This window comes from Eumetopias jubatus, unplaced genomic scaffold (genome assembly GCF_037043125.1).
Source record: "Eumetopias jubatus isolate StellerSeaLion01/CBP00866 unplaced genomic scaffold, mEumJub1_p1.0 scaffold_7, whole genome shotgun sequence".
In the NCBI taxonomy this organism is placed as follows: Eukaryota; Metazoa; Chordata; class Mammalia; order Carnivora; family Otariidae; genus Eumetopias; species Eumetopias jubatus.
Window position 1 is genome coordinate 98,955,716 of NW_028274813.1, and position 265,822 is coordinate 99,221,537.

Below are 265,822 nucleotides of genomic sequence, written 5' to 3' on the forward strand. Positions count from 1 at the left end.
AAGGTGATGAACAGAGAAACCAAGTCTAGTGATAAAATTATAAAAATGGTGGTGTGTGGCAGAAGGGGATGAAATAATGAACTAAGTCCTCATTTGTCATAGCAGGGAGCTGATGGGCAATGCCAAAACTGCCTAAAGAGACTTAAGTATTTTAAAACAGCAGCCATTTGTGATTTCTGATGGTTCTGTGGATTTGCTGGGCAGTTCCGCCATTGATTTTGTGTGGGCTCCCCCATGGGCTACACTCTCCTGGAGACATGGCTGGGCTGGACAGGACGAGGGGGGCTCTATTTGCACATCTGGCTATTAATGCCAGCTGTGCCCTGGGGAACTTCAGTTCTCATCTACATGACCTCTCACTCTTCTGTAGGCTAAATCAACCTCCTTCAGTGATGGTCTCAGGACAGCATTCCAAAAGGTCAAAAGCAGAAGCTGAAAGGCCCATTGAGGCTTAGTCTTAGGCTTTGCAAAATGTCACTTCTGCCTTATGCTACTGAGCAAAGGAAGCCCCAGGGCCAACCCAGACTCAAGGGGTGGGGAAATGGACTCTGCCTCCTGATGGAAGGGGCTGTGAAGTCAAGTTTCAAAGGGGCGAACGTTAGCAGTTAGCAGGCGAATCCTGCTAACAGGATAGGAGGGACTTGTGGCCACTCTCCTACTGTCTGTCCTCTGCCACAGTTATTTACATTTGTCTCACTTGCAGAAGAAACAAACACAGAACGTTCAAACTGACTGTCTCTGGGAAGGAGAACAGTGGGTAAGGAAGAGTGGGGACAGGGGCTTTTCATTCTAGGCCCTTCCATACTACTCTTTTCAAATACATGCATGTTCTATAAAAATAAATGTTTCTAATGTTATAGAAGATTCAGTGCCTATAAATCCCTTGCTTTGAACAGAAAAACTGGAAAGATATTATCTCCTATCCTCATCTAATAAATGATGAACAATATTTACTAAGCATGGATTCTAAGAACCGTAAGATTCTTAAACGACTCAGACCGACCCAACACTGTTCAGTTTTATTCCACCTCCTAAGGATTCAGTTAAAAAATGTGATTGTGTCTATGGAAAATGCTTCTTAAACTGTAAATGTTTTATAACGCACTATACATTATCCGTTGCAACTGTTTCCATGTTGTGCCCAGCACTGTATTAAGCAGTGTAGAGACCACGAAAGGACCAGAAAATACAGTTCCTGCCAGCATGGAATTAACAGTCTAGGTGAGGAGACAAGATGACACCCGCAAACCAATTATAGTACATTATGCGAGACTGTAAGGGCCCGTGCAGACAGGGACAATTACTCTTTGTTCATTGCAGCCTCATCAGGACCCCCCATATAATAAGACCTTGATAAATATGCATTGATGGAGGGATGGATCAATTACCTGGTAGCCCATGATTCAGAGCCCGGTCACAGGACCGATTGTGAGCGCTGAAGTGTCTGAGAAGTGGAGATCAGAGGAGCTGCTTGTATTCAGTCTAGGCACCGAGGCTGGGCTTTATGTCCAACCGGGATACGACAAAGTCACAGTGCCACAAGAGGGGAAGATGCATATTGCAGCCTGGGGGAGAGCCCCAAAAAGGAAAGCCTCAGAGATGGGAAGGAGGTCAAACCAGCCTGGATGGAAGCAGGGAAGCAGGAGGAGGGCTGTACGGTCTCCCGGAGCACCCACCTTTTGTCCTTGTGGCAGCTGGGCAGACAGGAAACAGGGCTAGGGAGGAGTGAACAGGATGGGCTAGCAAGGGGCAGGAAGCACTGGGGGCACCTGAGAGGGAGGGCGAGAACAGATCCCACCATCGGCAGCCACAGGAGAACCCCAGTTCTCCCCATAGAAGAATCCTGCCTTTTCCCCCACACTGAAATCGGCAGGGAAGACAAAGGTGGATTGGACATTCTCCCACTCACCCGGACATCAGTCCCTCTTAGAAGGGGAGAGACACAAGCAATTTAATTTTTTCTAAAGATTTCATTTACTTATTTGAGAGAGAGGGAGAGCACAGAGGGAGAAGCAGACTCCTTACTGAGCAGGGAGCCCGATGCAGGACTCGATCCCAGGACCCTGAGATCATGACCTGAGCCGAAGGCAGATGCTTAACTGACTGAGCCACCCAGGCACCCCCACACCAGTAATTTAAATAAATAACTAAGGGTCTTGGAGCATCCGGAATGATGGAAAGCCAGGACTCTGAGTTCAGGCACACCTGGGTTCCCATCCCGGGTCCAGTGCCCATAGCTCAAGCTCCTTAGGCAAGTTAACCTTTGTTCGCCCCAGTCTTGTCACCTGAGATCAGTCCCTGCCTCACGGGTTGTGAGAATGAAATATAAGGTCCCCCATGTAAAGCTCTCAGAGGACTCCATGTGCCTTAGTATCGTCAGAGCCACAGCTGTGAGCCCAGGGAGGCTGGCCAGAGGTGCTGGGGGCTTGAAAATGAGCAGAATTGAGATACGCCAAGAGGTGAGCTGGGGCATCCAGCTGAGAGCAAGAACAAAGCCCCAGCGCATGAAAACAGCTTGCAGAGGGAACCTCAAAACTTTCCCTTTGATGGCCTGTGGCTACCTCTGGAATGACAGATAAGGTATCCTGGGGATACCGGTGGCGTGTCCAGAGCAAGAAACCAGAACTTGCTCTGGAGTCCGTTGGGAGCTGCCAAGGGTTTGAGCAGGGAAGTGACCGGGTGAGAAGTGGGTGGTGGGCCTATGGGGCAGGGAGCCCATGGGGCGCAGGCCCAGCTCCTGGAGAGGGTGGGAGTGTGGGTGCCTTTCAAATAGATCAACTCTGACACATTCTGGGAAAGACCTAGGGTTGAGATGTAATTCTAATTCTTAGGACTTTATCTCTTTCACAACTAGCTTCAAAGGGGAGAAGGCTGGGTGACAAGAGGGAGATAAAGGGCCATGTTAATGATTGGAGAGGTAATGTGGTTCAGGAAAATAGCGATACACCCGGTCTAATAATTCACAGAGGAAGCATCTGCAAGAAAGGCGCTTGAGAAGGACAGCTCTGCACCCCTGACAAATGAGCTACAGGCCAGATGTGGTCTGGCATTGGGCGACGTGAAGAATGGATTGTTCCCTCAACCTCCCTCAAATCTCTTTAGGGTCTCATTGCCCTATTAGCACTACCCTTTCCCTCAATTGCCCAGACCCCATGGCCACATCTGAACACACTATGTCTCCATGTGACTCCCCACGGTGCTACTCCCCAGCTGTGTCCTGTGAGCAGGTGACTTATGTGGGTCCCTTGAGACCTCTGCAGGAAATCGAGATAAGGATGAATCCTTCACCGGTAGACTTCCTACTGGGAGGCTCAGTCTCTTCCTTCAGCACAACGGGAAATCTGTTGAAACTCTAACCTCAACAGACTGCTGAGTGTACATTGAGAAAGCTCACATGCTTCCCTTTCAAGTTGACTCTAAATCCACAGATGATGTTTGCTCCTAATACGGAGATATGTCCCAATCTGTAAAAACATCTGAACTTATGATCAACTTAGAGTCAGGTGCTAGGGTGCATGTTCCAGAGACTTGCAGGTGCTCTCAGCCCAAATTGTCCTTTTCTGAAGAAATGATGTGAAGTGTTGACGCTGGTGAAGCATTTCCAAAATGAAATCTGATTCAGTACATCTTCCTGACATGAAACGTCAGGAAGACCTAAGGCTCTACAAGAAGGTAGTAATCCAAACACAAAGCCAAGTAAAATGGGACATGATTTTAAGCAACTGACAGATTGAAAGAAAAGAAAAACTATTTGACCTTGACATTATTGTGCGTCCTTCCCCTTCGAGTAGCCCACAGGTCCTGACAATGGACCCGCCGGGAGGACTGTATGTTCCTGGCATATTGTCCCTGCCTGTAGTGGGTAATAATTAACTGATCATAATAACATATATGCATTTTCTTATGGATTCTAACTCTTTCCATCAACCATAGGGAAAGCAGGAAAGCCTTTATTACAATTGCAGAACTGAATGGAGAGCGTCTGAATGTTGACAACATGAAAGCAAAAGTGTAGCTAACAAAGGGGATCTAGATTAATTCAGTGGGTTGTCTTGCATCCTCCATAAAAATGAAATTACTGAGGAGGAATCCAAAGCAATCACATCAACAGGAAATGCCCAAATCCTACATTTAGTAAATTTAGCAAATTTGTTATTAATCAAACTGCATTTTAGAGAATTGGGCTGCTTCTTACAGAAGATAAGAGATGAAAGAGTGACCTTGTCTTTCATACAGGGAAGTAAATTATTGACTGATGGTGAAGAGAACAAAAAATAGAGGTTCAAGCATAGTATTTAAAGTTAAAAATATCAGCAATGAGGAATTTTTAGAAAATAACAGAACTATCAAGTCTTAAGAAGAGGTAGGGGAAGTAGAGTCATGTGACCTAAATCTGCATCATTGTTTTGTTTTTTAAAGATTTTACTTATTTGAGAGAGAGAGCAAGCACAAGTGGGGGTGGGGGCAGGGAAGGGCAGAGAGAGAGAGAGGGAGAAAAACAGACTCCCCGCTGAGCAGGGAGCCCGATGTGGGGCTCGATCCCAGGACCCCAAGATCATGACCTGAGCTGGAGGCAGATCCTTAACCAACTGAGCCACCCAGGTGCCCCACATATCATACTTTCCTAACAAGTAGTCAAGAGAATGTCCTAAAGCTGAGAAAATCAGGAAACTGTGATCAAAGGTTATTGTTTTGAATTATGGGAGAAACCATGGGAGAATGGGACTAGGTTTGGGACATGTAGGCAAGGAGGGTGCTGCTTGGCATTTTAAGCTCGCTTTTGCCATTTTGTTTTTTACCAGGTGCATCAATGTGCCAATAATATGTTTAGGGGAGTGTGTGTGTGTGTGTGTGTGTGTGTGTGTGTGTGTGTGTGTGTTCCTCACAGGCAAGGACCATACCTAGCCATCTTTGTTTTCCTAGGTCTACTCTTGTAGTTGGCACAATAGCAATAAAATGACAATAATAGGAAAACCATTTGTGTGTTCATTGCCTACCATGCCCCAGAAGCTGAGCCAAAACTTCTTCCCCCAAAACATAGTTATTCTTTACACAGCCCTGCAAGGGAAACATTCTGTCCTTCCAATGAGGGAGTGGATGTGAAGAAGTTCAAAAAGAAAAGAGAAGGTATTGCCCAAGGACACACAACTGGTTAATGACAGGATCTGAACCCAGATCCTGAAATCCAGCAGGATTTAGATCTAAGTCTGACTGTCTCTAAGACCTGGGGATTTTTGTTTGTTTGTTTGTTTGTTTTTAAAACTAAACCAGCGTTTGAAGGAATAACTGTGAATAAATGACTGTGAGTAAGTGAATGCCTACAAAACTTAAAGTGAAGTCAGTTATGTTGTTCTGTGCCTCACAAAGCATCATTCTATCAAGTATCACTATCCAGATCTGAAAAAACTTTAGATTCAAAAACTGACTGTGCCTGAAATAACTGGAGGAGACTCTTGTAAAGTCATAAATAAGGCCTGGTAGAAGCCAGAGGGAAAATTTAGATTCTTTAAAGTAAGTGGAGAGATTTTGTCCAGTAATGGAACAAATTGGAATAATCCAGGCTGAAAGAACACTGGGTAGCAAATACATACTGAATCAACCTCGACACTTTCAGCTTTCTGGACTAAAATATCATTTTCATGCAGATTTAAAAGGCTTAGGCATTAGGGCTTAATGCAAAATTAGCCTAAGTGGCTGTGTCTTTGAGCCCAAAGAAGGTCATAGGGATGCAATGCAAGAGCGTGCTCGGCCTCAGGAGCACAGCACGCTCCCCGTGCCTGGTGGATCACTCACTCTATCAGTGAAAAAGGTGGAGGGCACCCCCTCCCTCATATATGTATCTACAAATTATATTCTGATATACTGGATTAAGATACACATGATAGTACATACACAAAAAAACAGGAAACATAAAAGGATGAACTGAATACTGCCTATAAACAGAAGTTCTATTGTTTCTTTTTACTCTCCAGTGGGTAGTCTTGCACAACCCCAGTTATACCCCCGCTTAAAAGTATCCTGGTCTAGGGGCACCTGGGTGGCTCAGTCCATTGAGCATGGGACTCTTGATCTCGGCTCAGGTCTTGATCTCATGATCATGAGTTTGAGCCCCGTGTTGGGCTCCCTGCTGAGCAAGGAGCCTACTTAAAAAAAAATACTGGTCTCTAGGGTGGATTATCACACACTGAGCAAGCAGTCATGGGGAATAAATGGTCTAAGAAAGAAAACAAAAGTATTATAATTAGAGTCAACATTTATTAAGGACTTACCTTGTGCCAGGCGCTGCTCTAGGCAGTTTGTATTAACTCATTTAATCCTCACAACAAACCTATGGGCAGGATGTAGTGTCAATCTCCAGTTTACAAGAGACAAGATTGAGCCACTGAAAGATTAAATAACTTACCTGAGGTCACACAGCTGGTAAGGTTGAAGCTGAATGGCCTTTTAAAAATAAACATTTAAATGGCCATTTAAAAATAAACATGAGCGCCTGGGTGGCTCAGATGGTTAAGCGTCTGCCTTCGGCTCAGGTCATGATCCCAGGGTCCTGGGATGGAGCCCCGCATCAGGCTCCTGGCTCAGTGAGGAGCCTGCTTCTCCCTCTCCCTCTCTCCCTGCTCATGCTTTCTCTCTCTCTCTGTATCTCTGTGTCTCAAATGAATAAATAAAATCTTTAAAAAAAAATAAAAATAATAAACATTTAATTTTGGAATAATGTTTGATTTACAGAAAAGTTGCAAAGATAGCACAGAGAACTCCCCTACACCTGTCCCCCCAGCCTCCCCGCCACTAACATCTCCTCTCACCATGGTCCATCCGCGCAACCGAGAAACCAACATTAATACATTAATATTAACGAAACCCCAGGCTCATTTGGGGTTCACTAGTGTTCTCACTCTTTCTGTTCCAGGATCAAATCTAGGGCATCCCATTGCATCTAACGGTCCTGTCTCCCCAGTCTCCTCTAGTCTTTGCCCTCCACAGGGCCCACAGTTACTGTTCAAAGACCACTGGGAATGAGAGCCACCCAAATCAACCCCAGACACCCTTGGGCATCTTTGGGAAATCCTCTCCTGCTTTCTAACCAGAATCTCAGACCCCTCTCCGAAGGGCAGAATTAAACTTTCCCCTCCCCTGCCGGAGGAGGTAGCCTGGAGTCAAGGGTGTTACAATGTGAGGCTAATTACTGTAGCCTTTTAATATTCTCTTCTCTGCGGCCCTCCCGGGAAGGATAAAATAAAACCCTGCATAATAATAGGTGAAATGAACGGTGGACTGGGAGCCTTCCGTGGTTGTGTGTGACCTTGGACAAAGCAGTTGACCCAGACCGGCAATCTCATTAACACACAGGGAGAGAGAATGAGAGAAAAGGCCCCTTTCTTCTCCTGGCCAGGGTGAGGAGGATCAGGCTGGAGCCACAGGATGTCACAGAGGACTTGTCCGGAAAATGGACCCAGGGAGGCAGTGCTGCCTTGTGGGAGACACAGTGCCTGCTTCTCGAACCTGGGGTCCTCTGTTATATCGCCCCACAATTTTTGTTCAGCTGACAGCCTCAGTTTCATTCTTCTAACGGCTTTTGTTTTGTTTTGTTTTCATCATGAACTATATCACATAGTTCATATCACATGGAAAGGTAGAAAAAGCTTCTGTACGGTTTGGAAACTAATAGTAACATGAACACCTGCGTATTCGCCCTTCAGGAACAGGAATGAAACCTTACCAAACCTTAAAATCCCCATGAGCCTCCTCCAGGTCAACCCCGTGGAGCTAACCTTCCTAGCCTGACTTTTGTGCTAACAGCCTCCCTTGCCTTTTCTTATCACCCATGAATGTAACCTCTAAAAATAGATTAATTTTGTTTTTGACATTTATATCAATACAGTCATACTGTTATGAGTTTCAACTGTGATTTGCTCCTCATGCTTGGTTTTATGTTTCTAAGTCTCTTTCATGTTACTAAGGGCAGCTGTGTGGGGGTTCATTCATTACCGCCACTGTGTTACCGGTATTGCTTTATACCCTGAATCAGACACCACCATCTATCCATTCTACTGTCAATGGGCACTCAGGTTGTTTCCAGTTTGGAGCCACTAAGAACAGCAGCTGTGAATGGTCTTGTTACGTGCGTCCTGCTTCTTCAGGCAGGAGTGGAGTTGCTGGGTCAGGGAGTGGGGGGATGGTCAGCCTTACCGGGTCATATTCCGTAATGCCACACTGCTTTCCAAAGTGCTTGTACCAGTTTATACCCCCACTAGCCGCTCATAGATTTCCTCACCTCTCCCTGCCCAACTATAAATCATTAACCTTGTTTTTGCTAATTTGGTGGTATAAAATGGTTTTGCATTGTAGTTTTAACGTGTGATTCCCTAGTTGATAGTGAGCTTGGGTACCTTTTCATGCGATTATAAGTCATGTGTGACTCTCCTTCTATAAAATGCCCGTTTGTGTCTTCCCCACCATTCTACTGAGTCATTTGTTTTCTTCTCCTTCTCCTCCTTCTTCTTCTTTTAAGATTTATTTATTTATTTTAGAGAGACAGAGAGCTAGAGTGCTAGGGAGGGGGAGAGGGAGAGGGAGAAAGAAAGTCTCCAACAGACTCCCCACTGAGTGGGGAGCCCGATGTGGGGCTCCACCCCACGACCCTGAGGTCATGACCTGAGCCGAAATCAAGAGTCAGATGCTTAACCGACTGAGCCACCCAGGCGCCCCTGCTTTGTTCTTATTGTTTCTTAGGAGTTGTTCTATATCCTGAAAGCCCTTTGTAGTTATATATTGTAAATCTTTCTTCTCTACTTGTAGCCTCTGTTTACTGTCTTAAAGTTATCTTCTGAAAAAAAAAGAGTTCTCAGGTTGAACATAGCTGAATTTGCAATGATTTTTCAGAAGGGTGGATCTGTGGTAGGGACAGTCGCACCACCTTCTGCTGCTTCTTCGGCATTGTTTATCCTCGGCCTTTTGATCATCTATACAAATTTAAGAATCTGCTTGTTATGTTCCACCAAACAAACAAAACCACAAACTCCTACTGGAATTTCACTAAATCTGTAAATCACAAAGGGAGGAATTTACATCTTTATAATGTTGTCTTCCTATTCAAAATGTAGAAATGGTGTAGGTCATGGTTTTAGGGCTAACTTAAAAGTCTTTCAGGAAAGTTTTAGAGTTTTACCTATAAAGACTTACATCTCTTTTATAAATGTCCTTCTAACCACTTTCTACCTTTTGTTGCTAAGGTAAATAGTAGCTTTCAAAATTATATTTTTCTAACTAATTGCCTCAGTATATAGAAATGCAACTGATTTTTTTTTGCAACTGATTTTTATATCACTTGTATGTGCAGCCATCTTGCTAAACCCTTAACTCGAATAATGAAGATATAGATTATTTTGAAATTTCTACAACTGAAAACAGTTTTGTTCCTTCCTCTCCTATTCTTAAACCTTTCATTTTTTTTCTTGTTTTATTGTCCTAGCTATGACCTCCAATACATTGTTGAATAGGAATATTGGAAGTGAAGCATTTCTATCTTATCCCTTGAATTTAAACTTTTGACTGTTAATAATGATGTTTGTTGTAGGTTCTTAAGAGGTCCTTTTTCAGATTAACGAATATCTCTTCTATTCCTAGTTTGCTTTAATTGCATTCCAAAAGTTTCAAAACAATATTTTCATCATATTCATTTCTATGTATTTTTAAATTTCCATTATGATACTTCCTTTGATCTATGCGTTGTTAAAGCAAGTTTTTCGTTTCCAAACATAGGTTTTTTTCTCATTATAATGTTTGTTATTGATTTCTAACTTAATTACATTTGAAATTTATTCAGAGAAAATTCCATTTATGCTTAAAAAGAAGCAATAATTTCCAACTGCAGAGTACAATGTTCTCTATATGCCCCTTTTATCAAGCTTATTAATGTGTTCTTTAAGTCTTCCATATCCTTCCTGATATTTATCTGCTGAATCTATGAATTACTGACAGAGATGTAGAGAACCTTCTACTAGCACAATGGATTGGTCTAGCTTCCCTTGTCATGCTGTCATTGGTTTGCTTTATGTATTTTGAGCATAAATAGATCGATAATGATAGATAGATAGATAGATAGTCTTATGAGTTTGAAATTGTTTTATGTGTTTGGGAAATAAAGCATTTTACTGCCACGTGGTGACCTCTTTATCACTCATAAAGCTACTTGCCTTAAAGTCTGTTTTTTTTTCTGATACTAATATATTTTTCCAGATTTCTTTTGATTAGTATTTGCCTATTATATCTTTCTCCTCCCTTGAACTTCCAATATATCTACATCCTTATGTTTAAAATGTGTCTCATGTAAGTAGTATACACTAGATTATTTTTTATCCAGGTTATGAATTTTTATCTTTTTTTTCCGAGTTTTTATTTAAATTCCAGTTAGTTAACATATAGGGTACTGTTACTTTAAAGAGTAGAATTTAGTGATTCATCACTTACACATGACACTCAGTGCTCATCACGAGTGCCCTCCACAATAGCCAACCCCCATCTAGCCCATTCCCTTGCCTACCTCCCCCCATCAACCTCCCATTTGTTCTCTATAGTTAAGGATCTTTTCTCTGGTTTGCCTCCCTCTCTCTTTTTTTTTTTTCCTTTCCTCTATGTTCATCGGTTTTGTTTCTTCAATTTCACATATGAGTGAAATCATGTGGTATTTGTCTTTCTCTGACTTATTTCGCTGAGCATAGCACGCTCTAGCTCCATCCATGTCATTGTAAGTAGCAAGATTGCATTCTTTTTTTTTTTAAGATTTTATTTATTTATTTGAGAGAGAGAGAATGAGAGATAGAGAGCATGAGGGGGAGGAGGGTCAGAGGGAGAAGCAGACTCCCTGCTGAGCAGGGAGCCCGATGCGGGACTCGATCCCGGGACTCCAGGATCATGACCTGAGCCGAAGGCAGCCGCTTAACCAACTGAGCCACGCAGGCGCCCTGATTGCATTCTTTTGATGACTGAGTAATATTCCTATATAAACACACACACCCACACACCACATCTTCTTTATCCATTCATCAGTCGCTGGACACTTGGGCTGTTTCCATAATTTGGCCATCGTTGATTCAATTTTTGTCTTTTAACTGGGGAGGTTAGTCCTGTTGTATTTATCATAATTACTAATATATTTGAATTCATTTCTACCACCCTGTTACGTGTTTTACATTTGTCTCACTTTTTCTGATTTCCCACGCTCCACTTCTTGTGAACTGAGGTTTTTTTTATTTATTCATTTGTATTTCATGGTTTTTTTCCCCTATTGAATTCTATTTTTTGGAAGTTACATTCTCTGCATCTTTTCTTTTTGTGGTTGCCCTAAAAATTTTAAGACGCATTTTTCATAATTCTAAAATTAATGTCTTTAACCTCCTCCTGAAAAATTCACGGTCTTTAAATGTCTTTTTAATTCCATTTATTCTCCCACTCAATCCAGTGTTTAGGTCCTAATTCTAACATGTTTTTACCCTGGAAATGTGATATTATTATCATTTTATAGAGTTAAGGTGTATTCATATTTATCCACATACTTAGAATATATTTGTCCACTATTCCTGCTTGTATCTCCCATCGTCCCTCTTAGACCATTTTCTCCCACCTGAAGTACACTGTGTAGAATTTCATTTAGTGGAGACCTTCTGATGGTAAATCATCTGTTTTATTTCTTTTATTTTAATCATCTTTACTTTGCCCTCCGTCTTGAAACAATCATTTGGCTGGATATAGAATTTTTGTTAACAATTATTTTCTCTCAGCACATTATGCCCTCTGGCTTCCATTACAGTGGGGAGAAGTCAGCAATAACACTAATTGCCATGCTTTTTGTCGAAGACCCATCTTTCCTCTCCAGCTGCTCTCAACATCAGCTCTGTTTCTTTATTCTGTAGTTAATGTGTCTAAGCGTGTGCTTCCTTTTACTCATCCTCCTTTGGATTTGTTGAAGATTAGTGTCTTCTCAAAGAGTTCTCCAAATTTCTTGGCCATTATCTGTTAGAATGAAATCCTCTCCCCATGTCTAACTCAAATTTTTATTCGGTTCTCTCTCTCTTTCTAATTTTTGCCTTTTTTCCATATTTTTTAACTTCTCAGATTTATATACACAATACTGTCATTGCATCCCTCTTCGTTATTTCTCTCTAACTGTATCTAATTTTCTGGTTATGCCATCATTTGAGGTTTTAATTTCAATTATTATATTTTTCATATTTGGGAGTTATATTTGGTTGGTTCTTTTTCAAATCCACTTGCGCCCTGCTCACATTTTCAAGATTCATTTACCTCCCAGAGTTCTTGGTTTCAGTTTGTTTGGGAACTGAGAGGATTATCTTATTTCCCTGTCAGCTCAGGGAAATTTGTAAAGATTTAAAGAAATACTTTATCCAGTATTTCAGTTGTTTTGGATGGGAAAATTGTTCTGGCTATCCAATTCACTCTATTGTTGGAAACAGAAATGATCAAGCTGTTTTATTTTTAGCCAAAGCTAATTTCCAGATCGCTCTGCACCTGTAAACCTGAAACAATTTGCATGAACGCTCCTTTCCTCTTGAGTTAAAAAGAATTTCCAAAGAGGATAACCAATGCACTTCTGTTAGAGGGAAGTCTTCCTGTTCCAGAGGCTCCCAGAATGACATTTCTTACTCAGATTTGAAACTATCCTATCAAATCTACTACTACTCATAGCTAAGGTTCATCAGGGTAAGGCTTACTACATGCCCAGCATACATGTATTATAAATGTTACCTCCATTTTCACCACCACCCTCTGAGGTAGGTATTATTACTGGTTCCATTTTACAGATAAGCAAACTGAGGAGAGAAATGGTTATGAAATGTGCCCAAAGAACATGGTGTAAGTGGGAAGCAGTTGGGCCCCAGAGCACATGCTCTTAACCTTGCTGCCAGACTATCTCTGTTAGAAGATGAGCAATCAGTGCAAAACGAGCAACCTGAGAAATAGGACCCATATTGGTTTGTTCAAGGGAAATTGTTCCTCTAGTGCCATGGTTTTTAACCTGCACAGCCCATCAGAAGTATCCAGGGAGTGTTTTCAAAACTCACTCGGCACCTCCCAACTAGAGATTCCAATTCCATTGGTTGGGTGGGGTCTTTTGTCAAGTCTCCCCTGCAGTTATGATGGACCCCCTTGATCAGAACCACTCCTCTGTGGGTTTTCCAGGACTCCCACGCCGAATAGCTTCCTCTCTCCCTTTGTTCACATTTTAGAACGCTTTACCAGGTTTTATTTTCCCAGAAAAATGGACGTTGGGCAAGAAAGAGAGTTGTCATCTCACTAGTCACCATCCGGATGTCCTTGAGCAATTCACTCCCCCAAATCTGAGCGTCCGTTTCTTCCTGTGTAAAATGAGAGTCTGTTTTAGTGCTAACATTGAAGATTCTCGGTCACTGAATAAGCCCAGTCTTTTGGATCAGCACTGTGTAGCAGCAGGTCAGGGCTCAGAGAAGGGAAGTTCTGGCTTCAATTAGGCCTGGGGATTACTTATGGGGTTGATATATCCATCACTCCACACTCATGGATATTTGGAAGAGAGAGTCACCACACGATGCTGCCACCTAAGTGATCCTGAATGATCTCGTGCATAGAAGACCCTTGCAGAAAGCCCATGCTCTTTCCTTGCTAGTTAAGCACTTAAGAAAAGCACGAACTACAATTTAACTGGGGAAGAGTCACTAAGGGACAAAGTTCTAAAAAAAGACAGGGAGGCCCAGACTGAGAATGCCACCCACCTCCACTCACACACCCCCTTCTGTCAAGGCTGCTGAAGCCATCTGGTCAGAAAGAAGCTGCTTTTAAGGAATTTGGCTTTGTTGGGCCTGCGTATAAAATTCCAACACAGATGTTCCTTGGCAACCAAGCACCTGACTTCTCTGGACCAACATGGCAAAAACTCTCCCTCCTTGGCTGGTTCTGGACCCGAGGGGCACCAACTTAGTCTTTCCATTCAGTGCTCCTGGCCTGAGCCCTCCTAACCCTGCTGGATCTCGCCCCAAAGGTAACTAAACATTTCCCCACAGGGTTGAGCGGACAGCCTCCTCCTCAGGGCTCCCTACCCTGTGCTTTAGAGGGTTTCACGGCTCTGCTTTGGCCACTCACAGTGCTCCCAACTCCAAAAGTCAGGGAGAAGTCCCTCCACGTGTAGTTAGAAATGTGAAGGTGATATGCTGAGTTTTCTGAGGACCCCAACTAGCCGTGGGTATTGATTCATAAATCAACCTCACTCATTCATGTGGGACTCCCCTGAGAGATGAACTGGCTTCCCAACCAGCCCCTGGCCTGTCTCTAGATCACAACCGAAGCCTGGGTCTGTCTCCTAGACACCCCTGGCCTCCTGTGGTTGCCTCTATAAATCCCAGATGAAGCCTCAGACCGGTCATGCATTCCTAAGGAGGGGGGTTAGGCCTTCACTCTGCTGCCCTCACAGAGGTTCCTTAGGCTGCTGGGCAAGGGGTGGACAGAGAGAGTGGCGGTGGGAATGGAGGCCAGGAGGACCTGGTTCTATACCAAATAAGGTAAGGTGTTCCGTGCGCTACCTGGGGTACGGAAGGGCTTACTAGTGGTCTGCCATTATTAGAGGGCCAGGCAGACGGCAGATCTTCCAGACACCGTTGGAAGCACTCTGCATATATTCTCCACAAATCCTAATACATTTCCTTCAGGCTATTATTATTTTTCACAATTTCATAGCTGAAAAAACAGAAGTTCAGAGAGGTTAAATGATTTGTCCAATGTCACACAGCCAGCCGTAGTCATTTCAAACACAAATGAGTCCAACTTTAAAATCTGGACTCTTTCCACTATTCTAGGCTGTCTTATCTCCCCTATGAGACGGCAAGCTTCTCAATGAATTTGTTTCTTAAAACAACTCATAAAATATTTTTTTAAAAAGATTCATAAGAACTATGAGGAGAAAAGGCCAATCACTTTCATCAATGTGGGTACTGTAATAGAGCATAAAACTATGCTCTGGCCTCCTGGAAGCCCAAAGAGGGAAATGAAACAGGTGGAAATTTGTCTTCCTGGGCCCTCCTTTGCTGATGGACTTTGCTCCCACTCCACTCCCCAACCCCACCCTCACCCCCAGCATCTACCTCTATCCCTCTACTGGAAGGATTCTGGGATTCTGGTGCCTGGTGCTTGATTCTCACCCGGGGCAACTTCCAATGCCTTGCCCTGTCTCTTCCCTCAGCCTGCCATTCTGCACTCAGTGATAATTTTTTCCTATATTCGGTGCTTGCATAAAACTCAGCGAGTAAGTCCTGTGTGCACTGAAGGACTGATCTGGGCACCACAGGTAATTACAGACCAGAGCAGAGTATGGTGAAGGTAGGAGTGTGAGGTGTAGAGAGGAAGAGCAGCAGGCATGTCTCCAATGGAGGAAGCATCTTCCATAGGTGGCAGGGGTAAAAGGGAGTATTCAGAATGGGAGTATCTTTGGGGGCCCCACACGTTGTATCATAGAGTCCCCTGCCTGCTCTACCATGGGTTTGGGCTGTTCATCCTCTTAACAGATGGATACAAGGTCAAGCAAACTTCACTAAATAATCCTGGAAGAACAGGACTGCTTCCTTGGACATTGTATCCATCTCCTACTCTTCTGGTGTGCAGATTGCAGGCAGCTGACGAAATCCTATAGCTAAGGCAAGAGCCGCTCAACCTACTCGCGATTTCCGGAGATGGAAGGTATTTTGAGCATTAGAGAATCCACATGTGCACCAAGCATTTACTGTAAACTGGATGACTGTGTCTTCCACTACCATGAACCACTACTTCACAAAGATACCAGACCCTGTGGAGTTTATTGTCTTAGGTTCTTTTGATTCTAAGGAAGGAAGTCAGGGGAAAAGGCTCTTTGGTAGCAATGCCATTGAATGATGAAGGAGGTGAACTCTCATGGTGTATCAGTCAAGGTTCCTCCAGAGAAATAGAGCCAGTAGAGGCAGAAGCTGATGCTGCAGTCTGGGGGTAGAATATCTTCTCCAGGAAACTTCAGCTTTTGCTTTTAAAGTCTTCCACTGATTGGATGAGGCCCACCCACATTATTGAAAAGAATCCTCTTAACTTAAAGTCAGCTGGTTGTAGATGTTAACCACACCTACAAAGTGTCTTTATATATATATTTATTTATTTATTTATTTATTTGACAGAGAGAGAGAGAGAGAGCACAAGCAGGGGAAGCAACAGGCAGAGGGAGAGGGAGAAGCAGAATCCCCGCTAAGCAAGGAGCCTGATTTGGGGCTTGATCCCAGGACTCTGGGATCATGACCTGAGCCAAAGGCAGTTGCTTAACCAACTGAGCCACCCAGGCGCCCCCAAAATGTCTTCATAACAAACCTCTGATTTGTAGTTGATCAAAGAATGGGTGGTATAGCCTAGCCAAGTTGACATAAAACTAACCATCACACATGCACATCCAGGAACAGGAACCATCATGGCCTCGTGAGGCCAGGAACAAAGAATGGTTCTGGATCTACTAGTACGCAGACATTAGTATGATTCAGCCACTTCCTCCCAATCTCTTCTACTCCCAAAAGGCACATTCTTTTTGTACATTCAGTTCAGATTTTGCAGAGAAAACATATTGATTCAAGCCATTTTTTTCATCCTAGGCCGTGTTAAGGTCAGCGTGAGGACCGGTTGTCCTGGAGGCAGGTGATCTCCCCGTGGCCCAAGCACTGTTTGTCCCTGTGCAAAGGTCAGCAAGGGCTCTATCTCAGGGCAGGCCGCTGTGGGCCAAGGAGCTTCAGCTAGGCAAGAATGGGGAGCACAGAAGGCCCCTGACTGCACAACGCCAACCCAGTGGATCCTAATCACACACACTGCTCCACACAACTCACCTCTCCCAGCGAGGAGACGACCAAAGATATGTGTCCAATAGGCAGTGTGTGCAGCGGCGTCGGGTGGGGGGGGCGTCCCTTACAAAATTGTTTCTCAGCATCAAGGCCACAATCCCCTGATGATACTCATTCCTTTCATGTTCCCTCTGCAACCTTATCTAGGGGCTATTCCTGATCCTTCTGCAAACAAAGGGCAAACGGTGAATGTAACCACCACCAACACATCTAGTAAATATGATGGAAAACAGAACATTCTGAAGCTAGCAATAACTAAAGTAATAACATCTACTTTTCTTTAAAAAAAAAGTGGAGGAGAATATGGTATAATTACCCAACTTTCAGATTTTAGCAGGGAGGGGATAATAAACCTTAATAATTGGAAGGTACCATGCCCTTAATTCTGGAGTTAGTCCCAAGGCTGTACCTAACATTTGTCGCTCCTTTCCTCCCTTCTTCCACATTGCTAACTTTTGCTATCAGGAAGTCTTTTGTCTGCAAATAATAGAAAATCCAACTCATAGTGGCTTAAATAAATAGGAATTTGTTTTTCTCATAGAACAAGATGTAGAAAGCAAATTTCTGGAGTTGCTCTAGCAACAATGTCAGGAATCTAGGGGACACATCTCCATTTCCACTCTCACCCTCTGCCTCCTGATCACAAGATGCCACCGTGGGCATCCTGGCCATGTTCAAGTCAGGAGGACTAAATAGAGATTGACACCGGTGGCATCTTGACTTTTTATCAGCAAAGCCAAAGCTTTTCTAGGAGCGTCCAGCAGTCTGCTCCTTCTGTCTCCTTGGCCAGAACCCCATCACATCACCACTCCTAGCTATGTTGGAGGCTGTGAAAACAAATATCTATCAAAAAGAGAGAGAAATGTCATAATGGACTTACACCAAATGTTATTCTTTGACTGGTCGTGGCAGATTACCTTCCTCCAAACAAGATGAGTAAGAAAGAGGTGGAAAAATGACTGTGTGATTGATGCACCTGCCTACATGATAGAGCCACAGTTCCCCACCACCTTTTATAGTCCCCTACACCGTATTTTACTGTAGCAACTTCCCTGGATAATCAACATCAAGCTCCTTTGCCAATGCTCTGGACCCCCAGCATTTATCAAACCACCAGTGGCAGACCTGGTTCTATAGGATTTTTATCATGATCCTCAGGGGAAGGATCTCTCCACTGGGTAGTGAAACTTCCAGACCAGCAGAGTTTAGCGGCAGCGGGAAAAAATGCTTCATCAAGGATAAGCATGAGTGGACCCCCACCTCCACCTGGAGAATCTTGGCTTTTTCTTTTTTCTGGCTTCGAAGAGATAGAAGATATAAAAGAACTGAAAATTATTCAGCAATTCACAGTTGCTTTTTCTCATTATATCTTTTCTCAATCAGTTGTTACCAAACAAGAGTGATATGAGCGTCTGTGAAATGGTTTTGATTTTCTAAAGGGTTCCACATGCTTGAAGGAAGACAGAGGCCCACTGGTCCAGTGGGAAGATATCCAGGAGTTAGGAGCTTTTTGGGCTAAGGCTGGTTCTGCAGCTACCTAACCAGCTGTGCATCTTTGGAGAGACCACCTCCCCTGTCAGGACCCTAGCGGCGTGCTCTATAAGCTCAGCAGGGTGGACTACCTAATCACAAAGGTCCCTTCCAGCTTGCAATATTTCTTACTAATTTATTAGGATTAGGAATCATTTATTAAGATTATTAATTTATTAGGATATTCATTAGAATTATAAATTAAGATCTATTAATTTATCTTGCAATTCTGAAATCTTATGATCCTATTACTTTCAGGGTTGAACTTTCTTGCTGTTCTTAGTCTGCCTTCATTTCGAAAGATAGACATCTTCTCATTTCCCCTAAAGGGAATGGGCTTTCTCTCCAGATTAACCATCTAGAATATACTGCAGTGGCATATAAGAAGACTCCCAGTGGTTGGTCATACTGTATTATTCACAACTTCTATTTTCAACGATCAGGAAAAAAAGGAAGGAAGAAAGGCATTCAGTTCAAAAGTCTTAAATCCCCCCAAAGAAAAATAAAGCAAACTGAAACTGTCTGGATATTATTGGGGCCTTTCACCTTCTAGGTTAACTGGCCATGCATCAAAAGTACCACGAGGTTCTAACAGAATTCATTAGTGCCAAAGTTCATTTATTCACATTTGGTGCAAAAATGACGGTGTACCATGGTGAAATAAATCTTCATTTAAAAAATAAATGTCAAGGCTGTTTGAAGACTTTTTAAAAATTGTTTGCGTTTTTTACCCCTTTCTTTCTTGCCCATAAGTGATTACGTGGTATGCTACAGAGAACCATGGAGCTAGGAATCAGTTATGGAAAATCGCTCCCGGCGATAATTGTGTGGTCCTTACCAAGTCCTTTTATTTCCTTTAGCTTCAAAATAGAAATGATAATAATTAACACTAAAGGCTTTGGTGAGAATAAAATCACACCAGAAGAAATACAGTAATATTTGCCAAAGTTTTTATAAGCTATAAAATGATATAGTTGAAATTAAAGACACCTTTGAGCTAAAAAGAATGTAAAATATATAATTTGTGATTAATAATCTTGTGTGAAGTTTAAAAGATCTTCTCCATCTGAGATGTTTTTTAGATCTATCTACCAAAATCCAAAGCAGCTGAACTCATAGATACACACACACACACACACACACACACACACACGCGCGCTCTTTAGTAGCATTTTAGAAATTTGTTTTCATTGATTCAGAAATAAAGAAAAACAAAATATTTTCAATACCCTAATCATGTTTACTGTTTTACAGGTGTATACATGTCAAACCTTATCAAAGTGTACACTTGAAAATACAGTTTATTATATGTCAATGACATCTTAATAAAGCTGTAAAAAATACTAATTCTAAAAGTCCATTGAACATGGAAGATTATATTCTGGTTGACTCACTCTCCTGGCTTCCTTGTCCTGCATTTTCCTTCATTCCTGGGAATGTTCTTGGAGAAAGTAGTCAGCACACATTCCTAACATTGCGCTCCTCGAAGTTAAAACTTCAAGACTTCCTACCACCTCTGGCAGTCATAAGGCAGAAAATGAAGACCAGGACTCTGCAAGAATCTCTGTCCCTGACGGAAGCCCAGCTTGAAACTTGCAGATGGGGGTAGAACCAGCCACTGCCACTTCCCAGAATCCCACACACACCCAACTGCCCGGCTGGTCCTTCTCTGGGAATTCAGCACCGAAAGGCAGACTCATCAGCTCATTCCCCAGGGAAATATATGGAAAAGGAGAGGGGGGGGGGGGGGAAAGGAAGACTGGGCAGCCCTGAGGTTTGAGTCCAGTGCAAAAGCCAGCAAGAAAGTATGGTGGCCTTGAGACCACAGACCGCTGCCTCCCAGCATCCTTCCTTCCCCTTTCCCCGATGTTTGGCTGCAGAACACATTCAGGCGAGGCCAGACATAAGAACAGATTCTACTGAAAGCCATTTCACCCAACACAGAGATTTCTGAACAGACCATTCGAGGTTGTACACAGGAATAGAGGAGATAGGACATTTGCCAGATGACAGGAAGTTTTGACAGAGATGATCTCAAGAGAAGGCTACTCTGCCCAAACCGAGTCCTCCCCCGCCCCAGAAGCAGTTCATGATTCACTCCTTTGCTTTAGGTTTCGACTTTGATACAAAGTAAATTCCTCTGGGAGTGCACGGTTTGGGTAATATTTTTATTCTCAGCTAGGTTTGGTAAGGGTCAGAAAGCCCAAGCAGAGGTTCTCAGGATCGCTGGCCCATTGAAATTACCTGATTAGATTTTTTTTTTTAAGATTTTATTTACTAATTGGTCAGAGAGAGAGAGAGAGAGAGACAGAAAGAGCACAAGCAGGGGGAGCGGCAGGCAGAGGGAGAAGCAGGCTCCCCGCGGAGCAGGGAGCCCGATGTGGGACTCTATCCCAGGACCCTGGGATCATGACCTGAGCCGAAGGCAGACGCTTAATTGACTGGGCCACCCAGGCGTCCCTACCTGATTAGATTTTTAAACTACTGATACCAGGCTCTCACCTCCACAGAGTCTGACCTCATTGGTTTGGGCTTGAGCATAGGGATTTTTTTTTTTAAGTCCTCCAAATGATCTTAATGGGCAGCCAAGGTTAAGAAACACCTCCCTTGGGCAGGGGACCCACACAACTGGCTGATAAGTGGATCCCCTAGGAGCCTGGTGAACGTACAGATGGGCAGACGCTCCTCAGACCTTCTGTCTGAGACTCTCAGGGGGTTTTCCTACAGCCATCCACTAAGCCCCGGTGTTAAGACCTTCAAGGAAGTACCCTCATCCACTGCCGTGCACTCTCACTTTCCCTAGGGCATAAGGCCTAAAACAGTGCCTCTCAAATGTGCATCCTGATTACCTGGGGATACTGTCAGAATGCAGATGCTGAAGAAGGAGTCTGAGACTGCGTTTCTAACAAGCTCTCACCTGATGCCCAAGCTGCCAGTCTGTGGACCACATTTTAAGGAGCAAGAGCCTACAGCCGTGGTTTTCAACCCTGGCTACACCCCAAAAATACTGATGTCTGGGAAAGTCTGATTCAATCGGCCTGGGGGACAGCCTGGGCCCTGGGATTATTTTTAAAGTGCCCCGGGTGCCCCAGGTGATTCTCCGGTGCAACCAAGTTTGAGAACCACAAATAAGCCAAAACAAAACGCTCTGTGAAAGGGATATCTGCTTTAGGACTTAGCGATGCTTTGTTTTATGACGGAAAAAAATACGTTAAAATAAGAGTGGATGTAATTTCTCTGTGGAGAACGGATCTTGAGGAAGAACCTTCTGTTTGCCGAAGAGATGGTAGAAATGCAGACAGAGGCTGGTGGTAAAAAGAGAACTCTTTCTATAGAAAAAAGAGCACGGAGCTCTGAGGGAAAATGATTCCCAGACACTGAGGGACAGGGGAGAGAGAGAAAAGCTGCTGTGAGGATGGAACGTGGGTAAGACGGAGAAATGTGTATAGAGAAATTTAAGACAGTTTTACTGTGCCTAGGGCCATGTGAGCTCTTCCTCAGTGTCCAGAAACCTTCAACAAAGACCTAGTCCAAATAATAATCAAACTCCCCTCTGTGGTGGATTTTGTTTGGTTTTTGCCTGGGTCACTATACCAAATGGGGTTCTCATAATGACCCTATTATTAGGTTTAGAGAAGGTAAAAAATGTGCCCCAAGTCTCACAGGCAGAGGCAAAGCTGAAACCTGAGCATGGCTGAGGGAATCAACCCCAAAGCCCAGGCTCTGACACCCCAGGAAGAGACTGAGGCCTTGGACTCAATTTGCATGAGAAGAGACAAGGCCTCAAGGAAGAGAAAATAGGAGACAGGATGGAAGAACAAGGCTTCTGCTGAAGGCAGGAAAGCTGTGAGCTCAGCATCGGCCTGCCACTCAGACCACACCTGAGTCCTGAGCCCCAGGGACAGAGAGGGGTGGTGTGGGGAAGGAGTCATGAGGTGAAAAGTTAAGAGTTTTTTCTTCAGGCATCTCTCTGCAGACCCCAAGGTGGCCTGCCTCAAGAACAAAGTAACAACGAAACACGAAGGTAGGCCAGGGGGTTCCTCCTGCTTTGGCAGGAACTCTGTGGAACACGGCACTCATTCAACGAAACACTGATTTAGCACCTACTGCGTGCGCAGTGTTGAGGCGTGGGTGACCTGCAGTTCTAGTGCTCGAATGAAGACACTCCTCCGAAGATGTGCAGCCCACTGGCTTCCTCTGCCCGGTTCATCAGGGGCAGAGGTGCCTCTCTGCCCGGCGTTCTGCCTACCCACACATCTTGAACACTACTCATTTCACCAAAGAAAAATTGTTTCTAACTTTCCTTATGCTCTAAAGGTTTCTGGAAGTCAAAAACAAGAAGAAAGTAAACATAAGATCAAAACAACCACCCAGCGTGTTGGAAGAAGTTTCTTTCATAGCTCCTTCAGGAATGCACACAGTCTAATGTAATCCACAAATCAACAAGAGTTCCAAGGGTTATTTCTTCAGTGGCTCCTCAATATAAGGTTACATATCACGCCAAAGAGCAATTCAGCAAAACAATTCCACAGAGGCCTACTCAGCGAGGGCCTGCCCAGAGGGGCAGCCTCATTCAGGGCAATGTTAACGGAATAATTCTTAAATTGGGGGGTGGGGTGGGGTGTTGAGATTCTCTTTAAGAACCTGAAGAAAAAGCCATCGAATGTCTCCCTGGGAGAAAACAGACATTTTGCACAAACAAAAAAAAACACTGCCTAGGATTCCAGTTCCTAGACCCCCAGAGCTCCAGTAACAGACCTGTTAGCGTCTGTGAGACCTGAATCCTGAACTGAGGATGCCTAGCTCGGAGGACCGAGTGGATAACATGTCCTTCAGCGCGCCCTTCATAAATGTCTTCTTTCCATGGGGCTATAGAGAAAAACAAGGCAGTCATGAGTTCGAGGTTATGTCCTCGACAAGAGGCTGAAGCAGCTGCCGCTCTACAGTGACATCATCAGCACAGGGGGACTCATCGTGACTTCTCTGGCTCATCTCACTCCTGCAGTCGAAATGCCCCCTCTTCAGTTTACCTCATGTCAGCTGCCTTTGAAGAGGCATCCTCTTAAATCACCCACCCTAAGATACAAATGACTGAGAGCCCCAGCCCCACCTGGGGATCTTCCCATTTCAAAAAGTGGCTGGGTTTATCCAAATGGTGACATTTCAGAACACGTGACACAGGAAAATAATGCCAGAGGGACAAAAGAAGGAAAATAAATAATGAGCACCTACTACCCGTCAGGCACCACACACGTTCATTTGATTTCCCTAACGTCGTTGTCCACTCTTTACCGAGAAGGAAGCTGGTGCCCCAAAGACAAAACTTACTGCCCTGGAGCAGGGTTCTCAATCTGTGTGCACATTGCAATCTCCTGGGGAACTTCAAAGACACTGGCTCCCACCCCAGAGGTTGTAGCCTTGGCTTTGGCATTTTTAAAAGACGCTCTGAGGATTCTACTCAGGGGACATTTTGGGAACCACTGTCAGAGAGTAGATGGTGGAGATGTGAATTGTCCCAGTTCTTTCTTACTTCAGGGCAGATATTTTGTGGGACATCCATGCGGTCATCCAAGCTGTATAAATCTTGCACTAGTTTTGTAGCAGTTGGTATGTAGCTGCCAACTCAAGCCCCTGTCCTCCAACATCACCCCCATCCCTTGCCCTGACTCCCGGGTCCCCCTCATGCCCGGAGTTGGAAGGCTCTGCCAAAACTGTGGTCAAGTATCTTGAGGATCATCCCTGGCAGTTTCCGTGCTCACTTGCCTTCTTACACCACCTTAGTACATGGGAGCAAAGGCAGAAAGAAAATTCAGGGTAGTTTTCTGGGCATTAGTTCCACAAAGCTGAAAACTCCTGCCCCACACCTGTTCACCATATTGACACTAGCTGGAAATACTGACAGCAAATTGGGAACTTTGCTTAGTTTTTGCAAGAGACAGCTCAGGAGTTTGAAGTCAAAATATGTTTTGTTCTCGAATGTACCAAATCCATTGTCAGGTGGTCTCCTTGAGTTGTCCAGAAAATAAGAGATACTATGAAAGAAAAAAGGCTCAGGAAATGATCTCAGACTTCCCAGCCGACTACACTTTCCTGTAATACAAACGGCAGGTCAGGCAAGTCTGAGGTTTGAACAAGAAATTCCTGTTCCCATTGGGGCAAAGGGCAGGGGAATACAGCTTTCCACCATTAACCAGAGTAAACCACATAAAATGGGACAATCAGACAACCTGCAAAAACAAGCTGGAAGCCTCTGGCCTCTATACATCTGGTCAGAGACAGTAAATACAGAAAATGAAAACAATACATTTCACTATTAGGTTCCATCTCTTTCATAATTAACTGCAGAAGAATATAAGTAGTGATAAAGATCTTTATCTTACTTAAGGCACCTCGTCTCTCAGTGCATCTCCCGAATGAGTGCCTGTAGAAAGTGTGCCCTTCTTTATACATTTAACAAACATCAGCAGAGTGGCTACTATTTGCCATGACCTCTACTAGGAGACAGGATGGAATGTAAGCCTGAGAAAGACACGATGTTGGCTCTCAGGAACCCACAATCCAGGAAAAAGACACACAAACTATTATAATGCACCCTGAGAAAAACTGGAACCAGCCCTCATGCAAGGTGCCTGGGAGCTCAGAGCAACGGGTAATTCATTTGGCTGCCAGGTTAGGAAAGAACTCATGGAGAAGCCGTATCTGCCATGATACTATAGATGGATGGGTCCAGTTGATTCCTGCTGTTTATTCCAACCCTATCTTCAGATTCTATAAAAGAAGAGAGAAATACACCCTGGACATGGTCCTGGATCACGCATGAATATTTTTTAAAGCCTCAGAACAAAGGTTGGAGACTTCTTCTGCATCACTGAGGCCCCCAAAGAGTACCTGTGAATATCTGCTGGGTCCTGAAAAATGTCAGACTAAGTAAGGTATGACCTAGAGATTATGTCAGGACATTTAAAAATCACCCTTCAGCCAGAAAATGGTAGATCCTTTTACTATGAATCATGCATTTCCCAGAAGCCTCTGATTCCCTGAAATTTTCCCTGGGGTTCTGAGAGGCACTAATGAGCTCTTTCAAATGTCACCATTTTTGATCATGTCTGCCTCGGCGTTCCAGTAAGGAAAACTGGCCTTAGCCTTTCACACTGAAGATTTGGTTGGGTTTCATTTCATCACTTCCTCTCCTGCTGCTTTTTTCTTCGGGCTGGCTTGGAGTGGTGATTTCAAAAAAATTTAAAAAGAAACTCCTGACATGCCTAAACAGAGGCTTCAGGGGGAAAAGCTGACAACCGTTTGGAAATATATGTAGAGTCACTGAACACTCTTCCCTCAAGAAAAGCCTTCTTTCAAAGCCCACTGCCTGGGAGGTGAAGTCATGTCAGGGCAGGGGCGGAGAGAATTATTCCAAAAGTAAATCTAAGAGCAAAAGATTTGAGCAAAATGAGCAAAAATGAGCCCTCTCATTCCCATCCAACAGTCACTGCAGGTAGGGGCTTTTCCCATAAACTCAGTTGGTGTGTTCATTCTATTTACTGAGCATCTATACAGCCCAGGAGCTGGAGGAGACGAATCAGAATTCTAAGATGAAGGACAGACAAGTCTCTCAAAGGATTATATACTTTATTTACAGACATGGACAGTGATTTTATTTAAATCTTGAATAAATAGGGAACACAGTGCTGAGTGTGGAAGGGGCCAGTCTCAGTCTCTAGACTGGAATCTAATCAACGTTTTTTTCATTATCTTATGGCCTTTTGTTCTTGCAACGTTTATATAGCTAAGATCATCGTGAATATACAATTTGAGGGTTTTTTTTTTAAGTTTACATGAAAAAAACCTGTCCCCTACCATGAAAACATCCTAGTCAATATCATCTTTAAGTAAGTGCCCGGTATTCCATTGTGTGGGTGTAGCATAAAATTCATACAACAATTCCACAGTATTGGGCGTTTAGGTTGCTTTGGCAATAATAAATAACATAGTGATTAGCATCTGTGCCCATACATCTTTGTCTGCATTTCTGATTATTTCTCAAGAAGATTCCCAGAAAAGGAATTACTGAGTAAAGAGTATGAATATTTTAAGGCTTTTTCAAGCCCATTGCCAAATTGCTTTCCTGAACATCGGAAGCCATGCTTTTCTCCCCACACCCTCACCAGCCTTGAGTAGTGCCATAATCTTAATCTTGCATGATGCAGCAGGGGGCAAATTGTATTTTATTGTTGTGATTTGCATTTCTGTGATTACTGGTAAAGCTGAATGTTTTCCCATATATTTGTAAGCCGCTTTTATTTCCTTATCTGCGAACCGTCTGTTCACACTATCTACCTACTTTCCTATATTAATGTTTCACTGTTCTTCTTATCAAAGTAGAAACTCTTTAAAGACTGAGGCTATTAACTCCTTCTCCACCACATTTGTGATAAAAAGGTACTTTTAGTTGGCTTTTAATTTGTTATGTTTTTTTGTTTTGGTTTGGTTTTGGTTTGTTTTGCTTTTTTAGAGAGAGAGCAAAAGCGAGCAGGGGAGGAAGGGGTGGAGGGAGAAGACAGAGAATCTTAAGCCAGCTCCATGCCCAGTGCACAGCCCGACACGGAGCTCAATCTCACAACATGACCTGAGCTGAAATCAAGAGTCGCACGCTTAACAGACTCATCCACCCAGGCGCCTCTGGGTGTGTGTGTGTCTGTGTGTGTGTGTGTGTGTGTGTGTGTGTGTGTGTGTTTAACTTGCATTTACCATACATCCTAGTCTGATTCATTTCCTTCCCATTCTTCACTGATGCTCCTCTGCCTAGTAACTCAGGGTGGTGTATTCTAGAGGGGCCACTCTGTGAGGGATAGCCCAGACTCTGGAGAGAGATGATAAGGCCAGGAAATAGGGGTTGGCAGAACAGGGCTCTATTGGGGAGTAGGGAGGACATATAGCTAAACATGTGAGGAGGAAACAACAAGCAAGAGGAGGCAAAGGGAGAATGAGGGTGGGGACATCAACAGAGCCAGGAACGAAGCCTATTCAGAAATGCATGCCACGTAGTTCTACCCTCTGGTTAAGGGCTGGCTCTCAACCTTTTAGCGCCCAAGAGTGAAAAGGTGTGAAAGGGCTTTGGTAAGTCAGAGAAAGACCGTGGAAGAGAGTTGAGAGGTAGGTATGGAAGGAACCAGAGAATAGAGAGAAAGAGAGGCAGAGTGCCCACACTAGATGTTTACTAAAGCCCAACCACCTTCAGACGAGCATGCTGTGGTATTACAGACTCAGCGCATGGCAAACAAAAACTTCACCAGCTCTAGATGGTGATGTATTGGGTTGGCTGCAGAGAAACACTACGACTGATAACATCTGACATTTATACAGAGGCTGGAAAACATATTGCACAGTGAAACATACACCTCTGCAAATGGCACGAAGCTCTCTAGGCACCAAGGTGCTAAGATTACTAGGGTGGGAAGCATGAAGATCACCGTGGCCTACGTGTGTGGGTGCAAGATGGACTGAGAGCTGTCGGGTCAAACACAGATTGCACCACAGGACGAAGCTTCTTCTCTCCATACAGAAAACCATTGCTTGGATCTTCAGGTTCAAGTAATGGCATGCTAAGTAATTTAGACCACCCTCCTATCAAAGATAACATAATGGAGGACAGTAAAATCATCTATGTAACAAATCCAGTGGAATCTACAAATGGTTGCAGGATACAAGATCAATATACAAAAGTCCATTTTGTCTCTATAGACCAGCCACAGTCAGGAATTGCAATGATCAGACAAGACAGACTTTAAGTGAAAAAGTGCCACAGGAGACAAAGAAGGATATTATAAAACGATAAAAGGGTCAATCTACCAGTAAGATAGAACAATTATAAGTACATATGCACCCAAATCAGATAATCTAAATACATAAAACAAACACTGACAAGAATGAAGGCAGAACTAGAAAACAATAATAGTAGGATGCTTTAGTACTCTGCTTTCAATAATGGAGAAATCAACCAGATTCTTCTTTTCAACAAAGATACAGTGGACTTAAGGAACAACACAGACCAAATGGACCAAACAGAAGTATACAGAAATTTCAACCCAACCGTAACAGAATATACCTTTTTTTCAAGCACACATGGAACATTCTCCAGAAGAGGTCACATGTTAGGTCACAAAACAAGTCTTAACAAATTTAAGAAGACTGAAATCATACAAAGTATCTTTTCTGACCACAATGGAAATTGTAATTAAAGACCTGTACCATTTACAACAGCATCAAAAAATGAAATAGAGATGAATCTGAAAAAATGATGCAAAAGACCCATACACTGAAAGCTATAAAATATTGCTGAGATAAACTAAAGACCTAAACAAATAGAGAAATATATCTGGTTCATAGATCGGAAAGTTCAATATTGTTAAGAAGCCCATTGTCCTCAAATTGATCTACTGATTCAAAGGTATCCCAGTAAAAATCCTAGGTGGTAATTTTAAAGAAATTAACAAGCTGGCTCTAAAGGACTGAGAATAACCAAAACATATCTGAAACAGAACAGAGTTGAATGGCTAACGTTATCTGGTTTCAAAAATTATTACAAAGCCATAGCAATCAAAACAATTTGGTATTTACATAGAGACAGATCGATCACTGAAACAGAATAAGATTCAGAGATACACCCACACATATATGGACAACTAATTTTTGACAAAGCCTCAAAGGCAATGCAGTGGAGAAAAACAGCCTTTTCAACACGTCACAATGAGATACTGCTTCGCACCTATTCAGATGGCTACAATCAAAAAAACAAAAAACAAAAACAAAAACAGAAAATAATAAGTGTTGGTGAGGACGTGGAAGAAATGGAAACTTTGTGCATTGTTGGTGGCCACATAACATGGTGCACTCGCTGTGTAAAACGGTATGACATTTCCTCAAAAAATTAAAAATAGAACTACCATATGATTCAGTAATTCCACTTGTGGATCTATACCCAAAAGAGTTGAAAGCAGGATCTCAAAGAGTTATTTGTACACCCATGTTCACAGCAACATTATTCACAAGAGCCAAGAGGCAGAAGTAACCCACGTGTCCATGGACAGATGAATGGATAAACCAAACATGGCATATACATAGAATATTATCTGGCCTTAAAAAGGAAGGAAATCCTGACACAGGCAACAACATGGGTGACTCTTGAGGACATTACAGTAAGTGAAATAGGCCAGTCACAAAGAGAAAATATTATAGAATTCCATTTATATGAGGTACCCAGAGTAGTCAACAGTGGGTTGGGGAAGAGGAAGAGATTCCATGGCGGACCTCTGAGTTTGAAATGCCTGCAAGGCTCAAGTGTGGAAGTTTGATTAGCAGTTGAATATAGAGATCCAGGGCTCCTGGGTGGCTCAGTCGTTAAGCGTCTGACTTCAGCTCAGGTCATGATCCCAGGATCCTGGGATCGAGCCCCTCATCAGGCTCCCTGCTCCGCGGGAAGCCTGCTTCTCCCTCTCCCACTCCCCCTGCTGTGTTTCCCTCTCTCGCTGTGCCTCTCTCTCTCTGTCAAATAAATAAATAAAATCTTAAAAAAAAAAAAAAAGAAAGAAAATAGAGACCCAAAGCTAGGAAGAGTCTTTTAGGCTAGAGTTGCACCAAAGTATAGATTTTTAAAATAATAGTTTTTTCTGGGGGGCGGAGCAAGATGGCGGAGGAGCAGGAGACCTGGATTTCCTCTGGTCTCAGGAATTCAGCTGAATAGGGATCAAACCATTCTGAACACCTACGAACTCAACAGGAGATCGAAGATAAGAAGAGTAACAACACTCTGAACAGAAAAGCGACCACTTTCTGGAAGGTAGGACGTGCGGAGAAGTGAATCCGAGGCATATTCGGGAGGATAGACGGTGGGGGAGGGGGCCTCCGTCCGCCGCTTCTGGCAAGTGCTAGAGCCGCGGAGCACAAAATCGGAACTTTTAGAAGTCGGATCCGCTGAGGGACGTCGCTCCAGTGGCTAAGCGGGGGGTGGAACCCTCGCAGGACAGTCTGGTCTCAGGACCCTCGGGGTCACAGAAAGACCGGGGTGCCTGAGTGCGGCAGAGCTCCCAGGTATCAGAGCGGGGAAGCCGGCTGCAGAGACGGAGCCGAGGCACGGGCTCTCAGCTCGGGGTTGCCATAAACTGTGATCCGCGGCCCAGTCAGGCCACTGCTCCACCAGCAGGAACCCAACAAGCGGCAGAGCCAGGGAGACTCCCCTTCCTCCCCTGGGAGGAGCGGCGCGGGAGCGCACCGCAGGGATCTGCTGGGTTTGGAGACTCCACATGGGGTCGGGTGCCAGAGATAGAAACACTCGGTCACAGGCCGGGTGAGCACGGAGTGCGGCCAGAGACCAGGGAAATGGGAGTGACTGCTTTTCTCTGGGGGCGCACTGAGGAGCGGGGCCCCGAGTTCTCAGCTCCTCCAGGCAGAGATTGGGAGGCCACCATTTTCACCCTGGTCCTCCAAAGCTGTGCTGAGAGCTTGCAGGGAACAAAAGCTCCTAAGAGCAAACCGGAGCAGCTTGCTTAGCCCAGACTCACAAGGGCGGGGCAATTCCGCCTCCGGCAAAGACATTTGGGAACCACGGCAACAGGCCCCTCCCCCAGAAGATCAGCACGAACAGCCAGCAAGCCAAGACCAAGTTTACCGATCAAGGAGAACGGGAGAACTCCAGCGCTAGGGGAATACTGCACATAGAATTCATGGCTTTTTTACCATAATTCATTAGTTTTTCAAAGTTAATTTTTTTTAACTGTTTTTTTTGAATTTTTCTTTTTCCCTTTTTCAAACAACATCTTATCAATCCCTTTTTTAAAAAAACATTTTTTATTTTTCATTTTTAGAGTCATATTTTTATCCCTTCATAGTAGTTACCCTTATTTTTGGCATATATATATATATATAAGTTGTTCTCTCTTTAAAATTTTGAGATACAATTTCTTCTAACAGATCAAAATATGCCCTAAATCACTAGTGTATGGCTTTGTTCTATTCTCCTGCCTGATCACATTCTCTCCCTTTTTTTCTTTTTTTTCTTTTTTCTTTTTCTTTTTAAATCTTCTTCTTTCTTTTTAAAAACAACTTCTTATCTTATCAATTCCTTTTATAAAATCTTTTATAATTTTCATCTTTACAGTCATCTGCCATCCCTTCATTGTATCAACCCTTATTTTGTACATATATAAGTCTTTCTTCCTTTAAAATTTTAGCAGGCACTTTCTTCTAACAGACAAAAATATGCCCAAAGGCTAGTGTGTGGCACTCATCTATGCACTAGCCTGATCATATTTGATCATATTCTGTTTTTTTTGTTTTGTTCTGTTTTTGTTTGTTTTTATCTTTTTCTTTTTCCTTTTTTTTCTCTCTTCTTTCTTTCCCTTTCTTGTCCCCTGGTTTCAGGTCTTTTCTGATTTGTATAGAGTATATTTGCTGGAGACGTTGTTAACCTGTTGGCATTCTGTTCTCTCATTCATCTGTTCTCCTCTGGACAAAATGACAAGATGAAAAAAATCACCTCAGCAAAAAGAACAAGAGGTAGTAACGTCTGCCAGGGACCTACTCAATACTGACATTAGTACGATGTCGGACGTAGAGTTCAGAATCATGACTTTAAAGATACTAGCTGGGCTTGAAAAAAGTGTGGAAGTTATTAGAGAAACCCTTTCTGGAGAAATAAAAGAACTAAAATCTAACCAAGTCGAAATCAAAAAGGCTATTAATGAGGTGCAATCAAAAATGGGGGCACTAACTGCTAGGATAAATGAGGCAGAAGAGAGAATCAGCGATATAGAAGACCAAATGATGGAAAATAAAGAGGCTGAGAAAAAGAGAGAGAAACAACTACAGGATCATGAGGGCAGAATTCGAGAGATAAGCGATATGATAAGACGAAACAATATTAGAATAATTGGGATCCCAGAAGAAGAAGAAAGAGAGAGAGGGGCAGAAGGTATATTGGAGCAAATAATAGCAGAGAACTTCCCTAATGTGATGAAGGAAACAGGCATCAAAATCCGGGAGGCACAGAGAACCCCTCTCAAAATCAATAAAAATAGGTCAACACCCCAACATCTAATAGTAAAACTTACGAGCCTCAGAGACAAAGAGAAAATCCTGAAAGCAGCTTGGAAGAAGAGATATGTAACCTACAATGGTAGAAACATTAGACTGGCAACAGACCTATCCACAGAGACCTGGCAGGCCAGAAAGGACTGGCATGATATCTTCAGAGCACTAAACGAGAAAAATATGCAGCCAAGGATACTATATCCAGCTAGGCTATCATTGAAAATAGAAGGAGAGATAAAAAGCTTCCAGGACAAACAAAAACTAAAGGAATTTGCAAACACAAAACCAGCCCTCCAAGAAATATTGAAAGAGGTCCTCTAAGCAAAAAGAGAGCCTAAAAGCAGCATAGATCAGAAAGGAACACAGACAATATACAGTAACAGTCACCTTACAGGCAATACAATGGCACTAAATTCATACCTTTCAATAGTTACCCTGAATGTAAATGGGCTAAATGCCCCAATCAAAAGACACAGGCTATCAGATTGGATTAAAAAACAAGACCCATCAATATGCTCTCTGCAAGAGACCCATTTTAGACCCAAAGACACCCCCAGATTGAAAGTGAGGGGGTGGAAAACCACTTACCATGCTAATGGACACCAAAAGAAAGCTGGGGTGGCAATCCTTATATCAGACAAATTAGATTTTTAAAACAAAGACTGTAATAAGAGATGAAGAAGGACACTATATCCTACTTAAAGGGTCTATCCAACAAGAAGATCTAACAATTGTAAATATCTATGCCCCTAACGTGGGAGCAGCCAATTATATAAGGCAGTTAATAACAAAAGCAAAGAAACACATTGACAACAATACAATAATAGTGGGGGACTTTAACATCCCCCTCACTGAAATGGACAGATCATCTAAGCAAAAGATCAACAAGGAAATAAAGACTTTAAATGAAACACTGGACCAAATGGACTTTACAGACATATTCAGAACATTCCATCCCAAAGCAACGGAATACACATTCTTCTCTAGTGCCCATGGAACATTCTCCAGAACTGATCACATCCTAGGTCACAAATCAGGTCTCAACCGGTACCAAAAGATTGGGATTATTCCCTGCATATTTTCAGACCACAATGCTTTGAAACTAGAACTCAATCACAAGAGGAAAGTTGGAAAGAACTCAAACACATGGAGGCTAAAGCGCATCCTACTAAAGAATGAATGGGTCAACCAGGAAATTAAAGAAGAATTAAAAAAATTCATGGAAACCAATGAAAATGAAAACACAACTGTTCAAAATCTTTGGGATACAGCAAAGGCAGTCCTGAGAGGAAAGTATATAGCAATAAAAGCCTTTCTCAAGAAACAAGAAAGGTCTCAAATACACAACCTAACCCTACACCTAAAGCAGCTGGAGAAAGAACAGCAAATAAAGCCTAAACCCAGCAAGAGAAGAGAAATCATAAAGATCAGAGCAGAAATCAATAAAACAGAAACCAAAAGAACAGTAGAACAGATCAATGAAACAAGGAGCTGGTTCTTTGAAAGAATTAACAAGATTGAGAAACCCCTGGCCAGACTTATCAAAAAGAAAAGAGAAATGACCCAAATCAACAAAATCATGAATGAAAGAGGAGAGATCACAACCAACACCAAAGAAATACAAACAGTTATAAGAACATATTATGAGCAACTCTATGCCAGCAAATTAGATAACCTGGAAGAAATGGGTGCATTCCTAGAGATGTATCAACTACCAAAATTGAACCAGGAAGAAATAGAAAACCTGAACAGACCTATAACCACTAAGGAAATTAAAGCAGTCATCAAAAATCTCCCAACAAACAAAAGCCCAGGGCCAGATGGCTTCCCAGGGGAATTCTATCAGACATTTAAAGAAGAATTAATACCTCTTCTCCTGAAACTGTTCCAAAAAATAGAAATGGAAGGAAAACTTCCAAACTCATTTTATGAGGCCACCATTACCTTGATCCCAAAACCAAAGACCCCATCAAAAAGGAGAATTACAGACCAATATCCTTGATGAACATGGATGCAAAAATTCTCACCAAAATACTAGCCAATAGGATCCAACAGTACATTAAAAGGATTATTCACCATGACCAAGTGGGATTTATCCCTGGGCTGCAAGGCTGGTTCAACATCCGCAAATCAATCAACGTGATACAATACATTAACAAAAGAAAGAACAAGAATCATATGATCCTCTCAATAGATGCAGAAAAAGCATTTGACAAAGTACAGCATCCTTTCTTGATCAAAACTCTTCAGAGTATAGGGATGGAGGGTACATACCTCAGTATCATAAAAGCCATCTACGAAAAACCTACAGTGAATATCATTCTCAATGGCGAAAAGCTGAGAGCTTTTCCCCTAAGGTCAGGAACGCGGCAGGGATGTCCACTCTCACCACTGCTATTCAACATAGTATTAGAAGTCCTAGCCACAGCAATCAGACAACAAAAAGAAATCAAAGACATCCAAATCGGCAAAGAGGAAGTCAAACTCTCACTCTTTGCAGATGATATGATACTGTATGTGGAAAATCCAAAAGACTCCACCCCAAAACTGCTAGAACTCATACAAGAATTCAGTAAAGTAGCAGGATATGAAATCAATGCACAGAAATCAGTGGCATTCCTATACACCAAAAACAAGACAGCAGAGAGACAAATCAAGGAGTCGATCCCATTTACAACTGCACCCAAAACCATAAGATACCTAGGAGTAAATTTAACCAAAGAGGCAAAGGATCTGTACTCAGAAAACTATAAAATACTCAGGAAAGAAATTGGAGAAGACACAAAGAAATGGAAAAACGTTCCATGCTCATGGATTGGAAGAACAAACATTGTGAAGATGTCAGTGCTACCTAGAGCAATCTACACATTCAATGCAATCCCTATCATAATACCATCCACCTTTTTCAAAGAAATGCAACAAATAATCCTAAAATTTGTATGGAACCAGAAGAGACCCCGAATAGCCAGAGGAATCTTGAAAAAGAAAAGCAAAGCTGGCGGCATCACAATTCCGGACTTCCAGCTCTATTACAAAGCTGTCATCATCAAGACAGTATGGTACTGGCACAAAAACAGACATATAGATCAATGGAACAGAATAGAGAGCCCAGAAATGGACCCTCAACTCTATGGTCAACTCATCTTTGACAAAGCAGGAAAGTATGTCCAATGGAAAAAAGACAGTCTCTTCAACAAATGGTGTTGGGAAAATTGGACAGCCACATGCAGAAGAATGAAACTGGACCATTTCCTTACACCACACACAAAAATAGACTCCAAATGGTTGAAAGACCTAAACATGAGACAGGAGTCCATCAAAATCCTGAAGGAGAACACAGGCAGCAACCTCTTCCACCTCAGCCATAGCAACTTCTTCCTAGAAACATCGCCAAAGGCAAGGGAAGCCAGGGCAAAAATGAACTATTGAGATTTCATCAAGATAAAAAGCTTTTGCACAGCAAAAGAAACAGTCCAGAAAACCAAAAGACAACTGACAGAATGGGAGAAAATATTTGCAAATGACATATTAGATAAAGGGCTAGGATCCAAAATCTATAAAGAACTTATCAAACTCAACACCCAAAGAACAAATAATCCAATCAAGAAATGGGCAGAAGACATGAACAGACATTTTTCCAAAGAAGACATCCAAATGGCCAACAGACACATGAAAAAGTGCTCAACATTGGTCGGCATCAGGGAAATCCAAATCAAAACCTCAATGAGATACCACCTCACACCAGTCAGAATGGCTAAAATTAACAAGTCAGGAAACGACAGATGTTGGCGGGGATGTGGAGAAAGGGGAACCCTCCTACACTGTTGGTGGGAATGCAAGCTGGTGCAGCCACTCTGGAAAACAGTATGGAGGTTCCTCAAACAGTTGAAAATAGAGCTACCATCCGATCCAGCAATTGCACTACTGGGTATTTACCCCAAAGATACAAATGTAGAGATCCGAAGGGGTACGTGCACCCCAATGTTTATAGCAGCAATGTCCACAATAGCCAAACTGTGGAAAGGGCCAAGATGTCCAACGACAGATGAATGGATAAAGAAGATGTGGTATATATACACACAATGGAATATTATGCAGCCATCAAAAGGAATGAGATCTTGCCATTTGCAACGATGTGGATGGAACTGGAGGGTGTTATGCTGAGCGAAATAAGTCAATCAGAGAAAGACATGTATCATATGACCTCCCTGATATGAGGAATTCTTAATCTCAGGAAACAAACTGAGGGTTGCTGGAGTGGTGGGGGGTGGGAGGGATGGGGTGGCTGGGTGATAGACATTGGGGAGGGTATGTGCTATGGTGAGCGCTGTGAATTGTACAAGACTGATGAATCACGGATCTGTACTTCTGAAACAAATAATGCAACATATGTTAAGAAAAAAAAAGAAGATAGCAGGAGGGGAAGAATGAAGGAGTGGAAATCGGAGGGGGAGACGAACCATGAGAGACGATGGACTCTGAAAAACAAACTGAGGGTTCTAGAGGGGAGGGGGTAGGGGGATGGGTTAGCCTGGTGATGGGTATTAAAGAGGGCACGTTCTGTGTGGAGCACTGGGTGTTATGCACAAACAATGAATCATGGAACACTACATCCAAAACTAATGATGTAATGTATGGTGACTAACATAACAATAAAAAAATATTTAAAAAAATAAATAAAATAATAGTTTTTTCTGAAAAACTGGGGGGGTGGGGTGGGGTGGGGAGAGGTACTTGTTTTGAGAAGAGAACTGAGACCTGAGGGATTCCTGGTAGGTTGAAGTCTAGGAGACAGGGGTGGCACTTGTCCCAGTTCATAAATGCGGAAGAACAGGTTCTGACAGAGTAGGCCACTTGCCCCAAATCACTCAAGTCAGTAAGGGGCACAGCCGGGATTTGGACCCTATGATTCACCCTTAGCCGCCATCCTCCTCCCGCTAAACAACAAAACAAAGAAACCACCTAAGCAGGAGAGGGCGCCTTGCCAAGTAGCTGCCTCCTGGCACAAGTCCCCCTCGCCAACTGAGACCCCGTTTCCTCACCTGCAAACTGGGGAAAATGGGACCTCTCTTTCCTGGGGCACCGGGCTGTGGCGAGGACCAGGTGAGTCCCGGATACAGACAACGGTCAGCTGTAAGGTACTGTTTGCTGGGGCTCCAGTCTCTGTGCACTGGTCTCTGAACAAGGGAAGACCCTCCGCGCAGTTGGCCTGCGATAATCTTCAAGGCAGAGGTCATAATCTTCCCACGAACCTGGACCAACAGCCAAGTTAATCAGTTCAACCTCAGACCCACTTCCTCATGTTTACCTTTCTCTGGGAACCACCAGACCCAGCCCGGTTCCCAGTCCGCCCAGTTCCCTGTTCGCTGCCAAGCCGGGGCCGTTCCCTGCCTCAAAGCCAGCCCCCCTCTCTCCAGGCTGGCCCTGACTGAAAGCCCAGTGCAGGATATTGAACCCGTATCCTGTTCCAACCCTTTGGGACTAGAAACTGCCTTGTTTTGGGCAGTCCCCATCTCAGTGCCAGGACTGGAATCTGGGGAGTCAGGAGGCAGCAAGCTGCTGGTGCTGCCCAGCTAAGACTTCTGAGAAGCACCCGAGCCTGAGAGCAGTGAGTCACTGGCCCCTGCCCACCGCCCGCCTTGTGGCCTCAGGCTCACAGCCTGCTAGGACCACACTCTTGCCTTAGAATCACAAACCTACAGGCTGCTGTGTACCACTACGCATCCTTCCAGCAGCCTCAGTGGGGCCCCCACCCTTTACCCAGCACCCCTATCCACAGTGCCTGCCCCCTCCATAGCCTTCTTTTCCTGCACCCTTCACCCCCAAATGTACATGTCTCCCAAGATTTCACCCGAGATAAATTTTCTTCTGTGGATTGACTGTCCTTTGACAAGCTTATCTACTCCTAGGGTTTCAACTAGCACCCCCAAAGTGGCAGAGGCCCAAGGATATAAAGGTCGTTTTCAAATTAGATTGACCAGGGCCCAAGGCTGGTCAAGGAAGGAGGAAGAAGAAAAGGGTGAGAGTCGAGAGGGAAGCTAAGTCCCCAGAAGGATGGCCCCTCACCACAACCGTGGAGGGAGAAAGCCAGGCCCCAGTGGGCTCTGAATCCTCCAGGCCTGGCACAGAGCCAGGCACAGATGGGTGCAGAGTCTCTGCTGGATGGATGAATGAATGAACAAGTTGGTTCTTCCCTCTCCGGATCCGAGTGCGTTTTCCGGAGCCACCCTCCCTCCTGATACACGAAGCCCGGAGAGGAAGTGACTAGGCAGCCAAGTCCAGAGAGGAAACACGAGTCCCTGTGAGATCTGTCCAGGAACAGGAGACTAAGAGAGGACAGAACATGCACCAATATTCTGAAGCAGCACCCCAACTCCTGTTGTCTCCCTACAAAAGCTTGGGTACCACAGGCTTAGCTAAGCCCTTGACTATTTTCATCTTGTTTAATCCTCCCAAAGACCTTTGGAGGTAGGTACTATTATTTTCTCCAATTTACAGATGAGAATATAGAGGCAGGAGGTCAGGAAACCTGACCAGGATCCCACAGTTTATCAAAGTAACGGAGCTGGATTTTTTTTTTTCTTTTTCCTGCAGTGGTGCTGTTTCATCTTTAAAATGCCAGCAATTTGCCCACATGCTCAGCTCTGCTACAATGTGTTATTTTCAGATCTAGCAATGAACTACAGAATGGTAGAAGTGGAAGAGCCTTTGAGATGAATTAGTCCGGGCCAGAGTTGGGGAGACAGGGGGAGGGAGGCTGAGCATACAGGCTGCAAAGCCTCCCCTCCCTCTTCTTCCTTCTGCTCCTAAAATAAAACCGAACAAAAGACTGGAAAGTTACTGGATCAGAGAATTCAGCATCTCCCTCCTAACTCCCTGGGATTTTATTATTCAAGATAGCAAGCAGGACCTAACATCCTGGAGCAAGAAGAAGCTAAGATCTCCCTGCCGGTGGGTGTGATTTTGAAAGTGAGAAAAGGCAGGAGCTTCTGGGCCCCTCCCTCCAGCGGAGACCTGTCCTCCTCAAGCCCCGTCTGGGATGCTGGGAGGCTGCAAAGGGCAGATGCAGGGCCTGAGGCCTTCCCACAGTCGGCTCCTCAAGAAGACAGCCCTGTCCTTCAGCAAGCCCTCACCTCCCCTCTGCATCCCTAATTGGCATCTTCTGGTGACTTCATTTTTCACTCTTGGCTAAAATGGGCCTCTGATGATTTATTCTATCCCGGGTGTTGACAAGCTCAAGAAGTTGTGTGGGGCCCACTGCCAGGCACTCATGGTGACAAAGCATGACTCACCGCTCCCAGGTCAGTTGGGGGGGGGGGGTGGCTGTAGGAGGCAGGGGAAGCAGCTGACAAGGCTCACCACTGCATCACTGGGCCTTCTGCCCTCTTGTGAGGCAGCTCCGCTCTTGGATGGGAAATAGACACCCCAGAACCCTGTGACGGAGACAGGACAGGCAGCCCACAGGTCTGTCACATCTCAAGGCTGCTTCTCTGTTTTGTCTCCCACCCCCAGTGCCAAATGCTAAACTGTCTTTCAGAGAGAGTTCTAAAAGGGAAATATAAGCCAGCCCTCCTTGAATCCCCTCAATCATAGAACGTTAGCAGTGGGGAGGGGGGAGGCAAAGAAAGCCTTAGAGATCATTAAACTCAATCTTTTTATTCTGTGAGAAAGAATTTGAGGTCCAGAGAGGTCAAGTCATTTGACCAAGGTCCCAAAGTGAGTTAGAGGTGGAGCTGGGACTAGAACCTGGGTGTTTGTTCCAGACTTGTGCTCTCTTGCCAACCAAGATATGACTAGAATTTCACTAGCGCTCCTGAGGGAGAGGAGGCTGACTCTCCCCCAGAAAAGGGGGCAAGAAGTACTAATGCCTAAGGCGAGATTAGTTGGCTGGACTTCGGCTTTGCCCTTTGTTCTTCTCAGATGGGGCTCTGTGCTTTCCTGGCTTATGGGGAACCCCAGAGTCCAGGGGGCTCAAGGCTGAGCATTCCCTCTCCCAGGAGCGATACTTCACTCACAGGAACGTGCCAATGGCAGATGACCTGCAGACTCTTTCCTGGCTTAGCCAAGAGCAAGTTGCCCTTAGAAGAGCCTGTTGCATCTGGCTGCTAAATGACCTTATTTCTCTTTTTCTCTTTCCTGACCTTCTGGGTAAACAGTGTGTTAGCTCAGGGGAGACTTAAATTCATGAACCCAGTAAACGAGAAGAGGCCACAAATTTCCTCTGGTCTGTACATGCTCCATGGGACCCCCTCCACGACACCCCAGATGGACACTACCTTCAGCTTGAACACTTCCCAGAATGAGCCACTGTTTCTCCCTCACTCCCGGCCCCTCTGCTGCTGGACAGACCAAAGCGATAGAGACGGCTATCTAGTCCTGACTGGAGTCAGACACCCTGTGATGCCCCCTACACTGAAACACAGCGAGTGACTACCCTTCTCTGGACTATGGCCAGTGTCTTTGCTCATGACTTATAGGGACAAGCCCAGACAGACATAACTGTTTTTGATCCTACAAAGATTGAGTGTCTGTTTGGGGGTCTAGTCCAATAGGGCTCTTGCTCAATTTTCTTTTCCCATCTGATTTCCATGAATTTAAAAGGAAAGAAAGAAAGAAAGAAAGAAAGAAAGAAAGAAAGAAAGAAAGAAAGAAAGAAAGAAAGAAAGAAAAGAAAGCTTGCCCACCTTCCCTAGAGAAAGAGTAAGAAAAAAAGATAAGTGCCAGACCTTTTCATTTGCTTCTTGCTAGAGATTCTGGTGAAAGTTCTGACCGAGGAGGCGGTTGGACCCACCCAAGGCGAGGTGCAGGGCATCTGTGCTCAGCAATTAACCTCTTTCTTCCCCTTCCCCTTGCGGTTGAAGATGACCAGCATATTCATGAAAAGTAGTATTGTTGTTCTAAATTCCTTATTTGACGTTTCATTCATTTTGGAAGCCACGTGCGAGTTTCATCCAGTCAAAAAAAAAAAAAAAAAATCAATTACTATATGCCAGGCAGGGTTCCTGGGGATATACTGTGAGTGAAACAAAGCTCCTGACACCGTGAAGCTTCCTATTCTAGAAGACAAGGCAGGAAGAAAGTAATAGTTAGACATTATAACATAATAAACATTATAACCGGAGCTGCCGGGCACTACAAAGGAAGACAAAGCAACATGAGGGGCGAGAGGTGAGCTGTCATTTGGGGTTAGGAGGGTGAGGGCAGGCCTGGGAGGGGACGTTGGAGCAGACGCTAGAGTAGAGTAAGGGACCCCTCCCGGGGGAGATCTGGGGCAAGTGTTCCAAGATGAAAGAACTGTAAGAACCACAAGAAACCCCTGATCAGTGTGCACCTGGGATCTACTAGAATGCGTTGCTCAACTAACGATTCATAGATGAAAATAATGGTCAAGGCACATTTTGCCAATAGCTGAAAAATTCAACATGACATTACCTGCACTTAGAAGCCGTTAGCATTCATAACCCGATTTCCGGGAAGGGGGCACCATCAGCATATGAATGAGGTGATCAAGCACTCTTCTCTCTGTGGAAAGTTCCCTCATATACCATCTTTTTTAATAATCACCACAAGCCCACAAGGTAGATCTTACAGTTCACAACAGTGTCCGGGACAGGAAAACTAGTTAGTAGTGACTCTGGTCCTGACATAGGCCACTGGTATGCAGAAGTGCCCCATTTCTAAAGGAAGTTGTAACATGTAATATAGAGAAAAGTCCAAGAACATCGGGGCTTGTAAATTTAACTTCAAATTAGCACCATAACTGATATCGGAGACCAGTATCTCTGTGGTAGTGTGACACGTACCTCTCACCTCTCCTTCCAGAGGACCTGCCAGGGGGAGCAGATTCCTGACTGCCCCGGTGAGTGCCCTGTGGACATGGGGGTGTCAGGGCCACCCCTCCTCCAGGCTGCTCCCAGGCAACCTTTGAGCTCTGGGATTGCTGCCCGCCTGCCTGAGACCCTGTCAGGAACGTACCGCCAACTGAGAATCTACCTAATTCTTCCTTCCCTCTTCCCTCTCACGCTGCCAGACCGGCATTATGAGCTGAAGGCCCTCCCTGCCATCTCCCGAGAACCCCCTTTCCTCCTTCACAGACATTTCTCCCAGCAAACCTACTGCGTGTCCAGGCTCATCACTTGGCATCTGCGTCCCAGAGGATCCACACTAACATTTCGAATCTCAATAGCTCTGTTTTACTTCTTCACAGAAGGACGACATTATGAGTTCATTTCTATCTTTGTTTTTCCTGGACGTGAAAATACAGAAGAGAAAAGAAAAAAAATATTTTGTCGGTTAACAGTGTCAGACTTTGGGCCTCATTAGTGGTCCATTTTAACAAAAATGTAAAGGGAAATTCTGGAATTTTACTAGGGGTTACCTGGGGTGAGGTTTTGGCCTGAGTTCTGCCAACAGGCTTTTTATCTTAGCAGCTTCCTATCTGCTTTCACAGGTCCCGTCGAAGATGAGCACCTCATGCTTTGTGTCCAGGCTGTGAACTCCAGCTTAGAGCTAATCAGAGCTGACAATGCCTATTGCAGAGTATCGAAGTGGTTACAGGAGGTTGCTGGGGGTGCTCTGAACCAGCTCTGTCCAAGAGAAATAGAATGTGAGCCACCTACATAATTCCAAATTTTCTAGGAGCCACATTTAAAAAGGAAAAAGAAACAAGTAAAATGAATTTTAATAATATGTTTTGTTTAACCCAAAGGCATCTAAATTATTATCATAACATGTAATCCTATTTAAACATTATTGATGAGATAATTTATATTTTTGTCACTTTTTTATTTTTTTAAGTCGGCTCCACACCTAGGAGCCCAACACAGGGCTTGAACTCACGACCCCGAGATCAAGACCTGAGCTGAGATCAAGAATTGGAGGCTTAACTGACAGAGTCGCCCAGGTGCCCCTCACACTAAATCATTAGATGAGGCACATTGCAAGTGCTCACTAGGCATACATGGCTGGCGGCTCCCATGCTGGACAGTGCAGATCTAGGCACTTTCGAGTCTGAGGAATAATATTTGAATATGGAGCAGCCGACCAGCTGTTTTTCTTAGTGTTCCTCTAAACCAGTTATGGGTCGCCACCCCACTGAGGAATTTCAAAACCATCACCCAAGGGGATTTTTATTCAGAACTTTTGTTTGTTTGCTAGGAAATAGAAAGTATTCATTTTGAAATAAAATATAAAATAAGAGGGATTGCGTTCTTAGGTATCTATAAGATACCAGCTTCCACAATTATTTTAGATGAATCTTTATAGCTGGAGAATCCAGGGTACAAACATAAGAAAGAGGTTATTTCCTTCTCCCAAACATGTCTGAGTCTAGCAGCCCTCACAGTTCCCATTACGGGACTGATTTCTTTGGCCCCATCCCCAGAGTAGTCCCCTCCCGCCAGCCCCCCGGCAACGTACACCCCCAGCGGAGAGCATCAATCATGTCCTTTACTACTACAAGAAAACACGATACCCCCAATTTTTAAAAACCGGAATCATACATTCAAAAGCTATGCCACACGAGGCAAGTATTTACCTAGGCACTCACTCATTTTTCAACTTTATATTTTTCTCTCCATTTTACAGTTTCAGAAAGCTAAGTAACTTGCCCAATACCACATCGCTAATCATTCTACAAACCTTTAAAAGTTGGCATTGGGAGCTAACGGCATTGTAAATTGGTTCAGTTTTTTCTGAGATTAACTTGGCAACGTTTAACAAGTTATAAAATGGTCCATGCCCTTTTATACAATGATACTGGGATTAGTTCTAAGGCAATAAATAAAATATGTATGGACACACTCACACATTAGCTTGTGCAAAGATATTTATGACATAAAACCTACGATAGCTGACAAAATTTTAAATACCCTAAATTTTTCCTTCATTTAGCAAACATTTATTGAATACCTTCCATGTGTCAAGCACAGGTCTAATACCAAGGATTCAGCAGTGGAGAAAAAAACAAAAGGAGGACAATGATCCCTGTTTTCATGGAGAAGTTTCATAAACAAAGATCCTAGGGGTACAAAATAAGAATGGCTAATAAGGGCCACATACATAATTTTTAAGTTGTCTAGTAGCCACATTAAAAAGGGAAAATGAAACAAGAGAAATTATTATTAATAATATATTTTATTTAACTCACTATATCCAAAATATTATTCTAACATGTAATCAACACAAGAAACTAATTAAGATATTTTGCATTCTTTTTTCATACTGTCTTCAAAATCCAGTGTGCATATTACTCCTATAGCACATCTCAATTTGAACAGCAAAGTTTCTTCAGAAATATTAGATCTATATTTAGGTGTCATAAAATTCACCATTAAAAATGAGATTCATACAATCAAACATACTTAAAGATTTCCCAATAATTCAGTTGAATATCCAAAATAATTCTTTTAATATTTGCATACACATTGACCAAAACAGTTCATTTTTTAGAATTGATTTGACTTCCAGCAAAAGCATGTCAGTTTCAAAACAATTTCTGTCCAAGTAAAGTAAACTCACTCACTCTTGGGTTAGCTCAGTCTTACTGACACAAATTCAAAAGGATATTACATAAAATGAAAAGCAACTCTAAATTTATCAAAACCAACAAAGGGTCCTTCAAGTTTTTATTATAATATTGTCAGCCAATTTGTATAACACTGTTGATTACAACTGAAATTTTCTGCAATTGATTCATATTAGAAAAAAACGTAAAAAATTGTTGTCATTGATTTGGATTATGAAAAGTTTCAATTTCAACATAAGTTCTTGTGCCTGTCTTGTTAGGTCATGAGCTTTTACTTTACTTGGAACTTCAAATTTACCTTGTCCACATGCAGTGTAATATCAGTGAGAAAACATAAATCACACTGTCATTTTGTCTTTTGTTTCAAGAAAAAAAATTGGACTTGCTAGCATAGTAAATCTTTGTAAAATGTTTCCACAATTCAAATAATGAGTATTGGCAAACAGCATTAAATACATTAAATCCATTGTCTTCTATTTTTTTCAAAAGTTCCATAAACTGGGGATGATTCATAGTATTTCCACACGTATACTGAACCATCTTAACAATTTCGTCCACAACACTTTTCTGAGTGTCTCCTCTAGAAAACTGCATTCAAATATTGTCAGTATGTGTGACACACAGTGGAATGAAGCAATAAGAAAAACATCCATGTCTTATTTCAAAATTCCAACAAACCTGGATATTTAAAGTGATAATAGCTGGATCACAGTACATCATGATAGAAAGGAATTTCTTCACATCCAGCTGAAGTTCTTGGATAAAAATAAAAGATTCAAAAATACTCATACCTTGAACTCAAATTTTTTAGACCACACATTGATATTTCTTTGTAAATGTGGGAATCCTTTGAGAAAAAAAAAAAAACATCTAAATGTTACTGTTCTAGTCATAATACCAGCTTCTGCATCTCCATGTGGTTCTTTATCTTAAATTTAAATGTTTGTCCATACTTACTTTTTAACTAGAAAAATAATTATATTACAATTAAAATAAATGCAGGGGCACCTGGTGGCTCAGTCAGTTGAGCGTCTGACTCTTGATTTCAGCTCAGGTCATGATCTCAGGGTCGTAAGGATGAAGCCCCAAGTTGGGGGGGGTCCCTGCTCAGCAGGAAGTCTGCGTGAAATTCTCTCTCCTTCCCCCATCCCCTCCCCTCCCCTGCTCTCTCTCTCTCACAAATAAATGAATCTTTAAAAAATAATAAAAGCAATAACATTAAAAATTTTAATAAATGTTATTACTAATTATAATTTACATAGGAAATTCTCAGTATTTCCAAATACTCAAAATACTCAAATTTCCAAGTAATTTACATAGGAAATACTCAAATATTACACAGGAAATACTCAAATAAACACAATACAAGTTATACCAGATACAAAGAAAAACATCAAACTGATTCAATCACCTGACACCAATTAGATGGGTGAGGTATGTATGGGTAGACTACAGTAAGTTCTTACACAATAGAATGAAATGTCCTGCTATAACAGCACATGTGATGTGTAGCAGAAATATATTTTATACTGCTGAAACTTCTAAATTAAATTAGATGAATTTAAGTTCGAATAATAATTCCATTCCTCCATCACTCTGTGCACATTTCAAGTGCCGGGTGGCAACTGGTGACTGGTATTGGACAGCGAAGCCCTACAGGAAGATGGGGAGAGGGTCCAGATCACCGGACTTCAGAGCCACCTCATGTTGCCTTGAGGGTCCCTGAGTCTGGAGCGGGGAGAGAAAGCACTGAGGGGTGGGGCTTCCGGCTGCTCCCCTTCAACCCAGGTGGCTCCAATACATCTGCTTTCCTTATTGAATCATCACCTTAAGATTTGGTTGGAAAAATATGTCCCAGTGTTTTTGTTTAAGGCTTTGAAACCATTGGTTCTCTTCTTCCTTGCTTCTCAAAGTGGTAAATCTAGCAGTGGCTTCCCCTCAGAACTGGTAGGAAATACATGTTCTCAGGCCATGCTCCGGGTGATTCATGTGCACATGGCAGTATAAGAAACAGTGGGCTTTTCAGCCCTGTGATCTCCTTTCCCTATGAATCACGCACACACACACACACACACACACACACACACACACACACACACACACAGTGTTTCAATGAGGAGAGCCAAACTGTAGCATTTTAGAAACAATCACACAGCAGGGAATCTAGCCCTAGCATCTCCCTTCCGCAGCGGCGACCTGTGTGGAGCTCCCTGATCCTGAGTGACTGCCCCAGCACGTCCCTCCTCCGCTGCCATTGCCATCCCTGATGGAGCCCCCAGGAGCAGTGTTAACTGTAGAAGACTCTGCACGGACAGGGTGGAGGAGGTATGCTGAGTAGCGAACAGAATGAACCCTGGAGCCAAACAGAGTGGATTTAAATCCCAGGTCTACCACTTCCAGCCTTGCCACCTTGGGAAAGTTTCCTTGGGTGGTGACAATGTGTCGGCGTAGGTTCGTCAGTTGTAAAAAACGCACCACTCTGGTGGGGGATGTTGATAGTGGGGGAGGCTGTGCATGTCGGGGGGATAGGGAGCACGTGAGAAATCTCTGTACCCTCTTCTTAATTTTGCTTTGAACCTAAATCTGCTCTAAAAAGAAAAATTGTCTTTTAAAAAAAAAAAGCCATTCAAGTGGTCATTTTGTGGTGGACACTATGATATGGCCCCAGATGAGAACAGAAGCCGGAAGTGATGTCCACTCCCAATTTCTTGGTTGAAGTTCTAAAGATGATGGCGGGAAGGACCCTTGTGCTGGAATGTCACCATTTGGAGGATGAGGCTGGACAAGAGGAGAACAAGAGAGACATTTTCTCCATCAGGGAAATGAGCCTGGAGTCCACCAGAGAGTCGGAGTGGAAGAACATGAACTACACGCTCAACCCAGATTTCCTGCACTTCGCTTTGGGCAGCCACTTAATGGACACTTTTTCAGATGAGCTCAGCCTGGCCCTGGATCACCAAGAGTACATAGCTTTTCTCAAAGACCGCGAAGGTCTTGTCAAGAGCCAATAGAGGGGCGCCTGGGTGGCTCAGTCGTTAAACATCTGCCTTCAGCTCAGGTCACGATCCCAGGGCCCTGGGATCGAGCCCCGCATCGGGCTCCCTGCTCCGCAGGAAGCCTGCTTCTCCCTCTCCCACTCCCCCTGCTTGTGTTCCCTCTCTCGCTGTCGCTCTCTCTCTGTCAAAAAATAAATAAATAAATCTTTAAAAAAAGAGAGAGAGAGAGAGAGAGAGCCAATAGAGCAGACAAGATACTGAGTACCTTGATTTTATGGCGGGCTTTGGCCAGTGAACCAAACCTACTCTGAAGCCAGACACATGGGCTTTGAAATGGTTTTCATCCTCATATCAGAGAAAATAATTCAAATTGATTTCTGTTGCCTTCTTATTTACTATTCTTTTGTTTCTTCTCTACAAATCCGTTATTTTTGGATTTTTGTATAACATCGTGATGGACAATAACATTGGTTTATCTCCCCCGCCATCACCCTTCTTCCCCTTCCAAAAAGAGTAAGTAATGAAGGACTTCTTCCCTCAGCTGCCGGGAGCAGCCTGGAGGACAGTCCTCAGTGATCAGCAGCCCAGGATTTGCCTCAACTGAATGAAGAGTCACTTCCCCAAGGTCATTTTGCATTCCTGATGGATACAGGGATAGAAATACCCAGCTCTCTTGTCTCAACTCGGGACAGTTCTGAAGGGTCATCCATCCTGAGAACTGCCCCACAGGGCCACTGTTGCAGCTTCTGTTGACATTCCAGCACAGCTGGGCTTCTCCCTCTGCCGAATCCACTCCCTTCCCAAGGACATCCCTGGTAAACTTATGTTCCCAGCTTTTTGAGTTTGCCTCCCGGGGAACCCAGAGATGAGCTGTCCATTTCGAAAGAAAGGAAGTCACACACAGTATTCATTCAGAGTTCCTAACTTAGAGAATTCATGACATAAAGTTCTTTTGATTTTGGCTAATGTCCCTATTTGACACCTCCCACAGATGAACCACCCACCCATCAATACCTCTATATTTATAGAGAGGTACGTATGTTTATGAGAAGACAATTATACCTTCCCAGGGATGGTGTTGCTCATCATTACTATAAAAGAAAGTTGAAAGAAGTAGACAATTCACCAGAACTCTTTTTAGTTTTTATCAGTCATTAAGTGAAAAACTGGGTATCACTTTGTTCTTTTAATTGGCAGTGCCCCAACCTGTGAGGTTGAGAGTGTTTGCAGGTGTTTATTAGCCAGCTAAATTCCTCTCCTGTGAATTGTCTATTCATATACTTTTGCCCATTTTTCTTTTGGCTTCGCCTATCTTTTTCATAATAACTGGTAATAAACTGTTGGACATATGTTGCTTTCTTGGCTTTCTTTAATGGTGACTTTCATCACTTTTTAAGATAACACTTTATGTGTTGGTTTTGCAAGGGTTATTTTCATTTTAGTTTTAAAAATCCATATATGCAGAAGCATATAAGGCAGAAAATAATTGTCTTAGTCCATTCATGCTGCTGTAACAAAAATACCATAGGATGGGTGGCTTATAAACCACAGAAATGTGTTTCTCACAGTTCTAGAGGCCGGGAAGTCCAAGATCAAGGCACCCACAGATTCAGTGTCTGATGAGGGCCTGCTTTTCCTGGTTCCTAGATAACTATCTTTTTGCTGTGTTGTCACATGGCCAAAGAGGCAAGGGATTTTTCTGGGTTCCCTTTCATAAGGGCACTAGTCCCATTCATAAGAGCTTCACCCTCATGACCTAAGTACCTCCCAAATGCCCCATATCCAAATACCATCACACTGGGGATTAGGATCCAATATGTGAAATTGGCGGGGGGTGGGGAGGGCACAGACATTCAGTTTATAGCAGCGGTAATCACTTAAAATTTCTCCACTTAGAGAAATTACTTCGAAATTTTTCATTTTTTCTTGTAATTTTTCCATGCCCAGTTTTCCAAATTGAGATGATGTATTGAACTTCCTATGTAGCTTTGAATTCTTGTTTTTTCATATAATATTTAAGCATTTCCCCAGATCATCAAAAGCTTTAATAAGCATCATTTAAATGGGTGCCTAATAGTTTATCAAATAGATAAACCATTATTTGGTGTAATCCCTTCAGAAATGTTAGACGTGTGGATCATTCCAATTTCTCACTACAAATAATACTGTGATGAGCCTAGGCAGAAATATGTTTGTATTTCACATTGTCTCTTTAAATACATTCTCTAGATTGGAAGTGAGTTAAAAGTAAAAGCATGTAAGGGCTCTTGTTATGTATCTCAGTTCGTTTTTTGTGGAACCATTTGCAAACCAATGTTTTACATCTGAAGAGAAATACTGCAGTGAAAATATCACAACCAACCTTAGCCTGAGCACTGGAGGGAGGCCCCAGCCTTCAGTCACATTTGATCAAGCAAACATGTGATACACCTGCTGCTTACAGGAGATCAATTTAGGCCCTAGAGGGATGTCAATACGTTGAGCAGGATCCTGCCTGCCATCAAAGAACAAAGGGTCCAGGAGAAAAATGAGCAGTAACCGATTAACCACAACACAAGAAAGGGTGAAACAAATCTTCAAGGAAATTGTAAGTCAGCGTGTGTGGGGTACACAGTCAAACAATGCAGCCGGGAAGATAAGTTGTTATATGATGGTCTCATAAATACCCCAGAGGGCACTGGGACCTTCGCAGATTCAATACTGGAAGTACATGAATGTCCAATCTAGGATTTGGAATGTGGATTCAGGATTTTACATAATGACATAGTTAATGATTTTTACAGCTTTGCTTTTATGATCTGCTAGTGGTCAACACTATGGCTTTCTTGATACCAGGGGTCCCCAGCATGCAGCGTCCACCTTTTTCCTATAGAGTTGCATCCTCCAGAATCCCACTGTGCACCATGGACTTAAAGATAGCAATGTGTCCTCAAGGCCAAAACCACTTGTATTCCTTGATGTTTCAGTCTTTGTGCTGCTCAGCCCCAGGGGGCTCTGGTGGGTGGAGAGAGACGTGCTGGTTTCCAGCAGAGCATGCTTCCTCCCCTGCTCTGAAGCTGACAGGACCCCACACATCACCCCTGAATTACTTAAGAGCAGTATGATGGATGGTCATGGAGTCAAAGTTCTGAATCTGACCTTTGCTTTCCCCACTTAGCAGCCCTCCAACCTGGGCAACCTAATTAAACCCTTCACCTTTCTTTCCTCAGCCGTAAAACAGAGCTGAGAGTGGTCCTGAAAAGACAGAAAGATAATGGATACGAAAGCACTTAAAAAGAAGAAATTGTCTTTGAAATATCAGCATTTATTATGTTGTGGAAAATCTAAACAAAAGATTTTCTAGTCCCTCCTCTCTGAACAAACTTTGACTTCCATGGGGGTGGGGCACCAGGGTGAGTGCATTGATTTATTCTTCGTTAATTTTTAAAAAGCATGCCTTAAAGCGATGTGACAGAAGAACACTTCTACTGGCTTTGTTACATCGTGAGCAAGGCCGACTTCGGCTAGCTAACACATTCTTGTGTGTGCCTAGATTTTTGAAAGTTAAGAGGGGACTCCTGTAGAAGGCTAGGTGAGAAAGTTTCCTTCGGGTTTACAAGTTGATTCCAGGCGCTACCGCATGAACACGCAGACCCTGAGCCCTCGGGGTTTACCTTCCACTCCATCTTGTACAAAGGGGGCGCTTGGGAAGCGGACTCTAACATGACGAGGGAGATTTAGCCAGGCTCCCGGACAAGTGAAGCTCAAAGGATATTCGAGCAGGGATCTTCAGAGAAGCACCTCCACTTTGTGAGCTTATGAGAAAACCTGCAGAATTGCTGTTTATCCCACTTTTGTTGAATGGAAAACATATACGGCTCCCTTAAGAGCCCACCCACAAGGTGAAGGAAGCCATTACCCGGACTGATATAGTTAGACACGTGGGGAGGCCAACTCAAAGGGGCTACACCTTTGTTCAGAGACGCTCAGGGGAGAGACAGAAGCGACCGGACCACACTCCCCAATATATCTACCCACCCCCTCACCAGCCAGCCATGTAACAGCCCCTGGAGAGTGGGATTCAGGCATCCCTCCCCACTCACACCCCACTTTCCATCCTCCCTGGCACTCCGACAGGGATAGACAGTCCCTGTGCCAGGCTCACAGGGGGAGTTGCTTCCTTTGCTGGCCTCCCTTCTGCTTTCCCTGCCTACCTTCAAGGACCCTCCCCCGCCCCCAGCAACCTCGCAAGGCACCTGCCTCTCCAGGGGAAGGCCAGCCCCTCACACCTGATGTCTCCCACGGCCCCTCCCCAGCCACCCGTTGGGGTCACCCCCAGCTTTGCTCTCCTTCAGGTTTCCATCTCATCACTGTTTCCTAAGGGTCCTCTTTCTACCCTCTGCTCTGAGATCCCCACGCCTGCCCGTGCTTGAAAGAGGGTCCAGAAAATTCCCAGGACACTCTAAATATAACTCAGCTCCTGCTCTGTGAATTCTCGGCCCCAGTCAGAAACGTGTGGAGCCTTGCCTCAGCTCCCCACCCTGGAGCAGTGGTATTTTTAGAGGCATTCGGCAATGCCAAGTGGCAGGGGGGCGGGGGTGGGGGGTGTCAGGCCAAGTGAAAGGACAGGTCTGCTGAATAGAAACCTTGCTCCGATGGAAAATAATAACCCTACGAGTCAGACTGGTCATTTCCTGAGACATTTGCTGCTCACATGCGTGCTCGTAGCCATCACTTCCTTGACTCAGCACCACCCGGCGAGGAAGAGACTCGGCGACGAAGGTAGACTGGCTCTGCTTTTCAGGCAAGAAACGTAAGCTTACTGAGAGCAGGTAAGGAAGTGGTTCCTGCAGAGCCCCGGACGGGGCGGGGGAAGGGGGGGTGCTTGTTAGTATTTGAGGTCTCTCCAGCTTCTGGCAACAGAGAGCAAGCACGGGGGAGCCGGGAGGCCGGCAGAGCCGGGCGCCTCCTCCGCCAGCTAGCAGCAGCAAGGAGCCTGGGCCGGCCAGCAGAGACAGGCCCGCCGCGGAGCATGCTGCCCGAGTGCAAGGCGGGCGAGGCGCCCCGATGGCAGCCTCCTACCAAAGCACGACTGCGGCCGACGGAGCCACGCGAGCTAAGCGGCGAGAGCTATAAACCTGCATCCTCACGTGGAGCCGGAAAACCGCAATCCATGTCCTCCAGGCTGCGCATCGCATGCCGCCACCGTGGACGCAAAACAGGCCACACTCAACCACGCCTCCTCCCCTTGCCTTCCCCACCGCTGCTCCCTGGCACTCCCGGGGCGGGGGAGTGCCCTGTGCAGTTTGTTCTTCTTTCTTCCAACAAGTGGGCAGAACTTGGTCTGGAATGCATCTCCTGCCAAGAGCAGACGGGGCTCATGGGCCTGTGGCTGCAAGGGGTCCCAGCGGGTGTGTCCGTGGGGAGCGGCCGCACCGGATCCCAAGGCTGGGCTGTCCTCTTCTGCGGAAGCTGGGGGATCTGGGGGGGGGCCTCCGAATCCCCCCCACCTCAGGCCTGGCAACCCTCCCGCACCTTCGCCACCCCCCACCCGGGCAGACGGCCTCCTGTGGGCACAAAGGAAATTTCCTCTCCACCGCACATGAGCCAGAATATGGGGATCCAATTTTCAGAGTCATTTTGCTGCTTTCTCTGCTCTTTCTATCTCCAAAGGGGTTACTTCCCCTAGAAACTCAGTGCTCCTACCAGGAAGAAAAAGCCGGGCACTCTTAAAGATTTACAGAGGGTCCTCATCAAAGAAGAAGGTCCCTGAGATGTTAAGGACAGACAAATATTACAGTGCTTTTGCAAACATTGGCTCATCTAAGCCCTGAAGAGCCCTGAGGAATAAATGGAAAAGCTAGTAGTAGTATGGGTACTAGTATTCGTGATGTGGGAAACAAAGGCAGAAGAAAAATTATTAAATTTCCTTACTATCTACAGCCCATTGACAAGTCCTTGAAACAGGCAGAGTGACATTCCTCTAGGGACTCAACTGCCTTGATGTTAATACTTTGCTAAGGGCAAAAGGCAATCTTAGCTGGACCCTCCAGGATCCTGTAAGTCTGCTTTAACATAAAAATTCCTTTGGGAACCTCCTTTATCTCTACCCTCAAGATATATGTTGGCAATCATCCCCCAGGCATATGGCCCACCGATAAACATCTGAAGGGTCTCATGACTAAGGTTTTCTTAGACGGTAATAAATGACATTTGCCTAACAATAACTAGCCCCTCAAGGTCCTGGAAACCTTGCTCCCAAAATTCCATAGAGACTGAATGCTATTCCTAACCCCTTCCCAACTTGAAGGTACATAATGGGCCACTCCTCACGACCCCAGAGCAGCTCTTTCTGCCCACGGGTCCTGTCCCGGCGCTTTCATAAAACCACCTTTTTGCAGCAAACATGTCTCAAGAATTCTTTCTTGGCCCTTCAGCTTCAAACCCTAAGGTCTTTCCTACATCATTAGTATCTCTATTCGTATTCCTGTAGCTATGGCTCTTCATATTAGCATTTGGATTTATGTTAGAATTTGTATTCACATTCGCATTAGCACTTGCATTCATATTTATATTCATACTATCATTCACATCCCTAGTGGTGCCCATACGGTATCAGTATCAGTATTAGTACTTTGGAGGGAGAATGGTGGGCGCACAAACAGCTAGAAGGTCCAGTGCTGTCACATGTTGCCTCTGTTCTCCATAACCACTGGAGATGGCCTCTGGCAGTAATGACAGGTATAAAGGCTCTAGAGTTCTCTTTAACCCCAGACAGGAATGGGGTGATAATGGTCCTCTTGGAGCTCTGAGAGAAGAGACAAGTAAGGCACAAGTAAGGTCTTAAGCATGGCCCCCAAATCCTACACATGAGGACAGTGCTCCAGCAAGGAGGTGGGAGATTATGCTGGAATGAGGACAGGAGGGCCAATTCTGACATTATGAATGACATCATGGGTTATGATAAGGGACTTGTCGTACTACAAAAATGAGGCACCATTGAGAAGCAGAAGGCTCTCTCAAGTCCCAGGAATCAGGCTTGGAACTCTTTCCCTCATCCAACACACCATGTACAACCCCTACACACACAGCAGCCCCCACCCCCCGCACACCCCATATACTCACCCCTACACACATACCACACCACACACACATCACACATACCGCACACACATATTACATGAACCCTCCATACACACTTCACATACTTACCCACACATATACACCACACACAACACATACATACATATCACACACACCACATACACACACACACAACCATACACATCACAAATACATATCACACAACACACACACACACACACACACACACACACACTGCACAGAGCTTCTGACAGTCACTCATGCCCATATGTGGCCCCACTGCTTGGAGAACCCTCACAGAGTAGAGTCAAGCTTATTACCTTAGCCAGGGTAAGTTTGCGGCTTGTTCCACAGATGTCAGCCCCAGGGTGACTGGTGATAGCTCTGTTATTCACAGACAGTCTACACCACCTCAGCACTTCTTTGTGACAGGAAACCAAAGTATCAACAGGCCTGCTCTTTCTGGTAGCATTCAGCCTCTCATCACACCCTGAGATACAGAGGCTTTTGTGGGGAACAGGCCTCAGTCACCTTCTGTCTCAAATGTCCTTTTGCAGCAAAGGCCAGCACCTCACGTCCAATCCTTCCTTCATCTTCGTCCTGCTGTGGGAGGACACAGTACGGAGATGGCACATCTCCGGGACTTTCCACAACAGGAGGCCCATACAAAGCCATGGGTTTCTTCTTATCATGCTATTTCATGACATAAAAGAAAGCACCCACCCGGAGAGCTAGAGTCTGGAAAATATGCACGTTCCCCTACATTAGCATCCCTTTGATCTATAAGGACAGCGGAGGGAGGCATACTCAACTGGACCATAGGGGCTGCATCGTTTCCTGTTCATCATCTTCCTTCCTGCTTTGGAGGCAGTGAGTCTCACACATGCCTGGAAACCAGGTAAATGTCTGGGCTGGTAAAATGTACCCCTTCCAGAAGCACATTGATAGTCAAGGTCAGGCATCAGAGTTAAACCTTTAACACCCGAAATGCAAGCTTCTTATACTTTTATTACTCACCACTGGAAAGAATTCTAGACCATTCCAACTGAAAAATACTAGAGAGCTCATCTAACTTCGTCATTCCACAGATGAGGAAATTTAGAGATCTGTTTCCCCAAGTGTGATCCTCTAACCGGCTGCACCAGAATCACCTGGGGGCAGATCCCTTAGGTCCTTCCCTAGATTTGCTGCATCAAAATTTACAGTGGAAAAGCCTAGGAACCTGCATTTTAAGCAGACTCTTTAGGAAATCATATACCTGAGAATGTTATAGAAGTACAGCTGGTTGATACAGCTCAGACCATCACAACAACAACAGTAATAGTGACGACAATATTGAGGGGTGATAAATCAGGATGACCTCAGAGACTCATCTCCCCTCTTTGGAGCTTAGCAAGAACTGGCTCAGCAGGTCTGTGCAAACCAGGAGACAACCCCTCCCCAGCCACACAGCTCCCAAGATTCCCCCTTTCTAACAAGCCTATTTCCTCAACCAGGAAGCCCACGTGATCCATAGGTGTCCCCTACTCTTCTGTCCCTCTAATGAGGCAAGGTCACTCTTCTGGAGCTCTTTCCATGGTATGAACAGTCCCTCCAGGTCCAGCCCAAACATGTCTCTCATTTTATTGATTCTATAAACATCTATTGAAGGAACTCTGTGCCACACACTATGCTAGGTACCAGCAATCTGATGATCAAAAATAATGAATCTGACATCCAAATGTGGGTCTCCACCAAGAAGAGGCTGAGAATTGTTCCTCTACCCTGTGGATTAGAGATTAGGTAGGAAAAGCCTTCAGATTTGGGGAGAAGAATTCCTTCCTTCCAGACAGGAGATAGTAAAGGAAAGAGCTTCTCTCCAGGGTGGCCCTGAAGGGGGACACCAGGGAACATGTCCTTAAAATGGCCCCCCAAATGTGTTTCTTGACCTTCTCTGTCTCATCGGCCTCACACTGGAAATTGCACAGAAAATGGCTGCCAGTTTGGAAGTTCAAATGTGCCCACTTCCCTGCACTTGGCAGCCACCAAGCAGCCATCCTGAGACATAATCTCTTACCAATGTCTTCCCCAGAGTTGAGGGAGGTCCACCCAGGTCCACCCAGACTGTGCACCTGCATCAAGCCCTAAGCCTTAGGCAACCTCATAGCAACACACGCACACACACGCACGCACACACACACACACACACACGCACGCACGCACGCACGTCAAATGACCAGAGCCTGCACAGCTGTGCTGACCAAGGGCTCCTGCCTAGTCCTCTGGTCCTCCAGTGCTCCTCCTCCCCCAGCCCAGTTGGGTCAGGCAGCTTTCTTCCCAGAGTGACTGCTCTGGCGGTGTGCCCTGATGAGTGGCCTCTGTCAGTGCCCTTCTCTTGGGTCTGGAGTCCCTGCCCCAGGCTGCCGACTGGGTCCTGCTCTCCAGGTGACTCTGGCCCCAGCGGATTGCCTGGTTCCCACTGGTGCCCCAGCTAGTGATGCGATCAAGGCCTTTGGAGTCAGGCCTCACCTACAATCCCAAGTCCACCACTTCCTAGCTGTGTTACCGTGAGTGATTTCCTCAATCTCTCTAAGCCTCAATTTCCGCATCAGTAACATGAGAAAAATAAGACCTCCCTCTCAGGGTGTACTGTGGACTAGTGACGACCTCCATGAACACCAAGCGCATCTCCATAGCAAGTGCCTAGTACATGATGGCCCTCGCTGTCACTCTCCATGTGTGTCCTTGGACAAATAACCTGTATCCCCCAAAGGACCCATTCACTCAGCCAAATACTTGTTGAGCAGCTACTCTGTACCAGACCCTGGAAACTTACCACGGACAGGACAAAATCCCTGTCCTCATGGAACTTCAATCCATAATGAAAGACGTAAAGGGTCTGTATTTGTTTACTAAGGCTGCTGTGACAGAGGCCCACCAGCTGGGTGGCTTACACAACAGAAATTTATTATCTCCTATTTCTGAAGGCCAGAAATCGAAGATTAAAGTATCAGCAGGTCTGGTTCCTCCTGAGGGCTGTTCTGCACTTCTCCCCCCAGCCTCAGCTCGTCTGCTGGCAAGGGTTGGCATTCCTTGCCTTGGGGTTGGCCTGATCTCTACCCCCATCTTCACACAGTGCTTTCCCTGTGGGGTGTGTGTGTGTGTGTGTGTGTGTGTGTGTGTGTGTGTGTGTGTGTCTTCTGTCTGTCTCCGTGTCCAAATTTCTCCTTTTTATAAGGACGCCAGTCATTTTGGATTAGGGCCGGTTGATTACCTCTATAAAGACTCTCATTTCCAAATGAGGTCACATTCTGAGGTACAGTGGGTTAGGACTTCAATGTATCTTTCGAGGAGTTGGGGGAGATGCACTCCAACCCATAATGGTGGCCCTTTCCATGTACTCACTCAGCCTCATTTGATCTCTGAATTGAATTGGTTCTGCTCAGGCCTCCTTCCAATCCAGTTTATTCTGGAATTGGGTGTATCCAGCATGTTCAGTGCTCTTAAAGGCTATCTCCAAGACCCATTTCTGTCTCCTCTCTGCTCTTAAGAAGGTAAAAGATCTGGACATGGACCTAGCCCTGACTCAGAAGAGGGACCATACAATGTCCCAGCCGGGGCTCAGGTCACAGAGCCAGCTCCCTTCCCCGGGTCTCTGACTCGGGCCACCTGTCCAGCAAGCACGGCATCTGACGCCAACACCCTTACCGCAGGCCTCAGGTGGAAGGTTAACATGCTGCATGTCGCACGTATGGTTCCTCTCTCGCACAGAGTCATCTCATATAAATGGAAGAAGCATCTCTTTGTGAAATTGCCTATCTCCTGCAGCTTCAGCTGGAAGAGTATTTACTTATTTGGCCCCAGGGAATCATAAGCATCTTACAGCGTATGTTAACAGTTACTCCATAATACTGTTCATTTTTAGTATCTGAAATTACCAAGTGTCCCCCGCCCCCCAGGATTTACCTCTAGTTGTTAACAGACGGATGGGCTCAGTTCTCCTTGTTTCGGGCCTCAGAGGGATGACGTTATTGGTCCTGGTTTGTCCCCTTCAAAAAAACACCTCTTGATGTGAGAAAACAGAGGCACCAGCCACCAGTAACAAACATCATTGCAAAACCTCCATAAATGCCCAAATAGAAGACCAGTCACCGATTATAAAAGATTTAGTGGTTCCTGAATGCCAGCCAGTGAGCCTGTGTGAACTTGAGACTTGAAATATGGACACCTGGAGGCCCCCCCGCGGCCCCCACCTATTAAAAATCAGAATTCTAGTAGTAAAAGGAGAGAATCTGCATTTGTAACGAACTCAAAGGAGATGGTGAAGAAGAGTGGGGTGTGGAAAGACCGCACCCCTCCCTCGGCCTCTCAGAGGCCCCTCCCTCACAGCAAGCTCGCTGCTCTCTGGGCCCCTTCCAGATGCTCTGTCCAGCCCAAGGGGTCCCTCTGGCAAGCTACTCAGGTCTGCCTGTTCCTGGCATCACCACTGCACTGCCCTTTGATCTGCCTCCTGCTCTCCTGCCACCATCAGGTCAGTCACCTCTCTCTGGGACCCCGCCGCACCCCCTGTGCCCCTCCCCGGTAGTGCTTGCTCGGCTCCCCGTAATCGCTCTTCGCATGTCTGTCTTCCCAGCTTGGCCATGAACACAGGGAGAATGTGCCTTTCTTCACGCCCCCAGCCCAGCTCCTGGCTCACCACATCCTTGCTACCTGCCTGAATGATGAACTGAACCCTGTCAGGGCCCTCCGTGACCTCAGCCCAGTGGGCAAGTTCCTTCTGTCCCTCATTCTCTTTCCGTGCGTCTGTCTCCATCTTCCTGTGTGGGCAGGGTCTCTCACTGTGCCCCTAAATTCTCAGTACTGGCCCAGAGCGGTTACTAAGAACTCCCTCCTACTGCTGTGAACGGGTCCTTTTTGTTCTGCCATCTGTTTGCATCCCCCAAGCATCTAGCACCGTGCTTGACATCTAGCAGGTCCCTGTAGCAATCTGTGGATGGCTGGCTGGTAGCGACACGGGGCAGTACCAAGGAGAGGACTCAGTTACACAGAAGACCTGGATTCCAATTCCATCCTCACACCTGCAGCGTGAATTGGCTGCATAATCCAGAGCTCACTCATTGATGACGACGGCTCTTGGCCTCCTTATTTGTAACTCCTCGTGTGAGGCAGGTAAGTTAGACAGGGTGAGGGAACATTCTTAGAACCCCCTGAGTCCGCAAGTGCAGATGTGCCATGAGTTAGCACGCAGCCTAGCCACCGTGGTGTGGTCCCATGGGGCAGTGTAAGCGCCCCCAGACCCTGCAGAAGGGACAGGCAGGACTCCTCACTTCAGCCAGCAATCTGGCCATAGGGGATGAAATCAAAAGCCAGTCACCCTCAGGGAGTCTCAGCCATGCCAAGGAGTTGCTGTCACCAAATCCATGACCCGTTGGCCCTTGTGTCTGGCAGAATGTTTCCTGAGATACCCTCGCCATCCTCCACACCTCTGCCCAGGTCAACCGACTGCCAGATGAAAAGAAGCCTACAGCGCAGGCCTGCCTCCATGCCTCAGGGCCCCAGGGGCGCTGAGGTCTTCCACCACATCCTACACAGTAGGAAGGAGTCACCTGCTTCCAGGAGAAGAGGCTGCGGGCTGAGAGCTCAGCGGAAACTGCTGCTTGGAAGACACTAGGAACAGACACTCCGAGCTGAGCCAGCCCTGCCCAAACTGCAGACAGCACAGTGACAGTCCTCTCTCAGGACGCAGGGCTGTCTGAGGGAAGCTCCCGACATGCCCCTACCAGGACCTTGTCGGGGTCCCTGGGAGGACAGCCCTGCCCGTCCTCTGCAGGATCACACAGGTGAGCACGCGCGGGCTTCACAAAGCATCCAGACCCCCAGCCCCTCTGGATCTGCGTGGTGTTACGTGCTGCTACTTGCCATCCTCCCTTCCTCTCTTCCCATGGACCGTGGGAAGAGAGCGGACACCAGGACTGGCAGAGGAGGTGGCTGCCTGTTCGCTGGGATTTCATCCAGTGGTCCAGCAAACACCAAGTGTCATAGGCTGTGCCTGCCTCCATGCCTGGAATGCCCCCTGACCTCTGTCCTGACGTGAGGATTTAGGAATTTCACAATTAAAAGAGACCCTTGTTAAGATGTCAATATTCTATCTCTGGACGAGAAGGGACTGGGGCGGCGGGGGGGGGAGGGTGGGGAGGTCTCTACTTAACATTTTCACCTCATTTAAATTATCTGCTCTTTTCCAGAGTCCGTTTTCATTTGCAAAGGAAAAGAAAGCAAGAAAACTCCTCTTCACCTTTCAAGACACGGGTCAAGTGTGTCCTCGACAGAGGTTAGTTTTCTCCCGGAAAGAAAACAGCATCTTAACTTCTCGTTGCTTGTTTACATGGTGCAAGGGCTATTCCTTGCGCTGTCTTCAAGACGGTCTTGCAAATTAGGCAGGGAAAGCAAGCCTCATTTCTCCCCTCGACAACTAAAAACAAAAAACCCTTATAGCGTTTATCATATTTAAAAGAACCTGATACTTTTTATTTTTATTTTTAGCTGAAAAGTATGAGAAGTTTAAGTTTATAAATAGTTGTGGCATGTTTTAGAGAACTTCATTTACTATAATTATACGTTTATTGGATACAAGAGTAATTTAAATGCTTAAGAGGGTTTTGCTTATTAATATTGTAAGTATACCCTGCCAGACATTTGAAGTGTCTAAAAAGTAAACATATTAAATTTATACATGTGGTTGAAGATGGCTAAGAGAATGTAATTAATTACGTTTGTAAATGGGACTAATTTTAATCTTTGCCGATGAGTTACTTGAAAATCAGTGAACCACTGAAAGTTATTTGTTCTCGATTTTTTTTACAAGAATCATTAGAAGTATAAACAAAAATATTTAAGAGTTGGCTTTAAATGCATAAAGAAAATGAGCCTTTCGCATCTGAACTTGGCTGTCTAACTAGGTATCTCACACACGCCCCAAGTCCAGTGGCTTAGCTCCCCACAGGTGTCCTCATCTCCATCAATTCCAACTCTATTCTTCCAGATGCACCAGCCAAAAAATTCCCAAGTCTTCCTTGACTCTTCTCTTTCACTCACATCAATCCAAGAGAAAAAAAACCTAATGTCTTTACCTTCAAAAGACAAAGTCCAACCATATCTTAGGACCTCTCTGCTACACCCTGGCTCAAGCCACTGTCCTCTCCTTCTGGGTTACTGCAATCACCTCTCATTTGCCACCTCACCCCTTCTAATCTAGTCTCAACTCAGCAGCCAGGGAGATCCTGTCAAAACAAAGTCAAGTCATGTCGCTCCTCCACTCAAAACCCCAGAGTGAAAGCCAGAGTCTTCACGGTGGTCCACAGGGCCAGTACAAATGGGCTCCCTTTCCCCCGTGACCACACCTCCCCAGAGGTTCTTGTTGCTCACCCAGCTCCAGCCTCATCCACCTCTGGGCCTTGGCTCTAGCCGTTCCTATGCCCTGAGCTCTTCCCTAGATGTCAGCATAGGTTCCTCCCGGCTAGGCAGAATAATCGCACCCCACCCCACCCCCAAATATCCGCGTCCTAATTCTCAAAACCTATGCATATGTTGGATACGTGGCAAATGGGGAATTAAGGCAACAGATGGGGTTTGTGTTAGGGATTGAACTGCGTTACCCCAAAACTCCTATATTGGAGCCCTGACCCCCAGGGCCTCAGAATGTGACTGTATTTGGAGATGGTATCTTTAAAGAGGTTGCTAATCAACTCACCCTGAGATGAGATTACCCTGCAGTATCCCGGCTTTATGATCCCAGGGTCCTTCTAAGTGGAGTCTCAGTGATAAATGAGAGTATTCCTGCCCTCAAGCTGCTTCGTCTAATGGGAGAGATATAAAGAAACAATGGTCAAATGTGAGAAGAGCTTTCACAGAGATTCACAGGCACAGAAAGGTGTGGTGATTAAGAACCTGACTTGATTCTGAGCCGCCCGGGCTCAAATCCTGCTTGCACCTCTCTCTAGCCACATTCGCTTGCACACGTTGATGGGCCTCATGTCCTCCACTAAGCTAGAGATAAGGAAAGTGCAGACTTTACAAAGCTCTTGTGAGGAAAAAAATGAGCCAACACGTGGAAGGCGCTTGAATCGCACTCAGCACATGGAAAGCTCACTAGCTATCCAGTTCTCTCAGTTATTGGGCAGTGGAAGCACAAAGAAGGAAGTGACCGAAAGGGACTAACTCCACCCAAAGGGGCCTGGGATGGCTTCTCAGGGGAGGGCTATGAGGTGAATCCCTTTCCAGGAATGAAAGAGAGGATGGGCATTTCAAGTAGAGGGAGTGAATAGCCAAGTACCCCGAGGGTGATAGGGAACCAGTGAAAGTTTCTAAGCAAGAGAACGACTTGACAGATACGTGCTTTTATTTTTTTTTTATTTTTTTTTAAGATTTTATTTATTTATTCGACAGAGAGAGAGAGAGAGAGCACAAGCAGGGGGAGTGGGAGGCAGGGGCAGAGGGAGAAGCAGGCTCCCCGCAGAGCAGGGGGAGCCCGATGTGGGACTCGATCCCAGGACCCTGGGATCATGACCTGAGCCGAAGGCAGTCGCTTAACCAACTGAGCCACCCGGGCGCCCAGATATGTGCTTTTAAAAGAAGAGATTGGTTCTGGAACGGTGAGAGTCTGAGGCCGGGAGGCGAGTTACAAGGCTGTCAGCCGCTCAGGGTGGAAAGGAGAGGGGCCCAGAAGGAGGCAGAAGGAAGGCAAGGAAGTAATGGCTTCAGAGGTAGAATGGCTAACATACAAGAGGAAGGGAAGTGCAGTGCCAGGACCAAAAGAAAGCGTACATCTTTAGAACCTTCAGGTCTCCTTTCAGCCCTTCTTCCCCAAGGCCATCCAGGACCTCACCGAGTCGCCTTCGGCCCCTTGGCTGGTAAAGATGTGAAATTAAACCTCCCCCAAGAGAAGGGACTTCCGGAGCAAACGGGCAGATTCACAAGGTCTCTGGAAGTGAGTCCTGGAGCCAAGAGAGAAAACAAAGCCTGCCCAAACACAGGGAGAAGGTGACAGGAGGTTCTGGAAGCAAAGACCGCACCTCGAGGTGCCCTGACGTAAGATCCAGGGTCTTTCTCTGGACCCTTGCTCGGGTTGGTGAGCATCGGTCAGACGTGAACGAAACTCAGTCCCGGCCCAGAGGAAGGAAGCAACTAATAAACTGTAAGAAAAAAAGACGGATAACCCCCAGCCCTCTCCCCAGATATTTGCTCTTAGCTCCTCAACACGCAGGATAGCAGGACACAAATAATCCGGGTACCTGGAGCCAGGCTTTATCCACCAGTGTTTCTTCCTAGCCTAAGTCATTCTGCCAACTCTAAAACTTGAAGAGAATTTGTCTGACGGCTCCAAAGACCCATCACTCAGTCACATTATGCATGACAGGGCATTGTTGTTGTTTGTTTGGTAAATCCGGGTAACAACAAAACCCCCAATATTAAACATGAAATCTTCACATCTATATTCCCCTGTTGTTGTCATCACTGTTGTTGCTGTTGGTCATTGCCAAACACACCAATCCCAAACATCTGAACATTGTTCCTCCAAGTATAACTTCAGAACTCAAATGAGGTTTCCATCTAGAATTTTCTTTTGTTCTTGAGATGCCAAGTCTGAGAGTTCTGAGACCAAGAAAAATAAAGATAATGTTTTCTGTGAAGACCGTGGCTGCCCAGCCACTGTAAATTTAAATCAGGGTGTGGCTGGCAGGGGCTGGTCTGGGACTCTCTGGTCCCACTCCGGAGAGAGGGGACCCTGGCCGCCCCCCAGGGAACCAGCTACTCCATTTCCTGCTGCAAATCTCAGCAACTATTTTTTTCTCAAGTTTACCATGCTCCAGCCCTGCCTTCTGGGTCCTCTCCTTCCTATGAATAGTTAAAAGACAAACCGAAGCAAAAAAACAAAAAGCCAAAACACTAGAAATTTATACAGTCCAAAGAGGGGATGGGGACAGTGAATCTCCCAGTCCCAAGCTGAGCTCTGCTGAACGGTCAGTCCACCTTGATGTTGTTTCTCCGTGCTATTTGGTGATGCTTTTGAACGAATGTTGTTCTGGAACTTAGAGGACAAGCCTGCACTCCCCCAGAGCTGAGGTCTGCCGCCTCAAATCTCAGTGACTTCTGCCCCATGCACACCCACGTTCCAAGGAGCCAGTTTCCCAGCCTACTGTGGCAAAGATTCTCATTGCTCCCTCACCTTCACTTTCTGCTTTCTGTGCCCAAGGAATCACGCTTCTTTTCAATCTCCCGAAGGGCCTCATCACTCCCTTTCCTCAAAGAGGTTTTCCCCAAACAGAGCCACCAGGCCAACTCTTAAACATGGATTATAACAATAGCGTCAAGGGGGTTGTCTTAGGCAGCTTGGGCTGCCATAACAAAATACCATAGACCAGGTGGCTTAAATAACACACATTCATTTCTCAGAATTCTGGAGGCTGGGCAGTCCAGGACCAAAGTGCTGGCAGAGTTACTTCTAGGTGAGGAACAGCCTCCTGGCTCGCAGAGAGCCACCTTCTTGCTGTGTGTTCACATAGAGGGAGGGAGCTCCATTCTCTCTTCCTCTTCTTGTAAAGGCACTAATGCCATCATGGGGGCCCCACCCTCATGACCTCATCTAAACACAATTACCAACCAAAAGCCCCACCTCCAAGTACCACCACAAGCCGGGGTAGGGTTCAACATATAGATTTTGGTAGAGACACAAACATTCAATCCACAACAGGATCTGAAATCAAGAAAGTCTGGTTGTCTCTTTCCCCTTAGGGAGGGAGCTTCTTCAAAGCTAAAAGGAGGTTTGTTTTCCTCCAAAGCTGACATGGCTGATTTGCAGGGACATCCTTCTATGGAACAAATTCATGGGAAACATACATATAACACAAGTTAAATTTTCAACTGGACAAGCCGCTGCACATCTTGATAAGCTATATAGTGATATGTCTCATGGGCCTCACTTTTCCCATCACCTACACAGATGACTCTCTCCATTCATGGTAGAGTGTATGTAGTACAGAATCCTGTGAAGAGGGAAATACACACAGACTCTACTAAGGTTTTCCTAGTACAGTGAATCCCAGCGTTGAAAGGGATTTTGGGGGGTGCCTGGGTGGCTCAGTTGGTTAAGCATTTGCCTTCAATTCAGGTCATGATCCCAAGGTGCTGGGATCGAGTCCTACATTGGCTTTCCTGCTCAGTGGGGAGCCTGCTTCCCCCCTCCCTCTACCCTCCCCCTGTTCATTCTGGCTTTCTCTGTCTTTCTCTCTCTCAAATAAATAAATTTTTTAAATCTTAAAAAAAAAAAAAGGATTTTGGTATCACTCTATCCACCTCCCCCCACTCGATGTTTTAATTCCCCCTAATGTCTCTGCCAGTGGTTACTCAGCTGATGGGAGAGACCTCCAGTGCCAGAGAAACTGCTCTCTAGGCACTTTCTTGCTTGCTTCTGAAAACACACGCACACTTTTGGCAGGTTGTAAGTATAGCATAGCAGACAAAGCCTGGGCTTTGGTGTGAAACAGACCTCCCAGCTTTGCCATTTTCTGTCTGGTTTTAGAGAAATGTTTGTACGTTTTTGAGCTTTAATGATGTCATCTGCTAAGAAGAGGGAAAGGCAATAGTGCCTACTTCCGGATTCTTCCATAAACGTATTAGATGACAAAGGGCCCAGGATAGGGTAGGTGTCAGTTAGTGTTAGTTCTCCCATTTCCTCATCGCCTTCCCTTTTAGCCCTCCATTCATTTCCTGCAATACGGATATCTTGAGTGATGATTCAGATTAATACGGAAACACTATAGTCAACATCCCATTGATAAAAGCATCACAGAAAGCCATAAAGGAGCCATTATGTTGAAAAGGGAGACACTTGCCTGGCAAGTAGATTCATAAATCCATGATGATAATTAATGTCCTCATTTGATTATGAATTATTCAAGGGTATGGATCTGTCTTATAACCCCATAGAATCTGGCGCAGGTCCTTGTGTGTGGTAGACACTCAGTAAATGTTTCTAAGTTGAACTTTGTTGTATTTTTTACAAATTTTATTTCAGAAATTTATAAAGATCAATGCAAAATGCAAATAATATTTGGACGTCTGTTATTTGGGGGAATATCTGCTCCTGGGGGCTATCACACTAATAAGTAGGCATTAATTACTAATCAAACTTCTATAAAATTTAGCTATTTTCATTACATGCATGACTGAATTACATTTCTTTTTTTTTTTAGGAGACTGAAATATTTGAAAAGTTTATTCTCAATTTACCCTTATATTCCTAGTGCCTAGTACAGTGCCTGACAATATTTCATGGGTAAATAGACAGATGGACAAATCTGTGGATTCCTGTGTTTCTGCCTTGAATATATTTGCTGAAAAACATAATGAAAGTGGAATTTAGGATTATACTTAAAAGTCTAGTATATTATTTACTTAACTATTCACATTGTAATATAAGTTTTAATTCTGTATTCTGTCTGGTTCATTGAGTTATTATATAAGGTATGGTCTGAACATAAGTTACTCCAAAATCATAGCGATAAGTCACTCTTGGGGAATGAATTTGGTATAAATCAACAAATAAGGAGCTTAACTGCTGCAGAAATTACCCTTGCCAAGAGACAATTTGGAAATGTGTTGCTGTTACCAACTTAAGAATAACCTAAATACAATTAAGGTGATTAAAATATGACTTTAGAGACTTAATTAGAGAGACAGAAAATGTTAGATGAAGGGATGTGGGCAGCAATCAGTTTTCTTGCATAGCTCCCAACACTGTATTATCTTCTTAGATCCGTGCATACACCGTCCCCCCTATAAGCTCCAAGAGCAGGCCCCATCTTTTTCACTATAAAAGCTCCCGAGCTCCTGCCATAGAGCCTGGCACACAGTGCACATTGGGGTTTCTACAAAAGCCTACATGTTACCCTCTTGTCCTCTCTAGACTCGAAATCACTTGGAAAAAGCCCACTCAGCAATCAAGACACCAGCTTTCTTAATAAGAGAACTAGTAAGCCAAAATAGTTCTTACTGCAATGAGATCCTGGAGTAGGGAGAGTTTGGTCTCCAGGACAGACCCTCATCCTAGAGAAGAGGCAGTAAGACTGGGAGTATGAAACATAGTTTTTGCCCCAGGGACTCAAGGGCTCTTACTGTCAAAATTGTGGAGAGTCTGGGATTTTACCCTACTTGCAAGCTAATGAGCTGGCCTATAACTGTTTCATGGATGCCGGCAAGAAGCTATGATACTCCTGGATCAGAGACAAAGGGCTTTATTATAGCGTATGTAATAACCAGAGTGTCAGCATGATATTCATATCAGTGTCCCATGCCCTCCCCCAGGCTCCACGGGGACAATGTAGGTGGCCCCTAGATGGACCCTGAGCATGCAGAATTGTGTTACAGGAGACGAAGTTGGAGCTTGGCTGATTTCACCGCTTTTATAGCAAGTGAAGGCAAACCTGTTCTTTGTCTTTTTTGTCCAGGGAGAGAAATGACCTCCTTTCTCAAGGTTGCTCACTGCACATGCAACCCTGAGTAATGGCCTGGATGGAGAGCAGTCAGACTCTTGTATTCATAGCACACACAGGAAGAACATGTAGAGATGGTCAGGGCCCATAGCCGACTACCTCTCCCAACACCAAACGAGGTCCCCCTTCCCATTGGAGCAGAAGAGGAGGAAGAGGAGTAGAGAAGAGTGTTATTCCAATACTTCTCTCTCCTGAGAAACAGAGATGCAACCCCCTTATGGGGGCACTTCCCAGCTCTTACTTACTTAACTTACTGGGCTTAACAAGGTCGACAGGCTTTGTGGATGCCCCTCTTTGGGGAAGAGAACAGCAGTTGTCAGTTATAATGCCCCCACATTTACTAGGGTATGTCCAAATCTATGACTATTGCTTTGTATTAACCTTTTGGGACAAATTATGGGTAGTTCAGATTTTGCCTCTATGATGGTTAGTTTTATGTCAACTGGGCTAGGCTATGTGACCCAGTTATTTAATCAAACACTAATCTAGGTGTTGCTGCTAAGGTATTTACAAATGTGGTTAAATTAACATCCTCAATCAGTTGAGTTTAAGTGAAGGTAATTGCCACCCCCTCCCCGCCCCCGATAATGTGGGTTGGCCTCATCCAATCAATTGGAAGACCTTAAGAACAAAACTGAAATTTCCCTGAGGAAGAAATTTTCTCTTAAGACTGCAACATTACCTTTGTCGAGAGTTGCCAGCCTGCCAGTCTGCCTTACAAGTTTCAGACCTGGAGCCCCCACAATTATGTGAGCAAATTCCTTGAACTACATCCTATTCGATCTGTTTCTCTGGAGAACCCTGACTGATATCCTCACATCTCAGAAATAGGTCAGAAAAGGATAGTAATTAAATAAACTTATAGCTCTGCTGCATCCTTGCTCACCACACAGTCATGCCATTGATTTTTCAGGGCCTCGAGTCGCTTGATACTGGGCAGAGCCCAGACCTCAACAGTCCATAATAAATCAGCATCTTTGCCATACTGTCCATAGTTTCTAAACCAAAATATTGGAGCCCATGGCCTGACAGATATAAGTGTACTTATAGGGAAAATTGGAGCGACTATTTGAAACCGGGTCTGTTCCAAAAAATCTGGGACATACAATTGATGTATTTATATATCAGACAGGTTTGCTTCACCAGTCCTCCGGTCCAGATAAATGCTAAATACACCCCCACAGAGCCCAACTTCTAGTCCTGCAAGATTGAGGATCTCCAATTATTCAACAAATATCCACTGAGTACATAACAGACCAGGCACCATCTTAGCGTTTCAGATAAAAGACAGAAGTTACAAATGCTCACTAGTAGCTCACTGCTGGGACAGATGGGCAAGTAAGGAGGCTATTTAAAACAAGACCCCTGACAAAGCCAAATCCCGGATATTCCCCCCCACCAAGGCTGCACCACCCCACCCCAGAGGCCCCCATAAGAGAGCCCCCTTCTGTACCACTTCCTCCCTTTTTAAATTCAACAAAAGCTGTCTGTCATGTCCCAGCTAAACGCATTGCTCTGCAGCCCAGGGTTTTCTCAGGGGCTCATGTTCATGGCTCTTGGTCACTAGAGGAAAACTCACAGGGACAAGGCCCACCCTGGAGATAGCCATCCACCATCAGCTGAGCTCAGGCAGGCCTCATGGTCACCAATGGCTGCCCCAGGCCTCTGGGTGCAGAGCCCCCTTCCTCACATATGGCTTTGATAAAGACTAGACTAAGAAATATTAACTCCTGCATCCACCCCCCCACCCCCGCCCTAGACTGGCCTCCCCCATGGGCTCATATCTCTGGAGTGTAAGAACTGCTTTCCAGAGCCTGGGGGCAGCGCCCGGTCCAGACTCACTGCTCAGAGCCCCATGTTGAAGGGAAGGAGGCAAGAGGGTACAAAGGATGGAAAGAGATACTACAGATGAGAAAATCCAGTGGCCAAGTGAAGAAAGGGCTAGCCTGCTGGGGGAGCAGTCCTAGATTTGGACACTGCCCGCTCTTCACTTTTAGTGAGTCTTTGGGCAAATGACTAAATCTTTCTGACTTGTCCTCATCTGTGACAGTGGGATCCTAAGAGCGTCTACCTCATAGCGATAGAGTGAGATGTCTATAGAGCATTTGGCACAGTGTCCGGCAGACAATTAACACTCCGTGTATATTCACATTACCGTGACAATTATTCTAGCATCGCTTCTGACCTGAAATTTCCCAGCTATAAAATGAAGGGTTAAACCACATGAACCGCCCCCCCACCTCCCTTCAAGCCCAACAGTCCAGTGACTTGGTAAGGCAGGAATCGGCTCTTTTTACATCAACTCCACACATGACAATGGGTGAGGAGTGCAGAGGTGCTAGAGCCCAACTCTGAATTCTGCCCCACGTGCCCAGGCCAGCTCCAGCACCCACTTCAGCACCAGGCTGGTGCTAGACCCGGTGGAAAGCCTGCCATCCCCGGACTCCCCCTCCCCAGTGTGACTTGTGTCTTGCCTCTTGTTAAAAAGCTAAGCAAATATTGGATCTTACTGTTGAGCACACACTGCACTGCTATTGATTGTCACAATATGTCTCCGACTAGCTTTAATGCATTATATATTCAGCCCCTCACGGCTTGCTAAAACCGGCATATGGTCACATCTCAACTCCCCGCAGGCCTTAGAATGTTTTCAGGACTCTAGATTTCTTAGAGAATTGAACAAAATTTTCATTGAACAACTGGCAGCTTTCACTGGACAGCTGACACTGAACAACTAAGGAAAAGAACCTCAAAAGTCTGCAAAGAACATAAATTATAATGATCAATTTCAATGACCCCCAGTGCGTGAATCATTCCAGTAATAAAACCGTTTGGGCAAAGACTGAAGGATTGTGTCTCTTAATCTTACACTCCCAGAATTCTGTTATTGAATGTGTCCAGGGCAACAGTGGGTTATGGATTCATTTGAAGAATCACCTAATTCCTCAAAACTCTCAGGACTCAAGTGGAATTTACAAGTGGAATTGGAAGATTTGTTGCTCACTAGAGCTAGCCAGTAGAGCTAAGGCATATGGGCAATTTTTCTCTCATTAAGGAATCTTCCAATACTTGAAAAGTGATAACTCGTTAAGAATTGCAGTTGTCGGGCGCCCGGGTGGCTCAGTTGGTTAAGCGACTGCCTTCGGCTCAGGTCATGATCCTGGAGTCCCGGGATCGAGTCCTGCATCGGGCTCCCTGCTCGGCAGAGAGTCTGCTTCTCCCTCTGACCCTCCCCCCTCTCATGTGTTCTCTCTCTCATTCTCGCTGTCTCAAATAAATAAAATCTTAAAAAAAAAGAATTGCAGTTGTCTGGGACAAATGGTAGAGCGCAACGGGTTTTCTTTATATTCCACGTGATTCTCCTTCTCCAGTGAAAGAAATCTTCCACTTTTTCTAATAAAGTTTGCTTCAATTTCTCTTTCCTCCTCTTCCCCTAAAAGAAAATCACAAGTTTAGCTAAAAATTAAATCGCCGTGTGTTTCACAAGTTAGTAGTCAATGGTCCCCATATTGGTTCCTGGCCATCAGTGCTGACTCCTGAGTAGACGGTGAGGTCCTTGGCAGCAGAAACCCCAGCAGAGGCTTTCCCTGAGTTCTCCCACAGGCCTAGAATGGCAGCTCTCAACCAGGACAATTTTGCCCCCCAGAGGACGTTTGGCAGTGTCTGGACACATTTTGATTTTGTCACGACTGGGCTGTGGTGGATGCTACTGGCCTCAGGTGGGTAGAAGTCAGGATGCCGCTAAACATCCAATGCACGGGGCAGCCCAAGCACAAATGAGTTGTCCTGCCTGAATTAGTCAGTGTTCTCCAGAGAAACAGAATCAATAAATATGTAACTTAGATTTCTTTATACTATATATAATTTCTATTTATTTATACTTTATTATTATATTATATATCTCTATATAATATATATTATATATGTAGATATATAATGAGACTTATTATATAGTATTGGCTTATTATAAAGGATTGGCTCATGCTCTTAAGGCGGGTGACAAGTCCAAAATCTGCAGAGCTGATGTCCCAGTTCAAGTGTAAAAGCCAGCATGCTGTTACACAACTTGGAAAATCTAATTGGTATCCCAGTTCAAAGACCATAATGCAGGATAATTCTGTCTTATTCAGGGACGGGTATAATTTTTCTGCTATTCAGTCCTTCAACTGATTAGATGAGGCCCACCCATACTAGGGAGACCAATCTGCTTTACTCAACGTTCACCAATTTAAATGTTCATCTCATCCAAAAACACCCTCACAGAAACACCCAGAATAAAGTTTGACCAAATATTTGGGCACCCCATGGCCCAGTCAGGTTGACACATAAAATTAACCCTCACAATACCCAAAATGTCAGTAGTGCTATTGTTGAGAAATCCTGATCAGAATCATTCTAGCCACATGATAAATGCTCACAAAGGTTAACTGATGGAATACAACTAGATTGTGTTCACTCGAGACAAAGTGAGGTGAGTTACTCAGGGGGGGTCGTGGGAAGAGATAGCCTAGGTAGAAACTTGGAAGTATGTGTGGAACTTGGACAGGGAGGAGAACAGGAGACATTCCAGAATGGGAGAAGCTGCATAAGCATGGCATACACAAGGGGTCTCAGAGGACGAGAGCCCACTGTTTAAATTCTAAACACTTGAGACCATGAGGATCTTAGCAGAGCAGAACCCAATATCAAATCTGAATGAATGATGTGGTTTTGTTCATTAAACAACTGAAATAAAGTGTTTTGAAGAAGGAAAGGAGGGAAAAAATTTCTCTTTAGTACCATTTATATAAATAGCACCACAAACTTATATTGGCACATTTTACAGAAGAAGGAACTGAGACATAGAGACATCAGCCATAAAGTTTGGGATTTTTTGCTTTACAGTATTATAAATCTGCTTCCTTCTATCTTTTGACATGAGGTGGGTGTTAGGAGGGACAGTCTCATTAACACACAGTATCAGTGGTGTCTCTAGCTTAGGATCCGGAGCTAGAGCCTGTGGGCTCAGACTGGCTCCACCACTTACTAGCTCATGACCTTGGGCAAGGGGCCAAATGTGTGAATATCACATTAGTTCATAAATGTAAAGCAGGCAGCACAGGGTCAAACACATAGAATTGTTCCATCACATTGGCTGTTGTTATTGTCATCGTTCTTTTTAATGATGTTTCCTTACTCCAGCCTATGAGATTCCACTGGATTCCCACTCTAACAAGCAACATCAGAATGTCTGGTGGTGGCAAAACCAAGGGGTATGAGTTTCCCAACCTTTCCCACAGGATACTCTCATAGAGTGCTCTAAACTAAGTGATTCCAGTGGCACTGTTTGCGTGGCAAACATTTTCTCCCTTGACCTCCTTATTAAACCTGTAGTTTGGACAAGCAAGCAATAAAACCAGCCTATGCAGCTTGCTGCTTTGAGTAGCCAGTTGAGTAATGATGCCCACAGAAGTGTGTGTGTAGGTGTGTGTGTGTTTGTATGTATATGTATGTGTGTAGTGGAGAGGGGAGGGGAGGGAAGGGGAAAAAAAAGGAGATTGCACTAGGACAAGCTGGGGTTTCTGAGAACACAGCATCAGGCTGCAGTGGGGAAGGACCCTTACCTGTCCCCAGTAATCAGCACCTCTGCATGGAACTTCCGTGTCAAATAAAAAAAATTGTGGAAGGAGGGGGAATTTCCCATCAAAGTTACCTCCCCAGTTTAATGGCTCATCAAATGGGGAAGGACTCAGAGGAGAGCCAGCAAGCTGGTGAGGAGGCTGGAGGCTGTGCCAATGAAAAAGACTGCGGGAGGAGACGCTAATGGGAGCCGTGGTGTCTGCCTTTGAGTAGATGAAGTGCCAACAGTGTGGATGGGAATGAAATATGTTATGTGTAGGAGCCAGATGCAAGGAGCAGGTTTCAGGACAACATACTGAATGCCTTTCTACTACTTAAAATAATCTAAAAATGCAGTTCACTATTAAGAGGCAGTGAGCTCCCCGTCATTAGTTATACAAGCAGAGGCTGAATGATCATTTTGTGGGCATGCGGTAATGATTGCACACCTAAAAGCGACTTCCAATGATATAGTTCTCAAATGTAAAACTTACATTGCCTATTTGGATGTGAGATCTAGATACTGCATGTTTTCCTTACCTTCCTCAAGCTTAACTGTGTGCTAGTGATTGAAAAGTGTCCATACTCCCAAGGCCAGCTCTTGTTGATTGTCCCTGGCTTCCTGGAACACTGCTAAGAAGGTTTCCAAGGCTGTGTAACGTGATAGATTGGTAATACCTGCTAAAGACAAAGAAAAGGAGCAAAAAAATCTCATTTTTCACCACAGTTGTATATGTAGCAGCTGTAATATATAATATGGATAATATTTTTAAAATATTTAAAAATCTAATTTCCCTTCTCAGTAAGACAAGTTTTCTCTTTCCACCATCATGGTGGGTAGGGCATGAGGTTTATTGCCTCAGGGAAGGGGCAGTAGGATGGATCCACCTAGAACAAAGTGTCCCTGTGTAGGAAAGAAGATATGACATAGAGCAATTTCCAACAGACAGAAGGGAAAGTAGAGCTCTACCCAGGAGGAAGTGGAGAGTTCTGGAAAAGATGAACCTGAGAAGAAGTTGCTGACTGAGACCCCACCCCACCAACTCTGCGCCTTAGCTCAGGGCAGGGGGTGGGGGCAGATAGAAATTCTGAAGGGAAAAAGGAAAAGCTGAACCCAGAGCAAGATCCACCGCATTTCCATTTGGAATTCTGAGGGAGACCACCTCACGCTACACCTGTGCCACCATGGGGAGACCACATCAGGTACAAATGACAATGTGAGATGTTCGGGAAGAGAGAGGACTTGGTGTCCCTGAATGTCTCTGCTTACATGTGGAGGTGCCCGGAAGTTCCCACCTGCACTTGGCAAGGGACAGAGAAGGATGCAGAACTGAGGGCAAGGGACCCACCTTGGGTGGCCATTGTGAGAGGCCAAGTGACCAAATGGAGGAGGTAGCAGAAGCTCAGGGCATCTATATGGCCAATGAGGTCTGACGTGGGGTTGAGTCAACGAAGGGGGCTGATCAAGCCCTGAAGGTGCCAAGACAGCAACCCCCGAGTTACACCACTGTGATGTGTCAGTAGTGGACACACACAAGGGCAGACACCGGGCTAGAAAGGGTCCAGGGGGACGTCAGAGGAAGTGGATAGAGAAACACAGCGCTAAGACCAGGAACCTCTCTCTCCAGAACGTGAGGATGGAGAAACTTCCCCTGCTGGAAGGCACTGGGGAATGGGGAAGGCAGGGGGCACCCTCAGAGACCTCTGACAGTGGCCCTGAACTTTAAATGGACTAATTGTTGCGAAGGCCCTTTAAACCCAGCAAAGACTGAGTCGTGGTGTAAGGCATGGCTGAGATGGAACCGCTGTCTGCAAATCTGAACGGGACCACTTCAGCATCTGCGCCATCTCCCTCGCAAGCGCACACCATCCACGCATGCGCAGGCAACCGCAAGCCCCAGACGGAGTAGCTAGCGCAAAAGGTCTGGAACAGAAGGAAAGAAATGAAAGGATGAGGTGTGCAGAAGCCATGATAGTGTGGTAGGAAGGAAAGAGAAGGAGAAATCTATCTGAAGGATGGCAACGACTAGCACTACTGAATGTTGCTCGTGGAATAGGCGCTCTGCATCCCTATGGCTCCAAGCGTGACCTGGAGACCTGCAGTGCAGGCATCGCCCAGAGCTTCTTAGAAATCCAGAATAGGGGGCGCCTGGGTGGCTCAGTCGGTTGAGCGTCTGCCTTCCGCGCGAGTCATGATCCCAGGGTCCTGGGATGGAGCCCTGCGTTGGGCTCCCTGCTTGGCAGGAAGCCTGCTTCTCCCTCTCCATTTCCCTTTGCCTGCCGCTCCCCCTGCTCGTGCTCTCTCTCTCCCTCTCAAATAAATAAACAAAATCTTTAAAAAAAGAAGAAGAAATCCAGAATAGCAGGCCACACCCTAGGCCTATTGCATCTTTTTTTTTTTTGTCTTTTTCTTTTTTCCAGCTTTATTGAGATATAATTGATATAATATTGTGTAAGTTTAAGGTGTACAGTGTGATGACTTAATATATGTATGTGTTATTGACCACATACGTACACATATCTATGTGTGTCTATGTGTGCACCACAGTAAGGTTAGTTAGCATCCTTCACCTCCCATAATTACCACTTTATTGTTGTTGTTATGATGAGAACATTTAAGATTTGCCTTCCGCCTGGGTGGCTCAGTCGTCGGGCGTCTGCCTTCGGCTCAGGTCATGATCCCAGGGTCCTGGGATCGAGCCCCGCATCGGGCTCCCTGCGGGAGGCCTGCTTCTCCCTCTCCCACTCCCCCTGCTTGTGTTCCCTCTCTCGCTGTGTCTGTCTCTGTCAAATAAATAAATAAAATCTTAAAAAAAAAAAAAAAAGATTTGCCTTCCTGGCGACTTTCACCGATACAATACAGTGTTATTAACTACAGTCACCAAGTTGTACATTAGCTCCCCAAACTTATTTCTCTTATAACTGGAAGTTTTTACTGTTCACCTAGTATCTCCCCATCTCCCCTGTCCCCCAACCCCTGGCAACCAGCATCTACCTTCTGTTTCTATGAGCTCAGCTTTTTTAGATTCCACATTTAAGTGAGATCCTGCAGTATTTGTCTTTCTCTGCTTCTACGGATCTTGGTATGGACTCAGGTGATGTGTGAGCGCACTGCAGTTTGAGACGTATTATGTTACATGATTTAACATAATCCATTCAATACAACAATTCCATGAGTTAAAGAAATCTTCTCCCCATTTTGCAAATGAGCAAACTGAGACCCAGCCAAGTTCACATATCCAGTAAGTGGTAGGGCCAAGATACCAACGCAAGCAATCTGACTCCAGAGCCCACCCTCTTCACTACACCAAAAGCTTAGGCTCCTCCACTGGTTGGTTTCTGGTCAAAAGTGTGTTTACAGTTGCATTGATGCATGCCTCGAATGTTTGGAATGACCTGTGGACATACAGCAGTGACAAGATTTCCTTTTCCAACATCTTTTCCAAAATAAAACACCAGATATTCATGATTCAATCCATGTCCAGGTTTCCGTGTGATCAAGGGCCCCCAGTATTTCAAGCTTGTGGGCAATTTGTAACTATCATGTCTAAATTGTTCTGCTTGTTCTAAATTTGCCCTGCATGTGTACCTTTCAAGAATAGTTCTTTTAGCTGATACACCCCCATTTTCAAATGCAAATGTGTTTTGGAATGTAACCGTTCAATCACTTCTCCCTCAAAATCATACTACAGCTGAATTACTCCAAAGGAATCCATAGTGAAGCACGGAACATTTTCAAGCATAATCCTGCGGTGCTTTTCATCTAAAAAGGTGACTAACAGCTTGCATAAGCTTATAACCAGACTTAAAGCTTAAAATCCCTGTAGAGTTTGCAAAGGGCATCGAGACAGCAAGCCAAACCTGGGAAACACAAAAATGTCTTTGCCTGCTGACTTATCTACCAATCAGTCACGAAACCAGTCTGAATCAAAATTGCTGTTACTCATTTCAGTTCCACAACCTCTGTTTTCCTGACAGTGAGTCAAAAAGGCACTCCCTCCTCTGTTCAGAAAAATAAGAAAGAGCTCCTACCTAGCAAACGTTAATTAGGTCATGCGATGTGGTGAAAAGTGATTTGAGGTGAGAGGAAGCCCATGCACCGCTACCTGATGTCCAGTGGGTAACGACAAACGGATGTTTGAAGACATGAATGAGATCTAGTCTGGAACTCCCCAGCTCTTTGACCTTGAGGAGCTTACTCTGCTCTCCAGGTTCATTTTCCTTGGCCTCAATGATTTCCTAAGATTCCTTCTAGCTCCACAGTCCCAAATTTTAAGTCAGACCTTAATTATGTGCTAAGTAAAGTATAATATATTTCCTTTGAAGGGTGGCATACTGACAAAGATGGTTAAGAAGATGACAAGGCAGCATGGAAAGTACTCATTACATAACATGGAATACGAAATGTTGTTTATACTTTCTAAAGCTATGTAAGATTCTGTGCACATTTGGACAGAAACTGGAAGGAAAGAGGGAACAAAGAAAAACAGAGTGAGATCCTGGGTGGGTGAAGTTCCCCTGTAGTTTGATTTCCATTAATTTGCTCTTTAAAAATCATACTTTTAGGGAAGCATATCTTGATGTTCTATGGAAGAACTGTTTGCCTGGTGCCTTGCTATCATATTTTCTCAGCTTCCGAGTTGATGGTAGCCAGGTTGAGCTCTCTGCTATTTATGGACTTATGTCAGGAGGGCTCGATATTGTTTTCAAAGTGGTCACATGCCTGGGCCCAGGAGCTGGGCCCCCATCCTTTCAGCCCAAACCTACAGTCACAGACTCAGCGCTTGCATTTCCCTCCACTACTGGCTGGGAGAGAACAGGTATGGAACATAAAGGTCCAATCAGAGGGCTTCAGGTGGGAAGGGAGCTCCGACTTTGCTCTATCCTTCCTCTGAGGTAGTCCGCTTGGAGTGTCTGCCTGGTTCACAAAGAAGGCTTTCACAGCCCGCCCTTAATCCACAACCGAGGGCCCTAGCAATCATGTTGGACAATATGCCTCTGCTCCCTCCCATGGCAACATCTGATTGGACCAGCCAGCCCCTGACCCAAGATGACCAAGCAGAGTCTCTTTGCCAGAAATTTGAGGTTGGGACTAAGAAAGAGTCAGTCTCTTCAGATGGTTAAATCTAAAACACATATGCGTGGATGCTATGGGATAGACATTTCTGATCACCCACGTAGACTGTAAAAGCATAGAAAGCTCATATCAGGGGTGATATGCCTTTGTGCTCCCTGTTCCAGCCCCTCCCTCAGGGATGCTGCAGGCTGCCCCTGGGTTCTGTGAAATAGCCTGAATTCTTAAGTCCCCTTTCAGCTTAGGCTAAGGCAAGTGGGTTTCTGTTACTTGCAATAAAAAATGTCCTAATACCGGGCGCCTGGGTGGCTCAGTGGGTTAAGCATCTGACTCTTGGTTTTGGCTCAGGTCATCATCTCAGAGTCCTGGGATGGAGCCCCAAATCAGGCTCTGTGCTCAACGGGGAGTCTGCTTGAATATTCTCTCCCTCTGCCCCTCCCCCCACTCATACACAGGCTCGAAGGTGCTCATGGGCACTCTCTCTCTTTTTCTCTCTCTCTCAAATAAATAAATCTTTTTAAAAAAAATGTCCTAATACAGTTTATCTATGGGAGCGTCCCAGCATGCCATACAAGTGCTTGTGTGACCTGGCCCTGCCTGGAGCCCCACCCGGTCACCCACCGTCATCCCCGCCACACTGGGCCTCAGCTGGTAGTGCCACACACTGGGTCTCTCTGGGCTCTGTTGCTACTCTTCCTGAAATGTTCACCAGCCTGCCAAGCTCCGTCCCCAGCCCAAAGGCATAGACAGGTAAAAAGCCTGGCTACGGGGGTCTGCTTGCTTCCTCCCTTTACTTCAGCCTTGCATATGATTAGAACACTCAGGGTGCCGCCAGGGATGCTGAGAACCGCTCTTTCTGCTCCCTGCTAGCCAGAACAGACCTTGAGCTTTTGGAGAGCAGGCCCACCTGGGGAAGCTAAAGGAAACTCATTGCTGCTGCCTGAGATGCTGCTACTCTCATTTGGTTTTGCTGCATTCTTTATTTATAAGGACCCTGGGCATCCAGGTTAAAGGCTGGCAGTACCCGGCATCCCCGCACTTAATGAGGAATCAACAGCATGGTGAAAAAAGTTGGTCTGGGGAGCTTTCCAAGGGACAGGCACAAGTGAAAGAAGAGAGCTTCTCCAAACATGCCTGGAGGGGGAACACCTCGCCTCCCAAAAGATTTTCCAGAGAGCAGCAAACAAGCACAGTTTAATCCTACCTATTTGAAAAGAACGACCAATAATGACTTAACCTTATGTAGTGCATAACGCAGAGCCTCACAAAAGTCATCGCACCCAGGTGGTATTAGCATCCCTGGTTAACAGATAAGGAAACTGGGTAAGCAACTTGCTGAGATTACACAGGGACGCAGTGGGCCTCTAGGTACAAAGCTAGTGGCCGGGCTCCAGTGACTGTCCTCTAAGCCAGTGGTCCTCAGGATGTGTCCTGGGAAACAGCAGCATCAGCCTCACTTAGGACAAACTGGGTCAAAATGCAAGTTCTTGGGCCTCCACCCAGACTGACTAAATCACATACTCTGGTGTAAGGGCCTGGCAATCTGGGTGCTAACAAACCCTCCAGGAGATTCTGATGCATGTGCTAGACCCTCACTATTCAATGGGGGGGGTCTCGGTCCAGCTGCATCAGCATCACTTGGGAGCTGATTGGAAATGCAGACTCTCGGGCCCTGTCCCAGTGAGTCAGAACCTGCATTTTAACATCTTCCAGTGATTTGTTTGCACATTAGAGTTTAAGAATTAAAAAGCACTGCTCTTCCCTATGAGAAGCAAACAGTTGGCCCTTAATATAGTGTCAGAGCTCTCAGTGCAGGGCACATGCTGCTTGGTCTCAGAGTAAACAAAGCATGGTTCCATTTTTCTTACCAGTGATTGGCTTAAAAATAGATATGTGAGCATAATTCTAACCAATGAGACAGGAGAAATGAACATAAATGTTTCCTTGGTATTAAAAAAAAAAAACACAAGGGCCACCTCACACTCATTAGGATGGGTACTATCAAGAAGGAAGGAAAGAAAGAAGGGAGGAAGGGAGGGAGGGAGGAAGGGAGGAAGGGAGGGAAACAAATACTGGCAAGGATGTGGAGAAATTGGAACACATTGCATTGTTGGTGGGAATGCAACATGACACCATGGAAAACAATTGGCAGCTCCTCAGAAAATGAAAAGTAGAATTACCATATGATCCAGTCATTCCACTTCTGAATGTAGAGACAAAAGAATTGAAAGCAAGGTCTCAAAGAGCTATTTGCACACCCACGTTCATAGTAGCTTCGTTCACAATGGCTAAAATGTGGAAGCAGCCCCAATGTCCAACAACGGAGGAACAGATAAACGAAATGTGGTGTATACGCAGGAGGGGATCTTATTTAGCCTTAAAAAGGAAGGAGATTTTAACACATGCTAAAACGTGGATGAAACTTTAGGACATTATGGTAAGTGAAAGAAGCCCAGTCACCAAAAAACAAATACTGGAAGATTCCCTTTATATGATCTACCTACAAGAGTCCGATTCATAGAGACAGAAAGTAGAAGGGCTGGTGCCAGAGGCTGGGGCGAAGGCGGGCTGCGGAGTTATTGTTTAACGGACATAGAGTTTCAGTTTTGCAAGATGGAAAGAGTTCGGGAGACTTATTGCACAACAGTGGGAATATACGTCACAATACCAAATTGTACACTTAAAAATGGTTGAGAGGCCAAATGCTATGTGACGTGATGTATGTTCTACCAAAATTAAAAATAATTTTTTGAAAAACGAGGCACAAAGGAGAGACCATCTCCTTTTCTGCCTCTGGATATTATCTTGTCTTCATGCAGTGACTGGAAGAGCTGACAAAATTTGGGGACCCTCTGGAGAGAGAAAAAAAGATGATAAAAATACAAATCTTTGGTGATGCCTTTAAGTCACTGCATTAACAAGCCCCAGATCAGCCTTATCTCCAGGATTCTTATAATGCAAAATATTTTTAATTATATAAGCGACTTTGAGTGTGCTGTTACTTACAGCCAAAAGCATCTTCACAGACACAGGGTTCTAAGTGCCCAATAAGAGGCACGCAGCCAATATGGCTCATGAAGATGAAAAGGCCTGGCTTTGAAACTTCCCATTTTACTGCCACAGCAGTGAAGTTATCTGGCAGTGATTACACAGAGACAGTCTCCATGCCCTACTTGCTCATAATTTTTATTTTACTTTCCAGATATCGCTGTGCAATATATGCTTTTATAAGTAATCACTAAATTACGCTAACTGCTTGGATCGCTATCGTATCATGAACTACAACGCAGCCATTAAAATGATGCTAAAGGCGTTTACTTATAAACATGAAAAGCACCTTACCTGTGCATGAAGTGGGGGTAAATGCAAGTTACAGAGTGATATGATTCCATTTCTTATGTATTAGTTATAGATAAGCGGGCAGATGACCAATAGATAAATGGATATAAATACACAAATATATGTGAAGAGAGAACAAGAAAGCAAACAAAATATTTACACTGATTATATCTTGGAGTTGGGGGTTATAGCTATGTTTTATTTTATTCTTTTTAAAAAAGATTTTATTTATTTTTATGAGAGAGATTGAGATCACAAGCAGGGGGGATGGGCAGAAAGAGAAGCAGACTCCCTGCTGAACAGGGAGCCCGATGTGGGACTCGATCCCAGGACCCTGAGATCATGACCTGAGCAGAAGGCAGACAGTTAACCAACTGAGCCACCCAGGCGCCCCTGTTTTATTCTTTTTCTTCTATATTTTTCTAAATTTTCTTTGATGAACCTACCTAACTTCTGATAATGAAAATATAGCGTTTTTTTAAAACCTTATGTAATAATTTAATTCACTTTACTCAGGCATACATGATTTTTCCCGAAGACCTGAGTATTTCATTTCCTACGTGTCAAAGTTTTATTTTAACCATTTAGAGAGGTCATCTCCATAATGTATGACATAGGTCTCTGCCCCTAAAATGGTGCCTACCGATCACAATTAATGATGCCGATGACACAGGTTTGTTACATTATACCCATCATTACACTGTAGTGTTCTCAGGTAATATCCAAGGCTGTGGCACACTTTGCCCCTCACTAAATGCCCCCAGTTGGCTGTGCTTTTAGTTCTTGGATCTGCTTTGAATAGTTTCAGTGTCATCAGACATTGCTCATTTTTTGTCCTAGAGTCTGTCCGTTACACACCTTCTCCTCGCCTCTGCTCTGCAGCCTCCAATATACTGAATCTTTAGAAATCCAAGGAACTCCACGGTTAAGAGTAAATATTTTCTGAGTGAAACTTCAAAAAAGCTTTCCTATGGGAGAGGCCCAAGAGTTTTGGTGGGAGGAAGCCTATGCCATTTGGCTGTACACAGCCTTTGTTGGCTTGCCTCTTGGCGCCTGCATGTTTTCTAAATTGGCAAAGATGCTGGAGACCAGAGTTGTGCATAAATGAAGGGGGAGTGTTTCTATTAACTAAGAGCTACTGGATTAAGAAATAGCATGACTCTGAATCTCTGGACATGTCTCTCCTAAAGAAGAAGGCTGCAGATGGCAGGAACAGAGCCAAGTGGGGTCCCTTCTACCCCTATCAAAGTGAGGTTATTTAGGTTCACCACCTGGTTATTAGATTCGCCAGATGGCAAGCCTGAGTAACTGCTTGGAAAGAGAGTCACCAGCCAATCCACTACCCTAGCACAGTCGATACCGTTAATTTAACATGTGATGCACATACTAGTACATAATATGGGTAATGAGGCATCACAGAGCCATCGTAAAAGCCGCCATCTGGGCTCACGTGGGACAACCCTGTGCACAGTGGCCCCGGGAAAAACCTGGCTGAGTTTCATGCAGCAGGGACCAGGAGGAGGTGGGGGCGGGGGAGGCAGGAAGTGGGGTGCTTGCCCACGTGTCTGCTGTCCATGGGATTCAAATATCTTGCTTCCATCGTTAAGACATTGCTGACTCCTGCCCGGCTCTGAGAATTGCCCAGTTCTCAGCTTTTCTGTGTTGTTATTTTCCACTTTGATGAAAAAGTATATTTTTACACCAATGTAGGGAAAACGGAACTGTGACTAGAGGTGGATTTGAATGCTTTGACAGTTCTAGTCCAACTCCGACAGTCAGCAAAAAGGTGTGTGTGTGTCTGGGGGTGGTGGGGAGAGGAGTTGGGGGGAGGGTTCACGCCCGCTGGCCCCCCTCTGGAATGGGCTGGTGGAGGAGCAGCTCCAGCTGGTCCCACTGGGAACCGCAGCGAGGAAGGGCCAGAAAGAAAAGCCGGTGAAGCAGGCCGGGCCCCAGCCAGGCCCTGGCAGCCGCATGGGGGCCGCGGCAGTCCTTGTCATGGCTCCTGTCCCTCGGGGCTCCCCTGGTGCCCCCAAAGTCCCGACCCCAGCGCTGCCCGCGCCGTCCGTCCGACCCCAGCCATGGGCGTCCATGCACTTACCCAACAGGTACTTCCTGGCTGCTGGGCGCTAGCGGACACTGGCTGATGGGCGCCCGGAATCTCTCTGGGTTGTTTCTTACAAGGACACGTGCATCTCCGATGACCTCTAATTTAATTAAAAATTACATTAGAAAATCTTGAGTATGTCTGACAGGGAGCGGCTCAGCAGAAACAAGTGAAGAGCTCCAGGCTTGCTGTGAGAGGGAGATGGAGCTGGGGACGAGTGCTGGACAGATCATCAGGTGGAAAAGGGCATACACGTGTGCTGAGGGCCCGACGTGGGACGGGGAAGGGACGTCAGAGTGGAGGCGGCCACCTCCTGGGGGAGCAGAAGGAGGAGGAGGGGAGAAAGCAGAGGGGCTGGGCAGGGGTGCGGGCAGGGAGCCCCTTTCCTGGCAGGGCTCCGGCAGAGCCTAGGTGGCCACCCAGTAGGCACCTTTGAGGTTTCCTCTCAGCTCTAGGAACGTATGAGATGCTGACCTATTTTCAAAACCAATTTTCCTCACTGGCTCATTTTTTTGTTCCGACTGACCTGTGACTGTAAATAAGGCCATCTGTGTCTCTCATCCAGCTCTTCAGAAGCCGAGAACTTTCCACCACTGAACTTCTGAGCGTCTAGTGGGGTAGGAATGCTCTTGGGACCCCCCTCTCAGGAGCTGTCACCATCCCTGCTGCCATCTAAAGGACATTCTCGTCGGGGCCGTGCCCATGGCTCCGGTCACTGCCGCGGGGTTGGAGGGGGGGTGGACAGGCACAGCCTAGGAAAGCCCTCACCCAGGTTTTCTATCAGACCCACAGGAGTAAACCTAAATGCCAAGGGAGATTCAACGTCCAGCACATTTTTATAGTATTATCTATACCACAGTCACGTTCTCCTCAGATTCTCAAAAACGCACAATAACCCCATGAGGCCAGAAGTGCTGGCCCCTCACAGAAAGAGTCAAAGTAAGAGACAGAGCGGGTCTCACACGCCCAGCTTCTGACTCCGGTGCGCGTTCTTTATACTCAACCCCGCTGCTCCCAGCCTAGGGTTTTGCCTTCTCGGTATCAAGATGTTCTTCTCTGCCTCTTCTGATCTCGGCGTCGCTCTCTCCCCGTTGACCCCCATGCGCCCTCATCTTATTTCATCAGCGTTAGGCCGCCTGTGTCTCGGTACTTCAAGGTGATGCTCAGCTGCTCTGTGACTCGCTAAGTTGCCCGGACTACAGTGTCTCCAGTCTCACTCGCCTGATGCTCTTTATCCCCCAAGCACCTGCTCTTCTCCTCTGTCTGGCTCCAGTATAATTCCTTTTGGGGAGCAACCTGAAACAAGTCTTTATCAGATGCCAGCCCGTCTGCTCTCGGTGGCATTCCGCACGTTTCGCGGCCAGCGTGGTATGGAGGACGGCAAGACCAAAACCCAGGATTGCTTAGCCTCCCAGAATCAGCGGCAAGCAGCAGTCCTGGAGTCCAGCTAGGAGAGGCCAGCTGGCAGTGATGAGACCCAGGGGAGCATACAGGAAGTCAGAGCCATGGATGAGGAGTCAGAAACACGGACGATGTTACAGGGGGCAAGCCTGAGGAAGCAGATAGTGTCCCGGTTTGTCTGAAGTAGGGAAGCTTTCAAAGGGCCAGGTGTGGCTATCTCCTTTTGCTCCACAATGTCTTAGGCACCACCTGTCACCTCCCGGATGACTGATTTGGCAGCCTGGGAGTTCACAGGGGGCCTACCTGCCTTGGACACAACCCTGTTGATTGGAGCCAAAGCACCTCACACAACAGTGATAGGTCCAAGCCCACAGATATCTTCACACCCTAAATCATAGAGAAGGTCAGGATGAAAGAAGATGAATGGACAGCGTCCCTGATCAAAACAGACACCTCGTCACAGCATATTTAGTGGAAAATACGTGGAAAACAAAAGTTGAATTCTCTAACTTGGCTGCAGAGCCTAATACATCACTGCCAAGAAGAAAGCATTTAATAAAATCCTTCTTTAAGTTATATCTGGAGTAGGTGCTCAATGGAGCAACTAGGCAGACAGCAAGTAGCCCAACCCCCAAGCTCATGGTGCCATGAGAATAACCCTGATATGGACAAATAGACACAGCACATCGACCAACAAATACTTACTGAGTACCTACTATAGACCAGGCACCAAGCTAGTCTATGACTTCATACCACAGCTGCCCTTTGAAGTTTCCAAAGCAAGTAAAAATATACGATCAAGTCTGATCCCCATCAAAACAAGTGACCAAGGTGTTGTTATCCCCGCTTTGCAGATGAGTAAACTCAGACTCACCAAGTTTAGATGAATGGCCCAAGGTCATATGAGTAGTACTTAAAATATAGCTTAGATCCATGGCCACGTAAACTTTTATGCATGGGAAAAGAATCTCAGGGAACACTTGTCCTTCAAGCCCCTGGATGCCTATGGACCCTTTCCTACCTGTGCCAAAAGCCTGGTCCTCAACCACTACACTCACTCTCCCTCAGATGTCTCCACCTGTAATACTTTCTCTATAGGAAGGGTAATGTATCAGTAAGGATACGTTCAGCTGTAAGCAACAGAAAAACCAACTAAGAGTGCCTTAAGCAATACAAACAAATATACACAACAGGAGATGCGAAAGTAGGCATTTCCAGACTTGGCCCCTTAGCTCACAATTGTCATAAAAGAAAAAAAAAATGCATTGAAAGAACCAAGATCTTTCCTTCTTTCCACTCTACCATGTTTAGGCTCATCACCTCGCGTCTATAAAATGGCTGCTTCAACTCTATAGTTTCATGTTCTCGAAGGATTTTATCCAAAGGCAAATCCAGGTCCCATGACCACCCAGGGGCAAGAATCTGATCTTTCATGGGGAGGGAGAGGTGCACAAGAGGGAAAGTTGGAATGGTTATTGGATAGCTAATCAAGAGTCTCTGCTGCTGGTAACTTTCTGATTCCTGATTAGGGTCTGAGCTGAAAACTAATTCTTCCTGAGCAGAAATATGGATTTCTTGACACTACCTACAGGTTGCTTTATTAGTTTTCTATTGCTGTGTTATAGCTTAATGCAGCTTATGTCTTGGCAGCTTAAGACAATACCTGTTTGCTTTCTCATAGTTCTATAGGTCAGAAGTCCGGGGAAGGCTTGAGTAGGTTCTCTGCTTAGGTACTTGCAAGGCTGAAATCAAGGTACTAGCTGGTCTGAGCTCTCATCTGGAGCTCTAGGGAAGAATTCGCTTCCAAGCTCATTCAAATCACTGGTAGAATTCAGCTCCTTGCAGCTGTAGGACTGAGGCCTCCATGGCCTTGCTAGCTATCCACCAGGATCCCTCTCAAGTCCAAAGACCATTCTCCATCCTTGAGCAAGGCCCCCCTCCATTTTTAATGCCAGCAACGGTGCCCTGACTCCTTCTCATACTTCAATCTCTCTGACTTTCCCTTCTTCCAGCAGCTGAAGAAAACTCTCTACTTTTAACAGGCTTAAGTATTAGAGTAAGCCCACCCAGATAATCTGCCTTTTGCCATAATTACTGAAGTTAACACCAGAGGGTGAAGATCATGGGAGCCAGCTTAAAATTCCATCTACCTCAGTTGCCATTTAAAAAAAAAACAACAAAATCAGGATTTATTCTTGAAGGTCAAGATAGGGTCACCCTTCCCCGATTCACAATAAGGGCAGCAACACTCCCAATCAAAACAGCAGGACTCTGCAAGCAAAAAATTAAAGGAGAGAATGGCTACTGGGTGGGCAACCAAGAGTATCTGATTCAATCAACTTTTTTTTCTGCGAAACTGAGATATTAAGCCTAGCTTAGTTACACAGCGGAATCCCGCCTAGCTGGTGGACATTTTTTTTTTTAAATGAGAACATGGTGTATAAGAACCACGGATGGGGACATGGATTCCTGCTTCACTTAACTTCCCCCTGCCCCACTCCCCTCCTCATCCTGCAGCTCCTCAGCCTGCAATGTGCCCCCAACACAAACTCATGAAGAATGCTGACCAACAGGGAGTCTGATAGGGTTTTCTTACAAACGTATTTAGGGTGGCTAGATTTTTCATGTTGCTTTTTCACTGCCTTGCGTCTATCTATTGGGCCAAAGGGAAGGACAAGAGTTTATAGGAAGAGGAGGCCCCTCTCTCAGAGCTTACCCAGAGCAGCCCTCACACTGCCCAAGGTGTTCAGAATGAGCCCTGTGGGCTTTTCCATGGCCTTCTAAAAAGAGAAATCACATGCCCTTTCCTCTACAGAGATGCCTCATTATCAGCTCTTTCAATGCATTGTTTTCTGTTTCCCTACCTTAAGCCTGACTCAAGCCGCCTGTGTTTTTTGTTTCACTTAGTTTTCCCTGCTTTGTGACATCAGTGTGAACTTCACCTTTTCTCCCCCGACCCTCCACCAAAAAGTCTAAAATCCCAAGTCAGATGTCTCCAGAGCTGACGTGTGTTTGCACAAACGCGTGAAGATCCTTCAGAACTACAGATTATCCACCAGCAACAGCTCGATGCCTTTGAGAATTCTCTACTTTCATGGATGCTGTGTTTACCTTTTATTTTAAGTGCTTTCAAGCCCATTCTCTTGAAGCACCTTGCCTTATCAGGAGCCCTGCTCGTATGTCTTGTTGCCTCCTTCACTCAGAGGCCTCCCTCGATCAGTTTCTTGAAACAAGGCAGGTTCTGTGCAGAATCAAAAGCCACCACATCACAGCTGACAGCAAGAGAATGCAGTGAGCATTGTTCCCTTGTACACAAGCCTTCGTCTCTTTGAGAAGTACGTTTGAAATGAATGAGGCAGGCGAGAGTGGTGGCTTCAAAAGCAACTATCTTCCTCTGGGCTTTTCTTGTTGAAAAGTCCTGAGCAGCACTGTTACTAGAAAGTAAAGAGAAATAAAGGCAACTCGGAGGCGGGCTACAGGTTTCCTAGACGAGAGACTCACACCTGGCCTCGGCCAGGCTGTGCCGCCGGACATTTGCCTTTCCTTTGTAGATTTGGGTTTGCAAGGTTAACGTGAAAGAGGCTGTTTATTTTCTCCCAGGGATTATGAATAAAAAATACATAAATCTCCTAAGTGAAACAAAAAAACACAGGCGGCTTGAGTCAGGTTTAAGGTAGGGAAACAGAAAACAATGCATTGAAAGAGCTGGTAATGAGGCAACCTAAAGTCTTGGGCTAGTGAAAAAGTTCACTAGCTAAACAATATTCAGGGCTCATATAGACGATGATCCTAATAATTGGCTTGAGGATCATCGCCTTCCTCCCTCAATTGCCGAAGGTTTGCAACGACTGCTTGAAAGTTCAGAGCAAATATCTGGCCCATGACCAAGGAGCGAAAAGAACAGTATGATATTTGACGTGAAACCTCATTCATGAGTTCACCTTGTTTTTCCCATCCTTAGCTTCCATACCTGAATCTTCTTTTTAATAAGTCTTGCATTGTTTGCATCTTTAAAAAGTGCCTTAAATTCTTTTGAAGCAAGGCTAAATATACAGAAAGTGTAAAGATATTCCTCAGAAGTCCAATGGATTCTTGTTATTAGGATGGAAGGAAAAAAAGTACAAAGGTTTTTCTGGCCAGGAAGGGAAGACTGCATAGTGCAAAGCACCTAGAACATATTCCGTGTAAAAACCAAGTGGGATCATTTAAACGCATATTTTCTGTTGAAGAAAAAATATGCACGTGGTGCTCGCTTTGGCAGAGCACACGCTAAAACTGGAACGATACAGAGAACATTAGCATGCTCCCTGCTCAAGGATGGCACGCAAATTCATAAAGCATTCCATATTTTGAGATATTGGTCAAAGGGTAACAAACTCCCAGCTATAAGATAAATAAGATCTGGGCATCTAATGCACAGGATGGTGACTATAGTTAACAATACTATATTATATAATATACTAAAAGTTGTTAACAGAGTAGATCTTAAATGTTATCACCACACACACACACACACACACACACACACACACACACACACCATAATTACGTGAAGGGATGGAGATGTTAACTAACTGTATTGTGGTAATCCTTTTGCAATATATAATGTACCTAATCACGTTGTAAACCTTAAACTTACATATGTTATATGTCAATAATATCTCAGTAAAGCAGAGGACAAAAAATTGCAACTACAGAGATTAAAACCACACACACACACCCGCACGCGACTGGATTCAAGAAAACTGGAATTTCCGGTACAAAGAAGGGATAAGGACATGCCACTCCTAATTTCAGGAAGCCCCCTAAACACTTAGGGACCTGTTACATCAAGTCACTCACATGAGATTTTGATCAGTCCCTTCAAAAGCCTGGGGTGGGCCATGTGGACATGCCACACCAGCAGGGAGGTGCTCAGGGGGTTCTGGGAATCCCAGTTCCTTGCACACAGTAAAAACTTTACAAGTATCTGCTGAATAGATGGAAAAAATAAGTAAAACAAAATGAAACAAAAAACCCACAACAGCAAAAGCAGACGAACAACAAAAACCATTATGCCTACGTGCTAAGTTGACAGATAACCTTCATATGAACTCGGGCAGAAATGCTTTAGCAGCACCAAAAAGCAGGTGCAATACAGGTCCTCAAGTCCTTTGAATCCTCTCGACAACACTTTGAGGTAGATGTTTTTATCTCTACTGTTTTTCAGATGAGGTTAAGGAAGGTTAACTAATTTGTGCAAGACCCCATAACCGTAGGTAGGATTTAAGCCCAGAGCGGTCTGATTCTAAAAACAGACTATTCCCTCCATCTACCCCATTATTGCCCAAGCTCTTCTCCTGTCAAGAACACACATCTGAGGCCCCATCCCAGATGCACTGAATCAGAGTCTCTGGGGAGGGGCTTGGAAGCATATGCTTAACAAGAGACAAGATGATCATGATTATCACAGAAGTTTAAGAAAACAGCTCTGTTGCCTCAGGTGGGGAATGTACCCATCTCTCCCTCTCCCTGATCAAACAGAAGCCATCAGAGATTTGAAGCTCACATGACAAAAATCAATCGCGTCATTCTGGAGTTTATCAGATTATAGTATTATAGGACATTTATTCCTCACCTTGGTACTATAGCATTGTCTGATTTGAGGTTATCTGGATCCTGAAACGCAAAGACAATTTTGGAAAGTTAAAAACGGACACTAGTGGAGTCCTCAGATTTTCTCACTTTTGTCTCTGTCTGTCTTTGGTCCTTCGGAGCAGAAGTTAAGAATTCAGCTTCAGCTCCTGGCAGCTTAAACTGATGCAGAGGTTCTGGCTGGGCGGGGGCTGGAGGGCGACTGGAAGGAGAGCCCCAAGCTGAGAGTCAATCCTCCTGTCTGGTTGCCCACCAGATGGCTGTCATTGGACGAGCAAATTCCAGGATTCAGGAAGTAGAAAATCCATCACTGCTTGGTTTGCTTTTCTTAGTGTCAGTGTTTCCACGCCCAAGGACAAGAGGAGAGGCCAACGAAGTCTGCAGCTTCAAATCTCCATCATGGAAGCAAACAATGTAGTTGTACCCCCTAAATCCTTAATGAGTTAAATGGGAAGCAAACAGCGATTCCTGACAGGGCTGGATTTAAGGCAGGCTGTGAATGCCACAGCACAGCCAGAAGTAGAGACGGACGAGTCGAACTGAAACCTGACCACTGCCTCTCAGCAATTTTACTGTAAGTTATTCCGGTTATCTCAGAGAGAAATTTGAGACCGGGTTAGAGAAAAGTAGGGAGCTCATTTCCCCCCATGTTGAGCACAGATCGTTGTTTTAAGAATTTGTTTTATATGCTATTGCCAAGAAACTTGCTTTGAATGAAATTTCCAGGCCTGGTATCTATAATAGCAAAAAATGACAGTTACATTTTACAAATAATAGTTTAATATGCTTTACCATGCTTCTATTCCAGAATGTTCTTGATCTCCTTTAATCTTCACAACAACTCGATAAAGTTTATACTCTTAATTAACAGGACTGTACAGATAAGGACACTGGTAGCTTTCTCCTCATAGAGTCCTTAAGCAATTTGCAGCAAGTCCATAGCTCATAGCGGAGAGCCTATCTTCTATCACTGTGCCAATTGCATTCCAAGAGAGGCCGTATAATAGGCCGTTAGTTTCTCCAAAGACAAATTCCCACATTGGATTAAAACATAAGACCCAACAATATGTTTGTTGCTTAAAGACAGGTATCTGTAATAAAATGATGCAGAAATGCTAAAAATTTTAAAAATTTTTATGGAGGAAATTCATACAACAAAAAGGAAACAGTTGGTAAAGGTGGAATCATATAAAAGAGATTTTGAAACCAAAAAAGGAGGGAGGGTGCAAAGAGGCTCCTGATTATAATGAAAAATATAAAAACAACAGTGAAGACCTGGATTACCCAGGTGCCCCTACACTTTGGCTTTTAATCAACAAAAATTCTGGGCTTCTTTTTCTAGTTAAATAAAATATGAGTACATTGAAAATACAGAATCATGGTTGTATGATGTATGGGTTTTAGCCTTCCTTTAAGTCGTAGGATTATATTATTGTATTTTTATTTTATATCTGCAAAGGTAGATGTAAGTTTGAAAAATAAAATAGAGGTTATGAACACTATGCACTTAGTATGCTAGAACCAGTGACGTACATTGAACTCAGTAACAACATAGTATCGTCCATACATTTTTCTCAAGGTATACGGGCACTGATACATATACGCTAACTCTTAAATAAGGTTCCAAAAATGAATCCAGAAGAAAGTTATATAGATATATTTTCTCACCACAGTGCAATAAAGCTAAACTCTGATGATATAAGTAAAAATACAATGAAAGGAGCCTTGGACAAAATAATGATCAAACCCACAGCCTTGGAAGTAGACAGCCCAGGGTTTAGACTATAACTCCATCCCTTACTGCTGTGTGACCTAAGCAATTTATTGAACCTCTCTGAACCTTGGATTCTTCATCTAAATATGTGGCTCTACTTTGCAAAGATGGTATGAATTTTATTTATAAAGTACATACAATAGGGGCACCTGGGTGGCTCCATCAGTTAAGCAGCCAACTCTTGGTCTCAGCTCAGGTCTCGATCTCAGGGTCATGAGTTCAAACCCTGTGTTGGGCTCCAAGCTGGGCATGGAGCCTACTTAATAAATAAATAAATAAATAAATAAATAAATAAATAACATAATACTAAGACTTAAAGGAAGACTAAAACTCATACTCATACAACTATGATCCCATATTTTCAATATACTCATATTTTATTTAACTAGAAAAAGAAGCCCAGAATTTTTGTTGATTAAAAGCCAAAATCTAGGGGTGCCTGGTTAGCTCAGTCGGTTAGGCATCTGCCTCCAGCTCAGGTTATGATCTCAGAGTCCTGGGATCTAGCCCTGCATGGGGCTCCCTGCTTAGCAAGGAGCCTGCTTCTCCCTCTCCCTCTGCCTGCTGCTCCCCTTGCATGTCCTCTCTCTTTCTCTCTGTCGAATAAATTTTTTAAATCTTTAAAAAAAAAAAAGAAAGAAAGCCAAAGTCTAGAAAATATATCTCTAAATACTAACAGTGCTTATCAATATGCCCTTGGATTTCTGGTGATTTTTGTTATTTTGCTTTATTTTTTTTTACTATAAATGTATAGTTACTGCACAATAAAACATAATAAATATGAAAGTAAATATACATTTCTTTAGAACATAGCACAAGAAGAAAATAAATATCAATATATTGAGTGCCCTATAGGTGGGGGTTGCTGTGAACATACAGTCATTTCAGTTGTTGCCACGGTCATCATTATTGTAAATTCTAAAATGCTCTCTTTCTCTCTCTCTCTGTGTACACACACACACACACACACACACATACACACACATTGGTGTTTATTTTATTATATATTGTAATAATAAATACAAAAATAACACCAAATTAGTGTTTATTTTATTATATATTATATATAATAATAAACACAAAAATAAAAACAAGTTGGTGTTTGTTTTACAATATATAAAATAAACACCAATTTAAATTAATTTTAAATTTAAATATAAATTAATTTTAAATTTAGATTATATAAATTTATTTATCTAGATATAAATATAGATATACATATATATACTATACTATATACTATAGTATTATATATAGTGCCAAAGTACTTTAGTACTATACTATATAGCATACAGTATACTACATAACCTAGAGTGTATAGAGTATACATATGTGTATATAGTACATACATATCATACAGTATGTATAGTATATATACACTATATATAGTGTACAGCATATTTATGTATATATAGTATATATACTATGTACATAGTATACATATACCATGCATATATATTATACAACACCTATTTGTATATATAATATATATATACTCTATACATAGTATACACATACTATGCATAATATAGTATACAGCATATATACATATAGTATATGTATATTATACATATATATAGCATACAGCATATATATACTATATGTATACTATACTATATGTATACTATATAGGTAAATACTATATATATGTATATATATATGCTGTATACTATTTGTATACTATATATATATACCACACACTATACATATACTATATACATAGTATACTATATATATATACACTATATACTATATATATGTATATATGCTATATATACTATATATAATATAGTCTATGTATAATATGTATAGTATATGTATATGTATAGATATGTATATGTGTACTATGTGTATGAATAGCATATATACATATACTATATATATACTAGACATATATATAGTATACAGCATATATGTATAGTATACTATATGTATGCTATATATATACTATATGTAATATACAGCTATAGATATGTATATATCTATATGTAGTATACATATATAGATATGCTGTATACTATATGTATAGTGTATACTATAGTATATATACTATATATGCTGTATATATACTATATATGCTACATATATACTATATATACATATACTATATAGGCTATATATACTATATATCCTTATATATATTCTATATATAGTATATATATATGCTGTATATTCTCTATATATGCTCTATACTCTACGTATAGTATATGTTATAGTATATATACTATATATATATATGCTGTATACTATATATATACTATGTATAATACTATAAGTTATATAGCATTATATGTTATTCTATATAACAGCATTACATACATAAAAAACACAATATTGGGATAACTAACAATTTAAATATGGACCACAGAATTAGATAATCATATTGTATCAATATAAAACTCCCCATTTTTCTTAACTGTTAAATTCCCTAATTTTTAAGAGAAAATGTCTGTCTCAGGATATATACATTGAAACATTTAGGTTTGTATGTACATACACCTGCATCTTATTCTCAAATAATTTGGGGAAAAATTTCATATATAGAGAGAAAATGAATGATAAAGCAATAGGGAAAATATAAACAAACAAAATATATTGGGGTGCCTGGGTGGCTCAGTCATTAAGCGTCTGCCTTCTGCTCAGGTCATGATCCCAGGGTCGTGGGATAGAGCCCCACATCGGGCTCCCTGCTCAGTGGGAAGCCTGCTTCTCCCTCTCCCACTCCCCCTGCTTGTGTTCCCTCTCTCGCTGTGTCTCTCTTTGTCAAATAAATAAATAAAATCTTAAAAAAAATAAACAAACAAAATATAAACAAATGGTGCATCTGAGTAAAAGGTGTACAGGAGTTCTTTATACTAGTCTTTTAACATTTCTGTAGGTTTAAAATAATACAAAAATAAAAATTTACAGCAACAAAAAACAAATAAATGAGTAACCACTTCTAACAATAGCAGCAAAAGCTCTCCCTGGCAACAAGGTGAAGTAGGAAATTAAGAGCGTGATAATAACTTTTGGAATATTATAAAATTGAAAATACCACCTATCAAAAGTAAGGGGAGTACGAACAATCAGGGACCAGAAGTAAAGACAGAGATGCATTTTAGAAATATGAAATAAGTGAACTAAGCATCTGATTTAAAATCTTATAAAAAAAAGAGAGTCAACCTAAGGGAAAATAGGAAGAAAATAATAAAGATGAAGAACAAAAATAAACAAGCTGAAAAACAAAAAATGAGTGGAAAAAATAAATTTAACTGTTCATTCTCTGAAAAGATTATAAGATATATTGAAGCCTGTGGGAATGTAATAAATAAAAGAAAGGGTAGGAGTCAAGAAAATTAAAAACACACAATTGATATAAAGGATTTTAAACTATAAATGATGGCAATGCACAATTTATGATAATTCAAAATGTTCAACCAAATGGACAACACAAAATATAAAATCGGCAAAACAAGGTGGAGAAAACATGAAAATGATGATAAGGAGGAGGAACTTGAGAAACATATTAAAGAAATCCCTCACCTAACCAAAGAAATATAACCTAAACAAATTTAGTGAACAATATTTCTATATATTCAAGAAACAGATTTTGCCGTATGATGTAATCAGTTCTAAATCATGGAGAAACAAGACCCGATACCCAATTCATCGTAAGAGATAAGTATCATACTCATCCACAAATCTGTGCAAGATACCACACATGCACACACACACACACACACACACACAAACACTCTTAGGATGGCAAATGTACACGTGTCAATTCCCGTAAAATTGGTTTGAAAAGATTACAACCAAGTTCAGACATACAGTAGATTTTCCAAAAATAATTGTTGGCTAAGTGAATCAATAAAAATATGGGAATATGAATGAAGAAATTAATACAGTCAATTAGCAGAGGGCATGGAAGGCAGGAACGGCTTGTGTAAGCCATGTATTTGTTAACTTCTTAATCATCTCATCCACACCAGGCCCAATGAGCATAGATAGAAAAATCTTTTTTCACTGAGCTTTGAGAATGCAGCTGTGACAAGAGAGTGTGATAATCAATAAAGGTAAATTCTAGGAATGTCAAGAGATCACAACAAATCAAGGACACCTTTTATAAAAGAATTGGGTTTTTTCTTCTTCTTTTTTTTTTTTTTGGTGAGACTTAAAAGAAAATATGAAGATAAAAAGGCACTAAGGATTGAAGAGTTAGCAGAATATACCATCCCCCAATATGCCACTTTGGTATTAGGATCATTCTGAGCTAAAGGCACTTGAAAAACAGCAGATTCGAGAAGGACATTCTAATCTTCCCTTTCTTCCTAAAACGGGAGATAAGAATTCCCACGTAAAAGATGCCCTTCCAGTACCAGGGGAAAGAATTGTTCTTCAATAGAGAATAAAAGCTAAAAGAAATCTGTACCAGCAGACCTTGTTAAAATACTTCTTATCTTCCTTTAGCTTCCCTACATAATTCCGTTACTCCTCACATCGCCTCTCTTTGTTCAGTCCCCTATAAAAGCACGTAGGTTTCACCATTTCTTTAGGTCTTCATTTCCTTATGAGGGCATCCTGTGTCCTAAAAAACTCACAAATTTGTACGTTGTTCATCTGTCACTCTGTCTTATGTGGGTTAATCCTCAGGCCCAGCCAAAAACCCCCAGAGGGTATAGGTAAATTTGCCTCCGATGCAGAATGTTCCTGAAGGAAAAGACTGCTGGATCTGACTACATGAAAGTTTAAATCTATTCAACAGAAAACACCACAGGCAAGTGAAAAGACAAAATGCAGATTGCGAGGAGATATTTGCAATGCATGTAACCACAGAGAAGCCACATCAGTAGGAAAAACACTAATGAACTAATCGAAAGAGAGGCAAAAGATCTGAACAAGCAATTGGTAACACATGAAATCTAAACGACCAATGACATGCGTAAAAGGATGCTCAAGCTTATTTTCCCAGTAATCAGAAAGATGAAAATTAAAACAATGAGATACTATTTTACATCCATCAAACAGGTGAAAATGAAATAGTCTGACACTATCAGGTGCTGCTGATGATGTGGAAGAATTGGAGAAACATTCACATTTTGATGACGTGTTCATTGGCGTAAACCATTTTGGAGAATAAATGGTCAACATCTGGCAACACCGAAGAGACCCATATCTTACAACTCAGAGGTTTCACTTCTAGGAGTAAACTCTAGGAGCTCTCACTTGTGCACAATGCAAGTCCATTGCAACATCGTTTGTAAGAGCAAAATACACACAAAGAAAAAAGTAAATCATACAAATATCCACCAACAGGACCAACTAATTGTAATAGACTCATACAATGAGACCACTTATAGCAGTTTTATCAATAGCAGATAAGTCTCAAAAATATAATGTTGCATGAAAAACCAAGTTGCAGATAAGTAAGTAGAGGGTAAAAACATGTCAACAGGGCGCCTGGGTGGCTCAGTTGGTTAAGCGACCGCCTCCGGCTCAGGTCATGATCCTGGAGTCCTGGGATCGAGTCCCACATCGGGCTCCCTGCTCGGCGGGGAGTCTGCTTCTCCCTCTGACCCTCCCCCCTCTCATGTGCTCTCTCTCTCTCTCATTCTCTCCCTCAAATAAATAAATATAATCTTTTAAAAAAAGAGTAAACATACAAAAGAATGCTATATATTTTATAGTTACATACATATGTTGCAAACATATACATAGAAGAGAACCATAGGCACAAAAGAGGATGGGGCTGTCTCTGAGCCGGGAAAAATGAGACTAGGTTTGGGGAAAGACACACAGGTATTCAATTTCATAACAAAAATATGAAGCATATATGACAAAAAGTTGGGATTTGATGGATCTGAGTAGCAGGGTGGTATTCATAAATATTCACTATACTGTGTTTTAAATCATTTTTTAAATGAGCACCCCAATTTTAAAAATACATAAAAAATACAAGAATATATAAACTAGTATCTAAAATATATAAAAATCATTAACAGGTAATTCATAAAGAAAGAAAATACCCAATAAAAATGGCAATGGTGGGAAAGCCAACTTTAACTCACTGGTTAAAAACAAAGGAAAATATACATATACGATTTCAGCTTATCAATTGAACATGAAATTGCAAAACTGTGAATACCTAATGTTAACAAGGGGGAAAAGGCAGGTGGGAGGAGAGATCATATCCATTCACTGCTGACAGAAACTTAAAATGATATAAATTTACTTAATTGGGCAGTATATATGAAAGAGCAAAAAAATACGTATGTATGTATATATATGTATATATACATATTTATAACCTTTGCCTCAGAAATTCTGCTTTAAGACATTTAAGAACAAAGGAAGTGATCAGAAATGTGTGCCAAGATTTATGCTTAGGTATCTTTATAGCAGCATTGTTCATCATAGTGATGTCTTAGATACACTAAGTTGATAAAAAAATAAATAAATAAGGAATTAAGGCAATTATGGTACATCTATAGAATGTAAGACTCTATAACTGTTTCAAATAATATTTTATGAGAATATTTAACACCACTGAAGTATTTCATTAATATGTTGTTAAGACAGGTTATAAAAGCATTTGTACAGTATGTTTGTTTGCAGTTGTACTTTTAAAAACAAATAAGAGGCACCTGGGTGGCTCAGTTGGTTAAGTGTCTGTCTTCAGGTCAGGTCATGATCCTGGGGTCCTGGGATCGAGTCCCGCATTGGGCTCCCTGCTCAGCAGGGAGCCTGTTTCTCCGTCTCCCTCTGCCTGCCACTCCCCCTGCTTGAGCCCTCTCTCTCTGTCAAATAAATAAAATCTTTAATAAATAGATAAATAGGCAGGAAAAATAATTTGGAGGTATCCAAATCAAAATGACAACAGTGGTTGTCTCTGGATGGTGAAATTATGAGTCTTCTTCACTATGTTTTTCTTTTTGCCCTTCATTTTCTTACTTTTCAGTAATAAATATTTATTTTATAATAGAAGAGTTATTTAAAATAAAATATTTACCAAAATAAGCTTTGGTTTGTTAAAGATTTAAATATAAAATCTAAATACAGAGGAAAATTGAAAAAAAGTGTTTATCACCTCTCTGGGGGAATTTTAACTTTCTCAGCTTGGAAGCAATTTTAATGATTTCACTATAAAAATTAGCATTACTAAAGATTTTTTAAGAGGGAAAATATTTCTATCAAACATTACAAATTAAGATCTATCACAAATAGCTAATTCAAATTTGTAAAATCAATGTCAATTTCTAAAAGATAAATAGGTAAAAAGACAGGACCATTCCCATAAGGGAAATACAATTAGCAGACAAACTAGAGTGGGGAAGGGAAATATAATTAGTAGACAAACTAGAGTGGGAAAATGTTAATTATCTCTAGAAATCAAAGAAATGTAAATGAAAGCCAGCCACCTGAAGATGACAGTTTACATATTCTAAAAGAACCAAAAAAAAAAAAAAGTTGAATGCTAATATCCAGTGCTGGTGAAGCTGCCCAGAAATTGATTCACACATTCATTTACAACCATTTCACTCCCACCCTTTAGGCAGAAACGCTTCCACTAAGAATTTATTCTTAAGAAATACTTTGGCAGAAGCAGACAGGTCCCTCCTCATCTACCTGACTTCTAACTGTTGGAACTCCCAGGACTCAGCCTTCTGACATCTTCTCTCTTCCATCCATGTGCACAGTTTGGAGGAGCTCATCTATACATACACCCAAACCTCTCTCTTCACAGGTCTCCAGGGAGAAAGCAGACCAGAGCAGAGATTTTCCTGGGCGTGGGTGAGGAGGAGGGGAGTGGATCTTGAGGTCAGTTCGAGGGCTCTGAATTCAGTCAAAGAAGCAATGAAGACAAGAGGGACTGGCAAAGAGACACCTAAAGCAAGTTTCATCATAATATTAATCCTTTAGGTTAATAACCGAACATTCCAGGCTTTGTCCACTAGGAAGTACCAATGTGGTCCCCACGAATGCCCTAATTGCAGTAGCCCTCAGCTCACCTGTAGGCCACCAGATCTCAACTGCCCTTGACCCCCACCTCCAAAGTCTGAGGGAATTATTTTTGTGAAGCAGTCCATAAACCACTTGAAGTGGGCAGCTCAACACTCCCTTCTGAACCCTACTGCACTAGAAGCCAGAACTTTCCCTCTGCTAGTGGCCACCCAGGACCCTGTTGTCAGCAAGGTGGACCCTGCTCAGAGGTCAGGAAACAGAATTACTTCAACCCCATGTCTCACAGTCTCTTGGTTCGCAGACATACTCATCCACTTGGTGTCCCAGTCTGGGGTCTCTGCCTCACATGGGTCCTTTCAAGGCTTAAGGGTGTTTGGACATTTACCATCCTTCGTTCTCATGACCTTGTGAGGTCACCGGTTCCATTATCCCCATCATTATTTAGAGGTCACGACTGACCCAAAGCAGAGCTGGACTCAAAACCCAGGTCTTCTGCCATCGGTCCACGTCTCTCTCCATGGCACCAAATTTGGCCAAGACTGGGTCTTGCTATTTCCACTAACAGCCTACCACTTCCTTTTTTGTTCATACCTTGCCTGTGAAAAATGGACAAAGGGGAGTTACTTTTCTACCAAGAGCTAAAACAAGCAGGTTTGCTCTGGAGACAGTATGACAGCAAAAGGAAAGAGTCCCCAGAGGCAGGGAGCACTGTGTAAATCGGACTGTGTTGTCTTCCCAGCTCCGAGATCCCAATTACACACCTGCTGACCTCTGAGATCTCATCTCAGCTGTTTCCCAAGGCATCAGGAGGACAATTTGCTAGCCCGGGAGTTCTCGGGACCATCAGATTAGGAGTGAAATTGTGGAGTGAAAAATGGCTCTCTCCAGGGTAATGCTCCAGGCCCATAAGTTTAAAGGAAGCCTAAACACAGCAATATTTTCTTCCTCCTATCCCTGAACTTTGCCTAGAGGCACAGCTCCTTTTCCAACCTAGCTCACTGAGAGCAAACACTCGTTCCACCCCTGCAGAATGTGGGCTGCCAAGGACAGGTGTGCCTGTGGGTTTCACCTGAATGATCTGACAGTTTCTCAAGGCGTAAGAATTGGGGCTGATGGAACCCTGAGACATGCAGGAATTCCTGTTTGGGGTTGAAGAGCTCACACCTCCACCAGACCCAAAGGGAAAAAAAACGAACTTCTCGAAGGCAGATTTGCACCAACTGGCCTGGGCAGGGCCATATGGATAATCCTGTCTGGTGCCCAGTACAAGCTTCCCCCAGGGGTACATGGATTCTCTAGCCCATGGACATGGCCCCTGGGGTCTGAGGAGTTTGACCAGGGATAAACTCACCACCAAGCTCCTAGACCTGACTCCAGAAAATCACCTCTCCGGGCCGGGCTGTGAGATACTAGTCGCTGTAAGGAGGGCCCTTCCCACTTGAGGGCCTGTTTTCTCCAGCCGCTAACTTGAGAAAAGGAACTACGTTTTCAAATTTAAATTCATGGTGGCTGATTCAACACAGGCGATGGGAATTACTCAAAACCCAAGAAAGCAAATATCAGACAGAGGGGGCTTTATTTTTTTTAAATAGAGAGGAATATATCACAACTTATATAGTTAATTTCAAAATCAAGAACAGGACAGAGATGCCATTATACACTATACACTATAACTAGTTCTTCTATTCTTTATTATAGTCAGATAGATGGGCAAAAAAAAGAGAAAGGGAAGGAACATGGAAGTGTAGGAGAAATAAAAAGCACAGTGAAGGGGCCCTTGGGTGGTTCAGTCAGTTAAGCACCCGACTCCTGGTTTCGGCTCAGGTCATGATCTCAGGGTGGTGAGATCAAGCCCCATGTCAGGCTCCACGCTCAGTGCAAAGTTTGCTTGGGATTCTCTCTCTCCCTCTCTCTCTGCCCCTCCCCTCTGCTTGCTCTCTCTGTCTCTCTCTCTCTAAAATAATAAATAAAATCTTTAAAAAAAATGCACAGTGAAACATTATAATTAATAAAAATAATCATAGTGGACATGTATTGTGCTGGACACTGTGCTAAGCACAGTTCATGGATTTTTCTCATTTATTCCTCCCCCGAACCCTTGAGGTTAATAATAGTACTACCCCTGTGTTAGAGTGGGGAAACTGAGGCACAAAGATTTTAAATAATTTGCCCACTAAGTGAGCCAAGAGGGGAGAGGGCAGCATGGAGATCCAGTTCCGTTATCACAAAGCCTCTGCTCAAGAGACAAAGATACAAAGAGACAGCCTTTCCTCCCGAAGGAAACTTATCCTGCTATCTTTAGAATTCTGTAGCTAAGTACTTCCCTTTATCATTTCTTAACAATAGGAATTACAGGGGAGATTTTGTGCTTCAGTGAAAAACAATGCATTGTCTATGCACTGCGCTGCCATCCTGGGTTATCTGATTCAGGCGTTCATTGCCCTTGAGGCATTTTACAACTCTGTACACTGCAGATAACTAGGAGCAATGCAAAATGCAAATTCTGCCCTGTCCTGTGTGGAAGTTCGATTGACTTTCTTCCCACACTGGAAGAAGCTTGCAGTGCTTTCATTTGCGTGTTCTTTTCAACATTCCTTTATTCCTTTATCCGTATACGTTTGGGGGGGGTTGCTTCTCCCTTGAACTAGTTATAACAACACCCTTACGAGCTTCCTCATTAATGAGCTAAATAAAATACTTTCCATGTGTTCATTTTTAATATCTGAATGAGAGCCATGATCTTATCTTTAAAAAAAAAAAGTTATGTCTTGGGGTTCCTGGGTGGCTCAGTCGGTTAAGCATCTGCCTTCAGCTCAGGTCATGATCTCAGGGTCCTGAGATAGAATCATCACCGTTGGGTTCCGCACTCAGTGGGGAGCCTGCTTCTCCCTCTGCCTTTGCCCCTCCCCCCACTTGTGTGTGCTCTCTCTCTCTCTTTCATTTTCTCTGTCTCTCCCAAATAAATAAATAAAACCTTTTAAAAAATAAAAATAAATAAAATTTTAAAAGTATGTCTTAGCAGAATTATCAAAGCCTGTCAAAGCACCCCATGGCTTTCTGGAGGATCCTGGGCATGATCTAACCCAAATGGTTTCAAGAGCATGTGGGTAACTGGCAATGCTGGGTAAATAAGGTCATTCGTAGCGTAGGCTTGCCCCAACAATTCCCCGTCAAACACTCTGTTCTGTCCATAACAAAGCTTCAAGAGCAAGAACTCCAGCCCCCTCATGTTCGCTGACTTTTCTTACTGCTGATTGGGGAAAATTCTTCTGTATATAAAGTATATAGTTCTACCCCACCATGATGTCTCTGTGGTGTCTCTCTTGAGGAAGTGTTGTGGGCTATTTCAGGGCTCTCTCCATGAAATAGCGGACAAAGGGCTTGAGAACATTTGTTTGGGAAAATGGTAATATAAGTACACGAGCTACGTCTTTATCTGCCGTTCAAGAGCACACAGTACAATCTCATTCTTCTTTCACCTTACTTATGTGAGGATGGCATACTTGGCAAACTTGCTTCTTTGCTGTGTGGGCTTTGGGGTTAAACAATGATAATTCAAATCCCATCCCACCACTTACTAGAATGTGGGTTTGGGCAAGTTGGAAACTTCCAGAATCCTCTGTTGTCTTCTCTGTACAGAAGGGAATAATCACCCCTGTGTCATAGGATTGTTTCTGAGGTTTCAATGAGTCACATAGCAAGTCTGGCATCTTTGGGAGTTGGCCCCTGAACTGTTAACCCTGAACTGTTAACCCCTGAGCCTAGCAATCAATGACTAACTGCATCAAGATACCATAGACGCTGGAAAAACAATGAGCCATCGGTAGCACTTGAGGCAGATCCTTGGGAACTGTTCTTGATTTTTCACAGCCAAGGACTTCACTTGCTAATCCCAGAAAGTTTTTGTGAGAAGAGTGTGTGACATGGTGCGAATACCCACTGCTGCAGAGAGATTTGGGCATTTCAATCTGAGATGCTTCAGCCCTGCCTGATGCTCAGGATGTGGTCAGTGCCCCTGGGAATCCCATAGTCAGAAGCATGGGACCCAGAGAAAGCCAGCACGCTGATGGCCCACCTTCCCAAACTGTGTGTTTGCTCTGCTGTAAACAGCCATCCAGTTCATGGCTTGGTTAGTCTCCCCAAGTAACCCAGCACCATCACCTGTCATCAAGCCCCACCAACAGCCCAAGCGGCTGGAGGACACAGGCAGAGTCTAGGCTATACCTTCCCTCTTTCCCACAGAGGAGAAGACCCTTGGCAAATGTTAAGGAGCCACCAATGTTCCATGTCTATCTGGCTGTTCTAAATCAACTTAAACTTGGCTTCTTTTTGCTTCCAAGCATGATGCACACAAAGAAAAAAAAAAGATTTGCCATTCTACTGCAACGACTAACATCATAAGATGCATTATTGGATGCAGAGTATCTGGCCACAAAAAAAAAAAAAAAGACTCCTCTGGTTTTGGGGTTTGGGTTTGTTTGTTTTTTTAATTGTTTTAATTCTGACAGGGAGAGTAATTGGCCAGCACAGAGCAGGAAATAAAAATAAGTTCAGAAAGAGCTCGACTCTTTTTTCACTAGTTACTTGGCTCTTCACTTTAGACTGGGAACAAGAGAGCCACAGAGCTTCCAGGGACCTAGAAGTCCTCCCATCCAATCTACATCAGTTAGACATGTGACCTTGGGCAAGGAATCTGGGATCCTCCGTTTTCTCACCTGTACAACGGAGGAAATAATTCCTACCTCATTTGTTACCAAAATCAAGTGAGCTCTGGGCGCCTGGGTGGCTCAGTCGTTAGGCGTCTGCCTTCGGCTTGGGTCATGGTCTCAGGGTCCTGGGATCGAGTCCCATATCGGGCTCCCTGCTCTGCAGGAGGCCTGCTTCTCCCTCTCCCACTCCCCCTGCTTGTGTTCCTGCTCTCGCTGTCTCTGTCAAATAAATAAATAAAATCTTTAAAAAAAAAAATCAAGTGAGCTCTGACTGCCAAGAGCTGTTAAAGGCGCCTTCCACGTGATAACGTTTGATCTCACGATTCCATTTTACAGATGGGAAAACTGAGCCAGAGAGAGGTAACAATCTGCCTGGGGTTGCAAAACCAGTCAGAGGCAGAGCGGATGCAAAGTTTATCTGCAGAGTTTTATCAGTAAAGGCATGATGAACTCACTGAATAATACTGCTTGTACTGTTTGAAACACTTCATTCTTTCAAAGAATCTAAAACATTACCTGCAAACTTGTTTTCACCTTTCATTTGTTTACTGATCTAAAAAAAAAAAAGTAAAACGATAAGGAAAGGTTAAACTCCAGGCCAACCCCTCTCCAAACGAGGACATGTTTCAAGCTTTCTTGTTTTTGCCATACTCCCACATGGTATAAGAATGTCCACACACTGATCAGTGACCCAATAAAAGCTTGGTCATTTTCCCAGTGGCAGCCTGCCCCCTGGCCGCATTAAGGGAAGGTGACATGATCCCGAAACATCATAAATTTCATCTTGGAAGTGGAATGCGGTGAAGGTGTAGGAAAGAAAACCCCGTGAAGTCCCAAAGAAAACCAGACACATAGGGATTAAGGGCAAGTGGTTGTTAAGGAATCTGACCCCGGGCTCAGATGGCCCTGATTTCCCCCATCTCTGCCTTTTCCTGGGAAGATACGGTTTTGTCCCAGTTCTTAATCTCTTAAATCTCAACTGCACAATGAGGGAAATAATAGTACCAGCCCACAAGTTATTGTTTCCGTTACTCTTGTCTGAGAACTCCAACCAGGGCTGCCGCTCTTGCATATCCCCAGTTTCTGAAGATGAAAGCAAGAACGGCTGATTCTGAATATAAAACTCCGTTTCTTTCATAAGTGAACTTCACCGTGATCCCCTGGCTTCTCCTCACCAGGGACTTGCTCTCTTTATCTCTGTAAAATATTTATTTCTTTTCTTCTGATTAACTTTCTTATCACCATTACACTATAGGAAAAGGTGACAGGCAGGTCATCAAATGCCAGTCTCTTGAAATTTCCATTTCTTCAAGAAGCTTTTCAAATTAAAAGAGAGCAAGAATTGGGCAATTTTTAAGAATCTAATTATAAAACCATTATTATTTTAGACCAAGGATTACAGACAGTGCTGATAACTCTGCAGGAGGCTCCAGCCTCCACGGGGCTCAGGCCTGCCCCCTTTTCAGTTCATGGGAAATGAAGCCCCCATAAACTGCTGGGCTTTCTTCAGCATGGAAGTGACTATAGATTCCACTAATCAATCTACTGACTCTTCCAATGTATTGATGGAGTCAACCACATTTCAGTTAGGTCATTAAGGCCTGGGAACCACTCTATGCCTCTATAGTAGAGTCTTCACACCTTTTCAGTGGCACACCTTTATCAGTTTAAAAAACTTTGGGGTCCTTGGGTGGCTCAGTAGGTGAAGCGCCTGACTCTCGATTTCAGCTCGGGTCATGATCTCAGGGTTGTAAGATCGAGCCCTGTGTCAGGTTCCACACTGAGTGTAGAGCCTGCTTAAGATTCTCTCTCTCCCTCTGCCTTTGCCCCTCACCCCCGCACGTGCACTCTCTCTCTCTAAAAACAAACAAAACAAACAAACAAACAAACCTTTAATACTCCATCCCACCAAATATATGGGTAGTTATATGCTTGTAAATTATATATCACCAATATATTCCATAGTGCTATATTCTAATTGTATAGTATGAATGTATTATAAACATTATATATACACACAAAATTTTCTAAGGTGATACCTTAGTCCATCTGGGCTGCTATAATAGACTATCACAGACTGGGTAAACAACAGAAATTTATAAACAACAGAAGGCTGGAAGTCCAAGATCAAGGGACCGGCAGATGCAGGGTCTGCGGAGGTCCTCATAAATGGCCATGTTCTCACTGTAACCTCGCAGGGGCAAAGCAGGAGGGATCAGTGTGGGGGTCTCTTTTACAAGGACATTCCCCCCACTCATGAGGGCTTGCCCTTGGGACCTAATCACCTCCTAAAGGCCACACCTCTAATACCATCACCTTGGGAGTTATGCTTTAACATATGAATTTTAGAGGGGCACCAATAATCAGCCTAGAACAGGAGATATAAAGACATCTGAAAGGCCTATTATTTCCTTCCTGTGCCCTGATGGACCTCACAAGCACCAGTTGGAGGCAACTGTTCAAACTCTGTGTGACAAAGAACAGCCTGGAGAACTTTAGAATGAAGGTTCCTCGGACCTCAGCCTCAGAAGCTTTAATTGGATTGTTCTTGGGATGCGCCTCAAACCCGTCCTCTCCTCGAGCTCTGGGGCTAACTCTGATTCCAATGCTCAAACAGATTTTGGAGCCACTGGTCCAGACCCTTCTGTTTTCCTACCCTTTTCATTTTATCACTGTGGTCCTGCTGTTATCTATCTCCTGGAGACCCTCTTGATTCCCTAGGTAAATTAAAAACAATACAGCAATAATAATAGCTGTCATTTATCATTTCCTACTGGCCGACATTGCTTCACCTCTTTCCATGACCCCCTCTAATCCGATCAGGAAGGCATTTGCAGTCCCTATACAGATGAAGGACAACAGTTAAAGCTCCGAACACTCACAGCTTGCTTAGGTCACCCAGTTAGAATGTGATAGGCCAGGGATTTGAACCTAGAGTGACCTCATTCCAAAGCTTTGACTTTCGACCACTGGTGTTGCCTCCAAAATAAGTCACTACATGAGCTGAATTTCAAGTATGGACCAGGCACACGGCTGGGCCCTTCACAGGGATGTATCTCAGTCCGGAAATTCTGGTGTACAAGACATGTCTCTATTTTCTGTAAGCCATCGGAATTATTGACTCCAAACTCGTGTTTCTCAGGCCCTCTGGATTTCTCCTTTCCATCCCCACCCCATTATGCCATAGTTCTGGATCAGACACAACCCCCAGGCCTGGGGGTGAGGTGGCACCTGGTTCTCTGTCACCCATGCACACAAGTGGCCACCAAGGGTCCTGTCTTCCCCATCTCACAGGACCTGTTAGCCCTGGAGGCTCACTGCTGCTCCTGCCTCATGCCAGGCACAGGGGCATCTTTTAGCCATCTGCCAACACCACACAGCCCTATCGCCTTCGGGTTCTTACCAACTTCCAGCAGGGTTTCTGGGAAGCCAAGTTTTGGGAAAACGAAAGATTTGTAGAATTGCCCTTCTTAAGAGGGAAGAAGAGCAAGGGAGAGAGACGTCAGGAGAAAAATAATAGTAAGTTGGTATTTCAGAATCTTATCTCTGGCTCATGTTATCCCATTTTACAGGGAGGAGATGGGGCTTGTTAAGGTTAAGTTAGATTTTGCTCAGCTACTAGATGGTAGACCCAGCATCCTCAGGCTCTGGAAACCTCATTCTCTGTGAAGTCCTCCTCTCTTTCCTGCCAGGAGTCTCCCTGGCCAGCTTCAAGGAAACACAACAGAGCTGGTGCATTAAAAGCACCACAGAAGGGTGATGGGCCAGGAAGGCAGAGCTTTGGCAGATGGGAGCAGACAGCACCCCTGAAAGAGAACCAACATCTCTCCTCCTACCCCGCCCCAGGAGAGCCTCACAAAACAAGCTGGCATGAGATGATAGTAGAGAAATTCTTGGTGAAGCCAGGACTTACGAGAGCTAGAACTTTGAAGACCTCTTCCCATGTAGAAAGTGGTAAGAAAGTGTACTCTGCAGGAATTTGGGAGGGAGGGGTCTTGGCATTCTGGAGCCGCTTGGAATCACTGGTGTCTTGCTGAGTTATTTGGCAGAGCAGAACCCCCAAGTTATCTAACTGCCTGCTCCACATTTCCAGTTGACTGTCCAAGAAGCATCTCAAAGGCCACAGGGCCAAAGCTGACTGCATCATCTTCCTCCACCAAAACTACTCCACTCAACAGCCTTCCCCACCTCAGCTGATATCAACCCCATTGTCCACTTGCTCGAGCCAAAGTCCTTGAAGTCATCCTCAACGCATCTCTTTGCCTTGCATCTCACTTTCCAGTAGTCAGGAAATCCTATTGCACCCACCTTCTAAATATATCCAACACATCCACCACTCCCCAGTTCCACTATTATCACGCTCAAGCAAACCCCCATCACTTCTCACTGATCACTGCCATGACCTCCTCACATTCTCCCCCACTTGCACCCTTGCTCATTTATAATCTGTTCCTAGCCTCGAAAACCAGAATGATTTTTTTTTAAATAATACAAATCATGTCACTCTTCTGCTCAGAATGGTTCCCTATGTCTCAGATCATAAAAGTCAAAGTCTTTATAAGGGTGTCTCCTTGTTGTTCCTGGAACATACCAGGCATACACTCTTACCTCAGGGCCTTTGCACTGGCTACTCTGTCCCAAGATGTCCACAGAGGTTACTTACTGAAACCCTCATTTAAAGTTCAACTTCCCAAAAAGGCTCACCCTGACCATTCTATTTAAAATCTGAACCTCGGGGCGCCAGGGTTGCTCAGTTGGTGGAGCATCTGCCTTCAGCTCAGGTCATGATCCCGGAATTCTGAGATCAAGCCCCGTGTTGGGTTCCCTGCTCAGCCAGGAATCTGCTTCTCGCTCTGCCCCTCACCCCGCTCGTGCTTTCTCTCTCAAAAAAATAAACAAAATCTTTAAATAGTTTTTCAAAAATCACTACCTCCCCTACCCCCGTAATTGTGCTATACTTTCTTTTTCCATAGCTCTCACTGTATTCTACAATCTCTATAAATCTCTGATTTATTGTGTCTATTGTCTATCATCTGAGCCCTCCCACCCCCAAGGGTACACAAGCTTCACAAAGACAGGAATGTTCATTTGTTTTGTTCACTTGAATGTCCCAAGTGCCTAAAACAGTGCCTGGCATATAGTAGGTATGCAAAAAAAAAAAAAAAAAAGTTGAACAAATAAAGTTTAAATAAAACTAGAGACCCAAGGAATATCATGAGAGTCGCACACAGGAACATTTCCCCTGCCTGGTTTTGCTGAGTGGCCTGACTTCTCAGTCCTCTACACAGTGGGAGCGCTAATTAGCACAGAGGAGGAGAGTTTATTCTAGGGTCATCTCCCAAAGGGGCCCCCAGCAAAGGCATCCAGTCCTGCACCTTTGCTCCTTCCTACACTGACGTTAGAAGTTTTCTGTCCCTTTCAGCTATAGAAACATCGTCCCACCACTCTTTAACTTCAAGCACCAGCAATTTTACTAAACCCAACAGAAAATGGACCCTCCGGTAGCTCTCTGCCTCCCAGAGCCCTTTTCTTTTTCTTTGTGCTTAGCCTGCAATTTGAAATACCTCTGCCATGAGCCAACATCCCCAACGCAGTGATGACAGAGGGAGAGCAAGGCAACCCCTGACCTTTGACAGAATTTCCAAACACATTAACTTTAAATTGATTAATTTGGAACTGTGACCTTGGCCCAAGAAGGTAAGAATATATGACAAGATATTTGATTTTCAAAATGTATCAGGATTTAAAAAGAGCTTTTGTACATCAACCTGTGTTGTATTCGAAATAGTTGCACCTGGGGTGGGGGGCTAGTCAGAGAAGCGAACACTGGATACCATGGCTAAAGGTTAATTATTAATGAGCAGGCGTCCCTAACAAAGTATCAATAGGCAATCTGGTCTCTTTAACTTCAGAAATTAGCAAGAAGACCTCGGACCCTGGGTGAGACAGGAGAAATGGAAAGTCCCCCGTGTGTCTCTATTTTCTTGGTTTTGTGCGTCTTTATCCAATCAAGTACCCATGGACAAAGCCTGGGACTAGGTAAGAGCCTGCCTTTTCTGCGGAGATGGGCATGGATTTTCTTTTTAAAATGTCTGTCTTTGCGATGAATCCAAGGGGTTCTTGACGGTGTGGGACAGAGCTTGGTTCTTAGTGGCGTCACAGGTCACAGGACAAGCTGCCATTTGTGCAAGATTGAAATTTTAAGAAGATCTTTCTGGGGGTAGCAGTCTAAACGCACTTGCAGCTTACAATGAAGTCTCTCCCATGTCTGATTCAGAACTAGTCAAGCTAAGACTTGGATGGAGAATGATCTGAAAGAGTTTTGGATCTTCCTGAGCGCTAATTTGGCATCTAATTTGTGGCTGGGGAACACAGCTTGCAACGAAATGCTCCGTCTCGCTGAGGTTGTCTGATTGTTGGCTCTCTGGGAGGAGAGAGGGATTTGTAGAGTCCTGTTTCCAGTCAGGTCTAAAGGAGAGACAGCGTTGCACATTGTCTGGACTTCATTTTTTTCTGCCAAAGGTTTACTGTGAGACTGAGGAATCCAACAGCAGTCACACCTGTTTGATCTGTAAATTCATAAACTAGACTGATGGCCAAAGGCAGATCCAAATGTTTGATCAGGTAGGTGGATTCCCGGTTCCTGGCTGAACAGGGCATTGGATCAATAAGTGACAGATATGAAGTAAACTGAACAATGTGACCAAATAGACAGGTATTTGGGACTTTTTGTGTGTGCTGGTTACTGGTCAGGAGCTAGTAACTCTAAGGTAGAAACTTTAGATTTTTCTTTCCTCAAAGACCATGCTTGGAAGGAGCTCCAAAAACCTTGAGAGTGAGGAATTTAGTAACCAATATCCCTGCAAATTCCAGAATCTTGTTTTCCCTTTAAAGAAAATTTTTTTAATTTTAGTATTATTTTATATCGTAGGCTGGTTAATAACTGATTAGTAGTATTAATTATTTACCATATACTGAGCATTTTCTGTGCCAAGCATGTGCTCATTATTTTACATACATCATTCTGTGTATGAAGTCAGGTCCAAAAATGACAATAAGAATTTAGAGCCAAACAGGCAAAATTGCTGATGATTTTTATTCCCTGGGTAGATGAGGATTTTGCTGAAGGACCTGTCCTGACCTTCGGTCCAGAATGTTGTTTTTGTTTGCTTATTTCCTATCAAAGTATAATATATATCAAGAAAAGTGCCTGTATCTTAACTGCCCAATGAATTTGCTTCGTAGTTGGAACCTGCATCTGAGAAGCTTCCCTTGCGTACCCCTTGAGCCTTAACATAGATTATTTTGCCTTTAGGGGAACTTTTCGTTAATGAAAGCATAAAGCATGTGCTCTTTTGCTTCTGGCTTCTTTCACTCAACATTACACTGGTGAGCTTCATCCGGGGCACGTGTATGTGGTGGTGACTCATTCATTCTGGTGGCAGAAGCATTCCGTCCTGTGAATATACCTCCCTCCGTTTATCCATGGTGCTGTCGATTGGCCCAGAGTGTTTTTTAGTGGAGACGCAGAGGTTGGAAGCCATCAGTGCCAAGGAGGAGGCTACAGCCTCCAGGCTGCTGGGCATTGTCCAGACTTCCTTCAACGGACCTTGTGTTGGTCAGCTACTGCTGTCCCAGGGCCTGGTTTGTCCAAAAGCTGAGGGAAGCAGCCACGACTAGCAGGAAGGTTCTTCAGGGGAAAAGATCAGAGTCAAGAGTTCTCTTGTTCCCTTGAGAGCAGAATCCCTTGGCAGAATTCTTCCTGCAAGGAGTGAGCCAGATCTGTGTGTATGATGCTGGTGCGCCTTCCAAGACTGGCTGGAAGCAAGGGCCCGCCGTGGAGGCCTTGTCAGACAGGTATCTAGACTGGCAGTTCTCAACCAGGGGCAAAACTGTCCCCCAGGGGACATTTGGCAATGTCCAGAGACATGTTTAATTGTCACAGTTGGGGAGAGAGTGCTATTGGCATGTGGTAGGCAGAGGCCAGGGATGCCGCTAAACATGCTACAATGCTTGTGGCAGTCCCCACAACAAGTTAACCAGGGCAAAGTGTCCATAGTAGGTCGAGTGTTGGGAGACTGGTCCATACCAAGCTCCCATTGTCACTAGCCATGGGCCAGGAAGAACTCCCCCCAAGGACCTTTCTTCCTTAACTCCACCCCTCCCAGCCTCTTGTGTTTTTGAGTGACTTAACTCATGGACCCACTAAGGTACTATGCACCCAGTATGTGTCCTTGCCATGGTGGAGAGTCAGCCAGCATTTAGGGGACCGGCGGGGGTCCCATGGCTGTTCAGAGCAAAGCAGGGAGAAGCACAGAGAGCTCGATCTGTCTGGCTGAGGCTCCAGGCCTCTCTTTCCACTGTGCTCACTCCCAGTGCATGGACAGCCAGAGGCCTCTCGAAAACAATTCCGCTCAGGTCCCATCCAGAAAGACAGATTGGGGCTGTTGTTCCAATCTGTCAGCATCAAGGGGAACAGGCTATGTGGAGCCTCCTGAAGACCCCAGGACACAGAGCTACTATCACCCTCATCCCCAGACCTCAACGCTTGAGGCTCAGGCCCACCCCACTGGTGTTGCCATGACAGCCAACACTGCTCTCAAATGGAAGCTGCCGCTTCCAGCCCCCAGCAACCCCACCCTCCAGGTGTCCACCACTGCCTCCAGGGGGCTGCCCCTCCCTCCCTCCCATCCCAGCTGCAGCTTCCAAAGCCCGGAAGCAGCTGACACGCACCCACCCAGTCCCTCACTCATTCCACCACTGTGCACCAGGATGCGCCATATATATAAGGCAGGGCATGAACACAGCTGCTCTCAAACTTCTTGGTCTCAAGATGCCATTACATTCTGAAACATTCTTTAGGACCCCAAAGAGCTTTCTTTGTATGGAATACAGCTATCAATATTTACCACATTAGAGACCAAAACTGAGAAAGTTTTGTAAATGTTAATGCCTTTAAAAATAACAGCAAACCCATCACATGTCAATACATATACTATTATGAGAAATGCCTGGTATTTTCCAAACATCAACAATAAAAAGGGAGTCCAAAGAGTGACATTGTTTTACAAAGAAGTGTTGCCAATTTCTTTAATGTCTGGCATCATGGGAGAGGGCTGGATTCTTCTGTTTCTGTATTTAGTGGATTGTGATGTGATGCTTTGTTTGGAGTACATGAAGAAAATTGGCCTCACATATAGGCCACATATGAGCCATCCCCTGGGCCTTGGCGCACACACAGAACCACTGATTCGGGCAGTAGACAGTGTACAACTGCCCAGCCAGTCCCCAGCCCTAAACCCCACCCAGAGCTGTCAAATCAGGGGTGGACCAGGGGTGGGGAGGTGGGAGCCATGTACCACAGAAGTCAGTAATAAGGAGGTCATCTTCCAGAGGGAATGTAAATACAATAAAAGAACCTCCTAAAAGTTAGTCTTTTTTTCATTATCACAATTCTCAATAACGTCAGTAATAAAAATAAACCTCCTACCCCCTCAAAATGGTTTTTTGACCAAAGTGGCAAACAACTGCCATGGCTACTGTTGAGTTTCATTAATATATATGTAACCTTCAGATGATCACATTTTTATTCTTATCCTTTAATAAATATGATGTTCTCCATCGATGTTAATTTTGAGAATACCCCATTATGTGGCTGGCCCCTGACACTCACCCATTAAGTGACGTGCTCACTGCAGGTGTCATGGTTTCGAATCCTCCCAGCTGGCTTTGACCATCTCATGTCTCCAACCCCTGTGGTACTTACTGCATTCTCCTACATTTAAACAGCAAATTCAAAATCAAAGATGATACCATAGTGATTGTGAAGACAAAGAAGCAAAACCTGAGAACTTCCATGCTGTTCCTGTGTGACCACTTAGAGTTATGTTTACAGTATAAAACAGTAAGACAGATATTACAATGAACCGGGACGTGTAATACAGTTGGCCCTTGAACAACGCATGGATTAGGGGCACCGACCCCTCACGTAGTTGAAAATCCGCATACAATTTTGACTCTCCCAAAACTTAACTACTAACAGCCTACTGTTGACCAGAAGCCTTACCGATAACATAAACAGTTGATTAACACATACCTGTATATGTATTATATGTATTTTTACAAGAAAGTAAGCTAGAGAAAAGAAAATGTTATTAAGAAAATCATAAGGTGGGGCGCCTGTGTGGCTCAGTCGTTAAGCGTCTGCCTTCAGCTCAGGTTGTGACCCCAGGGTCCTGGGATCGAGCCCCACATCGGGCTCCCTGTTCGGTGGGAAGCCTGCTTCTCCCTCTCCCACTCCCCCTGCTTGTGTTCCCTCTCTCGCTGTGTTTCTCTCTGTCAAATAATAAAATCTTAAAAAAAAAAAATTATAAGGAAGAGAAAATAAATTTACAGTACTGTGCTGTATTTATGGGGGGTGGAAATCATCCATTTATATTTGCACTCACACAATTCAAATCTGTGTTGTTCCAAGACTCAACTATATTTTGTTTGGTAAGTAAAAATTTTAGTTCTTACAGGAAATACTCTTAATGCATTTGAATATCTTCAAAATTGCAATGTGTTCTTCCTCTTAAATTGTTCATTTCTCTAAAACTAAAGAACCAATTAAGAAAACAACAATTCCTGATTTTTGCAATATTACTGAAAATAACTTTGTCTTACAGAGCAGAGGCATATTAAAATGAAGCATATCAGTGAGTCTAATAAAGGAGATAAGATGTGTATATAAAATTTTCTGGACTGGGATACAGAATGTGATGAGTACCACTAGAGAGGAGTACAGTGGGTTGAATGTGTTTCCTGCGAATTCATGTTGAAATGCTAACCCCAATATGACGGTATATGAGGTGCGGCTTCTGGGAAATGATTCGGTCATAAGGGTGGAGCCCTCTGAATGGGATTAGTGCCCTTATAAAAAGGACTCCAGAGAGCTTGCTCTTTTTCCAGCCTGTGAGGAAAACAGGAAGCAGACGCTTACCAGAATCTGACCACGTTGGCACCCAGGTCTCAGACTTCCAGCCTCCAGAACCACGAGAAATAAATTTCCGTTGTTATGAGCCCCCCCAGTCTGTGGCACTTTGTTACAGCAACCCAAAAGGACTAGAACAAGGAGCAAGGGGAGAGGCCAAAGGGTGACTTCCAAGCACAGGGAGAGCTCTGGGGAGGCCGGCAGCATTTGAGCACGGTCTCACAGGGTGGAACTGGAGCAAAAGAGAAGGAGGCTTTCCTTGTGCATAAGCAAAGGTACAGAGCCCGGAAGGGGCACATGTTTTTCAAGTCCAAACACCTCCCCAAAACAGGCCTTCTGGGATGAAGAAAAGAAAAGCAAATCGCACGTAGGTAGATTGACAGCTGGCCTGGGTCCCAAGTGCCAAACACTGGAAGCAACTGGAATGCCTAACAGTAAACCATCCAGCTAGCACGAAGTCCAACTTTAAACAAGTATTGTTTCAAATGCCTACTAAAGTACTAAAAGTTCCAGGCACTTCTGGGGGTAATCAAGACGGAATTCACAAATGGAAGGCTTAATACTGGCCCTCGGGCACTCACAGTGTAACACCAGCGATATTAACCTGGCTTGAGGGGGGGTGGCATCGGAGAGTCTTGCTGCCTCCTCGGATGGCACCCAAGGCCGAGCCGTCTGTGCACTTTGACTGGGGGAGAGAGGTCATAAGATTGGCAGATTATCAAAGGGACCTGTGACCTCCAAAAAGTTAAATAACAACTGGTCTTGTAGCTTTTAAAAGTAAGTATACGGAAATTCTACACACAATAAAGTGGGGGAGAAAACAGGACTAAATAACCTACCTATGGAATCACAACTATGAAAAACTGATATACATGTATATGGCTAAGGATTAGAAGTATATTTAAAGATAGATAGATAGATATATAGATAGATAGATAGATAGATAGATAATTTTTAAGGCCATAGAGTGTGGGGTTGTTTTTTTTTTAAGTATTTATAAGTAAGAGAAAGAATTAAAATAAAATAAAAAAATCCTGATTAGCTGCAATTAGATTGGTCTTGGATGTGTCGTCCCAAGGGCACCACTGGGAAAAGGCCGTACCTAGCACTGTCACTTCAGACCTCCACTATCATAGGCTCAGGCCCAGAATTATCCCCTCAGTGGGACCTACGAATTCCTGATAGGCCTCTACAATTGCAGGGAAGGTCATTTGTGAGTAATGTTGCAGGTGACATCCAGAGATGGAGCTCGCTCATTGGGAGTGCACAGGGAACCAGGGTCCAGCATGCTGATGACATGCTATCTTCTCTCTGCTAAAGGGTAGATCCCATCCACTGCCATACTTCCTGGCCCAGCCCCTCGAGCCCTCCTGAGGGTAACACACCCAGAGAGGACAAGCCTGGGGTAAGAGGACAGACCTGCCTTCCACCCTGCTTGCCTTTCCCAGGGGACCCGGGACTTGCACCCGTCTTCTTTCATTCTGGGTCAAGTGAATAGTACATTTTTTCAAAAAGAAACGGAGTGGCTAATTGTGGAAGGAACTGATTGGGACTGGGGATACGACCGTAGCCCGTGAATCACCAAGTGAGTAATCCAGCCAAAAGCCAACTAGCCAGTTCAGAGATGCCCGCTGCCACCTTCTCCCCGCCCTGTTTCCCGCACCAGCTGCCACGGGGCCACAAGGCATGCTGGGTCTTCGTAGGCCAGTCATCAGGGAGGGGAAAGGAGAGTGGAGGCTGGTCCCTAGGCAGGGCTCAGCAGTCCCAGTTACATTCTCCACGGGAATGGGTCCACGCTGACCTCAGCCTGGTTTCCCTGACATCCACGGGATCCATGGAAGGCAGGGGGACAGCCATTCTCACAGCCAGGAGGGTGATTATATGCAGGCTCCCAGGAGGGTGTCCTTTTGACAGAGGGGCCCTCTCTGCTGGGGGCTGAGGTCCACCCACTAGGGAAAGGGACTGGCCAGGGCCAAGCAGGACATCTGGATCCCTGCCAAGCAGGCTGGGGGTCATGGCTGGACCTCAGCCCGTGTGGAAACCAGGACAATGGGAGGAGGCAGAGCCAGTCCTGCAGGGAGGGGAGCTCCCCCTCAGGCACCAGTCTAAGGCAAGGAGACAGACTCCAAAAGGCTCCTCCACACTGAAAGACTGGGGTGCCAGCCATGCTTGTCAAGAGAAGGTGCAATTCATAGACACAGCCACAAGGTAGCGCAGTGAGGACCCAGCTGCTTCAGGATTTCAGGAGGGGATTTCAAGCTTGGGAGAATCCCAGTTTCTGGACGACTCTGTTTTCGAAAACTCAGGGTTGTTGGCTAACCTTGCTTTCCTCTCTGTTCATGACTCTATTTCCAGGAACACTCATAGTTTTGATTTTTCCACAGTGGTGCTTGGTGGGGAGGGGCGAGATGAAGAGAAAATCAAAAGCCTCAAAGGGGAGGCCTCCTTCTCTGTCCAAGAGCATTTTCACCTCCACATACACAAGTTCACCCGGGTCTGGTGAAGTACCCAAGACACAGCTATTCTGTGAAGTGTTGTGTGGCCTTTCAGAATAGTTCTGATGAAGATGTGGAGGTGGCAGGACTAAATAGTATTTACAGTATTTATGTTAAGCAGGAAAAACCTTGTGCGGGTCCTGGTGATTACAACCCTGTGAAAATACGTGTGAGGAAAAAAAATACTAGAAGAAAATGTACAAGAATGTTTATACTTCAGTTGAATTTATATCTAAATTTTTGTCTCTTCCAAAATTTTTATAACGTTATAGTGTGTGTGTGCGTGTGTGTGTAGTATATTTACTTTAATGACTTGAATAATTTTAAACATAAATTTATATCAAAATGATAAAGTGGCCTTGACCAGATTGGTGGTTCTCAGACTTCAGTGTACATCGGAATCTTATTAAAATAAGGTCATCTTAAATCTTATTCATAAAATAAATAATCCTACTATATTTTTTAAATAAATAAATCATATTAAAGCAAGATTTCTGGACCCTGGCTGCAGAGTTTTCTAATTCAGTGGGGCCTGGGGCAGGCCTGAGAATTTGCATTTCTAACATGGTTCCAAGTGCTGTTACTGATCTGGGACAACACGTGGAAAACTACTAGGAAAACAAAATAGCTAGTCAATGGCAAAACAAGACTTGAATCCAGGTGTCCCGACTTCCAGGCTTCGGGCTTTTCCGACAGAAATAACACAGGCCTCCAGGGCAAACCTGGCTTCATTTTGAAGTTTTCTGGTAGGGAAGGGGGTGTAATCAACATTGACTGATCCTGCATTTTTACCTCCCTCAGGGGTAACTGTAGCCCAAATAATACAAAAACCCCACGACATTTGTGACAATTTATTCCTCCAAAATAAAATGTGGGCATGGCAAAAAGAAAGTGATTCTTGAAATGAAGAGAAATCCCTAAGCTGAGACTTACTTGTAATTGGTGGGAAATTGCTAGCTGCAATAGCTAATGAACCATACACAGTGAACCTCTCCTCGGAAGGCCTGAAAACAGGATCAAGAAAATTCTTTTCAGATAAGCCGGGCATCTCCAAAAGCTAGGCAGAGCCGTGGATTCTCAGTTGACGAGGACTGGCCATTCTGATTGCGAAAAACTTTCCAGTGACAAATGTTCCAGGTTCCTTGTCCCAAGAGAATCCCAAATAGTGAAAACAACATCCTGCTTGATACTGAAACATAACAAGATCAACAGCAGCAAATTACAGCATTCATTAACCACCTACTGTGTACCAGGCCCCATGGTCAGTACCAAACCGCATCCCCGTAGATACAAAAATGAAAAAGCACATTTCATTTCATCAAGGAGCTTCCCAGCTGACGGGGTCTCTGGCTCCCTACAGCTGCAAGTGTGCGTGCATGCGTGCGGGCTGCGTAGATTAGAGATCGGGAGAAGCATAATTTCAATACAATGTGGTAAGTGCACAAGTAACATCACGTACAAAACATCATCAGGCCCTGAGGCAGAAGAGGTCCGCTGGAAAGATAGAGGAAGTGGTATCTGGGTTGAGTTCTGAAGGAAAAGATGTGGAAGGACATGGCAAGCAGAAGGAAAAGCATAAACAAGTCTTGGACACTTGAAAAAGGATCATGAAATTGGGAAGCCCAGAGACGTTTGCTGCGGCCCAGGGTGGGCCCCCTAAAAAGAAATGGCCGGAGGTGAGGGTCTCCGAGGCCAGGCTATGGAGTTTGGCCCTCACCCTGGAGCAACAGGGCCACCACTGAGGCTGGTGTTTAAAAAAAAAAAATTTAAAAAAAGGGGGAATGAGGCTGCTGGCTGCCTTTTTGCTGGGTGGGTGGCTTTATCTCTCAGCCTGGCTGAAACCACAGCCACTCCCTCGTGGAAGCAATGGTATCAGCAGGAGAAGACAGGGGTGGTGCTCAGAAGTCACCAGCTCGGCAACCTCACTAGGCAGGCACCCACAAACACTCAGATCTTCCTCCCAGGCAGGCCCCAGCCTTGGACAAATGTCTTTGAAGTTTTCGTGTTCATTGCTATTCCTCCCACTAAATCGTAGGAGGGATTTACGCCAATGAAATGAGGCAGGCGCACAAAACAGGCTTGAATAGGAATCTTCCATTTAAAAAGTATTGTATTCTAAGTCTGGAAAGAGAACCATTTGGAAATTCCACATCGCACTAGCTTAGAGACCCAGAGCAATTTCAACCTGAAAAACTCCTTCCCACCCACGTCACACCTCTTGCCTCTTAAAACATCCCTGTAAAGAATAGTTATTGGGCAGGTATCAGTGCGCCCAACTGACAGATGTAAAAGTTCACCAACGAAAGACCACCAGGGGCACACTCATCACACTCAAGTTCAAGGCTTATTGACCTTACTGCAGCAAGAAAGACTCCACCCCAGAGAAAGCCTGGGGTATCGCAGTGTGAGATGTTAAGGGGGGCTTCTCAGGAGACTGGGTTTTGCTGGCTGAGACGGAGAAGGGGGGGCACGAGGGCAGTTCTGGCTTGGAGTCTGTCAAGCGGAGGGTGGGCAACTCAATGACCGGATGTTTTCATAGTTTAATAATCAGGTAGTTACTGTAAACTCCCGATTGCATGACCTAGTCAATAACGACGTAGCCGGCAGGAAGGGGAGGTGGGGCTAGTGCTGGTTTGGTACAGGGGCGGCCTTTGCTGCTGTGGGTTGGGAGAGGGGAGTGGTTAGTCACCTTCTTGGTTCCTCTTGTCTTGTTGCAGACATAGACCTAGAAGGTCCTGGCAGCACACTGTTTCTGTTTTGTGGCCATCGTCTGTGTTCAGTTGGGAACATCCTGGTGCGGCCGTCCACAGGGCTGGTTTTTGGTGCTGCTGTGTTTTGTTTCCATTTTCTCACACCCCAAGCACCTCGGGGAGTGTCTTCGAGGTCTCTCAGTTCCTCTGTGCCCGCTGCCTGGTCTCGGGGGGGCTGCCTTCACCTCCTGGGCCTCCGATTTCCCTTGAGTGGCATGCAGGGTCCCTTCTAGCGCTGAGACCCCGGGTGTCAGAGGGACTCGTTAAGAGGTCACCATGGTGCCCTCAGACCATCACTGGCTGCCTCATCTGAAGTCAGCTGTTTAAATGTTAACGGGAGAGAAAAATATGAAAGCCAAGTTCTATGCCCTTTAAACATGAGACATTGCCCACTGCCTTAACCCTAGGGCAACTCAATTGCCTTGAGCGATTCAAAGGCTCCCAAACATCAGGAGGACAAAGGCACAATTCTGTAAGAACAATCCAAGCAGTAAATGACCATCAGACCATTTCTTTCCCCATGCCAGTTTCCTCCAGGGCCAGACGCCCACGTGGGCTTGCCCGAAGGGCCAGGGGCGAGAGGAGCCTCCCAAGGTCCCGGGGATTCTCACTGATGCATATTTCTGGTGATGCTGGTGTCCCCCTCAGAGCCCACACGGGGATCTTGGCCTTCAGAGTATCCTACTGTGGGTGTCAGTGCCAGGGGAGCCTGGGACATACTCTGAGCCTCTCTGGGCCTGACCACTTCTAACCAAACGCTTACCCTCCCCACACCCACTATGAGTGATGGCCACACCCAGCAGGAAACCTGTGTGTGGACAAAGTTCTGGTTCCTCGTATCTCAGCTTCCTTCACAATACCTGGTTCCCAAAGTCAAGCTCGTAAACAAGGTACAAACACAAACCCAGGCAGCCTGGAGAAAGGAGAGGCCCCATGATGCCAAGACTGAAAATTCTGGGCCAACTGAAGATAATCCAGGATACTTTTAAAAAGCTAAAATGTTTTTATTCCCTCAAGAATCCTCTAGGTACAGCGTTGCTTTCACAGAGCTGGACTCTTCAAGGCTTCTCTGAGACTTGTTGACGCCAGGAGAACACCTGAGAACGCTCCTCTCATGAGACTCCCCCTGCAGCCTATAACACAGGTCTTGCTGTTTTTCCATGACTAGGTCCCTTTGGCATGTCCATGTCCATTCCCTGGCCAACCACCTTCATGCCACACAGAGGGAGGGGCTCCCACCCTTGAGATTCATGAAAAGGATGGGTGATGTTGAATCAAAAAGAGCTGGAGGTGGGGCGCCTGGGTGGCCCAGATGGTTAAGCGTCTGCCTTCGGCTCAGGTCATGATCTCCAGGTCCTGGGATCGAGCCCCATGTCAGGCTCCTTGCTCAGCGGGGAGTCCGCTTCTCCCTCTCCCTCTGCCTCTCCCCCTGCTTGTGCTCTCTCTCTTTCTCAAATGAATAAATAAAATCTTGGGGGGAAAAAAAAAAAGGAAAGAAAGAGCTGGAGGAAGACTCATAAGGGAGGGTGGCCGTGAGCCTATGCCCTCCCCGCCCCAGGGAGACACACAAATGACCGACTCAAGCAGGGAAGTCCACACTGGATGGATGGCATCTGGGATGTAGATTTACTCACAGATTCAGCCGCACACCAGCTCTCTGCCAGACCTGTGCCGGGACTCCAGCGAATTCAGTACTCCTCCAGTGCACTCGCATGCTGGGACTGCCCTAACAAAGGGCCCGAACAACAGAAATTTCTTTTCTCCCAGTTCTGGAGGTTAGAAGTCTAAGATCAAGGTGTTCGTAGAGTTCGGTTTCTTCTGAGGCGTCCCTCCTTGGTTTGTAGTTGGCCACTGTCCCCTCTTTATCTTCACATGGTGTCCCTCAGTGCGTGTCTGTCCTAATGTCCTTTTTTATAAATCATATGGGATTAGGGCCCATGCCAGTGACCTCATTTAACCCTCATCACCTCTTTGAAGACCCTATCTCCAAAGACGGCCACATTCAGACATTCCGAGGGGTCGGACTTCAACATACGAATGTGGGGAGGGGTGGGGGACACAACCGACACCTAAACATCCAGCAAACACTTTCAAGACTCTGCTCTGACCCAGGTCCCGGACCCTGTACTGGGGACACTATGGATATATCATTGTTCTGTTTGAGCATCGGCAGCAACCCTAAAGGGCTTCAGGGTTAGGAAAAGAGCTTTATAAATATACATGAGACTGAAAAGTGAGTAGTAAGTCGGCGCGCTCTAAATCAGGCCCAAACAGGGGAGCCTTTGCTGGGGGGGGGGCGGGATGCAGGAAGTCATGGCCCAGCTGAGAGGCCCAGGAGCCAGCTGGCAGCTGGTGGGGGGAGGGGGCTCAGCCTCTTTCAACAGCATGATTAAGACTTTCTGGCAACACGAGCAATAACTGGCAGGAAACCAAGAAGGAGCCATTTATCTGGCTCATATTGCGGGTAAGTGATAAAACTTACCCTCTGGCGAGGTGCCTGAAAGACCAATCATCTTTGCTGGAGTGTGCTCAGCGTGAGCCCATACAATGGCTCTCTCTAGCTTTGAGAGGCCATTTTCCCACACAAGCTGTCTTCAGCCAGGCTGTTTCCTAGACTCGCCCGGGGCCTCGGCCAAGGAGAAAGGGCCGAGGGTCAGCTGCCATTTTGTCCAGAGTGCCTGCCTCCCTTGTCTTCACCCCCTGCAGACCCAAAAGGAAAACTGGAGGGTCGGCCACTGGGGACAAGGCAGGCCTGGGAAGATAAACCCTGGGGCCTCCTCCTCACAGCAGGGCACTTGGCCCCTGGCACAGGCAGGAAATCACCCATCCGCTCCTGAGAGAGACTCTGGGTGACAAAAGAGAACTGGATTTGGAGTCTGAAAGCCTGGGTCTCAGTCCCTGCTAGATCACTTACCAGCGGGCGGCCTTGGACACATCACCGTGGTCTCTAGGCCTCTGCTCGAGAGCGAGGGTGATGATTACAGACTTCACAAGGCTGTTGGGAGGATGGACTGTGATCCCAGAGGGGAAGCACTTCGCAACTGTGTACTGCGAGCCATAAACAAACATTTGTGAGCATCTACTGTTTAATAAGTTATCCCACCATGGTAATGCTCGCCTGATGCATGCACTATCCCCAACGTTTTCCCCACTTTTTAGTACAGAAGTGTTCAAGTTTAGAAAAAGTTGAAAGGATAGTACAATGAGTTACCGTATTCCATCTGGATGGGTTCAATAACTGTTAACATCTCTCTCTATATATATATATGTGCGTGTGTATTTATATGTGTGTGTGTGTGCATTACAGAGCTACTTAATTCCCTCTCTCTCTCTCTCTCTCATATATGAATATATGTATCTCACTCCTCTCTCTCTTTCTCTCATATATGTATGAGCCCACTGTCCCGTGTCATTTGTGGACCTCTCACCCATGGCTCCTGGCTCATCGCTCTTTGATTACCTGCCAGCACATCTCTCTTTCCAATAGATTCTGAGCCCCTCAAGGGCAGGAGCGAGTCTTCATCCCCACTGTATTCCCAGGACCCACACAGGCCTGGCATGGAGGAGGCTCATGGCAAATGACCACTGAGTGTATGCCCCCTCATCAAAGGGCTGGGTAACTTACGTTTGTTTTCAGTAAATGAGTTTTAAGTCATTTCATTTAGCAAGTTCCACACCCCTGCTGGCGATCATGGAAAACATCCCAGAGGTACAGGAAAACCACCTCAGTTCCTGCCCTCCTTCCCCATCTGAACACCCAGGGACTCTGAAGTCACCTGGGGCTCTTCATTGGAGTCTGCCATCTGCATCTGTGACAGAGCTATCGATTGGCAAGGAAGGAACAATCCCCAGACCACAGTCTGCTCTGGGCCACGGGGGCACATGGAACCTGGCTCTGCTCCCATTATGGATCTTACAGAAGTGATTCGAAGTCCTTTGGGTTTCCACGGAACCAGGAAACCACTTCCAGACCAGCAAGAGTGGGAAGAGGGCATGCATGGCACGTGTGTGTGGTCTTCTTGCCTATGAATTTCTCACAGTGCTCGCTCCCTTCATAGGAATTCTTAGGCTTCCCCCAGCTTCAGAGGTTGCTTTCTAAAGCAAAGCTTCTCAAACTTTAATGTGCACACGAATCATCTGGGGAGCCTATGAAAATGAATGTTCTGTTTCAGTACATCTGGGATGGACTCCAAGATCTTGCATTTCTAATAAGCATCCAGGTCATGCCAGTGCAGCTGGTCCCCAAACCACACTTTGAGAAGCCAAGTTTTAAAGAACACAAAATAGCTCCTCCTTTACTCAGTGATTTTGCATTTAGCACCTACTGCTAGGTAGAAGGCAGTGTGCTAGCCCTGGAGGAACAGGGAAATGGGAAGAAATATAAAGACAAAGAAGACATAATTCTTTGCCTCAGGTCAGCCAGATACGCCTAATGACTAAGTCTAGCATTTTGCTTAGGTTGGCTTAATTCTATGACAACCTATAACCCTATGAAGTGTAGATTATTATTCTTGGTTCACATCTAAGGAAACTGGGGCGCGTACAGCCTAGTTGTTTTGTCTAAATGAGGAAAAGTGTGCAAGGAGATTTGAACTGTGGTCTACTTGACTCCAAGGCCCATGTCTTTCCCCCATGCACCTCTCTGACACCTGGTCTTGCACTTTTCATCGAATCCTCGGTTTTGAGTGTGGAAGGGCAGGGAGAGCTCTGGAAGCAGACTGGCAGTAGCCCTGGGGGGAGGAGGTGGGGCAGTAGGAGTGGAAGGGGGGTACGGATTCTGGACCCTAGCAGCTTGCTCACGGGTCTTCTACCTATTTCAGGTAATATGTTGTCCCAGTGTGGTGGATCAAACACTGCCCACACTGGCCTACTTCGGCCACGATTATGGCCTGAACTTTGACACCAAATGACTGTGTGACTTTGGATAAATCACTGCCCTCACCTCGACTCAGAGTTGGGTGCTCTGTACACTCTTTCCTCTCTGACAAAAGGTCTTCCAGTTTCCCTTTTTGTTATGTCTGCACTCAGGGTCCCCCAGACCAAACTTGTTAGCTCAGGACTAGGAGTTTCTGGAACTCACCCTGCTAGTCTACTTCCTCTTTTCCTTCCTAACTTCACGGGTGTCACCGGATTCGTACCCTACCACAGACCCTGTGCTCAGGGCTGGGGGTGCGAAGGCAATAAGATGCACTCCCTCAGGGCGCCTGGGTGGCTCAGTCATTAAGTGTCTGCCTTCAGCTCAGGTCACGATCCCAGGGTCCTGGGATCGAGCCCCACTTTGGGCTCCCTGCTCGGTGGGGAGTCTGCTTCTCCCTCTTTCTCTGTCCCTCCCCCTGCTCATGCTCCCTCTCTCTCTTTCTCTCTCAAATAAATAAATAAAATCTTGGGGGAAGAAAAGATGCATTCCCTCCCCCAAGGAGGAGACCCAAATTAGACCGTAGGTATGGAGCAGAAGGGCCCCAGCTCAGGTCCCAGGAACACGGCACAGAGCACCTAACTCAGCACAGGCAGGGGCAGGCAGGGTGGGATGGCAGCTTCCCTGTGGGAAGCACACAGAGCTTCCCTGGAATAGTCCACTTTATCCCCCAGCAACCCTATGAGCTGAGTGCTATTATTGTCCCCATTTTAGAGACGAGGAAACAGAGGCTTATAGAAGTCAAGTGACTGGCCCAAAGTCACACAGTTGTGGGGATTAAGTGAGTTAATGTGCACAAAAGGAATTAGCAGAGCTTCAGGCAAGTAGTAGATGAATGGTAACTCCAAAGCCTTATTTAAATGATACAACAAATGGACAAGTTATAGGGGAAGGTCTTCCCTTGAGGACAAGGGAAGAAATATAAAGACAAAGAAGACATAATTCTTAATTAAGACCAGGCTTGGGATTGGCCATGCATGAGGAAAAAACGGCTAAGGAGACAAACAAAAGAACCCTCGAGAAAGGGCCTGGTAGGCTCCAAAGTGCTCCAATGCACACATGGTGGGGGCAGGAAGGTGTCCGCGGGGGTGGCAGCCATTAGTCACGCTGGGGGAGACTGTGGCACCAGAAGCAGCCCCTGGGCCCTTTGTCCTTCCTAGATGGCTCCTCACCCCAGGCTCAGCTGCTCCATGTTTCAGCCGCCACGCTCCCCATCTGGGTAATGGAGTGTTATGAAGCATGTTGGAGGCCATCAATTAGTGCTTAACTGCGTGTTCATTGGATTGTATTTCCAGGGATGCTCCACTCAGATCCACAGCAGAGGTAAATCTTGCTCCTTCTCATTCGACGGCTTGGAATTAAAATGCTGCCCGACATCCTCTCCCAAAGAAATTGAGATTTATGGGTCACTGTCAATATCAGCACATGTTGGCCATTATTTGTATGTCTCCTCGCTCCTCGGGACTGATTGCTATTTACTCTGAAAGATAGATGTGGGTTTATAATCCATAAGGGTTGCTGGGAAGAATAGGTTTTAAAGTACATTTGTTTCTTCCCTTGGAGACTTTTTCATTCCACTTCCTTCCTTCCATGTAAGCCCCACACTGCCCACACCCCTTGGATACTCTGATGTATCTAAGGCTCTGGAACAGAGACACGAAGAACCAGTCCGTCCTCAGCTTAGGTACCACTGTGACAACACACACAGACTTAGCACCTTTGTAGCAAAATTGCCTTTCTTATGGGCTGACACCGCTAATATGTGATCTGGGGCCAGGGTGGAGACCACCAAGGAGCTTGCTTGAGGAGCAGTAGGTGGACCCCTCTTTAACACGTGTGGCCTTCTGTGTTGCTGGGTGGGCTGTGGAAACTGAGGCAGGAACTGACTCACTTAGGTTGTGGTTCTGACAGTGATTCTCAAACTCGAGTCTGCATCCAAATTGCCAGAAGAGTTTGTTAAAACAGATTTCTGGGCTTCTTTCCAGACCTCCTGATTCAGCAGGCCTATGGCGGAGCCCGGGAATTTGCATTTCTAATGAGGTCCCAGGTGATGAGGCTGGTCCTGGGCCCCCTGCAGCATTGCCTTAGAACAAGAGTGTGAAGTATTTCAGGCCAGGAGTGGGAGAGAGGGGCTTGCTGGCACTGTTTGGCACTCTGGGTAAAGAATAGCAACAGCTAAAGAGGAATTTTTAACGTTTTGCTGGGCAATGTGTGATTTCAGTCCTTTTCTATGAAATCTTCAGTTAATAAGCTGTAAATTTGAAACTATTCTGGAAATGCACTGAAGTGCTAATGAGTCTGGGATCACCCAGGCCACCCATGGTGGTCTGTTCTACCTAGATTACTAAGAAGGTCGTGGTCTGCCTACTGGGATGTTCCAATAACTTTATTGGGTGACATTTGTGAGGAGATCCCTGGTGTTAATACCAGAGCCCTCAGTGCCAGTTCCCACAAAATAATCCCTAAGAGAATTTTCCTGCAATAGTCTGATCATTGGCAGGTGAAAGTGGGCCCAGGGCAACGAAGGTGCACAGTCTAAAGACTCCGAGAGTTCCTTGTTGAACACTAGAAGGTTGTTGGAAGTACATGATAGCTTTTGCTGTGCATCAGGGGTCTTACCTTGTAAGTCGTAAGGCAGGAATTGTCCCAGGAAATGTGCTAGGAAGAGTCATTATGTACCTAAGCTAGGCAGACCCAAGCCCTCTCCGTCGAAGTCCCGTGGGCTGGGCAGGTCATCACTTGGGACTCATTAGTTGGAGGTGGGCATCCCTGGAGCAACCAGAGAGCCTACTCTCACAGGACTGGGAGGCTGGTACTAAAGCAGGGGGTGCGGTGGGGATGGAAGAAAATCAACATATTTGAAGATGTGGAAAAGGTGGGCAAGAATATCCCATGATTGCATTAGTTGGGACTTCGGGTCACACGGACAGAAATCCAACTCAAATTAACTTAAGGAAAAAGGAGGATTTATTTACTCCTATAACAGGATGTCCGAAATATAGGCTTCAGGTACTGCTGGATTCAAGCCCGAATAAAGTCACCACGTCTCTCAGTTCTCTTTCTTCCTGCTCCCGTTCCTCCGCTACTCTCTGTCTCTTTCTTCCTCTATCTCCCTCCCTTTCTGATGGTACTTAGGAGGCCCACGTTTCTTTGGTCCTTAGAGCTTAAAATTCCAGACAGATCATGATATTTTATCACATACCTCTGGTAAACATTCCAGGAAGAACTCTGCTTGGCCAGGTGCTCACCCTTAAAGAGATGACTATGGCCAGAAGGATGGGACCTCCAATGACCCCTCCTTGCGTAGAATCAGCTGTACCCACACCTGACTGAGCCTAACCCACAGGGAAAGGGCCCTTTCTCTGAAGGGGAGATTACAGCCAGACCAGAGAGGACAGGTCCCTGCTTACACACCTTCACGAGGCACATCGGGCCCCTGCTCAAAGATTTGCCGTAGCAGCCCATTCACCTGGGGAGAGCTGGCCTCAAGAGCATGGGGGTGGGGGGGAGCCCCCGTGACCTTGCAGACTCTGTTGTTTGTAAGGCAATGGACTTGCAGTTGGTTCTTTAACACAGAGAAGCGCCAGTGAGAGTTTCGAGCGCCGTTCCCTCCAGGGAAAGTAGTGAAATAAATAATATTGATCGATAAATTTTTTTCTCAAGTCTGAGAACCACTGCTCCATACATATATATTTGATTCAATTTAAGTTCAAAGGGACTGCCTACTATAAAAACTAAGACATTACGGGTTTATTGATCAGTCTGAATTTAGAGGGGTATGAACCTGAAACTGTTTTATAGCTCTCCCAGCCCTGACGTCGACCACGTATTTATCAAGTCATACTTTTCCATCCCTTAATAGCATCTTGGGCAGATTTCTTTTTTTTTTTTTAAGCTTTTATTTATTTATTTGGCAGAGAGAATCACAGCGAGAGAGGGCATGAGCAGCGGGAGGGACGGAAGGAGAGGGAGAAGCATGTTCCCGGCCGAGCAGGGAGCCCGATGCGGGACTCGATCCCAGGACCCTGGGACCATGACCTGAGCCGCAGGCAGACGCTTAACGACTGAGCCACCCAGGTGCCCCTTGGGCAGATTTCTTAACTTTTGGTCAGTTCTATTGTTCAAATTTAGTCTAATTTATTACGACTTAATTCTAAAGCCTCAGTCTCACGTCCATTTGACAGTCTTCCTTTTCTGCTCATGAGCTAGATTCCGGGAGGAGATGTTTTCTGAAGTGGGGAGGAGACATCTCTACTCTTTGACTCCTCTTCCCACTGGGGCACTGTGGGGTGGGATGGGAGAGCAGGCCTGGTTCTGGAATTACTCTCTGGGGTAGCTGGTAGTGGAGCACAGGTGGGGGACACAGAGATTCTAACTGTTTGTGCTCTGTCTGGTCTCCGCTTACTCTGGGCCCATCTGCTGCCGGTGGTCTTAGCTCCAGGATGGTCCTGTGAGGATGGGTGCATGGCTTTCTGAGGGTCCTGTCAGTGTGAACCCAGCCCATCTGTCATGGAGAAGGACAGCTGTGGCCCCCTTTGTGAGTTAGTTTCCCACCTTCTCCTACCTCCCTCTCCCACTTACCTCCTCCGTGTGGCCAGAGGAGTGAGGGGAATGGTAACCGGGTCTGTTTCCTTGGGAACCTGGCCCCAGTGGCTGACAAGCGTCTTTAAAGAATATGGGTTACCAAACACTGGGTGTTTCCAACAGAGGTTCTGCTGCCAGTCCTGTTCACGGTCCCCTTACGCTTACTATTTGCGGCACGTTTCCACATATATTGTCTCAGTTGACCTCACAATAATCCTGTGAGACATCTAACCCGCAGGGAAACAGGCTCAAGCCCAAGGTCACATAGCGCGGTGGCGATGGTGGGATAGGATCTCAGCGCTGCAGCCCCTGGGCCCCTGCCCTCTCCCTGCAATTCCATGCAGATGGCTCAGCATCCCTTGTCTTGTGGCTCTTGCAAACTTAAAGCAACTAGCCAGAAAAACAGCTTGCTTCCCAAGGCCACAGAGCAGCTGACAGTGGAAGGTCTAAGGCATGGGATTTCCTCAGAGAAAACACCAATTGGTTCAGATCATGGGTCCTGCCTTATTTCCCTAGGCCAGGGCCACATGACTCCAGGGAACCTTGAGTTGGCTTCCGTCAGCCAGCTACTCCTGCCTTCCTGGGGTGGGAGAAGGGGTGGGGAAGGCTGATAAGTTCGTACTTCCAAAGCAGAAAACGGGGCATAAGCTGACAGGGCTGACTGGACAGACCCTGTGCTCTATTCCCATAGACTACCCACCCAGGTCACACAGGGTCAGGGAACCATCTGTGCCTTCTGGATGGCTCTGTCCGGAATGACTCATTTCCGCACATGGTGGGTAGAGGTTCATGGTTGTACTCCCTGTAGTGGCCACAGTACATGGCCACTAATTTTCTAATCAACAGATGGGGATGGAGCCCCTGCTATACACAGAAGGCTCCTTTCTTCACGTTTAAGTAAAGACTTAAGACAAACATGAGACCCTCGCATGCCCCTGTCCTGAGCAGAAGTTTCCCCAAGGCTAGGGTGCAGTGAGGCGCCACCCAGATGGGCTGGGATCATATTTCCCCACCGAAGATCAAAGCCTTCACCCTTGACAGAGCCAGTTGTTACATTTTCAAAAATTTTGTGAGCTGATTTTTAAGCACAGCCATTATTTTAAAATTAAATTATAAAAACTTACAATTAAGTAAATGATGTTTAAAAACAACAGTAGTGGGGCGCCTGGGTGGCTCAGTTAGTTAGGCATCTAACTCTTGATTTTGGCTCAGGTCATGATCTCAGAGTCTGTGTCAGGCTTCACGCTCAGTGGGGTGTCTGCTTGAGATTCTCTCTCTCCCTCTGTCTCTGTCCTTCCTCCCCTCTCAAATAAATAAATCTTTCAAAAAAAAAAACAGTAGTAAATACTCAAAACTCCTCTGTTCCTATTTATCTTACTCCATTTTACTATTATCTCTGTCCTTAAGGTTATTGACATTTATTGACATTTTTGATAGAAATACTATATAATGATGTATTAAAGTGCATGTCTTTCCAACTCCCTGTTAGCAACATCACTGATAGTAAATATTTTTCCCTTTGTAGGTCATATCATCAACTACACAACTTTGCCATTATAACACAAAGGCAGCTACAAATAGTAGATAAATGAATGGACATGGCCATGTTCCAATAAAACTTTGTTTACAAAAGTAGGTGGTAGACTAGATGTGGCAGGCCACAAATTGCCAGCCCCTGGTTTGGCCTTAAGAAAACCATGGAGAAAATGTTAGTAATGAAGATTAAACATATAAGTGTACTGTGTCTCTAGTTATTCCAATGGTAAATAAGACAAAAATGGAGGTAATATTCTTTCAGAATTCAAAAATAATTACCTGACAGAGCAAAGAAGTAGCTCATGTCACTGTTGAATGTTTGAAGTTCACAGTACACATCTTCATTGTTTCATTGTTGATTTCCTCATGAATGTAAATGAAAACACCAACCATGGTTTGGCTAATGATAAAAAGTTCAGCAAAAATGATTGAGAGCATTCTGTGAGAATCAACTGGCTATGTGGAGTTTACAGTAAAGTGTATTGGATATTTTATTATTTGTAAATTGTATAATACATGTCCTTGCTATCAAGTCTATATATATTTCCCCCCAGGGAGCCAGTTGTTAAATATTCCCATCACACTGCTGCCTGAGGGACATCTACATAAAGAGAGACCTAACTGTCCAGAGCAGCACACATTGAAGACAAGACCAAAGGCACTGTCCAGAGTCCAGGGAAGGGGAGGGATGTTAGGGATGGAGGGATGATCAGGAGGGTCCTCCACGGTGGCCTGGAAGGCTTCGTGGATGATCGAGGGCCCTAAAGAATCATAAGACTAAAAACGAATGGCGAATGGCTGCACTTCGTGCAGGTAAACAGCCCGAGCAAGGAGCGGAGGTTAAAATGCCCTGACTTGGATGGGGCTACCAAAGAGGAGTGTCAGCCCTGGGAAGCAGTGGAATGACGTGGGGGCTGGAGACGGTTCATGACATGGGAACATGCTATAAGATTGAATCCAAAAAAGCCAGTTACAAAACAGATACATTCATGTTAAGAAGAAAAAAAATACATTAGAAGAAAATGCGCTTAAACGTGAATAGCTCTGGGTGATCAGATTATAACCGATTCTGGTTTTTGTGTTTCTTAATACTTTTTGGTACCTTCCTCTTATTCCGAAGTGGTGTGTATTGCTTTGATAATCATGAAAAAAGAAGTTTTTCCTGTATGGGGGGCAAAAAGCAGGCAGCCCCAGAGCACGAGACCATGGCTGAAGCCATAGCCAGGGACAGGGCACATCCGGCCTGATGTAGTCCAGAGGCTCCTGAAGGCAGGTGCAGAGGAGGGGTATAGTGGAGACTAGGGGGTGCCCCCCCCTCCTGAGAGGATTGCAGGAGCACATGGGTGCCCACCACTGATGCCCCCACCCCTGAGGACCCGCAGTAGCCCTGTCCACAGTGGGGCTCTGGCCCACCCCTTAACCCCCCGGAGTTGTCCTCCGTCTCTCTTCTCTCCCCAAGGTACTAGTTTGCAAATGTTCCCCTCCCCATTCCCAAAGGCAGAACAAAATGGGAACAAGAGATGCTCTTTCTTTCCAGGGCTCCATCATTGATATTTTCTCAACTAAAGAAGTATGTATTTTTTCTTAAGTGCACCTGATTCATAGAATTGGAAAATTGGAAGGGATTGTAGAGAACATCTCGTCCAACTCATTTCTTTTGCTAATAAGGAAATAGAAACTAAGAAGGTCAAGTGGCATACCCAAGGGTGCAGAGCAAGGTGGAAACTAGTCTCCAGCAGAGATGACATCCAGGGCCCGGCACCTTTTTTCTCAGCATCCAAGCCTGTCAAATGAGCCCCGGAGGCCACTGCCAGGTAGTGTGAGCTGAGCAACCCTGGGCTTCAGGGCATGGAAGATCCTAATTCTTCCTCAAGCTTACCCATGGAAAGCAAGATTACCTACAAAGCCCCCAGTGGATTAGATGTCACAGCTGAGCTTTTCCCCGCTCTGCAGACCACACACCCGGTGTAGCTCCCTCAGAGCATCAGACCCTCCTCCTCTCCACCCATGGTGGATGAGACCCTCAAAGCTGTCTTCTTCTTAAAGTCTTTCGATGATGAAGGTCATGTCATTTTGGGATCAGGCCCCTTCGTGGTTAATATCTTTACTGGCCAAGCCAACCAGGTAATCCCATTTGGTAATCAAAAGGGCAGAAAAACACTGGCTTGTCATTTTCTCTATATAAAATTGACCAAAGTGGATATAAGGCAAGGATTTTCACCTTGCGCTTATACACCTAGCAGCCTCTGCCATTCACACAATTCCTTTTCCTCTTCCTCCTGGACCAAAACCCGCGTCTTCATCCGGCCACGGTTGCTGGCTCCTTGGGTATGCTCCACACGTCCCTCTGTGTTGTATATGCCATGTTGTTAGTCTTAAATGATATGCTCCTGGAGTGCAGGGGACATACCGGTTTATGCTTTTTCTGATCAGGAGCATCTGAAGCTAGAGGATTAAGAAATACATTTTCATGAGCTGAATAATAACAAAATTCAAATGGCAAAAGTCCTTGTGGTCCCCAATAGCTGGACAGCTTTAAAAAAAAAATAAGTACCTATTTTAGTTTTTTACTCCTACAGAGACAGGGAAAATTCCAGAGAAAAATTTGTGCCCATATATCTTGTGCCCTGCTTCTTCAAAGGAGAATAAAATTTTAAATGAGGTCATCAGGAAGAGCTCACTAAATGTGAAGCTTACAAACTGACCTTTGAAGTCGGGGTGTGGACTTCCCCCAGCAAGGTTGGCATATACACTGGTTGGAATCGCTGAACCTCCCCACCATATCCCTCTACCTCATGCAATGAAAGCATAACCCAGGCAGATTAAAACAAATAACTCAGTTTGTTTTTTGTACTGGTGTGCATGCTTTTGTTGCCATTTACAGCAGGAGGATCATCCCCATCCCTGGCTCTTCCCGCCAAGTCAAAACACCTGGGACAACAGTGTCTTTTGAGGCTTTCCCATCTCTCAGTCCTCTGTGTTGGATACTTTCAGCTCTTAGACCAGCTTTCTGCCAGAGCCGAATACTACTCTTGGTTCCTTTCTCCATGAGGAAAGCTCAGAAAGCAAAGAACTCCATTCTGATGCTCTTTCCAGTAGAATCTGGATCATCCTTATGCCCTGGGAATTACACACCCAGTACCACCCGTCTCTGTCCCTTGTCCTTGACTCCAGTGTCCCAGGAGAATGGGGACTCTGGGGGTTACAGAACCTTTTGTAAAGGCCCCTTGCCAACTATCTCTCTGGTCTTTAGGAGATAGTTTAGTTGTACATTAGGTCGACCCCAATAACACCAGTGAGGTCCTTATAACTGTGGCTTTATTATTTTTCTTTTTGTTTTTAAGGGTTTTTTTTAAGATTTTATTTAAAATCTTTAGATTAAAATCTTAAGATTTTAAATAAAAGGTTTTATTTTAAATAAAATAAAATTTTATTTTATTTTAAATAAAAGATTTTAAATAAAATCTTTAAAAAGATTTTAAAAGAGAGGATGCACATGTGCGCACAAGCCCAGGGAGTGGCAGGCAGAGGGAGAGGGAGAAGTTCCCCTCCCGCTAAGCAGGGGAGCCTGACACGGGACTTGATCCCAAGACCCTAGAATCATGACCTGAGCCTAAGGCAGATGCTTAACCAACTGAGCCTCCCAGGCGCCCTTATGGCTTTCTTATTTTTCTAAGGAATATTTAAGAGAAAAGTTTACTACATCATAGAATGGTGAGAAGGCCGTCAATCTCCCTTTGGTGACGGACGTAATACATTCTAGGAGGGAGGGGTGGAGGACTCACTTCAGATTTTTTAGGTGAGTTAGGTATCTTCAGGTTCTGCTGGGACAACGCCAGCTTTTGGTCATTGAAAGCCAGTGGCCTAGTGGACATTAGGCAGGGCTGGCCTCTCTCAGCCCAAGGAGACTGCTTCGAATTCTAGTCAAAAAAAAAAAAAAAAATCTAGTGGCCTAGTGGTTACCTTTCCCAGCAAGCAGGAGGTGCCTCAGAAAGTGTCTTCTTAGAGATCCTGCTTTGGATAGTGCTCCCTGAGGGGCAAATATTTGCTGGTGAGGTTGGATTTTAGTCCTTGGCTTAAGTTTGAGTGGGACCATCTTTGAAGCACTGGCTTCATTGTTTTGTTTTCCTTCTGGGATCCTTTTTAGAGAGTTAACAATAAATCCATGCGTACATAAATCAAAGCCAAAATGACATAACAAGTCCCAGGCTTTGTCCAGGTTTTCCGGAAAGCAGCGGTTTCTGGAGGAAGTTGCACCCACTCCTAAGAACAGAGAAAATAAATAAGATGAGAGCCCACCAGCAAACAGGTATTTTGTATTCCCTCTAAGGAGATGTCTACATTTACGGGAAAGCAAATAAACATTCCCCTGAATTGGGCTTGGCCCGTAATGAAGTAGAAAGCAGCCCTGGGCTCTGCACAGAGTCCTGGCTGCATTTGCCACTGTCCCAGGAAGGAACAGGAGAGCGCACACCCCCTTCCCAAGGACGCCTGGACTAGAACAGATATTGGGTCCCTTTGCTCTTCAGAGAGGGACCAAGTTATCTTACAGCCTCCCGGGCCCTGTGCATGCAGCCCGGCTTCCTCCTTGGCACGAAGACCCTGGGCGGCCCTGGTCAAGGCCCTTGGGTTCCTCTGATATCAGAGCAACAGTGAGATGTGGGGACAACTGGCTGCACTTGACAAGAGCGGGCCCCTCCCACTTGCCGAGGAAGGGAGAACCATTCTCGGGACTCATCCCAAAGGCCAGGTGGCGAGGGTCTCGGTCTCTCTGCCTCCAAGCCCGAGGGTGGATGCATGAGTGCGGCCCTGTGGGGGTCTGCTCTGGATGTCCTTTCAACTGCCTGTGAGCCCCACTCAAGCCCACTCCAGAATACCCGAAGCCCCTCAGCTCCCGGAGCCTTGGCCTCCGACCGCTCTGGCTTCTGTCTTTAAGGACATTTAAAACATAGCTCTGAAATGAGGCTTGGGCCTTTTCCTGGAGTTCTAACTCTGTGTATGAAGCAGTGAAGGAGGGGCTTTGGGGAAGTCAGGGGTGCAGAAGAGCTCGTGGGGCAGCGGGTGGTGCTGAGCTAACAGGGCGACAGGGGCGTGGAAAGTGGAAAGGGAAGGAAGGCACCGGAGAGGAGGCAGCATGTGCATACAGTCCTGGTGGGCTCTTGGGGCCAGGGACCACCCACCCAGCTGGAGAGAAGGGGCTTCAATGCTCTAGAGCCGCGTCCTGTGTGCCAGACGCACTACCAGCCCTTCACTTAGGTTATAATCCGCACTCCATCCTTGTTTCCACCCTGCAGGGAGCTCTTCCAACATCTCTTTCAATGCCTGGGGCGTTCAGGCTCTGGATGGTTCCCTTGCTTGTTCAAGGACGCTTAGCTAGGAAGGGGCTGGGCTGGGCTGCCTTAGGAATATGGCCTGCTCACTTAGCCTCTTTGGCCCATGGTGTTCTCATCCGTAAGGGGACAATGGTCACACTGGTACTTCTCCAACACAGGGCACATCGAGGCCTTTGAGCAGAGAAGTGGCTGGAACATGACACTAAGGAGGCTCAGTGTGGGGCTGGTCCACAGGCTGGTTGCAGGAGAGGAAAGCAAGCCAACAAGACTGGCTTCCTAGACACATGGAAACGCAGAGGTGAGGGGGGTGGGGCAGCGCTCAGGTGCAGAGGCTCAGGTGGTCACTGCTGCAAGAGAGTCAAAGCAAGACACGAGAAACACTTCAAAGGAAAAACTAAGAGCATTTGGAGATTGACTGAATAACCACAGTGACAAAAGCCAACACTTACTGAGGGTTATGCCAGTTGTCCCAACAAGCGCTCAACTACCCATCTTCCCCGCAGCGGGGCTGGAATCTGAACTCAGATGCTCTCAGTCCAGAGCCTGTGTTCTTCGTCTCCACGGAGTCCTGCCTCCTCACCAGGTGCCGAAGGAAATCTTCTACTCGAATTGACTCCTCCTCCTCTGGTTAAAATTCCGTCAAATTCCAGATTTCAACTCCACCCGAGAACTCCCACCCATCTACGCCTACCTCCCACTGTTTTCCCTGCAGTGTGGGCCTGCTCCTGAAAGTTCTGCTCCCGAGTCCCCACTCCTATCCATCCAGCATCCACACCTCATCATCCAAGCCGGACACCGAGTGTCATCCCTCTGCCCCTGGAGTTAGGCCCCCTCCCTCTTTGCTTCCATCACCTCTACCTGCTTCTGGCATGTATCACACTGTAGTCATATTTTTTGTCTGCTTGTTCATATTTCAACCTCCCCTATAGGATTGTGAGCCCTTGGGACCGAGGCCCAGCCTGTGTATAGTGTGTGGCATATAGTGGGTGCTAGGCAGATGCTGATGAGTGACTTAACATGACTGATTGATTAACTGGTTTAATTAATTACTTGACACCTGGGTCCAGGACAGGGGTCCTTCTGGCTCCGACCCCACCCTATTCCACTAAAGAGGCTCACATTTAGTATTTATCGTAAAAGCTTTCTGCATCCTCCTTGAAAAGCTGAAAGCTGGTACCAGTGGTCCCCTTTTTGCCTTGTCTATGATCTGTCAGTTTAGACACACACACAACTCATACACGTGAATGTGTGCACACACGCACACACGCCCACATAAACTTCTTCCCTGGCTGCGCCCCAGACCAAAGCCAAGGAAATGAATGCCCCTTCCCTGCCCGGTTCTAGACATCCAGACAGATTAGTTCTAAGCACAAGAGGCGAGACCCTCCCTGGGCAGGGCAGGAGATGGATGGGCCCGCTGACTGACGCCAGCACCCGGGACGGGACGTAAGTCTCGGTGGGTCAGGGTCATTGCCAAGTTGGTTTTCTCACCTGCACCACTGCTCTCGGCTTCCCTCTTCTAGGTGGGAGGGGCCCAGCCCTGGCTCAGAGGCATTCTCCACGCCCCCTCCACCCCCAGGCAGTGCTGAAGGGAACCTGCGAGCTGAACCCTGGCCTCTGCAGGCCCAGGCAGAGGGAGCAGTCCCGCAGAAACCCCTCCAGGACACCCCAGCTCTGCTCCCCCGCCGGGCCCTGCCTGCCAAGACAGGTCAGTGGCGTTATTCTTGGTCCTCATTAGCACTTGCACAAGTTCTGGAATGAATCCTGTCTTCCTAAGTGGCCCCAGAATGCTGCCGCCTCAGCCTTGCTTTTGAAGTCATTGTGGGAGAGTCCAGGAAGTGGGTCCACTCTTGCCTCCCAGCGGTGGGGACCCACCAGAGCCGCACGGCTGTAGAGAGTGGAAGCCAGGGGCCAGTCCCCCAGTGACGGACGACACACTGCAGCAGGGGCCTCCTGGCTGGACTACCATGCTCGGGTCTCCTGTGGACCATTTGCTCCTGGGTCCTGACAACAGCCACTAGCGCGGCTGGGGCCTCGCAGTCTTTCCAGTCTCGGTGCGCTCTGTGACCTCCGGGAAGGGGCTCAGCCCCCCGACATTTGTCGTTAGTACCTGTCCTGCCCCCTCCAAGGAGAGAACTGTGATCGCCTAGGGGAGCGCACTCTGAAGTGTAAAGAAGCATGTCAGCGTGACTCTGTGGGCCACGGGAAACTCTCTGGCTCTCACTACTCTCCAGCAGGTAGTTTGGAGGGAGGGACATAAGACCCTAACCCCGCACAGCTGATTGTCGGTACCAAATTGCTGGTTCCTCCCTGCTGCCCGAAAGTGGCTTTAACCATGAAAGACAAAGAGCAAAGGACAGACTCCTGGGCTGCGATTCCCCCTGGGCCCTGAGCAGGTGCCACCACTGAGTCATCCCACACAGGCACTTGGGGGACGAAGGGTAGGAAAGAAGGGGTTCCAAGTGTCTTGGGCTAGCAACTCCTCACAAGCAAAACAAATGGAGCCGGCTGTTGGGTGGGGGCTAGAGCAGCACCCAAGACCAGCAACCAGGGAGACTCCTTGTCTTTTTACTGTATCTGGTCAGGCCCTGTGCCAAACTATCCTGTATGTCCGAGAGACAAGAGGAAAGTAATCAGTTTCTAGCCCAGTGACAGCATGGTAGGAACTGGCCCAGAAACATCAGCCCTCAGCCCCACCACGCCCCTCTCCATCTTTGCTTAGTACAATCACACACACACACACACACACACACACACACACACACACACACACACACACAGGCAATGTCCCAGCCGCCTGACCTCTGTCCCAGCATCCTTTACCTTTTCTCTCCAGGTTGCTTAGAGGCTGTTTTGCCTCAGGGCCTGCAATGGCCCATCCTGCGGGGGGGGGGGGGTGTCAGATTCCCCACCCCCACCCCCAGCCTCATTATACTCTTTCACCTGAGGATGAGTTGTTTTAAGATTTTATTTATTTATCGGGGGTGGGGGAGAGAAAGAGCAGGCAGAGGGAGAAGCAGGCTTCCCGCTGAGCAGGGAGACGGATGCGGGGCTCGATCCCAGGACCCTGGGATCATGACCTGAGCCAAAGGCAGACGCTTAACTGACTGAGCCACCCAGGCACCCCCTGAGGATGAGTTTAAACCCACCCACCAACCAACCAACACCAACCCTTTCCTGCCTTATTGTTCATCTCTCCAACTCTCCTCCTGTTACTCCTTCACAACACTTGCTTCAAATGGCGGACACCCCCACTTCACTCTTCTGAGCTTCCTTGTCTCAGGCTCCAACCATTTGCTGAGATCTGATTCAGGCCTCACCTCCCCAAGGAGGCTTCGGATCGCCCCCCTTCTCTGAACACTGCCACTCGCTAACCCGTACTGAGCACTTAGGGAGCCAGGTTGTGTGCCGACCCCATCCGCTAAAACCACTGTCTTTCATCTCCTCGATGACCCCAGGGCCCTCATTCATCGGATGAGGAAACCAGAGTTTGCGAAGAGTTTGCGTAACTTCCTCAGGGTCACACAGACCCAAGGGTCTGACTCACGGCCAGGATGGCAAGGTGCAGACATGAGTGGGAGTTGGAGCTCGGGCATGGACTGCCTTGGGGCGGCCCCAGCTCAGTGCTTCAGCGTCTGCTTCTAACCACTCCTCCGTGGAAGGGGACAAGGAGACACCCCCTTAGAGCACGTACTGCTTTCCTGGTCGGCCCCATTGCCACTTTACCACCCATCCAGCACCTTGTCCTGTCTCGCAAGCAGCCGTCTGTGTGCAGGAGGAGGTCAGCGCCTTTGAGGGGAGGCTGCAGTGCGCGTTCTGCCTTCCTACAACCTGGAGAGCCCCTCCCAGGGGAAGTGCCATCAATCTTCTAACTGGCTGATTGAAGTCTTCAAATGAGAGCGTCACCAAAAATGCTTTTGCCGCTATAGGAGTCTATGCCCTAGGCCACATCAAGCTTTTGGAATCTGTTCTGCTCTTTCCTTTCCCCCTCTCTTGCTGTGGGGTGTCCGTAAGGCGACAGCCCACACAGACCCCAACTTCCTGCCCACGGCTCACCTTCAAGCTATGGCACCTGCCACCTTTACCCCCTCAGGGCCCCTGCAACCAGCCCGAGGTCAGCCATGCTCCTCCGCTCGCCTGGAGAGAGTCTCCTCTCCACCCGGACACTGACACGCATTCAGGGAGCACTCTCTCGGGGACCCTCACCTGCTTTGCTCATCTGGGAACAAACATCAAAGAAAAGCACTCATTTATCTTTGGACATTTGATTTCCCAGGACATCTTGAGCGACTCTCAAATATGAGATCAATACAAATACAATCGTTTAAATGGCCTGATATTAAATGCTTCTGACCCAAAGAGTAAAAAGCTTTTGGCGGGATCGTTCCATTGATAGGAGAATCACAATGACAGGTTTCAGAGATGAAAGTAATGGATCAGATAATAGAACCGTAGAGAAAGCACAGATGAAAGGCAAATAACCCCATTTGAAATCCAAAGCTTTCACTTGAGAGGGAAAAATTGCCAAAAGCACTGTTTTGTGTTAAAGAGATCATGATTCAAGGAGCACACACTTGCTACCTACTTGAGTTTTCATCCGTGCACGTATGTGTGTCACTTTCCACCTTGAAGTAGTGTGGTCTTCGTTGTGGATGTTTCACAGGCCAGCGACACCAGTCACTTCAGTGCCACGAACACTGTGGCCAGGCGCGGCCCCCAAGTGACCGAACAGCCTCCGAGGGATAGAGAGAGAGAGAGAGGAGAGAAAGAGCTCCCAGCTCCCCGACCACATGGTGAGCTGAGTCCGATACCAGCCTGCTTCCCCACATCACTAGACTTCAGCAGACCTTCTCACTAAAAGAGCACATAACAACAAACAACTAGTACAAACAAAGCATTTTATTTAGAGCAAGATTTAAAGACATAGGAACATTAAGCATCTTAACTGCTGTTCTTTAGCTGTTATTCACCTCAAACTAAGCCCGTCCTTGAGTCCTCTCGCATTTCTGCAGAAAGCAGTTTTTCTAACTCACCTTCACCTTCTTGGGGTCAGTCCCTTCCAGGTTTCTTGTTTTTCTAGAACTTTCCGTGGCTTCATCGGGCATCAGAACAGGTAGGGTCCTTCTTCTACTTCACCTCTGAAGTCCAAATAAAAGAATATGACTACTACTGGTTTGCAGCGGAGTAAAGAAAAGCCCCATTATTGCAGCCCTATCACTTCCCTGGGCATTTGGGGTTTCTCTATCTTACCTCCCCAGGGAGCAGAGAAAGAAAAGATTCTCTGTCACGTATGCCCTACATTTTGCCTGTGTCACTCCTGTCCTCCCAATCAGACGAGGTTGTTTACTGCCTCCCTACCCTCAGCTCTTTGCCCTTTGGATCAAGATGTGTTTATCGGTTGATTGATATTTACTTAAAATTGGTGCTTATGAGATGCAGCAGTTTTTACACTTGGCTCCTGACACAGACCGTGTTCTTACATAGTCCTAATGAAGACTTAAGATTTAAGAAAAACCACATTCAGAGAGAATTCCGTGAAATTCCATGGGAACAATGGAAAAGGTTTTAAATGGGAGATTAAGGTGACCCATTAAATAAGGATTATAGGAAATGACCGATGTACAGGACTGGACTGGACCAAAGAGAGGAAGACCGAATATCCAGCTAGAAGTGGGCTGATGTGTGATGGGGAGGAGTTCAAAATCAATTCAATACACTGGAGGGAGGGAGTGAAGAACTTAGACCAGGCATCCTCACTCCTAGGAAACCAGCTATCACAGGAAGGCTCAGACGAGTCCTGGGAGTGCAGGACCGGTACGCCAGAGTCTGAAAATACAGTCATCACAAATAACGTCTCTGAAGAGGGCTCTCTGTCCCCTGTCATCGTTTCTACTCTCTGCAGTGTGTGGTCAATCTAAGTATAGAGCACAGGAGAGTAGGGAGAGAATCATAGACCCCAGTGTCTATCACTTCTTTTTTTTAAGATTTTATTTATTTATTTGACAGTGAAAGGGAGATAGAGTGAGAGAGCCCAAGCAGGCAGAGCGTCAGGCAAAGGGAGAGGGAGAAGCAGAGTCCCCACTGAGCAGGGAGCCCGATGCGCGACTCTATCCCAGGACCCTGGGAACACGAGCTGAGCCGAATGCAGATGCTTAAGCGATGGAGCCACCAAGCGTCCCTCTATCATGTCTAATTAACACAGGGTCAGAGGAGGTAGATCTTCTGGCGGATATCTAAAAATCCTCTGAAGTCCTATCGAGCCCCATCTCTGATGATTAAATGCCAGTTCTAAAATAAGAAGACTTTGTCCCCAAACCAACAGATGTTTGGGCTGTCATCATTTTGCTTGTTCTAAACTCATTTGTGATTTCACTGTGAAGTCCCATCTGTGTGATTAATAGGAATCACTTATATAAGATTATTTGGAAAATCTTACTAGTCATGAGGTATCTAACTCTCCATCTCAGTGACTTGTCTTATACAGCAATACAGTGGGGCATTCTGAAAGAGCATTTGGTGAACTTTCCACCTCATCAACCTAGAAAGGTTTCAGAAATCCCCCACACTCTTCAAGATGGCTTTTATCAGATACCTCAGATCCATGAAAGGTAGATTAATGGTTTCCATCTTGCATACAGTGCATTCCCTAATTGCTTATAGGACCTTGGACCAGCAACTTTGCCCAGTGGGTCTCAGTTTTCTCACCTATAAAATTAAAGTAATCAATAGACTACATTATTTCCACAGCTTCTTTAAGTTCTAAGGCTCTAGCATTATCTTAAATACTTCATTAGCAATCTTGACCAAACTAGCATTACAGGTGAGAAACAGGCTCCAAAGACAGAAATCCTTCTGGGTTTATACCCATTAGGTCAGAGACAACCATTTTATAAGTTGTTGGTTTACTCATTGCCGAACGTGTCATGACCTTGTCCACATTAAAGATCATCTATTTTTTTGCGCATTCACATGGCCCCATTTCATTATCACCCTCAGCTGAGCATTTTACCTCCTGGGATGCTCATACCTTCTTCCTTCTCTTTCTGTATAGTATGAAACTCTTATATGTTATTGCAATTACTAAGTAAAGTCACTTTTCACATCTCTTCATTCAGAAAATTATCCCAATTTTTTATGATGCCTTTATTCTAATGAATAACAATTCCAATTTCCAAAGTGCTTTTCAGACATCCACTGACTTACCTGACCCCTCACAACAATCCCATTTTTTTTTTTTTTATAAAAGTAATCTGTTACACAACATTCCTACCCATGTGTGATAGTTATAACAACTTCTTTCCCTGGTAAACTTTGGCATGAAATTTCATCATTTTTTTTTTCTGACAGTCAAAATCGTTTTCATTCATTGTACTCTTCCCCAAAGACTTGCTTACTTGGGGAAAGAAATCTGGTAGACCAATGATGCGTGAACCCAACTCACAGAGGGTCCTGGGAACTGAGAGCTGAAGTGGCCTTCAGGGATCATCTGTCTCACCCACCTGTGAACATGGGCTCTCTTATTTCCAGAGACCAAAACGTGCTTGCCTCTGGGGCTCCCCTATGTTGGGGTGCAGAACCTTTGTTTATGGGCTCCTTATATCCGTGAGCTCCCCTGAGTTGCTCTTGAGCTCATAATTTCTAATTTGTACGTATCGGGTCCCACTTGGTGGCTTTTCCTGGTCCCCTGTTGTGAGCCTCTTTTTTTGTTGTTGCTTTTCAAAGCTGCCCTTTTCCCAAGATGGCTGCTTTGACTTAATGCATCAGCTGCAGCATTTGTGATCTGCCGCCAGGTTTTCTGGGAGGCAGGTTTCCTGGGCTTCCATCGGGCTTTTAAAGAGCCCTCTGGTCTTCCCGCCGGCTGTTTGCGCTGCTCCGTTTTCCTCCTAATTAATGCCTTCGTCTTATCTGAGTGGCCTGTTCTCAAACATCGCAACTGAGTGATTGATGTGTTTTGTTGTGTTTTCTTTTGGAGCCCTCCCTATCTGCCCAGACTTGACTTAATTGGGGTTTGCTCACTGTGATTTAAACTGATTCGCCCACTAGGTAGCCCTTACATCAAATCCTGCTCACCACTCAGAAAAACCACAGCTAAGGATTGTTTGGCAAGTCTCAGTGTTCACAGGGTCTCCCACCGAAGGTCAGGGTTGGCTCAACGGTTGAGAGCTTGGGCTCTGGGGTCAGCTGGAATTGCCTCTGACAACAGAGCCCTTGACGAGGGGATGAAGCTTCCTGAACTCCAGTCTCTGAGTCTGTAAAATAAGAATTATAGGACCCACTTCATAGAAATGTTGAGAAAGTAAATTGAAATAATGCACGGAAAATGCTCAGTACCTGGTGAGGGCCGGGTGAGAGTTATTCCTGATTATCCCACTCAACCCTTGGGAATAGGCAAAGCAGCTCATCTTAGCCCCAGATTATGGATGAACACATTGGGCCCATAAAGGGCACATGGCTTACCCTATGCCACACGGCAGGTGCATGAACCATGGCAGGCACTGGACCCCCAGGCTCACACTCTATCTGTTACCCCAACACTGCCTCTCAGAACCAAGACCCTTGTCCTCTATGACAGTGGTTCCCAAAGTGTGGTCCCCAAACTCCCAGCATCAGCATCACCTGGGAACTTGTCAGACATGTCTACTTTTGAGTCCCAGACCTAATGAATCAGAGGCCCAGCAATCCGGGTTTCAGCAAGCCCTCCTGGACTCTGATGCAAGCTCAAGTATGAGAACCACTGCTCTATAGAATAAGGATTTATCTCTTGGTCTAACTCCTGAGATAGAGGGGTCCCCACAAATCCTGGTGTGATCCCCAACATGAGTTCACCCTTCCAGGCTCTGGGACAGTATCTTCTTTGTGATTGATCCCTACTGATACCGTTGAACTCTGGAGTGCTTCTCACCCCTGGACTCACATTAGAATCATCTGGGGAACTTTGTAAACACACAAAGGCCCACCCCAGACCACTTAAGTGTTCAGTCATAAAGACACCGAGGAATTACCCTATGCACGCCCCATGGAACTCTGTTAATCTGGGAATATGTTTACCTCATTAAGGTTTTTGTGCTTTACAATCCACTTCCAGTAAATTGTTTCTTCCCTTCCTGTACACTTTGGATCCTCTGCCCATTTATTTGCACAGCTGCTAGTTTTGTACAGAGGTATTTACTTACACCTCAGCTTTGCTGCCCTGTCCACACCCAGAGTTATTCTGCTTGATCTAAATATAATGACAAGATATGATAAGTACTCAACACTGACTCACTATAATTCTTATTTTTCATCTAACTTAGAAGGAATAAAGGCAGATAGTTTAATGAGCATGTTGGACTATTAAGGATCCTAAGATCACTCCCTGGCCCACCAGGGTCACAATCATACACAGGGTCCTGGGGACCTAAGAAAGAAGACAGTGTCAGCCTTTCTCACCCTCACAAGGAACAGGAAGATCTGGCTTGAGCCTGAGGCCATAGTGAGGGCTTCTCCTGCAGCCCCTCTGAATCAAAGCTCAGCAGCCTCCAAAAAAGGGCCACCTCCACTTGTCCGACTGGCTCAGATAAGGAGGCTGAGAATCTTGGGGTTGCCTTACTTATCCCAGGAGTGGTAATTCCCTGTGAATTCCCGTTAACAAATATGGATCTTGCAGAAGAGGCAAGAAAAGAATAGAGAAAAAAGCAGGTGCTCCCACTCCAGCTGTAAGGTTGATGGACACTGAACCCTGTAGAGACCAAGAAGAATTTCCCTCTATATATGGGCACAGCCGGGTTTCATGGGGCCTGAAGCCCCACATAGCTCGGGATAGGAAGGGGAGGGTCACTTTAAGAAAAAGAATACAAAGTTACAAATACGAAATTAGGCATGAAATTTCAAAAGGGACCTTGCACACTAGGGCTTAAGTTCAAATTCCTTTTGTCCTACAGTATTTTCCCCTCCACCTAGATTCTTTTAAAAACTGTTCTGGATTTTTTTTTTTTTTTTTTTTGAAAATCAATCACCCCCAGGTATACATCCTTCACAGTGTTAGACAACTTTCCATCATCCTCATTACCATCACAGAATATGTTCTTTGAATTTCAAAAGACTCTGTAAATGGGAAATTTGTTCATAAAAGAGGGTATTCACATGTACAAACACAAAGACCAGCATTTAATGTATTGACTTTATTTTTTATGAGGTAGTATATTCACATGGTCCATTGCTCAAAAGGTACAAAAGGATATATAGTGATAAGTTCTGAGTAAGTTTTATAAACTTTAAAATAAAACACATTATTATAGGGGCACCTGGGTGGCTCAGTCGGTTGAGCATCTGACTCTTGGTTTTGGCTCAGGTCATGATCTCATGTGTCCTGGGATCAAGCCCCTCATCGGGCTCCCTGGTCAGTGGGGAATCTGCTTGAGGATTCTCTCCCTCTGCCCCTCCCCCCACTGGTGTGTGCACGCATGCACACTCTCTCAAATAAATAAAAATAAATCTTTAAAAAAATAAAATGCATTATTATAAAATGCATTTTTCTTTTTTTAATTTTATTTATTTCCTTTATTTATTTGTCAGAAAGAGAGAGAAAGAGCACAAGCAGGGGGAGCGGCAGGGAGAGGGAGAAGCAGTCAGAGGGAGAAGCGATGCGGGACTCCATCCCAGGACCCTGGGATCATGACCTGAGCCGAAGGCAGATGCTTAACCAACTGAGCCACCCAGGCATCCCAAAGTGCATTTTTTTTCTATTAAGAAAGTAATACTTGCTTAATACAAAATTTTTAAAGACAAAAATACAGAAAGAATCACATTTTAACCCATTATCCAAAGTCAAAACTTAAGCTCTTTCCAAACACCTGCCAGATATGAGTAGATAAAGGTAGAGACTTGGCCTTTTGTCTGTCTGCCTTTCATCCTCCTAACACCTAAGACTTTTCCAATCTTCCCAGTAATGAGTAAGAAACAGGCTTCCATAAAGAAAGGTAGAAGGAATTGAAGCACAGTAGCATTTTGTGGGGGAAACTATAAGCTTTCGAAATGTATGGAGGCATCAGGCCATACCCAGTAATCTAAGAGTCTAGACCAAATATGGTAAGTGGCTTTAAGCCTAAGGAGCAATTCCATTCCATCCGGGATGACCGCCATGACACCAGCCTCAGTGTGAAGAACGCTGTGATCCATTAGCCATGTCTGTCATGCTCATGGAGTGGGGGCGGGGGGGAGACAATCTGAGTGACACACACAGGTCATAGTGGTCTAGGTGTAAGTGGAGGTTTGGCTAAAAGAACCACCTAGAGTCAGGGCTCCAAAAATGAGAATCAACTGAGTAAATTAACTAAAGCAAACAGAAATATATGGCTATCCAATCCTCATTGTGTAGAGAGGCTTACAGAGGGCAGGTGCCTGAAGGTCCTCCACCCATCTTTCCCCCTCACCCAGTGATAGCTGTCCTTGTGGACAATACTCCCCCAGCCAGAACAGGCACAGGCCCTCTCCCTCCCCTAATGCTCTTTGGGCTCCTCTCCTTCTGGATCTTACTTGTCTCCCCACTGGAGTGCCCAGGGGTCAAGAGCTAGTCATGTACTCTCTCTCATTACCTTCCTCCAGGCCCCACACAGAACCCCTGCACAAGCTTTCCATACTTGACAGGTGTAATGAAGCCCTTTGGGTCCAAAAAATGTTGGGTCACACTCCTCAGCCCCTCAGACATTCACTGGGTGCTCACTCTGCCCTTTGTATTCAGTGATGAAGAGGATCTAGACCCTTCCCTCAAGGGGCTTACAGTCAGTGAGGGGAGTAAAGCACATGCACAAATCATTATAATTAAATAATAAATTATAGTACTATAAATGTTATCAATTTAAAATGCAATTTTAATTAAGTTATGATACTTATTTAAATTAAAAATAAGAGAAACTAAGTGCCAGGTATGGATGCTAAGTATTTTGCTTATATACTGTACTTAATATAATCTTTACAATGGCCCTGTGAGGCTTACTAATATTATCCCCATTTCCAAATAAAGAAACCGAGGCTTAGAGCATTTAAGTCACTCACCAAACTAGTCAATGGAGAAGCCATAATTCAAACCCCGGGTATGTCTGTGTTGTTAATAGAAGGTCAAGGGGGTCATTTCAATCTGGGTTTGACTAAGAAGGGTGAGTGGTTTGGGGCACTTTGAAACCACCATCACGACCCCCACCCTCCAGGGTTGGCCGAGGGGAGCTGAATCCCCACTACTGGGACCCAACATTTCAACCAAGGCCCGCCCCGCCCCGGCCCCTGGCCCCCGGGCCCCGGCCCCAGCCCTTGAGCGCAGGTTATCAGCTCAGAGCCAAGAAGGCTACTGGGAGCAAGTGGTTCCTGCATTTGCGGTGCACGTGCTGCTGGGGTGGGTTTTATGAGACCAGAGAGAGGCGGGGAAAACTGATGAGAAATCAGAGATCTGCCAGAGTCGGGAGATGAGCCACAGGAAATGCTTTCGTCTAAAAATATGCCATTTCTGAAAGGAAACAGTCATTAGAGGGTGTGAGAAGCCCCCGTGGTGAGGAAAGCAAAACAGTGAGGCTCACAGGGAGGCCAGTGGAACAACAGAGAAGCCCATTACCCACCCACTTCCTGTGCGATTAACGAGACTTTGGGAGGATGAAAGGCACACAGACAAAATGACAACCCACAGACAGAACTCCAGGGGAAATGCTTGGGGACAGCATCCCAAGATGCAGCCGGGAGGTAGGAGGAGAGGAAACCGTTCCAGTTAATATTTTTCTCGTATCAGCTGGTTCAGCTATAGATTTGGCTAAAATTTCCTGTACACTTCCTATACGCCAGGCACAGAGAGGGGTTTTGCATACGTCATCTCCCGCTAAGAAGGAAGAGCATGAGCCTTAGAGGTTAGGTGACCTGTCCAAGATCATGGAGCTGGCAGAGGACGGAGACGGAGATTTCTCCTGAGTTCCCTGACCCCAAATCTCTCCCTCTTTCCCAGTCTGCCAAACTGCCTCTGATAAGATCAAGGATCCTGACCATCCTCAACCTACACAAGTGGGGGCCAGTCACTCCGATTTCCCCGGTGGACTCCACCTGTTTCACATTCTTTATCTTGTCTTGCATCATAACAGATCTTGTTAAAAGGAAATTCACCATCATTGATTCATGACTCGTTGTCAGCTAAAACACACTGCAGCCACACCGGTTCCAATTCCATCTACTCACCGAGGAATAGTGCAGTCTTGGGATGGGAAAGTAGCACCTCAGCCACTTGATCCCAGGTCCTTCTACATCCATCATGAAGCAACTGTCCCTCCCTGGGGAGAGTTCCAGGGACAGGCGCAGGGGAGCATGGGGACTTTTGGCCGAGAAGGAGGGGACAGTTCCTTCAGGGGCATCCTGACTGTTAGGGAGCGCATCCTCTGCGCTGGGAGCAGGAAAGAGCGTTTCATATGCATTTCTTGTTCTACCCTCCTCCACCCCTGACGCAGGTGTTTTGTCACCGTCTTGTAGAGGAAGAAACAAAGTGTCCCTTACATCGAGCCCAGATCCAACTCCTTCTGCCTCTCACTCACGTGTCAGAATTCGGCATCTGGGAGCACAAAGAGTTAGATCTCCTCCGTGAAGACAGGAAGGGGGACAGCTTCCTCGACCTCTCTCGGTCCCCTCCACCCAGGCTAAACATCCTCAGGCCCCTCAACTGCCCGAAGTGACCTAGGGCACAAAGTCACTCCCACACTGGGACAGCCAGAGCTGGCTGGTGAATCTCCCGGCCACCCCCACAAATGTACTCAGGACCTCGGTCCAACAGCCACAGCAGAGGGGCACCCATCTCTATCCACCCAACTGCCCTTGCGGAGGAACAACTCCTCCAACGCCACGTCCCCTGGCCCTTCTCAGCCCTCCCTTGTTGGACCTCCCTAGTCAGAGAACTGGAAGTCAGTGTGGCCATCTCACTCTCCCTTACCCCACATCCACCCAGTGTCTAAATCAAGTGATTCAGTGGACATGGAGGCCACTAAATGTCTCACTCCATGTCTCTCACACAATCCCCTCCCCTACACCCCTTTGCTGCCATCTTCTTCATGCCCTCCCCCCCTCCTCCCTGTGCTCCTGCTCTAGGTCCCTCACAGGCCACCCCCTCCCATCCCTCCTTTACCTGCAATCCTAGTGAGCTTACAAAGAGGTAGACTTAATCATATTTCTTCCCTGTCTAAGATTCATCAGTGGCTCCTCATGGCCTCTAGAGAAACACAACTTAGCCTGGCTCCCAAAGCCCTCTGCCATCTGCACCCTCCCCCCGCCCCCGGCCTGCTTGCTGACCATCTCCCGTGACCTATGACTTCCTGACTCTGCCCTCCTTCCCTTCCTCTGCCCACAAACTTCTGTTCTTCCTTCAAGACCCAACTCAAGTATCTTCTGTCCCCTACACCTTTCCTGACCTTCCTGCCCTCCAGTCAGAGGTGACTGTGCCCCTCCCGTCTCCCACGACCACACCTCATACTCACCCTGCAGGGGTCCTCCTGACTACATTGCAACAGCTGGCTCACACACCTGTGTCCACCAGTAACCCACTGAAACGTTAGGCACTGTCTTCCGGGCCAGGCCTTGAGCAAGGCGTGGATTTACAGCAGAGAGAGATGTCAAAGGGCCACGAGAGCTAAGTCATGGCATTTGGTCCCCAGGAAAGCAGCAGCCCAGAATAGGGCCCACACTTGTGGGCAAGACACCATCTTAACACTAGGAACCACTCTGAGCACTTCCCATGTGAAGCTTTTTGCCTGCATTATGTCATTTAAAAGGATTGAGTGAGTTATTTTATGTGAACTGGTTAACACAGTGCCTGACACACGGTGAGGACTGAACAAATGTCAGCAATAAAAGTGAGGGATCAGGGCGCCTGGGTGGCTCAGTCAGTTAGGTGTCTGCCTTCGGCTCGGGTCATGGTCCCAGGGTCCTGGGATCAAGCCCAGCATCGTGCTTCTCCTTCTCCCACTGCTTGTATGTTCTCTCTCTCTTTCTCAAATAAATAAATAAAATATTTTAAAACATAAATAAAAGTGACAGATCATTTAGGGGACATTTATGCCAGTCAGCATGCCAAGCACAGTCCATGCATTGTCTTGCTTCTTCCAACAACCCTGGGAGGAAGGTATTCCCATATGTCCCCATTTTACAGATGAAGACACTGAGTCCAGCTGGGCTAAGGGACCAGCACAGAAGTAATGAACTTGGGCTTCCAGCACCCAGGTTCTCCACGTCTCTCGTACAGCAGAGTGCCAGGTGTGCCCAGAACTCATCTGGGAAGAAAGCAGACCAGGTTCTTTCAGAGCAGAACCTAATGAGACAGCCAGGGGAAACACGAGGCACTGGGTGGTATCATAGTGTAAGTTGGAGTCAGTCCCCTCCTTCGTACAGCTGGGAAAACTGAGCCCCAAACAGAGCAATTCACACAGAGCTAGACATGGGGGTCAGTCTGTCAGCCAGGCTGGGCCCCACTCTGCTGGCCGTATACCAAATGACAGTGGCATGATGTCACAGACAGGGCACAGGCTTTGAATCCAAAGCCCTGATCCCGCCAGGTGCTAGCAGCTCTGTGACATCTTGGTCAAGCCAGTTAGCATCTTGGAGCCTCAACTTCCTCACCTATGAAGCAAGGCTGAGGGCTCCTTCCTAGAAGGCTGTGGTCACATCAAATGGATGGTGGGAGCGGCCATGGGGGCTGTAAAATGTTCTCCGCTTGCTGCCTGGTAGCAGTGAGCTCAGAGAAATGGCCTTGAGCTCCATAGCCTCTCTGTCCCCATTTCTGCTGGATTGCACTATGCCTGGGTTCTTCTGCACCCCAACAGCAATCCAGTTTGTTCCGGCTCAATCCACACCATTCAAATGACAGCAGCGTGTCAGGATGGTGCCCGTCGGTCAGTGTGTGCTGAGCTCTGAGTAGGGTCTTCCCTTGCAAGCTTCTTCACGTTTCCTTTTTAAAAATATTTTCCCTTTTGGGCGCCTGGGTGGCTCAGTTGGTTGGGCGACTGCCGTCGACTCAGGTCATGATCCTGGAGTCCCGGGATCGAGTCCCGCATCTGGCTCCCTGCTCAGTGGGGAGTCTGCTTCTCCCTCTCCTGCTCCCCCATCTTGTGCACTCTCTCTCTCTCTCTCATTCTCTCTCTCAAATAAATAAATAAAATCTTCAAAAAAAAAAAATTTTCCCTTCAACTGTAGTCCACAGGCTTTGGAGGATGAAGCCAGCCAGTGGTCTGTAGAACTTCTTCCAGGCAGGAAAAGGGTATTGCCATCTCCTACCTTTTTTTTTTTTAAGATGTTATTTATTTTTTGACAGAGAGACAGCGAGAAGGGAAATTTACACTAAGCCAGGGGGTTCACTTGAAAAGGACTAAAGCCATATTACCTCCCAGTATGACCCCAAACACTCCCAGAATTTTCAAGTACATTGTTTTTCCTGGGGAGTTCACTGATTTAGGTGGTTTGATTTTCCATTTTTTCCTTGGGAGAGTGAACTATGTTCCAAAAGCTGAACCATTAAGCAAAGGAGAGCAAACAGCAAACAAGGGTTACAGTGGAGAGTGACAAACCTATAATGGTGTGCACTTGTGAACCATTTACTCTTCTTTTTTTTTAAAGATTTTATTTATTTATTTGACAGAGAGAGAGATAGTGAGAGAGGGAACACAAGCAGGTTGAGTGGGAGAGGGAGAAGCAGGCTTCCTGCTGAGCAGGGAGCCCGATGTGGGGCTCGATCCCAGGACCCTGGGACCATGACCTGAGCCAAAGGCAGACGCTTAATGACTGACTGAGCCACCCAGGCGCCCCCATCTCCTACCTTTTTAAACAGAATGTGCCTTGATATTCTCTGCCAAGGTATCTCTTTGGCCAGAGAGGAAAGGTGCTTCTGAGGCTCCATGAGCTGAAAAAAGAAGTGAAAGAAGGAAGCAGGGGTGAGATGACCATGGTTCAGGGGCAAGGCCCCTGGTTTCCAGAAACCACCCCCCCCCCCGACAGCTCACCCACCACAGACTCGGCTCCTGGGGACAGACTGGAACCGGCCGAAGGTCAGGAGACATTATGTGGGCCAAAGCACTTTTGAAGTTTAGTAATTCGGGGGCGGGGGGAGGACAATATTCACCTTGTCATTGTAAAGGGCACAAAACCCACACAGAGGAAAAGAAAAGGGTTCCAAAATCGTTGATAATGCTTTTCCCTTTCAGCCTGTAGAAGACATGTGTCCATTTGCCCCGCCTGCCCCTGCTGGAGCACCCACAGAGTTTCAGAGCTGGATAATGTAGAAGTTAGAAAATGCCCGTGTTTTCTGCTTGCTTTAATTTGAGAAATTGCCTGACTGAGCAGTAACTGAATTTCATTTTTAGAATAAAATACTTAATCTCCAGGGGAGCCTGGCCTCAAGCAACTGATTTTTACCAGGTCACTTCTCCTTGACCTCTGAGGACCGGCCTGATTCTTGGAGAAAATTTTAACCACAAGCCAGTCTGCAGGTCTACAAGTTCCTCCATGGTCTGGTCCACCCACCTCTCCAGCCCTCTCTCTTCTCCCTCGGTTCCCATCAGAGGGACCTCTAACCACCCCACACCCACCTTCCCAGGCTCTAGCTTTCAGCTCCTGACCCCAAAAGGCCCACCTCCCCCTCACAGTTCGGCATACCCAAGCTTAACCCACACCAAAGCCACCCCCACCCGCCTTGCCTCCAAGCCAGAAGTAATGACTCAACTCCAAGAATAGTAATTATTATTATTATAGCTTGCATTTCTTGAGCTGAGTGCCAGGCACTTTACAAGCTCTCTTTCACTGACTCCTCTCGGAACCGTACCATGTAGGTATTACTGTGATTTCTCCCCATCTCAAAGATGAGAAATCTAGAACTTAGGAAGGTAATGCAAATTGCCCAAGGTCATACAGTTGGTAAGCATAAGAGCCAAGAATTGGAACTCAGAGTCTGGTTCTAAGCCTATGACACACCATCTCTCCCAGGGGTGTTGTTTCATGCCACAGACCACCTCCCACCTTGCTCTACTAGAAGTTCTGTGAACTTGATTTGTCACTTTACAGAGGTGTAATTCAATGGACAAATTGAATAATTCTTCATACCTCCAAGAATACTGAGCTCTCAGGAATGAATGAATGAAAGAATGAATGAGAAAATGTACATCAGACTAGAGAGGTAGGCCAATTTTTATAAGCATTAATGGGTTGTCCTGTCAATAAAGATCCATTAAGTACCAACCATGTGGCCCACATTCTGATGGCCCCAGAGTTGAAGACCAATGGACTCTCAAATGTTCAATGGACATTTTCCAACCTACAAGACCCAGTTCTCTACTGAGCACTGATTTTCAGTCTCCTGGCAGCTTCTCTGCTCATTACTGCTGGGCAAACAATGTAATTTATGCATGAGATACACATATTAAGATGCAATGTAGTTATTCCAACTGTCATAACTACTAAATTGAATTGAATGGCAATAGACTGATAGTTCAACTTCTGCAGGAAAAAAAAATCTGTCTGAAAATAGTCAATTCAATAGTACTTTACAGACATTGCTAGAAACAACTGTAGAAACAGTAGGAAAGGTGATGTCAGGACTATCATTTAGTAACACATGGAGTTTTGGTGTTCTGCACCAAGATGAAGGCCACTGAAATGCAAAGCTAATTTGTCCAAACAGAAATTCTAATAAATACCTTTGATAGCTCCTTTGTCTCTATCCTTTACCAAAGACAGGCAATTAGTGGCATTTGCAATATTACAAGCAAATGAAATTGGGTCTCTTCCCAGCCTGCCTACAAAGGACTTCTATAGCAATAAAAATAATCAGTTGGATTCTTCATTTTCTGCTGGGTCCATGTGATTTCCTTAATAATGTCAATGCAGATTGTAATTTGCAGGGAAAAATAAATACCACTTGCATAGGCGTGAAATTTCAGGCCGCAGAAATGTCATCTTTTCTTACAGAATTGTTTTGTTACAAGGGTATGCAGTTTGGACAGCTTGAATAGACCTCAGGTCTGGTGCCCAATTTGTCTTTCATAGAGTGACCTATATTTTGTCTAGCAAACACATCTTGTGTATTTCTCCTTCTGTACTTTGGCTCTGCCACAGTTAGCAAGGGAAAGCACCACAGTGAGGATCAGAACACTGACATCAAACCTCCAGCTTGGCCACGCACTAGCACGGTGACTTGGGGCTAGTTATTTAACAGCCCCAGAGCCTCAGTTTGCTTGTCTGTAAAATGAGTCGTACAAATATGAAAGTGCCGAGAATCTAAGTTCTCTAGACTCCTAGGACATTGCACGGCCTACAGAAGGCATGCAGTATGTGTTGCTTGAGCAAATGAATGACTGTGTGTCTTGCACTGTATCTGGCAAGTGGTCAGCACAAACTGATTACTGCTTAGAAATTAAAAATCCATCCCTCACCTCTAACACCCACCTTCTTCCTCTTGGCCCAGAAAAATCTTCCTCATTCTTCAAGGCTAGCATCAAATGCTGCTTTCTCTGAGCAGTGTTCCCAAGAGCATACCAGCTAGAAGTGATATGACTCGCCCAAACTCCTAAGACATTTGTTGTCCATAAGCCCCACTTCGAACATTGGCTCCTGGCCTTGTATCATTGCTTCTCTTCTCATAAGGGATTTGTAAGCTGCCCAGTTAGATTACAAGCTTCTTGAGAGCAGGTCCAGAGTCTTTGATTCCTTGATGATCCCTTCAGCTCTTGGTAAAGTGCATGACATACAATAGATGCTCCATAAATATCCATAGATTGGCTCGTGGAGGGGGAAAGCCCAGTCCCCAGGGAGAGGGACAAATGCTCATGATATCTAGGGTCCTGCCCCTGCCCTGGAGAGGCCACAGCACCAATCCTTACAGCTCTCAATTGAAAGCACTGGGTCTCTACAGACCTCTCTTCTATAGAAGAAAAGTTTGCTCCACTTTGCAAAAATGCTTCCCGCTTGTAAGGAACCAACACCCTCATGCCTTGTGGCGGAAGGGCAATTGTATGACCTCTTCGGGGGTACAGCCTGGCAGTACGTCTCAAAGTTAAACCACACCAACAATTTTTAAAAATTAAAGACACACAGATATCTTTTGAACCAGCAATTGCACTTCTCAATGTGTATCTTACAGATTGACCTGCACATGGTATAGAAAGACATATTAAGAATATTCACTTGGGGGAAAGGGTCCCTAAGTGAGTGGCTCAGTTGTTTAAGCAACCGACTCTTGATTTCAGCTCAGGTCATGATCTCAGAGTCGTGGGATCGAACCCCGTGTTGGGCTCGGCACTCAGCATGGAGCCTGCCTGAGATTCTCTTTCCCCCTCTACCCTTCCCCCTGCACTCACTCTCTCTCTCTCTCTCAAATAAATAAATAAAATCTTTAAAAAAAAAAAAAAAGAAAGAAAGGAAATTCACTTTGGATTAGCAAAAGACTGGAAACAATGTAAATGTCTATTAACAGGGACCTGGATAAACAAATCTCAGTACATGGCCTCCAAGATTTAAGTGAAAGAACAAAACACCACCCAGTCTGTATGGCCTAATCCAGCTTATGTAAAAGAGGACACATGCACATGTGTGCTTATAAGTGTCTCTAGAACAATACCAGTGGCTGACTGGGGGAAGGAGGATGGCAGGAGGGCCTGGGGGTCAGAAGTAGGAAGACACTTGTCATGGTGTTCTGTATTCCCATTTGTCTCAGACTAAATTTATTAGCAAGTGCCTACAGTATCTTTCTCTTCTTTTTTACATTTAAATTTTATTTATTTTTATAAGGTAATTCATGTGCATGTACAAAATTATAAAAGGTGCAACACAGTGTATGCTAAAAAGTCTCCCTCCCAGCCCGGCCCCCAGCCTCCCGGTTTCCACCCCGGAGGCATCTAGTAGGGACCCTTCCTTTTAAAGGTAGCCCATGCTTTAAAAATAATCTTTAAAAATAATCTTAATAAAGTGAACTGGAGAAAAGCTTCCATCCGCCTCATCCTCCCTCTCCTGCTCTCCAGCCTTCTCGCCTCCAGATAGTCAATCAACTTGTGGACAGGGTTGTCTACTCGCATGGAGTCGTGAGAAGAGCCTCCTCAGTCTTGGAAGTCAGGCAGACCTGAGTCTTCAGTAAATTACCTAATTTCTCTGGGCCTCATTGCTTCCTCTGTAAAATGGCAAGTAATACATATATACCTCTTAGATTGTGTAGGTAGAAACAGTTCATGAAAAGAAGGAAGGTCACTAAGCAGGCATGTGGGGCCATTGTGGCCACTCGAGTTCTGGGCACTGCTCCCCTCCTCGCCTGGGCCCATCCGCCCTGAGCAGTGTTCCTGGGGACAACAGGAGACCACAAGACCCCTGGAATGTCCCGTCCAACCCTCTGATGGGGACATCCCATGTTTCCGAGGCAACATTCGTGGCAAACATCCATAGTAAGCCGAAAAACTTTGTGGTGTGGTATTATCCAAAAGATCAATACCAGTCCCTGGCCCTGGGTTTGGGGACTTTTGCAAGGGCTCAGGATTAGAAGTTAGGAAATCTATGTTTGAGACCTGACTCTACCACAAACTGGGTCTCCTGGAGCAATTAACTCTCATCCAGAGCCTTGCACAGATCACTTGCATGATTTCTCAGACCTGGCCAGCTTTACAACCGCCCATCAGGGATGCGTTAGGGGAGCTCTTTACTCAGTGAGAGGGTAGCTGGGTGTGTCTCTGAGCAGTAGTGTGATTTCCAGCCTAAACCATGGTCTCCCTAGTGATGTGGGCATAGAACAAAATGATGTGGGTATAGAACAAGTATTTCCTATATTCTTCAAAGCTAACCAACCAAATAATTAAATTCTTCAAGAAGGGAATCAATATTTTACATTATCTTTAATTCACTTTTATCATTCCTGAAATGACATGCAAATCATATGAACTATGCAGAGTATCAGATACAATCCTCCCTCTATCAAATGCCAGGTTACTCAAGAATAAGATGTGACCACTGGTTACAAAAGTTTTACAGACCAGTGAAGTGGCCATTGAGGGGAGCTTTTCTAAGACACAGTCCAACTCCAGGAGGCTCTGTTCTGACATTTGGCAAATAACAATTGACACCCTGAGCTGTGATTTAGAATCACACCCACGATCCTGAAGAGAGAAGGAGATTTTGTACCTGGCAGAAGCTTCCCAGGAACGCGCGTATGCACACCCCTAGAGTTGTGGGTGGGGTAGGAGGGGAGCTTGTTGTCAGGATAGAAAGGGGTCTCCTGTGTCCCTTCACCGAGTCTCTCTCATTGCCACATCACCATTCAGCATACAGACGCCATTCCCCAAAATAAACCACAGATAAAAAGTAGAAAGATGGCTCTCCATCTATTTTTTAAGTAAATTTGGGGAGTTAAAGGGCCCAGCGGCCTCCAATGATACCATGCTCATTGAGTAAAAATATCTCTTAGCAAGTTGTCCTAAATCAGTTTTTTTAATGAATACTCTTTTTTTTCTTACTTAGTATAGGTAATTTAATAGCTCTGTGAAAGTGCGATTGAAGCAAGAAAACTGAGTATTTTCTAATTTCTTCTCCGGGAGATTTATCTATTAATCAAATATCTTAATTCCCTCCATACTTAAAGGGGGATTTTTAAAGTGACTTTCCCAGCCATCCCAGATCACTCCTCAAGTTTTTATTATCTGTTTTTAAATTTATGTCCAATGTGGACTCTCTTCTTGAGGCCTGAGCTATTTGAGAAAATTTCTATGGAAACTTGGGGGGAATCCACCAGTGGTGTTGAGTCTACCAAAGAGGGCAGGCCACCAAAACCTGGGAGAATTATCCCCTCTGATCCTGTCTGTTGGCCTGTTGTTCTAATGGGTATGAGTAGAGTTGAGCATGCAGGTCTGCCTTTAGTATTCTCTTCTATCCTTGACATCTCAACCCTTCTTCATCACATTATTCCTTTCCAACTCTATTTGTCAATAATTCCCTGTGCGCTGGGCACTTTCCTGGGCACCAGCATGCAGAGAGATGCCTAAGCCATATTCCCTGCCTTCAAAAGGACTTTATGATTGAGAGGAAGCAGGGATGAGCACATCTGACTAAAGGTGTGTCCTAGATACCATGCCTGGGGTGTGAGCAAAATGCTCGGAGGCAGTTCTTTTATCTATGTAACAAATGCTGGTAGAGCACTTACTATGGACTGGACATGGTGCTCTGCAGGGCATTACCAATATTAACTTATTTAATCCTCACAACAACTCACGAGATGGAGACTATCATTATCCCTTTGCACTGATGGGGAAACTGAGGCACCCTGTGGGTAAATAGCTTGCCCAGGCCCCACAGCCAGTGTCAGCGCCAGGCTCTGAGCCCAGGCACCCTGGCTCCCAAGTTCATGCTCCTACCATTAGGTACGCTGCCTCTCAAAATGCCTTCTCCCCCAGATTCAAAGGTGCTTAAATAAAACCTGCCGCAGAGGGAACACGCTGAGAATGCTACAGGACACAGTGAGGAAGTGGCATTTACATGAAAACCTAAATGGTGACTAGGAGTTAACTGGGCTAATAGGAAGGCCGTGGGTTGCAAGTCAAGGTTCTGGGTGAAAAAAAAGTGAGCCGTGTTCTAGGAACTGAGCAAAGCCACCGTGGCAGGAGGGTGGAGACAGGAGGAACGTAGCTCAAGGGGCAGCTGAAAAGTGTGGTCCTAGACCATAAGAGTCAGCACCCAGGATGGTCTTGTGGCTGGCTTCCCCCAAGAACAACAGGTATCTAGCGAAGGGTGTTAGTAGGGGGATGGCAGCGTCAGCTCTGTGTTCTCCACAGTGATGACGCCGGCTGCCGGTGCATGGAATAGACTGGAAGGAGCCAGAGTGGAAGAAGAGACCCGTGGGGAGGCAACAGCTGGGAAAGAGCTGACGGTCCCTTGGAAGGGTGGCGACCGATAAAAGGGGATTCAAGAGAGACTTAGGAGGTAGCATTAACAGAAGATGGTGACTGCTCATGAGGGTGAGGGGAGGCAGGGGTCAGTGATGGCTCTAAAGATTCTGGGCATCCATGGTGTCCGGGAGCACTGGAGGTGGGGCTGGCTAGCAGGGTGAGCCCCCCGCACCATTCGCCACTGCCCCGCTCACAGGCTCCTTCAGGGCTCCGTGCCTTCGGTCCTCTGAGTGTCCTTGCCCTCCTCCACCCGAGAGCTCCTCCTCAGAGATTCGGCTTGGACGTTGCTCCTCCGTGCACACATTGCGTGCTGGGCACCAGACTGGGCCCTCGGGCAGACATGCTCGTGTTTGGGCCTCACAACCTCCCCACGAGGGAGCTCTTGCCATCCCTGCTGACAGATTACTGAGGATCAGGGAAGGTCCAGAGTCGGCCAGCCTTCCAGGTGGCCCAATGCCTCCTTCCCAGTGACACTGAGGCTTGAAGAGTGAGTGTGGCCTGGGCCCCTTCTCTTCAGAGGCATTGAGGTTACTCCCCATGCGGAATAGAGATGTGACAAGGAGCAGTGAGAAGCTCCGCAGCCCATGGTGTGGGGGGCCGGCAGCGGGGTGAGGGGCTCGGCAAGAAGTGTGGCTGAGGACTGCCGGACCCAAAGCGGGTGTGCCCCATACAGCAGGCTTCTCTTTATGTCTCCAGAATTTGTCCCAGGAAGCACCTCCCGAGCATCAGGCAGCCAGGGTGTCTTTGTGTTTCCTAGAAGTAGGTTCCAGGGAAAAGACAACCCCCAGCTTCCTGCCGGACCACTCTTCGACACAGACCCTCCACTCTATCCATGCTGCTCTCTTGTGCCACTGTCCCTTCGCGTGTCTGTCCCTCGGCCCGCCTCCCCCTCCCCTCTCTCCCTCTCTCTCTTTAATGTGCCCAGAGAAGTGCTAAACATTGGATCGGTCTCACCTGGAGTGTCCCTTCCTCGTCTCCTTCGGCTGGGTGAGGGTGACCCACCATCCCAGTTTGCCTGGACTGAGGAATCTCCTGGTTTGTGGGACTTCTGGCACTAAATCAGGCAGTCCCATGTAAACCAGGACAGCTGGTTGCCCTAGTGAGATGCCTGCCCTACCTCCGCTTGCTGCAAGCCCAAGTGTCCAGCTGTCTTGTACTCGTTGGTTCTCTCCTGTGTCCCCCCCTCTCCAGGAGCTATGCTTCCCTGAGACCCCGTACCCTGGAGGTCTGGGCATTGCATGCAGTCAGTGCTGGTGGGATGAGTGGATGATGTGAGCATGGACCCCGAGTGCACGGGAAACAGGATTGCTCCCACCGCCCAGCAGTCAGAGGGCACCTCACTAAGAAGGACACGAGCATGAGGCACCTGGGTGGCTCAGTCGTTAAGCGTCTGCCTTCAGCTCAGGTCATGATCCCAGGGTCCTGGGATCGAGCCCCGTGTCGGGCTCCCTGCTCCGCGGGAAGCCTGTGTCTCCCTCTCCCACACCCCCTGCTTGCGTTCTCTCTCTCGCTGTGTCTCTCTCTGTCAAATAAATAAATAAAATCTTAAAAAAAAAAAAAAAAGGACATGAGCAAAATGTGTGGCCTGCAAAAGACTGAACACCGGCCCATGAGAGCCAAAGAACTTGTTCTGCTTGGTGTTTGTTTGTGTCATTTACCAGCTGGAAGCTTGGGGAATAACGTGGTGGAATTCCTTCCTAGATGCATTGAACTTGAAAGAATTCAAGGACAGGTGCTTGGCAAGCAACCAGTGAGCTAGCACAGGAGAGGAAGAACAGTAATAATCATAAGCACAGGGATGGTTCCACTCACCAGGCCGCTGGGTGAGCACAAGCCCGCCGTGGGTGTGAGGTGGAAGGTGGGGCGCACTTTCCTCCTCTGTGCCCCACATTGCATGAGCATCTTGTTGCCCTGAGTATGATTCTAGCATACAAAGACACTTATTTTTCATTCGACCTGGCCTTCATCTGATGATCCACTGGGACAAACACAGGCATACCCTGTTTTATTACGCTTTGCTTTATTGCGCTCTGCAGATAGTGTGTTTTGTTACGAACCAAAGGTTTGTGGCAACCCTGCATCGAACGAATCTGTCGGCACCATCTTTCCAACAGCATTTGCTCACTTTGGGCCTCTGCATCACATTTTGGTAATTCTAGCAATATTTCAAATTTTTCATTATTATCATATTTGTTATGGTGACCTATGGTCAGCGATTATGACTTGCTGAAGGCTCAGACGATAGTTAGCATTTTTTAGCAACAAAGTATTTTTAATGAAAGTATGTACTTTTTAGACCTAATTCTATCGCGCTTAACAGACCACATTATAATATAAATGTAACTTTTATTTGCACTGGGCAACAAAAAAATGCATTTGACTCACTTTATGGTGATATTCGCTTTATTGGGGTGGTCTGGAACCAACCCACAGTATCTCCTGCATGAGGTATGCCTGTATTGGCTGAACTCCATCCTGTATGAGTGATAACAAGAGTTTCAAGGGCAGTTCTGACTACACATGACAGGCTGACTTTAGAACTCTCGTGAATGAGACTCGGGATCTTCCAGTCAAATACCCCTAGGTCCAAGTCCCAGCTGGGCTGCTTAGTAATGTAGATCTTTTTTTTTTTTTTTTTTAAGATTTTATTTATTTGACAGAGAGAGACACAGAGAGAGAGGGAACACAAGCAGGGGGAGTAGAAGAGGGAGAAGCAGGCTTCCCGCCAAGCAGGGAGCCCGATGTGGGGCTCGATCCCAGGGCCCTGGGATCATGACCTGAGCCGAAGGCAGACGCTTAACGACTGAGCCACCCAGGCGCCCCAGTAATGTAGATCTTAAGTAGGTAAATGATTTAACCTTGCAGAAACTCAGTTTGCTCTCGTGTCAACGGGGCTACAGGTATTCCTCTACTTGCTAGGTTTGTCATGAGGAGTAAAGATGATGCATGCACAACACTTAACAGAGTGCCTGGGACATAGTACGTACTTAATAAACACTAGCAATTGTTCCTTAGCGGTGGGAACAGCATTGCTTTTATTGGGCACTTAGAACTTCTAAAAATGAGAAAACTATAGAGTCTCAATCTGGGCATTTCCAGATAGTCCCTTAATAAATAGCTTCAGGAGGATTTGTCACTTAAAACTGACTGCATTTTTGTTTCTCGGTTATCAGTCACGTTATTCCCTACCTGATGGTTCTTGCTCCAGAAACAATGCAGCCCAAACAGGCTGACTGATCAGTACACATTTCCAGAGCACATACCATCATTCAGAAGCAGTTTTCTCAGCAATTAGCAGGTTTGACAGGATTTTCTTTCCCCTACACCCCCCACCCCACCCCCCCGTACCTATAAGCACACTCAGTTGATCACAACAGTTATTTTAAGGAAATTCAGCTGAAGTATTTGTGGGGTTTGAGGTAAGCTTGTGACGGATACATCAGAAAACCCTGCTGTCGGCGACACTGTGAGCGTGTGGCCGAGAGGCCAGAGGTCAGGGAAACCAAGCTCTGCCCCTGAGAAGCTATGTGGCCTGTGGCAGGTTGCTCCACAATTCTGGGCCTCAGTTTCCTCATCAGTAAAGTAAGGAAGTGGGCTTACTCAATCCCTAAGCCCAACTTCAGCCAGGAATTGGGTGTGGTTCTCTGAGACCAGGGCCCACGCTCCGGTTGGCCACCGATTACAAGGAGCCACCAAATGCCTCAGTTTCCTTATCTATGCCACTCATCCAACAGCTATTTATTAAGTCCCTATCGGGCACAGTGCTGGGTGCTGGGCGTAGTGACTGTTGTATCCATTCTGTCTTAATAACCTGTAGGAATGCCTTGTTTTCAGAGGTAGGCATCTTGGAAGGAAAACAATCCCAAGCTCCATTTCCTCCCCATTTCTTCCTGGAAGCTTCGGGAGCTGCCTCTCTGACCTGCCTCATCCTCTGAAATATGTCAGAAGAGTAAAGCCCAGGCTTGGGGCCTTTAGCCCAAAGGGATCAGGTCTGGGGAGAGGGAGAAGTTTCCAAGACAGAAGAAATCCTGGGATTTTTTGACCTCTCATTGTCCAGTCTTATAGTAAAATAATTCTACAGATGAGCAAACCTCTTCCCCCTCATACTTCCTTTTGTCAATACCTGGGACCCCCTCTAATATGGGCCATACCCCGGCATCTTCTGACAACCTAGGGATGAATTTCCTTAGTACATCTTACTGGGGCGGGGTGGGGGGGGGCGGGGAGAAACCAGGATTTGGGAGTCCAGACCTCCAACTTGAAAAAGGGACTTAATCTTGACCTCTGGTTTCACCATCTGCAAATTGCAGCATTGATAGCTACTTGAAAATGCTGAGTGTGTATCTGAAAAAGCATTACAAACTGTAAAAGCAATACCTGTGATCTCTCTTGGCCTTCTTCCACTTCGTGATAATGCAGAGCTGACCCTACAAATAAGCCAAAGAGATAGACATCTCCATAGAATTTGAATGGGTCCAGAAAGTTTCACCAGTCCAAAAATATCTTCCCCATGGCCTGAAATTCAACTATCTGTGCTTCATTCAAGCACCCTCTTAAATAGCTGTGCTTCCTGTGACCTACCTGCTTATATTATAAAGAAAAACTAGATGCATTGGGACCGTATCATGCTCCAGGCCCTTTGTAATATTTCATTCTTATTTTTTTTAACCCCCAATGAATGCGAGATAGGGATTATTATTCAATACAGTTTAAAAACTGGGAAACTGGGCCAGAGAGAGTTTAGGGAAACTTGCCAGAAGCCCAGATGAGTGATGGGGTCAGGACTGAAGTATGGGTGGGGTTAGGAGGGTGGCAGGCCCCGGGGGGACACACATGACCGCTGCAGGGGAGAGGGGTCTGGAGGAGATGGGCGCAGGCACCAGTGACAATGAGGCCCCTCACAACTTCTAGCCCGGTGACCTCACTGCCGGGCCAGCCCCACAAAGACAACTGGAGTTTCTGCCAGGAAAGAAATAGAGACTGCTGAAGCTGTTCACTTTCTGAAACAGCATCCCCCCTTCCAGCTAATCTGGAACTATTATTTACAGGGCTCTAGCACGCCCCTTTGTCGTGGAGCGGGCGGATAGGCACCATGAGTCTTCGGCACCCCTGCCCCTCCACCAGCCAGCGCCGCTCACTGGATAATTACCCTGTTGTCTTCTCACCTGGGGGCGGGGAAATGCAAGATGCCCTCTTTCCAAACCGGGCCCATCGCGCTAGCAACACTGGTATTTTTAGAAGCTGTTTTTCTCTGATAGTTTCACAACCTCTAATCTGCCACTCTCCCGATGAATATAAATTAAAACACCATAGTGAAGTCTGGAGACAGAGTTTCTCCCATCATCATCACTGGCTCTGGGAACCCAGGTCCAGGAGTGGGTGGAGCCCTGAATTGTCTCCAAAGCAACCGGGGAGCAGAGGCCAAGCAAGGAGAGGTGTTCCCTGGTGGCTTGCGGCTCTGATGAATGACAGCCAACCAGGTATTAGGGAGGGGAGAAGCACTTGCAAAACCTTCAGGTCTCTGGAGAGCCGGGAGAGCCCAGAGCCAGGGAGCGTAGAGGAGTCTAATTACACCCAGGTGGAAGCCTGCCTGCATCTCACCTGCGAAGAAAAGAGGGCTCCCGTTGAATCGGCTGGGTGGAACGGAGTTCACGGGGGGTGGGGGGGTGTTGGATTTGTAGACTACAGCCTCGAAGTCATTCTCAGATTTATCCCCTAAAATCTGCAAGTGAAGAAACAAAAGCACCCTTTAAGAACAGGTCAAAGGAGCCCTGTCCAAAGGATAGGAGACCCAGTCCTTAGCTCCTGACAACCTTAGCATCAGGAGGGCACACATCCTGTCTACACAACCCTGCCCCAAGAGCCCAGGAAAGCCCTGAAGCCGGCAGCTCAGAAGCTGGCATTTCAAGAAATGAGAGGGCTCCCAACTCCCCAAACTCAAGGGAGAAATAACAGAGGCTTAGTATAGCAAGGCAATGCCGGAGATGGTCAAGGGTGTGGGTCTGAGCCAGGCACGGGATCTCATCCTAACTCTACTGCTTACTAGCTGTGTCATTCGGGCAAGTCACTTTACTCCTCCGTTTCTTGGCCTGTAAAGTGGGAATAGTTACGCTATTACCTCTGTTGTGAGGTTTAAGAGACAACATGAATGTGAAGTGCCCGGCACACCACCTGGAACATAAGAGGTGTGAGGTTAGTTTAATCTGTCCCTCTCCCCGCGACGCCCCTACACCTGAGAGCAAAGTCCTGATGGATTCCCAAGCAATGTCTCTGCTAAATACCAGTTACAGGGTTGTAGCCAGGGATCAGGCAGCAACAACTCCACGGTCCCACCCTGTTGTTCAGTGAGGGGCACCACTCTAGGGACAAGCATCGGATTCAGGCTCTGGTGGGCACTTGCCATTGCTTGACCAGGGGGTCCCAGCACTGCCCCTCCCCCTCCTCCTGGTACTAACCACAGGCTGTCGTGCAAGAGGGCTGGGGATCCCCGGGGGAGCTCCGTGGTGCTGGGAGCACTGCCTGGCACATGATTGCAGGTGGACCCTTTCTGGGGTGCCAACAGACGTGGAGAGTGAGCAGCCTCTCTGCCTGCCCTGTCACAAATGCCCCGGAGCCGGGGGCCCACTCAACTTAGCGGCATTACTGACCCATTTAGATACCGCGACACGGTCCCAGCAAGCCACAGAGCGCCCATTGTTCAGCCTTCCCGGCCTCAGAAAGGGACGGTGCCTGCCAAGTACAGAGGTACCACCCGGATTCTGGCTGCAGAGAGAGGCTCCCCAGCCCTTCCACCCAGAAGCACAATGGCTCTTATCACATGGCCGGGGGCCCAGCTAGCTCCTCAGCTCTGTCTGCGCTGCTGGTTGTGAAGGGCCTGTAGGGGAGGTCAGACAAGGGGGAGGAACCTAAACCGTGTTCTCTGCCTATGGCCATGGAGGCTTTATAGTGTATCTCTGTCATCGAGTAATATTCCTGTAATTATCTAATTTTGCTGGAATTAATATTACTATGTAGCTAGAATAGAAGCATAGAATGTAGCTTGAGTAACTAACCCTTATTCTTAGTATATAGCGGGTCCATCCTAAGCATTATCTTATTCTAAACCTCCCAAAAAGGTGTGAGGTGGGAACTATCGCTCTTTATATTTTATAGATGAGGACAATCCAGAGGACAATCCAGTAATAAGTTACTTGCCCCAAACCAAACAGTCCTAAGGAGCCCAAAGTCCCACTGGGGGAGTCTGACCTCAGTCCTATGCCACTTGGCTCTGTAAGTGTGGGCACTCAAACCTCAGGCTGGTCATGCAGGTGGCAGAGTTCTGAAGACCAAATCTCAGGGCCTAGCAAAGGTGCTCTGCTCAGCAAATGCCACTCCACTCTGCCTTCACTTAGGCTGGCTAACCCAGGAGGCGACAGAGCATGGTGTGGTCCACAGTGGGAGGGATCCAGAGTTAACCTCACCCAGCCTCAGTTTGCACTTAGATAAAATAAGGGTAATGGAGTTGTCAGGGCTCAACGATGTCCATGAAACCATGGAGCAGAGTTCCACAAATACAAGGCAACACTATTTTGATTGTTTTAGCAGTTGCGGTGGCACACAATTCTGGGGACTGCTACTCTGTTGCGCTCTCAGGCCCAACCCACCTGTATAAATCAGTGCCTGTGCATATTTCAAATTGCCAATACCCAACCTACCCAACCTCAGGGAATGAAGTGTTGCAAAATACGGCTTGGGTGGAACCTCTTTAACCATCTGTTAGAGCTGATTTATAATTAACCTTTCACCTGAATGCAAACAGAGAGCCTGAAGTTCTTACTGGTTCTTGCTTGGAAATAATCTGTACTCTTCACTTATAGGCCCTCCCTTCACCCCATTTCCTTAGCAACCTTGGCACTGAAAACTTCCTCACTAAGAAATGCCTCTTTCTAGAACCCCAACCGTGCTGGTCAGACAACAAGAGCACCGGACAGGAGCCAAGAATCTGGGACACTAATTCTGGCTCTGATCTTTGTCTTTGGTGTGGCCTTGGGCAGGTCACTTCCCCACTCTGAGTGACTTAGATCTGTATCAAAGGCTTCCATGATTCCACCAGTTATTCACTGAGCACTTCTGAGCCTTCTCCAATGCCCCCCTCACCTGCCCTACAGCACCCCACCAAAAACAAAGTATACGCAAACGTCAGAGGTACTCCTCATAATTCTCTCCCTGTGGGAGAGTGTTCCTTCTGAACACTGGTAGGACTCACTTGTGTGCATTCTGCCCTGAGGGGGGAACCATGATGACTTGGTGCCGGTAAATCAGCCCCAAGCTCACAACTATCCCAGCTAACCCTTACTGAGCACAATGGGCCAGGTGCTGTTCTATCTCTTTAAATCTTCACAGCAGTGCTGACGTCGTAAATAACCTCATCTCCATTTTAACAGACGAGGAAACTGAGGCTCAGAGGGTGAACAACTTATTCAAAGCCTCCCGGCCTGTGTGAGGCAGAACCAGGATTCAAACACAGGCAGGCTGGGCCCAGGGCAGACTCTCTTGAGACTGATATATTTTTCCACAAAGCATGTAAACTTCTTGATCAATTTCTTTTTGTACACAGTCAGCATCCGTAAGTATTTGTTCATTAGCATTAGTATTAGTGGAAGGATTAGGCTTATACTTACAGTGTAAGTATATGGTAAACTTTATCCCAACCTTTCCAGAGCAAGTGATATAATATGTTATAATAGATAGAGCCAAACTTCCATAGACTCATAGGATTTGGAAGGACTGTTTTCCCAACTCTCTCTCTTTTTTTAAAGATTTTATTTATTTATTTGAGAGAGAGAGAGACAGAGTGAAAGAGAGGAAGGACGGGAGGGGGGAGGGCCAGAGGGAGAAGCAGACTCCCTGCTGAGCAGGGAGCCCCATGTGGGGCTTGAACCTGGGACTCCGGGATCGTGACCTGAGCTGAAGGCAGAACTGACTGAGCCACCCAGGTGCCCCTCTGCCTACTCTCATTTTGCAAATAAGGGAAGCCCAAAGAGAGTAAGCGAATTACTTCTGATCACATAGCTCACTCCTTGCAGCAGAGCCAGGAAAGGAGCTCCATCCTGTTGGGAGTTCAGTCGTTCTCACTGGTCCTCAACTGGAGCGGTTTTGCAGCCTCACTGCCCCCTGGGACCCATCACATCATCTAGGGACATTTTTGGTGGTCACAATGCGGGAAGAAGGTGCTACTGTCACCTAGAGAGTAGAGGCCTGGGGTGCTGTTCAACATCCTTCAGTGCACAACATACCCCCTAGCAAATAGTCACCCAGCCCCCAATGCGAGCAGTTCTGTGATTGAGAAACCCATTCTATGGAACTGACCAATTCCCTTGGAGGTGCTTTACTCCTGTTTGCTTATGTGTAGTCACCTACAGTTGGACACCTGTCTTATTCATCCTTGGTTCCAGTGCCCAACAAAGTACTTGGCAAGGAGTAAAAGCTCTGTGAATGAGAAGGAGGGAAGACCAGGGGAGGGAGTAAGGGAGAGGGGGAGAAAGGGAGGAAGGAAGAAGAGAGAGAATGACAGAAAAAGATATCAGGCTTTTCTGGCGGACAAAGAAAGCCCCACACTATACATCAAGACCTCTGTTCATGAAACAGAAGACGACTGATTTCTAGCATGTTTTTCCAGAGAGAAGACTAACTCTGAATACTTCTTCATTACGCCTCAGCATAATTTTAGGCCAATTCTAACCAAGTGAATTAAAGAGAGAGCCAAGCCCTGCTACAGAAATTTTCCCCCTATTAAAGTAAGTCCTGATCGATGGGTGTGATGGAGCTGGTGAAGTACAAATGCACTTCCCTTTTTACAAATACCTGGTTCCTTCGAGGTGTCCGCTGGGAAAATTGCTGTAGTTACAGCTGCCACTGAGGAAGACACGCTAGACAGCTCTCGTTCCCAGGGAGCCAGGCTGCGGAGGAGGGCTGGCCCGTGGGCTGTAAATCCAAAGAGCCAAGTACAGTTCATGCCTCTGCCCCCGACCGAATGACAAATGGAGCCCCTGTCAGAGCTGGCAAGTGATGCACCCCTCCTCACCCTGCCCACCATGGCGGGACCATCTGCCAGGCACTCATTCTCAGGAATGGATGAGGGAGAGGGAGAAGTCAGCCTGTGGCTATGGGCAAGGAGAAGGGCTCTCTGAGCTCAGAGACCTCGGGTGATGCCGCTCCTGCCCCTTGGGGCAAATAAGACTCCACTGCCAACCAAAGGAGAGCTGTTTCTCTGTGTTTTCATGAGGGCATGCAGAGCCCCTAGAAAATGCCTTGGAGCCATCAGATAGAAACATGCTTTATGCATTCCTCTCCCTCCCTCCTTCCATAATTCTCCCCAGTGCCCTCTGCATGGGTGCCCTCCCCATCTCCGTTGGTGTGCCTCTTCCAGAAACCAAACGACGCCTCCCACAGGGTTTTTTCCAGACCCCACGCCAAGGCAACGCTCTCAGCACTCCAAGCCCCGACTGCATATGCGCCTCCCTGGCGGGTGCCTGGCACACTCCACCCCCTTCACCTCGCTGGCTGGCAGCAGGGGAGCCTGCCCAGCTGCCAACTGTGTGACCCGCAGCACCGCCACCCCCCAGCTGGGCCAGCCACCGGGTCCACTTGCGCGGAGCCCGTGGAGCTTAGGTGTGAAGACCCCTTACATGCCCAAGCCCCTCCCGAAATAGAGAGAGTAATAAGCCCTCTACTCAACCGGGTATTCGTGATTTTGTATTCCTCTTCCTAAACAGGACCCCTAAGTTGTATCTACAACTCAAGCCCCCCAGGATCTGCTCTCCCCTGCCCGCAGTGCCCTGCATACCTTCTACAAAATAGGTGCTTAAAAAAGATCGGAGGATTGGGAAAAAATGGATCCTGACCACGATCACAATTAATTAGGAATCAGTGTTTCACAAGACAGTGAATATTTGCGTTTCCCTCAGGCAGGCTCTAATCATTCTTCCTCTATTGCTGGACCGAAAAAAACCAATGGTGTCCTCTATCAGCCTGTCCAGCGGTTCTCAAACTCCAGCGTGCCGCAGAACCCCGTGGACGGCTTATTAAAGCACCGCCGGCTGGGTCCACCCCCAGAGTGTCTGGTTCAGTGAAGTCCAGGGCAGAACCAAGAATTTGCATTTCTAACTAGTGCCCAAGTGCTGCCGCTGGTCAGAGGACCGCTGAGAGTCCATGCATTCTCAACAAGGGCGATGCTCCTCAAAGGGGGTGAAAAACAGTTCTTAGGGAGGGGGGACCCAGAAATCTTATTCTTTTTATTACAAAGCAGACATACAGCGCAGTGCAGAAACAGATCTGGCTGTGGTAAAATTTCATGGATGGGCAACTAGGAAATAAATGTCTAAAAAGACTCCTTAGGGAGTAATAATGAAAAAAATTTGATCTGGCCCAGCTTTTTGCTTGGTGTGGAGTCCCCGGCAGCCTGAGCCAGGACCCTTCCTCTCCACCCCATGGCTGAAACTGTGAAAGGAGCACTGGACAGGGAGTCTAAAACCCAGGTTCAAATGCTGGCTCCGCCAAGTGGCAGCTGAGGGCTCCTTCCACCCAAACCCATCTTCGCTTCTATACCGAAATAGAGAAAGTAATATTGACCAAAACTACCCTCAGAGGGAGTGCTATATGTGGTTGGGGGAGATACTTTAGGAGGCTGTTGCAAGGAGAGGGGCGAGTGAGCCCCCAAAGAGTGTGGTGGCAAGAGCGGCACATTAACGCATCTTGCCCTGAGGGTGGGCCTGGTGACCGCCTTGCTTTGCTGGGCAACGGGAGGGTGAGAATGCTCCTTCCAGGGCAGAAGAGGATGACCCCACACAAGAGAGGCCAGGCTGGCTCAGGAAGGACAGAGACTGCTGTTGGCAGCCCAGGAGAGAGAGAAACGCCGAAAACACACACACCCAGTCCTGCTTTGGGCAGTTTGCTGAGTGGCAGCTTTTTAAAGTCTTTCTTCCTCACGCTTATGAATTCTACACTAAGTTCCTTGTCACTAAATAATGCTCAAGGAACCAGTAGATTATTTGGGGGTACAGCCAAGAGGGGTCGAGTCTACATTAGTGTGTTGGTTCAAAAACAGAGACTCCCACGCAGGGACCTGGGTTACACTTTTTATCTCTGCTACGATTCGCCCAGTCTTCCAGGCCCCAAACCGGGGAGCCACCAAACCCCAGAATTAACCTGGGCAGGCCTCTTTCCGGCCCCAGGTCTCTGACTTCCTGAGACCTGCTCCCCTGTGTCTCCTCAGGGGCCTTCCACTTCTCGGCTAGGCCCCAGGCCTGCACCAGTGTTGATTCCACCTCAAGATACCTCATGTAGCCCTTCCTCTCTGCATCTCTGGAGGCACACACCTCCTCGGGGCCTTTCCTATCTCCCCCAGAGCACTGCAGCACCTTCCCCCTTTATACCTGCACTCTTTCTGGAAAAGATTCGAGGCAGCTCAGCATGTGCATACTCAAATGCCTCCATCTTGTCCCAGGGTAACTAACTATCTGAAGGGCATGCTTACTATTTTTTATGCTTTAAGTTTTTTGTTTCTTTTTTCAATTCTACACTCTAGTAGTTCTTTGGTGATGACAGATCTTCCCCCAGAATGACAAGGGATTTAGAAACATTTTCAACTTATTTTTAACGTCTACGTCAATGAACAAAGAAATCATAGTTGGTGACAGGATGGGGAGGAAAGAGGAAGGGAACTTAATTAGCTCTAGCTTTTATAGGGACTTCCATCAGTGCAGGCTGAACTGGGATGTGATATCTGATTGGGTCTAATCCCAAGAAGGAAAGGTACAATAAATTCCCACAAATATATTTACCAGCTTTTACAATGCCATTTTTTAAACTCTCTGCAGAAGCCAATTTCCTCACAAGGAAATTACCACTGCTGAGATTTTTTAGAATAAGCAACCCCCAGATTTCTTTCTTAGCGGAAGTCAGTTCATCAGGATCTAATACTGTGATTCTGAGAACAGACATCAGTGCAATCTTGGGGCCTCTGGCTCTCCACCCTTCTGGAATTTTCTGCAGCCTGAACTTGGGTAGGGAAATCCGAGGATGACAAGATTAACCAGGTATCTGTTATATATCTTGGTGTTAGAGGGCGGGAGTAAAACCCCAGCTCAGCCTCATGCCTGGGTAGGCTAGAATTTAATGAAATCCTGGAGCTGGGCTGGGCTGAGAGAGGCAGTCGCTGAAGGTGCTCAAGGCTGGACCTAAGGACTGGCTAAGTAACTGAAGGGCAAGGCCTGTGAGTGGGAGCCTCTCGTGGGCCTTCGTGACAGCTCTTGGAATGTGGCAAGAAGGAGCTGACTTACCACGACGTCTTTCTCACTCTTTTTCTCTGCTGTTGCTCTCATGTCCCACCCCTGGACCCTTTCCCTCCCCTGAAGTCCCGCAGCACTGTCTGCACGTCTCCCGCACATTGCTGCACCCCACGTCGCTCTTTATGCACAGGACCCACCTCCCCGCCTGACTGTACACGCTGGGACGGCAGGCAGTGACTTACTCACCTTTGTATCCTGAGCACTACCTGGCACATAGCAGGTGCCAAGTATAAATTCCATTAAAAGAAAGAAGCGTGTGTGGAGCATTATTACTCAGCTCCTACACTTGGGTTTGTAAATGTTGTGCTCACCTCCATGTAAGTCTCTCCCTCTTTTGCAAGAGCATTATCATTTAGCTTGCCACCACTCTTTCTTTGGGGTTATAAATGACAAAGCACTCAGCTCCAGGTCACTCATGTGTGGTCATTAGGGTATGATGTTCCAAAATCAGAAGGAAATTTTCTAAAACTAGACTTTCAATAGCTGAAGAGAAGTATAACACGAGTAGGGCATATTCATCCACCCACTTATATGTATTCAGTAAGCAAGTTTGGGGTGTTCCTATGTGCCAGACAGCATATTGGATGAATAAGACATGGTTACCGCCACCCTGAGAAGCTCTCAGCCTGTAGATCTTTCCTAATCATTCAGCAAAGATTCAATGAGCCCAGGAGATAATGAAACACTTTACTTGGCCTTTCTCTTTTTTAGAACAAACACCCCCATCGCATGTGCCAGGCAGCACTGAACATAGTACAAACATGAATAGTTTATACAGATACTTTATGAACATCAACTTTTATCTCTATAACAACTCTATGAGGTAGAGACAATTAATTAGCTATTATTACAGAGAGATCATCTCTTTTAATCCTCACAATTGAATGAGGATGACGTTGCTAATCCCGTGACAAAAATGAAGGAACTGAGGCTCAGAGAAGTTAACTAATTTGCCCAGAGTCACACAACCGATTAGGTGGTAGAACCAGGATTTTATTCTCCTTCTGGGATAAGAGAACTCGGTGTGTTCCTTAAACCTGGATCAGAATCTGTCACCGGATTCAGCGTGTTCCTCACACTCTGATCAGAATCTGTCACCAGATTGGCCTGCTGTTGATTCGGAAGCTGGAGGGAAGAGGGCAGAGGCTCAGGTTACGGTCTAAAAGAAGGAGCAGGGAAAGGTTGTTTGTGATATGACTTTAGGGGCAGCACAGGGCCTAGGATAACCGAGACCCCAGGGACACCAAGGCATCTTTGGCAGGACCCCAAGAGGGCTCTGTCTGCAGGGGCAGGGCCCTGCCTGTGCTCCCGGCGCCCATCATCCTTACCTGCCATCCAAACGGCACCACCCCTGGGGATCTCGTCACCAGGAGGTCAGGCTTCCAATCCACCCGCTCGTTGCAGAGCAGGGTTGAGGACAGGGCTCAGCTCCTCACTGCCCACCAAGGGTACACAGCACTAGAGCCGCTGCCGACACCGGTCTTTGTGAGGCTCCGCACATGCCAGGAACCAAGCACAGAACAAGATTCTGAGAGCAGTAGCAGAAACCATGGAGAGATTGCCTATCAGGACCCACAGTACTCAGAAACCAGGGTAGACTTTACACACACACACATACACACACACACACACACACACACACACACACACACACGCGCTCCCTAGTCCTGTTTCCTCGGGTGGGCATTTTCGTAAGAAAACCAGAGAGTCCCACTACCAAGCCTGTGATCTGTTTCAAGATCTGCCAGGACGTAATTTTCAAGTGGAAAAAAAGAAAAGATTTCTCAGAAAACCCCGTTTTCCGCAGAACTCCGTACCCCAGTTGGAAATCGTCCTCTGACAGACAAGGCCAGAGAACGGCCCCGTGGCATCCTAGTCAGAGTAAAATGAGCTCCATCCAGGCTTCACAGAAACCCCAGGCTCCCCGGCTTAAGTGTCTCCTTTAAAGGGAAGCTATTCCAGCCCCATCTAGGGCAATAACCTCTCAGGGCAGAGGAAAATAAATATGCCACCATCAGGAACCGCAGGGATGAAGTGATCACATCTGCCCCATCTAAGTTTTTCTTTTTTATGCCTGTGACCAGCCTTGGACCTCTCAGAAAAGAGATGGTGTCAGGGTCTCAGGCAGGCAATTCTTCAAGCCAAAGGTACAAAGACATTCCCCTTATCTTCAGGTCTGTCTCTGGAGGGCAAGCCCCCACCCCCCCTCCCAAGGTCAAAGGGGGCTTTTGGGGGCGGCCAGGTGAGGCAGAGCAGAACGGGGTCTGGGTACCGCACCGCTGTGTCCCTCAGCCTTGAGGCCCCGGCTCGGTCTCCCCTCAGCTGCTCTCGACAACTCATTTTCTAGTTTTTTGGTGGTTACGAAAGAATTTGGGTTGTCTTCCTCTTTTTCTCCTTCTCCTGGCAATTTCAAATGTATCAAAAGAAAGGAAATTTCTGCCATGGTCAGAAATGAGACCGAAATAACATGGTGCCATCAAACACCAGTGTCCTCGTCACCAGAAAGCAGCACGCCGGGAGTACCCGACCTCGAAGCACTGCGGCCCCATTAGCACACCACCAGGACAGCGGCCAAGCTGTCCCCTGTTTTATAAGGCCTGACATGCGGGGCACCTGGGTGGCTCAGTCACGGAAGCGTCTGACTCCCGATTTCAGCTCAGGTCATGATCTCGGGGTACCGGGGATGCAGCCCTGGGTTGAGCTCTGAGCTCAACGGGGAGTCTGCTTGAAGATTCTTTCTTCTGCCCCTCCCCCACCCCACAAAACAAATAAATAAATAAAAATGATAAGGCCTGTCATGCTTCTGGTGGCAAAGAAAAGGATCTCCTGGTTCTCAGGGGGTACCGGGGACACAGGCACAGAAGAATAGAGCTCACATGGTCAGATATTTTCAGTCACATGAGTTTCACTCACAAAACCTGAGCCCCACAGAAGCTGGAGTAACCACTCAGGCAAAGAGAATGAGACTTGCTCAGACACTGGGCATCAGAGGGTCCCCAGCTTTCTGCAGCACCTGAAGCCTGACGTGACACGCTGGAAGAGAAGACCTGTCCTTGCACCAGAAAGGACCCAACAGGCAGGGAAGCCACTAGAAGACGATTCGGGGGCTAGGCCAGGGTGGGGCTGGGGGGTGAGAGGCAGACACAGACCCCCGTGCTGACCTGACCGGAGCCTCTGCTCTGTGTATCCCTGCCTCTGACCAGCCAGGTGGCCTCAGGCAGGTGGTCCAATCCCTGAGCCTCAGCTTCTTCATCTTTCAAGGTGGGATAATAAAAGACTGGTCTACTTCATAGCATTGTTGAGAGGACTAAATGATGTAATGTGCCAAAAAAAGCATTTAGAACAGGGCTCGGTGCACAGTGAGTGCTCAGTCGTTGTTGCAGGACTGGCAGCCTGGTGGGCAGGGATTTCTCTGAGTTGGGACAAGCATTCCATGAGTAGAACGGTAGACTGTTCGCATGACCCAGTCCACTGCTGTTAGAATGTTCCTCCCTTTATTGTACCAAGTTGCGTTTCCTTCATACTCCACCCAGCCTCATACCAGCCTTTCTCTTCTTTGGCTAAATATCCCTTCAACTGGTCCTCAGGTGACATGGTTGCCAGTCCCCTCACCCTTATGTCAGTCTTCTTGGAACAAGCTCAAGTTGCCAAATGTCCAGCTCTCCAGCCAGTCCCCACCCAAACCAACAGTCCAAGGCCAAAACCATCACCCCCATCACTGAGCATCCGCTTCCATTCCCGGGACTTCAGATTGCATTCTTGGGGCTGCAGGCCACCGGTCAGCTCTGGGGGAGCCAGCGCCATGCAGCCCCTCGAGCCCCCCATTCACAAGAGGTGGCTGTTTTCTCCTTTGGGCAGCCCCACCACCACCACCGCCACCGCCACCGTGGGCCTCTGAGAGAGGAATCCAACTGCTTGGAGTCTCCTCATGCAGCCAATCTGGAGGGAATTCCTCAGAGGGGATGGCAGTCACCTCAGCTGCAATCCGTCTCTGTCCTCATGGAACGCGCCCTGCCTCGGCTGCACTTGGACCCCTCCACGGCACCTGTCTGCTCTGCTCTGGTCTCACACAAACTCCTGTGTGAGACTCCTTCCCCCACGGCCCGTGCCTTACAACCGGACTCTCCTTAGCCCAGGACAGGAGACACCATCTAGCAAAGAGATGACCACACCGCCCATGGCGTCGCTGGGGACAAGGGCGTTGTTTTGCTGCCTTTGTTGATCTTTAAAACCGCGGCTATGCCAGAACCCAGAAATAGAAGCCACAGCCGGCCTGCGTGGGGGTGGCACACTGGCTCAGCTCTGCCACAAGAGACACTCAACCAGCTGTTCCAGGACGGCCACTGGTGGGGGGAGGGTTCCTGAGCAGGGTAGGGGCTGAAGAGAAAGCACAGCAAAGGGGACCCAGGCACCTTCCCCTCGCCCTTCATTCCCAGTCAGCTGCCCACGATTCCAAATCCAGACCCCTAGCTTCTGAGAAACCCATGCGGGCGGCAATACTCTTTCTCTCCGGATGACACCAACTGCCGGGAGGCCCCTCTGCTAAAGCAGGGGTGTTCTTCCTGGAGACACAGGCTCAAACTGTGCTCGGCTCCAAAGTGGCTGTTTCTCGACTCCCCAGCCCTGCTGGCTTCCCCCACCCCCACCCCTGCTGAAGGCAGACACCACTGGTGTGTCGGGCCAACCAGGCAAACACCATGACGTTTACCTGTACTGATCCACTCAGAAGCACAATTGGTTTTCATAATGGCAAAGCTATTTGGAATTCCTCCTTTTTTTCTCTCACCTTCTCAAGTGTCTTTTTAACCAAAAGAGAAAAACATGTCTGTCTCTTAAAAAAAAAAAAAAAGAAAGAAAGAAAGAAAGAAACTTATGTAAGCCAAACTAACTTAACTTGACCTAGCTCACTATTAAACATACAAATGGGATCACCCCTATTCTTGGAGTGGGATCTGTCATCTGCCTGCAGGTCATGTGACATACCTGGGTTGAATTAGTTCTTTGAATCATGCCTTCCCCCTCCTTCCAGAAAAGTATAGCTAGTTGTTTTACTTGGATAACCAAGGGGGTTCACCAAAGCGGCCCCTCCTAAAATAAGGAGAAAGCAGTGGTCCCTGGGACAAGTTTCGGCTTCTGGAATTCTGGAATGCAGAAAGGGCAGTTACTGGTAACTTTAAAACCTAGACTCTACCAGGCACTGCCACCCTTGCATCAATGAAGCCCATCATCCCCAGAGCAGTGGTGAGTCTTGCCAATTGCTTTCCCGACAAGTGACCGGGGCACAGGTCTCAGGGGTTAACTAGTGCCCAGTGGTCCCTGTGGGGGCAGGGAGAGTCTTAACACTCACACTTTGGTAAAACAGAAAACGCCTTTCCTAGCTCCCTGCTTTCCTGCAGGCGCCTCTCCACTCCCTTTATTAGTGTTGAACTGAACAAATGCATTAATATGGGAATGTTTGCAGGCATCGCCTTTGCTCCGAAATGAAGCTGTAATCTTCCCCAAATGCAGTGCCGGGGGCTAAGGGAGCATCTTTAAGGCTGAAGTTGTTTCTGTACAGGTTGTCATTAGTCGCTGCTTCTTCGATGCCTTTTTCTCCCCATTATTTCTTGCACCCTGTCCAGTGTGAAGACCCAATCAGCATGCTCTACACTGGTGAAAGGACTGTGGGGTTTGAACCCTTCCCTCTTGCTACTTTTTCTCACCAGCCTATGCATCTTCCTTTCTTCCTTCCTGGCATCTCAGCCCTGCTCTCTCTGGGGCACAAGTGGTCGCCGAGCCTCCTCCCTTCACAAGCCCCCAGAGCATTTGTGTCTAGTCCTAAATCAAAGCAGACCACGTGCAGTAACCTTTCTGGTAACTGCCAAAAGGACGAACAAACAAAACCAAGCCAAATGAAGTACAATAAAGAGGATATGTGGGGAATGGGGGTGGGGGGGCACGTTATCAGAATCCTCTCTTTGCTATTTATTCAAATCCATTAGTTCTCCTCAGTGCTGTCTGGAAATATATCAGTCTATAGCCAACGGTTCAGAGAGGATAGAATCCATCGGACACAACACGTTGCCTTCCTGCCAAATGATGAGCCGCATTCATCATTCTAATTCCAGTGCCGGCCCAAGTCTTCCTGAATGTCCACAACTCCCGTCGGACATTCCTCAAATCCCGGGTTTTCTGAGTCAGTGGAGTGGTTGACAAAGCCATGACCGTAGAATCAGGAAGACTCAGACTGGAATCCTAGATGAGCTATCCACTAGCTACAGGAAGGTGACTCCGTCTGAGTGTCAGTTTCCCCAGCTGCAAAAAGAAGTGATGCCAACCAATCCACGGGCCTGTGTGAGAATTACATGAGCACCTGCTAGCCTAGGAGGTGTTCAGTAAATATATATATTGTCCCTCAAAATTCTTTTCTCGTCTAGTAGGCATAGCCCTAGTGCTTTCATGCCTTTCTAAAGCCTAACAGCCATTCTACAGCTTCCCAGCTCTTCAGCAAGCCTGGGCCCTCCGTGGACTCTGAGTGCTTTGCCATATCACTCACAGGGATGCAGCCCTGATGCCTATATGCCCCAGCTTGCCCTGCCTGGTGATCAGGAATCACTCCTATCACTACCTGAGAGCATATCTGTGTTGGAAAGCTGAAAAGCATTAAATGCAAGTACTTCCTACCATGATGATGAGAATTCTATCAGTGGGAATCAGCCATATCTTTGCCAGTCAAAATTTAGTCCTTGTAACTGGTATGACCAATTACATGAATTCAGAACAAAGGAGTTTTTAAAAACAGCAGAAGCTATTTATGTACTATTTTATTTCCATAAGACTTCAATCGATTCCCCAGTTAACAAAAATGTCCAAGTACAGGATTATATTAATTCCTCCATTCATGTGACACATTTATTGGGTACTTTCTGTATGCCAACATTGTGCTAGGTGCTGGGCACACAGTGGCAGACACAAGGGACAAGAACTCAGCTCCCTGGTAGAGGAAACAGATACTTTATTTTGTCAATTCTAAAGCATGCATTTCTTCATATTTAAAATGGCTTTGAAATTAAAAGACATCTTACAAACGCTGGGGCTAGGCCATGGCTGTGAGATTGATCAGAAGTGCTCATATTATCATCACTTCAACTGAGTTTTGTGCATCGTTGGGGCTACATGGGTCAAGCTTCATTGCCAGTTAAAATGTTTTTGAAAATACTAACCTATGATTTGCATGCAAAAAGGCATGGAGACAGTGTGAAGGCATACATTTGACGTTTATTATTGGAGAAACGACAGCTATCCCATAATTTTTTACAAAGTAACAAACAAGTGGTTTATGGGAAGATAATCACAGTATAGGGAACGGAACGGTGCTTTACTGAAGCTTGTGCAAAAGGCTTGTCCGTTACACTCTAACCAAAGCAACTAGCAGAAGGAAACTGCCAAACCCCCAAAATAGATGAAAGAAATCTCAAAGCAATGAGATGCTACTGTGACCAATCCATGCATGACACAGGGCTATCATTAGGACATCATGTCATAGCTTAATTTGTAGACTTCTTTTTTTCCTTTTTAGTGGTGTATAAAGCAATGGTGTATCATACTAACCATGGCCTGTTAGGCTCAATGAAATACTGTAATAAACAAGTAAGCAAAACAAAATCATTCCAGATCTTGAAAAATGTTATGAAACAATCAACAAAATGCTAATAGGGAATAACAGAACAACCAAATTTATACAGAGAGGTCAAGAAAGGCCTCCCTGAGAAGGTGAAGTTAAGGAGAAGCCAGCCCTGCAAAGAGCCAGCACAGAATTCTAGGCAAAGGGTATGACTAGCACAAAGGCCCTGAGGTGGGAAAGTGTTCTGTGTTCTGGGAGGATTTTATCACTGGTTTTAAGGTTCTGGTCTGCTTAGAAGTTCGTAACAACATCATGAGGCCACAAGCAAGTTCTACACATAGTTAACCTGACATATAGCAAGCATTATAATAAAAATAATTTGGAGATTATAGAAATATTTATGATACTTCATCCTGATAAATACATAGTGTCTACTGTAGTCTAATTATTCTGGTAATGGCATCACCACCCACAAAGAAATTCAGTAGTAAATAATCATGAGGGGAGGGGAATGAATACCCAATTCTAAGGCAGATCTCACGTTTCTGCCCTCTTTAGTTTGAGTGTGTTTTTCTCTGACATTGTCCTATGCCTTATCTTGGCATCATTCATGCAGAGCTTGCCCTCTCAGCTGGGCCATCCACTCCGTGTACTATTCTTATGCCACGTTTTACTAAGGGGACTCCGCCTCTGTGGCAGGAGAGAAGAAGTAGTGAAATGGCTAAAAGGGCATCAGAAGAGAAATAAGGAGCTAGAAAGGTCCTGGCTAATTCACCAACTCAGTGCTCACCCCTAAACAGATTGATGCAGCTGTCCTCCAAGGAATAGCACCTACTCCAACCACAGGGTACCACACCATGAAGGCTCACAGTTAGGATTCTCCTGGGACCAGACAGGCCTGATTTCAAATCCATGTTTTCCCACTGACTGGCTGGGGGCACTGAGCAAGCCTCTGAGCCTGCGTTCCTCCATCTGCTAAAGTGAGGTGTTAAAGCCTCCCATGCAAGGCTGCTAGGGGATTGAATGAAATTACTTTGCAAAGTGCCTGGCTCTCAGCGTCCCTCACCTGAATGGGCACTTTATTATATCTCTGTCTTCCAACCTGGCCCTGCGTTGGAAAGACAGCACAGACGTGCCATACGGAGGACAGGCACATTCTCTTTGGCTCAACAGCCTCTTGCAGCTTCCTAACCAGAGACCTTGTAGGCACCTTTAATTCTCCAGCCAGCCGAGCGGCACAGAGATGTGCCCACAGCATGTGAGGACCAACCCAAGCTGAGAGACAGCGGAGCAAGAACCGCCCTCTGAACCATGGTTGTGGACCTTCCGCAGCCCCAGCCCACGCTCATCTGTGGCTTGCACTGGCTCTTCCATAGCAGAGAGAACAGCTTTCATAGGGAAGACTGTCTCTTTCCCAGCATCCTTCCCATGGAGAAAGATGGCACCCCACAGGTTGCCCTGAGTCTCCTCACTGTCCCAACCGCAGAAAAACTTACACGTGCTTCTTTAATCTATGGGCATGTAGACTAACAGAAAATGGAACCCTCCATGTGCCAGGCACTGTGCTCAAGAGTTTACAAAATTCTTATTTCATATAAAACGCTGTTATAAGGTCATGAGCCTTAACCTTGTCTATTTTATTTCCTGTTTTATTCCTAGTATCTAGCCTAGCATGTAACTTCTTAATATATGTATATTCTTTTTGTTCTCTCTAAATTATTTATATGAATAGATGAATGAGTAAATCAAAGACTCCATGAGAGGATATCAATAAAACCCCTGGCACATAGCTGGCACTCAATAAATAGTAGCTTCTTCCATTGTTTTTCTGTTTTTCCAACTTGCCCCTGCCTCAGCAAGACATCTAGACACCCCCTCCACAGCGCAAGGTGCATTCCGTCCACTTCGGAGCTGTCACTCAGCTCATAAATGAGGAAGCTGAGGCTCTGAGGAGGTTGCATGAGTCAGCAAAGGTCACAAGGCCACTGGGGGACCAGGGCCTGGGACCATGGCTCCCTACTAGAAACCTCCAAGTCTGCAGAAATCACTATACTAAGACAAAGGGATGTTCTCCTTTATGCCATGTAGTCCAGTTTCCAATGACCTGCACCGGGCCGATCCAAACTCAGTGGCCCAAAGGCCCACAGACTGTTGTCCTGAAACTCAGTGAGAATGACACATGGCAAGGAAGGTGTCAGATGGCGTCCATATGGCGGACAATAGCACTTCCCTCCGGGTATACTTAAGCATACGGAGCACTGGTACAATATCTCATCTCAGCACCTCAACTACCACACCTGGAAGGCATAATTATGATGTATATTTTACAGATGGGGAGGGGGCATGAATTGGTTAAGAGACCCCCCCAAGGTCACTCAGCTGATGCCTGCAGAATCAAAACTAGAACCCAAGACTCCTGACTCCCCCATCCTCCTGTCTTCCTTCTGCGCTACATGAAATGGTGCAAAATATGAATTCAATGATCGTCCACATTCGTATGTCATTCTGGCATGTTTCCAGCTAAGACTTCCCAGCCGCTGATCCACCTCAAAGGTATCCTCAGTTTTTCTCCCCTATTCCTTTGTAGTGCCTGGGGAAGGAGCGTGGTGAAAGGAAAGTAACCAAATCCTCATTAAAAGCGAGGCACGGACTCAAGGAAATGTAGGCAATAAACTCCTTGCACTTACCCTAGGGCTCTCCGGTGATGATGGCAGATGCTACAGGAACATGAGTCCTATGACTTTGTCCTCAAAGAGCTTGCAGTCAAGGTGAGGAAGTGAGCCAGTCATAAAGGAGAGCCCATCACAATGAGGCTCATTCCACAGGCATCCTCCAGACCCCACTGCAAAAGTTCATCTTTGACCTCCATCCAACTAAGCTAAACAAAAAACACCAACCAAAACAAAACAAAAGTAAAAAAAAAAAAAAAAAAAAAGTACATAGAAAAGGAGACGCAGGGGAGCATAGAAAAGGAAAAAAAAAAAAAACAACACAGAAACCTCCTCCAAACTGATGACTGTTTCATCCCAAAGGACGCCTGACCTTTCCAAGGCATCCTGCCACTGAAGATGTCAATTTCTCACAGCGCGCAGCCCCCAGATTCCACTTGGCACAGCCTGGAATCAAGGAGTTCATTTAATGGAAACTTAGCTGATTCAGATTTCTCTAAAATTCCACATCCCATTCTGACAAGAAGCTGTTTTGAAAGATGACACTCCCTTGATGTGAATTTGCAGCCTGCCCCATTAACAGGGCTTCACTCAGAAAACATTTTTAGATCGACCCCGTTCTAGACTCTTGCTCCCAAGGACAAACTAGGAGAAATTCTGCACCAGCTCAAACCTTTCTGAGCTCTTTGATGATCAGAAACAAGGGAAAATATTAGAATGAATGTGATTAATCCAAATATTCTGAACAACCTTCAAAGCAAAGCACACAGCTCCTGCCGAGTCGGCCCCTGTGGCCCTGATTCCTATTAGCCAAGCCAACCCCTTAAAAAAAAACAAACAGATCTCAGAACAATGGGGGGAAGCATTAAAAATCAAAGGTGAGGAAAAGAAAAAGGAAGAGGAAGCAGGTAAATGAATGAGGAAAGAGGATTGGAAAACTGGCTGCGGTTAGCATGTTTCATAAAAAGAAAAATGTGAGGTGCTCAAACGACACAGCCCCCTCCAGGAAGCCCCCATGGTTCACTCTTGTGCCACTCCACAGTCTGGAGAGACCCCAGGGCATCCGGCATCTGTGCCCTGTCTCCTCACCCGACTGGCTGAGCGCTGTCCTCCCCATACGCAACTGCATCTTTCTGGGGCACGGTGGGAGGGGCGTCCCCATTTCCAAACCTCAGAACCATTTGCTCTCAGAGAAACACACATTTCCCCAGCCTTAGCCAACCTCGCCCAGCCGGAAAGTCGTAATGCTGAATTACTAGCATCTCAATCACTTCTGTGACAAGCTGGTGACAAGCTGCAATGTGATGAGTGGAACAATCAGATGTTGTTACAGGCAGGAGGAATGAGGAGAGAAGAACAATAGAGTGGTACAGTAATCGTCATCCTCATCACCCTGGCCCCCATTTGCATAAAATTTATAATTGCCAGGATAACAAAATGAGCAAGAGCTCCTGTTCGCCATCAGACAGACCTGAGACCAAATTCCAGGTCCTCCCCCTTTTAGTGGTGTGAGCCTGAGCAAGTTTTCTTGATCTTTCCAAGCCTCAGTTTTCCATCCATTAAAGGTGGAGAATGATCTTTACTTCAAGAGATTGCTGAGGAGTTTGAATGAAATAATGTCGGAGAGGCATTTGTACATTAGAAGTAATATGAGTGCTGGTAGTTTTGGCATTATGAGTAGTATTTCTATTATTTCAACTAGTATTATGTACTATTTCATTTCTCGTTTGCCTCATGGAGGAGAGATAGTTTTAACCTTATTGGGCTGAAAGTAAAACAGAGGCCCAGAAAAATTTGGTGTCTTTCCAGGAAATACAAGAAGTTAGTAGGGAAACTAGGCCTGTGTATTACTTTCTTACTGCTTCTGTAACAAATCACTACTGATTTAGTGGCTTAAAATAAGACAGGTTATTACCTTACAGTTCTAGAAGTCAAAAGTCCTAAAATCACGGTATTGACAGTGCTGTGTTTCTTCGGGAGGCTCAGAAGAGAAAATCCAGTTCCTCCTTCAGTTTCTAGAGGCTACCTGTGTTCCTTGGTTCATGGCCCCTCCCGACATCTTCAAAGTCTACAGCTTTTCTCTTATAAGGACCCGGGCGAGCCCATCCAGATAATCCAGGATAATCTCCCCATCTCCAGATCCTTAACTTAATCGCATATGCAAAATCCTTTTTGCCATATAAAATAAAATTCACAGGCGCTGGGGACTAGGGCATGGCCATCTTTGGGGGAGAGTCATCATCTAGCCTACCCCAAACCAGAGCCTGTTCTGCAGAGTATAATTATTTGGGGTGGGTTGGGGTTTTGCTAGTTTTTGGTGTCATTTTGCTTTAAACTCTCATTTATTTATTCAGCAAATACTTTGTGCAGGGCACATTTATAATTTATAACTTGCTCCTCTCTAGATATAACCACATCAGAATCTAGCTTCATTAGTGTGAAATAAAAGAGGTCTCTCTATATACATGTCCTAAAACATCACTGAAGCCCAGACTTTAACAGTGAAAAGGACCTCGGAGGCCATTAGGCAATCCTCTAATTTTATAGAAGGGCATACCCAGACCCAGATGGATGACATGACAGTTCCAATGTCAAATAACAAGCTGGTGAGAAGTTTGGAGGGCCTGGATTAGAACTGGAGGAAGAGAAGCAAACTGAGAGGCATTTAGGAGACAAAATCAGTGGGATTTAGGAACCGGCTAGATGTGGGATTCAAGAGATGTTAAGAATCAAGGGTGCCTGAAGTTCATAGCTTGGGGGTGCCATTCACTGAGCTGGGGATATAGAGCAAAGGGAACACATTTTCTAGGGAAAATCATGTATTCAATGTGTTCTGGAACTTGGGCCTCTTTTTGTAGGACTAGCTTAGCATCATTGTGAAACTTCCAGTACTCTTTCTCTTTTCCACATGCTCTCAAAAGTGTGGGCACAGGGCTGTAATCTTCATCTGACCATCAAAGTACTTTTTTCTCATTAATAAACTTTTTTATTTTATTTATTTTTTTAAAGAGAGAGGGGGCACAGAAGGAGAGGGAGAGAGAATCTTAAGCAGACTCCACACCCATCACAGAGCCAGATGCGGGGCTTGATCTCACAAACCCTGAGATCACAACCTGAGCTGAAATCAAGAGTCAGATGCCTAACTGACTGAGCTACTGGGGCACCCCGACAAACATTATTTTTAGAGCACTTTTAGGTTACAGCAGAATTGAGAGGAATGAGAGAGTTCTCATATGCCCCCGCCCCTACATATGCACAACCTCTTCCACTAGCAACAACCCCCACCAGACTGGTATATTTCTTACAATCGATGAACCTATCTGACACATCATTATCACCCAAAGTCCATCGTTTACATCAGAGTTCACTCTTGGCATTGTACATTCTCTGGGTTTTGACAAATATATAAGGACAGGTATCCACCATGATAGTATCCTGCAGAGTAGTTTCACTCCCCTAAAATTCCTCTGTGTACCACCTATTCATCTTTCCCTCCATGCCCCCCACCCAGCTCCTGGTGACCACTGATCCTTTTAATGGCTCCCTAGTTTTGCCTCAGTGCTTTCACTTTCCTACTTATACCAAGCCTTGGGGATGAGATTCTGTCCCATGATTTACCAATTTACATTTGCCCCAAGGCAACGAAGATGGCGGCACACCTCTATTTGATCTTTAAAGATGTTGCTCCGCTGTCTTCTGGCTTCCACGGAGATGTCTGTTAAATTCTTTTGCATTCCTTAGTATACAATGTGGCTTTTCAGTCTGACGGTTTTTAAGATTTCCTCTCTACCACTGGTTTTAAGCAATCTGATGATGCTGTGCTTTGGTGTCTTTTTATCATATTTCCTGTGCTTGGGGTTCATCAGGCTTCTTGCAGGTATGAGTTTATAGTTTTCATCAAATTTACACATTTTTCTGCCATTATTCATTCAGACATTTTTTCTGTCCCCCTCTCTTTCTTCCCCTTTGGAATCTCCAATTACACAAATATGAGGCCACCTAAAATTACCCCACAATTCCCTAAAGCACTGTTCTTTTATTTTTGGTCTTTGTTCTCTCTGTGTTTTTGTTTTGGGTAGTTTCTATTGCTATGCCTTCAAGTCCACCAATCTTTTCTTCTGCAATGCCTGATCTGTCGTTAATCTCACCCAATGTATTGTTCATCTCAGACATCATTTTGTCAACCTGGAAGTTCAATTTCGATTTTTTTTTTTTTATATCTCCCGTATTTCCTCCCACCATGCTTACATTTCCTTCTCCCTTCTTGAACATACGAATACAGTTATAACAACTGTTTTAATGTTCTTGTCTACTGATTTTATCCTCTCTTTCATATCCAGGTTGGTTTCAGTTCATTGATTTTTCTCCTCATTATAGGTTGTATTTTCCTGCTTCTTTGCATGCCTGGTAATTTCCTATTACATGCAAGACAGCATGAATTTTACCTCATTGGTGCTGGATAGCCTTGCATTCTCTTAAATATTCTTTGGCTTTGTTCTGGGATGCACTTAAAGTATTTGAGAATCATTTGATCCTTTTGAGGCTTGCTTTAAAACTTTTGTAAGGTAGAACCAGAGCAACCTCTAGTCTAGGGCTAACTTGCCGTGCTCCTGAGTGATAACTATTTGAGTCTTCTAGCCGATGTCCTATGTTTACAAGGTTTTTTCACTCTGCTGGTGAAAACACAAACTCTTCCCAGCCCCACGAGTACCTGGGGATTGTTCCCCTACTCCTTTCTGGTCATTCTTTCCCCAACTTCCCATGTCTGTGCTCATCTCTATCAGCTGAAAACTCAAGGGGACAGTTTGCAGACCACCAGGGCTCTCTCCTCCCCAGCACTCTTCTACGTAAGCTCAGGCTGCCTGGAGTGAGACTCCCAGCTCTGTCTCCCCCACCCCCAGGAGGGGCCCATCCGCTGGAAATGCTCCCCAGGTGGCAAACTGGGGCAATGGTAGAGCTCTGCTTTTCTGCTTCCCCAGCATAGGACAAGTTCACTGTCCTATGCTGCTTATTGCCAAATGTTTGATGACTATTGTATCTTATATTTTGTCCAGTTGTTTAATGTGAGAAGATAAATCTGAATACTCTTCTCCCATCTTGGCTGGAAGCAGAAGTCTTTTGCTATACACGTTTGAATACTAGAATTTGAGGTGGCTCGCTTAAAAAGATTCAACCCATCACAACCCTGTATTGAAGCAGGCAAGCGAGGTTCTTGTCTCACAGAGTTGAAGGATGAATCTCGCAGACAAAGGGGAGTGAGTAAAGTGATAGAGTTTTATTAAATGAAGATACCTAAAAAGCTCTCAAGAGTGAGAGGGGTCCCAACAGGGTCACCAACATGGGCAACCACGGGCAGTCTTTTATTTAGAACTGACCAGGGAGCTTGTGGTGTTATCATTCTTGTGATGTCTTGGTTTGAGTAAGGACTGGTAATAACATCTTTAATGGCTTACTTCTTTTTAGGGTCTGGTTATTCTGTGTTGGTCACAGGTGACTGTCATAAAAAAAGGCATCTCCCCACCACAAACACACACACCTGGGGTAGGGTGGTCTGATTTGTTCCCTTATCTCTGGTTTCCTTAAACCTTAGCATTTAGGGGATTTCTGTGAGCCTGATCCCGTAGCCCCCTACTTATCTCTCCATACCTAACCCTGCCTGTCCCTTACTCAGCATTAAGATTCCAAACAACATGGCTTATATTATTAATAATCACAATACGATGCCCAGCTATTCACGTTCCACACTATTCGTTACCACACCGAGTCTCCCTTCAACATTGTATTTGAATAGAACTATTTACTGCCTCACTTTGTTCTCTTATTGACTCACAAAGCAAAATTCTTCAATGTTCTAAGAAATGTCTAAGGTCTTTTTGCACCAGCTTTGCACAGCATGGGACCTGTACCTCTTTCTCACAGAGTGTTGTACCCCCGTCAACTTTCCATGGCATGACACACTAAGCCGAACAATATGCCATCAAACATTGTCATAACGTTCCATATCCTCACCTACGATGGCCTATAGCCCTCAGCCTCTCGTGTGACAACATCAAACCCAAGATTCAGCACGAAAAATACCTTGCTTTTCTGAAGTGAATTCCTTTGAGAGGGTGGGGGGATCTCACAAGAATTGAAAAGGGAATTTCAAGACTGCAAGTTCCTGTGTGGAGAACCACAACCTCAGAGAATTTGCAGGGACATTTGAAGCCCTGCCCACAGTTCCAGGAAACATCCTTTGTAGATGAGCTCCTTCCCCACACAAGTGTGAGAATGAGGCTATGGCCCGGGAAACTGAACACAGGGAAACAGAAATCCCGCTGGAAATGTTCTTGCACTGACATTAGACACAAAAACATCCATATACGCTTGCTTTGCTGTCACAGTCAAATAAAATAATAACATGTAAGCATTTCAAAGCAATTTCATTGACACTCTCACTTGATCCTGACAAGTCTGTAAGTAGGAGAGGCGGGCGGCACAGTTCCCAGCAAAAGATGAGGGAAGTGAGCCTCGCAGAGGTTAAGTGATTTGAACAAGGTCAAATGGCTAGTTGGTTGGCAGAGGAGGGCCTTGAACTTCTAGGGGTTTTCTATCTCTAAGTTAAGAGCTTTTTCCATTATGCTCTGTTTCTTCTCTTCTTGTATCAGAAAAGGGAACGACCTCCAGATTCAGTGTTGACCGTAGACCAAGGCTGCTCAACAGCAGCTCCATTTACATTTTGAGCCGTATCATTTGGAAGGGGACTGGGGGTATTTCCATCCTGAGCACTGTGGGATATTTTGCAGTATCCCTGGCCTCCACCTACTAGATGTCAGTAGCAAACTCTGCCCCAGTCTTGACAAGCAAAGATATCTCTAATTGGCTACCATATTGTCAAATGGCCCCAGCAGGAGAGGGGAGACAAGATGGCCCCCCCCATTGAAAACCACTGGCCTGGGGGCACCTGGGTGGCTCAGTCATTACGTGTCTGCCTTAGGCTCGGGTCATGATCCCAGGGTCCTGGGATCGAGCCCCACATCAGGCTCCCCGCTCAGCGGGAAGCCTGCTTCTCCCTCTCCCACTCCCCCTGCTTGTGTTCCCTCTCTAACGGTCTCTCTCTCTGTCAAATAAATAAATAAATACATCTTAAAAAAAAAAAAGAAAGAAAGAAAGAAAAAAAAAAAAAACACTGGCCTAAATGTCCAAGAAAGCTGCCACCGCGTTTGAGGAAGTGTCAGTGCTGAAGTTCGTTCTGTAAAAAGAGAAATATAAAGGGGAATTGAAGCTTGTGCTTATGCCAGTGAGCCTAGGACCGTGGAACTCAGCAGTGAGGGACTGCAGTTGCTCAGCACCTGGGAGTTTATTTAAAAGCTTCTCTTCTTGGCCCTGCCCTGAACTTAATCTTTTGTGTTCACCCCTTCAGGCTCAGCCAACCCGGCATAACCCAAACCACTTTCCAAGGAGACATTTCCAGAAGGCAACATGGAGTTCGTTAACTTGACAAAAGGCAATATGGCACGGTAGCTAAGTTGCAGGCTCTGTACATGCAACAACAAGAATGAACTTCACATACTATTGAGGGAGAGGGGCCACACACAAAAGAGTATGTGCTTTATGAATCCACTTCCCCGATGCTCAAGAATAGGCAATATTATTGTCCGGTGAGGGGAAATCAGGACTACTATTACATCTTGGTGGTATTCCCTGGAGACAGGTTTGGGGGATCCCTCTGGGAATGGAAATTTTCTCTGACTTGTTCTGGGTGGTGCCTACACTGGTTATAAACATATGTAGAAATTCGCAAAGCTATACAGTCAGGATTTGTGCACCTTACTGTGCATAGGTTATACTTCATAAAATAAATAAGCTTCATCGCCTTAAAAAAAAAATGTCAACTCTGGAACCAAACTGCCTGTGTTTGAGGATGACTCTGGCTTCCTCAGAGTGTCTTGTGAGAGGTTAAGGAATTGAGTGGGGCTCAGGAAGCACACAGTGAGTATCAACATCACTGTACTCAAAAGGACCAGGTTGCAACCAGCCAAGCAATGCAAAGGATTGAGAGAGGTGCTTCTGAACACCTCTGTTGTCCCCTTTGCCCCACCCCACCACTGCACCAGATGCAGAGTGTTGCATATGGTACATACATGATAACTCGACCTAGCCCCCTCCTCTATAGGTAGGCCCCCGCCCCCCGCCAGTGATCAAGACAGGCACGTCTGCCATTATTCTCTGTCTTCTTTAGTTCCTCCCGAATTCTCTCAGGAGGCTTGCTCCGGAGCTGCCCCTATTTGCAGAGCTCTTCATCAATAGACTGAATATTTACAGAACACAGCAGTTTTGATTAAACAGTTCATTTCACTGGAGACTGGAGTATTGTACTGTGTCTGCTTATGAGTTATTCTTGGCAGAAGCAGCCCTTGCTCTGAGCATCCATTTCTTTACATTGCAAGGCCCAGCCTAAGAAGGACCGCAGTGAAACAGATGAAACGAGGAGCAGATGGGGTTGCTCTGAACCTTTCCCCCAACTGTTTCTTGGTGGAGTTAGCACGGTATCTTTGCTGCTACGTGCTCCTTGCTGCTTCTTATTCTTCCCTTTGGAAACTGCGTCAGGAAGAAATAAGCAAATGCAAGAGCACGTAGAAAGAGCATTCGGTGGTATATTGGCAAACCCGAGTTCTAGATCCCAGTTTCCAGATGTGGGGTTGATTAAAATGTGTTTTCTGCACCACAGTTTTTGTTTCCTTTTAATCCGTTAAGTGAGTGGTCTAGATTTGTGGGTTTTAAACCTATGTCATCCATGGAAACCCTCCTACAAACAGAATCCCAAGCAGAAAATGCTGAAACCTGAAGGCATTGTTGTTTGGATTAAAACGGAGGTGGGCAGTCAGGAACCTTCCCTCATGACTTCTGCATCCCCTCCCCTGCAACAACCCCCAGATCCCTTGGGCTTGGGATCCCAGGAGCACAATTTGAGAACAATTCAACTTTTTTTTTTAAAAAAAAGATCATTTCCCAGCCAGCTAAAATACTGTTCTAAAGTGGCCCCATTTCTATTCACCCCACAAACTTTAATCAACGGACCCTCCGCACTTCAAAAAAACCCATAAATAAAATTCTGCATGCCACAGATCTGCATGGGAAAAGACTATAAGGAAATACACAAAAAAGTCAAGAGCGTGGTCATCTCTGGCTGACAAGGATATGACCACAATGATCACAGCAGCTTTCACACGGTCCTCACATTCCTGCGTCACCACCTACGACATCTTGCCTGTCTCTAAGTACCCAGGTCTTCATCCCACACGTAAGGTCTTGCCTTCATTAGAACAGCTAGCGCCAGCTTAGCCTTCAAGACACATACACACACACACACACACACACACACACACACACACACAGTGTGAATGCAGCTCTACCAGGATGCATGCATGATGGAAAACTGTCCTCCAACAGGATTTCCTCAAGTGTGTCCCATGGGATATCAGTCCCAGAAACGCAGGGCCACACAAAAGAATGTGGGGGGAAGGGCCTGCCTGCTCCAAAGTAATTGTGTTTGGGAACCACTGCATTTCATTTGCCCTGGCTAGAGATTAAATGCACAGTAAGTAGTGGCTTAACGTCTCTGTCTGACCAACAGGAATCCTGATTAATATTACTTAATATAATTTCTCAAATTTATTTGACCACAAAATTATTTTTTCCCCATCAGCCCTATTAATGTCTCAACAAACAGTTTCAGATCAGAAAAGCCTGCACAAAAGCAGTTTTTAAGAACTGAGTATAAGGCTTGAAAGAGACCGAAGAATTACAGAAAGGAGGAAAAGGAAGGAGATGGGCTCAGGGTCTGGAGGACTCAGAGGTGAGGACAAACAAAGGACCACCCGTGATTCCAAAGAATGTCTGGAACTTTCTTCTTATGCATTAGTGCCTTTTTTCCAGCTCATTCCTAGAGAGTAGACAGAGGCAGGGATCGCTGTGTTAGTAGTCCATCAGCTCATAACACCGAAGGGGACTATGGGTATTAAAAGTGACACAGTGCAGGGTCCCTGCCTCTACCCTTCCCTTCCTCTCAATGTGGGCTCACTGTGACAAATCTCTTCTTAGGAAGAGCAGGAAAATGAAATGATCCTGTTAATTCAATCCAGCAAATAACCCACCTCTTTGCCAGCTTCATGCTAGGGTCTGGGACCACGTGGGTGCATAAGACACACCAGAGGGCCTAGCTGGGAAGCCAGCAAAGAGACAAAGAATCCCTGCCTCGGGATCTGCACAGGGGCCCGGGAAGCACACAGAGGGGGCCCTTCTCCTGACCAGTTGTCAGAAGGTTCCTGAAGGACGCATTATTGTTCCTTCAAGCTGAAGGCTGAGGTGTAGGAAAGGGAGCAAGACCTGGTGGAGGCAACCGGAAGAGCAAAGTCACGGAGGCAAGAGGGCGGGCGGGCAGGGACCTCCCACTGGCTCCGGCTGCAGCCAAGGGTCAGAGTGTATGGCAGAACTGGGAGCATGCGGACAGAGAAGGGCGGAAAGACCAGGGCAGCCCCCAACAAGTCAAGTGGGTTAGATAGAAGTCCAAGCCTTGATGATGACTAAGACAAAGATGACTGTGACCTCACTCTCCTTCTCTTTCTCTCCTGGTTGCGGGAGCGGTTGGGGGAAACAGCAAAGGACTTGGTCAGAAAGAGAGTTGTTGTGAGAACACCAGGATGCCCTACCCCCTGCCCCCGTCTGTCCTTCTGCTGAATCCTGGCCGGGCTGGGTCCGGCCCTGCCACCTCCTCCTCCTCTGCTGGAACCCCAGTGCTCCCATCCAGACCCCTCACGCTTTTCCTCCCTAGCCTGCGGTGGCCTGCTTGCCCTACCCCAGCCCCCCCATGGGGCGACTCCACCCTCCTTCCTCCAGAGCAGCCACCCCTCAGCCTCCCCTGCCCCCAGCTCCCAAGGACCTGGGGTGCGCCCCGCCCCCTGCAGAAGCAGGGAACGCGGGACACCACGCGCCGAACAAGGCCACACTGGAAACAGAATAGGGAGGCAGCCTCCTCCTAGAATGCATTCTCTTCAGGGTAGATGCCGAATTCTAGTAACACATTCCTTGAGGTGTTTTCAAATCCAGACCCACTGGAGCCTTGTTCCGGCCTCACTCTGGGCTAAGGCCTGGGCTCGCTTCCAGCCTCCGACCGGCTCTGGCTGTGGTCCTCACTCTGGCCTGGCTAGCAGCACTTAACCGGATGGCCTCACAGCCCCAGCGCTGCCTCCAGCCCCGGGCCCCCGAGTGCCCACTCGTGTCTGATATGCCCTTGCTCCTGGATGAACGCCACTTCCCTCTGCCAAGACCTCAGGAACTGCCACCTCCGGCCACACCTTCACTGGCCTCGCGGTACTTTGACCACGAGGAGAGAACACCTCACGGCCACCTCCATCTGGGACGGCGAGCACGAGTTGCCTGGTTTAAAGACTCGCCAATTTCCTCTGGAGTTCAGTTTCTTCCAAAGGGCCTGGCACATCTCAGCTGCCAGTATGAACTGTGAGTTCCCGGAGATGCCGATGGCACTTTCCAACATTCATCACTTTTGACACATCTAAAATATCCTCGTTCCCAGCGCTCCATGAGCACCAGCCCAGATGGACGGGCTGCCGAGGAAGTGCCAGTCTGGGAGAGGCCCCCGGCAGAAGCTTCCTGATGGAGAAGCATGTGCTCTCCTCTCCCTCCCCCTGCCCCTTCTGAAGCCGAGCCGGTGAGTGGGGGCCGCTGGGCCCTGACACAGCCTTCACGGCCTGGCTTCCAAGCTCCAAGCCAGCTTCCTTCTGCAGAATTCCTCATACCTTCGCTCCCCATGGCTCCCAGCACTTTGCCATCTGCCTGACTCCGTTTTCCCAGAGAGGAAGCTGGCTATTTGGGAAGTTCTCCGTAGAGTCACCTTTACTCTTTTAGGTCACTTGGGAAGGATTCTGACCCCTTGAACTATCTATTCAACAGCTGAAGTCAAGTGTCCCCGGGGGTCAAGGTGAGAGAAGGCATGGCTAGAGGCATGAGAGGCACATGCCTAGCCAGGCCAAGAGGTAGGCCAAGGAAGGTAGATGAGGCTAGCGGAATCTTTGGGCCTCCATCAGGCCCTGAGAGGTCAGCTTCCAGAGCCTTCTGGGGCCCAGGAGGGGTCCAGCGGCAGATGCATAGCATCAGGACAAATGTGCAGGTACAAATAGGAAACAAGAGGCTGGGCTCTTTGTGTTGTTCAAGATGATTTTTGAAGAAGTAAGACATTCACATGGCTCAGATGAAAAGAGTATAAGATGGATAGATTTGCAAAGTCTTGCCTCTCTCCTCATGTCTTTATCCATTTTGCCGCCCTGTCTCCCACTATGGGTAACCACTTCTTTATTAATTTCTCCTGGATCTTTCCAATGTGTCTTTATGCAGATAAAAGCAAATGTGGATTTATTTATCTCCCACTTCTCAACAAAAGATAACACACTCTAGATGTCATTCTTTACTAGATTTTTGTCAGGTCGCAATCCATTCTAGGTATCTTCTCAATCAGTACAGTGTTTCTTCAGTACAGCTGCATGGTATTTCATTGAGGCCCATGCCCCAGTTTGGTCTTCTGGTCTCCAGATGGACACATGGGATGTTTTACATTTACAATTACAGACCGTACTACAGAGACCTTGTATTAATTTCATTTTGTATGTGTGCAGATACATCCACAGGGTAAATTTCCAGGAAGGGAATGCTGGGTAAAGAACAAGTGCATTCGTAACTTTCACGGTTGTTACCAAATCCCCTTCTGTCCTTACACTGTTTTGCATTCCTGCTAGCCTCACCATTGAGGCGTGTGATCAAGGTCTTTAATGTTTACCAACCCAACAGGAAAGACCTGTGTCTCAGTATGATTTTAATTTCTACTTTTCTTCTTCTTAGGTTGAGAATAGGTTATATTCCTTTTCTGTGACATGTCCCTTTCTGGTCTCAGTCCATTTTCTACGGGTTTCTAGTCTTTTTCTTCTTGATTTCTAGGCACTCTTTATATATCAGGGAGATAAGCTCTTGGTGTTACAAGCTGCAATTATTTTCTCTCTTTGTTATTCATATTTTGACTTTGCTAATGATATTTTTATTTTATCTTATTTACTGAGTGGGCCATACACAAGGTGTTTGTTTTAACATAGTCTAATTTAATAATTTTTTATAGATTCTGAATTTTGAATCACAGAAGATCCTTGCTCACAAGGTTATAAAGGAATTTGCCCAAATTTTCTCCTAGTCATTTTATGGTTTCCATTGTTTCATTTAAAAATTTGATCCACCTGGAGTTTTTCTGGTGTATGGTGTGAGGTATGGTTCCGACTTTTATATCTTTCTATCTTTTGCCAGCTCTCCCAAAACTATTTATTTAAAAGCCCTTCTTTACCTCACTGATTTGAGAGGCCACTGCTAACACATATTGAATTCCTATATGTATTCAGGTTTTCTGGATCTCTACTCTGCTTCTTTGGTCTATCTGTCCATGCACCAATACACACAGTTGGCATTATTGAATTTTTATGGTAAGTTTTATTATCTAGTATGGAGAGCCTTCCCTCATAGTTCATTATTTTTTCTCTCATGGTTTTCTTGGCCCTCATTGACAAGCTGAGCTCTGTCTCTGGGGCTCTCCCCTTGCTCATTTTTGTATTGTGTTCTCTCTCCCACAAGGAGGCCCACCTATACCTATAGGCTTCCAGCCAGAGAAAGAACCAAGCACAGCTCACTCCCCAAACAAAACAGAGGCACTCTCCTCCTGGGAGAGTCTCAGTAGGGTGTGTCCATGCACCTATTTGAGGCAGATGTGTTGGAGAAAAGCCAAGTGTGAGACCTGTATCTTCCTAGGGGCTGTACCCTGCAGATTCCTAACACTGATCTTCTGGTCCTTTTGACCTTTTGAAATGAAAGTGATTCCATATCACTTAGATATGAAGAGTTATCTTATCTGATATTTTATCTGTACATGATGTGTTACCGACAGGGTGTGGAAGGACCCTTCAAAGAGAAAGATGTAATAGCAAACACTGATTACTACTTCTGTTACCGCCAATACCAGGGATACCACGATAACCACCTCTGTTCATTGAGAACTTGCCACATTCCAAGCATGTGGGAGGCTCTTTACACGTTTATCTCACTCCGAAGAGGGGCCTCCTTTTGGCACAAAGGCACAGCATCCTTGCCAAGACATGTGACATGCTGCCTAAAAGAAGTAAACAAAACTCACAGAAAGGTGCTAAATAGGCTGGCAAAAATCTTTGTGAGTATAAACCAGCAAGTATCTGGAAGGAACTCTGTTGGGTCAAGTCATGAGATGGAAGAGATCTGAGGTAAGCTTTGAAAGGAAAGAGAAGCTGTGTAGTGAATGTCTACGTAAACATTTCAGCGAGTCTCAACTTGTTCTCCCAACAGCCCTATGACACGGATATTCAGGGTGGCAATTTAAGAAAAGAAAGGGAAGCTCCCACAGGTGAAATGGACTTATCAAGATCACACAACTAGTAACTGATAGAGAATCAAATACAGGGCCGACTGCCTCCAAAGCCAGTGCCCCTCCCTCCACACTACTCTGCTCCACCATTGTTTCCCATGGTGCGCCAGAAATTGTTGGAGTACATGTCCATGGCCTGATGGGGTCTGACATGCTGCAGTCAGCGGTGCCCCTGGACACAGTCAGTGAAGGGAGGACAGGGGTGCTGAAGAATATCGTAGGAAAAGTGAAACAAGGGCAAAAGCACATGGCCAAAATGTCTTGCCATCTCAGAACCTAGACATACGGAGGAAGAGGTAGAGAAATGGGATTCTGGGCCTGGTTTGATTTTTTTAGCCTGCTGTTAGCCTTGGGCCAGCCACTGAACCACTCCGCATTTCTTCATCAGGAAATGAACCCACAGATGATGGGAACAGTTGTGCTATAGACCCCAGCGCCTGAGGAGTCTCAGTGGAAATGCAGTCTCAGAAAATCTGAAGGGCCTGGGGTGCAGGTTACAGCATGACCTCAAGTTCTATAAGTATAGAAGTGACTACCTTGGCCACACATGGGCCCGTCCTCCTTCCACATTCCATAGTCCTTCTCTCCCTGCAGGACCAGGCCTTGATGGGAATCCCCAAGATGAGCTGGGGAATGGGTGACACTCCTTACCCATGGGATTCCTCTGGCTGCCTTCACACCAGCCACCGTACAGCTGAATATGTACCTCCTCTATTCTACCATCAAAACGCTGACCAAGCTGTATAACCATCATCTACCTACACACTTCCACCAAAAGACCATGGGCTTCTTGACAGCATGGACTATCTTATTCACTGTTCTATCCGCACAGTTAAACACCATCCCTGCCACATAGTAAGTGCTCACTCGATGTGGGGCAAAATGAATGAATGGTGGTTTGTCAGTCTCTAAAATCATACCCAATGACTGGCCCTCTCAGCCTTGGGCCACAACCCAGGGAAGCCCCAAGGAGGCTCAGGGGTGGGGTCCAGCTCATTTCGTCATCAGGTGGCCCCCAAGTCCCTGCACGTGTTTTAGCTCACATTCCCCACCCAGGGTTTACTTTTGCCTTATAGAGTAATCTTGGGGTTGTTTGGCCAAGTTAATGCTTAGTACTTTCCTTGTGCTGCAAGTATTTACTTTTGCAAAGCATCAGCTTCAGCCACAAGCACAGGAGAGGGGAGCATTTCTGGGGGACATAGAGCCAGGAACCCCCAGGTTACACTGCTCTGACTCTCACTTTTCTTTTTGAAACCTGGCTTCACAAATACTTCTCTCTGGCATCTTTTACTCATTGCAACTCAAAGATGGGACAGTCTTAGGACTCATACATCCTAGACCCAGAGGGACCCTGGGATCTTCTCCCAACCCCTCAGTTTTCCAGAGGTGGAAAGGGAGAAAAGCCAGGTCTAGAATCCTGGTCCAGCTGACTAAAGGAGCCAAGGACGTCTCACTATACCACCATGGAGACCTCAGAGCTGGCTGCTCCAAACTCCTCACTTTCCAGAGGAGGAAACTGAGGCCCAGAAAGTTAAATGACTTGCTCAAGGTCAACGAGGATGAGTGAACAGGAAACTAGGACCTCATAGAGATCTGCCAACACACGGTGACACCAAGAGCCAAATCCGAGGGACACAATTCTTTTTTTCTTTTTTTTTAAGATTTTATTTATTTATTTGACTGAGAGACACAGAGAGAGAGGGAACTCAAGCAGGGGGAGTGGGAGAGGGAGAAGCAGGCTTCCCGCCGAGCAGGGAGCCCAATGCGGGGCTCGATCCCAGGACCCTGGGATCATGACTTGAGCCGAAGGCAGACACATAACGACTGAGCCACCCAGGCGCCCCACGAGGGACACAATTCTGAGCGTCTAACGCCACGTTGTCTAGAAAAGCAGATGCAGTGGACCCAAAAGAGAACGTGTTCAGTTGCTTGCCTTATGTGAAATGTCTCCACTTTAGGCTCTGGGCCCTCTTCAAAGTTGCCACGTAAATGCGGTTCAACACCGTCACACTCATGACCACAGAGCTCAACTCTAAGGCTGATTTCAACAACCTCGTGATCAGCAACTGTCCTGTGGGGTACCGAAGGCCTCGCAAAGGGGGCTTGTGGGTCTGAGCAGGTGCTGAACTCCCAGGAGCACCAGGGAGCCACCCTCGGCACGAGGCCCAGCTCAGCTAACCCCCTGTGTGACCTTAGTCAAGACACTTAACCGCTCCGAGACCCACGTTTCCTTTTGGAATAGCACCCGGTCATAGGCGTGTCATGAGAACTGGATAAAATAAGGTGTTCTGGGTTACTAGCAAAAAGTTAATGATAGCCACATAAACGACCCTTTATCCACCCACTCCCCAGTCCCCAATCATCACCTCTAATGAGAACATTCAGGGTCTTACGGGGTTCTCTGGGTTGATAATAATTGTGGCTGAGACCCCGTGGGGGACTTACTTGTAAAATTGCTTCAACTCCCCTGTCAGCAAAAATGATCTCACCATTTAAACAAGTGATGCCACGCCAGGTCATTCATCCTAGTGGAAATAATTCTCTGAAAGGCAAAGCTCACTGCGTGAAGTTCATCACGGCTCTGCTTATAAAGGTACAAAACTGGAAACATACTGCTTGTCCCAGATAGGGGAATGGATACATAAATCATGAAACATCCCCTCCATGGAATATTACTCAGCCTTTACAAAGGAGGAGTATGGACACCACAGGAATACGGAGAGATGTTTATTATATAACATGAAATGAAAAAAGCCAAAAGCAATTGTATCTGTGCAGTTACATGAAAAATATATTTGCTTCTGGATACAGAATAGAAACATGGGAAAATAAAAAGTCAATCCACTAGGATGATGAGAATGTGAGTGTATTTTTTTGAATTTTGTTTTCTGCTCTTACTCTGCTTTTGAGCAACAAATACCTTTTATAAAGAATAGGGAAGAACGCCGGATACTTGCTCCCAAAACAACTGAGCTGAGAGCAACTTTCCTTTGTAGGAAAACACCTGGCACAGAGTTAGCGCTCGGGAAGTGATAGAAGAATGAACGAATAAACAAGAGTAAACAGAGTACCCCCACCTCAACACCAGCACCGACGCTGTGCCACCGGGAAGCCAAAGTAGACTAGAAGGATTGGTGTTCTCTTTTTCCAACCAAACTCCTGGCCCAAGTTCTGTTCGGAAAAGCCATCGTGAGTCTCCCTTTCTATGGAGCTGAGAAGAAGAGGGACCTCAGCAGGCACTAAGTAAGATCAAGTATTAGAAGGCTTAGCAGAAGTGGACCACCTGTATGGCCATCGGTAATGTACAGAGGCAGAACTAGACGAGGAGACCGCCTGAGTCTCCACTGAAGAGATACGGGATCCCCGCCCACCGTCACTCCCAGTGTGCTTGTCTCCATGAGGCGGGTGGCTCTGGGCTGGGGTAAGACTCAAGTACTCCTAGAGCTCTTGACTGGGACACCACCCGACAATGCCCTAAGCCCCATGATTTGGAGTTAAATTCCTCTGCTCCCACCCCTCCTGCTCCTGTCACTTGGCGAGTATGTAGGTCATGTCAAAGACAGAGAGATAAGGGGAAACGAAGACCAGAGTCGGGGGCTAGGCAATCGTCATGCATCCAAATAAAACTTTGCAACAAGAACATGATTCGCCTAATCTATTAAAATAGCACTTGGCAACCTGATTTTAAACGAAGGTCCACCATTCCAAGAGCTGTGGAAGGACCTGTGACTGTCCAGATCCTGGGCAACTGCCCCAGGGCCTGACTCTGGTCAGATGCCAACATCACAGCCCCTTGGCTGTGTAAGAATTCTAGTGTTACCTCTGTGACAGAAGGGAACGACATCTAGTCCAGCGGCACCTGGCGGGCTCAGTTGGTGGAGCATGTGACTCTTCATCTCAGGGTTGTGAGTTCAAGCCCCACACTGGGCATAGAGATTATGTAAAAAAAAAAAAAGACATCTAGTCTGAAGATGAGGCTGGCAGACAACAGCTGTGACAGGTGTTTGAGGGGGTCATGGGACTTGTAGTTTTCTTACTCTGGTCACCTTAGTCGTTTGGGGCCATTTCCCATGGGGATGCCCCAGCAACTCTTTTCCATGACTCACCCACACTCCCTCCTTGACATCCAGGGGCCTTACTTGGAGGGATCAGCCTTTGTGAGACGCAGAATGTGAGCCCTCTGAGCTTTACCCCAGTGACAGGAACAGAGTCCCCCAAACCTGGCAGGGATATGGGTTGGGACTCCTCTTCCTCAGCAGAGTAGGAAGACGCTGGCTTGAATGTTTGGGGGAGCTGACTTCTTCTGATTCTGCCGTTAGCCAGATGCCCAGTTTGGGGCTTGTCAGTTGGCCTCTCTGGGTCCCAGTTTCACCTGTAAAATAAGGCAGCTGGACTAGATTATTGTTACCAATAAGAGGTCCCTGGTCCCTAGGGAATAATGGTTGGGGGTGGGCAAAGGGCATCACTGAGCTATATTCAAACAAGTTGTAAGGGAAGATTGTATCACACAACACAACTAAATGTCAAGTTTCTTTGCTTTTCGCTGGAATTCTATCTGCTTGGTGTGGTGACAATGATTCTCTCCAGAGGATTAGAAGAGCAGATTGGTGGTGTTATCTAGATCCTTACTTAATAAGAGCAGGAAAGTGAATTACTCCTCAATAAATGCAGGTTGTTGGGGATGCATAGAGAATGAAAAGCAGGCAGTAACCAGGCTGGATTCTAGGACACCGCATTGTCTCCGGGTCTCTTTTATCCCCAACCCTCTGGCCAGATATTTGCTTTCCCAAGGATGGCCTCCCCAGGCACCGCTGCTCATCCCTGGCCCAGAGGACCTTGGAAGGGCCTTCCAGGTATGCCAAGTCTCCCTGAGGTCTTGGAGGGCTGGGCCTGTCCCGGACTGATCTTATCATTTGGTTCAAAGTCAGGGCAGGAGCCCTCCCTGCCAATTGATGCCAACCTCCATAGGACTCAGAAATGTCCTGCTCTCAGGCCAGCCCCACCCTGCATGTAACGACACAGAAGGCCTGCCATTCAACCTACAGTGCCCTGGCCTGAACTCTGACCGGTATGGAGAAGCCACAGTCCTGCCTGGTTGTAGTTTATTTTTGCAACCATTTTTTTTTTTTTTTAATGTACATCTAAGGGACCATTACCATCATCAAGATACGGAACATTTCAATCCCTTCACAAGTTGCCCTTTTGTTTTCCCATCCCCTGGCCCCCGGAAAGCACTGGGCTGGCTGCTCACTATCGCTAGTTAGGCCTTCTCCAGAATGTCATATAAATGGAATCACACCGTATGCAACCTTTTAAGTTGGGCCTCTTTCACTTAGTGTAATGCCTGTTAGATGCATCCATGCTGCATACTTGCATGTATCGGAAATTTGTTCTTGATACCACTTACTACTGAGTGGTATTCCATGATGGTCTATTCCTTGTATATATTTACTCATTTACCAGTTGATGGGTATTTGGGTTGTTAATAGTTTGGGGCTATTGTGAATAAAGCTGCTGTAAACCCTTGCATCTTTGTGTGGACATATGTTTGAATTTCTCTTGGGTAAGTTCCGAGACTTGGACTTGCTGAGCGTTATGGTACATTTACCTCTGTAAGAAATTGCCAAACAATTCTGCAAAGTGGCTGCAGTGTTTTGCAATTCAGCCAGCCATGCATGGAAAGTTCTAGCTCTTCCACATCCTCACCTGCACTTGGTGCTGGCAGCCTTTTTTATTTTAGACATTTTAGAGGGGGAGAGGTGGTATCTCGTTGAGGTTTAAATTTGCATTTCTCTCCTGAATAGTGATGTTGAGCATCTCTTCATGTGTTTATGTGCTATTTGTATATCTTTTTATAAGATGTAGCTGTTTAAATCTCTGGCTCATTTTATAATTGCGTCGTTTGTCCTTTTATACCTCAGGTATAAGTGTTCTTTATATATTCTGGATAAAAGTCCTTTGTCAGATATACTTATTTTGAATATTTTCTCTCAGTCTGGCTTGGCTTTTCATTTACTCAGTGGGATCTTTCAAAGATCAGATATATTTAATTTTTCTAATTTTTCTTTCATGATTTGTGCTCTTGGTGTCCTAAAAAAAAAAAAAAATCTTTGCTCTCCTCAATGTCATAAAGATTTTTCTCCTTTTTTCTTCTAGAATTTTTATGGGCTTTGCTTCTAAATTTAGGTTGGTGATCCATTTCAAGATAATTTTCATCCCTCCAACAAATATTTTATGGCAAACTATCATAATAGCAAGTGTTTATATAGCACACACTTACATGCCTGGCACTATTACAGAATTTATCAATACTAACTCATCAAATCTTCATGATAATTCTCTAATGTAAGTACTACTATTATCTCCATCTTACAGATGATATGATAGAAAATTCAGACACATAGAGGTTAAGTAATTTGCCCAAGGTCACATGAGTAGTAAGTGGTAGAAATGGACCTCGAACCCCCCCCCACATGGCTCCTAGTCTGGGTGCCTGACCACCACACTCCACAGCCCCTTGCTGTACTGACTAAAGTTTTAATGTGAGCAAAATCAGACCTAGGTTCTGCTTTCATGGAGCTTACCACCAAATAGGGGAGCTAGATATGTATGTAATGACTATTCAAATAGAAAATTACAACTGTGAAATCACCTAAGAGAACAAATAATAGGGAGATGTGACCAAGTGAGGAAAGTCGGAGAAATTTTCCCTGAGGAAATGAAGATTGAATTTAGATTTGGAGAAACAATGATGTTAGCCAGGCAAATAAAACACAACAGCAGATCATGTCAGGCCAGGGGACCACAGCGGGAAAGACCAGGCAGGAAGGTATGTCACACACTGGATGTTGGATAAAAACTCTCAGAATAATCATCAACAGCGATGGCAATTTTTATCATCTTTTCTCTCTCCACTTATTCACCCCATTGCCCTTGAACTAGAGTGGCCAACTCATCCTGGTTTGACAGGACAGTTGGTCACCCTATCTTGAACCTGTTCAGGGCAAGATGTGCCCATGACCTTGTAACCACTTTAAGGAAGTAAGCACCATTATCCGCAGAGGAGTCCAGTACAAATGGAAAACTTTTATTAATGGCACACTCTTTCATAATCAGATTTTTTGAAAGACAAAAAAAAAAAATTCACTTTGATTCTAACCAGAGTTACAGGGGAGTACAACCTAAGAAGAAAGCTTGGGGTGCCTGGGTGGTTCAGTTGGTTAAATGTCTGACTCTTGATCTCAGCTCAGGTCTTGATCTCAGGGTCATGAGTTCAAGCCCCACATTGGGAGGGAGGGAGAAAAGAAGAAAGAAAGGAAGGAAGGAAGGAAGGAAGGAAGGAAGGAAGGAAGGAAGGAAGAAAGAAAGAAAGAAAGAAAGAAAGAAAGAAAGAAAGAAAGAAAGAAAGAAAGAAAGAAAGAGAAAGAAGGAAGAAAGGAAGGAAGGAAGGAAGGAAGGAAGGAAGGAAAGAAAGAAAGAAAGAAAGAAAGAAAGAAAGAAAGAAAGAAAGAAAGAAAGAAAGAAAGAAAGAAAGAAAGAAAGAAAGAAAGAAAGAAAGAAAGAAAGAAAGACAGGCAGGCTTGGAAGAAAAAAAACTCTCCAACTAGAAAACATAGCCTCTAGTTACTTCCTTGAATCTCCAAGGAGAAATTGATTGTAGTCTCAGGCTACAAGACAGCTAGCTAAATCAGGCCAAAGTAGACAAAGAAAACAGAATAAATTAGACTTGTGAAAATAGCTTTCCTTCCATCCCTTACCTCATAGTCTTATTTCACAACAAAATGGTAATGGGCAAAATTCAAGATGGCAGGAGTCAGAGCAGCATTCCTCATCACAGCCTTGGGTAGAATCTGCTTATCACCAAAGATCAGCAATGGCTAAGAGCTGAATCTCTAAAGGCCCAGCAACAACTAAATTCTTATTCAAGTTTTTCCATCCTGCCATCATCCTAGAAATTCTGAAGTCAGTGTTGTGCATGTACAAATCACAGGCCTGATCACAACCGCTGGGGAAGAGCTATGGCTACATTTATTTCATAGGTTCTTTCCATCCTGAACAGAGGACATGGCTGGGGAGGGGGAATATTCAGAGTAATCATGAAATTATGGTCTTCCAGAGGACCCCTCTCAGTAGTCCCAGGTCTGGGTATATTTCCAGCAGTGCATGTTAACAAAGTTAACAAATGACACACAGCTTAGCGATGTAAATAATGGATATGAAGATATTTCACAAATAACTCTGTGAGGGGCATATTAATACCTGTGGCTCCTGTATCATGCACTTGTGTCCTCAGCAGCAGCCACGAGAGGTGCTCAACAAACATGGAACCGAGCAGAGGCACCCAGCCCGGGCATCATGGGCAGAAGACAGAATGACGCACTCCCACCGAGGTCTTCTACGGCAGGATCCTTGGTTCCCTCCTGTGCCAGCTCAGCTGCCTGCAGTAACCACCTAATGATGTCCTTACCCAAAAGAAAATGAAATAATTTGTTCTTGTATGAAACATTAGGAAACGTCAAACCCGGGGGCTGACTTAGGAATGGAGAAATCACTTGCCACAAGGAACCTAAATATTAGAAATGCAGAGGCTGCACCTCACTTCTGCTTCCGACTGATTGTGAGGAAGTTTCGCTGCCCCAGGAACTTGCTGTCATGCAGAGGGCAACTTCAAGCCTCCTTCGCTCGTCAAGCCGCTTTCAGGTTACAGGCAGTGACACTCCAAGGAACCGACGTTTTACCTTTAATAGTCTCCCTCTCAAAACCACAGCCTCATCCCCAGATTCTTATCACTGGTGTGTCTTTGTCTCTTCTAAAGACTTGAGAAAGTAACTACTGTAGAAGACACACCTGGAGAAGGAGCTACTCCTATGGAGTACAATTGGAAAACATCCCCCCCCCCGCCGACAACCCCCCAACTCCCCACCCCGCCCCCGCCACTCATAACTGAATCATTGGGTTTTCTCACAACTTGCTCACAGAGTTGCTGTGAGGTTTCAGTGAGTCAGCACAAGGCATACTGTTAGAAAAGTGCCTGGCACAGAGAAAATACTCAATAAATATTAGCTTAAAAAGTGCAGAAAATCAATTTGGATATATATGCATACATAAAGAGATACGCACAAGATCACGCCTAAGGAGCTAATGATTCTACTTTCGAAAATCTATACTAAGAAAATACTCATAGATTTTCCAGACAAAGATTTATGTATAAAAATGGTCATCAGGGCATTGTTTGTAATAAAAAAGAAACCCGAAACAACCTAAAGTCCAACAATAATGGAATAAGTAAACAAACGAAGCCACTTTTCAAAAGCATGCTTTTGAAGAATTTGTAATGCTGTAAGAAAATTATCATGACAGGCGAAGAGGGATATGAAACCATTCACATAATACGATTTCAATTTTAGATGCTCCCAATAAATATCTACGGAACTCCATAATAAAAGATTAGAAGGAAATACTCCAAATATTACTTGTGTTTCTGTCCCAGTAGTAAGATTCTTTATTCATTTTTAGCATTTTTCAAATTCTATATACGTATACATATACAATGAGTGTGTATTAATTCTACAAATAAAATATAAAACAGTTTCACTATTTCAATTTCAATTTCACATATAAAAAAAATTGCATGAGGTTCTAGCTAGGCCAGTGGCAGAGGAGAGAAAAGATAATCATGAGGCTGAGTCCTCGGTGTTTGGTGACCCATGAGGGTCACCAAGGGGACAGAGAGAATATCCCAGACAGCTCTAAACTTTCTAGCTTGAGCAACAGCATGGATAAATAATGGTGTTTTGCATGACAATAAGAAATGTAGAGAGAAAGGAAGAGGAATGGGTTGGGAAGAAAGAAAATAAATTCGGTTTGGCCTCACTGGGTTTGCAGTACCGAAAGGATCCCCTGGTAAGGGGTGCTCAGTCAAGAGCTGGCTACATGCGGGGCGAAAGTCTGGGAAAGATTTTGGCATACAGTATGTGGGCATGGGCGATAGCCATGTGTCGCTGATGCCTTGGCTTGGCTGAGGATGCAGCCGCATTCTCTGTGTTCTGTAAAGGGCAATCGGACTCTGTCCCCATGGAGGCTCAGACACTTGGGCTCTGGAGCTCTATTCCTTCCTGCCACCCAAAATGTGACCTGAAGTGACCCCTGCCTCCCTCAGTCAGTCACAGAGACTACTGCTGGATTATAGTGAAGAGCCTCCCAGAGATCCCCTATGCCTTACATGCTGTTTGGCACTGTGGCTGCCACTTCCAATGAGGATGACAGAGAACTCAGAGTCAACCACATAAAACTTGCTACCGCATATTTTGTAGGAATGGCGTTCAAGACAGTGGCCACTGCCTTGCCCGGTGGCCTCTTTTTACAATAACATATAAGGAAACCATCTCAGGCTTCAGCACCGGGAAAGTGTGAGCAACTGGACACCATGAATCCTATAACTGGTCCTGTTTCCCTCTCTGGTTTGGCCAATAAGAAGCTCAGACTAAAAGCTGTGGCCCATCTTCATCAACATTAGATGATCACATCGTGCGCATTCTAGAGCACTAATCTGTTAGCATTTCGATCTTTGTTGTTTTACTTTATTTTCTCTTTGTCCTAATTTCTTCCACTATGAATCTTTGTGAACTTCTTTAAGTCTAAGATTTTCTTCCGTGTCACACCCACCCATTGATTCTGTCTCTATCTCCTGGAGTTGCACAAGAGAATTCTAGGCCCTCTTCCCCATAGAAGCCCCTTTGAGGCTCATGTCCTCCACTAAATCTGATTCTTTCTGGGTACTAGAGCCTCACTTTCTTCAACAGTTTGTCCTAGACGTGAGCTCCTCAAGAATCTTTATCCTTCTAGACTCAACTGATGCCCCATCTTCCCTTGGGGTCTTCTTTAGGCCCTATTCAGGGTGTCCCTCCACGGCAGCCCTGAAAGCAACCACACTCGAGGACTGGTTCTCATACTTGCCTCTCCCACCAGACTGGGGACTCCTGAAAAACAGAGGTCATGCCCTATGTGCCTCCAAATATTACCTAGCCAGAGCCCAAGGCATAATATAATAATATATGCTTCATAAGTTTTTGTGGAGGAAATAGATGAGTGAATATATATTCATATATATACATAACTTCCTCGCTCCTCTACATGTTAAAGGAAAGCCAAGCCCCAGGAAGAACAGGGAGAGCCCAGTTCCCATTCAGTTGTTTGTGGGCCTTTCTATCTGACAACCGCTTTTCCACAGGACTCTCCTGAACAGACCTGGCCCTAGGCACCGGCATGAGAGCTTATTCTCCCAGCTAAATCCAGAGTAAATACACATATGACAGAATTGGTCCTGTGAGGGCAACTGGGATAAATTTTCACAGAAAAAAAGGATTTCACAGATCAAAAATGCAAGATGCCGCTCCAACTCGTACTTACTTTAACACAGCCTTATATGGGTGCTAATATGTGTCAGGCATTGTTCTGAGCTCTTTACAAATATCTTATTTAATCTTTGTAACAACTTCATGAGATAGGTACTATTTCTATCCCCATTTGGTTTTCATATATAGTCTTCTCAAGCACTGGAGCCAGCTATCCTGCAAGGAAGGAAGATGTAGCTATTCCGTCACTAAATAAAAGAAAGTTAGTTACGTTTCGTTCACGCCAGTGCATGAATGGTTGACAAATCAAATCTTCGCCTTTGATGTGAGACCAGGATGCCACAGAATACATCATTCACTAAGCATTCATTGAGCCCCTACCAGCACTGCCCTCCATGAGCTCACAGCCTGATGGAGAAAACAGCACACACCTAAACAAATAAATTATCAGGCCCCATGACAAGCGCATTAGAAGCAAGGACCCAATACAGCGCTGGCGGCAAGAGGAAGTAATGATCTCTGGCTAGATGAGAAGCTTTCCTCCAGGGTGTAATGTCTGAGTTCCTTTTTAATGGATGGTCCAGGGTGCACCAGGAAGCCACAGCGACAGAGGCAGGAGCGAGAGGGCCAAGGTAGGGGGAACCATTGGCCGTGGGGAGCAGGAGGGCTGAGCTGGGGAATGAGGGATTATCACTGGGGTGGTGACCTTGGCTGCGACACCACGAAGCTCAAAGTCACTAAAGGATCTGATAGTCATTCCTGTTCTAGGAAGCATCTTTGAACTGCAGCATGGGGGAGGATGTCAAGACCAGAGAGAGAGAGAGAGAGAGAGAGAGAGATGTGTTAGGGGGCTGTTGCAATCAACCAAGCAAGACACAGTATGCACCTGAGCGGGGACACTGGATGCTAGGGATATTTGGGAACCTGAAGCTTCAGACTGATTGGAAGTTTGGTGTAGGAGTGCAAGGTGACAGCCCAGCTTCTACTTAGAAGACCAGGAAGCTGGTGCGGCCAGCGAAACGGGGAACATGAGCTGAGAGCCCCCTGGCAGGGATGAGGAGAATCCTGGGCAGCCTCTAAGCCTGGGAAAGCCACACTAGGCAGCAGACATTTTCTTAATAATCGCAGAGCAGTTATTCAGATTCTCACTCGCAACTCTTTTTAATAAAATATGAGGCGTTTCACTCTGTCATCCTAGTGAAAAATCATTGCCCTTTGCTGGAAATTAATAACCTTTCAAATTAATAACCTTTGGGTAGGAAAATCGGTTTCATTAATACCTCCCCTTGCACTTTGTAGGTTCATCATCTCTCCATCCTGCTGTCCCCTGAAACCAAAAGCCCAAGACTTATTGTTTGAGAAGTCTGACTGACTTTATGCTCAGAATGAATGCTCGGGATCCTTCATAATTAGGCTCAATTGAGGTCACTGCCCAAAAATGCTGGCATGTCCCTCAACCCCCGGAGAGCCCACCCTGGGCTAGAAGGGACGATGAAGTCATCCTCCCCCAGCTCTTGGCCTGATCCCTAATCTTGGCGCAAAAGAGGTCACCCACCTTGGTGCCCCAACCCTGAGAACCGAGCACCTCCCCAGGCTTCCCACAGCCCCTGAGCAGAGGTGTCTGTCTTTGGCCAGGAGCATGGCCGACCTGGCAGGGCTGCGTGATTGCTCATCACCACTCCAAAATGACTCAGGACCAGGAGCAGCCTGCCCCAAAAGAAAGACTAAAAGGCATTTTGAGAAAACAACTGAAGGTAAAATCTTAAAAACGATCTTTCTCTCTCCTACCCCATTCTTCCAGGGTCTTTGAAAGATTCTGAATGGATACTCATTTATCCTTTCCTGCTGAAAAATGCCTTAGCAGCAAACTTAACATCTCGGGCATGAAGTCCAGACTCCCCAGCATCCTGGGGCCCCTGACACTCTGGCTGCCCAGGCTCGTCTCTTTCCTCCTCATGCCCACAAAGTGCCACCCTCTGAGCCCTAACTCTTCTGTTCCCCCAGCTCAGAAAGCCCTGTTCCCTCCCACCACCCACACAGCCCCACACACAAGCCCCTGTCTATCCTTCCAGGCAGGATCAGCATCATTTTCTCTGAGAAGTCCTCCTCTCAGTGTCACTCCCTGCATCAAGCAGAATCAGCCACTCCTTTGAGATCCTTTCTGCCCGAACCCTACCTGGTCCAGGCAAGGCTACATGGCATAACGTGTCTGCAAGTGAGAACAGGCGGAACTACACGGGCAAATGCATAATGTCGTCTAACTAACGTGCTCTATTCACTGTCTCTGCAGCATAGGGATGTAGACAATTGGAATCAGAGGGAGCTGGGTTCAAATCCTGACGCCACCGCTTATTGGCAGTGTGACTTGGGGTGAAATACTCATCTTATGCAACTGCCTCTTCCATATCCCTATTGTCCACGAGGTACTTCAATATCTGACTGGCTGAGCCCATAGTCAGGATGGCAGGATGGAGGATCTGGCCCCCTCTACCTCAGTGTTGGGTTCTTGTAGGTCAGCCTTCATCATCTCCCAGAGGAGAAATGGCTGTTCTGCTGGACATGCCCTCTTGGGTTCCCCAAAGCTGCAGTTCATGCCTACCTCCAGTACCTCCCAGTAACCCTGCTGGCTGGTGCTCTTAGGAACTTTTGGGCTGTCCCAGAGCTGGCAGAGGTGGGACAGATGCCAGGGTAAGCACTGTCTCCAATCTTACATTCCAGAGCCAGTTGGAAGAAGATCGAGAGCTGTTGAAACAAAGGAAGCATTGCAGGAGACAGAGACCAGATTCCTGCTTTTTGAAGAAGAAATGGATAAGGGCTGTCAGATTCGGCTGAATCACCCAGACACATTACATCGGTGTGGCTTCAACTCCTCTCTGCCCCTGGTGATGATAATCCACGGGTGGTCGGTAGGAAATGCTGACGTGCCTTTTTTCTCTCTGCATTTACATTTTTTGCTTTTCTCCCTTGCGTGTCCAATTTTAATAAAAAAGATAGGGAGCCAGTGATAACACTTTCATGCATAATATTTATAAAGCACATTTTAATTTTCCAAGTACTTCCCCACAGGATCTCATTGATTATGTCAACCCCATGAATAAGCAGGGTAAGGAAAGTATAATTATCTCCATGTTTCAGATAATAAAATGTGGTTCAAGGAGGTCTCACAGCACATGAGGGCCCCAGAAGTGATTGCGGTCCATGCAGGAGAATCTGCCTATTTCACAAGAGGAGATAGGAAGCTAAAAGACATAGTGTCCCAATGAAATGTTGTAACTATAAGGTTTAAATGCAGCTGCAAATAACAGAAACCCAATTGGCAGTAGTTCAAACAAAACAGAAGTTTGTTTCCATTTCACACAATAGTCTAGAGATATGTAATCCAAAACTGGGTAAATGACTCTGTCAATGAAGTCCTCAGGGACCCAGCTCATTTCCAGCTTACGACTCTGCCATTCTTAAAGTGTAGCCTTTGTCCTTATAGTCCAAAATGGTAGCCAGAGCACCAGCCATCACACCTTTATTCCAGGTAACACAATTAGTAAAGGGTGTACACAAAGAAGTCAAAGAGCATGGGTTTTTTTCAACAGCTTTATTGAGCTATAATGCACATACCATACAATTCATCCATTTAAAGTGTACCGTTCAATGGCCTTTGGTATAAAAGAGTGGGGTTTTTTTAGGTTAGCTACCCAGAAGCATCTGTAAAATGCTTCCAGTTATATCCATTGGCCATACCTAGGTAGAAAGGTGACTGAGATATGTAGCCTCTTAGAGAAAGTGTAGCCTTTTAGGGATGCTAAAAATCCTGGACAAAGGGGAGAAAGAATATTGTGGGCAATGGTTGAAATCAAACTAAGCAAGGACTTGTCTCCAAGAGGAAATTCTGCCTCCCTGGTTCCCAACCAACCCACGATTTGAAGCTTGGTTCACAACTTGAAACCTCCAGAGATTTGGGGATCTATTTCGTGACTTGGAAACCTTTCCCCGCCATCTTTGAAAAATACTCTTGAAACCCTCACCTATCCTACCGTAGAAAGCAAAATGAGCCCGTCTACCCATCCACCACTCTTTCAACATTTATTCACTGAGAGCCTGCTTTGTGTAGGCTCATAGCCTTCCCATGAACAATACAGACCCCGTGCCAAGTCTCATGTGGTGGTGGGGAGCCCCACGATGCCACGGGAGCGTTTCCACAAGGTGGGGTGCTTGCCACTGATGGGGGGGGGAAGCAGAGGCACCTAGAGCCTGCTAGGAGCTTCCCCCTAGGACTTAAAGGGCTCCCACCTAGGGGAGAGGAGGTTCCACACACCCCAGGGTCGGCAGTGAAGGTGGTGGTGGGCTTTCCTGCCCCTAAAGAAAGGACCTAACATAGGTTGAGGCCCTCCTACAAGTTAGGCCCTTTACATTACACATCAACCCGTTTAATCCCCACACGTCCCTCCGAGGTGGGTTAGCGTCTCTTAGAAGAAGAAACTGCGCTCAGGAAGGTCGGGCTGCTACCAAAGTCACACAGCCAAGAGTGGACAAAGGTTCACACGCAGAATCCCCACGCGCCAAGCTCACACTCTCGAAGACCCCCTTTGTGAGAGGGGTCTGACCGGGCCCCCATTCCTAGCAGGCTTCACCCCACAACCCTCACTGTGGCTCTCTCCTGCTGGGGTAGGAGCTCAATCCATGTTTCTGTAAGAAAAACAGAAGAGGAGACAGAGGGCAGAACACTAAGAAGGTGAAACCTGTTTTAAAGGAAACGAAAGATCGGCCACGGAAAGCTTTCCTGTGGGAGCCCTGGGGGGCAGGGGTTGAGAAGGAGGCCAGCGGCGGTAGAGGAGCGTATCCCATTTCTTCAGCTCCTTTAGCCAAACGGACTTTCCTTACAAGAAAAAAGAGAGAAGGAGGGAAGGAGGGAATGCATCCAGAGGACAGATCGGGGGACGGGCGGAGTTCGAAGCTGGGGCCACCAAGTCAGAAAGGCTGCACATGGCAGAGCTGGTGATTCCTTCCCGTGCTCTCCCCCTCAGACCCTGCCCTCCTCCCCCTCCCTACCTCCCTGCATTCCCCCTGCCCCCTTCACCTTGCCCTGCCTTGCCCTCGCCCTCCCTGCCTCCTCTGACTCTCCCTGCCTCCCCCTTACCTCTCCCTGCCCCCCACTTAAACTCCAGCAGCCCCCAACCGCTTGTAGCTCCTTCCCTTCCCCTGTGCTTTCTCTCCTCTTGGCCTTGGCTCAGCCTGCACCTTCTGCCTAGAGTGTTCTTCTCCCTCTTCTGCCAACCAGTACCCTAATATTACACAGTAGGTGCTCAAGAAATATTTGTTAACTGAATTCATGACTAAGCAAATATCTTGTTCACAAATGCAACGTGACGATAAGACCATTACTGGGGTCCTGTCCCAGAATGAACTCCTCCTTCTTAAAATGCAGAGAGGACTAGAACTACTATCACTAGTGATAGGAACAGTGTGTCAGTAAATGGGAAGGTAACTGTGCGTGACTAACATTTACCGAGTGCTTGCTGCATTCCAGGTGCTGTTCTAAGGGCTTCACAGCAATGGACTGATCTCCTCTTCACAGCAGTTCTAGAGAAAGGCCACTACTGTTCGCCCCATTTCCCAGATGGGGAACATCATGCACAGAAAAGTTAACCAGATCGCTAACTAACTGGGAGAGTTGGGATTTGAATCCAAGGTGCTCTATCCACATGGAAGGCACTGGGTGCACATTCATAAGTGGTTGCACTTGACCCCGAATGACCTGCCCCGTCATCAGCATTGTTCTCCAGCCTGCCTCCTGCCGGCTGGTCTTCAGGCACACCGGACTCTTCTCCCCCTAAACATACCCCGGGGCCCTCTCATGATCATGCGCCTCTGCTCATGCTCTTCCTTCTGCCTGGACCACCCTAGACACCCTGCCCCAGTCACCAGCCCACCCTTATTCTCGTAAGTGAACTCTTATTTATCCTTGCAGACACCAATGTCTTCGTTCCATGAGCCCATCAGGAGTGCCCTGCAAGTTGGTTCTCAAACAAAGCACATACACAGAAAGATTCTCCATAAACATCTATTGAGCTCCTGCTATGTTCCAACTCATGGTGTTTTATTCCCTCAAAAGCAAGCAGACGCAGTGGGCAGGAAGAGAGCAAAGGAGCTGGGATTCAGAGCTGTGATTGAACAGGGGAGCCGGGAGATATTAGAGCTGACCCTCAGAGGATAGGTCAGCTTTCAGCTCCTGATTACATAGACTTTCCATTATTTTAAGGCTTGGAAACTCTTAAAATAGGGGCATGTTAAGAGAATAGTTTTCTCAGGCTCCTTGCTGGGCAGGGAGCCTGCTTCTCCCTCTCCCACTCCCCCTGTGTGTGTTCCCTCTCTTGCTGTCTTTCTGTGTGTCAAATAAATAAATAAAATCCTTTAAAAAAAATAAAGAGAGAGAGAGAAAGAGAATGGTTCTCAGTTGGAGGCCAGGGGTAGCCCACAGGGGACATTTATTTGGCCAAGCCCAGGGACATTTTTGGTTTTCACAACTTGCGGGGGAGCGTGCTGCTGGCATCAGCTTGGTAGAGACCAGAGATGCTGCTAGATACCCTACAATGCACAGGCTAGCCCCCACAACAGAAAGTATCTGGCCCAAAATGTCCATAGTGCCAAGGTCGAGAAACCCCACATTAAGCCCTTTCTTTTGGAAAGAAGGATACAGCCTTAATTAGCCAAGAGTTGGGAAAGGAAAAAACAAAAAAGGTGAATGGGGGAAAGAAGAGACTAGTTCAGCGCCCCACCTCCGCATCCCCTCCTGGTTAAGCTGGCGACTTTGTGGGCCCACCCGCAGGTGGACGGCTTCCTGGAAAACTGGATCTGGCAGATGGTTGCTGCCCTGAAGTCTGGGCTGGCCCAGCCTGTGAACGTGGGGCTGGCCGACTGGCTCACCCTGGCCTACCACCACTACACCATCGCCGTCCGCAACACCCGCCTTGTGGGCCAGGAGGTGGCGGCTCTAATCCGGTGGCTGGAGGTAAGGCCTGCCCCGCCCTCCCCTCCCCTCCCCTCCTCGCCCTTCTCCCGAGACTGAGGGCATTAAGCTGGTCTCCTAAGCAGCGCAGACAGGAGAACCACTTTGCTAAGCTCGTAGGAATGGGAGGGCACAGGGTGGAGAGGAGACATTGGGGGTCCCTCAGATGCCTTGCTTGAACCCCTATTTGGCAGAACTATCTTCCCTCCCCCTCTCCCAACCACTATCTCTTTTACGCTCACTCCCTTGGATGTGCTAAGGGATCTAAACACACTTGTATACCATCAAACCCCACAGAAATGAACAGCATCACTGTGCAGGGCGTGCGTGTCCTAGTAAAGGCCGGCAGACAGGGGGCAGCATCCCCAAGGGGCGGTCCTAGGTAGCTGAGCCTGAAAGGTGGGCACCAGAGAGGTGAGAAACCAGTTTGGGTCAGGAGGCTGAATTAAGCACCTCATTTACCACCTGAGACAAAGAACAAGGGGGGAGCCCAGAACGAGCTGGACCCACACGAGGTTTCTGTCCGGCAGCTGTCTGCCGTAAGCATCTTGCCTCTGTCTTCCAGGAATCTGCTCAGTTTTCTCGAAGCAATGTTCATCTAATTGGGTACAGCCTGGGTGCCCATGTCTCAGGATTTGCTGGCAGTTACATGGGCGGAAAGCACAAGATTGGGAGAATTACAGGTAACCATGCTGATAACCAATGACCTCGCGGAGGTGCGAAACAGGACCCTCTTCTACAACAGGCCCAGAACTACCATGCCCCCAGCCTCCTTTGCACTGTTTTAAGCATGACCACTGTCCTAGACAGCTGTCCCTCGAGAATTCAGAGTAAATCACAGCCCCAACCCCTATTGCCTTTCCTCCAGTGGGTGCCTCTCATAGTCATGCCAGATAGGACCTGAAAAGTAGACTTTCTATACACTTTTTACCAGGAAAGAGTTTATTTTTCAACCTATAGCTTAAAAAGCCCAATATGAGCAAGTTAAAGGATCACAGCCTGAAATATGTGATAACATCGGCCACGTCTGTGCCTCAGTTTCCACATTTGTGAAACACATGGGCCTTACGGTGGGACCCATTTGGATTGAGGGAGGGGGCTCCACACTGACTTGGAAATGGTTCCAGATACCCAGGGAGAGCTGAGGATGTGCAAGAAGGCCTTTCCTCCCAGGCCTCCTTGACACCAACCTCATCCCCCAATGTTATCCCACAGTTCTGTTTGGAAGAACACATCTGATCGGATTGTTCACCAGCCAAGTCCCCAAGGCCCACAGATATCCACAGGATAAAACTCAGAAAGCCCAGGGGCGCCTGGGTGGCACAGTTGGTTAAGCATCCAACTCTTGGTTTTGGCTCAGGTTGTGATCTCAGGGTCATGAGATCAAGCCCCACATCAGGCTCCATGCTGATTTTGGAGTCTGCTTAAGACTTTCTCTCCCTCTCCCTCTGCCCCCTCCCCCTGGTGCTTGTGCACATGCTCTCTCTCTCTCTCTCTCTCTCTCTCTCAAAATAAATATATTTAAAAAGAAAGAAAGAAAAGAAAAAAAGAAAGAAAGAGAAAGAAAAGAAAGAAAGAAAGAAAGAAAGAGAAAGAAAGAAAGAAAGAAAGAAAGGAAGGAAGGAAGGAAGGAAGGAAGGAAGGAAGGAAGGAAGGAAGGAAGGAAGGAAGGAAGGAAGGAAGTCAGACAAGGCCCTTCTCAGTTTAGTGTTCCAGAATTCTGTGACCTCTCCTCCCTCTGCTCTCCTCCTGTAGTCCCAGGCTTCCATGACACTACATCTTTCTCTACTTTACGAACACACCATGGCTTCCTGTGCTTCTGGAACTTTGCATGTCCTTTTCCCCTTGCCTGAAATATCTTTTTTTTTTTAAAGACTTTATCCATCTCTTTGAGACAGAAAGAGAGCACGAGAGGGGGAAGAGGGAGAGGGAGAAACAGGCTCCCCGCTGAGTGGGGAGCCCGACGCAAGACTCGATCCCACAACCCACGAGATCATGACCTGAGCCAAAACCAAGAGTGGGATGCTCAACCACCTGAGCCACCCAGGTGCCCCAGGACCCCACTTTATCAAGTAAGAACATTTTTGACAGCTAATATCTACTATTACCATTACTTCACCAAAGAAGAGGTCGGTTTTAATGTAAAAAAAAGAAATAATGGCAGACATTTAAACGAAATAAATTGGTCGTTATGAGAATTCCCTTCCTCATCCTTACTTTTTTGAGCTTGCCGGTAACTGGGGAGACCTGGTCGGCAGGCTAGAATTTGTGCCTCCAGCTCTGTGATTTAACCCTCATCAGGCTGGGGGTGAGCAGACCTTCACAGAAGGCCAATGAGGCCCATCACCAAGGAACCAGGCCTAGAAGGCTGAGTAAGAATCACAGAGAGGCGGCACCAGGCCCAGCACCCTCTCCACCCTGGCGGGTGTCATGGGCCACATCAGGCATTATTAGCCAGACCCACTCCTGACAGAGGCAGCAGGACAGCTAATTACTCCTGTCGTCTCACACTCAGCCCCACGAAGAACAGACTATAAATCACACCAAGACATCTTTCATTTGTGACTATGGATGAGAGCTGGAGACAGGCGCTCTCACTGCCCCCTGTCAGTTCCTTCACCCACAACAAGGATAGAAGCCAGGGCTGATGTGGGACATCAAAGGGTCTTCCAGAGAAGGTAAGGGAGAAAGACAGAGGAAAAACCTTGAGCGCATAAATACTCCCCAACGACAGTCAGCCAGGAGCTGCCACTCGTCTCACGCACACACATCTGTCACTTGACCAGAGCTGAGCTTTGAGCAGTCCTATTTGCTCACAACACTTTCACCCGGGAACAGTCATGCCCCAAGGCTGTTCTGGACATTCTAATGAAATGACATTGGTGTGAGAGAAAAGTCAGCTTGTTTAGGGAAATTATTGACAACATACAGAGAAATAAAGTTTTTCTCTGATGGGTAGGTTAGAACTACTTACAATTATAAGCACAGTGGTTTTTTGTATGCAAACAGATGCTCTTGAAAGGAGCTTGAGAGGTACTTAAAATTGATTTGCTTAAATAAATCAAGCATTCCCTCATAACCTTATTTCTACCACTGGGTAGTTCCTGCAGACCTCTTCCCCATAGATAATGCGCAGCCTGTGTCTAATTTTCGGCACCATAAATTACTGCGGTTTTACTGCGAAAAGGTTATAGCAAGATTTTCTAGAGGAAGATTATCCCCTAGGATCTTCTTCTTCCTGCTAGCTCATGAATGTGTAATAACATCAGAAAGCTTAAAGGAGCATTCTCCTTTCTTCCCCTTGTGCCCACTGAACGCTTACCCTTGCTCTCCTGTTAGGGCTGGATGCCGCCGGCCCTTTGTTCGAAGGATCTTCGCCCAGGGACCGTCTTTCACCAGATGATGCCAATTTCGTGGATGCCATTCACACCTTCACCCGGGAGCACATGGGCCTGAGCGTGGGCATCAAACAGTCCATAGCACACTATGACTTCTACCCCAACGGGGGCTACTTCCAGCCTGGCTGCCACTTCCTAGAGCTCTACAAACATATTACCAAGCACGGCTTAAACGGTGAGAAGGAAGGCGTGGGGAAAAGCACTAGCCTGCACTGGCTCGTACCCCCCATACTTGCACACAGCCCCCAGATCCAGGACTCTGGGAAGGGTTTGGGAACCCAGGGTATATGGTCACCAAGCCCACTCAGAGGGAGAGTGGGTAAGGGCTAGGGTCCCTCCAGCAGGCCCTTCTCTTAACTGACAATGAGCTGGGGGAGACACCAGGATTCCCCACTTCTTTGCCCCTCCCAGCGTACCCAACAAAGTCTCTCCAGGCATACTAGCAATTCTGAAAGTGGAGTCCTGATGCCTGTGGTCATTCCTCCTTCTCCAGAAGTTTCCTCACCCAGGGGGCTTCCTCTATTCTGGACCACATGAGGATGCACTTAAATAGATCCTTGATCTTTAGCATCTCGGTCTCTGGTCTGACTAGAGCGGGAGTAACTCTTCCACTCCTGGGAGCTGTAATCAGCTGATCCTGCAGGACCTTAGTGGGATTCTTCCGATTCAAAATTCAGTTCTAAACATGTCTTTGTCGCTTCCTTTATCTCAGGGCAGAAACTGGATTGTGGCATTATCTGGGTTGTGATCCCACTTCTCTCTCAAATCCTAGACTAAAATATTGACATGCACGTTGACAACACGCGCAGGGTTAAAGAACAAGCCTGTCAGCAAAAAGCATACATTCCATAGATGCTCCAAATCTCTCATTATTATAAAACATCATCCTGATGAAAACATACCAACTCACGCTAAGCCAGTCGGAGCCCCTCTCCTCCCCCGCCCCACGTACCTCCCTTCTCACCTCCATCATCCAAAACTGAGCTGAGAACCCAGTCTCCTGTGATTACATCACTACCTTCACCTCTCCAGTATCAGAACGAACTTCACACTCAACATTATCTCATTTTGGCTGGACTCCCAGCCTTCCACCCGCCCACACCTGAGAGAACCTTCTGGGAACTTCCCCTCGTCACTCCTCACATGCCCCTCACATCGCTGCCCCACCGGTCATCCACGGGGGCCTGCTCCATTCCCGGCTGACAAACCAGCCCTCCTCCCAGATCCACTCCCTCCCAAAGCTCAACACAGGCCTGGTATTGAGTAACTAGTTGCCTGATAAATACATCTCTGTTGGTACGATTTGCTCTTTTGTGCGAACCTTCAAAGTGGTGGGACCAGGTACACTTATTTTGCTCGTCCAATTTTGGTGTGGTTTTTCTCGGTTTTCTTCACCTTTAAGTTTAAAAGTGATCCCATTCTGGGGTGGTTCTATCAAAGCATCTGAACAGAAGGTAATTTGGTAACTGCTTTGCCGCCCCAACCCCTCCTGGCTAGGTGAGCTGGAACGCCTCTGAAGCTCAGTTTTCTCGTCTGGAACAGCTGCCTGAAGGGGCTGTGATGAGATTCAGGAACTGGATGAGTGAAAGCACTCAGCATAGTACCTGCCTCATAGTAAGTGCTCAACAAATGCAGCACTAGACCAAGAGCCAGGTGTCCAATCTTGGCATTTAGCCTTCAGACACTGGGAGAAATAGCTTTTGGCAAAGTTACCTGTGCTGTGACATTAAGTACTTTACATACCTTGTGGTGGTTCTTCAACATCCTTGAGAATCATTTATTAAAGATTAAATTAATTAATTTTTAAATTAATGAATGAATGAATGGAGAGTTTTTTTAAAAGGTCAAAAATTCATGGTAAATAAACTTCCTAACCTTGCTGTTTTGGCCCATGTAGACCTAGTCACTTGGCTGTATCCTTCTAGAAGCCAATCCCCTTGCTGGTTTTACAGACCAGTTACCCAGTGGGGGCAATGGCTGCTTTAGGACAGAGGGCAGACATTGTGGGAGAGGACTCAGCTTTCACCAGGCCATTAACCGAGCCCCAAGAGTACCTTGGCTCTCATTTGCCTAGCGTGGTTAAGAAAAGAGGCATCCCACACAAGCCTGCTCCAGCTGCCTCAACCCAAGACATGAGCACTTGCACATTTGTAGCCGTTTAAGACATACATATATTTTTTAAAGATTTTATTTATTTATTTGACAAAGAGAGTGAGACAGAGTGAGAGGGAACACAAGCAGGGGGGAGTGGGAGAGGGAGAAGCAGGCTTCCCGCCGAGCAGGGGGCCCGATGCGGGGCTCGATCCCAGGACCCTGGGCTCATGACCTGAGCTGAAGGCAGACGCCTAACGACTAGCCACCCGGGTGCCCCAAGACACAAATATTTTTTAAATAAATCACACTACCCTGTGTTCTTAAATAATTCAGTATTTTTCTTAGGGACTTAGGCTTCCAGTTAAAACACCAGGGCGCCCTCAGGAGCCCCAGGGTGCTGGGGTGATGCCTCTCCACCTCGTGCCTGAGAGGGGCCTGCTCCTGGAGTTCTCAGTCACGGATTCCGTCCCAGTGTCGCCAGTGGGCCAGCCTCAGCAACCCCACCCCTCCTTCCCAGCGTGCTGCGGATCTGCGCTGGAAAGAGGACGATCCTTTGAGGAGAGGGTACTTTGGAAAACCGAGGGGGTGTTAACGTCCTTCTCGCCCTGTGTTCCAGCCATCACGCAGACCATAAAATGCTCCCACGAGCGCTCGGTGCATCTCTTCATCGACTCCTTGCTGCACCCCAGCCAGCAGAGCATGGCCTACCAGTGCGGCGACATGGACAGCTTCAGCCAGGGCCTGTGCCTGAGCTGCCAGAGGGGCCGCTGCAGCTCACTGGGCTACCACGTCCGCCAGCAGCGGCAGGGCCAGAAGAACAAGCGGCTCTTCCTGGCCACGCGCGCCCAGTCCCCCTTCAAAGGTGAGTGCGAGCGGCCCCGGGGCAGCCGCTCGGCTGAAACCTCGCTCTGCTTTCAGTGTTCCTCAAACCACAGAGTCCAGACGGCGATGTCCACACAGCCTGTCTCTCTCTCTCTCTCTGTTCCCAAGAGTGTGTCCACCTGGCCGCCAAGCGCCAGGAGGAGAAAGCTTGATGCTTTCTGGAACGATCGTTGGTTGAGCCTCTCCTCCTCCACTTTCACGGTCCCCTAGGATGTTAGATCCTGAAGGCCCTGAGCAGTTCCGGCCACCACCCAGGTCTCATTGTGCAGGGACCTGGAGGCGTATTCAAACCCCAACTGGAACCCAGTGCTTTCCAGCTCTGCTCACAGCTTCCATGAAAGAAGGAGGCTCTGCGCTATGTTTGTGGCTCCTCATTTCCTCTAAAGTTGGGATCCGCTGATCTTACAGGGTATCACTGTCTTGTTGAGACCCTCCAAAGATGAAGTTTGGCTTCCAACTTTCCTCATCAGACCTTTAACCCCAGGGCAAAAACCGAGCCCCGGTCCCTCCCTGGATTGAAGCAGAGGTCGGAGCTGCGCCTCTTCGAGGCTGAAGCCAGCAGAGAAAGGCTCCACCCGAGCCCAAGTCCTCCAGGAGTGAACGAGCTGACATCTACCACCATTACCATTTCTGTCTCATCCTTTCGACAGCTCCTGAGTGATTTAGCGTCTTACTGTCTCACTGCACACGCTCACAGTGCCCGGAGGACTGGGCGCTGCGCTGTTTGATTATCACCGCCCAGAATATTTGTGGAGGCAGAAGGTGAACATGTCATCACCACCACTTTGCATTTGCACAGCCTTCTATACAAAACATCAGATGCAGCCATCACTTCTTTGTGGAACCCACAACAGCCAAGCAAGTTCGGCAGGGTGGGTAAGGATCTCATTTTCAAGAGGAGGGAAGCGCAGCTTGTAGGGAGTGACCTGCCCACGGCCACACAGCCTGGAAGGAGGCCAACAACCAGGTGCATCCGACTCCCGGTCTGTGTTCCTTTTCTCATCACACTCGCAAGTTCAAGTTCCCAGGCAACTTATTTTTTAAGCATAGGATTCCTGTTTATCTGAACTTGTGCTCTCCAGCCAGATTTCCCTTCCGTGAAGCCCAGGAATGACAGAAATCCACTGCCGGCAGCTGATAGCTTCTGAGGGCATCACAGTGAAAGCGGATACTTCCTGCCTGAGGGGCCAGCCGGTCCCCTCTGCTGACTGCCCCTTCGGGGTGGAGGAGAAGGTACAATCCGAAATCAGGCGAGGGGATTTGGAAGGGCTCCTGCCTTGGGGAGCTCCCCCATGGCAGGCTGCCAATTAGACACTCATTTGTGTTAACCGGCTTCTCTTTTAAATGGCAAAGCTGCCTGGAGTGATTAAGCCCCTCCAATAAGCACATTTCACTGGATCTACCGTAAATCATGGGATGTTAGCATTTCTAGAGGCTGTTCTACCCTGCCATTTCACAGCCGCAGACACCCAGGCCCAGCTGGGGAAAATCATCGGCCCAGGGATACAGAGTGAATTCTTGGCAGAGTCAGCATTTAGACCTGGACCTCCAAACAACTAGTTGAGGGATTTTTATTTTTTTATTTTTTCCTCAGGAACCTGCCCCTTGTCTGTTTGTGGAGGTGAGGGAGGGAGGAGAGAAGAAGGGGAAGGTTTTGCTTTCTCCTTGAGATCAGCTGGGAAGAAAGGAAACTACTTTTCACCTTCCACAGCTTGAGGGTGTCCTGAAGTGAGGAGGTTGGTCCAGCTGGAGGACATCTACTGGGGGCTTGGAAATGGGGGTGGGCAGGCAAGCATGTAGAGAAGAAAGAGGGGAAAGGAAGACCGATAGGCACAACCAGGCTGAGTTCCTCCCTTTAGCCAAGGACCAGCACATGCTGCTGGTGTGAACTCACAGGGGTCCTTTTCCTATGAAGGAGGACCAGAGCACTGCATTCAGGCAGCTCCACCCGACCCAAGCGGCTACCAAAACCAATGTGTTCATCCATACGTTTATTCTTCAAACGTAAATTGAGCCAGAGTAGTCAGAGTCCCTAACTCATGGGGTGCACTGGAGACCAGCCCCCTCCCATATGTACATGCTCAGTGCCATCCCAGGAAGACAGGCAGGGGGTCCCTTGGAGACAACACTCGGGTGTCTTTATTGCCAACGATTCATCTTGCTCCAGACTCTTCTGACAGGCGTGGAACCCCTGAAGCCGGTGAAAGCCTGAAACTGTCAGAACCCATCTCAGCCCCTAACGGAAGCTCCTTGCTGAGCTGTGGCCTACACTGTACCCTCCCCCTCTCTGGGTCTTCCAAATTCTCCCCCCGTTCTGTTTCAGTCCTTCCAGTGAGGAAAATCCTAATCTGTTCACTGGTGGGAAGTAGCATCACTGGAGTCACGCCAAGCTGCCCTGGGTATGGGCGGAAATTATCCCCAAGTGAGACTCTGCCTGTTCTGGAGAGCTACTAATCTGGATAATGCTGCGTCAGCTGGTAGGGTAGCTGTGGCTAGTTAAATTAGTTAGAATTAAACGCAATCAAACATTTGATTCCCGGATCACTCTAGCCACCTTTCAAGTGCTCAGATACGTGGCTGCCATATTGGAGAGCCAGAAATGGATTGCTTCCATCATCACAGAAAGTTCTGTTGACGGTACTGGCACAAGGCCTTTAATCTAGGTCCCATAACTACACGTTTCCCCACCCATCGTGGTCATGATCATCTCTGACTGGGGCCCTCCAAGTCTACTTCTCTGGCATTTGGTAAATACTTGCAGATTCTTAAAAGAAGAGACTTGCCCGGCCCTGGTTACAGAGAACCCATAATTCATATTTTTCAAGAACATCTAATTGTATGATATATTTTAGTGCAGGATCTGGCTGGGCAAAATAAACACGGCCTCCAGATTGTAGCTTCACAAGGGGTGACTAACTTAGCCTTTTATTCCTCTGGCTCCTAAGATATTTCAACCATCAAAGGGTCTGTTTTCTATGACCAGAACCCGGTGCCCATGAGGAGAGTCCCACAAGGCAGTTATTACTCACTTCTATTTTCACTCTCCCAGTAAGAGCCCTCGCCAGCCTGGGAGCCTGTTTTGTAAAAGAGAAGAGAGAGAGCATATCCATCCTGAGGGAGTCCTGCTTAGCAAATGCCTTATCTAATTCATCCTCTAGCGGTGGGACAAGGCCACTGGGAGTGGAGGGAAGTGGCACTTAAGGGGGCCTCTTCTGTCCAGGCTCCACACTGGGTATGTTGTACAAACTAGCTCCTTTATCATATAATCTTCACAACAACCCAGACAGAGGGACAGAGACTGAGATGGGTGGGGGTAGGGACTGATGATGGTGGACTTTCCAATAAATAAATTGAGACTCATAGAGTTTACAACTTCCCCAAGTCACACAGTCTGTTAGTAGCAAATGTAGCATTTGACCCCAGGTTGCTCTGATTCATGGCCCTTGCTCTTCCATGCCACACAGTCTCCCGAGTGTAGCACCAATGCCGGGTCCTCCCCACCTCTCTCCCTCTCCCCTCCCCTCTGCATTCTGGGCCTCATCCCATCTAGCTCAACTTGCTTGAGTACTCTTTCCTTCTGGTTGGTGAGACAACCAACTAAACTCTGACTTGGGAGAATCTGTTTGTCTTTTTGGCTTTTCTCTGCTACTTCTTTTGGAAGGTTTTTGCTAATTTCCAGGGAGAGGTCCAGAAAAAGTGCTGGGTGTCATAGAGACAGTGCAGGCTTGAGATTGGGAATAGGGCATGTCCAGAATTTGGCTTTGCTGCCAACCTCCTATATGTGACCTTGACCTAGTGACAAAACCCATGCAGGTCTCAGTTTCTTCAGCCACAGAGTGATTGTGTGTGGATGAGCATGGGGGTGAACCACTAAAACTGGCCCCTGTGGGTGCAGCTCAGAACCGTGCCTGGTCAGTTCAGCACATAGGAAGGGAATAGGTATCACTGGGTTAACACCTTCTAGAAGCTGGGCACTTTTAAATATGCCATCCCATCGCATCACATCCTCACACCCTGTTAGAGTGCTCTTGATGCCCATTTTACACATGAGGAAATTGAGCTTCAGAGAGGCTATGAGTGCTCACAACCACTCAGTGGTAGGTGGCAGAGAAAAGACTCCAGGCCCTCAGCTGAGGGCTCTTACTGCCTTCCCACATGAAGCACCTATGGGCACAAACAGCGGGCAGCAGGCAGCAGGATGCCAGTCAGTACAGCACTCCTTACCACACACACACACACACACACACACACACACACACACACACTCCCCCAATCCCACCCCTAGCAGAAGAGGCAACTGCCCACAGAAGGGGCAAGCATCCAATCCCATGACATCAGGGTGTAGGGGAGGAAAATTTTTCCTCTACCCTTTTTATTCTTTGGCTGGCCTATTAATTAAGTTGACATAAAACAGATTAACAGGAGAAAATGTTAGTTTCATGTGTACTAGAGCCTCACAGAGCCAGGAGAGGTTCAAAGAAGTCAGGCAGTTGATGCCTATCTGCCATCCCGAGCTAAAGAGAAGGGGGTGGGGCTGTGGGGCTTCAAAGAGAAGGAAGTTAATTCACAGGAAGATGGGAAGAGCAAATGTTTGGGAAACGAATGTTTGTCACACCATGCAGAGACAATGAGACACAGAGTGGAATCAACAAACAGGCCTGGAACCACCCCCACCCACCCACCCCCGCTTACCACCCCTCATCACCCAGACTGTGGCTCTCTGTGGTGGGTGCTCTCTTCCTGGACTAGGCCCCCCAAATAAATTCTTAGAGGCAGATAAGCAGGAGGCAAAAAGCTCTTCCTGAGTGTTTTGGGCCTTGATTGTCTTCCACTTAAAATACCCCACATGCTAAAGTGGCACATTTGGGAGAGGCTCGTTCTGAAGCACTATAGGGGTGTCACAGGGTGCTGTGAAGCCCAAATGTGGCCATCAACATGAGCCCAGAGCTGCACAATGCACCTGCTTCCAAAACCACCTGCAGCTACCCTACCTTCCTCCAGCCTGCCCTGAGTGCTGGCCCCCTCATGGGGTAACCCCTGCATGGTGCCATCCCCAGGCCTCTCAGTGCCAGGATCTGCAGCCTCCCTCTCAAGTTAGAGGCATCTCATGTCTAGGAACAAGCCCTTGGTGCTGCAAGACAACACAAGAGATCTCATTCCTCCCATCTTCATGAAAGAAAATCGATACACTGAAAGAAAAAGGCCTCTTTGATGTTTGCAAAGAGAGTCATAATATCTCCCAGCGCCAATATCTAATGATCTGGAATCGTTTTTTTCCATGAAACAAAAAGAAGAAGAAAAAAGAGGAGGTGAAGAAGAAGAAAAAGAAGAAGAAACAAAACATTCTCTTTTCATAAATTCCACAAGCCAATGTCTACTGTGGCTGGCTTATAAAAAGAAACTTAAGTGGTACCAGTGGGGTTCACATGAGATCAGAATCCGGGGTTTTGAGGGTATTGAACCACAGGAGGACTCTCTATTTGAGGAGAATCTCCAGAGGCCTCACATCTCTGCTCTAGGTGGCGTTTGCCTGATCTCATTCAGGGTTAATGGACTGTTTCATGCTCTTTATCTTTAAGACCTAAAATAATTTCTCCTGCCTGAACCGAGGAATGCACTGGGCTGGCCCCTCTGCAGTCACAGGATCAAAAGCATTTTTCCTAAATCATTTTTTAAAATCCTTACTAAACATGTCATGAGGGAAAGTGAGCAAAATTTTTCCTTAATCTTTGTAACAGCATCATTGTCCGGGGGGGGGGGGGGGGTAGGGAGAGGGAATGATAGGCAAATTGTCTCTTTTTCTTTTAAAGAAAAACACAAAAATCCAAAATAAGAACATCTAATTAGTTCTCAGTATGAAAGGCTCTTTTATATTTATAAAAATTATGTCATTTCAAGATTTCTCCCCCAAAAAGTGACTTTCCTAGTGCAGGTAATTTGGGACTGCCTGTGCCATCAATCTGCTTAGTTCTATATCCGGGCTTTTGCAGACACAAGGGTACCCTCATCCCCCAACTCCTGTGCCCTACCCCCCACAGCCCACACATCTTTCAGGAGCGCTTGGCAGGCTGGCAGACTCGGGCTTCTCAACACTCCTGCACCTTTGGGGTTCCGACTTCCTGCCGGGGAGACACTGCAGGAGGCCAGGTCATTCTCATTCAAAGGATGGGAAACCAAAGGGGTCCTGGCAAGCTGACCCTTGGATTTTACACCTTCCCCCAGAATGGTGCAACCATGGCATCTCGGACCTGGGAATCCATCTCCTACTCATGATTTAAGAACAAAGGAAGAAAAAAACCCCTCCAGCGCAGGGACATGACACATTTATCCCCACTCGGGGGCTAGGCATTCAGGGGACAGGCAGGAAGAATCTGCAGCAGCAATAGCCCAGGATGGATGTCAGTGGGTGAGACCCGGGAGGCACTTTGTCTTGGTGGCTTCGTTCCAGGAAGGTTTTGATGGCAGCCTTTCCTCAGGGGCCGAGTGTTTGCCATTTCTTTCAAAGGGCAGATGCAGCTTGCAGAACCAGAACCCCAGGAGACAGCGGGAAGGGGATTTTAGAATCAGACAGACACCAGACACCTGGGTTCAAATTTGGCTCCACTTGTAACTCTCTGTGACCTTGGACAGGCGTCCAAATCTCTGCTTCCTTGTCTGACATCCACCAGAGTAATTGACACCCTAGGTCTCAGGAGAAAACAGGACTCCGCTGGCCGAGGTCAGCTCAAAGGAGTGGGCAGGACTCCTTCCAGAGGGTGGGGAGTAGTAAGGAAACCAACAGGGCCTTCCCCTTATTTAGTCTTGTTGTGAGGACCAAAAATGACATAGGCAAAACTCTTAGTATATAGCCTGATGCATACATAGTAGGCTCTCCACAAATGGAGATTCCCATTCACAGTTAGGGTCTTTAATGCAGCACGTGTCCTGCCTTATCTTCACACAAAAGAGCCCCTGAAGACCCCTTAGGTGCCCGGTGCATGCTGGGACTTGTGCCGATAGGAGCATTGATATGACACTGAGACTGCCCTCGGGGAGAGAAGACATGGACGTTGATGCCCACGAGATAAGAAGACAGAAGTGACTCTGCTTCCCAAGCGCAAGCTCCCCCGAGTCCGGGACCGCAGCTTCTGGTCCTCTTGTCTTCTGTTCTAATACTTTTAAAAAGCATTTTCTTTTTCCAATAAGAGTCTAATTAGAATACAGGCATATTGTAGAAAACCCAGAACTTGCAGGAAAGCGTAAAGAAACAAAAACGACCCCTCTCTCCTCTCTGAAGATAAGCATGGTCACATTTTTATGCCTCTTCCTCTTGTGCATCCTGTTTTATAAAGTTGGTCTCATGTTGGACATGAAATTTTGTGTCCTGGTTGTTGTTCGGGCTTTCCCCCGCCCTCACTTCTTTCATAAGGATTGAAATTGCTCCAAAAATATCTTTTAATGACTTCATAAGAGTAAATCACATGGTTGGGAATATGAACTCGGAATCAGCAGACTCAAGTCTAATTGCAGCTTCCCCCGTTCTTAGCTGCATGACAGTGGACAAGTTACTTAACTTTCCCCGAGCATCAGCTCCTGCATTTGTAAAATGATGTGGAGGGAGGATAAAGTGGGCATCTTACACAGTTGTTGTAAAGAGAAATGAGATAATTACATGATGCGATTGGCTAAGTGTCTGGGACACGATAAAAAGTAAATGGTAGTTCTATGAGAACTACCTGATTAGTCAGTCTGTAGTCATTCTTCCATTGAATATCTCAGGTGGTGCCGACTTATTTTTAGTTAAACAGTTCTGTTATGACACTCTTGAACTTAAATCTCTCTCCATACTTCAACTTTTTCCTTAGGGTATATAAAGCTATGGTTCCAGGTACAAACACATAAAAATTCAAGTTCTGGAGCCAGGTGGCCTGGGCTTACATCCCAGCTCTGCTACTTAGGAGCTGTGTGACACTGGGAAAGTCACTTAACTTCTCTGTGCTTCAGTTTCCTCCTCTCTAAAAGGAGGTGATGATAGTATCACCTGTTGTGAGGATTAAGTAGGATAATAGACGCAAAGTGCCTGGCACAGGCAAATAAAATAAATATTAGCCAGTGTTGCTTTCTTGCATCCCGCCAATTACCCTCTTCAACTCCTCTATCCCCCATAGCTTTTAGCACTGGGTTGAGCACCAGTAGACTTCCAATTTATGTGTATTAAACTGGATTAAAATTGGTGACTAAGGGTGTTCCTTGAGTGCTCTGCAAGATGCTGCCTCCTCGTTAGGAGGTTACCCCAAGCCCAGTCCTCCTGCCCTGTCCTGTCCACACCCGACACCCACCCCACACACCTATGGCCTGTGTCTTTGGAAGGACCTTTCCTTTTGCCTCTGTTCAACTTATAACACAGTCTGCCCGTGACAGGGTTCTCTTGATAGACCCCAAATAGTATATGGCTTCTCAGAGGCCTCTGGGATGTTAGGCCAGAGTGCCTGTCTCCATCACTGCCAGCCAGGGTTGAGGGACCCTTTCTGGAACCTGGGCCCACAGCCCTTCTCTTATTTCTCACCTGCAGCCTCACAGTCCTGAGAGTCTCAAACTACTTTTTCCATGAATAAGGATCTGAGCACCTGTTACGGATAGGGCACAGTGTTCGGTGCCAGATGATGCCCAAGCTAGCTCCTACCTAAAGCAGAAAACTCATGGCCTATAAAAGTCCACTGTTCATGTTTGGCTCTTGTCGTGAACATAAATATACAAAAAGAAACTTTGGTGCTTCAGAGTAAGCCCAAGAGATAACCCTGGGCTCATAAGCAAGTCCACCACAAAACCCAAATGAGAAGGTGGTTTATGCCAAAGGGGAGGGTTGTGCAAACAACACAGAATCCCAGGAAAACAGGCAGACTGGGACACTGCAGCTGGGGTGTTGGCAGCACGCCATCCGAAGCAGCTGTTGCTGGGTTTGTGTGTAGCTACCAACCTCCCGTGGCCATGCGGCATTTGGTAGGTAGGAGACTGACTCATGAAGATGACAAATTTCCACGTGTGGGGTATATGGGATGGATGAACAAGTGGCTAGTGCCATGATCTATGCTTTCTGGTGGGAATTTGCCTGCAACACAGCTTGAAACTTGGGTCTTGGATTCTCAGAGGTGGCTTCCATCTTGCTAAATTGTAATACACATCATGTTACTCCCAAGCCAACTGTCGGTTCATTCATCCCACCAAGTTTGCTAGACACCTACATCGTGGAAGTCACTGTACCAGGATTAGTGGATTAATCATTACCTAGAACAGGAAAAGCAAATACACAGCAAGCACCCCATAAATCCCTCTCCTCTGCCCAAGGCAGACACCAGTCTTCCCAAGAGCCTGGGTGTAACCTCAGTACCCGTCTCCACATAGGGCTCTGGGAAACCTGATCAATCAAGCGGAATTGGCATGCTATATGAAACCTGTTGGCCATCTTGGAGCTAAAACAGTACAGGCACGTAGAGAATGTGGAGACAGCAAGAGACAGAAGTCCAAGCAGTCCATTCATTTTGGAATTAAGTGGGATAATTTCAAGAACAGCCCCATAGGCGGCTGGTATGACAACACAGGGTAAGTCAAGGCCATCTTAGGAGCCTTAGCAATAGGTCCAGGCTAAAAGACAGGCTCTACTATGTGACTTTGAACAAGTCCCTTCCCTTCTTGGGCCCCGGTTTTCTTATTTATAAAATGGGGATGATGACAACGATACCTCATAAGGTTCTTACGATGAGTGAATGAGATGAGGTAGTGTAAAGTGTTTAACAATACCTGTGGGATAGTAAGCAATTTGCTTTTATTAACTAAATATTTAGGTAAGGGCGCCTCGGTGGCTCAGGTGGTTGAGCAACTGCCTTCAGCTCAGGTCATGATCCTGGAGTCCCGGGATCGAGTCCCACATCGGGCTCCCTGCTCGGCGGGGAGTCTGCTTCTCCCTCGGACCCTCTTCCCTCTCGTGCTCTCTGTCTCTCATTCTCTCTCTCTCAAATAAATAAATAAAATCTTTAAAATAAATAAATAAATGAATATTTAGGTAAGGAAGAGTAAAATAAGTTACCCTCTCCTACACAACCCAGTAGGACATTCTGAACACTTGATAAAATGGAAACATTTTATGCCCAAGTGCTAGAACTAGAGTTGTCGTATTTCCATCAAAAAATGTGCTTGATGAACCCCACAGAGCTAGTGCCTAGGAACCGCCCAGAATATAGAGATGTGGTCACTAGGGCATATGCTTCTTAACTAGAGCTCTGTCCATCCCCAAACGGACTTCATCAAACAGAGGCAAACGTTGAAAAGGGCAATGTGTTCTCTTGCCTTTGTCAGGTGCCTCAAAACGGTAATATCCTTCAGTTTATGAAACGGGACTTTTGCCAAATACATGGAATAGTCCAACAAGATCGCACCCAGAAATGGGTGAGAATGCTAGGTATACCATATTCCTGTTCTGCCTTCTTCTACTAGATAATATTTATTATTATACTACAAATACACCGTATGTCCTCTGTAAACATTTCGTAAAGACAGAAAAGGAAAAAGAAAAAAATGTAAAGCCTTCATAATCTCTCCACCCAGGAAAAAAAAGAGTTGGTATCTATCTATCCAGACTTCTCCCTCTGCATTTTTAAATTTTAAAAATATGAGATTTTTAATTTAAAAAAAATCCTATTTAAATTCTCTTTCTCTCTCCCTCTCCCCCACCTTCTCTCTTCAGTGTATCATTACCAGTTCAAGATCCAGTTCATCAACCAACTTGAGAAACCAGTAGAACCAACTTTTACTATGACACTCCTCGGAACAAAAGAGGAAAACCAGATAATTACCATCACTCTGTGAGTACAAGTTGCAGCCCCGTCTATGGTGATGGCATGCTACTTTTTCTCACAGGGTCTAGAAGGTCCCCGTAATTTTCAAGGGCCAGGCCAGACACAGCTTACTCTTCTCAGCCCATACAACTGCCCCAAATGCCTGTCAGACGGGGTGTCCACCCCAAGCCCAGAGCCTTGTCATCCCTCAGCCTCAGCCGGGTCCCACAGATTGCTTTATGGTAAAATGACCTGTGTTTACAATGGGTTCATTGTGAGGTGAGCTGAGCAGAGAGGGAAGCCAGAGGTGGCAAAGTCCGTCGTCCACACTGCAGGAAGAAGAGCCAGGCAGGAGGAGCAGGGAGGGCTGGAGCAGCTGTCCGCAGGACAGCCCTGAGCTCCTTTCCAGTGAGTTCTCAAAGCCATAACCCAGAAACAAAACTGCTTTCAACTTGGCACCAATTTCCCACCTCAGTCAGCCTACACTGCCAGCCCTGCCCATCTGTCCTTTGCCCTGTTACACACCTGCTCACAAAGTGAACAGTAACCTCATGCCTCCCTCGGAGGCTCCCCAGCCTCACTGACCACATCTCGACCCTCAGTATGGCCTCTTCCTTGGAAGTGCCAGTAGGCCTCTGCCCACTCCAGGGATAGTCCTCAGCTTCCAGAAGATCTCCCCCAGCTTTGGATCTCTGGTCATTACACTGATTCTGACATTCAGCAAGTATTAGTCAGTGCTCTGCCTCAGGGGTAGAGAGGACCCTAGCCCTAGGATGCTCACAGCCTAGCGGGGCAGATGGATTCCTAAGCAGTTCTTTACAACATTCTGCAGGAGGAGCTATGACAAGCCGTGCAAAGGAACCCTCCATCCACCTGTCTCTCCCTAAATCCAGTGGTACCTTTGCACTGTCCCAGATCTCTCTTGGGGAATAGTTCCAAGGTGGAAAGGGCATCTAGCTGCTCAGTCAGTGTTGGGACATGTTAATGTCTTGGAGACCAGTGAGTAAATCTGCTAATGATACCTAAGGATCTGCATTTAAATCTTGCTCCAAATTGGTACATCCCTTTAACATGTGGTTTTCTACTACTATTAAACTTTGTTGTTTCTATTTATATGGGGAGGAAAAAAAGCATGAGTGGGGAGATAAGAGCAGTGGGTGGCTCTACTGTGTTAATCAAACCTCCAGGGAGCTGAGCTGCCCAGAGATCATTGCCAAAGGCCCACTGTCTTCTCAGGGGCAGTTTTCCTGATTTGTTAACTTAGAAGCTAGGAAGCCTGAGCTCAACAGAGTTATCAGATTCATTATGGCAGAACTCTCAGAGCCTCTTAAATATGCTGACCCAGAAGATACATGGCTTTCCCAGTATTAATGGTCTGGCCCACCCACTGCCGTTTCTACTAATAGTCTGTCCCACACCAGTTTAGAAAATGCAGCAGAAAAGACCTTCCCGAGTCACTCAGGCAAACCCAACACAGACTGAATGTGCCCAACATGACTTTGCTGTTACAAATAAACTAGGTCTGATTTCCTTTGTATCTTCAAGGGATGAAGAAATTACTAGTAATAAAACTTATTCCTTTCTTATCACGTTGGATTTGGATATTGGTGAGCTGATCATGATCAAGTTCAAGTGGGAAAATGGCGCCGTATGGACCAATGTCTGGAACACAGTCCAAACCATCATCCCATGGAGCAGAGGGCCCCTCTACTCAGGCCTTGTTGTCAAGACCATCAGAGTCAAAGCGGGAGAAACCCAGCAACGGTGAGTATTGACTCAACCTCCCTTGACATCTATCAGGCATCTCTATGTGCCAGACCTCCACAATTAACACTTGCATTTATATCATAAAGTGGACACTATCGTGTCCTAATGATGGCATATAGATGCTCGGAAAGGTGAAATGACCATCCCAAATTCACACAGCCATAGATGGAAGGACTGGGATTTGCACCCAGGTCTTCTGACTCCCGGTCTAGACTCTTGCGGCTGCCCGTGGTTCAGAGCTACTTGCCTCGGAGTTTGAGATTCGCCTCACTGGCCCAGTGCCCTTCAAACTTCAGTGTGCAGGTGAATAACCAGGAGATGTTTATGGGTGCTGCAGTCCAAGGACCGCACTTTGAGTGGCAAGGACCAAGATGTGCCATTTCCTTCTTACTGCTCACCCAGAGAAATGCTTTCAACAGATCACAGTCTCGACATTCCATTCTGTGAGGGTGCCTCTCAAATCTCAGAGTGCCAAAGAGCCACTAGGGAGCTTACTAAATATGCAGGATTCCCAAAGCCACCTGCGGAGCGTCTGATGCGCAGTGGTTCGTGAAGGGACACAGGGCACACAGTTGCTAATAAAAGCCCTAAGAAATTCTGATGGGAACCAATGGAGCAGGCTTAGGACACCCTGCTCTGTGTGATTTAACGTCTCCCTTGGCCCCAGTGTCCCCGGGGACAATAAGGGATTGGGGTCAGAGTCAGACACAAAAGAAAGAAAGGGTGGTCCAGCTGCCCCTTCAGTCCTGTCAGCAAAGGGATGCCCAACATATTTTGCCATGGCAACTCTGCTTTTCTAGAGTTCTGCACTTCTCCATGAGAGGAGAATTCTGTCCTTCCCCAGACCCTTCCTCCTCCGCCTCCCCGTCGTGTTCAGGAAACTTGTCTCTCCTCTCCCACCGCCCTTTGTTGGGGAGCCCATTTCTGTCTCCGGCTTGTCCTCAGTAGAGATGGAGAACAGCAGGCCTCTCACCTCTGAACTATGTTCCTCCCTCACCCCACGGGCTTCACGGCCAGGAGTGGGTCCGCGGCAGATTTATGCCCCCGACTCCCTTATACAACAGCGCTCTGAGGTTTTATCTCCCCGGGATACAAAATCCCGGCAATTACTAGGAGCATACTCTGCAGCCTGCCAACAGATTTCTCCACACGATCAATTTGAGAAAATTCAACTGCTTCTGTCCTCTTAGACCCTTGGCTATTCTTGCATGACTTTCTAGCCCTTTAGAAGAGCTCAGCTTCTGGGACGCCTGGGTGGCTCAGTCGTTAAGCGTCTGCCTTTGGCTCAGGTCATGGTCCCACGGTCCTGGGATCAAGCCCCGCATCGGGCTCCCTGCTCCGTGGGAAGCCTGCTTCTCCCTCTCCCACTCCCCATGCTGTGTTCCTTCTCTGGCTGTCTCTCTCTCTTTCTGTCAAATAAATAAAATCTTTAAAAAAAAAAAATAGGAGAGTTCAGCTTCTGACAGCCACCCCTCCCCGCACTCCCTCAGCTCGAGGGTCATTCCTCAGGCCTAGGGGCTGTTCACCATGACAATTCTCTGTGACTTGACTGGAAAGGTTGTATAAAACACACCACAGCCTCTCACTGGTGCTTACCCACATGGTTTTGAAGGAGTAAAGAGCAGAGGGAAGGGAATGGTGCTTCCAGAGCTCCCACTGTGCCGAAGGCACAGAACCAAGTCTAGAGGGTTGGTCTCATGGAACCTTCCCAGTGATGCTTGGAAGTGGGTAGTGTTGGCTGTGCAGATGAGGAAGCTGGGGCTCATAGAACCACAGCCTGGGGGCACTGCTGATAATTGGCCGAGTCCAGATCTAACTCAGGGTTTGTCTGATGCCTTCCTTGCCTCTTTGCTGTCCATGCACTGTTCCCAACACTTCCTTCCTCCATTCATCTGGGCCCCATGGATCTGACTTTCCTTAGTCTAAACCAGCAGTGGTGAAGTGCTGGATATTCATATATCTGCGCATCAGACCCTTCCTCCGAGCTGTAGGAGGTACATGCTGAAAAAGGAGGAGGGGTGGTGAGACCTATAGCTTTTTAAGTTGCAAGTATTCAGTGGCTCCTATGTGTCTTCCCAGCACGAGGTACCACTGGGGGATACAAAAAAAAAAAAAAAAAAAAAAAAATCTGAGTGTGGCTCTTGGCAGAAAGAAATTCCAGGACCTAATAATTAGGAAAAACAAGATGCATTAATTTTACTAATAACATACTCCCTCCCGGTGCTTCTCAAACCTTCATGTGCCCAGGAAGCATCCGGGAATTGTGCTAAAATGCAATTAAAATGTAGGTGGGGTGGGGTCTGACATCCTGTGTCTCTAACAAGCTCCCGGGTGCAGCTGCTACTGGCTCACAGACCACACTTTGCATAAGGGAAGGTCTAGCATTGCATGGTCTAGAAAGCCTAGAAGGGAGACAGCAGTTCAGTGGTGCTGCACCACAACAGGCTGTGGGGAGGCCAGGAGGCATTCCCAGGGAGAGAGGCAGCGAGCAAAGCAATATGGCAGCCAGAATCCGATGGCCTGCGTCTGCCGGCCCTAAGCTCAAATTCCACTTGCCGCTCACCACCTGTGGAGCCTCAGACACTAACTGCACCTCGCAGAGACTCGGTTCTTTAGCAATAAATGGAATTTATAATATGTATCTCATGAGACCAATAACAAACTACCAATTTCTGAGTCCCTCTACAAACCGTAATCCCAGGGCCAGGATGCAAATATGCAACCTCACAGTCTTAAACTCTCTGCTGACTACAGGGCACAAAAATGGTCAAGTAACTCACTCTGTGCCTCCATGGGAGGAATTCAATGAGAGATGATTTTTTTCATTCAGAGGCACAAAGTCAGAGATGAGAGGACCTACTGTGGTGGTGGAAGAGACAGGGCAGAAAACATTGGTTCTACAGCGGGACATCAAAAACGATCAGCTACACATAATGAGAAAATGTTCAATTTCCACATTAATCTTTTAAATGCAAGACAAAAATCAATGAGATTATCGCTGGTCACCCATTAGCTTGGCAGGAATTAAAAAACAGACAACATCCAGAGTTGGTAAAGGTGTGGAGAAGCAGGCATCCTCATACACTGTTTGTGGGAGTGCAAATTATGGAGCTTCTGCAGGAGAATTTCATTCAACAACTAACATTTAGTGAGCACCTACCTTACACCAAGCACTGTTGTAGGCACCAGGCAGGGAACAGAATAGACAAAGCCCTCGGTGTCATGGAGCCTACATTATCAAAATTTTAAATATACATAATACCCAGAATTTTAACTCTAGGTGTCCATCCTGGATAAATACTCAAAATATCCACAAGAGATACACATGTGCAAAAACGTTTGTTGCGGTCCTATCTGTAAATAGTAAACCATTGGGAAAACCTCAATGTCCATCAGTAGGAAAATGGCTCTAATACACTGTGGTACATCCACACAATGGAATATAGTACAGGAGGTGAAAAAGAATGAGACAGATTCATATGTAGTGAGATGAACAGGTCTCCAAGTCCATTATTTGATGGTAATGAAAAAGGTCAGAAAAATACATACAGTATAACCCCACTTCTATTAAAAATTCTTTATGTTTGCATATGAACATTGATATATGTGTAAATGCATAGAAGTAGGTCTGGAGATGGGGCGTCTGGGTGGCTCAGTTGGTTGAACATCCGACTCTTGATTTCAGCTCAGGTCATGATCTCAGGTTGTGAGATCGAGCCCCGCGTGGGGGCTCTGTGCTCAGTGGGGCGTCTGCTTAAGACTCACTCCTTTCTCCCTCTGCCCCTCCACCCCTCAAATAAATAAATAAATCTTAAAAAAAAAAAAAAAAAGAAAAGAAAAGAAGAAGAAGAAAGAGATCTGGAGAGACATAAACCAAACCAGGAAAGCAGAGGGGAATGACCCTGGTGAAGGGTGATGGCAAAGAGGATCTTTAATATTTGACTTCGTTTAGTTCTTTACCATTTGAACTTTTCAAAATTACATTCACAAATTATTTGTAACACTTTTTTAAATTTTAGCTTTATTGAGATATAATTGACAATTAAAATTAAGATATTTAAAGTGTACATCATTGTGATTTGATATACATAAACGTGAGACTGGATCCCCCCACCACCCTGTTAACTAACACACCCAGCACCTCACATATAATATAATACAGTATTATCAACTATAGTCACCCTGTTTTACATTAGATCCTCAGACCTTATTCATCTTATAGCTAAAAAGTCGTATCCTTTTACCAACCTCTCCCTATCTTCCCCTTCCCCAGTCCCTGGGAACCACTTTTCTACCCTGTTTCTATGAATTCCACTTTTGGTGGGGAGGGGCAGATTCCACGTATAAGTGATATCCTGCAGTATTTGTCTTTCTCCATCTGGCTTATACACCATTTTAATTTTAAAAAGTCTGATTTAATGAAGACTTGACCCTAGATGCAATACAAAAAAGAAAAAGAAGAAAGAAGAAGCCATAAACTAGAATTCTTTGTGACTACTGATAGTTTTTTTCCTAGTAAATGCAAGTTAGCAACACAAAACAGCGTCTTAGGCCAAGCTCACAAACGGTCAAAGCAGTCTAAGGCTTGGTCTCCAAGAGCGACCCAAACACAGAGTGATGTCCTCTCTAGCCGGACCTTGTCTGCACCAATAAGAGGAAGGGGCTGAGCTTACAGAGCTGAACCCAGCAGAGGCTGGTGACCATGGCCTCATGCCCAGGGACCTTTAAGAGCAGCGCTGACAAACTGGAGCGAGTCCAAAGAAGGCAGGCTGAGGAGAGAAGCCTGCCTTGTGAGGAACAGTTGAAGGAACTGCAAATGTTTGCCCTGGAGTCTGGGCAATGCAGTGAAAGGAACAATAGTTACTCTCAAATCTTTGATGAGCTTGGTTGGGGAGAAAAAAGAACTGCCCTGAGGACTTTCTGTTCTTACTGAGCTGAAATCACCCCAGTGCAGAGCTCCAGGAACCAACCTTACACTGATGCTTTCGCTGACTTGGGTTTTATTTTTCTCTGAAGTTATGAAAATCTTTGTGCACATAAGAATCCAATTTTTTTTTAAAAAATAGCATGCATTACATAAATTGAGTTTTTATTTACAAAGGATGAAACACTTCAATAAGCTCCATCTAAAAGTTAACGCTGTGTTTGCTCTGTTTTCTCTTCAGAATGACATTCTGCTCAGAAGACATGGATGGCCCACAGCCCCACCCAACCCAGGAGAAAACCTTTGTGAGATGTGACGTACACTCTAAAAAATTGAAGAGAAAGATCAGATGAGCTTCTACGAAGTCCCAGTGTGAAGAATAAATGATCTTATTCCTCATCTGGAATGGTTACTTTATTTGGAAACCCAAGTTATATAAACAATCTTGCATAAAGTTTAAACAAAGTTTAGGTTTAAAGGGGGAGTATGTTTCACTATTCTAAACTGAGCTTTTAGAAACTGTATTATGTAACTGTATTCAAATATTTGTGTAACTAAAAATTTCCCAATTGTACCTCTGATTAAATGGTAATATATGCAATATATAAATAAGAGCCATTTTAGATCCATTGTCCTAATTTACAAGGTCTTTTACAGTTAAGTCAAATTCCCCATATTTCCTTCCTAGTTTATTCTGATCCGTTTTCTGAACCATGCTGGAAAGGTACTTCTTTATGACAGAACTCATGCTTCAATAAAATGAAGTTCCCATTAATCACTAGTCGTATGTCCCCACATACACATACTTTAAGACAATTCAGCTCACTAAAAGAAGAAAAATTCTAATTAAGCCAATAGCTGCCATCATGAAGATTATACAATTATTTCACTGAATCAAACCAATAAAAGTAGAATTCTCCTAAAACTACTTAATGGCAACCTGAAAGCTGGACAGTTGGTCATTTTAACAATTAAATTACTATTGCACTAAATACAATTTTTCTCTTTTACTAATGCTCGCATTAAAAGCTAATGGAAAACTTACCTCAAAGACTTAGATACCAGATTTCAAACTGTCTCAATAAACGAAGTAACGATGTTTTAACCAGCAAATTCTGTCACAAAACATATGAAGGAAATACTAGACATGGTCATGACTTGTGTGTGTGTTTCAAGTAACTCAGAGAGGGAGAGCACACTGTGCGTTTTGCTACGGGACTTGACTTGGCGTGTGGCTTCAGCCCTGCCTAGCTCATAATGCACCAGCTCTTCAGCAGAGCAGGGCAAACCAGAGCTGATAAAGGACAAATCCCAAAGAGATGCCTGCCTCTGATGAAATCAATTTAAGATTGTCTTACATGAGGGTGCCTGGGTGGCTCAGTCGATTAAGCCTCTGCCTTCAGCTCAGGTCATGGTCCCAGGGTCCTGGGATTGAGCCCCCACATTGGGCTCCCTGCTCAGTGGGGAGCCTGCTTCTCCCTCTCCCCTTCCCCCCTGCTTATGATCTCTCTCTCTCTCTCAAGTAAATAAACTCTTTAAAAAAAAGGATTATCGGGGCGCCTGGGTGGCTCAGTCGTTAAGCGTCTGCCTTCGGCTCAGGTCATGATCCTGGGCTCCTGGGATCGAGCCCCGCATCGGGCTCCCCGCTCCGCGGGAAGCCTGCTTCTCCCTCTCCCACTCCCCCTGCTTGTGTTCCTGCTCTCGCTGTCCCTGTCTCTGTCAGATGAATAAATAAAATCTTTAAAAATAAATAAATAAAAATAAAAAATAAAATAAAAAATAAAAAAAGGATTATCTTACACAATTCACTTTTATTTCCCTTGGAAAGACCCATAAAACTAAAGGATGGTGGGGAGTGATAGGGAAAAAGAACAGCTTGGTCAATATTGCCTCCTGTCCCGAATGCTGATCCTGCTGGCAGAAGTAACTGACCACACTTTTTTTTAAAAAAAGATTTATTTCTTTTGTTTCAGAGAGAGAGCACATGAGCAGGGAAAGGGGCAGAGGGAGAGGGAGAGAATTTCAAGCAGAGTCCCCACTGAGTGGGGAGCCCAGAGTGGGGCTTGATCTCACAACCCTGAGATCATGACCTGAGCCAAAATCAAGAGTCAGACACTTAACTGGCTGAGCCACCCAGGCGCCCCAGGACCTGACCACACGTTTAGGTAAAGTGTGTTATGTATGTGTCCAGAAATAATAGATAGTAAAATGAGCAATATGTCCCTCTATGTCTAAAAGAGTAAGATTTACAATAATATCACATTTGCATGGATTTGGCATTATTTTATCATTAACTGAACCGGAAGGAATTTAAAATAACACTTTTTAAAAAAAAACAACATAAAAACACTCTTTGTTATACACCCTACAGAGTCTATGCACATGTATACCAGGAAACACAGAAAAGAAAACTCGTATCAGCCTTGAAAGTCATGACAACCAGAAATGGCCCAAATGTCCACCAGTATAACGCATAAAAGAACTGAGGCATATTCTTACAAATGGACTACCACAAAGATGAACCAAAGCTACGCACACTTACAGGAACCCGGCCGACTCTAGGGTGATGATATCCAGGGAGGCACTCGGGGTACAAAATGTAAGGCAGCGGCTCATGGGTTCGTATGTGTGCACAAAGACACCAAAAATGTATACAGTCTAATACAAGCCAAACTAAACTAGATTGTTGGAGATGAATACATGAGGGATAAAACTCTAAGTTAAAAGCAATAAAGCCACTGGCACAACAGGGACGCTGCAGTAGCTCTGGGAAGGAGGACGGACCCACCGGAGTTCCAGGTGCCAGAGGGGCTGTACTTCTCACTCGGGGGATGGAGGCATGGGTGTTCATTTCTATAACCATTTTTTAAACTGTACATATGTATGCTATTCACTCACTTGGGGTATGAATGTCACATTTTGTAAAACAAAACCAAAAAAAAAAAACAAACCCACGAAGATAAAGGGCAGAGTTAAAACCACCATTTTTCTACTATAGTGTGATGAGTTTCAGTATTAATGTCATTTCACACAAAATATAATTAGAAATTATTTCATCTCGGGGCACCTGGGTGGCTCCGTTGTTAAGTGTCTGCCTTCAGCTCAGATCATGATCCCAAGGTCCTGGGATCGAGCCCCGCATCAGGCTCCTGATGAGCCTCCTGCTCAGAGGGGAGCCTGCTTCTCCCTCTCCCTCTGCTGCTCCCCCTACTCGTACTCTCTCCACCTCTCTCTGTCAAATGAATAAACAAATAAAATCTTTAAAAAAAAATTATTTCATCTCTAGGAGGAAAACTTGAAGTGACACAGTACGTCATAACATTTTGGGCAGAGAACTCAATAAGCAAACCAACATGACAAATGGTTAACCAGAACATTTGAAACTCCTCTTGGCATGGGTTATTTGCACTTGGGAAGATGTGTTCATCGACATCCCATTTTCTGAAGTACATCTTGGTAGGGAAGTCAAATAGGGAAACTGAATAATGCAGCCACATCTGTTCATTGCACATGCAAAATGCTGGCTCGTGCACTGATTATATGCACCTCTCTCCAAAGAATCTGTATTTATGAGCCCACTCAGGAAAGATAACACTGGCATCCTGCCTTTCAGGCAAAAGCCTGTTTGTGCTTTTACTTCTAAGAGAGCACAGGGAAAGAGACAGAGGAGCGCCGATTACACTGCAGCTGGGCTCTTTGAGGTGCCTGAAGTCAGGGAGAAGGAAACAATCGCTCCATTCACTCCAAATGAATGCACTCTCCTCCACAGCAAAGCTGACTGTCCTCAGTGTTCACCTTGATCATGCTGTTGCAAATATTGTGAAAGCTTTGACCAAAGTTGCATATCCCGGGCGGGGGAAGGGGTGCAAAGCAAGAAGCCAAGCTGCCCAGGGCAATGCCCCCCTCCCCCCAGAGCTGGATTGGAGGAAAGTCAGATGGATGGGAGACAGAGACAAGCAAGAGCAAGAAACAAGAAGGCAATCCCAAGAGTCGCCATCTACCCGCTAACCTTATAGGTTAGGATACTACATACTTCACCTCCAATCCCCAGTACATGATCAATGGCCCCCAGACACCCCATCCTTTTTGCATCTCTGCCTTTTCTTATACCTCCTCCCTCTAACCCGCTCCCCTCAATTCCCTCCTCCCTGCCTAAGTGCATCTTATTTCTCTATCCAGGCCCGTTATTCTCACAGTTATCTCCTAGCTCCGTCCAGCCCTCGGGGATCTTTCTAGTCTCTGAGTGCTCCCTTGGTAGTCAGTCATTCCTGCTCCCTCCTCTCTGGCTCCTCCGTCTCCTTGTCCTCGGCTCCACTCTTTCAGGTCAGCTTTCTGGGGGACTGGGCCTCCTCTGCTCCCTCACTTCTCTCTCCCTAGGCAACCTCAGCCACTGTGCAGTCTTTCTCATCGACCGTGTACCGCAGCTTCGGTGTGGGGCTCTTCCCTGTGATGCAAATGCCCATGCAGCAGTGCCCCATGTCTCATAAGCCCAGAAGGTTCCACACTGAACCTCCCTCCTGCCTTCCCAAACCCACGGGTCTCCATGCCCCTTGCTCTGTGGCTCATGAACGTCCTCACCACCCCTCAACCGCTGATGCCCAACAGTGCCCCATGTCTCATAAGCCCAGAAGGTTCCACACTGAACCTCCCTCCTGCCTTCCCAAACCCACGGGTCTCCATGCCCCTTGCTCTGTGGCTCATGAACGTCCTCACCACCCCTCAACCGCTGATGCCCAACACTGGGGCAAGGCGGCGGGTGGGGGGGGGTCATCCATAATGTTGCCTCTCCTCTGGGCCCCCACGACTGAAGAGTCACCAGATTCTTCAGCACGCCCTCATCTCTGCACTGAGGCTGCCATCAGTCCAGCCTCCGCCGCCGTTCTCCTCGCTGGACGTTTGCAACAACTTCCCACCTCTTCCCGCTGCATCCACTCTTCTCATCACAGCACCCAGGGAGAGCTTTTAAAAAAAAGGGGTGGGGGTCAGATCCTATCATTGTCCTGTGTAAAGCTGTTCAAAGGAAAAAGTCCCATATTATTCCCCTAACCTCCAAGGCCTCTGGCCAAGCCCAGCCCTTCCCTCTAGTCAGCCTCCTCTGGCCATGGATCCCTCCGTCGCCATCCACCAGGTGTCAACCCGGCCTGCACGCTGGAACTGCCTTGGAAAACTTAAAAGCCACCCATGTGTCCACCCTAGAGATGTTTATTTACTTGGTCTGGGCAAGGCCTAGGCACTGAGACTTAAAAGCTTTTCAGATGTTCTAACATGCACTGAGCTTGAGAACCAAAGTTTGAGAACAGTGGGTCTAGACACACAGGCCACCTTTCAGTTCCTTCAAAAGTGTAAAGCTCTCTCCTACCTCTGGGCCTTGTCCCGTCGTCCCGTTGCTCACACCCCCTCCACTTCTCCCGGCTCCTTCACTGGCTTCCCCCTCAGTTCGGGTGTGACTGCCTCGGGGATAATTTAAGGAGGATGATCCCACCTCCGAAAGCTTCTATCAGCTCATACTGTTCTTCATAACTCTTAACATCTTTTCATTCTTCTGGAAAAATTATCTGTGGCCAGGCCCTGTGGAGCCATGAACAAAAGGAGAAATCAGTAACACTGATCCCGTCTTTATATAAAATTGTGTTATTTTATTCATCATAGGTTTTTTTCATTAATTTTGACCTTTTAAAAATAGTGCCCTAAAACATTACTTATTTTGATAAGTGAGTTTCTGGAGCCCCTCTTCTACTGGGCACCCAGGGTGAGTGCCTCTGGCCACCTCACCCTAGTCCTGGCGATTTATGGGACCGGTTATCCAATGTCTGTCTCCCCCACTGGATGTTGTGAGGCTCTGTGAAATCAGGGAGAGACTCTAGCTGTTGGCTGCTTTTAGAATAAAGCCCAGCCCACTGTGGCACAGAATTGCCATCTTGCAAATACGTGTTGAACCAACAAGTACGGGTCGGTCATCCTTTTAGAGGTAGGTCTAGTCTTTCTGAATACACTGTAAACCCCAACTACTGTATCTGTTCACAACAGAGTTCACCGCTTTCTCATCCGGTTCAAAAACACAACCAGATTGGGGTAGGAGGTGGCTTCCCTTCCCACCTCAAGGACAATGCCATCTCTTCCCGCCCGCTAGCCTCCCCCCAGCCTGGCTCAGCCTCTGCCTCAGTCAGTTCATTGAAAGCCCTTGTGTTCCTTGACTACATTTTTACTTTTCATATAGGTCTATCACAAAAAGGATTTTCTAGACACTGAGAACTCTCTTCATGCCAAATAAGTTAGAGTTGGGAGTGACCCTACAGATCATCTGTAGCAGTAGTTCTCAAACTGTGCTGTGCCTGGGGACCTTGTCCAGCGCCATTTTGGACTCAGTCTGCCACGGAGCCCGAGAGCTTGCATTTCCGGCAAGCTCCCAAGTGATGTCATTGCAGGTATCACCACTGCTGGTCCCCAGACCACCCTGGGAGTAGCGTGAACGCAGGCCAGTGTTTCCCACCCTGCTCTGATGATCTGCATCACCTGGACACTAAGGAAAATACAGCTTCCTAGACCACATCCTGTGGGGATTCTAATTCAGTGGGGTGAGGAGAGATCCCAGAGATGTTTATTTTTACAAGTTTCCTGGGTAATTCTTCTCATCAGAATATTTGGGACAACACTGACCTCATCCAAAACCTTCCTGTGGGGGGGAACATCATACCTGTGGCTGAGCACCTACAAGTGGAGGGAGGTCCCTACACTTGCAGAGAGGAAATCTGGCTGCCTGTAACTTCCCCTCCTCGGGTTCTTTCCTGGAAGCCAGAGATCAAATTAATGCCTCAAATAGCTGAGGACAGTCTGTATGACACTGGGAGCACTTCAGGGCAGAAGTTTTCATGTGTTCTTGGGTTTCATTTATGTGATGGTTTTAAATTTCTCATTTTTTTAAAGATTTTATTTATTTATTTGAGAGAGAGAGAGAGAGAGAGAAACAGCATGAGAGGGGAGAAGGTCAGAGGGAGAAGCAGGCTCCCCGCTGAGCCAGGAGCCTGATGTGGGACTCGATCCCAGGACTCCACGATCATGACCTGAGCTGAAGGCAGTCGCTTAACCAACTGAGCCACCCAGGCACCCTAAATTTCTCATTTTTAAAATGTTTTACAGAAGCATGAAAGCAACAGGTGAAACAACACAGAGTTGTTACAATCACCTCCCTGCATCCCCCTCATGTCCTACATCAGTGAGCTAGGGCAGGGAATAGGAAGCCTCCCACGATATTCCTCCAAACATCCACAAGCATTTATACACCCCCGGGGTTTTGACTGTTGTTTTCACCGAAATAGAATCAGAGTATATAGATCACTCGGCAACGTGCTTTTATTTTTTAGGTAATGATATATCATTCGTATTCCTGTAAGGCAGGAGCTACAGATCTTTTCCTCATTCCCATATAAGTAGAATTATACATGCTAGAGAAATTAGTACAATATTTTCCTACTCTTCTTGACTGGGCCAGTGCCTTGTCCCTTGACCCATGTTGACAACTAGAGGTATAACTGAAATTTGCCTACAGCCATATACCCAAGCATATATACACATTCTCATGTGGAAGGGAGATGTCCCTGTTTTACAAAAATGCGATATTTTATATTCTTTTCAACAGATTGATTTTCTGACTCAACAGTGCCTCCTAAAATCTTTCTAGGTCATTTGATACAGCTATTCATTATTTTGACGACTACATAATATTCTACATTGTAGGGCTGTCTTAATGTATTCAAATAGTCTTATACCAAAATGTCTTCACTTTGCTTACAACTCTTCGCCCTCCTGAAAAATGCTGCATTTAAAATCATATCCTACATCTAACCTATTTAAGGGAAATGTTTCTAGCAGTGGAATTGCTAGATCAAATTATTTTTTTTAATTTAATAGATGTGGCCCTGTTGCTTTCCCAAAACAATGCAATAATTTGCAGCTCCACCAGCAGTGTATGAATTTTCTCCCCACCTCCTTCCAGGCAGAGATATTTATTGCTTATTTTAGTTTTTGCCAGTCTGATGAGTATAAGGGATGACCTCATTGTGACTTTATTCTACATTTCCCTACCTACTACTGAGTTTGAGAATCTTTCCAGATGGTTATTGGATTTGCGTTTCTGTGAATTAAAATGTTCAAATCTCATTTGCTGTTAGAATGCTTGTCTTCTTCTTATCAGTTTATAAAAACTACATGTTTTATGAAGTATGTTAACCCTTTATCTTTCTGCTTCTTTGCAAACATTTTTCCAAACCTATTCCTCTATTGATTTTAATTATAGTATTCTTTGCTATACATAGTTGGATTTTTTTTTTGTTTAGGTCAAAAAAGTCTAACATTTTGGGGTGCCTGGGTGGCTTAGTCGTTAAGCGTCTGCCTTCGGTTCAGGTCATGATCCTGGGGTCCTGGGATTGAGCCCCACATCGGGCTCCCTGCTCGGCGGGAAGCCTGCTTCTCCCTCTCCCTCTCCCCCTGCTTGTGTTCCCTCTCTTGTTGTGCGTCTCCCACTGTCAAATAAATAAATAAAATCTTTGAAAAAAAAAGTCTAACATTTCTTTTATAACATGGATTTCATGGTAATTTTATTCAAACCACTGTTAATGTTCTAATTGAGAATCCTATGAAATACAGAAATTAGCAGAAGAAAAATTGAGCATTTTGTTATACAAGGTCTTCTCATTCAGGAATATGGTATGTTTTCCATTTGTTCAAGTCTTTTTTTTTTTTTAGATTTATTTATTTATTTGAGAGACAGCGAGAGAGAGCCTGGGCAGGGGGAGGTGGGCGGAGGCAGAGGAAGGGGGAGAGAGAATCCCAAGCAGACTCCTTGCTTAGCTCAGAGCCTGACACGGGGCTTGGTCCCACACCCCTGAGATCACAACCTAAGCCAAAAACAAGAGTCGGACGTTCAGCTGACTTTGCCACCCAGGCACCCTTCAAATCTTGTTTCATGTCCTTCAGTAAACTTTTACAGTTTTTATTTATTCCTAAGAATTTTAATTTTTTGTCATTATTGAGACTAGAATTATTCATACCATTTCTATTTAATGGTGGTTATTACTATATAGAATGGCTTTTGGGTTTCGTTTATATATTCTATATTTGTCCACATTATAAAACTATCTTACTAACTCTATTTGGTTTTTTTTGTACCAGAATCTCATGGTATACAATTGTGGAGTTCTTCTTAGAAAGTATATTGTAAGCCCTAAGGGGTGACTGTGGAAGGAGCTGAAATGTCAGCCGCATTCCTGTTCTCGGGCTATTGAACGCAATGGCCCCAGTAGGAGCAGGATCGCATGATCTCCTGGGTTAGTCTTAGAAAGTACATTGTAGGGGCGCCTGGGTGGCTCAGCCGTTAAGCGTCTCCCTTCGGCTCAGTCATGATCCCAGGGTCTTGGGATCGAGCCCCGCATCGGGCTCCCCGCTCCGCGGGAAGCCTGCTTCTCCCTCTCCCACTTCCCCTGCTTGTGTTCCTGCTCTCGCTCTCCCTCTCTCTCTGTCAAATAACTCCCCCTGCTTGTGTTCCTGCTCTCGCTCTCTCTCTCTCTCTGTCAAATAAATAAAATCTTAAAAAAAAAGATATTCACCATCACTTTGTACTTCTTTCCCACGCTTGGAGGCATCTGTCCTTGCTTTTCTGATAAAAAAAAAAAAAAGCAAAATAAAAGCTGTGTGCGGGATTCAGCGGCCGCGGCCGCTGCTCTCCCTTGCAGAAGCAGCCCTGCCCGGCCACTCAGATTGGTGTGTGGGAACGTTATTTCAGTGAGCAACGACGTACAATCCCTTCATCACCAAAAAGACGAGATAGATAGATATATATAGTGAGTGATTGTTTTATTGTTTTTCTCACCTTACTGGGTTTGCCAGAAGTTCCAAGACAACTTAACTAAGAATGCTAGTAGCGGACACCTGTTTCATTATTGATATTAATATTGATATTGATTAACATTAATGTTTTAATGTTCTGCCTTTATAATACACCTTTTTTTTTTGTTTTGGCAAGTAAACTTTACTGTATTTAGGTGACTTTCTTCTATTTTTATTAGAATTGGCCGTTGAAATTTAGGAAATGCCTTAGTAATATAAAGATTTTCTTTAGTTTATTCATAAAATAAATTATGCTCATAAATTTCCTGATACTGGCTCACACTTGTATTCTTGGATTAAACCCTCCTTGGTTAACAATGCATTTTTTATAACATTTTTTACATTTTATAACATTTTTTATAACATTTAGAACATTGCTGAACTTGACTTGCTAAAATTTTATTTAGAATTTTGCCTTTGTTGGGGCGCCTGGGTGGTACAGTCTGTTAGGCATCCAACTCTTGGTTTTGGCTCAGGTCATGATCTCAGGGTCCAGGGATCAAGCCCTGTGTCAGGCTTTGTGCCCAGCATGGAGTCTGCTTAAGATTCTCTCTCCCTCTCCCTCTGCCCCTCCCCGCCAGCCCCCAATCACTCTCTCTCTAAAATAAATAAAAATCTTGTTAAAGAAAAGAAATTTTCCCTTTGTTTTCATAAGTGAAACTGATCTACTTTTTTTTTTTTTTGGTGCTATCATTTTCATGCTTAGATATTCTACAGCTTTAATATATGGCCTTGAATAGTTTAGATAAGATTGTGATGATCTCTTTATTTTTTTTAATTAGAGAAAAACTCAGCTATGAAACCATCTGGTCCTTGTGCTTATGCATGTAATATTCTTAGGTTTTCAGCTTTTACTTGTTTATTGCGTATAACATTTATTAAAATTGTTTTTGTGAAATGCCTTCAAGCAAGAGAAATACAAAGTTATATATGATCACAGTCATGAGCAAATGAAGATGTAACATTAAAGCACAGGAAAAAAATCCCAAACTAAACTGAAATTCAAATAATCCTGCCTGAGGTAACCGAGCAAATGCACATATTTTTCATGGAAAATAAGATTAAATCATAGGAACGCTATGTAGTGCTCTGTCCAACATTAAATTTAGATATAATCCACCAAAGGCAAAAAAAAAAAGGGGAAACCAATAGACTATAAAGTTAAATTAGTTAACTATAAAGAGAAACTATGCTGGAGAATGATAATATTTCTCCCAAGATCTAGAGATACTCTTCTTAAGAATATATTTAAATACTATCTTTTTAGGAAGTACAATTGAAATAATTCTAAGTTCTTGCAATTCCTGGGTGATTGGCGGGTTCATTCATTGCATGGCTGATGCGCTCTGAACAGCCCACTTGTTTGTTTTCTACCTTATATCCTGAAATTCTAATGGAATAAGAGGTACAATGAGTCTTATTTTTTTAACAATGACATACAGTGATGAGGGTAGGCCCACAAAATAGGCCCATTAATTTAGGAATATAAAGTTAGGTAAGAGACCTAATGTACATCTTTAAAAAAAACGGGGGTTTCTAGAAAAAAACAAACAAACATCTAAAGGACTACATAAGTTATGTCTGTAAGATCTCCTCTGAGTCTGGGGCGTCTGGGTGACTCAGTCGGTTAAGCCTCCAGCTCTTGGTTTTGGCTCAGGTCATGATCTTAGGGTGGTGGGATGGAGCCCCGCCACCCCCACTGAGTTCCACCCTCAGCTTGGAGTCTGCTGAGATTCTCTCCCTCTCCCTCTGCTCCTTACCCCACTCTTGCGAGCAAGCACATGCACGCACTCTTGTTCTCTCTCTCAAATAAATAAATAAATAAAATCTTTTAAAAAAATAGTAATGGTATGTAAGTTTATAAGTTTTCCTCTGAGTACAGATTTTGATATAAAGCATTCCCCCTTTCCAAATGCTTTCCAGTTTGCGGTTTTAGCTCTATTTTCCTCTAAGCTCCAAAAGTTGGCCAGGAAGTATTCCTTCATTTATAAATAAGCTATTCTGGACATCTAAATTTTTTATTTCTAACTTTATTAAGTGTGGCAACAAAAATCTCTCATGTCTAAATTTGGTAAGGTTTTCTTTGTGATCAGCACATAATCGATTTTTATAATGTTCTATGAATATATAAAAATTCCGGCTTTTTTTCACTCAAGGGACATAAGGTTACCTGTATATCTATTAAATTGAGTATGTTGATTGTATTATGCAGTCCTTCTATATCCTTATTTTTTGTATATTCCGATTCTGGAAAACATGTTTTGAAATCTACAAAGTTTTTATCAAGTTGTCTTTGCATCTACATTGTTTAGTATACATAGGATTACTGATGTTAATTCTGCATATGTGCTTTATATGGTTATGTAATATCCCTCTTAGAGTGCCTTTAGTCTTACATTCTTCCTTGTCTGCTATTAATTTTGCCATTCCTATTTTCTTTTTAATTATGCTTGCGTGGCATCCTTGTCCATCCCTTCACTTTCAACTGCTCTTTATATTTTATTTCTTTAAAATTTTGTTTCAAGGTATTGTCCTTCTAGATAGTGTATAGCAGACATATTTATATTTCTAGCTCAATCTGTGTCTCTGACTTTTAATAGGAAAATCCAGTCCATTCACATTTAGCGTAATGATTAGATGGCTCCTGGTATCTCATTTATTTGGTGGCTTATTTTACTTATTATTTCCCCCTTTTACTTATATTTATTTTTGCAGGTTGATCAAATTGATCTAATTTTCCCCTTTTCATCTTGTTAACACGACTTCTCTTGTGAATTTCCATTCTCTTTCCAGCTACTCTCTCTTTCCTTTTGCTCATAATCAGATACGTACTTCTTTACCACAATATGGAAACCAGACATATATTTCTCCCACCAAAATACTCCATTCCCCCACTACTTGCACTCCAAACTTCGGAATACTTTCACTTCCTCCACCAGTTCCACAGCCACTCCCCAGATGAGACCTTTGGAACACTTCCCTCCTCTTCACCCACCCCCGGTGCCCAGATTCACTGAGACTCGCTTCTTATTTTTAGTTCCAGACTGTTTTTAGAAGAGTTGTCAAGGCAGATGGTGATGTGATCAATCCAGAAAAAGAATACACTTACAGAGTGGAGAGCCCAGCCACACTCAAGAGTCTGAGGAACGAGCTTCTCTGTGCTTTGTGTACCCAGGTGCTGATGATACACCCGGATTTGGGTGATGATCCCTTTTACCATTTTATATTCTCTTTGCCCTTCCTCAGTCTTCTGGAGACACTGAGTCTGAATATATGTGCTAGGTAAAAGCAAGCGGTAACGTATTCTCGGGTTAATCTGCAGGACTGAGTGAACTGAAGGTACAGAGGTTTGTCTTGGTGGATTTCCACACAATCCTCTTGGTTGGCCAGCAGTTTTCCACCTTGTAGCTTCCAGTGTGGTAGATAAGCAGTCCACTGCTAGGATGATTCTTTCCCTTTTAGGGATAACTTGTTCTCTGTAGAAACGTATAAGATTTTTCTCTTTCTTGTAGCTCAAAGATACAATACACCTAGGAGTCTTTTCATCATCAGTCCTTCCTGGAACTCTGTGAGATGCAAGTCTCTCTTCAGCTAAGAAACTTTTCTTGTATTATCATCGATTCCCTCTTCTATCACATCCCCCACCCTCCTTCTGGATTTCTATCCATCTTTTGATTTATATCTGTGTATTTTTGCTCTGTGCCTTTAGGTCTATCTTTCTCTTATCTTCCAGGAGACTAACTCAGACATCAACAGTGCCCTCTTTCTCCTTCAATTCATCTCTTGAAATTTTTACATCAAAATCATTTTTGGTCTCAGAAAATCAGTGTGTGTGTGTGTGTGTGTGTGTGTGTGTGTGTGTGTGTGTGCGTGCGTGTGGCACTTAAATCTCCTTAACTTTTCTTATTCTTCTGCTTCAAAGCAGCTATTTCTGTACCAAGGATTCTGCTTGTAATTCTTCTCCATTAGGCTGCTGGGCCACATTAGGAATCTTTTCCTTTGTTTGCTCACTGGGGCTCTGTCCCGTGTCCTGGGATATCTTAAATGGCAGCACTCCCAAAGCAGTAGAAGGAACAGTAGCTCAGCCTCCCCTGGCCCAAGCTTAGCAGCAGATGGGCAGCCAGTCATCTGGTGAGGCATTAGGAGGAAGCCCTTTCCTCCCCCTCTCACCTCTCCAACTTAGGGTTGGAGGCAACTCGGTCCATCTGTTCAGCTCTTCAGGAACCAGGGAGACCAGGTACATTCACAAGGACCTTCCCCTGCTCCCGTCCTTGTGGCTCTGCCAGAGCCTAGAGCCTCACCCACATTTGGGGCCTTGTCTGCCTCCTGGAGGCCCCAGCAGCTGCTCTTCTCAGGAGAGGCAGATGGGTTACACTGCAAGTAGAAAAGAGGCAGGATGTGTTCAAGCTGCTATCTTTCCAGAACCCCCATTCCTCGTGCTTGAAACTTCTTGTTTATTTTTGCATTCCAAAGGGACTCAATAAATATGACTGAATAAATGCCACCACTCTCACCTCACATCTCCTTTGGTGCAGCTTCTATTGATTATGATGCTTTAGGAAGCTAACAGAAACAAGCTTAAATTAAAAAAAAAAAAAATTTTTTTTTTTAGTCTTACAAAAAGTTAAGTCCCAAGGTAGGGTGGGCTTCAGGGATGGCTGATTCAGCAGCTCAGTAATGTCATTAAGATGAAGTCATTTTTTTCTCTTTTCTCTCCTCTACCATCCTTGAGGTTGGCCTCATCCTCAGGCTGATAGCAAGTTGGCTACTACCATTCCAGGCAGCGTACTTAGACAAGACAACATCCAGAGAAAGAAAAGTAGAAATCCCCTCATATCTCACTGGCCAGATTGGGTTATATGTCCATTCTTACTCTTGTCAAGAGTAATGGGATTAACCAAAGACCAATCAGCCCTAACCACATGGCTGTTTGAGAAGATACTTAAAATAAGGGAACACCTGCTTGCAAGCTAAATGTTCTCGGTTCAATAAGCAGTTTTTCACGTGAAAACAAGAATAGTTGGCATTTGAGTACTCACCATATGCAAGGTGCCTTACAAACCCGCTCATTTAATCCTCACCAAATACCCTGAGGTGGCTAGTATTATTATCCTCATTTCACAGATGAGGTACCTAGAGCTTAACTAACTTTTACAAGGTCACACAGTTAATGAACCATCATTTCCCTTCTTATAGATTCTATATGTCTATGAATGCAGCCTACCATTGCAGTAAGCAACACAGAACATCCTTTACATATTAATTCCCTTGAGCCCCATGTGAGAGCTATAATTAGGCACTCTCCTTAAAGATACTGTCTTTCATATCCTGGAGCCTGGTAACCAGCTAACAGTGCAATTCATTCACGGCAGACCACCAGCTGAGCTCTCCCTGATGCTGCTGGGACTGTGCAGGGGTGTTTGGCTATGCTTTGGAGTTTCCCCTTTGTTTTATCATGTAACAAGCTCAAGAATTAGAAATTGTATTATAAAACAAGCCTCAAGATCTGAACATGGAACAGCTGAGCCCTATATATTAAACACTCCTGGCTTGCACATCCATTTTGTCTTTTCCCTTAGAAACTACCAAGAGTCTGGGAAGTCAAACAAGTATCTTGAACTCCTGTCTACACACAAAACTCTTCCCATTGGGGGCTCTGCAGTGTGTGTGTGGTTATGTTTAATTATGTGTTTTCCCATTATAAAAGCAATACATGCTTATAGAACGTATCTGGGGAAATGTACCTGGAGCTCTACTCCCCAACTCTCTCTCCCATCCCCAAGATAATCCTGTTAACTATGTGGTTTATATCCATAGACTTTTTTTTTGCAATGCATTTCTTTTTAATTTTTTATTATGGAAATATTTAAATATACCTAAAAGTAAAAATAGTATAATGAAGCCCAATGTTCCCACAACTCAACTCCAACAATCAACATTAACAACCTATTGGGGGTGCTTGGCTGGCTCAGTCAGAACAGCCAGCAACTCTCGATCTCAGGGTCATGACTTCGAGCCCCATGGTGGGTGTAGAGATTACTTATATAAATAAAACTTAAAAAAAATAAAACCCAGAGGCGCCTGGGTGGCTCAGATGGTTAAGCCTCTGCCTTCGGCTCAGGTCATGATCCCAGGGTCCCGGGATCGAGTCCCACATCCGGCTCCCTGCTCAGCGGAGAGAGCCTGCTTCTCTCCCTCTGCAACTCCCCCTGCTCATGCTCCTATATCTCTCTGTCTCAAATGAATAAGTTTAAAAAATCTTTAAAAAAAATAAAATAAAACCCAGTGTCTTGCAACATATTTGACATCACAATGGAGTTAGTGACTTTAAAAATTATTTATTATAAAAAGAATCCAAGTTCATAAAAAATTCAAATATGGAAAGATACAATCCTCTTCCCAAGCCTTTCCCAAAACCTTTAATTCCAGTGTTCAGAAATAACCATTTTTAATGTATCAATTTAGACATTTTTTATACATAAATTACATATTTTTACAAACTTAAAAATGTTTACATACAAGAAATCAGATATATTTATTAATATTTGTTTTTTCCACTCAGTCTCTCTTGGACATCGTTAGGAATAAATATGGAGAGGCGGCCTGCATTCTTCAACAGCTACAGTGTTCCACTGGAAAGCATACTTAACCCAGGAATGCAGGGAGGGTGACAGATAATTTGAAAGATATGTAGATTCTGTCTCTAAAGCCAGAGGTTTACAAAGTGGGTTGTTCATATACCCAGGTCTGTGCAAAACGACTCATTGGAATGTGGACTAACTTCCATGAACATTTAACCTTGTCCTTAAAAGTTTTGCATATTTCAAACATACATAATAGTGCAACAATACATTTATGTGTCCTTATCAGGAGTATGTACTCAAGATCTTTAAGTGTGGGGTATCAGATCAACAAAGCTGAAGATCACTGTCCCAGGCAGCTGTTTTAATGAATGCCACAGAAAGCTGAGAGGTTTCTAAGAGGCGAAGGAGGGGCCAGGTCACCTGTCCTCTGAGTCTCTGCGATCTGTCGCCCCCCCCACGGCCCTTGGCATTGTGTGTTGTAGCATTCGTGAAACTCCAGCCCAATGAGAACTCCTTATGTAAGCAGAATCTGTCCCTGGATGGGGACCCTACAAAGGTACCCGCCATCTAAGCAGCGATCCCCAAAATGCTTCTGCGGAGCCCAGACTCTTCAAGGGGAGAAAGAGGAGAAGAGTTAACTGGTTGGAAGCACTGCATGCTCTAAGACTCTTTTAGAGATCATAGTGGAGGCTCTGAAAGGTACTGCATTTAAAATAAACCAATAAATGAAAATAAAAATAAACAAAAACGTGTTTGATTTTAACTCAGCATTTCCATTTGACCCTGGGATCCATACCCCCTCCCAACTTTTTTTTTCTGAATATTTGTCTAAAAACCCACATAACTAGAATTTTGTGGGAAAACTTTATAGAAACATGTTGATCAGCATGTTTGTGGCAGGAAAATACCACCTACAAAATGCTTAACTTTCGCTTTTCGTTATGAAATAGTCAAATAAAAAATGCCATAGATGATTGAGCTTAAGAAAACACTGTTCACACATGAAGAAGCTAGGGCCTCCCCATTTAATTTCTAATTCGAGCTTTTATGAATCTAGCTCTTCTTCTGCCAGGAGTTACAATTTGTTGCTTACACACTCGAAAGCTAAGCTGTATTTTTCCCATTTGCACAGAACGTGGTGGGTAGATTTTATTCTCTATAAATACAAGTGCATACTAGATTTTGAAAGAAAATTTCTCCCTGGGGGCAAAGGGAGGAGGTCGTGCAGCCAGGGGATTTAGAATCAGAGATGTTAAAAGTTAGAAGTATGGGTGTCCGTAACATGTTGTAATGAGACTAATATTTGTGCTTATCTTGTGAAATTAGCTTCATTGCCTATTTACAAAGCACACACCCTTTATTAAAATATAAATGTTTATGGAACACTTTCTACGACCAAGTTCAAGGACATAGAGACTAATAAAGTAGAGGAACCAAGAGGGAAGGGGCAATCCAGGCAGAGGGAAAAACAAACCCGCGGGCATGAAAGTATGACAGAGCAGGAAGCAGTCAAGGAACCACCCTGCAATTACATCATTGCTCAAAGCTTGCGACGAGAAGTTTGGACAAGTTTGAGCAAACTTTTACTAAAACTCCTAAACTCAGCTCAAGCCTATCTCCTCTGGGGAGTCATGTCTGCTCACATGTGCATCTCCTCTGAGCCTCTAGCCACCCTGTATCTATAGGTTTTACAGCACAAATCCCTCAGCATTCTAATTGCTGGGCTCTTTCTTCCTACTAGACTATGAGCTCCCTGAGAGCACAGATTGCTGTCCCGGGGGGGCCGTGAGGACAGAATGCAGGAGATTGGTAAGTGAATGGGAATTGAGGTAGCCACTGAGTATCGATGATCCTTTCCAGAGCTTGGCTTAGATGAAGCAGGGTTAGCATGGCCGTGTGGCACGAGCTAGGACAGAAGCATGTACAGAATGCCAGAGCGCACATCAGAGGGTCACCTCACTAAGCACACTACGAGGTTAGATGTCCTGATCCTGAGTTGATGGGTAGCCATGGCTCAGAGGAAAAGGTCTGAAAAGCCAAGAGCCTTTCACAACTTCCAAACTGTTAGGCCAGCCAACATCCTCAAGAACCACCAAGTAGGACACATCTGCCAAAGGAAAAGCCAACTCTTCAGTAAATGAATACAGTGCTAAGCCAAAATGAAAAACCGCCCTTAAAAACTACACAAGGGAATCTGAGTGGCTAGGTTTACATATAACAAAATCAAGAGCAAAAAATAATCTTTCCCCAAAGAAAAATTAGCTATCAGCACCCAGTATAGAATCTTTCAATATTATTAAAAACTCTATTTGAGCCACTTACCCCTTTTCTTCATCCTTCAGATTTGGGCTCAAGCATCACTCTCGGGGAAGTCTTCCCTGACCTTCCTGACCAGGTCCCACCTCCTCCCTCAGTCCCATCCCTGCATGATCAGCTCTCCCATCAACAGAAGTGTCTGCTCCGTAGCATTTATCAGGCTTGAGATTGTACAAGTTCCCACATGATTATTTGATTAACATCTGTCTAACCTACCAGACCGTAAGCTTCATGAGGGCAGGGACATTGCTACGTTCACCAATATATACCTATTAATCTAGCAGATGTGCTGGCACAACCCAGTGCTTAATGATCCATCTGAGGAATAAATGAGGTTACCAGCGCATGCCAACCAGTCTATGCATACCTTGAGCCAAAGAATTCCAAACATCCTCTGAGATAAGACTTCAAGGAACCGCGGGGGGGGGGGGGGGGGGGGGGGATGGTTGAAAGGTCAATTCACTTATTCAGAGATGCTACTAATAGGAACTTATGGAAAATAAGAACTAACTAGAATCACAAAACTAAATAGTGAAAATTAATCACAACATATTGACACCTCGATTTATAAAAACTGGACTTTTTTGTTAGAGATACAAAGCCTAAAACTCCCATGCCCAAAAGGCAGAGGGAAAAAAGTGAAATATACATTTGGAATGAAGAATGGCTAATTCGTTCAGTATTTGCTTTTCCAAAATTATTTCGAAAACTCATGCAATGCAATCACTTTTTATATAAGACAAACTGCACTCTATCAAATTATTCTAATTTCTTTATACTGAGAACAAACAACTCCAGGATATCTTTTTAACATTTCCACCTCTGGAGATCCTTATCATTTCAACAAGAAATGATTTATTCTATTTCTAGTTATTTATTCTATTTCTTCTACTATAGGACACACAGGTTAAATGTGAATAAATAAGACAAACAAAAACTAGTGCACAAAGAGGGATGGAATGGCCTGCTTGCTATGACTGCTGAATGACCGACAGCTTCAAGCATTTACCCTAGCAGTTGAAATCAGTTAATCATTCATTGTAACTGGAGCAGAATATAATTAATTATGTTAGCTTGACTGATTCAAGTTTAATTCCAGTAAAAAAAAATCATTATAAAAACTCATTGTAAATATAGGCTATTATCATGAATGGTTGTTGAAATAAAAATGAGTTTCTGTATGAATTTGATTCATACTTAAAAAAACATTTATGGGAAATTTCTAACATAAACACAGGTAGAGAAAATAGTACCTGTATAATGAATTCCCTAGTACCCATCACCCAGTTTCAGTAATTATCAACTCATGGTCATCTGTATTCCCACACACTACCCAGCTCCAACTCCTCAATTATTTTTAAGCAGATCCTAAATGCTGTATTATTTCATTTTTAAGTATTTCAATTTGCATCTCTAGTAGGGCTCCTTGTAAAAATGTAACCACAACACCATTATCACACCTAAAAATAACCGTAAAACTCCTCAAAGTCGTCAAAAATATCCAGTTATTTCCAGATTTCCCCAATGGTCTCATTTTTTTTTACGTTTATTCAAATCAAGATCCAAAAAAGCCCATAAATTGTATTGGTAGATATATGTCTTCAGTCTCTTTTAATCCATCTTTTTTTTCCTTGCAATTCAGTTATTGAACAAATAGGGTTATTGGTCCTATAGTCTTCCAGAGTCTGGATTTTGCTGATTGAATTTCTTGTGGTATCAATTAACATGTTCCTTTCTTTTCTGTATTTCTAGTAAAGAGGTGAACAGTTATGGAGCTCAATCAGCATCAGATTCGACTTTTGGTCGAATCTGCTTCATAAGTGGTATATGTATTTCCGTTAAGAGGCACAAAATGTTTGCTCTCTCTGTGGGGTTAGCAGTTACTGGTGATCATTGCCTAGATCCATTAATCATTGTGAGGTAAAACGGTGATATCCTACCCTTCCTCTTTAACTTCTTAGCTGGGTATATTTCTTTAAGAGCATATTCCAAAGGTAACTATGATTTTGTACACTCTTAAACATAACATGAGCTTCAATTTCTTGCAGATGTTATCCTTATTGATGCTAAAATTATCTCAGCTTTGGCCAGTGGGAACTTCTTTAAGGTGCCTCCTGAATCTTTTCTGACAAATTTCTAATGGCTATTTGCTTTCTGGTATGACAGAGTGGTTTTTAGGCTCTTCTTGTACATTTCTTTCTCTAGACCTGGAATAAGTCATTCATCAAGGAAGTCCCGTTTCTTTGAAGAAAATGGCACTTAGAGACCACAAATGGGGCACTATGTTTGACCTTCACTTGAATTATGTTCAAAGCTAATAAAGTCAATCAAGCAGGAGTTTTCTACTGTTTCTAATAAATTCATGTAGCTGCATATATGTGAATTTTTAAGCATGGGGCTCTCAGATTTAAAAAAAAAAATTATATAATATGCTGAGGTGCCTGGCTGGCTCAGTAAAGCATGAAACTCTTGATCTTGGAGCCCCATGTTGGCTATAGAGATTATTTTGAAAAAAGCATATAATATGCTAATGGTGGAAGTACTCTTATATGATAATGGTAGGAATATAACTTGGTACCATCTCTCTGAAAGACAATATCATAATTTTTATCCATGACCTCTAAAAAACCTTTAGCCCAACAATTCCACTTTTAGGTATTTATTTTATTAGGCTTAGGCATTTTCCTTGAAGGGCTGTTTAAAATAATAAATGATCTAAAAACCTAAATAGGCAAACAAGAGGGAACTGGTTAATTTTAAGAATGTACAGTAAGTACATCCACAGAATAAATCATTAGAATTAAACATTTATAGTCATTAAAATGATGTAGATACTCTATCAGTGTATTGTTAAATAAGAAGGGTGGGTACAGAAGTGTTCATAACATGCCTTTAACCACATGCATAGAAAGAAGTCTTGTAAGCTATATCCCCCAATCTGAACATTCTCATTTTCTACTGCTGGCTTAGGACTTGGCTTCCCTGGGCCTGACAAGTCAGATACTACTTCACCTGCTTTCCAGTTTCAAAAATTGTGTTCTTGTTGTCTTTGCTTCAGTATTCCTTATCCTTGCCGGATTATGCTCTTTTCTTTCCCCAGTCACTGTGGCTTTAGTGGAGATTTTAGGAAAGAGCGGAGGCTATAAATATTTTATTCAACCCTCCATTTTACCTAGCATCCCACTGCTTTTTATGGGAGAGAACACACACTCTGAAGAGCTTATCAATTATAAAATATATGAATTTCTACTGAAAATAGTGCACACATGTGTATCTCTTAAACATACAAATAATATCGCAATATAGCACACAAGGGCTCATTTTGTATCCTAATAATATGAAGGGCTGGATACAGAAACAATCATGGAAAAACTAAACTGGTAATAAATGGAAAAATAATTAAATAGGAGTTGTTTTTAATCAAGAACATAAAATCAGAAATGTCGAAACTGAAGCTGAGCTCTGTGGGGCAAACTGACCATATTTATTACTTAGAAGTCAAACTGTTTTTCAAGAAACTACAATTTATTGCAAATTTAGACTTCTTTAAAGATGAATTGTCCCTGGCAGCTGCTTTAAAACCATATGCAACTTGCTCTCCAGTTTGGGGAGACACTGACCTTTTAATTCTGGATAATGAACATCATCTCCTCTTATACCCCTGAAGAAGGGCTGTCCAGTTTTGTAATGCATTTACTACACCGACCCTCTTAACACTTTCCATTAGAAATACTTAACAAGAAATTAAAAGCCTTTTCAAGCCCAAGCACCCACAACTGCACAGCTGCCAAGGACACGAATCCCATCTTGGGAGAAATAATAATTATTCATCTTAAAATGTACCAGCCACACGGAGAGAAAAAGAGCTTAAAAGTAGTTTGCTCAGTTTGGAGAAATCTTCAGTTTTCACTAGCCTGTGAATATGATAAAAACTAAGTACCCAAAGCACAAAGTGCTGAAGACTCCTCAGAAAATAAGACTGACCAGATAAAGTCATCTTTCCCTTTAAAAAGTCCTTCCCCAAA

The 265,822-nt window shown here is 45.6% G+C and overlaps 1 protein-coding gene, 1 long non-coding RNA gene and 1 other non-coding gene across 3 annotated transcripts; 2 read left to right on the top strand and 1 right to left on the bottom strand.

Annotated features, from left to right (window-relative positions):
• The first annotated feature begins 90,401 nt into the window (after nt 1-90,401).
• LOC114206597 (U6 spliceosomal RNA) lies at nt 90,402-90,506 on the top strand. The gene has a single exon (XR_003608682.1). It is a non-coding gene; the product is annotated as a U6 spliceosomal RNA (small nuclear RNA).
• A 21,663-nt stretch (nt 90,507-112,169) lies between these two features.
• On the top strand, nt 112,170-243,368 carry LIPC (lipase C, hepatic type). The gene is made up of 9 exons (XM_028100494.2): nt 112,170-112,254; nt 214,858-215,045; nt 218,960-219,142; nt 219,705-219,822; nt 222,479-222,712; nt 225,248-225,493; nt 236,234-236,351; nt 237,870-238,088; nt 243,257-243,368. Exons 1-9 carry the CDS (start codon nt 112,170-112,172, stop codon nt 243,366-243,368), a joined length of 1,503 nt encoding a protein of 500 aa, XP_027956295.1.
• Nucleotides 143,852-209,218, bottom strand: LOC148163950 (uncharacterized). Its single transcript, XR_015768640.1, has 4 exons — nt 209,045-209,218; nt 205,006-205,157; nt 204,606-204,708; nt 143,852-143,938 (listed from the first exon to the last, which is right to left on the bottom strand). It is a non-coding gene; the product is annotated as an uncharacterized LOC148163950 (long non-coding RNA).
• Nucleotides 243,369-265,822: the final 22,454 nt, after the last annotated feature.

Coding starts and splice junctions, on each gene's coding strand:
- LIPC (XM_028100494.2), top strand. CDS start 112,170: ATGGAAAGTCCCCCGTGTGTCTCTATTTTCTTGGTTTTGTGCGTCTTT. Junction 215,046..218,959: donor TGATAATCCACGGGTGGTCG/GTAGGAAATGCT, acceptor GCCCACCCGCAG/GTGGACGGCTTCCTGGAAAA. Junction 225,494..236,233: donor CGCCCAGTCCCCCTTCAAAG/GTGAGTGCGAGC, acceptor TTCTCTCTTCAG/TGTATCATTACCAGTTCAAG.